This window comes from Hyperolius riggenbachi, chromosome 9 (assembly GCF_040937935.1).
Source record: "Hyperolius riggenbachi isolate aHypRig1 chromosome 9, aHypRig1.pri, whole genome shotgun sequence".
NCBI classification, from domain to species: domain Eukaryota; kingdom Metazoa; phylum Chordata; class Amphibia; order Anura; family Hyperoliidae; genus Hyperolius; species Hyperolius riggenbachi.
Genome location: NC_090654.1, coordinates 120038370 through 120326727, shown reverse-complemented (window position 1 = coordinate 120326727; position 288358 = coordinate 120038370). Strand labels below are relative to the sequence as shown.

The window sequence follows — 288358 nt, the reverse complement described above, 5'->3', positions numbered from 1 at the left end:
GGGTTGACTCTGACTGTTTGTCGCTTCTGTCTATCCGAGTTTTTTTCTAGTCAGCCACTTTGAGCCTTGACTTGAACTGAGCCTGTGTTCTTCCATTTCCTCAATATGTTCCTAACTGTGGAAACAGACAGCTGAATTCTCTGAGACAGCTTTCTGTATGCTTCCCCTAAACCATGATAGTGAACAATCTTTGTCTTCAGGTCACTTGAGAGTTGTTTCGAGACCTCCCATGTTGCTACTCTTCAGGGCCCTTTTCCACTAGCAGTCGCTAGTGTTCACGCTGAACGCTAGCGATTGCTGAATCGCAATTCCGCCGATTTCCCGATGTTTGCGGCCGCGATTTTGCTATGCTATGCACTGCATAGCAAAATCGTGGCAAATATCGCTCCGCCGCGCGTTCGCGTTCCCGTCAAAAACGAATCGCGGTAGTGGAAATGACCTACCGCGATTCCTATGTTAAAAAGCAAATCGTAGCTATTGTACAATCGCTAGCGGTTTGCCACTTTACGATTCGGCCAGCGCAAACGCGCTGGTGGAATAGGGCCCTCAGAGAAAATGAAAAGAGGAGAGAAACTTACAAATGACCCCCTTAAGTACTCTTTCTCATAATTGGATTCACCTGTGCATGTAGGTCAGGGGTCACTGCACTTACCAAGCCAATTTGAGTTCCAATAATTAGTTCTAAAGGTTTTGGAATCAATAAAATGACACCAGTGCCCACATTTATGCACCTGCCTAATTTTATTTAAACAATTATTGTGCACTTTCTGTAAATCCAATAAACTTCATTTCACTTCTCAAATATCACTTTGTGTATCTCCTATATTATATATTTAACTGACATTTTTTATTGTAACAACCAACTATTTATATAGGAAAAACATGACAATTAACAAGGTTGCCCAAACTTTTGCCTTCCACTTTAATATAAAAACTTTGGCAAGTAAAGCAACTGTCTGTCCATTGCTGGTGGGCTCTGGTTGGCAGGGATCTTGGTGGATGGGTGGTTTGCGATGTAGACATGTGACATTCAGATAGGCTCACAGCTGCCACATGGCACAGGACCACACATTCCAACTGCTGTCATGTGAAACTTGGATTCTTTTTTTTCTTTGCTATGAACAGTATGGGGGAGCTTGGTGCACAGTGGGAATAACCCAATACCCAATAACCCAACAGTATGACACAGGCTTATTTACCAGTTCCAGAAGTAAATGCTCTGTCTTATTTCTGCTCTTTGAACTGTAGAGCTGTGGCTGGTTTCATTTCTTCACAATGACAATTAGCACTAGGTAAAATCGCCATGAGCATAAAGGAACCAGTGCATCAATCCTGGAGTGGTGCTGATGCCACCATCCCCAGAGCATAGAGAGCAAGATGGGCAGGCTGGATGGACAGTAAAGACTGAATAGACTTGGGGAACTGTGACAGCTTGAAAGTAGGGTAATGCTGAATACACACCATGAGTTTCCGCGTCGCGCGCGTCCGTCGATACGCGTCGATTCGATTATTTCCGACCGCATTTCGATTATTTCTAGGTCGAATGCCATGTAAAGTATGGCAAATCGACCTAACGATCCATCGAACCGCGAATCGGACATGTCGGAAATAATCGAATCGACGCGTATCGACGGACGCATCGAACGCGGAAACGCATGGTGTGTATCCAGCATAAGAGAGGGCCCTACAAGTGGCCTTGGATGACAAACTCCAAGCTTAGGCCTTATAGCAATCACTATAGCTGCTCCTACACCATTGGGTATCAGTTATCTGGTGTCTGTACCTAGCTCTACTTGCTGACAATATCTCACAAAGAGTCTGTTCTGTTCTGTTCAGACAGATTGTGGTGAATTCACTACCTGTCAGCTGTTCCCTTCCTGTGTGAGGAATGCCTGAGGTGACAGTGGCACAATACTTACATAGCACTTTGCCCAGTTTGTAGACATCTAGCCAGACATTACATAAAATCTTTACAGTTGTTAGCACTTGCACGCCTCTCTGTGAAGGCTTCAGTTGTTAATTTTAGGAATCACTCCTTAGCTTAAGGACATAATCCTTATTTTAAGGATTGCATGAGGTAAATTGCTTAGTGAATACTAAATGATTCATCACCATGATGATAACAGTGAAAACTGTTTAGAATCCTTATTAAAGACTGGAGATAAGATTAGTGAATAGTGGCCAATGATTTTAAAGTGGATCCGAGATGAAAAGCTAACTATAACCAGTAACTTGTCTATATATCTTATCTAAAGTTTAGATAGCTTACACAGCAAATCTAGCTGCAAACAGCTTCGATAGTTTATGATTATTTATTCCTGTGATACAATGAGAGCGGCCATGTTCTGTTTGTCACATTACACAGGCAAGCTGATCTGTATCTCCAGCCCTGAGCCTGTGAAAACTTCACTCCCCTCTCCTCCTCCCTCCTCCCCTCTGCCTCTGAAATCTCTGGCTAGTAACCTCCTCCTCCTCCCCCCATACTGAGCTCCCATAAGCCCTTGCTACATTAGTCTGAGAGTGCCAAGGCACTCTGGAGAAGCTGTGGGTGAGGCATGTTTAGTTTATAGGGAATTAGAGTATTAAAAAAAAAAGTATTTGTCTTGAAGAATGCCCTATAAACTATACGAAAGGAACACAATTAGGCAATAAGTAAAAGTTTATCTTGGATCCACTTTAAACAACATTGCCCAGTAGTTGACAGCTCTAACCACTAGTGTGGAACAATGCATGCAAATGTATGTGCAGCAAGCAACTGTGCGGTGTTTGATCCCCAAATGCTGGGTGGCTGAACTACTCATTAGCTGTGTGGTTCAACCATAAATTTCAACTATACTTTATAACACTGCTGATCACACAAAGGTTTAATGAATTTTACAGTGCAGACAGCCTTTACATTGAAACAAATTGAAACATTTTGTACTGTGTAATTCTCTGGTATCATCCACTTCATCAGGTACTGAAAGCGTCTGTGTGCAGTCTGCCAAGGTGAGGTAAAGCAGGATTGTCACCAGAAAAATAAAATTTCAACAGCAATTGGTCTGAGTGTATTAAGTGATAAAGATGGTAATCCTGCATTCAAAACTTTCTCTGCTGTTATGATTTGGAATTATCACATACTTAAGGAGCACTGGCCCTTTAGTACAGTAGTCAGTGCCAAACAGTTGCATGCTAGGGGTTATTTTTATCTATAATATATTCCTCCTATTCCCTTTATTTCCCCGCCTAGCTGCTTATCTGAAACACGATACCCTGCTCACTTGTGTTTACAAGCAAGGCTGAGGTGACTCAGCGGTTGGAGGAGAAAAGGAAAAAAGTAAAGGGCAGAAATGACATCAGGATTTAGCCTAAACTGTGGGCAAAAGACATGCTTCCCACCAGGAACAGAATTCTCTTCATTTACTATATAACATTCACTGAAATCAAAACATGGACAGTACAAAACATGTGTTATGTAGAGATGTCGCGAACCTTTGATTTTCGGTTCACGAACCCGATTCGCGAACCTTCGCGGAAGGTTCGGTTCGCGGAAAAGTTCGCGAACCGCAATAGACTTCAATGGGGATGCGAACTTTGAAAAATAGAAAAAATTATGCTGGCCACAAAAGTGATGGAAAAGATGTTTCAAGGGGTCTAACGCCTGGAGGGGGGCATGGCAGAGTGGGATACATGCCCAAATTCCCGGGGAAAAATCTGGATTTGACGCAAAGCAGTGTTTTAAGGGCAGAAATCACATTGAATGCTAAATTGCAGGCCTAACGTGCTTTCAAACATCTTGCATGGGTATACATCAATCAGGGAGTGTAATTAGAGTTCTGCTTCACACTGACACACCAAACTCACTGTGTAACGCACCACAAACAGCTGTTTGCATAGTGACGGTCGTGCTGGACTGGTGCGCACCGTGGCCAGAGTGTAGGCCGTGGCGTTTTTCAAGCCTATATGGTCCCCGGGCTGTGGTAGCTCAATGATAGAACAACAGTGACTGCCCAGCTGATCAAATTTGGTCTGACCACAATGAAGCAACGACCTTATTAACTTTTGTGTGCCACCCCCACCCGAGACACTCAAATAGCCGGCGGTCATTGCTTCATTGTGATACGCAAGCCCCTTCATCGCGGCAAGGTAATGATCACGAAGGGGGATGGGCACATGTACATGCCTTTTGTTTTTTTGTTGCAGCCGCCCGCAGTGCAGCCAGAAAAATTAGGCAGGCATGTACACGCACCAGAAAAAATTAGTGTAGCGGCCGCTGCTAGCAGCGGCCTTAAAAATTCAGGAATCCGCCTAGAGTCCTGGACCCTGTTGGTGGTGGCGGAGAATTCAAGCGGCCTGCAGGCAGAGATGCTGTGTGTGGGGACTGACTTAGTCTTCGGTCGTGCAGTAGCCCTCCGGGATCCATTCCTCATTCATTTTGATAAAGGTCAGGTACTGAACACTGTCGTGACTTAGGCGACTTCTCTTCTCAGTAACTATGCCTCCAGCTGCACTGACAGTCCTTTCTGACAGGACGCTTGCGGCAGGGCAAGAGAGAAGTTGTATGGCAAATTGGGACAGCTCTGGCCACAGGTCAAGCCTGCGCAACCAGTAGTCCAAGGGTTCATCGTCGCTTTTCGCAGTGTCTACATCCACACTCAAGGCCAGGTAGTCGGCTACCTGCCAGTCCAGGAGTTGGTAGAGGGTGGATCCGGAAGGACTATGGTGAGGAGTTGGACTAAAGAACATCCGCATGTCCGACATCACCCTGAGATCGCTGGAGCGTCCTGTCCTTGCCTGTGTGGACTTGGGAGGAGGAGGGTTACTGCCAGTGGTACCTTGATTGCGTTGTGCAGCCACATCACCCTTAAACGCATTGTAAAGCATCATCGACAGCTTGTTCTGCAAGTGCTGCATCCTTTCCGCCTTCTGTTGAGTTGTTAACAGGTCCGCCACTTTGTGCCTGTACCGAGGGTCTAGTAGCGTGGCCACCCAGTGCAGGTCATTCGACTTGAGTTTTTTGATACGGGGGTCCCTCAACAGGCTGGACAACATGAAAGAGGACATCTGCACAAAGCTGGATGCAGACGTACTCTCCATCTCCTCTTGCTCTTCCTCAGTGACGGGACGCAACTCCTCTTCCTCCCCCCAGCCACGAACAATACCACAGGAACGTGGAGCAGCAGAAGCCCCCTGTGATGGCTGCCGCGGTTGTTCTTCTTCCGCCGCCTCTTCCTCCTCCACAGAAACACCTTCCTCATCATCACCATCATCAGAGTCTGACTCCTCTCCTTCCCCACACGACTCCTCTTCTTCCTCCTCCTCCTCCCCCCTCTGTGCTGCCACAGGTGTTGTGGGAACATCGGGTTCGGGTGTAAATGGCTCCCACGACTCCTGCTGCCGTAACTCTTCTCATTCACCCTCCTCCACAGCTGTATCCACTACTCTACGCACGGCACGCTCCAGGAAGTAGGCATAGGGGATCAAGTCGCTGATGGTGCCCTCATCGCGACTCACCAGTTTGGTCACCTCCTCAAAGGGCTCCATGACCCTGCATGCATTTCGCATCAGTGTCCAGTTGTTGGGCCACAACATCCCCATCCTCCCAGATTGTGTCCTTGTACTGTAATGATACAGGTACTGGGTGACGACTTTCTCCTGGTCTAGCAGGCGAGAGAACATCAGCAGGGTGGAATTCCAGCGAGTCGGGCTATCGCAAATCAGGCGTCTCACCGGCAAGTTGTTTCTACGCTGAATGTCCGCAAAGCGTGCCATGGCCTTGTAAGAGCGCCTGAAATGCCCACACAACTTTCTGGCCTGCTTCAGGACGTCCTCTAAGCCTGGGTACTTGGACACAAATCTTTGCACGACCAGATTCAGCACATGTGCCATGCAGGGTATGTGTGTCAGCTTTATTCCACAGGCGACTAACACAACATGTTTCGGGGTTTCCCCCTTTCTCAAGTGTACAATCACTCTCCACAGTACAACAACTTATGAAGCATAGTGCACCACACCCACAACGGAAACCCCACCCGTTTGGTCAGCTGACCAGTGAGGCAAAAACATTAACCCCTCAGGGACACATTTTATTGGGCACTACACACAAAGGTGTCTACCCAATAACAGTAACACACCTAAGAAAACATAAGCGTAAGCAACATTTAGCATTCAAAATATATGAAATGCAAAAGCAGATATACAGCCAGTTAATTACTCAATTTAGTGACTCACTGCCCCAGGGATACAAGGTTCCCTCTCTCCACACCACCCACCATTCGATGACATGGCATCAGTACCTAGGGGAGAAAACAGAGCAAAAAGCCATATGTTAATGACAATTCATAAAAAGCATTTTAAGCTAAACATGTCATTTAACCCTCTCGGGGCGATGGAATCCAATTTCCTCATCCATCTAGCTTCTCTCTGAAGTAAAACTCTGTCCCTATCTCCCCCTCTGCTGAGTGGTGGAACATGATCCAATACCACCCACCTCAACTGCGACACCCCATGTCCCAGGGCATAAAAATGTTTGCCCACTGGGGTGTGAGTGCTAGGTTTGGTGGCATTGAATCCTCGGATAGAGCCTCTATGCTCCTGAATCCTGGACCTGACATCTCTGGTCGTCTTGCCACAAGGGGTATGATCCCACCACCCTTTTTGCTCTGTTACTGATGCCATGTCATCGAATGGTGGGTGGTTTTGAATGCTAAATGTTGCTTACGCTTATGTTTTCTTAGGTGTGTTACTGTTATTGGGTAGACACCTTTGTGTGTAGTGCCCAATAAAATGTGTCCCTGAGGGGTTAATGTTTTTGCCTCACTGGTCAGCTGACCAAACGGGTGGGGTTTCCGTTGTGGGTGTGGTGCACTATGCTTCATAAGTTGTTGTACTGTGGAGGGTGATTGTACACTTGAGAAAGGGGGAAACCCCGAAACATGTTGTGTTAGTCGCCTGTGGAATAAACAACTGTTTATACGCCTTTTGAGTGCCTCCTTCTAATCGTGTTGGATTGACTGTATAGTGGAGGTGGTGACCCACTGAAGGATTGAGCACCGGCGGGCCAGGCTGTCAGTCCTGGATGAGTGACTGCTTTAGCATCTGCTTGTCTATGTGTGTCAGCTTTCCCAAATTCAACGCAGCAATGAGATTGCTGCCGTTGTCACACACCACGTTGCCGATCTCAAGCTTGTGCGGGGTCAGCCATTGCTCCACCTGTTTGTTAAGAGCAGCCAGGAGAGCTGCTCCAGTGTGACTCTCCGCTTTCAGGCAAGACATGTCTAACACTGCGTGACACCGTCCTACCTGGCATGCAGCATAGGCCCTGGGGTGCTGGGGCTGTGTAGCTGGAGAGGAGATGGCGGCACCAGCCAAGGAGGAGGAGGATGACGACAGCGAAGCGGTGATAGCAAGTGGAGAGGAGGTGGCTGGAGGCCTGCCTGCAAGCCATGGAGGTGTGACAAGTCGGTCCTCTGCGCAGCCACGTACTCCCTGCTTGCTGCCATCGGTCACCATGTGGACCCTTGACCCAACGCTGTGTGCCAGCGATGACACCACTTGCCTCTCAACTGCACGGTACAGTTTGGGTATGGCCTTTTGTGAAAAATAATTGCGGCCTGGTATCTTCCACTGCGGTGTACCAATGGCCACAAACTTACGGAAAGCCTCCGACTCCACCAGCTTGTATGGTAATAGCTGGCGAGCTAATAGTTCCGCCACGCCAGCTGTCAGACGCCGGGCAAGAGGGTGACTGGCAGACATTTGCTTCTTACGCTCAAATACTTCCTTCACGGACAGCTGGATACTGCTGTGGGCAGAGGAGAAGGAACCGCTGAAGGGAAGAGGCGGTGTGGAGGAGGGTGGCTGTGAAGGTGCAAGGGAGAAAGTGGATGAAGACGATGCACCTGAAGGAGGAAGAAGAGAAGGAGGGTGGCTTGTCTTTTGAGGGGTGCTGCTTTTCCTCAGGTGTTCTTGCCATAGCTGTTTGTGCCTTCTCTCCAGGTGCCTTCGTAAGGCACTTGTCTCTACGTGAGAGTTGGCCTTTCCACGGCTCAATTTTTGCTGGCAGAGACAACAGATTGCTTTGCTCCGATCTGAGACACACACGTGAAAAAATTTCCAAACCGCTAAGCCCCCCTGGGGTGATGGCGCTACAGTGGCATCAGCAGCTGACGTTGAAGGGCATGTTGGCTGGCTGGCCATAGCTGGCAATACATGGTGCCGGACACTGCCCCCAGCTGTTTCTGAGGACGAGCTCCCTCTGCTTCTATCATCCTACTCCTCTCTGACTCCTCCTCTGAACTGTCCCCCTGGTCATCTCCTCTACCGGGAACATATGTGGTATTCGTATAGTAATCGTCATCATTATCGTGGCCAGCTGCGCTTTCCTCAGACACCTCCTCAACTGCACCAACTTCAGGTGGTTCATCATCCCCCTCCTCCATACTATCGCCACCTAACTCAGACGTATGAGGTGGTGTACCTGCGCCTTCTTGTTGTTGTTGCAGTAGTGGCTGGGAATCAGTGATTTCACCACCACCACCAAATAACTCCTGCGAAGTGTCAAATGCAGCGGATGTAGTGCTTGTTGTAGCACTGGTGGATGCGGGAGATGAGGTGTTCTGTGATGACTTTGCTTCTTGGCTTGAAAAAGGTCTTGACGCCCGAAACAGCGGAGCTGTCGCTGATGGATGCTTGACAGCATGTCATTTTATCAATAAAAGAGCTATATATTTTCTACTGAAGACGGTGCTGACTCGTTTGGGATTTTTGCTACTGGTTTGGTCTGATGTGCACAGACCATAGGAGTTATAGCACGTCTGACATTTTCTCTCCGATTGGTGCTCGCTACATACTGTGGAGCTGTGTTAAATACTCAAGCACTTCCTCACGATTTTGGGAAGTGATGGCACGTGCCTTCTTCTGAGCACTGTATTTTGGGCCAGGTCCGCATGAAATCACAGCAACACCACCTCGCACAGCCACAGATCTGCCGGTGCCTGGTGGCCTTCCTCTGGGTCTGCCTCTACCTCTTCCTCTACCTGGTTTGTCCATTTTGTCCATCTCGGGGGGATGCTAGGTATATGCAGTGAGGTCGGTTCTCGCTCAACACAACAGGTAGTTAGATGCAGTGAGCTGGGTTCACTGAACAGTAAAGGTACTTAAGATGCAGTGAGGTGGGTTCTCACTCAACACAACAGGTAGTTAGATGCAGTGAGGTGGCCAGGTGGGTTCACTCAACACAACAGGTAGTTAGATGCAGTGAGCTGGGTTCACTCAACACTAAAGGTACTTAAGATGCAGTGAGGTGGGTTCTCACTCAACACAACAGGTAGTAAGATGCAGTGAGCTGGGTTCACTGAACAGTAAAGGTACTTAAGATGCAGTGAGGTGGGTTCTCACTCAACACAATAGGTAGTTAGATGCAGTGAGCTGGGTTCACTGAACAGTAAAGGTACTTAAGATGCAGTGAGGTGGGTTCTCACTCAACACAACAGTTAGTAAGATGCAGTGAGCTGGGTTCACTGAACAGTAAAGGTACTTAAGATGCAGTGAGGTGGGTTCTCACTCAACACAACAGGTAGTAAGATGCAGTGAGCTGGGTTCACTGAACAGTAAAGCTACTTAAGATGCAGTAAGGTGGGTTCTCACTCAACACAACAGGTAGTTAGATGCAGTGAGGTGGCCAGGTGGGTTCACTCAACACAACAGGTAGTTAGATGCAGTGAGCTGGTTTCACTCAACACAAAGCTAGGTGTATGCAGTGATGAGGTGGGTTAAGTAAACACAACAGATACTGGGGTATATACAGTACTGGGTAGTACAATGTGCAGCTCCCTGTCACACACACAGGTAGTCACTGAATGTGCTGGGCTCCTGGCAGTGGCACACACACTATCAATTACCAAGGCTGTGCATGCAACAAAAGTGTCCGTTTGACACACAGAAAAAAATATGTACAGGATGAGCTCTGAAAAGAGCTGTTGCTGTTGCTGGGTGCTTTAAAAGCAATAATAATCAGTCAGGAGCAAGCAAAGCAGCCTAGAACCTAACTAATCTGTCCCTAGGAGAACAAGTCTGCAGCAGCTGTCCCTTTCCTCTCTCTAGCAGGCACACAAGTGAGTGTAATGGCTGCCGGACCCTGCCTTATATAAGGGGGGTGGGGCTCCAGGGCTTAGTGTAGCCTGAATGGCTACAATATGCCTGCTGACTGTGATGCAGAGGGTCAAAGTTGACCCTCATAGTGCATTATGGGGCGAATCGAACTTCCGAAAAAGTTCGCCTGGTGCAGGCAAACGCGAACCCCCAACGTTCGCCTGGAACTGTTCGCCGGCGAACCGTTCGCTACATCTCTAGTGTTATGTAAGTAGATCAATTATTTATCTACTTATATATGTGTTTTTCCCCTAATCCTACTGCTTTAAATTATTTAGGAAAGTATTCCCCAACCCTGTCCTCAAGGCCCAGCAACAGTGCATGTTTTGTGGAAATCCTCAGAGGCAGTTCATCAGCTCTGCTGAGACACTGATTACCTCACCTGTGTATGTTTGTGGTTTTCTGAAAAAATGTACTGTTGGTGGGCCTTGAGGACAGGGTTGGGGAACTATGATTTAGGACTCTCAACATTATTCATCATCTTATCCTTTCTTACTGTGTACTGGGATTGTCAGCCATAAAATTCAATTTACCCACTGCTCTGTGTTTATTATGCAGTCTACAATCTAACCTTGCATTGCAAGCATTCCAATATAATGTAAAATATGTCTGCTGTAATGAATCTCATCTCAGTCAGCCTGGCTCTATTTGGTACAACACCAAGGAGAGGGAAGCTTGTTATCTCCCCTCCCACATTCCTGATCTTCACTGATTAGCTGAGGGCAGTTCAGTTTGACACAAGGCTGAGAGGGGAACTACACCTCACCCCTCTGCAGTAGCTGCTAATATACAATCTATGCTGTGCTCAAATGTTTACAAAGCAAGCTAGATATGACAGTGCAGAAAGAAAAGAGTAAGGGAGGAAATTACATCAGGATTTGCTTCAGTCGGAGGCAGTAAAGATGGTAAATGCCTGGAATAGTTTTCTCTTAGTATGTAAAATTTGCTGCAATCGAAACGTGGACAGTACAATACATATGTTATGTAAATAGTACAAGTATTTATCTACTAATAAATGTGTTTTTTTTTCCTGGGATAGTATGGCTGTCCCTGCTGCTTTTAAAGGTGCTTAGCTGGTTAGAACTAAGGCGGCAGTCATGGTCGTTTTGCTGCATAGTGAGAAATATGCGCTGCCGCATACGTGATGGAGGTGAATGGGTCGCTTGTGAAACAGGATTTTTCTTGCATCCATCTGAATTCTAATTCCACATTTTTTAAATTGGACAGCTTTCTGCTTTTTTTGTACAGTATATATCTCTTGCGTTACCACTTCTATTGTTTTTTCACAAAACAAAAATGGTGCATGAAAACCATGTATGAAAATGTGATCAGAAAAAACCTCCTGCCATATCGTGCTGATAAGTGTGCTGTCTCAATTCCCTGGATGGTTTTGGACTTGTTGAATAACGTTAATTCCAAAGGTTTCAGGCACATCCTCAGTAGTACATAATATATAAAAAGCCCATATTCTTGCTGTTGTTTCTCTGAAGTCTCCTCCCCCTATACATTAAATAGTGCTGCTTTCACTTAGCCTGACCTCCAGTATAATCTGCCTTCTATCCCAGTGCCCCTCTCTGCCATCCCCCACAGCCATGCTGATTTGAGATAAAGGCAGTGATTATTTTCTGCTGACTCTGCAGGCTCTCAGTGTAACCAGAGCAGGAAGGTTTCCAAGAAAAGGCTGCTCTGTGTCCTGATGACAGCTGGAGATGTGATTTACAGCCCAGGTCTCACCTTTAGGCAAGAGCAAGAGAAGACTGCTAGTTAACTCCTTACTGCCTCAGTTCAACCAAGAAACTGTATGGAAAAAAAGAGAATCACACACAGCGTTTTGTTTGTATTTTTAGTCTTAAAGCCAACTCTAGGCAGAAAGAAAAGTTAAAATAGGTAAAGTGTATCTGTTGTAAACATTGTTCATTTGTCCTTTTGTCTGATAAAGTTTAAAATAGTACATTACAGCTTGTTTTCATAGCGGGTTAAACAAACACAAAGTTGGCAAGGCAATGAATAGCTTATATTACTCCAAATCCCTCCATTACAGTAATGAACTTGTTTCTGTAACCCCCTGATTCAAATCTGCAAGACATCACCAGGGCCCTGCAAAAGATGGGATAACTGTGCAATGCAAATTGCCTGGAACAGAATCTCATTAACATACAGGATGCAGTATTGTTCCCTGCACACTACTGGGTGCCCCAGGCCTTTGCCTAGACAGCCTATGCCCCAAAAACGGCCCTGTGTCTGTTTAAGGAGGTTGTTTTTTGCAGTTCGCAGGATGTAGGTATGAGGAATTGTAAGGCATGCATTCTGCTAACAGGAAATAACATGCAGGAGTGGTCTGAAACCTGTATGGATAGGCACACAGTTACAGAAAGGAGTTTTCAATGTGAAGAGTTGGGTTCAAAAAGAAATGCTTATAATTTATATCAATCAATATCAATTTCAGAATTTGTCTTCTTCAATGTTAGGTTTAGTTGGGCTCCTTATATGTCTAAGCTCAGCAACTTCCCTCAGAGTGGCAGATTAATCACAACCAGCACAGGGGAAACTGAAAAAGATGGCACAAAAGTGGAGCAGACACCTAGATTAAAGATTCTGATTTATCGCCCCATTTTTGCACCACTTTTCCTTGCACTGGTGTTTGATAAATCTGCTTCACAGACCAGAGTTATGTCTGGCAGTATGCAGCACCCTGCAAGTAAAGCCCCATTTCCAGTTTGGAGCTGCCTCTGGCTGTCATCACTGGAATAATGGCATCACTTGAATTGTGAGAGCTGTAATCAGCAGTGGGCGGAGCAGTGAGAGATCCAAAGTTACATAGTTACAAAGTTACAAAGTTTACAACACAGAATGCTTCTTTTGGAATTATAATGGATACCTCAGTTCCGAATGGGCAATGATAACTGGTAAATATTTCTGGCAACACCATGTAAACATGATGCATGCCAGGAAATCATTCCATTCTCGGGAATTGTTTGCAACTATATGATCCCAACATTCATTTTAACAAAGGAATGAAAACCAGGACACTATCTGCATAGAGCTTGTAAGTTCTCAGCATGCTTGTGTGTGGGTTTCTTTTAGGCACTCAGTTTTTCTCCCACATCCCAAAAACATACAGGTAAGTAAATGCCCTCCCCCCCAATTACCTAATGCCTGCTGGTAGACACCATGCAATTTCTTGTCAAACCGACGGGTCGAAATGATAATTTCCAGCAGGAGCGATCTGATTTTCAATTGTTTTTCTGAATGATTTTGAACAGAGGTGATTGGAAAAATTGATCAGAAAAGCAATTGCAAATCAGATCGGACCTGGAGGAAATTATCAATTCTACCTATCGCTCTGATGGAAAATTGCATGCTGTGTACCAGGCATTAGACTATGGTAGGAACATTTTCCCATTAGTACGATGGGGGTTAAAGAGTGGACCTTTTGGAAGGTCATGCAATGGCATGAATTCTTCAATGTGCTCTGTAAAGCGCTATGGAAAATGGACATTGTCAGTGCTATATAAATACTTAAAGGAAACCTGAGATGATGATAGTGGGTATTAGTGTTGGGCGAACACCTGGATGTTCGGGTTCGGGAAAGTTCGCCGAACATGGCCGCGATGTTCGGCATGTTCGGGCCGAACCCCGAACTCCCCGAACATCCCGCTTTTGGGGGCCCTATGGGGTCGCAGGCATAAGGGGGGAGCATGGTAGTACTGTAGTACGGTACTACTGCTGAACCGCCCGCTGCCCGGCCTCCCTCAACGCGTCACTCTCCGGACTCCTCCTCCTCAGTCACTCACTAAACAGTGCCGCCCACTGCCAGCCACCCACTACCACCAGACCGGTACTGTTTTACTTCATTAAACTTTTGTATGGGGTAGCGGGCAGAGGGGGGAGCGCTAGCGGAGGGGGTGGGGGGAATTTCTGACCCCCCCCCCCGCGATTGGGGCATGCTCCCCCCTTATGCCTGCGACCCCATAGGGGGGCAGTATTCGGCCGAACAGGGCCCTGTTCGGCCCTGTTCGCGGCCATTTAGTAGTTCGGGGCGAACCCGAACTTAAAAGGCCGAACATCATCAGGTGTTCGGCCGAACTCGAACATCACCCGAACAGGGTGATGTTCTGCAGAACCCGAACAGTGGCGAACACTGTTCGCCCAACACTAGTGGGTATATTTATACTTACCAGGGGCTTTATCCAGCCCCACGAGGTGCGTGGGCTCCCTTGCCATCTCATCCTCTCCAGTTGTTCTGTTGTTTTGTAATCCCCCTGTTAATCTGTCCAGCTATGCTTGTCTGCCCATGCGCGGCTCGGACATGCATGCACCCCCCTTGTACTCCCACAGTGGAGAACGCTACCAGGTGAGGGTGCACGTGCGGCCAGGCTGCTCATGTGCACAAACGCATGACTGCCCACGACTGATGACTTTCCGAGGGGATTACTGGACAATGGAGCAAACGGAGAGGACGGCGAGGGAGCCCACGCACCTCATGGGGCTCGAGGAAGTCCCAGGTAAGTATAAATATATCCATTATTGTCATCTCAGGTACACTTTAACCACTTGAGGACCCTGGGCTTTAACCCCCTTAAGGACCAGGCACTTTTTTTCCATTCAGACCATTGCTCGCTCATACAACCTACCACCTAAATGAATTTTGGCTCCTTTTTTTGTCACTAATAAAGCTTTCTTTTGGTGCTATTTGATTGCTGATGCGATTTTTACTTTTTATTATATTCATCAAAAAAGACATGAATTTTGGCAAAAAAATGATTTTTTTTAACTTTCTGTGCTGACATTTTTCAAATAAAATAAAATTTCTGTATACATGCCGCGCGAAAAATGTGGACAAACATGTTTTTGATGAAAAAAACCCCATTCAGCCTATATTTATTGGTTTGGGTAAAAGTAATAGCATTTACAAACTATGGTGCAAAAAGTGAATTTTCCCATTTTCAAGCATCTATGACTTTTCTGACCCCCTGTCATGTTTCATGAGGGGCTAGAATTCCAGGATAGTATAAATACCCCCCAAATGACCCCATTTTGGAAAGAAGACATCCCAAAGTATTCACTGAGAGGCATAGTGAGTTCATAGAAGATATTATTTTTTGTCACAAGTAAGCGGAAAATGACACTTTGTGACAAAAAAAAAAAAATTCCATTTCTTCTAACTTGCGACAAAAAAAATTGAAATCTGCCACGGACTCACCATGCCCCTCTCTGAATACCTTGAAGTGTCTACTTTCCAAAATGGGGTCATTTGTGGGGTGTGTTTACTGTCCTGGCATTTTGGGGGGTGCCTAATTGTAAGCACCCCTGTAAAGCCTAAAGGTGCTCATTGGACTTTGGACCCCTTAGCGCAGTTAGGCTGCAAAAAAGTGCCACACATGTGGTATTGCCGTACTCAGGAGAAGTAGTACAATGTGTTTTGAGGTGTATTTTTACACATACCCATGTTGGGTGGGAGAAATATCTCTGTAAATGACAATTTTTTGATTTTTTTTTACACACAATTGTCCATTTACAGAGAGATTTCTCCCACCCAGCATGGGTATGTGTAAAAATACACCCCAAAACACATTGTACTACTTCTCCCGAGTACGGCGATACCACATGTGTGGCACTTTTTTGCACCCTAACTGTGCTAAGGGGCCCAAAGTCCAATGAGTACCTTTAGGATTTCACAGGTCATTTTGCGGAATTTGATTTCCAGACTACTCCTCACGGTTTAGGGGCCCTAAAATGCCAGGGCAGTATAGGAACCCTGCAAATGACCCCATTTTAGAAAGAAGACATCCCAAGGTATTCCGTTAGGAGTATGGTGAGTTCATAGAAGATTTTATTTTTTGTCACAAGTTAGCGGAAATTGATTTGTATTGTTTTTTTTCACAAAGTGTCACTTTCCGCTAACTTATTACAAAAAATAAAATCTTCTATGAACTCACCATAGTCCTAACAGAATACCTTGGGGTGTCTTCTTTCTAAAATGGGGTCATTTGTGGGGTTCCTATACTGCCCTGGCATTTTAGGGGCCCTAAACCATGAGGAGTAGTCTGGAAATCAAATGCCGCAAAATGACCTGTGAAATCCTAAAGGTACTCATTGGACTTTGGGCCCCTTAGCACAGTTAGGGTGCAAAAAAGTGCCACACATGTGGTATCGCCATACTCGGGAGAAGTAGTATAATGTGTTTTGGGGTGTATTTTTACACATACCCATGCTGGGTGGGAGAAATATCTCTGTAAATGACAATCTTTTGATTTTTTTTACACACAATTGTCCATTTACAGAGATATTTCTCCCACCTAGCATGGGTATGTGTACAAATACACCCCAAAACACATTATACTACTTCTTCCGAGTACGGTGATACCACATGTGTGGCACTTTTTTGTGCCCTAACTGCGCTAAGGGGCCCAAAGTCCAATGAGTACCTTTAGGATTTCACAGGTCATTTTTGTTTCAAGACTACTCCTCACGGTTTAGGGCCCCTAAAATGCCAGGGAGGGCAGTATAGGAACCCCACTAATGACCCCATTTTAGAAAGAAGACACCCCAAGGTATTCCGTTAGGAGTATGGTGAGTACATAGAAGATTTTAGTTTTGTCACAAGTTAGCGGAAATTGATTTTAATTGGGTTTTTTTCACAAAGTGTCATTTTCCGCTAACTTGTGACAAAAAATAAAATCTTCTATGAACTCACCATACTCCTAATGGAATACCTTTGGGTGTCTTCTTTCTAGAATGGGGTCATTTGTGGGGTTCCTATACTGCCCTGGCATTTTAGGGGCCCTAAACCATGAGGAGTAGTCTTGAAACCAACAATGTCGCAAAATGACCTGTGAAATCCTAAAGGTACTCATTGGACTTTGGGCCCCTTAGCGCACTTAGGGTGTAAAAAAGTGCCACACATGTGGTACCACCGTACTCAGGAGAAGTAGTATAATGTGTTTTGTGGTGTATTTTTACACATACCCATGCTGGGTGGGAGAAATATCTCTGTAAATGACAATCTTTTGATTTTTTTTACACACAATTGTCCATTTACAGAGAGATTTCTCCCACCCAGCATGGGTATGTGTAAAAATACACCCCAAAACACATTATACTACTTCTCCTGAGTACGACGATACCACATGTGTGACACTTTTTTGCAGCCTAGGTGCGCTAAGGGGCCCAACGTCCTATTCACAGGTCATTTTCAGGCATTTGTTTTGTAGACTACTCCTCACGGTTTAGGGCCCCTAAAATGCCAGGGCAGTATAGGAACCCCACAAGTGACCCCATTTTAGAAAGAAGACACTCCAAGGTATTCCGTTAGGAGTATGGTGAGTTCATAGAAGATTTTATTTTTTGTCACAAGTTAGTGAAAAATGACACTTTGTGAAAAAAAACAATAAAAATCAATGTCCGCAAACTTTTGACAAAAAATAAAATCTTCTATGAACTCGTCATACACCTAACACAATACCTTGGGGTGTCTTTTTTTCTAAAATGGGGTCACTTGTGGGGTTCCTATACCGCCCTGGCATTTTACAGGCCCAAAACCGTGAGTAGTCTGGAAACCAAATGTCTCAAAATGACTGTTCAGGGGTATAAGCATCTGCAAATTTTGATGACAGGTGGTCTATGAGGGGCCGAATTTTGTGGAACCGGTCATAAGCAGGGTGACCTTTTAGATGACAGGTTGTATTGGGCCTGATCTGATGGATAGGAGTGCTAGGGGGGTGACAGGAGGTGATTGATGGGTGTCTCAGGGGGTGGTTAGAGGGGAAAATAGATGCAATCAATGTACTGGGGAGGTGATCGGAAGGGGGTCTGAGGGGGATCTGAGGGTTTGGCCGAGTGATCAGGAGCCCACACGGGGCAAATTAGGGCCTGATCTGATGGGTAGGTGTGCTAGGGGGTGACAGGAGGTGATTGATGGGTGTCTCAAGGTGTGATTAGAGGGGGGAATAGATGCAAGCAATGCACTGGTGAGGTGATCAGGGCTGGGGTCTGAGGGCGTTCTGAGGGTATGGGCGGGTGATTGAGTGCCCTAGGGACAGATAGGGGTCTAATCTGATGGGTAGCAGTGACAGGGGGTGATTGATGGGTAATTAGTGGGTGTTTGGAGGAGAGAACAGATGTAAACACTGCACTTGGGAGGTGATCTGATGTCGGATCTGCGGGCGATCTATTGGTGTGGGTGGGTGATCAGATTGCCCGCAAGGGGCAGGTTAGGGGCTGATTGATGGGTGGCAGTGACAGGGGGTGATTGATGGGTGGCAGTGACAGGGGGTGATTGATGGGTGATTGACAGGTGATTGACAGGTGATCAGTGGGTTATTACAGGGAAGGACAGATGTAAATAATGCCCTGGCAAATTGATAAGGGGGGGTCTGAGGGCAATCTGAGCGTGTAGGCGGGTGATTGGGTGCCCGCAAGGGGCAGATTAGGGTCTGATCTGATGGGTAACAGTGACAGGTGGTGATAGGGGGTGATTGATAAGTGATTGATGGGTAATTAGTGGGTGTTTAGAGGAGACAATAGATGTAAACACTGCACTTGGGTGGTGATCTGATGTCGGATCTGCGGGCAATCTATTGGTGTGGGTGGGTGATCAGATTGCCTGCAAGGGGCAGGTTAGGGGCTGATTGATGGGTGGCAGTGACAGGGGGTGATTGATGGGTGGCAGTGACAGGGGGTGATTGATGGGTGATTGACAGGTGATTGAAAGGTGATCAGTGGGTTATTACAGGGAAGGACAGATGTAAATAATGCCCTGGCGAATTGATAAGGGGGGTCTGAGGGCAATCTGAGCGTGTAGGTGGGTGATTGGGTGCCCGCAAGGGGCAGATTAGGGTCTGATCTGATGGGTAACAGTGACAGGGGGTGATTGATGGGTGATTGATGGGTGATTGATGGGTAATTAGTGGGTGTTTAGAGGAGAGAATAGATGTAAACACTGCGCTTGGGTGGTGATCTGATGTCGGATCTGCGGGCGATCTATTGGTGTGGGTGGGTGATCAGATTGCCCGCAAGGGGCAGGTTAGGGGCTGATTGATGGGTGGCAGTGACAGGGGGTGATTGATGGGTGATTGACAGGTGATTGACAGGTGATTGACAGGTGATTGACAGGTGATCAGGGGGGATAGATGCATACAGTACATGGGGGGGGGGGGGGGTCTGGGGAGAATCTGAGGGGTGGGGGGTGATCAGGAGGGAGCAGGGGGCAGGGGGGCGGGATAAAAAAATAGCTTTAAAAAGATAGTGACAGGGAGTGATTGATGGGTGATTAGGGGGGTGATTGGGTGTAAACATGGGTCTGGGGGGTGGGCGGGGGGGGGGGGGTCTAAGGGGTGCTGTGGGCGATCAGGGGGCAGGGGGGGGGAAATCAGTGTGCTTGGTGCAGACTAGGGTGGCTGCAGCCTGCCCTGGTGGTCCCTCGGACACTGGGACCACCAAGGCAGGAGGCAGCCTGTAGAATACACTTTGTAAACATTACAAAGTGTATTATACACTTTGTATGCGGCGATCGTCGGGTTAACATCCCGCCGGCGCTTCCGTATGGCCGGCGGGATGTTGCGGCGGGTGAGCGGAGCCAGGCGGCGGCGGAGGATCGCGTCACGGATGACGCGATCGCTCCGCCCATGCCCTTACAAGGACCGCCGCCTCTGTGGGTGAGCTGGTCCTTGCGGGCTCCACTTCCCAGCTGCCGCTGTGCGTTAGGCGGTCGGGAAGTGGTTAAAGAGACTCTGTAACAAAATTTTCAGCCTTATTTCTTCTATCCTATAAGTTCCTATAACTGTTCTAATGTGGTCTGTCTTACTGCAGCCTTTCCTAGTTGCACAGTGGCTGTATTATCTCTGTTAACTAATCTAATCTTCTTTCCTTTGCGGCTTTGTCGGCTCAGGCAGGAATGTGACGCTCTGCTGTGATAGGATAGAAGTTATGCACACCCTCTCCAGGCCCCCTGCAGGCTCTGTATGAATCACAGACTGAGCTTCTCTGAGCCTGTCAGATTCTGGTTAGCAGCCATGCCTAAAACTGGCAATTACAAGCCAGGATCTCAGCAGGGAGTGGCAGAAACAGCAAAGAGGGGCCCAGAAGAACATAATGAATAGAATGGTATGCTTTTTATTGTAAGAATTTTAGAGTACAGATTCTCTCTCTCATAATTATTATGGGAAACCTGTTGTTTGTATGGTTTAAGGAGAAGCTGGGCATCTTACACATCCAGCTGGTGAGAACAGAAGAATGATAAGTCCAGAGCTGGTATATAATCCATACAGAAGTAGCCTCCATCAGTGCAGTAACTAGTGATGTCATACTATTCTTGAAAAGCAGTCTGTTGACATTGTGAAAGCAGCTGTTTTGCTGAAAGTAATAATTTGTCAGACAAGCAGGTGAATGCGTGCGCTGTGTTTCCATTTCATACTCTCCTGTGTAAATCCCCTGATAACAGTCAACAAACTGAAAACAAATGCTAGTGCTGATTTCTTGACAATACTTGGAACTGTTTTGGGTTTTTTTAGTCACTAGGCCTGTATCTGTATGCCTTCAGGGGCAGAGAGCACAAGTATCTCCCACTCAGGTTACAGACCTTGGGGTAATCTTCCAGAATTAGAGCTGAAAGAAGCAACATAATACTAGTAGATTAGATTCAGAAGAAGCAGAGGAAACTCCCCCTGTAAGTCCCAACTCCTATTCCAAAAGTGCACAATAACCAAAATCTGAACTTCCTTACCAAAGGGAGGAGTCAAGGCATATTTTGCATGGTCTGTTGGCTGCTCCCATGTACCATCCTTGTGAAGCAAGTAATCTCGGCTCCTGCTCGGCATCTCTGCTGTGCCGGATTTGGGTGGAGCCATAGGCGGTAATGTTAATTACAGCTATAGTATCACTGTGAAATAGTGAAAAAGAGTATAGTATAGCTCACTGTGAAATTTGGGCGATGGCAATAGCTGAAGCCCGAATTACAATAAAATCACTGTCATTCGGGTGCTGGCAATAGCTGTACCCCGAATTACATGCACAAAGGAAGAAATTAGGTAATCAGTAGGGAATATTTTTTTTATATTCCTCAAGATTACCAAGCACAGGGAGAGCCTTCTTCCGGCTTCTCCCTGTGCCAAAATGAAACGTGGTTGTTTCATATGTGTTCTTGCTAGCACTTGGTACAGGCGGCAAAGAGGTGGCCACCATATAGAGTCACAGGGGTAACCCCATCATGTGTAAAAAGCTGACATGCGTGGGGATATAAATTCTTCCATGCGGCTGAAGTAAATTGCAGCTGAAAGGTGCTCGTGGCTCGACAAGAATGCACTTCAGCTGTCCCTCTGAAAGAGGCCCTAGACAATCTCAGAAAAAAGAAATGAGAAGTTCTTTCACCTTTATGAGATGGTGGCAGGTCTCTAGATCCAAACACAGGAAGTGACTGCAGAAGGACCTTTATATATTGTCACTGTCTGCTGGAGTAAGTCAGTTCTTCTTTCAGTTTAATGCCCCTAGTAATGGATACTGGAGTAGAGGTAACTTTTTGCAAGGTAACTCCTCTTATCACAATGCAGAAGTTATTTTGGAACACAGACCACAGTTAAGACACAAGTTAAACTGACAATTGACAAGGGTCTTTGGACAGTCTCTGATTAACCTGAAAGCATTTTGAATGGCAGACTGACATTACATACGGTACATTTACAGTCTCATATCCTCTCAATAAAAGATGTTTCACGGTGTCCGCTGTCTAGATTTCTCCACCAGAGAAGTCAGTCTTTCTGAAACACTACAAGCTACCCAGGGGTCTTAAAGACACTGGGGAAACTTTTGGGTATGTATCCTAAAACGTGAAGTAGGTTGTTGTTCAAGAGCCACAGCGTTTTCAGGGAGGAAATGGGAATGTCAATCGAATACAGGGGCTTGACCAAAGTAACACCTCCATGAAAGGCAGCAGTAGCGGGTGTGATGTCCATGGACATGAGTCCAAGTCATATGGCATTTCCACTGCTGATGTGTGAGGGTGAGGTGATGGTGAGGTTCAAATAAAATGCACCTGTCTACCATTGGAGGATGTTGATGCGCTGATCCACCTTTGCGCAATTTTGAATTTTTATTTGGTAGCGCACCCAGGCTATGCATATGCATAATGTAGGATTAGTTAGTGTTAAGGCCCATCCCACGGGGGATGACTTCTTCGCAGTGGGAGGGACGAGTACCTAATAAGTTGCATGCAAGATATTACGGAAACCAACATACTCCAATGGTAGACAGGTGCATTTTATTTGAATACTGGGTGTGTATTTTATGCCACTAGTGGGGCTTGCACTCTCAAGCAGGTAGTCATAAGGATGCAATCTGTTTTTAAGTAGCGCTGTTCCTTTCCTCGCCATGTACAAATGTAAGTAACTTTGGTCAGCTGCTCCCATGTAATAGCATTGCTTATTGATGTTTATGCAGAGCTTCAGTTTGGTTTCAAGGTGCGTTTGTAGTTTCTTGGGGGCTCAGCGCACCTCTGATTGGTGTCCATTCGGAGGCGGCCTGGTGATGCGCTGATCCACCTTTGCGCAATTTTGAATTTTTATTTGGTAGCGCACCCAGGCTATGCATATGCATAATTTAGAATTAGTTAGTGTTAGAGCCCCTCCCATGGGGGATGACTTCTTCGCAGTGAGGGGGATGAGTACCTAATAAGTTGCAATGAAGCTATTATGGAAACCAACATCCTCCAATGGTAGACAGGAGCATTTTATTTGAATGCTGGGTGTGTATTTTATCCCACTAGTGGGGCTTGCACTCTCAAGCAGGTAGTCATAAGGATGCAATCTGTTTTTAAGTAGCGCTGTTCCTTTCCTCGCCATGTACAAATGTAAGTAACTTTGGTCAGCTGCTCCCATGTAATAGCATTGCTTATTGATGTTTATGCAGAGCTTCAGTTTGGTTTCAGGTGCATTTGTAGTTTCTTGGGGGGCTCAGCGCACCTCTGATTGGTGGCCATTCAGAGGCGGCCTGGTGATGCGCTGATCCACCTTTGCGCAAGTTCCCTGTCTGTTTGGAAGCTTGGTTTGTACACCGCTACCATGTGAGAGTTTGTGTGTGTGTGGCGTATTTTGGCCTAAGCGCAAAGCTGACTCAAATACGAAAACGCTGAACTGAGTGCAGGCCACTCGACAGCAGAGTAGGAATTGTTGAAGTGTCTAGCAGCAGCTAGTGGTGGCAGAGTGAAGTGTTGTTGAGGGGTGACAGCCTTGTTTTAGCTTGAATAAGGCTGCTTCTCCTTTCGATCTGGTCAAACCCCAGTCAGGAACCGTCTCTGCAGGCTTGCCATGGGGCCGGTTCTTGACAATACCCATGAACCAGAGTGGTGGCATGAACTTCACCACAGGCTTTATTGGTGGTTGCACTTCTCTTGCAACCATAAAAAGTATGAACAATCCTCCTTATTTGAATCATCTCTAAAATATTGTGATGTATTGCACTATTGGCTCTTGTGGTTTCTCTTTTTGTGTCTTCTTGGTCCTTGGATTCTCTGGGTCCGCCCAACTTCTAGTTTTTTTTCCTCCATAAATGCTTAGTTTAACTAATAAACATTTAATTTAACAAGCATTTAATTTAAATCAGGTAAAATTTTTGCTAAGTACAGATTACAGCCAATGTGTTTATAGCAGACCAAACAGTAACACTCTGATCAGCTATGTTTACACATGGGATAAATGTCACCCAAAATAATATTTTGTCATCAACATTTTAGACATGTGTACACTTGAGCTGTTTGGCTCCCTCCCAAGCAGCCTACTCTGTTCCATGCAGAAAGAAGAGGGGTGGGGAGGAAAGGAGAACAATAAGGAAGTTACCCACAATAGCTCACAGCAGGAACTTTAATAGCGGCAAGCTGAGTAGGATCTTATTTTGCAGATCACTGAAGGGGAATTCCTCAATGATGGGGACACCTGTACACACAAAATGAGGCAGAGCCGGGACAAGGTCCTCCAGCACCCAAGGCTGAGACACCAAAGTGCGCCCCTCCATCCCTCCTACCCCAGCCATCACACACTGATTGTTATTAGACTTAGAGGCGCCACAGGGCCCACAACCTCGCCAACACCTTAATATCTAGTTATCTGACTTGCAGTCACTGCCATGTATCCCCTTTTCTTATTTCTTTCTGCTTCATACACAATTAGGAATGACAGCTGAATGAATTGTGTGCCCCCTCCTACACTGCGCCCTAAGGCTGGAGCCTCTCCAGCCTATGCCTCGGCCCGGCCCTGAAGTGAGGGATGACAATTTGGCAAGTGAATATAGATGTACAGAGACAAGCACAAAAAACAAATCGGAAGTGGACAATGTATATGATTATACATTAATAAATTCTATTTATTAGTAAGCACAGATGTTTATTAAACAGACAGAATTTTTTTTCCATTGATGATGTCCACTTTACAAAATTCGCTACGTAGACCATTATAATCAGCTGTCTTAATATTCTTTCATTCACAACCATCCCATATGAAAATAGATACGCTGAAATTGAATGATCTGGTTTTAAGTTTTGAGAAGTCATTTATTCATTTTTTACATAGGATTTGCTTTTGTTTTAACAGTTTCATAGTTTCATACAAAAGCAGAGTTGAGGAATTAGGTAGCAAATCCCCGTACAATGTAAAATAGTTCCTTCCAGCTAGGATTCACAAAGGCTTTTCAATTAAGGGCCCCCTAATCCCCAACATGGTACACTGCTAATTTTAGAAGGCTTAGCTAGCTCAGGGCAACTTTTTATAAACTTTAGGGTTTTTTCTTCTTCTTTGTCTTATTTTTAATCTTCTGTGTTGGCATTATTTTTTTCCAGTGAGTCAGATAGGGACATTTGAGCAGAAAAAGATGCTTTAGTATTGCCCTCTCCAGAAACACAGTAAAAGCAAACCTGAATTGAAAATAAACATATGAGATAAGTAATTGTTTGTATGGTGCCAATGGTAAAAAGAACATTAGCAACACAGTACAGAGTTTCATATCTTATTTTCAGTTGAACAGCTGAAGTTTTGAGGTTGCTTTCTGGACAGTTAGTGACATGACTACATACTCTGTAAAGCATTGTGGAAAATGTCAGTGCTATATAAATACTAAATAATATTATTAATAATAATAATAATAATAATAATAATAATATACAACAGCAATGACAGTCTTATAAAAAATCTGCTTTATTCAGTTGCAAAACAAACAGAACAACATTTAGCACTAAAACCTTATCAGCATTGTTTCCTCAGCTATATAAGAGTGTTTTGCTTTTTGTTTACTTTTTGAGAACATTGGGCTTGCTATTTGAATGCCTCATTTGCATAAATAACAGCAATAGTTTTTATTTCATATTAAGACTAGTACCATATATACCTTTATGTACCTATGTTTATCACAAGTCATGTGTCAATTCAGGTACACTTAAATGCAAATACCTGAATGGAAATTAAGTGAGCGGTAGCACAACTTTGTACGTTTGTTCACCTACTGTGTATTATTGTTTAGCTTCACATACAAGACTCACCAAAGATTACTTTTATGTAACTAAACATGTATTGATCTTCTAAAAATGAGTAGATATTACAAACTTACATGAATCCATAGCGTGCAGGGGCATAGCTAGAATTTTTCACCCATATAACTCATAAACGCTAGTGTTTTTACAGCAATTTTACCTCTAAAATTTTAGTGCTTTCTGGAGTAAATTCTTGGAATGCGATTTTGGGCCCTGCATTCCTTGAATAAAATTGTTCTGAAAAAGTTGCAGGCACCGCAATTGCGATTTCAGCAAATAGCTATCACTCCCATGGAATCAACATCATAGGCCATTGGCAAAATACTCTTTGAATCACTGGTGAATGATTCCTAGAAAGCACAACTCTCTCCTATAAGCTCTCTAGTGGGCTCCAGGCCTAAGTGTTTCATAGCTATGATGATCAGTTATGATGATGATAACTGTTGTAAGTGTGTAGTAGGCTTGGAGGAAAATGAACAAAAAGGGAAACTTAGAAAGGAAAGAGTAAGTAGTATGCATAGTTTGCTACTTAGAAACATGGATGTGTCCAGATGGGCAGAGACTGGGGTATGTGTCTGTTTCTGAAGTGGTTTTCCCTTCATGCACCAACAGGATCTCTCACCCATGTCCAGATTTGTCAAAGGTATCTTCCAAAAGGTCCACGAGACCTAACGAATGCTCGAATCTTCCTTTGGATGCAGCGGATAGATAAGTGTACATTATACCATTGCATATTTGATATGTGCGTTGCAATGCAGGGCTAATGACTGCACTTTTGGAAGAGTTTGGTTGTCAGACCTCACTACCACTCATTCCACCCTTGTTCTTCCTGATTGAATGCATCCTGTTTATTACACCTATTTGAAACTCGGCACATATTTGGAGATATTTTTTGTTTGTAAAGACAACTGTTTGTAATACTTCTGACCCAAATATTAGCTTCCTTCTTTCTATCTGTTTTGCAGCCTGTGCTTGCCTAGGACCTACACTTTTTGGAGAAGCTCTGTAGAGCTTTCTCTACCCTGACCCAATGATTGTCTGAACTGTTATGTTGTATTTGTCTTTTTTTTCTGTTTTATTAGGTTTTGTTTTTATGTCTTTATGTGTTTACTTAAACTTCACACTGGCAATACTGTAGTACTATTTCTTGGCTCCCTATGTATATACAAAAAAATGTATGTATTGTGTATGCACTGTATAACAACTACTTGCTTTTTCCTTTTGCGTGAATGTGGTTGTTTTAGATTTATGGTCACTAAATCTAGCATGATGGACAGCTGGTTTGTGCCTTTCCTTTCAACATTTTTCTGTGTATTATATTTAGCTGTACTCTTTTCTTCCCACAAGCCTATCCTCTGACTGTCAACCCTTTAGAACACCATTAGCCAGGGGCATCAGTGTTGCCTCCTCTGGAAACTTCAATGGCCCCTTACTCCCCTTTATCTAAATACATATAACCACTCATATTGTGAAGGGCTTGAATTCTCCTGCTAGAAGGCCTATTTTTTGCCCAATGTATCAAACCCCTGGCCATTTTAGTTTTAGAGGTTAGAGGTTCTGACAAGGTACATAGGAGGACACGTTCAAAAAGCACCTTTAGAGAATGACACCCTCTCCAACCCTTTTACGTTCTACCAAAGTCTTTTTAAAATACTTGATGGTTTTTGTACAGTCCCAAGTAGAGATGTCGCGAACCTCCGATTTTTGGTTCGCGAACCGGGTTCGCGAACTTCCGCGGAAGGTTCGGTTCGCGGAAAAGTTCGCGAACCGCAATAGACTTCAATGGGGAGGCGAACTTTGAAAAATAGAAAAAATTATGCTGGCCACAAAAGTGATGGAAAAGATGTTTCAAGGGGTCTAACACCTGGAGGGGGGCATGGCGGAGTGGGATACATGCCAAAAGTCCCGTGGGAAAAATCTGGATGTGACGCAAAGCAGCGTTTTAAGGGCAGAAATCACATTGAATGCTCAATTGCAGGCCTAACGTGCTTTAAAACATCTTGCATGTGTATACATCAATCAGGGAGTGTAATTAGAGTACTGCTTCACACTGACACACCAAACTCACTGTGTAACGCACCGCAAACAGCTGTTTGTGTAGTGACGGCCATGCTGGACTACTGCGCAACATGGCGAGATTGCTCTTCCTCACTCAGTGATGTCAGGTAATGTGTGACTTCCTTCTCAACTTTCCATGGCATTGTTAAAAAGCTTACGTTTTGTTTTTAAATTACATTTTCTACTTGCTGTGTACTTGTTCAGTACCGCTACAATGAGAATCCTGTGGAGGTGGGCAAGTCTGCCATTGTGACCCCGGGTAATGGCCGGGGAATGAGGGGTTTGAATCCGGTGTGGAGCCTGAGCAACGGCTACCACTACACATCCAAGGATGGCAGCGGGCAGGCATGCACGCCCGCCCGCCCCGAGGTAGTGACCAAAAATAACAATACAGGAGGAGGACTTTCGAGGCCCTGCTGTGTATTTGAAATGAATGTACTTTAAATCCTTTAACGAGAACCAGTTATGGCGGGCAAAGATGACACCACATTCCTTTCACGAGAATCATATGGAGGCGGGCAAGTCTGCCATTTGTGACCCCGGGTAATGGCCGGGGAATGAGGGTTTGAATCCGGTGTGCAGCCTGAGAAACGGCTACCACTACACATCCAAGGAGGGCAGCAGGCAGGCATGCACGCCCGCCCCGAGGTAGTGACCAAAAATAACAATACAGGAGGCGGACTTTCAAGGCCCTGCTGTGTATTTGAAATGAATTAACTTTAAATCCTTTAACGGGAATCCGTTATGGAGGGCAAGTCTGCCATTGTCACCGCGGGGAATGAAGGTTGGATTGCGGCCCGAAGTGGGAGCCTGCTGAGACCCATGCTGTAGCTGCCCTGACCGTGCTTTGCAGACCAGGCATCTGTGGTCAGATGGACCCTTGAGCCAGCGGAAGACAAACCAAGTCGAAAGCATTTGCCAAGAATGTTTTACGGAGGGCAAGTTTTTTTGCCCTTTTTTTAAATTTTTTGAAAATGATAGATGGTTGTATTTTTAAATTGTTTGAAAGTTTAGATGGTTGTATTTTTAAATTGTTTGAAAGTTTAGATGGTTGTATTTTTAAATTGTTTGAAAGTTTAGATGGTTGTATTTTTAAATTGTTTAAAAGTGTATCCATTCTTCCTCCCCCCAGCCACGAACAATACCATGGGAGCGTGGAGCAGCAGAAGCCCCCTGTGACGGCTGCCGCGGTTGTTCTCCGCGGCTTGTCTTTTGAGGGGTGCTGCTTTTCCTCAGGTGTTCTTGCCATAGCTGTTTGTGCCTTCTCTCCAGGTGCCTTTGTAAAGCACTTGTCCCTACGTGACAGTTGGCCTTTCCACGGCTCAATTTTTGCTGGCAGAGACAACAGATGGCTTTGCTCCGATCTGAGACACACACGTTAAAAAATTTCCAAACCGATGAGCCCCCCTGGGCTGATGGCGCTACGGTGGCATCAGCAGCTGAGGTTGAAGGGCATGTTGGCTGTCTGGCCATAGCGGGCGATACATGGCGCCGGACACTGCCCCCAGCTGTTTCTGAGGACGAGCTCCCTCTTGTATTGCGTTCCGGAGTTAGAGCCTGATCAACGTCTACCACCACACATCCAGGCAAGGAGGGAGGCAGGCAGGCATGCACACCCGCCCCAAGGTAGTGACCAAAAATAACAATACAGGACTCAGGAGGACCTTTTGCGGGCCCTAATTAAAATGAATTAACTTTAAATCCTTTAACGGGAATCCGTTATGGAGGGCAAGTCTGCCATTGTCACCGCGGGGAATGAAGGTTGGATTCCGGCCCGAAGTGGGAGCCTGCTGAGACCCATGCTGTAGCTGCCCTGACTGTGCTTTGCAGACCAGGCATCTGTGGTCAGATGGACCCTTGAGCCAGCGGAAGACAAACCAAGTCGAAAGCATTTGCCAAGAATGTTTTACGGAGGGCAAGTTTTTTTGCCTTTTATTTTAAATTTTTTGAAAATGATAGATGGTTGTATTTTTAAATTGTTTGAAAGTTTAGATGGTTGTATTTTTAAATTGTTTGAAAGTTTAGATGGTTGTATTTTTAAATTGTTTAAAAGTGTATCCATTCAAGTGCAAGTTATGCACTGACTGCCAGGTATAATGTGCAGTCACAGATGCGGTGAAAGGTATGCAGTGAATGCAAACAGCCGTTTGTGTAGTGACGGCCGTGCTGGACTGGTGTACACAATGCCGAGAGTGCAGGTGATGGTGGCTTTTCTGCCCATATGCTCGCCCGGTTGATGTAGCTGAATGACCAGGGCCGGATTTAGGCCAAGGCCACCTAGGCCATGGCCTAGGGCACCACAGGAGCAAGGGCACCAAAGCAGCAGGCTAAATTTGTGCAGCATTTGCAAGCATGCAAATGGTGCAATGCAGGGAGAGCAGGTGAGCGCCTGACTGCGGTACTCTGCTGCTAGCTGCCTGTGCAGCGGCCACCTTGCTCTCTGTGCACGTTTGCATTGTGGCAGGCGGCTATGGACTTGGGCAGCATTGGAGATGGAAAGGAAGAGGAAGCTTCTGCACTGGAGATTAGCGGAAAAATGAGTGACACTGATGGCTGCTGCGGTGTGAAGGTGAGCTGGCTACCTATACTGAAAGGGGGGTGGGAAAAGGAAGGATTAAAAGAGTCATCTGGCTACCTATACTGGGGGGTCATCAGGCTACCTATACTGCAGAGGAGGGGTCATCAGGCTCCCTATACTGGGGGGAAGGGGGGAGAGGTCATCTCGCTGCCTATACTAAGGGGGCGACTGCTGACAGTGGCCTTGGGCAGTAAAGAGTACAAATCCGGCCCTGTGAATGACAGAACAGTGACTGTCCAGCTGATCAAATTTGGTCTGACCACAATGAAGCAACGACCTTATTATCTTTTGTGTGTCACCCCCACCCGAGACACTCAAATAGCCGGCGGTCATTGCTTCATTGTGATGCGCAAGCCCCTTCACCGCGGCAAGGTAATGATCACGAAGGGGGATGGGCACATGTACACGCACCAGAAAAATTAGTGTAGCGAAAATTCAGGAATCCGCCTAGAGTCCTGGACCCTGTTGGTAGTGGCAGAGAAGGCAGTCAAGCGGCCTGCAGGCAGAGATGCTGTGTGTGGGGACTGACTTAGTCTTCGGTCGTGCAGTAGCCCTCCGTGATCCATTCCTCATTCATTTTGATAAAGGTCAGGTACTGAACACTGTTGTGACTTAGGCGACTTCTCTTCTCAGTAACTATGCCTCCAGCTGCACTGAAGGTCCTTTCTGACAGGACGCTTGCGGCAGGGCAAGAGAGAAGTTGTATGGCAAATTGGGACAGCTCTGGCCACAGGTCAAGCCTGCGCAACCAGTAGTCCAAGGGTTCATCGTCGCTTTTCGCAGAGTCTACATCCACACTCAAGGCCAGGTAATCGGCTACCTGCCGGTCCAGGCGTTGGTGGAGGGTGGATCCGGAAGGACTATGGTGAGGAGTTGGACTAAAGAACGTCCGCATGTCCGACATCACCCTGAGATCGCTGGAGCGTCCTGTTCTTGCCTGCGTGGACTTGGGAGGAGGAGGGTTACTGCCAGTGGTACCTTGATTGCGTTGTGCAGCCACATCACCCTTAAATGCATTGTAAAGCATCATCGACAGCTTTTTCTGCAAGTGCTGCATCCTTTTCACCTTTTGTTGAGTTGCTAAGAGGTCCGCCACTTTGTGCCTGTACCGAGGGTCTAGTAGTGTGGCCACCCAGTACAGGTCATTCGTCTTGAGTTTTTTTATACTGGGGTCCCTCAACAGGCTGAACAACATGAAAGAGGACATCTGCACAAAGCTGGATGCAGACGTACTCTCCATCTCCTCTTGCTCTTCCTCAGTGACGGGACGCAACCCCTCTTCCTCCTCCCAGCCACGAACAATACCACGGGAACGTCTCACCGGCAAGTTGATTCTACGCTGAATCTCCGCAAAGCGTGCCATGGCCTTGTAAGAGCGCCTGAAATGCCCACACAACTTCCTGGCCTGCTTCAGGACGTCCTCTAAGCCTGGGTACTTGGACACAAATCTTTGCACAACCAGATTAAGCACATGTGCCATGCAGGGTATGTGTGTCAGCTTTCCCAAATTCAACGCAGCAATAAGATTGCTGCCGTTGTCACACACCACGTTGCTGATCTCAAGCTTGTGCGGGGTCAGCCATTGCTCCACCTGTTTGTTAAGAGCAGCCAGGAGAGCTGCTCCAGTGTGACTCTCCGCTTTCAGGCAAGACATGTCTAACACTGCATGACACCGTCGCACCTGGCATGCAGCATAGGCCCTGGGGTGCTGGGGCTGTGTAGCTGGAGAGGAGATGGCGGCACCAGCCAAGGAGGAGGAGGAGGAGGATGACGACAGCGAAGCGGTGATAGCAGGTGGAGAGGAGGTGGCTGGAGGCCTGCCTGCAAGCCGTGGAGGTGTGACAAGTCGGTCCTCTGCGCAGCCACGTACTACCTGCTTGCTGCCATCGGTCACCAGGTTGACCCAATGGGCTGTGTATGTAATGTAGTGGCCCTGCCCGTGCTTCGCAGACCAGGCATCCATGGTCAGGTGGACCCTTGACCCAACGCTGTGTGCCAGAGATGACACCACTTGCCTCTCAACTGCAAGGTACAGTTTGGGTATGGCCTTTTGTGAAAAATAATTGCGGCCTGGTATCTTCCACTGCGGTGTACCAATGGCCACAAACTTACGGAAAGCCTCCGACTCCACCAGCTTGTATGTTAATAGCTGGCGAGCTAATAGTTCCGCCACGCCAGCTGTCAGACGCCGGGCAAGAGGGTGACTGGCAGACATTTGCTTCTTCCGCTCAAATACTTCCTTCACGGACAGCTGGGTACTGCTGTGGGCAGAGGAGAAAGAACCGCTGAAGGGAAGAGGCGGTGTGGAGGAGGGTGGCTGTGAAGGTGCAAGGGAGAAAGTGGATGAAGACGACGCACCTGAAGGAGGAAGAGGAGAAGGAGGGTGTCTTGTCTTTTGAGGGGTGCTGCTTTTCCTCCTGTGTTCTTGCCATAGCTGTTTGTGCCTTCTCTCCAGGTGCCTTCGTAAGGCACTTGTCCCTACGTGAGAGTTGGCCTTTCCACGGCTCAATTTTTGCTGGCAGAGACAACAGATGGCTTTGCTCCGATCTGAGACACACACATTAAAAAATTTCCAAACCGCTGAGCCCCCCTGGGCTGGTGACGCTACGGTGGCATCAGCAGCTGACGTTGAAGGGCATGTTGGCTGTCTGTCCATAGCTGGCGATACATGGCGCCGGACACTGCCCCCAGCTGTTTCTGAGGACAAGCTCCCTCTGCTTCTATCATGGAGTCGTCTCCTCCTAGTCCTCTCTGAATCCTCCTCTGAACTGTCCCCCTGGTCATCTCCTCTACCGGGAACATATGTGGTATCCGTATAATCGTCATCATAATCCTCCTGGCCAGCTGTGCTTTCCTCAGAAACCTCCTCAACTGCACCAACTTCAGGTGGTCCAACATCCACATCCACACACGTTACGTCCATACTATCGCCACCTAACTCAGACGTAGGAGGTAGTGTACCTGCGCCTTCTTATTGTTGTTGCAGTAGTGGCTGTGAAACGGTGATTTCACCACCACCACCACCAAATAACTCCTGCGAAGTGTCAAATGCAGCGGATGTGGTGCTTGTTGTAGCGCTGGTGGCTGCAGGAGATGAGGTGTTCTGTGTTAAACACTCAATCACCTCTTCACGATTTTGGGAAGTGATGGCACGTGCCTTCTTCTGAGCACTGTATTTTGGGGCAGGTCCGCACGAAATCACAGTAACACCACCTCGCACAGACCTGCCGGTGCCTGGTGGCCTTCCTCTGGGTCTGCCTATACCTCTTCCTCTACCTGGTTTGTCCATTTTGTCCATCTCGGGTGGATGCTAGGTATATGCAGTGAGCTGGGTTTACTCAACACAACAGGTAGTTATGTGCACTGATGAGGTGGGTTAAGTAAACGCAACAGGTAGTAGGTATATGCAGTGAGCTGGGTTCACTCAACACAACAGGTAGTAGGTATATGCAGTGAGCTGGGTTCACTCAACACAACAGGTAGTAGGTATATGCAGTGAGCTGGGTTCACTCAACACAACAGGTAGTAGGTATATGCAGTGAGCTGGGTTCACTCAACACAAAGCTAGGTATATGCAGTGATGAGGTGGGTTAAGTAAACACAACAGGTAGTAGGTATATGCAGTGAGCTGGGTTCACTCAACACAACAGGTAGTAGGTATATGCAGTGAGCTGGGTTCACTCAACACTACAGGTAGTTATGTGCAGTGATGAGGTGGGTTAAGTAAACACAACAGGTGTAGGTATATGCAGTGAGCTGGGTTCACTCAACACAACAGGTAGTAGGTGTATGCAGTGAGCTGGGTTTACTCAACACAACAGGTAGTTATGTGCAGTGATGAGGTGGGTTAAGTAAACACAACAAGTAGTAGGTATATGCAGTGAGCTGGGTTCACTCAACACAACAGGTAGTAGGTATATGCAGTGAGCTGGGTTCACTCAACACTACAGGTAGTAGGTATATGCAGTGAGCTGGGTTCACTCAACACAACAGGTAGTAGGTATATGCAGTGAGCTGGGTTCACTCAACACAACAGGTAGTAGGTATATGCAGTGAGCTGGGTTCACTCAACACTACAGGTAGTTATGTGCAGTGATGAGGTGGGTTAAGTAAACACAACAGGTAGTAGTAGGATGCAGTGAGCTGGATTCACTCAACACAAAGCAAGGTATATGCAGTGATGAGGTGGGTTAAGTAAACACAACAGGTAGTAGGTATATGCAGTGAGCTGGGTTCACTCAACACAACAGGTAGTTATGTGCAGTGATGAGGTGGGTTAAGTAAACACAACAGGTAGTAGGTATATGCAGTGAGCTGGGTTCACTCAACACAACAGGTAGTAGGTATATGCAGTGAGCTGGGTTCACTCAACACTACAGGTAGTAGGTATATGCAGTGAGCTGGGTTCACTCAACACAACAGGTAGTAGGTATATGCAGTGAGCTGGGTTCACTCAACACAACAGGTAGTAGGTATATGCAGTGAGCTGGGTTCACTCAACACTACAGGTAGTTATGTGCAGTGATGAGGTGGGTTAAGTAAACACAACAGGTAGTAGTAGGATGCAGTGAGCTGGGTTCACTCAACACAAAGCTAGGTATATGCAGTGATGAGGTGGGTTAAGTAAACACAACAGGTAGTAGGTATATGCAGTGAGCTGGGTTCACTCAACACAACAGGTAGTAGATATATGCAGTGAGCTGAGTTCACTCAACACTACAGGTAGTTATGTGCAGTGATGAGGTGCGTTGAGTAAACACAACAGGTAGTAGGTATATGCAGTGAGCTGGGTTCACTCAACACAAAGCTAGGTATATGCAGTGATGAGGTGGGTTAAGTAAACACAACAGGTACTGGGTATATGCAGTACTGGGTAGTACAATGTGCAGCTCCCTGTCACACACACAGGCAGTCAGCCACTGAATGTGCTGGGCTGCTGGCAGTGGCACACACACACTATCAATTAGCAAGGCTGTGCATGCAACAAAAGTGTCAGTTTGACACACAGTAAAAAAAAAGTACAGGATGAGCTCTGACAAGAGCTAGGGTGCTATAAAAGCAATAACAATCAGCCAGGAGCAAACTAAGCAGCCAAGAACCTAACTAATCTGTCCCTAGAAGAACAAGTCTGCAGGACGGCTGCAGGAGGCTTGGGAAAGCCCCAGGTAAGTGAATTTTTTTGGGGGGCCCACAGTTAAGGCTCCCTTTAAGCGTCATAAATCACTGAATTGATTGGTCCTATTATCATCTTTCACTACACGGTTAAAATAAATTTCCCCCAAATTCTGTACTTATTCTACAAACGTACTTTGCCTCTATCACGATCGCTTCTGCAGCGTTTACTGCTGGCTGCAGTAGTATTGCAACCCAAGCAGTTCTGATGTCATTACATGCATTTGCTTGCATAGTTTGGTTTGCACTTAAACTAGTTGCTGATTCCATCTGCAGTCGCTCTGAAGTTAATGACAGTTTAATATGCTTTTGTGAAAACAAACATTGTCTGCTGCAATGGAGTGGCAATCCCTTTCCTGCAGGCTGCATATCATTGTCTGCCTTTTCCTGCTGTCAGCCTGTGATTAATTACCATTCACTTGTGTGGGAATCTGCATGTCTGCTCCCATTGGATGACCTCAGTATAAAGAACTGCTTCCTGCAATGCTCCATGGGCTACCATAGTCTCAGATTCTGTCTGTTACTCTGCTCGTGCCCCACCTCGTTCCTAGTCCGTGTGGACTGCGCTGACTCCTGCGAAGGGGTCAGCGAGTCCTCCTAGTTCTGCTCTTGTTCTAGAAGTTGTTACTCTGCTTGTCTTGTGTCATATATTGGTTCATCGCCAATATATACGCATACTTGCACGTTTTGTTATTTTCCTTGTATTCGTGTTACGTTGATACATCAGTGTCGCTGATATATACGTACACGAACTGTTTATATCCTGTGTTCAGTTAGTCAGCCTTCCAGCACGTTTTGGTAGTTTGCGCGTATCGTGATCACCCGTGCTGAGTTAGTATCCTGCTCCTGGTTCTGTTTGTGGATTGCGTTCATCTCTACGAAGAGATAGCGAATCCTTCTGAGTCCTGTTCCCTGTATTGCTCCAGTCCTAGTCAGTGTTCCTGCTTATGTCATATATCGGTTCATTGCCGATATATACATATGTTAGTCAGACGTTACAAATAGTTTCATTGATAGCTGTAATTGTAATACGCTAGGAAAACATACTTATTGTATATTTGTCTGTGTTATGTTCATCTATCTTGATCCTCCTATTTCCTGACTATCCTGTCCTGTCTTTGTGAGGCACGCCATCGCTGCAACGCATTGGCTGCCTCATTCCAGTCTGTCTTGTTGTGGACGCTTGCTGTCACTAAGTAGTGGCTAGTTAAGCAAGCGTTCATTCTGTCTACCTGTCCTGATCTCCTCAGTCCTGGTTTATGCGCTCAGCGCTACTTTGCGCTGAGACGTTATCACGAAAGTATTGTTTGTGGCTGTTTGGATCTGCACCGGCTCTGTGCACCACAATCTCCTATTGGAGTCAGTCCTCTCCTCCACTAAACTGGGGATATCCTGATTCCTGGGGCTGGTGTGTGTACCTCCTTCACGTCAGCTTATGTGTTGCATGCTGACTGTGGAGAATACACCTCCAAGCCTAACAGCCTCCAGATTAGCTCACATGCTACAATGGTCTATACAACCCTAATTGACCAGATGGATTAATCTTGACTCCTCCAGGCATCTCAACTCTAATGCTAGGTACACACAATACAATTTTCTGTTAGATTTACCTGCGATATCAATTTTTTTTAACATGTCCGATCAGGGGCGTAGCTACAATTCAATGGGCCCCACAGCAAATTTTGTGGTTGGGCCCCCCCCATAACCACCCCCCCCTTCTTCCCCAGTATTGTACATACTGGAGGAAGCAGAGATCAGCAAACACTGCAGCTAGTTTACTATCAGTACAGGCACAGAGTAACAGCTTATACTGTACATACTGGAAGTATGAGAGCTCAGCAAGCACTGCAGCTAGTTTACTAGCAGTACAGGCACAGAGTAACAGCTTATACTGTACATACTGGAGGTAGCAGAGATCAGCACACACTGCAGCTAGTTTACTATCAGTACAGGCACAGAGTAACAGCTTATACTGTACATACTGGAGGCAGCAGAGATCAGCACACACTGCAGCTAGTTTACTATCGGTACAGGCACAGAGTAACAGCTTATACTGTACATACTAGAGGTAGCAGAGATCAGCACACACTGCAGCTAGTTTACTATCAGTACAGGCACAGAGTAACAGCTTATACTGTACATACTGGAGGTATGAGAGCTCAGCAAGCACTGCAGCTAGTTTACTAGCAGTACAGGCACAGAGTAACAGCTTATCCTGTACATACAGGAGGCAGCAGAGATCAGCACACACTACAGCTATAGGCACAGAGCAACAGCTTATACTGTACATACTGGAGGTAGCAGAGATCAGCACACACTGCAGCTAGTTTACTAGCAGTACAGGCACAGAGTAACAGCTTATCCTGTGCATACAGGAGGCAGCAGAGATCAGCACACACTTCAGCTATAGGCACAGAGCAACAGCTTATACTGTACATACTGGAGGTAGCAGAGATCAGCACACACTGCAGCTAGTTTACTATCAGTACAGGTACAGAGTAACAGCTTATACTGGAGGCAGCAGATATCAGCACACACTGCAGCTGGTTTACTATTAGTATAGGCACAGAGTAACAGCGAATGCAATTAGATTGGTAGCAGTTTCCCACAAAAGGCAATCAGCTTGTTCCCTCATGTCACCTCTTGCCCCCTGTGTCTCCTCTGTTCCCCCATGCCACCTCTTGTCCCCCTGTGTCCCATATGCGCTCCTTGTGCCACCTCTTGTCTCTGTGTCCCCTGTTCCTCCTCATGTGCCACCTCTTGTCCTCTATGTTCCACCTGTGCCACTTCTTGTACTTCTGTGCCACCTGATGTGCTCCTCTGGTTCCCCTGTGCCACTCTTGTCCCCTGTGTCCCCTATGTTCCCCCTGTGCCACCTCTTGTGCTCCTGTGTTCCCCTTGTGCTGCCTCTTGTCACTCTGTGTCATCTATGTTCCCCCTGTGCCACCTCTTCACCCGTGTACACTCTGTCCCCCCTGTGCCACCTCTTGTCCCAGTGTGTCCCCCCTTTGCCACCTCTTGTCCCTCTGTGCCACCTCTTGTGCTCTTCTGTTCCCCCTGTGCCACCTCTTGTCACTGTGTCCTCTATGTTCCCCCGTGCCACCTAATCTCCCTGTGTGTCCCGTGCCACATCTTGTCCCCTGTGCCTCCTCCTGTGCCACATCTTGTCCCAGTGTGTAGCCTATGTCCCCATGTCACTTCTTGTCCCTCTGTGCCACCTCTTGTGCGCTTCTGTTCCTCCTGTGTCCTCTTTTCCCGTGTACCCTCTTTTCTCCTTGTGCCACCTCTTGCCCCCGTGTCACCTCTTGTCCCCCTGTTCCATCTCTTGTGTCCCCTCAGTTAACTGTTCCGCCACCTGTGCCACCTTGTCCCCTTCCCTGTGATCCGCCTCTGTTGCACCCTTTCTGGAATACTCACGGTGCATCGATCCAGTGTGGAATCTCACAGATCTCCTGTAGGCTGCTCAGCTCCAGGCACTAGTTACTTCCATCTGTGCTGATGACATGAAAGACGCAGACCGGAAGTTACCATGGTGACGGGACACTAAGCAGGAAAACTTAGCGTCCCATCACCATAGTTACTTCTGGCCTGCGTCTCATGTCATCAGCGCAGATGGAAGTAACTAGTGCCTGGAGCTGAGCAGCCTACAGGAGATCTGTGAGGTTCCACGCTGGATCGATCAGAAAAATGCCATGGAAAATTAGCAGCTGGGGGGGCTGCGGGCAGGAGGCAGCAAGTTACCTGGTGCAGGCCGCTCTTGCCTTAGGATCGCCACTGACCACGTGGCTCAAGCCAGGGGCTCCTCCAGGCTCCAGCACTTCAGCAGGCAGCCTCTTCCGATCCGGCCAGGACGCCACTCCTCCTTCCTCCCTGGCCGGAACTACAAAGTAATTGCCGGGTCTGGGAGCCGGCAAGGGAGGTATTCAGCCGCCAAAATAGTCCCCCCTCACCTGCTATTTGCGGGGACTGGGGGGCGGGAGAAGGGATGTAGGGAGGGGGGCCCGGCGCCCAGCTTCATTATAAATATATAAAAGTAAAAAAAAACATCCTCTCAGCTGCGGGCCCCCTGTGGCCTAGGGCTGGGGGCGGGCCCCGTAGCATTGCTATGGTGGCTATGGCCATTGCTACGCCACTGTGTCCGATCTTCATTTTCCGATCGATTTCCATTCACTTCTATGGAAATCAATTGGAAAATAATTTGGAAAATCGATCGAAATTAAGATCGGACATGTTGGAAAAAAAGCGATCTAGCAGGTAAGACTACATTCCCTTCTCAGCCCACATAGTTAATGAAATGTTGCAGGTCTGGTAAAGTGTTAGGAAATTATCCTTATCTAATACCCACTCATCCTTTGTTTTGCAACAGTGACTTTCCCCCAGGGTGTGAGCTAGTAGCTTGGGTAAATTGGCATTCCAAGATGATAGTCAAAATTGGTGATATTCTGCAGGATGGAGGTCTTCCTACATGGCAGCTGATTAAAGAAAAATATGGTCTCCCAGATTCAGAGATATTTAGATATCTGCAGGTGCATGGTTTTCTAAGCAAAATTTTACAGGCAGGCCTCATTACCTCTACTTCTGTGTTTGACACTTAGTTCAAGGAATGGGACACTGTATTCTGTGGCATGGGTAAAGCCTCCATTAACTGAGATGCTAGAGAAAGGTCCTTCAATATACTGTACGTCTGCTACGGAATATCGGTGAGACTTTATAAATGGGGACTAATGAGTTCATGCACCTGCTTTAGGAGGTGTGGCAAGAGAACGAATCAAGATCACTGCTGGTGGTCTTTTTACACTGTGAGAAAATGTAATATTTGTTTTCATCTGCAGTCCACTGTTTTGGGTTTTGAAGAGAGAGAAGACCCTTAAGTTGTCGTTTTGTAAACCTGTCTATCAGGGGAGTAACTAAGAGCCCCTGGGCCCCCTGCAGAAATTGTGAGCGGGCCCCCCTCCCCTCCGGGGTCCCCCTCCCCTCAGGGCCCGCTCGTAGGTGTTTTTGGGGGCTGGAGGGGTCGCACCATGAGGGGAAAGCTATGGCCACACTCGGTGGGGAGGGGGGAAGGTTCCCCCCCCCTCCCTCACCTTGGGCTTTCTCCTCTGTGCGCCCCTCCAGCTTCAATAGCTATACAAGACAAGTGCGGCGGGCAGCGGCAGGCAAACATACCTTCCGTGCGTCCGGACGCTTCTCGCTCTAGTGACTGACGCGACTTCCTGTTTTTATACACGGAAGGTATGTTTGCCTGCCTCTGCCCGCCACTCCGCTGCACTTGTCTTGTATAGTTTTTGAAGCTGGAGGGGTGCACAGAGGGGAAAGCCCGAGGTGAGGGAAGGGGGGGGACCGTCCCCCCTCCCCGCCGAGTGTGGCCATACCTTTCCCCTCATGGTGCGACCCCTCCAGCCCCCCAAATCGGCCACGAGCGGGCCCTAGTTTTTTCCTAATAAATTAAGGTGTAACATCCTTACCTTCCAGCGGCAGGTCCCGCAGCGTCTCCGGCCTGGTCCGGCCGAGCGGCGGCAGTTCTGTGCTGGCATCCTCCGGCGGTGTCCCTGGCTTCCCTGCGGCAGTGAGTTCCAGCGCGCGTGCGCAGTATGGCCAATCGCACACATGCATGTTCAGACAAGCCTTATAGGCTAAGGAGGCGGGTTTAGGTTATGTCACTAGGTGACATCACCAGGTGGGAAGTGCACTCAATTTTGGGAGTGGTTTCTGAAAGTTACTTATGTGTATTTAAGGCCAGAGCACTCAGTCCCTCACTGGCCTTGATACTAATCAGTATGCTGGTTCTTGGCCTAGCTAGCTATCATTTGAGCTACATTTATATATTGTGTAGACGCACAATATATATGTACTCTAGTTAGTCAGTCTTGCCATCTGATACACGTGTTCGACTCGGCCCGTCCCTGACTTCGTTATTGCCTGATCCTTACAGTACGACTGACATCTGACTTATGTGTATGACCCTGCCTGTTTATTGAGTATGATATTGCCTAGCTACTCTATACCTCGAAATCTCTGACTCTGTGTACGACTACGACCTGATTCTGACCACATTTTGCGCAATACTGTTTGTGTATACACTTCCACGTGACCTCATCACGTCTCAGCGTGATATAAGGTTTTGTGGGTATTTTTTCTTACTACTTACTTAATTTTCTACGCATTTTAAAGGGTAAAATGGGGGGGGGGGGGGGGGGTTACACTATTGCTCAATTTCCATCCACTATAACTTTAAAATAAACAATGCTATTGTAGATAAAACTTTAAAACTTATACATAAATTTGCCAATTTGTCCTGGTTATCACACCAATTAATTTGCATTCCTAGTACCATATATCGGAACTATATTTTATTTTAAAATAAAGATGTATTTCTTTTTTTTTTGTTTTGTTTTCTCCTTGTATTCTATCAATAACCAAAAGCCATTGTTTGAAAAAATCTCCGTAATAAACCCTAATGGCATACTTATTTAAAAAAAAAATTGCCTAAGGCAACGAATTATGTATTCTATTTAAGTTCCATCACTTTTTTCTTTTGTAAGAGTTATATTTTGGTACAGAGTATATTAAAATAACAAATTTATTGGTTTTGATTCAGTTAGTCACCAAAAAGAATTCACAACATAGGTCTCAACCTTAAATCATGCTAAACTCTAATCTTCAACTTTTCATGGTTAAAATGTTACCACGTATGTCACATTTGATAGCTAGCTGGGCATTTAGCAGCCCATTAGCCCCGAAGTGTTCATGTGACTTTCTACAGGCCAATATTTTGCACAAAGTATTTTAGTGCCGTACTTTATTTTGAAGAGTCCCAGAAAAGTCTGGATATCAGAGAAAGGCCACAAATATCACCAGTTTAGCCCTTCCTGACCACCTAACGCTGATAGCCGTCAGGAATGTGGCAGCCCCAGGATTGCCTCTCACCGAAAAGTGTCAAGAGTGGTGGGAGGAGATTAGCGGGATCGCGCAAGCCAATGCGTGTGCATCCCCGCCTCAGTTATGTAAACAACGTGCTAGCCATGATAGGCTGATGTCTATGAGAGGAATCACGCTGATTGGATCTCGGGGTGTGTGTGTGGGGGGGGGGGGGGGGATATAAAAATACAGTGAGATGCGAAAGATTGGGCAATCTTGTTAATCGTCATGATTTTCCTGTATAAATTGTTGGTTGTTACGATAAAAAATGTCAGTTAAATATATCATACATATTTGAGAAGTGAAATGAAGTTTACTGGATTTACAGAAAGTGTGCAATAATTGTTTAAACAAAATTAGGCAGGTGCATAAATTTGGGCACCACAAAAAAGAAATGAAAGCAATATTTAGTAAATCCTCCTTTTGCAGAAACTAAACGCTTACTGTAGGTTCCAATGAGAGTCTGGATTCTGGTTGAAAGTATTTTGGACCATTCCTCTTTACAAAACATCTCTACTTCATTGAGGTTTGATGACTTCTGAGCATGTACAGCTCTCTTTAACTCACACCACAGATTTTCAATTATATTCAGGTCTTGGGACTGAGATGGCCATTCCAGAACATTGTACTTGTTCCTCTGCATGAATGCCTTAGTGGATTTTAAACAGTGTTTAGAGTCATTGTCTTGTTGAAAGATCCAGCCCTGGCGCAGCTTCAGCTGGTCTCCAGAATCTGTTGATACTGAGTGGAATCCATGCATCCCTCAACTTTGACAAGAGTCCCAGTCCCTGCACTGGCCACACAGCATGATGGAACCACCACCATATTTTACTGTAGGGAGCAACTGCTTTTCTTGGAATGCTGTGTTCTTTATCCTCCATTAGAGATGTCTTGAATGGTTCGCCGGCGAACTTCGGTGGTTCGCGTTCGCCTGCCAAAGGCGAACTTTACCGGAAGTTCGATTCGCCCCATAATGCTCTATTGAGCAAAACTTTGACCCTCTACATCACAGTCAGCAGGCACATTGTTGCCAATCAGACTGCACTCACTGCTGGAGCCCCCCCCCCCCCTTATACAAGGCAAGGTCCTTGTGCCATTTGACTCACTCATCTGCCTACACTAATTAGTTACGATACAGCTGCTACACACACTCTGCTAGGGAGAGTTTAATTAGCCTCTTGTAGGCTTCTCCTCCCTTCTACCGGAGGGAGGAGGGTATCATCTGCCAGGGAATTACAGTATTTCAAAAGCCATCTTAGATACCGTGGCTGGGAATTGAACCCAGGTCTCCGTGTATGGTAGGTAACTAACATATCCATTATACCACCAACACTACTAGCTGAAGCTAGCCTAGCATGTGCCATTTATGCTCAATCCAAAAGAAAAATTAGACAAGACAAATAACATTTATATCACGCTTTTCTCCTGGCAGACTCAAAGCACCAGAGCTGCAGCCACTAGGGCACGCTCTATAGGCAGTAGCAGTGTTAGGAAGACTTGCCTAAGGTCTCCTACTGAATAGGTGCTGGCTTACTGAACAGACACAGCATGTAGTGTTGGTGCCAGTACAGTGGCACTGTACCACCAACACTACATGCTGAAGCCAGCCTAGCATGTACCATTTATGCTCAATCCATTTATGCTCAAAAATACAATTCCGCGGAAAGAGGTGACCATCCCTACTAGAGAGAGAGAGAGAGAGAGAGAGAGAGAGATGAATCTACCTGGCTATATGGGGTTCTCTTTGGACAACTGTTGAACACAAAAGGCAAGGCCATGCCTGGTTACAAATCCTTAAGCAGTGGCTGGATGGTGTAATGGTTAAGGGCTCTGCCTCTGACACAGGAGACCAGGGTTCGAATCTCGGCTCTGTCTGTTCAGTAAGCCAGCACCTATTCAGTAGGAGACCTTAGGCAAGTCTTCCTAACACTGCTACTGCCTATAGAGCGTGCCCTAGTGGCTGCGGCTCTGGCGCTTTGAGTCCGCCAGGAGAAAAGCGCGATATAAATGTTATTTGTCTTGTCTACTTTTTCTCTTGACAACTGTTGAACACAAAAGGCAAGGCCATGCCTGGCTACAAATCCTTAAGCAGTGGCTGGATTGTGTAATGGTTAAGGGCTCTGCCTCTGACACAGGAGACCAGAGTTCAAATCTTGACTATGTCTGTTCAGTAAGCCAGCACCTATTCAGTAGGAGACCTTAGGCAAGTCTTCTTGCTACTGCCTATAGAGCGTGCCCTAGTGGCTGCAGCTCTGGCGCTTTAAGTCCGCCAGGAGAAAAGCGCGATATAAATGTTATTTGTCTTGTCTAATTTTTCTCTTGGATTGAGCATAAATGGTACATGCTAGGCTAGTTTCAGCTAGTAGTGTTGGTGGTATAATGGATATGTTAGTTACCTACCATACACTGAGACCTGGGTTCAATTCCCAGCCACGGTATGTAAGCTGGCTTTTGAAATACTATAATTCCCTGGCAGATGAGACCCTCCTCCCTCCGGTAGGAGGGGGGGGAGGGAGAACACAAAAGGCAAGGCCATGCCTGGCTACAAATCCTTAAGCAGTGGCTGGATGGTGTAATGGTTAAGGGCTCTGCCTCTGACACAGGAGACCAGTGTTCGAATCTCGGCTCTGTCTGTTCAGTAAGCCAGCACCTATTCAGTAGGAGACCTTAGGCAAGTCTTCCTGCTACTGACTATACAGTGTGCCCTAGTGGCTGCAGCTCTGGCGCTTTGAGTCTGCCAGGAGAAAAGCGTGATATAAATGTTATTTGTCTTGTCTAATTTTTCTCTTGACAACTGTTGAACACAAAAGGCAAGGCCATGCCTGGCTAAAAATCCTTAAGCAGTGGCTGGATAGTGTAATGGTTAAGGGCTCTGCCTCTGACACAGGAGACCAGAGTTCAAATCTCGACTATGTCTGTTCAGTAAGCCACCACCTATTCAGTAGGAGACCTTAGGCAAGTCTTCTTGCTACTGCCTATAGAGCGTGCCCTAGTGGCTGCAGTTCTGGTGCTTTGAGTCCGCCAGGAGAAAAGCGCGATATAAATGTTATTTGTCTTGTCTAATTTTTCTCTTGACAACTGTTGAACACAAAAGGCAAGGCCATGCCTGGTTACAAATCCTTAAGCAGTGGCTGGATGGTGTAATGGTTAAGGGCTCTGCCTCTGACACAGGAGACCAGAGTTCAAATCTCGGCTCTGTCTGTTCAGTAAACCAGCACCTATTCAGTAGGAGACCTTAGGCAAGTCTTCCTGCTACTGCCTATAGAGCGTGCCCTAGTGGCTGCAGCTCTGGTGCTTTGAGTCCGCCAGGAGAAAAGCGCGATATAAATGTTATTTATCTTGTCTAATTTTTCTCTTGGATTGAGCATAAATGGTACATGCTAGGCTAGTTTCAGCTAGTAGTGTTGGTGGTATAATGGATATGTTAGTTACCTACCATACACTGAGACCTGGGTTCAATTCCCAGCCACGGTATGTAAGCTGGCTTTTGAAATACTATAATTCCCTGGCAGATGAGACCCTCCTCCCTCCGGTAGGAGGGGGGAGGGAGAACACAAAAGGCAAGGCCATGCCTGGCTACAAATCCTTAAGCAGTGGCTGGATAGTGTAATGGTTAAGGGCGCTGCCTCTGACACAGGAGACCAGGGTTCGAATCTCGGCTCTGTCTGTTCAGTAAGCCAGCACCTATTCAGTAGGAGACCTTAGGCAAGTCTTCCTGCTACTGACTATAGAGTGTGCCCTAGTGGCTGCAGCTCTGGTGCTTTGAGTCTGCCAGGAGAAAAGCACGATATAAATGTTATTTGTCTTGTCTAATTTTTCTCTTGACAACTGTTGAACACAAAAGGCAAGGCCATGCCTGGCTAAAAATCCTTAAGCAGTGGCTGGATAGTGTAATGGTTAAGGGCTCTGCCTCTGACACAGGAGACCAGAGTTCAAATCTCGGCTCTGTCTGTTCAGTAAACCAGCACCTATTCAGTAAGAGACCTTAGGCAAGTCTTCCTACTACTGCCTATAGAGCGTGCCCTAGTGGCTGCAGCTCTGGTGCTTTGAGTCCGCCAGGAGAAAAGCGCGATATAAATGTTATTTGTCTTGTCTAATTTTTCTCTTGGATTGAGCATAAATGGTACATGCTAGGCTAGTTTCAGCTAGTAGTGTTGGTGGTATAATGGATATGTTAGTTACCTACCATATACTGAGACCTGGGTTCAATTCCCAGCCACGCTATGTAAGCTGGCTTTTGAAATACTATAATTCCCTGGCAGATGAGACCCTCTTCCCTCCGGTAGGAGGGGGAGGAAGAACACGCAAGGCCATGCCTGACTACAAATCCTTAAGCAGTGGCTGGATGGTGTAATGGTTAAGGGCTCTGCCTCTGACACAGGAGACCAGAGTTCAAATCTTGGCTCTGTCTGTTCAGTAAACCAGCACCTATTCAGTAGGAGACCTTAGGCAAGTCTTCCTGCTACTGCCTAAACAGGGAAAACATGACGATTAACAAGGTTGCCCAAATTTTCGCATCCCACTGTATTTAACCACTTGAGGACCCACCCTTTACCCCCCCCTTAAGGACCAGCGCAGTATTCTGTGATCTGTGCTGGGTGGGCTCTGCAGCCCCCAGCACAGATCAGGCAGCACGCAGAGCGATCAGATCGCCCCCCTTTTTTTCCCCCTATGGGGATGGTGTGCAGGGGGGGTCTGATCGCTCCTCTTGGCTGGCATGTTGCGGGGGGGCACCTCAAAGCCCCCCTCCGCGGCGAAATTCCCCCCCTCCCTCTCCTACCTGTCATCCCCGGTGATCCGGGCTGCACAGGACGCTATCCGTCCTGTGCAGCCAGTGACAGGACGTCCCCTGTCACATGGCGGCGATCCCCGGCCGCTGATTGGCCGGGGATCGCCGATCTGCCTTACGGCGCTGCTGCGCAGCAGCGCCGTACAATGTAAACAAAGCGGATTATTTCCGCTTGTGTTTACATTTAGCCTGCGAGCCGCCATCGGCGGCCCGCAGGCTATTCACGGAGCCCCCCGCCGTGAATTGACAGGAAGCAGCCGCACGCGCGAGCGGCTGCTTCCTGATTAATTAGCCTGCAGCTGGCGACGCAATACTGCGTCACTGGTCCTGCAGCTACCACTTTGCCGACGCGCGTTATGAGTGCGCGGTCGGCAAGTGGTTAAAAAAAATAGCAAAATGTATTTAAAAAAAAAGAAAGAATAAATTAATAAAAAAAACAACAACATCCCAGCAGCAATCAGATGCCACCAACCAAAATCTCTGTTGGTGGCAAGAAAAGGGGGAGATTTATTTTAGTGAGATTAAAGTTGTATGGCCCTGCAGCACACAGTTAAAGCTGCAGTGGCTTAAATTGTAAAACATAGCCTGGTCACTAGGGGGATGTAAGCCTATGGTCCTCAAGTGGATAAAAAAGAATCAGCCAGGGCTATTCAAATACGGGGTGTTTGTAAAGTTCAGGATTTCTAGTTTTCCTGAAATTTTCCGAAGTTTGATCATGATTTAGAAAATTAAAAATTTTTGTCCCTACCTATTTTTTATGTGACATAGGTCCAAGCTGTAAGACACATCCACATTTATTCTACAAATACGTTGGATTAAAATAAGGTCACATACCGTATATGTCATTTGATAACACAATGGATGCACAGGATTCCATTATTCTCAAGGTGCATCTATGGCTTTTTTTGCATTACACAATCAGGGTTATTCAAAAGTGAGTTTTTTAGAAGCTACCAACTTGTGTAGCTTTGCTGAAACTTTCCCAAGTTTGATAATAATTTTTAAAATTAATTTTTTGGGAATGATATTGATGAATGATGATGTTTGAATGAGTTTGTTCCTATATATTTTTGATGTGACACAGGTCCAAGCTGAAAGACACCTCAAAATGTATTCTACTCAATTCTATTCAATATGAAATGCAAACAGTTGAATCAGCACTCAATTGTGCAAACACTATAATCGAATGCTTCAGGACACACATGGTGCCATTTTCAAGGTAAGGCATTAAGCCTAGATGCACTACATGCACGTTGTATTAGCTGCTGGAGTTGTGCATATCCCTTAGGGCTTGTTCACATTATGAGTGATTTCACTTATTTTTAAAGAGGAGCTGTCAGCCACACTACCTCAGAAAAAAAACACATATTTAAGTACAGGGTGGGCCATTTATATGGATACACATTAATGAAATGGGAATGGTTGGTGATATTAACTTCCTGTTTGTGGCACATTAGTATTTGTGAGGGGGGAAACTTTTCAAGATGGGTGGTGACCATGGCGGCTATTTTGAAGTCGGCCATTTTGAATCCAACTTTTGTTTTTTCAATAGGAAGAGGGTCACGTGACACATCAAACTTATTGGGAATTTCACAAGAAAAACAATGGTGTGCTTGGTTTTAACTTTATTCTTTCATGAGTTATTTACAAGTTTCTGACCATTTATAAAATGTGTTCAATGTGCTGCCAGTTGTGTTGAATTGTCAATGCAACCCTCTTCTCCCACTCTTCACACACTGATAGCAACACCACAGAAGAAATGCTAGCACAGGCTTCCAGTGTCCGTAGTTTCAGGTGCTGCACATCTCGTATCTTCACAGCACAGACAATTGCCTTCAGATGATCCCAAAGACAAAAGTCTAAGGGGGTCAGATGGGGAGACCTTGGTGGCCATTCAACTGGTCCACGACTTTCCAGGAAATTGTTCATCTAGGAATGCTCGGACATGACACCCATAATGTGGTAACACCCATTAATTGAGCACTAATATTTTTACTCCAGCTCTAGGGTAAGTACGGAAAGCTATACATTTTTAGAGAGAAATTACCCTCACTGAGCTGCAACCACAAATCACACTATAAGTGAAGTTGCAAAAAGTAAAAATTTTATTATTGTTCCAAAAACACGAACATACATTAAAAACAGTTTAAAAAGTTCCCCAAACGCTGATTATAATCAGACATCCTGCAAAAAGTACCCCTAGTATGATATATAAATTGCAGTACACTTAATCAAATACTTAAAGGTTTGCCATTTATATAAACAACTGTGTTTCATACAAGAGGTGTGTACCTGTAAAGTAAAAACGCCCTTAGTAACAGTGCCAGCAAAAGTATTCAGCCCCCTTGAAGTTTTCCACATTTTGTCATATTACTGCCACAAACATGATTCAATTTTATTGGAATTCCACATGAAAGACCAACATAAAGTGGTGTACACGTGAGAAGTATAGCGAAACTCATACATGATTCCGAACATTTTTTACAAATAAATAACTGCAAAGTGGAGTGTGCATAATTATTCGGCCCCCTTTGATCTGAGTGCAGTCAGTTGCCTATAGACATTGCCTGATGAGTGCTAATGACTAAATAGAGTGCACCTGTGTGTAATCTAATGTCAGTACAAATACAGCTGCTCTGTGAGGGCCTCAGAGGTTGTCTAAGAGAATATTGGGAGCAACAACACGATGAAGTCCAAAGAACACACAAGACAGGTCAGGGATCAAGTTATTGAGAAATTCAAAGCAGGCTTAGGCTACAAAAAGATTTCCAAAGCCTTGAACATCCCACGGAGCACTGTTCAAGTGATCATTCAGAAATGGAAGGAGTATGGCACAACTGTACACCTACCAAGACAAGGCCATCCACCTAAACTCACAGGCCGAACAAGGAGAGTGCTGATCAGAAATGCAGTCAAGATAATGATGGTGACTCTGGACAAGTTGCAGAGATCTTCAGCTCAGGTGGGAGACTCTGTCCATAGGACAACTAATAGTCATGCACTGTACAAAGTTGGCCTTTATGGAAGAGTGGCAAGAAGAAAGGCATTGTTAACAGAAAGCATAAGAAGTCCCATTTGCAGTTTGCCACAAGCCATGTGGGGGACACAGCAACCATGTGGAAGAAGGTGCTCTGGTCAGATGAGACCAAAATGGAACTTTTTGGCCAAAATGCAAAACGCTATGTGTGGCAGAAAACTAACACTGCACATCACTCTGAACACACCATCCCCACTGTCAAATATGGTGGTGGCAGCATCATGCTCGGGGGGTGCATCTCTTCAGCAGGGACAGGGAAGCTGGTCAGAGTTGATGGGAAGATGGATGGAGCCAGTGGCGTAGCTAAGGAGCTGTGGGCCCCGATGCAAGTTTTACAATGGGGCCCCCCATGCACTCTAAACATAACAATTGATACAGCGCACCAAAACCTGACAATGGCAACTACAGTGTCAAAGGTGCAAGAAGGGGATGGGGACCAGTTTGTTAATGATTACCACTATTCAAAGCATCTATAGAAGTGATTATTATGAGCACAGGACCAATAGAAAGCTAATACCGTAGTTGAGGGAGGGCCCTTCGGGGCCCCTCTGGCCCAAGGGCCCCGATGCGGTCGCTACCTCTGCACCCCCTATTGCTACGCCCCTGGATGGAGCTAAATACAGGGCAAAGTTGGAAGAAAACCTCTTGGAGACTGCAAAAGACTTGAGACTGGGGCGGAGGTTAACCTTCCAGCAGGACAATGACCCTAAACATAAAGCCAAGGCAACAATGGAATGGTTTAAAAAAAACATATCTATGTGTTAGAATGGCGCAGTCAAAGTCCAGATCTAAATCCAATGGAGAATCTGTGGCAAGATCTAAAAACTGCTGTTCACAAACGCTGTTCATCTAATCTGACTGAGCTGGAGCTGTTTTGCAAAGAAGAATGGGCAAGGATTTCAGTCTCTAGATGTGAAAAGCTGGTAGAGACATACTCTAAAAAGACTGGCAGCTGTAATTGCAGCAAAAGGTGGTTCTACAAAGTATTGACTCAGGGGGCCGAATAATTACGCACACCCCACTTTCCAGTTATTTATTTGTAAAAAAATGTTTGAAATGATGTATGATTTTCGATCCACTTCTCACATGTACACCACTTTGTATTGGTCTTTCACGTGGAATTCCAAAAAAATTGATGCATGTTTGTGGCAGTAATGTGACAAAATGTGGAAAACTTCAAGGGGGCCGAATACTTTTGCAACTCACTGTATATTTCTGCAAATGCCAAACTGAACAGGTGGGTTTTCAGTCTGGATTTAAACACGTCCAGAGATGGAGCTGTCCTGATCTGTTGAGGTAAGGAGTTCCAAAGCGTCGGAGCAGCATGACAGAAGGCTCTGGGACTAAAGGTTTCCAAGTGGACTCTGGGTATGACTAGATTATTAGAACCTGTGGATCTAAGATTGCGGGGACTGCTACGGAGCTGCAACATTTCTTTCATGTATCCAGGGTCCAGATTATTTAGTGTTTTAAATGTCAGTAGGCCAATCTTGAATAGGACCCTCCATTCTATAGGTAGCCAGTGAAGGGAGTGCAGGACTGGCGTTATGTGGCAGTGACGAGGTTGGTTGGTTAATAGTCTGGAATCAGTATTCTGTATCAGCTGTAGGCGGTACAAGTCCTTTTTTGGAAGGCCAGTGTACAGAGCATTACAGTAGTCCAGTCGGGAGGTAATGAAGGCATGAACTAAGGTTGGTAGATCTTCTGGGGGGATGAGGTGCTTGATTTTTGCGATGTTCTTCAGGTGAAAATAGGATGATTTCACCACAGCAGAGATATGAGTTGTGAAGTTTAAATCCCCATCAATTAGAACTCCCAGGCTACGCACATGATCAGAGCTGTGTAGATCCGTGCCTCCTATTCCCAGTGGTGAAGACTGCATGTTAAGTTGTTTTGTTATCATGCTCTGCCCTCCAAGCACCCCATACTAAAGTGGAACAGAAGTCGACAGGAAGGGCCCCATAGACACTTTTTGGGTTCTGCTACTCAAGAAGGATTGGAACCACTGAAGAACTATGCCATTAATGCCGCAGTATTCCTGTAGCCCGTTTATCATGATGTAATGGTCAACTCTATCAATGGTTGCAGAAAGGTCTAGCAGTATCAGGATGGAGCACTCTCCTCTGTCTTTTGCCATTAGCAGGTGGTTGCATATTTGGATGAGGGCAGTTTCAGTGCTGTGATGTTTCCTAAAGCCAGACTGGAATGGGTCATAACATAACTTCACCATTGGTGGAATGAAGTGAACACCGCTCAACTCCACAAGCTTGCTGAAGTGCTCGACCTGGGCAGCAAGTCCACAGTCAGCAAAGAAAGAAGAGGTGGTCCGCACTTGACAGCAAAAAAAACTTTTATTAATGGACGTATCCAATAACACCCACAGCAGACATCAAGGCTGACATGTTTCGGACGTCAGTCCTTAATCATAGCCAACACACAAATGACAACATAGACATGTAAATAAGGAGGTCAGTGTCAAGAACCCACCCAAAATCCACCCACGGGGGAGTGGTTACAAGGTGCACATGACCTCCCCACCCCTTGCACAATTGATAGTTTAAAATATGTACAGCAAGGTTAAAATATACAATGTACTTGCTAAAACAAAGGAGAAGAAACCAGGAGCAACTATATCAGAGAGCATAACCCTGAAACCAAACTAGATATGGGAATGATGCCTTAATCATGTCGATGTCTGCTGTGGGTGTTATTGGATACGTCCACTGTCAAGTGCGGACCACCTCTTCTTTCATAACTTCACCATTCACATAAAAGTTTGCCTCATCATTGAACAAAATCTTTTGCGTAAACTGAGGGTCCTGTTCCAATGTTTGTTTTGCCCATTCTGCAAATTCAGTGTGCCGATCTGGGTCATCCTCATTGAGATGCTGCAGTAGCTGGAGTTTGTAAGGGTGCCATTTGTGAGTAGCTAATATCCGCCGAAGGGATGTTCGACTAATGCCACTCTACAGTGACATGCATGAGTGTTATGCTGTGGGCTCTTGCTGAATGAAGCTAGGACAGCCACTGATGTTTCTTCATTCATGACAGATTTCATGCGTCCACATTTTGGCAAATCCAACACAGAACCAGTTTTATGAAACTTAGCAATCAGTTTGCTAACTGTAGCATGGGAGATGGGTGGTCTTGTAGAGTGTCTTGCATTGAAATCTGCTGCAATGACCCGGTTACTGCTTTCACCAGACATCAACACAATTTCTATCCGCTCCTCACATGTTAATCTTGGTGACATGTCAATGGCTGTAAAAAAAGAGAAACTTGTAAATAACTCATGAAACAATAAAGTTACATTAAAACCAAGCACACCATTGTTTTTCTTGTGAAATTCCCAATAAGTTTGATATGTCACATGACCCTCTTCCTATTGAAAAAATAAAAGTTGGATTCAAAATGGCCGACTTTAAAATGGCGGCCATGGTCACCACCCATCTTGAAAAGTTTCCCCCCTCACATATACTAATGTGCCACAAACAGAAAGTTAATATCACCAACCATTCCCATTTTATTAAAGGACTTCCGAGGCCCAAATCCGGCCCCCAAATGTAAAAAAAGTTATCTACCTGTATGACTTTCTAAGGCACGGAGGACGCCATCCGCGCCCTCCGTGCCGTTCCGCCGGGTCCCCGCCTCTCAATACGACCCCGAATGGCTCCCGACCCCACGGCCAGGGTCGGGCTCTGCTGCCTGTATAAAGATGGCCGCCGACCCTGGCCGCGGCTGCGCACTCCGCATGGCCGCTACTGCGGCTGCGCAGCACTAGGGCCAACCCCCCGATCCACGCAACAGGCTGTTTCCTGTAGCGTGGATCGGGGGGTTGGCCCTAGTGCTGCGCAGCCGCAGTAGCGGCCATGCGGAGTGCGCAGCCGCGGCCAGGGTCGGCGGCCATCTTTATACAGGCAGCAGAGCCCGACCCTGGCCGTGGGGTCGGGAGCCATTCGGGGTCGTATTGAGAGGCGGGGACCCGGCGGAACGGCACGGAGGGCGCGGACGGCGTCCTCCGTGCCTTAGAAAGTCATACAGGTAGATAACTTTTTTTTACATTTGGGGGCCGGATTTTGGCCTCGGAAGTCCTTTAAGGTGTATCCATTTAAATGGCCCACCCTTTACAACTAATGTTGATTAAAATGAATCACATATACCTAATTTGATAACAAACTGGATGCACAGCAAACCATTATTCTTAAGGTGCATCTATGGCTTTTTTGCTGTTGATTGTTTTGTACTAATTGTTAAAGCCCCCTTCTTGATTTGCATAGATGTTTCAGCACTGGGACCCTCTGAGCATATCTGACAAGAGCTTGTCGAATATTTTCTAATGGCCCTGCTCCCGTCCCTCTGACATTGGCTTGTAAAAATAATAAAGAAATCGAGAGGCCACTATAGTGAAGTATTTCTGTCCAATATGGTAAAAAGAGAACAATATAAGGTATACTCACAAAGGAAGTTTGCTGACAAGCAACCACTTTCAAGGTGTTAAGGGAACTTGACCCGTCCCCTCAGGGTAAATTAAGATGTTCCTCTCTGTAGGCAGGAAGGACAGGGGTAGACCCCTCCACCAAAGGTGGACTAGTGGGCCCACACTTGTTTTGATAATCGTTCAGCTGCTCCTGTTCCAGTGCCTGAGGAAGTGGGCTGTGTCCCACGAAATGCGTCACAATTATTGGAGTACATTATTAAGAATACTTTTGAAACATTTATCTTGTTGAATCTTCTATGGGGAGGTGAGTACCTCTTCCTCTAATTTTAATTTGAACATTGTTTTATCCCTTTGGCTCCTCTGTGTTTCTGAGATGTACTGCGCAGTAGCATGAAGTTGCTCACACATGGCTTAGTGCTACTGGGGACACTGGGATGCTATAGGTCACTGAAAGACTGAGGACACACTATATTAGAGGCCCTGGGACACACTTTGAGAGGGAACCTGGAAGCTTGGTATTCACTTTAAGGAGGACATTGATAAATTGGAGACACACCATAAAGGGGCACTGGGAAATTGGGGACACTACAAGAGGGACACTAAGATTGGGGACATAGTATAAAGGTGGCACTGGAAAGCTGAGGATACAAGGGGGGGTTGGTACTGAGTGCAGAGGAAACATTTGTGAGGGCACTGCGAGACTGAGAATACAGTGGGGGAGGACTGTGAGCGGGCAACTGGAAGACACACACACACACAACTACAAAACTTCATTCTGTAGATGGGGCATCCCCAATGTTCACACACCCTTCCCCATGGTGATATCAAATGGCCCATGCTTTGGGTCATATAATAAATGTGGCAACCAAGATTACATCCCATAATAGTGTAGCCACCGTGATTCCAGCCAAACACAATAAGTGTGGCTGCAACAACATCTGCTATAGAGGAAAGCCCTCTATCATAGAGAGGAAGAATAAATGGTTGGAGCACCACACACGCACACGTGCGCACGCACACGCACGCACGCACGCACACACACACACACACACACACACACACACACACACCAGATTACTCCCAATCCATACCACTGTGTCTTCTCTCTTCTACCTCCTCTCAGTATAGCTTTCACATACAGGTGGATGAGAAGCTGGGGATAGCTGCTCCACTGGGCTACAGAGTGAAGAGGCAGCTCATGAAACCAGCTAGAGGGAGAACTGCTGGAGAAGCAGTAAAATCAGGACAGTCCCTTACAGGGAAGTGCTGAACTAGTCAGCACTAGCTCTGCTGTTTCCTTAATTTGTTAGACTATGATAGGCCTTAACCTCACATTATGTTTAACACAGTGCAATATTTTACAAAATGCTGTAACAACATTACAGCATGCTTCTTTGAGTCCTTATAAACTAGTAGGGATTCAGTTATTGCTATGTTTTCATTCTCCATACATAAGTTCATAGTTTAAAGAAATCAGTGGTTTCAGATGCGTGCATAGGAATACACTTCTTGTTTTAAACATCTCATGGAGTTGACACAAGGTCGCAGCAGAGTTAAACAATGCAGTCAGGCTGTGCTTTGCCTGAGTCAATAGAGGGCCTGCTGAAGTAAATAAACACACAGGCCGAAGCCCAGACAATAGGACTCACGGTGAATTAATAAACTGTGCGTCTCGCGTTCAGTCAAGTGAGACAGAATCTGGCGGCAGTCCCTGGCTCAAAGCCACGAACAATTATTAGTAGACACAGCCAAGGCAGACTTGGCATGTGGAGCCCACAGCTGTAGGAGAGGTGACTGGGCCAGCAAGAAGCTCTCAATTCACTTGCTCTGTGTGCAAGTAAAATAAAGCTCACAGTTATAATGCATTAGTAGGGAAGACTGTTGTAAAACAAGTTCACCATTTTATTCTTTGTTTAATAGAACCCTTATTAGAAAACTAAACTTATTTACAAGGCAATTTACAAGGTGCAGCACAGAACAAGTGTCTACTTATGCATCTGTGCTCTCATTTGCTGTTTTTATTACAGTGTATATCAGTAGCTCCTACACATACTGCAGTAACAAAGGCAACAGCCTCTTGGGTCGCAGCCACCACCCTGTGCTACATTAGGCCAGCAACATGGTGAGTGGTCCCAGGGTCAGTATGGCATCAGTGCACCAAAAAGAAGGCAGAGTAGCATTATATGTAAAATATATATATATATAACAAATAAGTTCATGTTGTTCCTGTCACCTGTCAGCTGGTATTTTCCAAGAAACTTGAACCTCAGAACAGGGCCGGATTTACCATAAGGCACTGTAGGCACGTGCCTACAGGCGTCTGATGATGGGAAGGCCCTTCCCTATACAGAGCCCTGAGCAGAGTGTAAATAAGAGGTCACTCATCCAGGTTTCGGCATTCCACTGACCAGAACTCCCTTCAGTCGGGGCCACATCTAGCTACTTTATACTGAGGATAGCTCTGGCTACTGAATACTAAGGGGCACCTATAGCCACCTATGACGGCAAAGGAACTAAGGGAGAAATGACAGCGGGGCCAGCCAGCCAGCTTGCAGTGCAGTTCAGTTGGTGTTTGTAGGTTCATGGAGGATGAAGTCTAGGGTGCCAGGACACCTTGCCTATAGGCTCCTGTGATATAAATCTGGACCTGACCTCAGACTGTGGTCCAGAGAGCAAGTAGTATGGTGAATATATGGTGCACCTGCCTCAAAACACCCAGCCTATTCACAGCAGAACATCCTTCTAGCTTTTCTTGTAGGTCATACCAATGTCCCCCAGAATAAAGCAGGTGGTTTAGACCATTACATAGAGCTGGGAACTATCCAGATCGCACCTGTCATTCCTCGATTTGAACTACCTTTGTTCGCTGTCTGAACCCACCACTACCATCTCCAAGCCCCACTTCCCCACCCACACTTTCTTACAGAGTTGGCAGGGAAGCGTGTATACAGAGATTACCAGGAAAGCATGCTTTAATTACTTTCCTCTATGCCACCTTGATCCTTTGCACTTTTGGCAGGTGTCTGTGGCATAATATCCAAAGGATTCTGGGGCTGGATGGCAAAAACATCTTACATGATCAAAGTGCTATGCTGTCTCTAAAGAAAGGGGCAGAAATTCAGATATTTTTGGGCTACTGGAAAAAAGCTGAGTGGGGAAATTTCTAATAACATGTAGCTACTGGGCACTGCCAGAGACCTGGAACTCCACTGATATGCAAATGTGGATTTAGCAAAGAAAACTGTTACATAAAGTTAAACACTGCTAGTGTACAACTTAGAAAAGCTCCCCAAAAACCCCCAAAACCACACAGTTAACTGTTTTGCAGAACCATAGGTTGCAGCATGTCCTTGTGACCTATGTGCGGATTAGTACTTTCAAACCGAGAAGTAATCCCTTGCTTTCAGCTATGTAACATACTTCCCCACTAACATATGTGGCTGATAGGGACATTGGTAGAATATTAGTAGCAAAGGTATGTTCACCAACAATAAAATAGGCCAACACCCCCTGGCTATTCCTTTCGGTTTTCGCGAATGACTGAAAAACATGTGTCCACAGGGCTTTTGGGGGAGCTTTCCACTTGAGTCAACTTTTTCTACAGGTTATTAAGTTACTGTTTAATGCTAGGACAAAGGCAAGAGGAACACCAAAGTATCCTTGCTTCATGTTTTAGGTCCGGGGGATCTCTCAGGCTCCCCCGGACCTCCAATTTCACATGGCGTGGTGGGCAGCACTATTCACTTCCTCCACTCCGCACCTCTGCCTCCCAGTCCCTTGTTGCCCGATGTTGTTGAATTTGAGGAAGCAGAAGAGGACAGATCTTCTCCTCTGCTCTCCACCCATTCTCCACCCACTGAGGAGAGGAGGGCTGGAAAGAGGCCGAGAGTATGTAGGGAGTGATGGGAGCGCAGGAGAGAAGTTCTGCCCTTTCATGCGTCCTTCACAGGCACTGTAGCAAGGACCAGAAGGATTCATGGAAAGTGTGGTCTGGGCCTCTGGGGCATCCTTCAGCACCCCCCAGATGATGCGTTCAGGGACAGATGCCCCCCCTTGCCTTCCTCTAGCTACGCCCCTAGGCAGGTGCTTAGATGACTGTCACACCCCAATTCACAATCTGTAGATTGACTTTAAGTGGTTATTTTTCTTGTTCTTGATCCATAGAAAAGTATAACAACATAGTTGCTACATATATACTTTAAGGATATGAGACACAGCATAAATGTTTTACTAAACTATATGTACAGTGATGTACAAACGTGTTCTGAAAAATCCACTCATGCACAGACAATATCCTATTCCTTTTTAAAATTTCCTTTCATGAATTAGATGCTTGAAAAGAGCACAACTTAATTTGACTGCTCTCCCCAGCACACCTCCTTTAATAACCCACCCTCAATAGATGTCTATGCATCATATGCATTTCTTTGTCCTGCTTTGCTTTGTATGTTAAAATCAACAGATCCCAGAAAGTCTCAATGTTAAAGCGTTGGCTAGTTTTATAGACTTCACCCATACTAGAAATTCTCTGTTTTATGTTAATGTGCAACCATGGCATTTGATCTGCCACATGGTATGGCATAGAAATACCAAATTAAATGTTATACAAGCAGGAGGTAATGATTTAAGTATTTCTCTGTAAAAAAAAAAATAATGCTTCTTTGATCTTATTTTGGCCCCTGCAAAGTTGAAAAGATCAAAGAGAAAAATCGGAAGGGTATTGCTTTAATGCTTTACTCAATATAACATAATAATTAAAATTATTATTTTTCCCAGCAGTACTTTATACATTATTTAGTCACTGTTTTCCCTTTGTAAAATCATCCCTCACCCTGATTTTCATTTCTAAATTTATCCCAGATGGTGAAATCTTTACTGCTGGCAAGGTGCTCCCAGAATGCTCTGAGGCAGAGGGCAGTGTGACATCATAGCCTAGGCTAAGCATCACTGGGAGGGCAGGGCTACATACCAATATACAGCAATATATAGCTATAGGAAGTTTTTATGATGCTGTCTGGAACCTGGATGACTAGGCTGGATTCACACTTAGTTAAGTTGCGTTGCAGCATGCTTTTTATCAGTGGGATGCAGCGGAACACAACTCAATGTAACGCATCTACGTTCACCCTCTAAATCCACCCTTATGTAAAAATGTGTATCCTGAATAAAGTGTAAAATTTAAAGCTATAGGCTTGCTATACACCAGCGGTTCTGGATGCTAGCCTGGCTTACAGGAGCATAAAGAGATAATTTGCATATTCAGTAGTGGTGTATTGTGGGTAACCACAAATGTTCACTTAAAGCTGAATTATTGCAAATTTCCTTCTGTTTTAACCACTTGCCGACCGCACACTCATACCGTGCGGCGGCAAAGTGGTAGCTGGAGGACCAGCGACGCACATCTGCGTCGCCAGGTGCCTCCCTAATTAATCAGGAAAGGCCGCTCTGGCGAGCGGCCGTTTCCTGTTAGATCACGGAGCGGGTCTCCGTTAATAGCCTGTGAGCCGCTGATCGCAGCTCGCAGACTAAATGTAAACGCAGGAGACTTTTGTCTCCTTTGTTTACATTGAACGGCGCTGCTGCTACTGCTGCTACTGCGGCCAATCAGCGGCCGGGGATCGCCGCCATGTGACAGATGACAGCCTGTCACAGGCTGCACAGGACGGATAGCGTCCTGTGCAGCCCCGATCACCAGGGGTGAGAGGGAGGAGAGGGAGGGGGGAATTTCGCCGCGGATGGGCTTTGAGGTCCCCCCCCCCGCAACACCGAGGCAGGCAGGAGTGATCAGACCCCCCCTGCACATCATCCCCATAGGGGGGAAAAAAGGGGGGCGATCTGATCGCTCTGCCTGCAACCTGATCTGTGCTGGGGGCTGCAGAGCCCACCCAGCACAGATCATAAAAAAACATGCTGGTCCTTAAGGGGGGTAAAGGCTGGGTCCTCAACTGGTTAAGAAGGCAAATCACACCAAGCATTTTACCATATGTCATCACAGTTTCTTTTGAGGCTGGATTCATACTTAGATGCATCAAGAGGCTTATCTAGAGGGGTGCAGGCATGGCTCATGCCATGGGCGCCACAGCAACATGGGCACCACGTCTCCTCCTGTGCTGCGCCGCCATGCCAGCCCCTGTGTCTCCCCATTGCTCATATCAGATTCATTCAGAGCTCACTTGGCTTTGTGTTAGAAAAGATGACAGAGAGGGAATAAGAAGAAAAAAAGTTACTTCTGCAATATCCAGAGCCAAAACACAGCAACTATAACACACGTACGCAGGAAAGGAGGCTTTTTTTTACAGGGAAAGAGGGCTTTGACTGGGGGGGGGGGGGGGCGCAATTTCAGTTTTTGCCATAGGCTCTTTATTACCCAGATACGCCTCTGGATGCGTCGCATCGCGTTGAGTTGCGTCGCATTGCATGCCATTGAAAAAAAGCATACTGCAACGCATCTAAGTGTGAATCCTGCCTGAAGTCCAAAGAAAAATAAAATAGTTTTAACTGGATGCCTTTTATGGGCTTGATTCACAAAGCGGTGCTAACCTACTTAGCACGTCTAAAGTCTTTAGGCTAACCAGGGTGCTAAGTAGGTTAACACCGGTTTTCTTAGGCCTCTTGCACACTGCAAGTGATTCCGATTCAGATTCCGCTTTTTAATCAGTTTTTACATCCGATTCAGATTCAGATTTGCAGTTTGCTCCCTGCACACTGCAAATTGGAATCTGAATCGGATGTAAAAACTGATTAAAAAGCGGAATCTGAATCTGAATCGCTTGCAGTGTGTTTTCTCTATGCGCGCGCTAAGTCCCATAGGCTTTAGTGGGCACTACGCGTGAAAGCTCGTTTAGACGTGCTAAGGGGGTTTTCACAGGCGTGCTAACAGTTAGCACCGCTTTGTGAATCAAGCACTATGGGCTAATCAAACACTTTGCATGCCTGTGAAAAGCCCTTTATCACGCCTAAACTTAGTTTAGGCGTGATCTGAAGGAATTCGCGCGAACTCCCGCGCGCAAAGTTTTGCGCGGTGCGCTACGCGCGCAGCGCACCGTGCTTTGCGCGAAGTGCCCATTAAGCCCTATGGGACTTTGCGCGCGCGCGCGGAAACTTCGCGCGAGTTAGAGCACAAAGCGGTGATAACTTTGCTGATGCAAAGGTTATCACGCCTAAAGTCTTTTAGGCGTGATAACTGAGTTATCACCGCTTTGTGAATCGAGCCCTATGTGTTTTAAAAGATTTTTCACTACTACTACAAGCTACTTCTGTTGAAAAGAGGTGAAGACAAAATACTAAGACACTTATTATACAGGTAATCATCTACAACCAGCAGAAGACAAATTTCGGTGGCTATATAGATGTTAATTGTTTAAATGTCTGGCTGAAGGAGTGATTATTATGAGTACAAGACCAATAGAAAGATAATACTGCAGTTGAGGGAAGGCCCCTCGGGGCCCCTATGGCCCAAGGGCCCCCGATGCGGTCGCAACCTCTGCACCCCCTATTGCTACGCCCCTGACGACAGGTGTTAATTAACTTAAAAAGTTTGAGTGCATAAAACCCAGATAGCTCACAGTGAACCAGAACCACAAAGGCTTTGTTCACAATATAAATCACCAGTGCTATCGCAAGCGCTGAGTGAATTATTAAGCTTTTTAAACGTGTTTTTCACTGTGCTTTGCACTTTTTTAAGCGCTTTTGCTCAGCGATGATTTTTTTCAGTTCCTGACATCAGTCAGTAGGGTATTGTACCGTGTTAGCCATCAATAAAAGCGAGAAGTTTTAAATCAGGATGATACCATGTATTGGCTAACTAAAAAGAATAAGAATAAGCAAGCTTTTGGCTTTGCAGCCTTGGTCAGGCTTAAATCCTGTTTGCTTGCCGGCTGATGGTACAGACAGCTTTATACATGATGCAACATCAAAAGGGGATATATAGATTTTTTTTTCAAGTATAAATACATGTCATTAAGATGCCTTAAGTAAAACAGAAAATCTAAATGGGGTGGGAGGTTGTTAGCTGAGATAAAAATCCTTGTTTACACCATGCCCACAGACCTTGGAGTTGGACTGTCACAGAGGCATCGTAAATTCTGAGTTCACAAGTTTAGCTATATAGGCTGAGAAAGAGTTGGTTCAAGCCATGGACAAAGGCTTGAATAAGGACAAAAATGTTTTATATTGGTATGAGGATGATGATATTTAATGCCAAAACTCTCAGTCTATATAGCTAAACTTGTGAGAGTTTTGGCATTAAATATCATCAGCCTCATACCACTATAAAACATTTTTGTCCTTATACAAGCCTTTGTCCACGGCTTTGAACCAACTCTTTCTCAGCCTATATAGCTAAACTTGTGAACTCAGAATTTACGATGCCTCTGTGACAGTCCAACTCCCAGGTCTGTGAGTGTCACAGGAGCCCTAGTGGTCAGACCGCAAATTGCCTTCCAATCGGTTTCAGCACACAGACCATGCAAGCTTTTGTCGCGATCTTTGCGCAGAAACAGACAGAAATTTGGGCAGCAGCCCGACCAGAAGGGAGCCTGTGAGGTATGGTAATTACAACTTTACACACTATTTCAGGGTATCTGCCACCACCACTGGTATGGGCCAGTGGACCCGACTGACTGACTGGTCCTGCGAATAAAACGGTTAAACACACTCTATTCTGTCTAGATAACAACAATAGTAGCATCTCTTCAGAGACCTGAGTTCAGTTTCTGTGTGTGCTGAATAATAGGGTAACGGAACAGTGAATGACTTTGATAAAGTCTTTTATTCACGGGAAATATAAATAATTAACATATACAGACAATTATTAAAATCAACAATTATTAAAACAGTAATAGCCAGTATGAAAAATAAAAGCAAGGGAGAAAAATACTTAGTTTCATGGAAAGATGTCCTTTTTGTGGGAAGAATCATAAAGTCCTTGGCAAAATCCTTTGTTTCAGATCAAAGTTCAAAGTTCAGCAAGATGGCCGCCAACCATGTGTCCTCTGGCTGGCAGCAGATCGTTCTCATACAGATGGAATGTGGAGGACTAAGTTGCCCGGGCAGCTCATTTCTTTTAATTGAGCTGAGTTCAGAGGCGGACTTCCAGAGTCGGCCCCTGGGCCGGATTATAGTAATCACATCTGGGCAGGGGCTTTCACCAGCCCCATAACCCTGACATTTCTCTAGGCCGACCTACGCGGCCGGCACACAAATAATAATTACATATTATCGATCCCCAGAACCTACCGATTAATATGATACCTTGGATGCGGGTGCTAGGTCGTATGGTTACCGAGGGGCCCATAACTCCTTAACCGAAGGAGGTATGATTATGATTTGTATACCGAGACGTTGGTCCAATTTCAACGGATTTGAATACACTCCTCCCACCTCTGGGTGATACTCGGTTTTCCTTTAATAAGCAGAAATCATAATTCCCATGCTTCATCATTTTAATTCCTGGAGACAGTTTGTCTGGTGAGCAGGAGGAATCCCCATTTGCTAGTCAATTCACATTGAGGTGTGAGCTGTGGGCTCATCCTGTCTTCCCCAAAGGCAGGACACTGGCCTTGTGGTTCTTAATTAGCATCTGAATGAGATCAGCTTGGTCAAACTGAGTTTTACACCTCTGGCTAAATTAGCAAGTCACAGGGCCAGTTTTCATGAAAAGACTCTGCTAACTATCTCCTATGAAGACAGCAGAGACCCCCCAGGCTGGACTGCCTGGTATCCACAGACATGAGATTCTGATTTGGCAGCGCAACGACAATCGCGGCAGGAAACCGATTGCGGTTGCGTTTTCGTTTCTCACGGCTGTTAGATGTTCTGTTTCACTTAAGGCATCTTAATGACATGTATTTATGCTTGAAAAAAAAATCTATGTATCCCTTTTGATGTTGCATGTATAAAGCTGTCTGTACCATCAGCCTGCAAGCAAACAGGATTTAAGCCCGACGAAGGCTGCAAAGCCAAAAGCTTTCTTATTCTTATTCTTTTTAGTTAGCCAATAAATGGTATCATCCTGATTTAAAACTTCTTGACATCAGTCAGGAACAGTGGCGGCTTTAGGAATTTTTTTTGGGGGGTGCTATGCAGGTGCTGGATAATTTTGAAGGGGGGCTAGGTGTTGGCGTGGCCAAAAAGAGAGGTGTGGCCAAAAGAGGGGCGTGATCAACACAAGAGTGGTGTGGCCATCACAATAGGGGCGTGGTAAAGTGCTGGAGTATATTCCAGTGCTATATAAATACATAATGATATGGTAGGATATAAGAGTATGGTCGGATTAGATTGTGAACTCTTCTGAGAACCTGACTATGCACTCTGTAAAGTGCTTGGTAAGATGTTACTGCTATATAAATATAGTATGGACATTACACTAACAGGATTAGAGTGTGAGCTAGCCTAGCCAGGCCCAGTGGGCCTTGCTGGCCCTGGCCCAGGTAGCGCCGGCAGGCAATGATGATGACGCAGCAAAAGGGGCCCCAACTCCAACCCCCCCCCCCCCCGCCCGCCCGCCCGTTGCCCGCGCTGAACTGGGCCTCCCTCACTCACACAATGGGATTGTCTCTCCTCTCTCCGACTCCAGACCTCCCCACTCTCTGTCTCCAGTCCAGGTTCTGAATGACGATCTCTCTCTCGCTGCTCGTCTCCCCGCTCCGGGCTCCCTCTCTCCTCATGCCCACGGCTCCGCCCTCACCACATCACGTGGCGTGCACAGTTTTATGCTGCCTGGCCCAGTGACGTCACGTTAGCGTGCGCTGCACACGGAAAGTCTGACGTAAATCGCCGTGGCGCACACAGCAAGGGGGAGCCTGAGCAGAGCACAGAAGCGTGAGTGGCGTGCTAGATGGGGCTGGGGCTGGGCTAGTGGGCTGGGCTAGTGCCTAGGAAAAATTAAAGCAACAGAGCAGCGCTGTACGGAAATTATTTTTAAAAAAAAAAGGTTCAAATCAGCACCTGTTTTTTTAGGGGGTGCTAATAGGGTGCTTTGAGGATTTTAGGGGGTGCTTCAGCACCCAAAGCACCCACCTGGCGCCGCCCCTGGTCAGGAAGTGAACTCTTGTACCCAGAAATGAATAAATACAACGTATTTATTCATAAAAGTGCTCGTGAAATCGATATACAATGCGCTTTTTCAAGCGCTTTGCAATTTCCCTATACCTACTATTAAGCCAAAGTGCTCAGAAAATGGTACATGTAGCATGTTTGCGATTCACAAAAATCAAAATGCTTACATGTGAACACTGACATAGGAAATCATTACACAAGCGCTTTTAGGGTGATTTGCAAAATTGCCAGCGCTTAAAAAAAATCAGCAAATGCTCATAGTGTGAACGAGCCCTAAGAAAGTATAAGGGGCTAAAAGAGACCGAAAAAGCCCTCATCCTTAAAAGCTAAATAGAATTTTGCCTTCTTAAAACAGAATGTATTTGTGATAATTCAGTTTTAAGTGAGCAGCTATAGTTTCCTATGATGGATCACCCTTGAATATGCAAATCATCTCTTTATGGGCCTGAAAGTCAAGCACACATGTGAGAATGATAAAACAGCATTAAACATACTAGGATAAATTGTGTTCCTGAGGCTCAGAAGGCACAGTCATGTCATGACAACGTACACAAAGGAAAATTAAAAACAATCCATATTCCTCTAGAATGTTGACCTTCTAGAGTAGAAGTCCACTTGTTCAAATTAGCCTTTCAAAAAAGTATTATACATTGATGATAAATAGTTTTGTAGGGCTCTGCCCCTGTTTAGGGATGAATATTCCAATTTAAAATAGGCAACCTCTGCAAAACTTCTTTCATGTTCACAATGTGCATTTTAGTAGTGTTGGTCAAATTCAGGTTTCCTCATTTAGAAAACCTAATACCATTGCATGCCACACTTCAGTATCTCAGCTAGCGGTGAGGGTCTCGGGATTGCCGTCCACGCTGCACTTTACATTATCCTGTTGCTTTCTCCATCCAAGCCAGAAGGAGGAAGCATCAGAGTTTTGTGAAGCGCGGCATGAACCACACACGAGTGACCTTCGCATGACCCTCTCTACCAGCTTTGGCATTGAAGCGCGGTGTGCAGCGTAATCCAGGTTTCTGAATTAGGAAACCCAGATTCGTACACCAACACTACATTTTAGTATCATCAGAAGAATGCCCCTCATTCTTGAGTAGTAGGTAGACCTCCAAGTCTAAACCTGTAGAGTTAGCCCTCCTATGTTGGGCCATGTGCTTACTCATTGGTTGCTTGCTCTGTCCAGCGTACAAGATTTTGCCCTCCTCAGTACAGTGCATGGGACGCTGGGCACAATTAAGGGCACACAGTGTCTGGAGAACTTATACATCCTGTAGGCAAGCTTAACTCTTTTTGTTAAACAATTTTTCATTGAAGAAAGATGATCAGAGACAATAATAATCATCAGACAGTAATCATACATTAAACTTATGACAAAGGAGACTAAACAAATACAGGATCCTTACAGTCAATCTCCATCAAAATGGCTTTTTCAAATACACATCAAAACAAATCTGAAAAACGTTTGCAGAATTACGAATGTGTACCTCCTCCCAGTGCATACCTAAGGGGTTTCCAACGTATTTATTTTATATTAAGCTAAGCTATTGCTTTATTTCTTATTCTTATTCCTGTTTGTGCTGGAGATCAGTAACACTCTTTGATCCATTTTGGTTATCAACAATTGATACCAGGAGATTTGGTAGCTCAGTAACACATCTATATTTTTGCACAGTTCATATGTATAATATAGCCGAGTGCCCACTTTCGCTCCGCCGATAGCTTGAGTTTGCGTGCATTATAGACCCAAAATACTTACCGAGTGGCAGTATAGCCTCTAATTACATAGCAGCCTATAGCAGCGCCCAATATACCAGGAAACCCTAGCACCCATTTTACATGGTTCGTTAAAAAATGCCATGCACAGTTTGAAATATTCTCTAATACAGACTTGTCCAAGGTCTGGCCCAGGGGCCAAATGTGGCCCTACAAGTCTTTTTTGGTACCTCCTAAAGCTCTTTACAGTTTATTTCATGCGGTCCAAAGGCTGTAGCTGTGGCACCGCATGCAGGGGCCGCCTTATGTTGCCACTTTGTCTCCCTGTTTGCTCACCACCACTGTAGCAGTAGCAGCCACTGATTAGCAGCTGCCACTGTGCTAACTGCACATGGCATACGGGTTATTTCCAGAATAAATGTTTTATTAAACAAAATGTTGCAGGCATAGTGTATAAAAATGTGTTTAACTTTGCTAGTCCGGCCCCCTATGATATGGCCCTTGGTCTAAACATTTTGGACACCCCTGCTCTAGTATGTCTGTAAGCACTAGACAATGATGAGCTCTTTGCTTCTAACTTCCAAATCAGATCTTTTTTTGCATGATCACTGGCAGGAATCCTTATCAAAGAATCTCAGACCCCCATCTTACATTTGCAAACTATGGAAAGACCATGGCAGGGCTGCATGTAGGGTAATCGTTTTATGACCTATATAGGAATTGCTACAATTCACTATCTTATATCTATTAGAGTTGGGCCGAACCTCCGATTTTAGGTTCGCGAACCTGGTTCGCGAACTTCCGCGGAAGGTTCGGTTCGCGTTAAAGTTCGCGAACCGCAATAGACTTCAATGGGGATGCGAACTTTGAAAAAAAAAATAATTATGCTGGCCACAAAAGTGATGGAAAAGATGTTTCAAGGGGTCTAACACCTGGAGGGGGGCATGGCGGAGTGGGATACATGCCAAAAGTCCCGGGGAAAAATCTGGATTTGACGCAAAGCAGCGTTTTAAGGGCAGAAATCACATTGAATGCTAAATGACAGGCCTAAAGTGCTTTCAAACATCTTGCATGTGTATACATCAATCAGGTAGTGTAATTAAGGTACTGCTTCACACTGACACACCAAACTCACCGTGTAACGCACCGCAAACAGCTGTTTGTGTAGTGACGGCCGTGCTGGACTGGTGCGCACCATGGCGAGAGTGCAGGTTTTGGTGGCTTTACAGCCCATATGGTCGCCTGGCTGATGAACAGAACAGGTATGCAGTGGCAGGTTCACTGAACAGAACAGGTATGCAGTGGCGGGTTCACTGAACAGGTATGCAGTGGTGGGTTCACTGAACAGGTATGCAGTGGCGGGTTCACTGAACAGGTATACAGTGGCGGGTCCACTGAACAGAACAGGTATGCAGTGGCGGGTTCACTAAACAGAACAGGTATACAGTGGCGGGTTCACTAAACAGAACAGGTATACAGTGGCGGGTTCACAGAACAGGTATGCAGTGGCAGGTTCACTGAACACAACAGGTATGCAGTGGTGGGTTCACAGAACAGGTATGCAGTGGTGGGTTCAATGAACAGGTATACAGTGGCGGGTCCACTGAACAGAACAGGTATGCAGTGGCAGGTTCACTGAACAGGTATGCAGTGGTGGGTTCACAGCACAGGTATGCAGTGGTGGGTTCACAGAACAGGTATGCAGTGGTGGTGGGTTCACAGCACAGGTATGCAGTGGTGGGTTCAATGAACAGGTATACAGTGGCGGGTCCACTGAACAGAACAGGTATGCAGTGGCAGGTTCACTGAACAGGTATGCAGTGGTGGGTTCACAGCACAGGTATGCAGTGGTGGGTTCACTGAACAGGTATGCAGTGGTGGGTTCACAGCACAGGTATGCAGTGGTGGGTTCACAGCACAGGTATGCAGTGGTGGGTTCACAGCACAGGTATGCAGTGGTGGGTTCACAGCACAGGTATGCAGTGGTGGGTTCACAGAACAGGTAGGCAGCCAGACAGGAACAAGTTAAGCCTAACTAATCTTTCCCTGAGAGACAGTCTGCAGCAGCTCGCCCTACTCTCACTAACGCAGGCAGCACACGAGTGACCGTAATGGCCGCCGCTGCCTGCCTTATATAAGGGGGGGTGGGGCTCCAGGGGCTAGTGTAGCCTAATTGGCTACACTGGGCCTGCTGACTGTGATGTAGAGGGTCAAAGTTGACCCTCCATGTGCATTATGGGGCGAACCGAACTTCCGCAAAGGTTCACCTGCGGGACGCGAACGCGAACCACTGAAGTTCGCATGGAACCGTTCGCAGGCGAACCGTTCGGCCCAACTCTAATATCTATCAGTACTTATGTTCAAGTCTCTGGCCTAGCTATCCCATCTACTGTATATAGGCTCCCTGACCTGCATTCTGTACAACAAAATTACTGAGAGCTGCATATGCAAGCTCTGCTGAGTCCACTAACTAGATCCAGAAGCACATAGCAGGCAGGGAACACAGGACATATGCACATACTATTGTATATCCATGCTCCATCCTTGTCAATGCTTCTCTCACTGTCCTTTGACACAGCCTTTCTAAAGATGAGAAATGTAATCTGGCTTTGGTTCTATTTATTTTGACTGACCCACCCACCCACTAACTGAATTCTAGACAAGGTTGTATTCAACCTGTGGTTGAGTTTCAAACACACTTTTCTCATGAAATAGGCATTTATGATTTACAAAGCTTTTTCACCTGTTTCCTCTGTTTTCTCCTTTTCTATGTTACATTTTTAAGCTTCCAAAGAACAAAAATATAATATAATTTAGGTAAGAAAAGTAAAATTGAAATGAAGTTAATCAGGATTCAGGAACAACTTACTTTGAGTGATTATTTTGCTTGTAAATGTGCTGAAAGGTAATTTTTATCAATTAGGTGATAAATAAGTAATTCTTGAGAAGTTTTGTGAATAGAGCCCTGTCCACAATTATTTGGGATTTTCCTTACCATGGCATTTTGCTGCCAGCTCTAGGTAGTATTGTGACCGAGCCATCCATTTGAGAATTCTGGAGACCGCTACACTCCCCAGAACTGCATTATGGTATAACATTCACTATCGCTGAGTTTTGTTTGATGAAGCAAAATGTGAAGTGATCTTAATGGACTGGAGAAGGAGGAATGATTGATTCCTTTCTGAAAATTATTGATTCAGAAACAATACACTGCACATCAATTTCCAGTAGATTCCAGCAGAGAATCTATTGAAAATCATTTGAACTGCAGTTACACTATTAAATGCAGTGCAAATCTATAGGCCATCAATCTGCCAATGCTCTTGCCTCGCCCCAAATTGTTTAAAATTTTCCATCCCGTCTGATCTATACTCTCGATTTTTAGTGAGAATCGATCAGAAATTGAGTGATGTGACATTTTGGGGAATCGACTCCCAGCAGATAAATCAAATCTGCAAGGAATTGAATGAGAAAATCGACGAGTCTATGGCAACCTTTAGTCATGTCATTTACACCTTGCACAAGTCAGAGTAATTAGAGCTTTGCTGTGTGGGATACAGCTGGTCTACAAGTTCAGAGGTAATGCTGTAACAAAGGAGACAACACACCATTGTATTTGTGGTGTATCAATGTTATTCACGCTGAATGGCTTTAATTCAGCTTCCATATGAAAACAATCCAAGTATGCCCTCAATCCTTTTTTTAAAAGTGAGCATTGCAGTCAAAACATGTGGCATCTTGTTTCTGAAGCCTGTGAATGGTGTAGGGTGTTCCACCACAATAAGAAGCGTTTTTATCGTGGATTTAATGTGCTACTATATACATAATCTAAAAGCTGGTGGAGAATTGTGAGTGTGGTGGGATATGCAGTCAGAATTCAACCATCTGTGGGGACCTGCAGTAGTGAACTGCCAGACATATGAAAGTTCAAGCTCAAGTGAGCCGAGCCCATGTTCATTGCTGAGTAGAAGTTAGGCCACCTCAGGAAAGCACCATCTAGTGAGTCCATGTACATGATTTCAAGTTACCATCTAGTAAGTCCATGTGCATGATTCAAGTTACCATAGTGAGTCCATGTACATGATTCAAGTTACCATCTAGTAAGTCCATGTACATGATTCAAGTTACCATCTAGTGAGTCCATGTACATGATTCAAGTTACCATAGTGAGTCCATGTACATGATTCAAGTTACCATCTAGTAAGTCCATGTACATGATTCATGTTAAAGTCTGATGCTGTGCGACAGGACACAGCATGCACTTTAAAGTAAATGCTAAGGCTTCAGGTGGCCATATGCCAGCAGATAGATCCCTCTCTGATCAAAAACTGATCAGAAACTGGTCTATTACTGCCAGTGTCATATACTGCAAATACATTTTTATTAGATTCCACCAAGAAATGTATTACAAATCTTTGGAATCTAAGGAGCATGGAGAGTAAGCACTCAGAGCAGGGCCTGCACTGCCATATGGGCAACCTGGGCCATGGCTACCATCAGAAATGTTTGGGCTCTGAACTGGGCAAACCTACTGGGTCCCCCTCATGGCAAATCACAATCTTTGAAGGCCTGAACACACTAACGCCTGTGCGTCCGCTTCTCCTGCTCTCCCATGGTTGGGAGGGTTCTGCACACGCTCAGTTCATTAAGACTGTAACTGTGCTTGCGCAGAACGATCCCAGCTATGGGAGCACGATGGAGGAGACACATGACCCAGAACAATGCATGAGCAGTGCCCCACAATCCAGCTGGATTGTGCAGACTTCACAGGAGCACAACGGATCGGACTGGAACGCTATCAAGGAAGCTGATGGACTACAGAAGTCTGAAAGCAGCCCCAGGTAAGTAAAAATAATTTTCTCCCATTCATCTCAGGTTTACTTTAATCACTAACTGACTAAAGTAACTCTTGGATGAGCCGTCCGACGCCTCTTATCACGTTAATGGGCAGCCAGAAGGACAGACACAGACAGACACAGACTGCAGCTGGGGCCCATGTGTAGTACTGTTCACCGGGCCCCAGATTCACTTGTGCCCAATACAGCAGTCCCCTCTGTGATGCTCTGAAGGCAGCCCTGACCTGGGCAATTGCCCCAGGGCCCTGAGTCATTTGCTAGCCCTCCCAGGTCACCTGTCCAACTTAACTGTGATCCATGGAGCCCTTGTGGAGTCTTCTGCAGAGTAGCGATTCACCTGTCCCAGTGGGTGCACTCCTCTGTCAGTATGTGAAACTGTGCTCCCCGTCTTCATCCACCGCTGGCTGCATTTTCTCTGTGACCCGCGACATATTATTACGTTTAACATACTCTGGTTCAAGGAGGAGAGGCTCTCCTGCGAGGATGAAGATGGGAGCGCACAGAGCCACGGACTACTGGAAGAGTGTGCCCGCTGTGACAGGTGTGCTGCTACTCTGCCAAATACTGTCCAGGGGTCCTGGGGAGAAAGTTAATTGGGGGGGGGGGGGGTGACCTGGGGGAAATTGTGGCAATAATGCCACTTTAGGGAAGGGGTGTGTCTGTCAGGCAGAGCTGGATTAAGGCCAAATGGGGCACTAAGCAAAGTAGCAGGTTTGGGCCCCCCTCCCTCAACCACCCTCAACCATAACCCCTGTCATGCTATATATCTTAAATAATGGCCACAGGCACCAAACCAGCCTCCTGAGTCCTGAGAGTCCAGGAAGTCTAGACACTGAGAGCAAAGGCTGGGGGTGAAAGGTTTGTATGACATTTCGGGAACCAGCAGGGCTCAGGGGCTCAAAATGTGGGGTATGTAGGCCTACAATTAAAAGAAATTAGGGTGAACTGTCATTGAGAATACACTGTGCATGCGTTTTATGGCACGCAGTGACGCAGCGCAGTGACGTAGGGCAGCAGTGAGGCAGCAGTCATTGCAGTGGCTGAGCTGGAGAGAGCAAGGCTGACATGGTGCCATGGCAACGAGCGCTGGTGCCATAGAAATGGACGTCTCAGCAGGTTAATGATGTCAGTGTTAGCCACAGTTTCCGGCCAAGCTGGAGAGAGCAGCGATGATATGGCGCCATGGCAACAGGTACCGCTGCGGCCCTGTGTCATCGATGCTCTCTCCAGCCTGGCCAGAAACTGTGGCTGATGCTGACATCATTAACCTGCTGCAGTGCTGCCATGAAAATGGATGCTGCAGGCAGCAGGTAAGAAAGTTCACTTTGGAGCAGGCCTGGCGTTCATGTGCCTATTTAAGGGGGAGCCAGCCAGGGCTGGATTCCCATGCGGGTGGAGCCCCTTAGACTCTGGGGCCCCAATCAATTGCTTGTGTTGTCTGGTCAGTAATACGGCCCTGCTGTCAAGACCAGAACTGGCTCTGAGTCAGAGAATGTGAATAAGGATTGTTTTCCACTAGAATTACAAACATGCTGCAATGCGTTCATGCTCACTGCACATATTGCTACATGATTATAGCATGTTTGGACATGCTATGGCATGTTTAGACAGGTTCATGGCATGATTGCATTTGTGATTTCTGATGGAGGAGGGAAAAAAAGTGTGGTAAAAATGTATACATTGCTGGAACGATTTTCCTGCACTTCTACACTTTCTACATTGATGGAAACAATAAACAAAGGACCGACATTTGCAATCAGGCGAAATCAGATCACAATGATTGCACTAATGAAAACGTACCCACGAGATTTACGTTGCAGAGCCGATGTACTTACGATTTGTGGATTGCCAGATTCCCAGACAATAGAAACCAGCCCTAACACTGAACTTGAATCATACTTCTTTAAAAATCCACCCAATATTCATGAAGCATACTGTACATCTGTGTATATTCAGAACATCTGGTTTATTAATCTATCAGAGCCATAAATTTCACTTACTGTCTTGTAGTGATGTATTATGGGAGTAACGTCTTGCTCATGTGAGCCTAAATAATTGTCGTTTTGGAACCACGCATTAAATGGTCTCTCTTTTTTTGCATGGATCACAGCAGTAACAAGGTGAACCCATTTATGGTCTAGGGGTTGGATAGTGTACTGGTTAGGGGTTCTGACATAGGAGACCAGGGTTTGAATCTTGACTGTTTCTATTCAGTAAGCCAGCACCTTTTCAGTAAGGAGTTCATGTAAGGAGGGCATGACTTCCTAACACTGCCTGGTGGCCTATTGAGTGCACCCCTAGTGGCTGCAGCGATCAAATGCTTTGAGTGCAACAGGAGATAAATGAGCAAATGTTGGCCCAATTTACAGTGATAGCAACCCAGATGTGGTACCAACACAATGTAATGGCAATACATCTGTTACAGCTCACAACATACGGCTGCATGCATTTTCAGCACACCAGCAGATCTATTGCCATTAAATCTTATGTATTTGTACAGTGTCTCTTCATACAATAACACAAGACCATTCACACTACTAGTGATGCCCACAGCACTGTGTACAAACTGCATCTGCAAGGATTTTGGAACAGTGGAGACAGGTGGCCATATTCAACAGGTGGCCCCATTCACTTGTACTGAGTAATGCTGCGCCACTCTCTACTCCACCACGGACTGCAGAAGAGCTGAACTGAGTACACCCCTCTTCACTGCTGCCAGTGTGAACAGGCCGTCTACTATCCAAAAACAAATTAAAAAGCAGTTGAAAAACACTTTAGTGCATTTTTTTTAGAAATTGCAACTGACAGATTGCTCATATTGCAGCTTTTAAACAGTTCTGTTGTACTGCCTTCAGCTTATTTGTGCCAGGGATATATAATCACAGTCCGTCACGGCTTAAATTTCAAGTACCAGAAGCCACCAGCTTAGTCTACAACTGTGAGCTCTGGTTACACAATAACACAGGCGATGTGTCTCTTTGTCTTAGTTAGTCTTCACTACAGTTGCTATTATGATTTTTCCATCAGACATAAACAAGGTCAGCTCCAACCACAAGGGGTGAATGTTAGGACTGCCACGTCACCAGGAGGAGGGCACACATGACTCGGCTGAACAGAGAATGCAAACAGAGCAAGCATTGTGGTGCAATCATAGCAAAATAAACTGTAGACTCATGAGCGAGAACGTTCTTTATAACCTGTTTGCAGCCTTAAAGAGAAAGAACTAAGTGGTTGAACTGGCAAATGTTCAGACTTGAACAATCTGTGACTGCTGCACATCATTGCAACTATAGTCTACATTCAATGCAACCATTTAATAGAGAATACAGTATAATCTTGATATAGTAAACCCTGATATAATAAACATTCGGGTATAGTAAATTCAGTGTCCAGGTCCCCGCCAGGCCCCATTATAAGTATATGGAAGTAATGCCTGCTATAGAAAACTCTGATATAATAGAAGTTCTGTTATAGTAAGCCTGTGTTTTGGCCCCTTTGGTATTCTGTATCCGGTTATAGTGGAAAGTTGCGGGCGCATGCATCATACATCAGTCGTAGATCCATGAGCCGTGGTCGGGCTGGCAGCCGCTATCTGCACACTACTCTTGGCCTGCGTGGAGTACCTCAAAAGTATCAGCTGGTGAGACCTATGCTTCCTCTGTAAGCTGCTGCCTGATTACTGGGGGAATTGCCTGTTATCTGTGAATTGCTTGTGCATGGCTGCAAAGCTACAGTATCATCTGGGCTCCACAGAAATGTGGATAGAGGAGCACACTGTAAATACTGTACCTGCATTAACTAGTGAGAGCTATGCTTCCTGTGCAAGCTGTTGCATGATTATTGCATGCAAATCCCTGCATACTGAGCACTGTGCATTGTGATCTAGCATAGACACTATCTGTGCTCGCTTGCTGAAGCATTGAAAAGAAAAATGACTCCCAATTATTAACTGAATTAAGATCCAGTACTATGGTATACTTTATGTGCTTGAGTATGACCATTTCTGATATAGTGAACGTCTGATATAGTGAACATCTTTTCTCAATCCCTTGGAGTTTACTATAAAGGGGTTCTACCTCAATACTTTTGGGCCTTGACAAAAAAATTGCTTCAAATTCTGACTCCGCCATGAGGGCTGGAACCAACAGGAGTGTTTTCAGCCGTGTTTTGGAATCTCCGCCCATTCCAAAAAGTGCTAGGCTAATGAAAGCGGTCAGAGGGGAACCCACAGTAGTGATTGCGGTTACCCCCTAAGGGCAATCGTGGATCCTGCAGCATTTCCGGAGCAATTGCACTCCAATACAAAATATAGCATGAATGCAAAATTGCTTTGCAATTGCTGTACAAAAGCAAATTTGCAGCAATCTTGCTACTCACAATGATAAAAACCCAGTTAATCACAATTGCTGTACAAAGCACTGTTAATTACATCAACAAGCGTTTTTAAGTCACCTAAAATGCTGCAAAGAGCGATACACAAAGAGCAATTGCAATCACTCCTTTCAGTGGGTCCCAGCGCTATTTTTTCCTAGATCGGTGTAGAAACTCCTTGATGAGCTGGTGTTACATTAATCACTTGTAAAATGTCTGATCAAGAGCTCAGAGACCGATCACTTCCTGCAATCATGTTCATTCGGTACAGGGGCCTCACCCCCGGAGCCTGAAACTGGCTTCCTGTACTGTAAAAATTAGCAGGGGCATGGAAGGACTGAAGAAAGGAAGCACTAGAAGAGATCAGAGCAATCGCAACGCATTTCAAAATTTGTGGCAACGCAGGGCACTCAGCAGCATTTGTAACACGTGCATAACAGATGCACTTTCCAGTGGTGTGCAGTTTGGCTCCCATACTTACGATGGAATCTGACATGCTATGGAGCCAAGGCAAATGGGCCTATTGTGGACCATTGTGGTGTGTTGCTATGTGATTATAACTCACGTTATAAAACACTGCAACACTTTCTATAAAGCGCACAGGAAGAACATAATCATTTTTCCTGTGTGCTTGCTCTTTGATTTTGTGGGATTGCCTTGGCGGAGAACTAGGGTGAGTATGAAGCCTTACCTAGTGAGGGGGTGTAGTCCATGCTCTGGAATATAGCAAACGCTGTGACTTTTAGCAGGCAGTACAGCGGAAGCATCAGCTAGAAATGGGATCCTTTGGAACACTTTACAAAAAGGCTTAGTGTGGAGAACCCAGATGTTTTATCAGTTGATTAGGGATCCATATTTTTGTATGGTTGACATGTTATAGGTTACATTGGTAACATTTGTTTACATGACTATGAATAAACTATCTTGCACATCTTGCAGGTCTTCCCATCCTTTAATGCATCTCATTACTGGAGATGGCCCGAATGGTTTGCCGGAGAATGGTTCCCGGCGAACTTCCGTGGTTCGCGATCGCAGAGAACCTCAAACTTTTCCGGAAGTTCGGTTCGCCCCCATAGTGCACCATTAGGGTCAACTTTGACCTTCTACATCACAGTCAGCTGGCACATTGTAGCCAATCAGGCTCAGTGGCGTAGCTAAGGAGCTGTGGGCCCCGATGCAAGTTTTACAGTGGGGCCCCCCAAGCACTCTATACATAACAATTGATACGGCACAGCAAAACCTTCCAATGGCAGGTGCAGAGTCAGAGGTGCAAGAAGGGCATGGGGAACAATTTGTTAATGATTATCACTATTCAAAGTGTCTATATAAGTTATTATTATGAGCACAGGACCAATAGAGAGCTAAAACTGTTGTTGAGGGAGGGCCCCTCGGGGCCCCTCTGGCCCAAGGGCCCCTATGCGGTCGCAACCTCTGCAACCCCTATTGCTACGCCCCTGATCAGGCTACACTCCCTCCTGGAGCCACTCCCCCCTTATAAAAGGCAGGCATCGCCGGCCATTTTACTCACTTGTGTTCCTGCAGTAAATAGAAAAGGGACAGCTGCTGCAGACTCTCTCATAGGGAAAGATTAGTTAGGCTCTTGTAGGCTTCTTAGCTTGCTCCTTGGTGATTCTTATTGCTAAAATAGCACCCCACAACAGCTCTTTTGAGAGCTAATCTTGTTCTTGTGATCTATTTTTTTTTCTGTGTGTCCCACTGACACTTGTGTTGCATAGACAGCCTTGATAATTCATACTGTGTGTGCCACTGCCAGGCCCAGCACATTCAGTGACTACCTGTGTGTGTGACAGGTGCACATTACCCATCACTGCATATTCCTACCTGTTGTTCACTGTGCACCCACCTATGTGAGCGCACGCAGTGTCACTGTGCCTGTCCGCTACCTGTCTGTGTGTGACAGGTGCACATTGTAAAACCCATTACTGCATATACCTACCTACCTACCTACCTGTTGTTCATAGTGCACCCACCTACCTACGTGAATTAAGCGCACGCAGTGTCACTGTGCCTGTCTGCTACCTGTCTGTGTGTGACAGGTGCACATTGTAATACCCATTACTGCATATACCTACCTGTTGTCTTCAGTGCACCCACCTACCTACGTGAGTGCACGCAGTGTGATATACCACTCCGTGCATACCTGTTAACTGCACCTGTGTGCGTGCACATTGTATTAGTCAAGTCAGTGCATACCTTTCACTTCATCCCCCCCAATATGGACAAAACAAAAGGCAGAGGCAGGCCACCTGGCAGGTCTGTTCAAGGTCACGCTGTCGTGATTTCGTGCGGCCCTCGACCAAAGTACAGTGTTCAGAAGAAGGCACATGCCATCAACCCCCAATATTGTCAGGACGTAGTTGACTATTCAACACAGAAAACCTCATCTTTCTCAGCTTTCGCATGGAAGCGTGACATAACTTCCTCCTCCTGCTCTGATTCTGGCACCCCACGTAACACTCAGTCGGCCGCTACCACCAAAGTGGCATCACCCCAGGGCTCAGCGGTGTGTCTGCCTCAGATGAGAGCAATGCCATCTGTACTCTCTGCCACCGAAAATTGAGCCATGGAAAGACCAAGACCCGCATAGGGACAACTACCTCACGAAGGCACATGATTACAAAGCACAAACTGCAATGGGATGACCACCTGAGGAAAAGCAGCACACAAAAGCAAAGCCACACACCGCAGTGGAAGATAACAGGCAGCAATTTTTTCTCAAAAAAGGCGATACCTAAACTGTACTGTGATGTTGAAAGGCAAGTGGTGACATCTCTGGCACACAGCGTTGGGTCAAGGGTCCATCTGACCACGGATGCCTGGTCTGCAAAGCACGCTCAGGCCTGCCCGAAGACTAAGTCAGTCCCCACACACAGCATCTCTGCCTGCATGCTGTATGACTGCCTGCCCCAAGACTAAGTCAGTCCCCACACAGCATCTCTGCCCGCAGGCTGGTTGACTGCCTTCTCCACCACCACCAACAAGGTCCAGTACTCCAGGCGGATTCCTGAACTTTTAAGGCCGCTGCTATATGAGTGTGTCGGGGGGGGGGGGGGGTTGGGGGGTGGGGGGGGGTTGGGAACACCCGGGGGGGGGCACACCCACGATAATAGGGTCATTGCTTCATTGTGGGCAGACCAAATTTGATCAGCTGGACAGTCACTGTTCTGTCATTCAGCTACCTCAGCCAGGCGACCATATGGGCTTGAAAACCACCATGGCCTGCACTCTCGCCATGGTGCGCACCAGTCCAGCACGGCCGTCACAACACAAACAGTTGTTTGCGGCACGTTACACAGTGAGTTTGGTGTGTCAGTGTGAAACAGTACTCTAATTACACTCCCTGGTTGATGTATACACATGCAAGTTGTTTTAAAGCACTTTAGGCCTGCAATTTAGCATTCAATGTGATTTCTGCCCTTAAAACGCTGCTTTGTGTCAAATCCAGATTTTACCCCGGGAATTTTGGTGTCTATCCCACTCCGCCATGCCCCCCTCCAGGTGTTAGACCCCTTGAAACATCTTTTCCATCACTTTTGTGGCCAGCAAAAGTGTTTCTAATTTTCAAAGTTCGCCTCTCCATTGAAGTCTATTGCTGTTCGCGGAAGTTCGCGCGAACTGAACTTTTGGCGGAAGTTCACGAACCCGGTTCGCGAACCAAAAATCAGAGGTTCAGGCCATATCTACTCATTACTATAATGACCCTGCGCTCTTGGAGATGGAAGGTCGAGTCATTAGATCCTGCATGGAAAATAAGCTATACATGGATGAATGATAACTGGTTGAAACTGAATGCTGACAAAACTGAGGTCCTCTTTGTCCAAAGCCAGTGCTCGCCATCAAAACAGTTCTATCCTAAAGCAACACCAATCAGGATTGGGAATTCGGACATAAACAGCTCCAACCTTGTGCGCAGCCTTGGCGTACTAATCGATGGGGATTTAAGTTTCAGAAACCAAATTTCATCTATAGTTAAATCTTCCTACTTTCATCTGAAGAACATTGCAAAGACTAAACATCTGATTCCCCCAGAGGATCTTCCAACCCTAGTTCACGCCTTCATCACATCACGGCTGGATTACTGCAATGCCCTTTATGCTGGCCTCCCCAAAAAGGACCTGCGTCGCCTGCAATTAGTGCAGAATGCTGCTGCCAGATTGCTAACAAACCAGCCTCGCCACTGTCACATTACACCGATCCTTCGCTCACTGCACTGGCTACCAGTAGAATGGAGAATACTCTTCAAGATTGGACTGCTGACATTCAAATCACTGCACAATCTGGGCCCTGGATACATGAAGGACTTGCTGAAGCTGCACCACACCTCTCACAACCTCAGATCAGCTAGTTCTATAAACTTGGTCACTCCCAGAGTGCACCTCAAAAAATCTGGAGATAGAGCCTTCTGTCATGCTGCCCCTACTCTTTGGATCTCCCTGCCACACCCAGTAAAGACAGCACCATCCCTGGAGCTATTCAAATCCAGACTGAAAAGCCACCTGTTTAGCCTGGCATTTCCGGACTTATAAAATTATTCCTCTGTACCACAATGGTCTGAGCCATGCTTATGCGCTTTGAGTCCTATGGGAGAAAAGCGCTCTACAAATGTTATTTGTTGTTGTTGTTGTTGTTATACTCAAGTTGATGTCCAAAATCTCAAAGTTTGATATTTGTCTCCTGGGCTCCACCTTAAAATTTTGTTGTGTAATACGATTCTAATACAAAAATGCATTAGGGAAACAAATGGACTTTTAATGGGCAGAGATCTGTGCCGTCTTAGATTTTATACACATAGAAACCTCTAATCATGTTCTTTGCATCTCAAATGCAAAATTCTATTTAAACAAGCAAAGCTGATCATGGGGCTGAAGCTCTATCAAGCTCAGTCCAGGCACAAGTGGTTTATATCCTTTGAAAAATAACTTTTTGATGTCCCAGCCAAGCCAAGGAATCAAAGTCCCTGAAACTCAGCTGAAGGAAAACACCCCATCAGTGGCAGGATTTAGAGATTTTCATGGTCACCTGGTCTACACAAAACTTCTACCAGATGAGTGAAGGACAAAAAATAGCTGCTGTGAATATTCAGGGCTTGGATGATGAATATGCTTCACAATTCCACCTCTTCTTCTCTAGGAACGAAGGGTGGGTGTCCAGTGCTCAGCTATGAAGGGAAAAGTACTGTATGAAGAAAAAGAGACTACTAAAGATTAGCTCAACAATATTATTCTAGGAATATCTTAAACAATAGGTATATTATCTTACACTAAAATTAGATCTCACAATGTACCACCCTCTGTACCACCACCACCACAATTTCTGGCAGCATGCAGCTTGCCCCCCCCCCCCCCCCATCTCTGCCAGGAGTCCAGGACCTACAGTGGGCCTCATCTCAGCATTCAGCCTGGACTTTAATTTCTGTCAGGATGCACCAAGGGACCTCATCCCTGCCAGCATGCCGCTGTCTCCCATTTCTGTGAGGACCATCCGTGGGCCCTCATCCCTGCCAGCATGCATTTTGGGCCCCCATCTGTGGAAATAGCCATTGTGGCTCTCCCCATCTCTGCCAGGACCTACTGTGGGCCTCATCCTTTTTAGCATTCAGCCTGGACTTGCATTTCTGTCCGGATGCACCATGGGCCCTCATCCCTGCCAGAATGCAGCTTGGACTTCCATTTCTGTGAGGACCATCCATGGGCCCTCATCCCTTCCAGCATACAGTATCTCTGTCAGTATCCACTATTTCATCTTTTTCACCAGCCATTATGGGCCCACAGTCTCTCGCCCATTTTATTTGCTTCGTACTTCAAGATACGTGTCACAGGGCCCCTAGTGGTCGAAACGCAAATTGCCTTCCAATCAGTTTCAGCACACAGATCATGCAAGCTGTGGTCGCGATCAGTGGGCAGAAACCGACGGAATTTGGGCAGCAGCTGGACTAGAAGGGAGCCTGTGGGTTACGGTAATTACAACTTACACACTATTTCAGGGTATAACTGCCACCACTTCTGCTTTCCTGGGCCAGAAGCACCCACTGACTAGCTATTTCTAGACCTGCAAATAAATGGTTAAATACACTCTATTCTGTCTAGCTAACAACAAAAATAGCGTCTCTTCAGAAACCTGGGTTCAGGTCGTGTGGCTGAATAGCAGGGTAGCTGAATAAACAAGGACGTTTGAACGTCATTTATTAATGCAATATAATTAATATATACAGACAATCATTAAAATCAACAATTATTGAGACATTAAAGGGACTCCGTAACAAAAATTGCATCCTGTTTTTTATCATCCTACAAGTTCCAAAAGCTATTCTAATGTGTTCTGCCTTACTGCAGCACTTTCTGCTATCACAGTCTCTGTAATAAATCAATGTATCTTTCCCTTGTCAGACTTGTCAGCCTGTGTCTGGAAGGCTGCCAAGTTCTTCAGTGTTGTGGTTCTGCTATGAATTCCCCCTTCCAGGCCCCTCTATGCACACTGCCTGTGTATTATTTAGATTAGAGCAGATTCTCTCTTCTTTCTTATCTTTTACAAGCTGGATAAATCGTCCTCTGAGCTGGCTGGGCTTTCACATACTGAAGAATTACAGACAAGGGCAAAGCTGTTTGCAGGAAGAAAAGAGCAGCCTGAAACTTCAGTGCATGAGAGATGCAGGGGGAAAGAAACACACAAATGATCTCTTGAGATTCAAAAGGAAGGCTGTATACAGCCTGCTTGTGTATGGATGTATTTTCTATGTGTGGACATGCTGTACATCAACCTACTTCCTGTTTTGGTGGCCATTTTGTTTGTTTATAAACAAACTTTTTAAAACTGTTTTTAACCACTTTTAATGCGGCGAGGAGCGGCGAAATTGTGACAGAGGGTAATAGGAGATGTCCCCTAACGCACTGGTATGTTTACTTTTGTGCGATTTTAACAATACAGATTCTCTTTAATAGCGCGGTATGAAAAGAAAAGGGAAAAAAAAACTTAGGTTCATGGAAAGATGTCCTGTTGTGGGAAAACTTGTAAAGTTCAGTTTCAATTTCAGCAAAGTTCTTGTGTTTCAGCTCAGTTCAAAGTCCAAACAAAATGGCTACCACTTGTTCCTCAAAGTGGCAGCAGCTTTCATGAAGGTGGAAAATGGAGGAATGAGGGAGGAGTCCCTCGCAGACACTTTTGAACAATGTATATCTTCGGGTGGAGTCTCAAGTACAGCCCAGGGGTTGGACAGGGGTGGTTAGCTCCCTGGATGGGTTCCCCATGCCCACAAAATATGACATTTGTCATATCTCGGCTTACGCTTTCCGCACACACATGACCATCACATATTCATATACCTCAGAATATGCCAGTTCAGATGATACCAAACTTGATTAGGGTAGAGGATTCAGTTCCTGAGAAGTTTAATAATTGGGTTGTAGGGGCCCCGGGCTCCTCTCGACTGGTATCAAGAGATTCAGCAGGACCTTACGGATCCAATGATACCGCTCTCATAACTACCCTATCTACGGTATTCTGTAAATAGGCAAAAAATCATATAACACCTGCATCTGCCCTTAGCTGTGCCAGTCAGTCTGTGGGAAGCAGGTTTTGAATGGGCCTCCTGCTGTGAGTAGCTTCCTGGCTCTCCCTGTGTGAAAAGGGCTCACCAAATGGTGGGCAATTGACATCTGCCTGAGGTAATTAAAAAGTAAACATTCCCTTGGACACAAGCCTGGCCCAAGCTAATTAACAAATCGAAAGACATCCTGCACCTAAGTCCTGCTAGCTCTCTGCTGTGAAAAGAGAGAACCCAGATTGACTGCAGATGCTCCTACACAACCAATCTAGATTCTATCGATCTTAACCGCATCGATGCAGAGAATCGATTGCGATCGCATGTTCTGCACGGGCGGTTCAAGGACGCGGCTGCGGCTACGCAACCGTCCGTCACAGTACGTGATTGCATTTGCTTGTGGTCTTTAGCAGGGCTGTGGAGTCAGAGTCAAGGAGTTGGAGCAATTTTGGGTACCTGGAGTCGGTGGTTTCATAAACTGAGGAGTCAGATGATTTTTGTACCAAATCCACAGCCCTAGTAAGAGACTAAGGAGTAGGAGTCGAGGAGTCGAAGCCATTTTGGGTACCTGACGTTGGAGTTGGTGGTTTCGTAAACTGAGGAGTCAGAGTTGAATGATTTTTATACCGACTCCACAGCCTTGGTCTTTAGTGGTCGATTCTCATGCATTGACCATTGGCTGACATACAGTGGGTTGCAAAAGTATTCGGCCCCCTTGAAGTTTTCCACATTTTGTCATATTACTGCCACAAACATGAATCAATTTTATTGGAATTCCACATGAAAGACCAACACAAAGTGGTGTGCACATGAGAAGTGGAACGAAAATCATACATGATTCCGAACATTTTTTACAAATAAATAACTGCAAAGTGGTGTGTGCATAATTATTCGGCCCTCTTTGATCTGAGTGCAGTCAGTTGCCTACAGACATTGCCTGATGAGTGCTAATGACTAAATGGAGTGCACCTGTGTGTAATCTAATGTCAGTACAAATACAGCTGCTCTGTGAGGGCCTCAGAGGTTGTCTAGGAGAATATTGGGAGCAACAACACCGTGAAGTCCAAAGAACACACAAGACAGGTCAAGGATCAAGTTATTGAGAAATTTAAAGCAGGCTTAGGCTACAAAAAGATTTCCAAAGCCTTGAACATCCCACGGAGGACTGTTCAAGCGATCATTCAGAAATGGAAGGAGTATGGCACAACTGTAAACCTACCAAGACAAGGCCATCCACCTAAACTCTCAGGCCGAACAAGGAGAGTGCTGATCAGAAATGCAGTCAAGAGGCCCATGGTGACTCTGGACGAGCTGCAGAGATCTACAGCTCAGGTGGGAGACTCTGTCCATAGGACAACTATTAGTCATGCACTGTACAAAGTTGGCCTTTATGGAAGAGTGGCAAGAAGAAAGGCATTGTTAACAGAAAGCATAAGAAGTCCAGTTTGCAGTTTGCCACAAGCCATGTGGGGGACACAGCAACCATGTGGAAGAAGGTGCTCTGGTCAGATGAGACCAAAATTGAACTTTTTGGCCAAAATACAAAACGCTATGTGTGGCGGAAAACTAACACTGCACATCACTCTGAACACACCATCCCCACTGTCAAATATGGTGGTGGCAGCATCATGCTCGGGGGGTGCATCTCTTCAGCAGGGACAGGAAAGCTGGTCAGAGTTGATGGGAAGATGGATGGAGCCAAATACAGGGCAAACCTGGAAGAAAACCTCTTGGAGACTGCAAAAGACTTGAGACTGGGGCGGAGGTTCACCTTCCAGCAGGACAATGACCCTAAACATAAAGCCAGGGCAACAATGGAATGGTTTAAAACAAAACATATCCATGTGTTAGAATGGCCCAGTCAAAGTCCAGATCTAAATCCAATCGAGAATCTGTGGCAAGATCTGAAAACTGCTGTTCACACACGCTGTCCATCTAATCTGACTGAGCTGGAGCTGTTTTGCAAAGAAGAATGGGCAAGGATTTCAGTCTCTAGATGTGCAAAGCTGGTGAAGACATACCCTAAAAGACTGGCAGCTGTAATTGCAGCAAAAGGTGGTTCTACAAAGTATTGACTCAGGGGGCCGAATAATTACGCACACTCCACTTTGCAGTTATTTATTTGTAAAAAATGTTTGGAATGATGTATGATTTTCGTTCCACTTCTCACGTGTACACCACTTTGTATTGGTCTTTCACGTGGAATTCCAATAAAATTGATGCACGTTTGTGGCAGTAATGTGACAAAATGTGGAAAACTTCAAGGGGGCCGAATACTTTTGCAACCCACTGTAACAGGATTTTACTCATGACATTTGTGAGGGAAAAAATTTTGGCCTGAATTCGTAATTTTTTGTTACGCATGTTTTGATCACATAAATAAATGTTTAATAATCAAATTGCGAGTGGATATCCAGTTTAAGAGAATGCCAGATAAATATATTCAATAATAGATATACTGCAGTGAAAAAGAGGTAAATGCCAGATCCACCTTTCATATTCTGCATATTAACGTTTGCCATTTGTAAAGTCCTCTCAGCGTTATTTGACAGCGTATCACCTTCCAGGAGATATGGTTTTATTAGCTTTTCCAGTTTATATACAGAACACAACATAACCTTGTTAAACTTTTACGTACTTGCAGATCAACACTCCTAGGTCAAATCCAAAAAGTAAAGCATTATTGTATTATTTTAGGACTGTGGGAATCTTTTCTTTATGTCCTTGTTGGTCTAGTCCCAGAGATGTAGGTTTCTCATACACATATGGCCTTAAAGACATACTACAAGTACAAATCTTTTACTGTATCACTGCAGAGAATCAGTAAGGGCTGGTTTACACTAGAGATGGCCCAAACCTCCGATTTTCGGTTCGCAAACCAGGTTCGCGAGCTTCCGCGGAAAGTTCGGTTTAGACTTGGGGAGGCGAACTTTGAAAACTAGAAACAGTTATGCTGGCCACAAAACCTGGAGGGGGCATGGCGGAGTGGGATAGATGCCAAAAGTTCTGGGGAAAAATCTGGATTTGACGCAAAGCAGAGTTTTAAGGGCAGAAATCACATTAAATGCTAAATTGCAGGCCTAAAGTGCTTTAAAACATCTTGCATGTGTATACATCAATCAGGGAGTGTAATTAGAATACTGCTTCACACTGACACACCAAACACAACAGGTAGGTATATGCAGTGATGAGGTGGGTGCACTGAACACAACAGGTAGGTATATGCAGTGATGAGGTGGGTGCACTGAACACAACAAGTAGGTATATGCAGTACTGGGTAATACAATGTGCACCTGGCTGTCACACACACAGGTAGTCACTGAATGTGCTGGGCCTGGCTGGCAGTGGCACACACACAGTATGAATTAGCAAGGCTGTCTATGCAACAGAAGTGTCAGTGGGACACACAGAAAAAAAATTGATCACAAAAACAAGATTAGCTCTCAAAAGAGCTGTTGTGGGGTGCTATTTTAGCAACAAGAATCAGCCAGGAGCAAGCTAACAAGCCTATAACAGCCTAACTAATCTTTCCCTATGAGAGTCTGCCAGCAGCTGTCCCTTCTCTCACTACTGCAGGCACACGAGTGAGTGTAATGGCCAGCGGAGCCCGCCTTATATAATGGGGGAGTGGCTCCAGGAGAGAGTGTAGCCTGATTGGCTACAATGTGCCTGCTGACTGTCATGTAAAGGGTAAAAGTTGACCCTAATGGTGCACTATGGGGGCGAACCGAACTTCCGGGAAAGTTCGCCTTACATGGCGAACGCGAACCACCGGAAGTTCGCCTGGAACCGTTCGCCGGCGAACCGTTCGGACCATCTCTAGTTTACACTGCAATAGTTTTTTTAAGCACTTGTGATTTTAAAAGCTCTTGCTAATGTAATGCTATGTAAGTGTTCTAACTTGAGCGATGTGATTTTATAAAAATCACACATAGCATTGTATTAACAAGAGCTTTTAAAATCACACTAGTGCTCAAAAAGCTATTGCAGCGTGAACCAGCCCTTACAGGACTTGTTTTTGACTATGTAGAAGGCTCCTGATTATATTTATAGGATCACTATTGTGAAAAAGTGAAAAATTAAAAAATACATACATATAAAATGTACATGTCCACCAGAGTATAATGCACTATGAATGACTTTTCTCCTATGTTGCTGTCACTTATATTACATAGTAAAAAGCGGACAGATCTGAAAGGTTTTGGACTAGTCCACCTCCTCATGGGAGATTCTCAGGATTATTTTTTTAAATACTTACATACTTAATTACTTTTGTAAATAAAGAAATTCCTAAGAATCTAATGCTAGGTACACATGAAGCAATTTTCTGACAGATTTACTGTGATTATTTCAAACATGTCCGATCTGATTTCCGATTTGTTTTTCCAGGGATCTTTTATAAAAGTGAATGGAAAATCAATTAAAAAATCATTCGGAAATCAGATTGGACATGTTGGAAATAATCAATCTGACAGAAAATTTCATTATGTGTACCTAGCATTAAAGCTGTTAGATGTGTTAGATTTTCACTTCCTGATGTAAGTGACCGCAACATAGGAAAATGTCAATGCAAGGCAATGGGGCCTTACACACTTACGGCGTTCCGTTGGAAGCGCCCGATCAGCCACAAAGGGAACAGCGCATTACTATCGGACTTCTGCGGAGCAGTGGTGGCAGAAGTAATGTCAAGTCAATGGGCAACACAGGAATTTTAAACATTGTGGCGGCGGCAGTGTGGCACGCACGCATGGATCAATGGGAATACGACGGGGAAATCCCAGTGATGTACTTCCTGTCCAGCAGGGAGTATGTAAACAAAACCGTGAACAAAAATTTGAATGCAATTGAAATGAGCTCATCGGCTTCCATTAGCATAAATTCACATGCAAATTTGTATTTCGAAGGGGCACTGAAAAAGTGCATAAATGGAAACAAGGCCTAAGCATTGTGGGACAGAATAATTTAGGTTTCATTTGCAGTGGTGTGTTTTGGCGCTCTGTAATGGCCACATCCTAAGCACGGCTGGTCGCACTGCAATGTACCACCTACGCAACGTTTACAGCCGGGTGCTATTTCAGGGAACGCAGTGCAACTCCCCAACCTAACCTTATTCTTTCGAAGTTCACTTTTTAATGAACCTAACCTTATTCTTTATTCAAAGTAACGATTAAAGAACAATTCTAATACCTATTCATAGTTGCTGGTTTAATGTATCAGCTGCAAGCTTTGATTTGCTAATTCCAACATCTGCCACCAGGATGGGGCTAAGGTGCTCATTTTTAAGTGCAAAAGAAATCCATCCCCATCTTTTATAAAGGATACCCGAGGTGTCATGTGACATGATGAGATAGAAATGGGTATGTACAGTGGGCAAGCACACAAATAACTATGATGTTCCTTTTTTCTTTCTCTGCCTGAAAGAGTTAAATATCAGGTATGTAAGTGGCTGACTTAGTCCTGACTCAGACAGGAAGTGACTACAGTGTGACCCTCACTGATAAGAAATTCCAACTATAAAAACACTTTCCTAGCAGAAAATGGCTTCTGAGAGCAGGAAAGAGATAAAAAGGGTGAATAGTTCATAGATTTTAGCTCTGGCATACTTCAATGAATGTGTCACTGAGCAAAAACAATAAAACAGTTAAAACTTAAAAAGTAGATTTAAACATAATCTAAAACTGTGGAATATATTAAAAAGTCATTTTTAGGAGAAGGAAGATAGATACAGTCGTTTATATCATTAGTTTATTTTCGCCTCGGATGTCCTTTAAGGAGAGCTGAAGAAAAACCCATTACAACTCAAACAGTATTTATATCATTTTATTAAAAACAGTACCAGTAACAAATATAAAAAAGAGGAGAGTGTCAATGATACATAATATACAACAGTATTATATACAAGAGATATACAGAAATAATGGAAGTCCTGAATTTGCACAAAATGATTAACCAATCAACCCATTCACAATCGGAAACTACACATAAAGCTTGCTGCAGATTCTTTAAAGCGGACCTAAACTCAGAACGTCTTCTCTGCTGCTCTAAAAGATAAACAACAGCATAATAACCTTTAAAGAAAAAATGTTTTTGTTAGTTTACAGAACTCCTGCAGTAAATCTGCAGTGCGTCTACGTCCTGCTTTCACGGAAGCAAACAAAGGGTTAACACCCTGTGTTTACAAATTAGCTGCGTCTGCCAAGACTCCTGAGCTGACACAGCTGAAAGCTCAAATTACAATTGTGATTACTTGCAGCTGAGGGGGGGGAATTAGGCTCTTCACTCTAAACACAACCAGGATGGATTAATCTGTGTTTTCCTTGTGTCCTGTGCATGAGTTCAGGCCCACTTTAAATAGAGCAATTCTCAAAATTTATATTATTTTACCAAACTAACAGAATGAACATAGTGTAGAAATAATGTGGGGGTTAAATGGTTAATCCATTTGCTACATTTTCACTGGGTCTCCACTCACGGTAGAAGTAAAACGTGCTTTTCAGGACTAGCCCATTTACACAAAGTTACCATTAACAATGTATAAGTGCTAACAGTCTATATCAAGATAAGCCAGTGATCCCCAACCAGTGGTGTGTGAGCCATTTGTGGCCATCAGCCTTTATTATTATTGCATGGGGAAACCTCTTGGCAAGTCATCAGTCTTGAATTATCTTTCTGTCAACAGGACTGGTTGGTTATTCACCAACAGGATTGGTTAGTCATGTGACCTAATACTAGTGGTTCAAAATATAACATCAGCTAAAACTGAACGGAACAGTAGTTCTAACTCCCTTTTTCGGCATAAGTCATGTGATCATCTATGTGGTCATAACGGGTTTTCATTTAAAGGAATTTAAAAATACCAAAGATTTAAAGTTTATATTTTGTACTGTAATACAATTTGAATATTTTGTATGCAACACAAAATAATAAAGCTGAGTAACAATTTCTACAGGTTTTTGAGTTTTGACAGAATAAGCCGTTAATATAGACAGAGGGCTGATATCGTAGATGATTTATTAAAGAACTGGAGGCCTTCCAGAATTGGTCAGATCTAGATTTTAACTCCAACCTTTCTCCACTTGGCATTTACTTTTTGGCTGATTAGTCTACAGTAGTTTACAGTTACATTGATCTTTACACAGATGCAGCAATACGGCATTGTTACAGTTCCTTCATGGGAGCAATTAGATCAGAACATTCATGACAGGACACCAAAGTAACCATGCCCATGTCCCTTGCTCCTTCCAATCACAGAGGCCTCTAGTGGCTGGAAAGAGCAAAGGCAGTCTCATATTTTGCTGCAGGCTTGTGAAGTTCTCAGTGACTTGGAAAGAGCTACCATTGCCAAATTAGAATCTGATAAATACACTTGTAAGTATAATTACCCTTTAATGAACTGGTTCCCATTGTAGGACATAGTGCTCTCTTTTTGTGAAACTCTACATCATGCATATATAGTGTATACACCATGCTCTGCTTTGAGTGCTTTTTTTGTTGCAATATTTATTAGAATAATTACAACATAAAACAAAACTGCTTATGATTAAAACTGTAAATGAGTCATAGGAAGGTGCCTGGGCATGTCACAATGCTCGGGGTATAATAGAGTATGGCAAGAGAGGGGTATCGTGTTACACTATTTAGGATGCAGGCAAAAAGCAAGGAACATGTGGAGTTTTATATTCTCAACAAAAAATAACTCACTGAATTATATTAGGAGCTTAAAGAGACTCTGAAGTCTCCTGAAAACAATCTTTTTATTTAAAAAATGTGCTTAACATCTTTGCCCTAACTAAACCGCTGCATTCCCGCTGCTAAAATCTATCTAAATCCCACCAAACTCGCCCTCCCTCTCCCCTGCAAAATCCATGACTTTCTTGGTCGTGTATTTTGCTGCTGTTGGAGGCAGAGCTATGAGCCGCAGCTCTGCCTCCATGCCCTATCTATCAGCGGCGGATCTCCACCTCTCCCCCGCCCCTCTCATAAAGGAAGACTGAGAGGGGCGAAGGAGAGGCGGCAATCCGGGCTGACAGACGCGCTGAGAGGCAGAGCTGCTGCTCATAGCTCTGCCTCTCAAGAAAGTGCTGCCCGGATTGCCCCTGGCGAGTTAGGGGGGATTTAGTTAGTGTACAGCAGCGGGAATGCGGCGGTTTAGTTAGGGCAAAGATGTTAAGCACATTTTTTAAATGAAAAAATCGTTTCAGGAGACTTCAGAGTCTCATAAAGTAAGAAGCAGAGTGTAAGGCTTGGTGGTGTATTCTCCACAGTCAGCATGCAACGCATGAGCTGGCGTGGAGGAGGTACACACACTAGCACCAGGAAACAGGCTATCCCTAGTATAGTGGAGGGGAGGACTGACTGCAATAGGAGATTGTGGCGCACAGAGCCGGTGCAGATCTGACAGCCACAAACAATGCTTTCGTTATAACGTCTCAGCGCAAAGTAGCGCTGAGCGCACAAACCAGAACTGAGGAGATCAGGACAGGTAGACAGAATGAACGCTTGCTAGCTAGCGGCTACTTAGCGACAGCAAGCGTCCAAAACCAGACAGACTGGAATGAGGCAGCCAATGCGATGCGGCGATGGCGTGCCTCACAAAGACAGGACAGGACAGTCAGAAAATAGCAGGATTAAGATAGATGAACGTAACACAGATAAACATACAATAAGTATGTTTTCCTAGCGTATTACAATTACAGCTATCAATGAAACTATTTGTAACGTCTGACTAACATATGTATATATCGGCAATGAACCGATATATGACATAAGCAGGAACGCTGACTAACACTGGAGCAAAACAGGGAACAGGGCTCAGAAGGATTCGCTATCTCTTCGCAGAGATGAACGCAATCCACAAACGGTAACAGGACAGGATTCAGAAGGATTCGTTATCTCTTCGCAGAGATGAACGCAATCCACAAACGGTACCAGGAACAGGATAACTAGCTCAGCACGGGTGCTCACGGTATGCGCAAACTACCAAAACGTGCTGGAAGGCTGACTAACTGCACACAGGATATAAACAGTTCGTGTACGTATACATCAGCGACACTGATGTATTAAAGTAACACAAATACAAGGAAAATAATAAACGTGCTGGTATGCATATATATTGGCAATGAACCAATATATGATGCAAAGACCAGCAAAGTATCTTTATAACAATAAACACGATCGGGGGCTAAAGCGACAGCAAGGCAGGCTTAAGCTGAAGCTATGAAAACCCAAGGAAACCCTGCAGGAAGCAGATCTTTATACTGAGGTCATCCAATGGGAGCAGACATGCAGATTCCCACACAGGTGAATGATAATCAGTCACAAGCTGACAGCAGGGAAAGACAGACAAAGCTATGGAGCTTGCATGGAAATAGATCAGAACTGCCTGAGCTGCAGCACTACTACTTCCAGTAATAGCTGCTGCAGCAGCGATCATTACAGTACCCCCGCCTTTAAAAGCGGATTCCAGACGCTTTTCAAAACTGAAATTCCCAACAAAACAGTCTGACTGATAATTCATGATGACCGGGACAGCCCGGCAAGACCGAATTCCAGAATCAGTCCCCACAAGACTGGACCCATCAGAACCAGAACCTACAGAATCATGCCCATCAGTACTACAAGCCCCAGTGTGACACCCATCAGAACCATGATTTCCAGAAGAAAGCCCTCGGAAATTCCCTGAGCGATACCCACCGCCTTCCAGGAACCGTTCAGAAACGCCAAAGCCTTTGCAATGCCCACCGGTACTGTCTTTACCAACACAAAACCCACTGTTGAACCAGTCCAAGGCACCAGGACAAGTTTTCTCAGAGACCTCCCAGAACACCTTGAAGCTCCAAAGAGATCCCCATAGGTCAGAATGCCCCTTAGGCTCACATGGAGAACTATCAAGAACCCCTATGGAACCTAGGGCAATTCCCGAGTCAGGGCCACAAGGACAAACAACAATATCAGGGCTTTCAGGGACCAGAACCATCTCTGGGCATGCAGGCAGACTGGCAACATCAGAACGTGTTCCCACTAAGGAAGCATCAGAGCACGCTAACACCTTAGACACACTTGGGCATTCTGGCACACAAAGAACATCTGGGCACACCGGCACAAGAGAAACCTCTGGGCATGTCAAGGAACTGTGAGCCTCAGGGTCAGCCAAGACAGGACCAAAACCAGGACTGGCCAAAAAAAAATCATCATGACTAAACTTCGCAACTACTGGACTTTTACACGAGAATGCTGGATCAGACTTAGATGTCGCTGATTCCAGCAAAGTCAGTAACAAATCAGATTCAGGGGCACTAACAAGACAGGACAAATCTTCTGATGTATGCACTGAACCAGATAGGGACTCCACAACTACCTCTGGACTGGACAGAGACTCATTTAATACACTGGATTGGAGCTCATGAGGCGCTGCAGAACAAGTCAGTATTGCAGCAGCCCCCACTGGACTAGGCAAAACTGAGGAATTCCCTGGACAGGAAGAGGACTCTGGAACCTCTGCCACAGCGGCCAGAGAACTAGAATCTTTCAGGATACAGGGCTGGGTTTCAGGAACACTCATCAGACCGGACTGAAATTCTGAGATTTCTATTATTTTGACCAGAGAATCAGAATTATCCATGTTACAGGGCAAGACTTCTGAAACATTCAGAGGACAGGGCTGGAGTTCCTCGGCTGTTACAACACTGGAGAGGGACTCAACATTGGTTAAATCAGACTGTGTACAGGGCAAGGTATCTGACACACTTGCTGACGAGGACAATATTTCAATGGCTTCTGCTTTGCTGGGCAGAAATTCATCAAGTTTTATTAGAGCAGACTGTAATTCCAAAACAGCTGCTAGACAAGTGAATATTACTGCAACACCAACTGAGGTAAGCAGTGCTTCAGCCTCCTCTGCTAGAGGGTTTAAAGTATCCAAAGTACTGGGTGAAGCATAAGACTCTGTGACCACAGCTTCACTGGACAGGATCACTGAACAGTCCATATTGCAGGGCAAAACCATGGAAGCACCTGCTGGACAGCATAATGATTCTGTGACCTGAGTTTCATTGGAGAGATCTACTGCACAATTCATGGTACAGGGCAAATTTACTGGAAGATTTTCTGAACAAGGTAATAATTCTGCGATTTCAGGTTCACATAGCAGATGCTCTGAGCTATTCATGAAACTAGAGCGAGGTGTAGAAACAGGAAGATCAAGACACAATGTTTGCGCATCTGAATCACCATTCATTTGTAAAATTGGAAAATTCAGATGCTGGGGTTCTGAGTTTACTAGACAGGATTGCTGGGACTCGGAAACTGATGTAGTGCATCTATTGGCATCTGCTGGATCAGACAGGAGTTGAACTTTATTAACACAGGTAATTTCTGCAGAAGTGTTTGCAGAGACAGGCAAGATTTTTCTGGTGTCTATTTCACTAAACAAAGAGTCATGAGTACTGGCTAGGCTGGACTCGGAAGTCAGCAGGACCTCTGGATTCTCTGCTGAGAAATTTGCGCAGGGCAAGGTTAAGAATGTATCAGTGGCTTCTGTTTTACTGGGAAGTAACACTGAGTTATCCATGGTACAGGGTGGAATTGCAGGAACTTCAATTTCACACAAAAAGAGCTCCGAATCACCTGCTGAATCAGCCAAAGGTGCTGAAGCAGGCGGGTCAGAACGCCAAATTTGCGAATTCGGAGTCACATAAAAATCATCCAAAATCAGTTCCCACACATCAATCAAGGGAGCCACACAGTCATACCTACACACACCAGCCTCTATTAGGTTATAGGCTGACTTAATGCATGCATTCAATACCATTTCACTTTTTGCACTGTAAAATTGACAAAATGAACTTGAATCATTCTTCCATTCACAGACCAGAGCTTCCATCTCTCCCCTCTCGAATGGAGGATCCCATGCATACTTAACAGCGAAACATTTAGGCTGATCACAGTTTGCAGATATGATTGTGGCAGGCCCATGTATAGGGTTAATTAGCAGGTGATTGGCAGATTCCTTATTCTTAAGAATATCCAATACCTGTAGCAAGTGTTGAACTGTAGTGTATGCAAACTTCCCTTGGTTCACAAATAAGTTGATTTGTTCAATACTCTGTAATATCTCATCATAATCATACTCAGATAATTCTTTTAAACAAAAATCTTTATTTTCCCTAGCCAGGGAGGAAAGTTCATTAGTAGTTTCATAAGTCCATTTAACTCCCCTGAAAGACAATTGCATTTCATTATCTGTTAATGGCAGAATCTCATTATAGGTCTCAGTCGCTAAGGATAACAATTCTGCAGATTGGACACGTTTCTTAGAACGTTTGCGTTTTGCCTTTGACCTTGCGGTTTTTGGTGATTTATTCAAAGCTGCAGGAAAATTATCAGTAACACTTTCTGCTTGCTGCTCATTCTTGCAAGCAATTGAAGGAGCAGCTGATTGGCCTGCTGCCAGGAGTTCATTAAGAGGAAAAGGCAATGGATCTATGCGCAACCAGTTATGGATCACAAACGCTAGAAATTCCAGCGGTTTCTCTTTCAAATCGGAATGATTGAGAACATCAAATGCCCACTGGAATAATTCCCCTTTAAACAAAATATAACTTAGTTGGAGTGCCCAGGTTGAAACAGGAGTCGCTTGGAGATCAGGATTGGACAGGAACCTGGCACATTCAGAGAAAAACTCATTTTCTGTTTCAGAGCTAAGTTCTTCAAATTTCTTAAAGGAACAGGAACCATAATTAACAGTGTCATACTTTCTGGGAATCCCCCCCACAATGGGGATTGGTAATGGGGTTTTCATAATGTAAGGCTTGGTGGTGTATTCTCCACAGTCAGCATGCAACGCATGAGCTGGCGTGGAGGAGGTACACACACTAGCACCAGGAAACAGGCTATCCCTAGTATAGTGGAGGGGAGGACTGACTGCAATAGGAGATTGTGGCGCACAGAGCCGGTGCAGATCTGACAGCCACAAACAATGCTTTCGTTATAACGTCTCAGCGCAAAGTAGCGCTGAGCGCACAAACCAGAACTGAGGAGATCAGGACAGGTAGACAGAATGAACGCTTGCTAGCTAGCGGCTACTTAGCGACAGCAAGCGTCCAAAACCAGACAGACTGGAATGAGGCAGCCAATGCGATGCGGCGATGGCGTGCCTCACAAAGACAGGACAGGACAGTCAGAAAATAGCAGGATTAAGATAGATGAACGTAACACAGATAAACATACAATAAGTATGTTTTCCTAGCGTATTACAATTACAGCTATCAATGAAACTATTTGTAACATCTGACTAACATATGTATATATCGGCAATGAACCGATATATGACATAAGCAGGAACGCTGACTAACACTGGAGCAAAACAGGGAACAGGGCTCAGAAGGATTCGCTATCTCTTCGCAGAGATGAACGCAATCCACAAACGGTAACAGGACAGGATTCAGAAGGATTCGTTATCTCTTCGCAGAGATGAACGCAATCCACAAACGGTACCAGGAACAGGATAACTAGCTCAGCACGGGTGCTCACGGTATGCGCAAACTACCAAAACGTGCTGGAAGGCTGACTAACTGCACACAGGATATAAACAGTTCGTGTACGTATACATCAGCGACACTGATGTATTAACGTAACACAAATACAAGGAAAATAATAAACGTGCTGGTATGCATATATATTGGCAATGAACCAATATATGATGCAAAGACCAGCAAAGTATCTTTATAACAATAAACACGATCGGGGGCTAAAGCGACAGTAAGGCAGGCTTAAGCTGAAGCTATGAAAACCCAAGGAAACCCTGCAGGAAGCAGATCTTTATACTGAGGTCATCCAATGGGAGCAGACATGCAGATTCCCACACAGGTGAATGATAATCAGTCACAAGCTGACAGCAGGGAAAGACAGACAAAGCTATGGAGCTTGCATGGAAATAGATCAGAACTGCCTGAGCTGCAGCACTACTACTTCCAGTAATAGCTGCTGCAGCAGCGATCATTACACAGAGACTTTCAGACGTTTTCTCCCCTGATTACAAGATAGACCATGATTGCTTGAGCAGGCAATGCCATGACTAAAGATTTAACCTTTGGAGAGGTGGTGGAGGTTGACGACAATGCCAGCGCCGAATATTTTGGCAAGCGGGTGTTGGATTGGGTATCAGTGGCAAAGCCGAGATAAGTACCGTGTAGCTGAATCCATCGCCATTGCCAAATATAGACCAAATATAAACCTAATTCTTAACCTCATTTCTCATTTTCATTGCTTTACAAATAGAGCCTTAGTAGCAATAGAGCCTTAGTAGTAAATTCTTGATTACCTAATTTCCAATGTGCTCACAAATTATTAATCATTTGTTTTCCATAAATGTATTTCTCAGCAATCACACAATGGTTTCCAACCAACTGCTGACTTGCAGTTTAATGTACACACTTGTCACTTGTCAGACCTCAAGAGAGTACCTACAGTTAACAGTAACGACTTTAGGATTTTTTTTATAGAGTTGGAAATTAATTTCTAAATAAATTCCATTTGATTGTCTGTTATCAGAAACTGCTTTGTTTTTCAGAAAGCAGTCCTATAGTGACTTATCTAAAGTTTTAAGGCACAAAAACATTCACAATGCCATACAAACAGAACAAATACTCATATATACATCACATAGCTAATGGGAATATACAGCTATCAGGGACTTCACAATCACACAGTACTAACAACATTCAGAAGTGCATATAACAATCTTCTTCTATATAGAAATCCCTATATGTGCCCTATACAGTAGGAAGGCTACAGAACAAGGACTTCTATTGAAACTGAGGGTATGTTATTGGCTCAGCATTAAACACCTGCAGGAATCAATAAAAGCAGTACTTATGTGCCTACATTCTTAGGCCCCACTCACACTTGCGTTTCAGTGGCAAACGGATCCATGAAAACGGATTCAATCACCGGTCGATCGGATCTGTTTTCACTCCGTTTCTGTTTTGCTGCTTCCATTCTGTTTCCCCACATCTCCTAAGATCCCCACCCCCAAGGTGGATTTTACCCCTTAGAATGGTCCATTTCTTCACTAGTGTGAAGAAACGTTCAGTTTTCTCATTGCCCCCAATGCAAGGCTTCAGCTTCCATTTCCGTTCTGCTGGGCTCAACGGTCTGGAAAAATTGGTGCTCCAGGAAACTTGCGTTCCATTCAGTGGATTGTGTGGTACGGATCCATTGGAATGGACGGAAGTGAATGGATCCATAGGTTAACATTGGATCCATTCGCATTCGCTAGGATCAGTTCCGTTCTGATCCACAAACGGAACGTTTTTTAATGCCAGTGTGAACCAGGCCTTAGTGACCAATGGAACAGAACAGTATTAGAAATGTACAACTTATATATGTACAGTATCAAGTTATGTCTACAAATATTTACAACTAGGGTTTAAAGCATAACAGGCATTAAAAGGATTTAGGTAATTTTATTTTATATTATGTGCTCTAATTTCTTTCTTTTAAAACCAGTGTTATTCTACACTTCTAACATCTGCTCTCTGTCAGTCAAGCTCCCATTTATTTTCTATATCAGTCTAAAATGAATACACCTAATAATATTATTAATTGGCACAACACTATGCTGGGAATCGAGAGGCCTGATTTCCATCTCAGTGTACTATTCCATCTACCTCCTTCATTTCTCTCTGACTATTGAAATGAGCAAATATTTCCTCATATCTGGAACATCTTTGAAGTCCAAAACTGAACAAGATAAATTGTGAAAGCAATCATGGTGACTAGTATAAATTCTATTACCTTTTGTGTAGCCATGCTTCCTGCAGCTCTGCAGCTAAGCAGATAGGCTTAAATCCCCTAGAACTTCTAGAACTATAGAGATGAGGACTCAAACCTACATCCTGTGAACTACAAAGTCCTCATGTAGTTACAATTTCTTCTGTAAGATTGGGGTTCTGGAGAACGTAGTCAGGCATCTATTGTTCTTCTTGCTTTGCTTTGCCAAAAATAATTACGGGTACAACCCCTGTTGTACTTGGCGAAATAAACCATTCTGATTCTGATATCACATGGTCCCACCTGACTGACCCGCCCAGCAACTGAATTCAAAGAAGGGAGGAAACAAGCTGTACTGTAGCTCCAAGCACACCTGTCCCATGGAAAAGATATTTTGTCCACCACTTTGCTTCTATATGCCATTTATATTCATTTATTATTCTTACTGTTGTTAGAATCTGCTTTACTCAATTGTGAAAACGGGAGTGACAGCATGCTGCAGATAAATGGGGAGGATAATGCTCTCTGGCATTGTTCAGCTGAAGCAGTATGCCAGGTAGGGTCGCTGGCCAAGCAGTTGAGAGGAGTCGGGGGCTGCCGTGCACACGCTGGATTCTCAGCAGAGGCAGTCATTATTATCAGTCACCTTGGCTGAGTTTTATCTAGCATGTGTATGGAGCTTTACATTTGTATGTTAATCCAATCAAGACATATCAAATGTACACATTGTCATTCTCTTACACTGCTCAATGCAGTTAAAAAAAATAAATTTAGAACAAATTAGATTGCAATCTCTTGATCTCTCCAATCGTATTTTGGATTGATCAAAATAGCCTCAAATCTATCACAATATATTCATATTTTTTAGTGCAAAAGATTTCAGGCAGACGTAAACATCTCAGTTTCCTCTATGGCTTCTATTCATCAAGCATTCCCGCATTCGGTAATGCTGAAAACAGCTGACTTTACGGAGCACTTAAGAAAATGTCAATTCATCAAAGCTGAAAAGCTGAAATTACAGAGCAGTGAGATAAATTATCGACTTGTGCTCAACACATGTCAGCAAATGTCAGTAAATGTCAATTCATTAAAGCTGTTACCGCATGAAAAGCTGAAATTACAGAGCAGTGAGATAAATTATCGACTTGTGCTCAACACATGTCAGCAAATGTCAATTCATCAAGGTTACAGTATTCGATAACACATTCGGTGATTATCTCCAGCTCTCCTCTTTCGGTAACTAGCTTTGAAAGCCTTCCTGTGGATGTCCCCATGGTTGACAGGAGTAGGCAGCCAATAGAAACAGCCCCTGTTCTCCTGCAAGTGCCACTGATAGGTCACACAGGCTTCTCCAGTGGAACAAGCTTTCAGACCCCCCAGGCAGTGAGCAGAGAGAACTGGACAAAATATATTTTCCACCCTTCCATGGTGTAACACTTTGAGTCCCTGTTTTAAAATGCAAAGTTGCTAGTGGTGAAATCACCAAGCATGGCATTTGTAATGTCTCCAGGAAGTTCATCTAAGTTGTGGCAATTAAATAAAATGTTAAGAAAGACAGATGAACAGATTCAGAGTAGCAGAGGCAGTATAAAAAAAATAAATATAACAAATGTTTACATCTAAAGGGATGTCGGGATGCCTTCTATTGTACATGCCTCACGGCAGCTTGTAACAACACAGGGACACTCCAAGCTGCTCTGCATTGCTCTGCTGTTATCGAACAGCCTTTGATGAATTGAAGCCGTAGTAGTTCGGTAACTTAACAAACATCTACTGCACATGTGAAAATATTGATGAATTAGCACACACAAGTGTAAAATACTGAATGCGGTATTTTAACGACTTGGATTTTGTTATCAAACAGTCTTTGATGAATTGAAGCCTATGTCTGGTCTATGGGCTGTATCCGATTTAATTTTCTCCCGAGTTTTTCCATGGAGATATGGTAATTTTTCAACTTCTCTTAAAAATTATTTTTCAATACTTAGTAATTGAAAGAAAGCTAAAACATAGATAAAAAGATAATAGCAATCTCATTTCGAGTCATTTCTTTCTTGGTGAGGATGTAAAAAGTATATTATTCTTAAGGTTTGAAAATATCTACTCTCACGGATATGGCTTTCTGTGTAGCCACTTTTACACTTGGACATAAAATGTGATTGCCTATCGCCTTCTCTCAAATACTTGATTAATATTTGAATAGAGGCGCCAGATAAGAGTAAAATAATTAAGATCAGTGTAAAAAGAGAGATAATGGTGGACTTCCCTCCCAAGCAGACTCAAAACAGCCAATTATCAGAAGAAAAATTATTTATTCGTAACGCCAAAATGTTTTTCTGTACCCACTTCAACCCCCCCACACACACACACCCTCTGTTTTTCCTTTCTACAGAGAACGCCTTTTTAACCCAAGTGGGATTGGGTCTAATCTCCCCATCTGTCTATACAGTGGTTGCCTTAGTGGTAACCCACCTTTGTGATTACCTCTTTCGTTATTTATAGGTTAAATTATCTGGTGCTAACTTACTATACTATCAAGGACTCTCAATTGTTTCCTTCTCCTTCCCCCAAATCCTTATATGCCTATCCAAGTGTCCACATTCTTGCTTACATGTACCTATGACATGAATATGAATGGACAGAAATCCCAAAGCAGGAGGCCTGACTAACTCTGCAGGGCAGTGGAAGAAATATCCCTCCGAGTACTCCTTGCCATGGCATTCTGGAAAGATAAATGAAGCCCATATATGAAAACACAAAATACTAACTGGATTAGCATTTGTGAACAGAATCAGCCTCTAGCTAATACTGTAAATATTGAGAGAGAGAGGTCTGTGTTTTATTACAAGATTAGTTTAGCAGAGGACAAGGTTAGCATTGACATATGGGAATATACATATACAGTATAATAATATACCTTGAGCTAAAATGAACTGTTTTCCATTTAGAACAAAGACTTTTTGGCCATACCTGTTAATATAATAGGTATCTACAGATAGGCTTATCACCTTTTGATAGAAATAATATACAACAGACACAGCCAGTAGACTTTTCACTGTGTAACTACCTTTTAGCCCATGATATAAAGAACAGCTGAACGTTAGTGAACAGGTGGCCACATTAACGCATTAAATCATTGTACAACAGATGGTGATATAAATGGCTAGCAGTAATGCTCAACCTGTCTTCACTGTAAATTAATAAAGCAGGTTTGGCAGCTTGGTCTGATTGCTGGCTTCTCAAATACTGTCAGATTCATTCATACCTGCATACTGTGTAATACAAAAGAGCTCACCATTAAGAATGGAAAGGTCAGAGTAAAATGTGATGTTTTATTGTTATCTCACCTCACCTATTATCCATGTAATGTAAAGTGTTAGATATGGATCAGCACAGTACTTCGTATTGGCGGGTCATTCGTAAGACGGGCGTCTGTAAACCGGGGACTACCTGTACATATAGTAATGTCTATTCAATTAGATCTGCAATAACCACTAAGGACCTCAAAACCATCCTATGTCTGATTTGTAGCACATAATGGAATGACCATTTGCTGATGTAGCAGTCAGATACAGTATGTAAGTAGGATCTGTGCCTGAAAAGCCCTTTCCTTGACAACGTACGCTTGGATTGCCTAGCAGATTGTGTCTACAGAGAAAAGAGAGCAGAATGATACACATGTATCTGTGCCTGGAAATGCCTTTACTTGACAACATACACGTGGATTGCCTAGATGATTGTGTCTACAGAGGAAGGAGAGCAGAATGACACAAATGTATCTGTGCCTGGAAAGTATCTGTGCAGTAGGCACGAGGTATCTGTGCCTGGAGCAGTAGGCACGAGGTATCTGTGCCTGGAGCAGTAGGCACGAGGTATCTGTGCCTGGAGCAGTAGGCACCAGGTATCTGTGCCTGGAGCAGTAGGCACGAGGTATCTGTGCCTGGAGCAGTATGCACGAGGTATCTGTGCCTGGAGCAGTAGGCACGAGGTATCTGTGCCTGGAGCAGTAGGCACGAGGTATCTGTGCCTGGAGCAGTAGGCATGAGGTATCTGTGCCTGGAGCAGTAGGCACGAGGTATCTGTGCCTGGAGCAGTAGGCATGAGGTATCTGTGCCTGGAGCAGTAGGCACGAGGTATCTCTGCCTGGAGCATTAGGCACGAGGTATCTGTGCCTGGCGCAGTAGGCACAAGGTACCTGTGCCTGGCGCAGTAGGCACAAGGTACCTGTGCCTGGAGCAGTAGGCACAAGGTACCTGTGCCTGGAGCAGTAGGCACGAGGTATCTGTGCCTGAAGCAGTAGGCACGAGGTATCTGTGCCTGGAGCAGTAGGCATGAGGTATCTGTGCCTGGAGCAGTAGGCACGAGGTATCTGTGCCAGGAGCAGTAGGCACGAGGTATCTGTGCCTGGAGCAGTAGGCACGAGGTATCTGTGCCTGGAGCAGTAGGCACGTGGTATCTGTGCCTGGAGCAGTAGGCACGAGGTATCTGTGCCTGGATCAGTAGGCACGAGGTATCTGTGCCTGGAGCAGTAGGCACGAGGTATCTGTGCCTGGAGCAGTAGGCACAAGGTATCTGTGCCTGGAGCAGTAGGCACAAGGTATCTGTGCCTGGAGCAGTAGGCACAAGGAGTACGCTTAAGTTGCCTGGAAGATTGAGTCTAAAGAGAAAAGGGTAGGGAAAGCTGGGAAATACAACAGTGCTAGGTAAGGTGCACACTAATGATACAATCCTGATTGGAGAATCTTACCACTAATATGAGTGACTACCTAAAGTATTTATGCAAAGTATTTTTGCCCTTCTACTACATACATTTGGTGTGATTGCACAATCAAAATTGTATCATTAGTGGGCACCTCAATTATATTTGCAAAATATGCTACCCAATCAGACTACCATCCATCCAACATAATTGCTACAAACAAGAAAAAGCATGGAGAGTCCCACCAAAAATCATTAATTGAATAAATGTAATTTTAAAAACTGCATACCAGACTCAAAGTCAGGATTTCAGTTTGGCCTGGTTCCTGCCAAATGGAGTCATATGTTGGATTCTTATTTTTTCTAGGTTTCCAGATGTATTATCTCCCATCAAGATCTCATCAACAGCTGCCACCATAGCAACCTAAATTATGGTGTTGTCTTCCCGGGTGGTTCTCCACCATGCAGCAGCAATCAATTATTAGGAAATGCAGCTGTCATTAGGAAATGCACATCCATTAAAGGGAACCCAGCACTATTTCCCCCCCTCCCTGGTTTCTAATAGGTATAGGAGCTGCCATTTGCCCCCCCCCCCCCCCCCCCATCCCAGTTCTAGCTGCCCATTAGTTATCCAAAGGAAAGTGTGACAATCTAGCATCTGTGACTTCTCTTAAGTCTTTGAAGCACAGTGTCCTATGTACCCATCCCCCCCTGATGAAAACTTCTGCTAGTAAAAGCAGCAATCTCCATTGATATATTGTGCTGAGGAAGCCACTCAGGAAAACGCAGCAAGTTTCTCCTGAAAACTGTGATTTCATAATTATATAGACTATTATAGCAACCACAATAAGATAATATTTCATGTATATTGTTGGGTATATTAAATAATTAATCGTCATTCACCTGTATACATATCTTTCATAATTTAAGATAATAGAAACTCTGATTCATGATTATGGCTCCCTTTTCTGGAGTGAGAATCCTCGTCTCTGAAGCCATGATTAGTAAAGGAGTCAAAGGTTTGCTGATGGTCACATTTCTGGTAAACATTCTGGGGATCAGGGGTTTATCAACCTTGAGCTTTATAAACGTAGAATCACCTAAACTTACTTTAAGCCTCAAAAATATATTCAAAAAACAGTGTACATGTTCTAAACAAATTTTCTCTGATTCTTCTATTTAATTTTCTAGTACAATCTAAGAACTAAACCATACACGTTACTCTTTTATTTAAAGGAAACCTGCACTGAGAGGAATATGGAGGTTGTCCTCTTTATTTCTTATTTTTAAAAAATGCTTTAAGTCTGGCTGTCATATGGATGTTTTGGCTTTAGTACTATTTTAGTCACGCCCTGCAACAGGCATGCAGGAGGTGAAGTCAGGGGGAAGCCACACCCCCGATCTGCACATTTATTAAAGGGCTGTGATTCAGAGGGGTTGATTCACATATTTGTGCACATTTTTAGAAACATACGAGTTTGACAAATCACTTATACTGTATATGCAACTAAACACATATACAGTACATACCATTTGCAAGAGAACGTCATTGTAGCATTTGTGTTAAAATTGCACTGCCAGGTGCATTTTCTTTCTGAAAAATACATGCATTGAAATGTTATTAATATGAGGGAGAAATGCAAATGTGGCTGAAAATTCAAACAAAAATGTACCGATGTAGGGAGAAAAACAAATGTCTGTGTTCCTAGCGTGAGACACCTTACTGAGTATGGAGAACAGTTTGGAATAATAGTGATCAAAAGTGAACCTGGCTGTATCTAAAAAAAAAAATGTCTGCACTTAGAAGGCACAAGTCTAAAATTCTTGCCTGGGTCATATCACAATGTATAACAAGAATTGCTGCAAGATCACAGGATTAATGTTTATGATATTGCAGCAACATGTAACAACTGACCCTTAACAACTCCAAGATTGCCTGGATTTATTAACAGATGGACTTACCATGAGTGGACAGAGCTGCAGTGGCAAAGTCACTAATATGTCAACCTTTCAGCAGCCCTATCTACGGTAAAATATGACACGGCATGGCAGAGACATTTTGGAAGAAGCAGACAAGGCTTGCTGTATCACTTACTAGTATGTTCACTCCAAATCATGGAACCCCGTTGAGACATTCTGATTGTTGGTACACTTGAGGAATAGCAACCAACCGCATGGATACCAGTGGGTATGGCAGTATACGCTTACAACACATAGGGGCCTACAGCACATAGGGCCTGAAGCATAACACTGCAGTGAAGTTGCTATGCGCACGAAGTGCACAGTAATTTAACTGGAACGCCTGGGGGCACCGCACGTTAAACTTTTAGCGCCGTGGCGGTAACCGAGCACGTTGCTATAGTAATGCAGTTGGTTCACCTCACATTACAGTAGCAATGCATCAGTTACTGCAGTAAAAGCCACACTGCTAAAGGGTTAACAGGTGGCGTCCCCCAGCATTAGTAATGCTACAAATGCCATAGGTTCCCTGCGCACGGCAACTGTACCACAGTGTTGATGGTCAGGTCCACAAAGGCATAGACAGTTCCCCCTCCCAGATGCAGAGCCTGTGTGAATCTTGTGTTGAGCAGCACATCTCCTAAATATGTTATTAGAAATACCAATACCTGTCCATCAGGCCCTTTGTTACATCCCTTCTGGCAGGGAAATAACTCCACATTATTCAGTTATGTTATGCAACACTCAGCACAGCTTCCTTGTGGACTGTGTTTCTGTAGCCATAATGCAGGAATGTTGCATTTCTCTGATTTGGGTTCAGGTCCCTTGTGTCACAGGGTAAGAGAGCTACAAAAGAGTATGTTTGGGAAAAACAGATCTGCTTCAGGACATCACAGCAGCCATTATGGCTATTGCTGCACTCCTATCTTCACTATCTCCAGTTTTAATAAATCGCCCCCGGATGGTGTTATGAGCTGAGGATCAGCACAACAGCCAGGTAAGTAACATTTTTATAAAAGGGGGAAAAATGGCAGCATGCCACATTGCTCACATGAGGACTTGTTACATTATCTATATAACTATATCAGTTTTGACAATATGCAACTGTTTTTAGGTGTTTTCCTTTGCTGATAAATGTTTATTGCTCTTCTGCTGTCATCAGCCATGTACGATTTGCAGAAGTGGAAATTCCCTTATATTGTTATGTATTGGGTTGATAAGGCACATTTAGAGGAGTGTACTTGTGTCCTCTTAGTTACACGTAATGCAGTATTACACAGGTATGTCTGCAAACAAAAACAAGTGATAAACAAGTTGGTGTTGCAACAGTGTTTGACCAGAATTCCCTGAATGATGCTGGAACATCTGCTTCCGGAAAGTCCTGAATATGACAGCCCTTGTATCCTCTCCTGCCAGATACGGTGCAGAATCTTCCAGTGATTCAGTAGCGACACAGATCACGAGGACTGGATGAGTCTCACCTCAGGATGTTACCCCTATTCCTGTCACCATGTACCACCAAATTGCGGAAGAAGATAAAGATCTGGAACCACGCTTGGTTTCTGTTTTGCTGAACCTGCAGAGAAAGTAAAAGGTTTAGGGATAAATAGATTCTAAAATTTTAGGAGTTTAAATCAGCCAGTTATGAATTAGAGTTGAATGATAACATTTACAGGCTAACTTTGAAAGGCTCAGAAAGTAAAGGTGGCCATACACTGGCCGATTCAATCATTTGATGGGATCTGCTAGAAATCAATGCAGCAAACAACCAAATTATTTTTGGATGAAAATGCTTGGTTCAGTCAATCGCGGCAGATGGAAGATTTCGCTCGATCGGTGGCAGGTCAGGAGTGCATCGCTGGTGGCGTTCGATTCGACTGAAGCAGCTACACAGCACCAACTTACACTCACCTGTCCACTGCATATCTTCTTTCCACCTTCGGGCACTCACTCCTGTCTTTGCTGTCCCATGGGCCTGTGTCACATCACAAGTGCTAGATATCAAACGCTAGAGGTCTATAGTGGTCCTTGGTGCCTTTAGTGTTTTGTCTCCAGTTTTATCACATGACACAGCTCCCAGGAAAGAAAAGACAGGAAGGAGAACCCGGTGGTGGATAGAAGACTCCCAGTGGACAGGTGTGAGCTAACACTTGGAGACCTGTGGGCCCAACAGAGAGTTCACACAGATTTTCAATAGATTTAATGCTGAAATCTATTCAAAATGTGTGTGGATTGCGTGGAGGGATTTGATCAGATAGATCCCTCCCTGATCAGATAATGATCTGAGAGGGATATATCTGTTGGGCAACGTAAACTAGTGGATGGCCTGCTTTAGCTTTCCCTATTATTAATATTATTGTTTTTTTATTAATATAGTGCTAACACATTCTGTAGCACTGTACGTAGTACAAATCAGACAATAGTGGGAAGCAGAGATACACAAGTAGTTCAACACATTGTACAATCACGACAAACAGCAATACAAGTACAAATATTGTAAATACAATTAATGTGTACTTAAAAACATTACCAATACTGGTAGTAGAGTCCAGGTTATCAGGAACTCAACTAACTAGAAGTCTCAACCAACCAGCCTAAATCGCCAGCAGTACTCACAGTGGTGAAGGCCAACTTCTTAGGCTGTTTGTGGGCTCTACTGTGCTTAAAGACAGGCTTACACAGTTCCCCCAAAGTTAATATACTTTCAATTACAGTATTTTAACATTTAATACAGAGTGAATGATATGTATATAGAGTAGGGGATAGTACTGTACTAGCTAGGCTTATTTTTAACAGTATTTTTGAGACTCAAGTAACCAAAAAGCACACTTATTCGGCATCAGCTGTTCCCCGAGACTGTACTGTACATTTAATAAAATAAAACAGAAACAGGAAAAACTAGGGGAGGTCTCTGCCCTATAATAATATCTATTTCATACTCCCACCTTGTCTACTGGACTAAGGAATTACTGGGAAGTGCAAAGTTTGGAGACAGAGCATGAAAATATGCTGAATTAAAGGTTGGAAAAAATGCCGCCTGAGCTTACAGGGCCATTAAGCCATTGCACATGGGGTAAGAAGTTGAAATGAAAAGATTCATTTTAATAACATTAAATTACAAAGTGACTCATTTAGTACTTTTTTTTTAAAACCTATTTTATGTGAGTGAATGCTGAATTTGGGATCCTTTCAGGGCAGATAAGACTTTTCAAGGCATAGGAGAAGTTCTAAAAAGGCTTTACTTTGAAGATCCATAATCCTGCAGAAGTACAGTAATTAGGTGCAATAAAGCAGGGGGCACCGCAAGTCTGGAATAACCACCTGCAGTTATGAGTGAACAAGCACCCACTAGGCATTTTGCTGTCAGGATGGTTGTAGGGTGGCTGTTTTTATCGCAATACTGAAACAGAGCTATAAAAAAAAAGTACTGGCCTATGCAGAGAAGGGGCTCAGGGTCGCATACAGTCTCCCTGCGCCTTTCTCCATGCCCTTGGTCAACCACTGTCCCCCCACTGCAGTGATTTGACAAAATGGTTGTATTCGCCTTCGAGGAGTACTCTTGAAGGCTTTAGAAGTACTTGTGTCGCTGAATACCTCTGAAGACAAGTGGTTCCGTACTGCACAAGGTTAGTACTGATGCGCCTGTCTGTGGAAGCACTAGGATACACAAGTGCTTCTGCAGCCTTCTGAGGAGTCCAGAAGGTGCAGAATTTTAACAGGGACAGCGGTGGACTGAGGACATGGACCGAGGAAAAGCATTATGGGATCCAGAGCCTTCCATCTACATAGGTAAGTATCCAACCAGTTGTCCCTTTTTGATAAATACGTGCAAAAGTATTCCCCAGAGGAAATAAACTAGAGCTTCAAACTAAGAAAAGTAAGAGAGAAGAGGAGGAAAATAGAGAGGAAAAAGGCAACACTCAAAATTATGGATTAAAAGCCAAGTGAGAGAGGGCCAAGTAGAGTCCGGTGTAGAAGCAAGCTTCAGGGAAAGGGATAAGGCAACCAAAGATCCCCAACCTCCTGCATAGGCATATGGGTTAAGTAATTTGTAAGCCTCCTGCAAGTCTTGCAGATAGTAAGCATTCAGAAAGCATGACAATGCCTTATTAAATTGGTTCACTTTTAGTGAGTTATATGTTGTGGATCTTGTCCAAGTATAAGGCCCAGCCTATTTTTTGCTTTACTAGAAGCAGGAGGGATCTTATTTTGCTGCTGTGAATATGTGGATTATTAACCTGTTCTGATAACTTGAACAATCTGGAGGCTGTCTCTATAAGGCTTCAGATAAGTATTTTTGCAATATTGTTCTGAGAAGTTGTGCTCAACAACTGGTGCACTCCAATCCAGACCTTTTTAACTTCAGGGTATTTCCAGCAAATATGGCAGAGATTGACTGTGCATGTACATCCACAAAAGCATCTTAATGTCCAGTCTGTAGAGAATTTATGAAACCTTGAAACCTGTTTGGGGGTTGGAACCACCTTATTTGTACTGTATAACTAGCTTTGTTCATCCTGGAAGTAATAGAGACATGTTCTTCCTCATCCAGGGTGATTCCTGCATCAGATTCTCATTTGTGTATGTAACTAGGTTTTTCTATTTTTGGAGATGAGGGTGGCTGTTTTTATCTATGCTCAGAAATCAGGTAGGGAAAGCTGAAGTAATACTTGTCCAAGAAATTCTCATACATAAAGCCCCAATGAGGGAATATTTATCACCCAAGTAAAATTTTAATTGAAGACTTATGAAAATATAACCCCCATGGTTGAAGTGTATTAGAAAGCTTTAAAAAAAAAACACTACAGGACTTGAAACAGTGGACAATGAGACCAGCACATGGTGATTTCCACAGCCCTATAATCAAATCTCAGTACATACCCTAAACAGCAACTATGCTCTGAAACATTCAATTTCACACTGGACTATGTGTAACTGAGGACTTTATGGAGACTTTATAGCAAAAACACAACACGTCCCTTGTCTAAAGCATGTTATGGACATAAAATGGTAGTTGTTATGTAACGTAAATTAGATCACCATCTTTCTATATAAACAGAGATTGATTTACAGACCTGCAAGTTTGGAAAGCCCAACTAAGCAGTTGTTTTCCAGCGGGCAATTTAATTGTGATCACCCCATAAAAATTAACATGGTATTCTCCTGCACAGAGTCGCTTCTGGAAGATGGGCAACACCTGTACAGTGAGCGAAAATCAAAAAGTCCAAATAGTGCAGCTTGCGCTCTGGCATGCAATCTCAACTGTAGTTCCACGATCCACTTATACATAGTAATCTACAATAGTGATCATCTTGTCTAGGAGAACTCATGGAGAAGCATGTGATTTGTTTGATCAGCTGATAGATTTGCAAAGCTCTGATTTGCTGTGATCAAATCCTGCTTTAGCACATGATCATGACTAGCAAATCAGAGACTTACATAGCTATCACCTGACCAAACTGTTTACATGCTTCTCCATGAGTTCTCCTAGACGTGACCATCATTAATTTCCAAATACCTAAAACGTAAAGTATCATATACGCATATTGTGAAACTATTTGAAAAACGATCCCCCTGCTAACATCCTGAAACATGCATGCTCTCATGCTTCTACTTATGATGAACCCAAATCCACTAGACCACAATCTTCAGCTTCCCTGATATTACAGCTGCTCACCCATTTGCAATGCTGCCACAAAAAAGACAGCTACAATCGCGTGCTCCTTAGACGCACAGAATCGCTTTTTGATCCAGCCACAACCAACTGGATCGGGTGATGTCTTTACAAAGAATGAATGACTTGGTGTATGGACTGATGCCAAGCCAGCAAGAAAGAAATGGGTGGGGCAGGATACTAAGTGGTTGAGGGTAACAATTAGTGAGAGGAAAAGCTCATGGACAACAGGTTAGTGAAGGGGCTGATGTAGCCTTTCCACGGGTAAGTCAAAATATAGGTCAGGCCAGAGGTGGTAGAGGTAGCCCCTGTGACTCCCGCAAAGGGGGCCCGGAGGCTATGTAGGCCCAGGCCCGGCTTTACGTCACTGGAGCCTAGAGGCACAGATGTCCTGGCACCCTAGACTTCGCCCTCAATGAATCTACAAACCCCCACGAAACTGCACTGCAAGAGTGCTGGCTGTCCCAGTTGTCACCTCTCCCTTACTTACTTTGCCCATCATAGGTAGCTACAGGTGCCCCTTAGTGTTAGGCAGCCAGAGGTACCCTCAGTATTATTACTGAGTTATTGCACATGCTTTTTGCATCTGTGTCGCACTGCTGATGGACTGTTTATTGCACAGGCCCATTACATCTGAGTCACACTGCTGATGGACTGTTATTGCACACGCCTCTTACATCTGTGTCACCCTGCAAATAGACTGTTATTGCACATGCCTCTTACATCTGTGTCACATGGCGGATGGACTGTTATTGCACATGTTGTTTTTACATCTATGTCAACACTGCAGATGGCCTGTTAGCACACTTCTGTGCGCACTAATACTACTACTGGTGATCATTCCATGTCGCACTGTGCTGGGCTACCATCCATGCCTCCAACGCTACTCCACCCCCCTCGTACCACCTACTCCAGAGCACAGCTACTCAAATGGGAACATATCCCAGCCCTACATCCGGAGGACAGGCTCCTGACCAACTCTGTTTTATAACCACGTCCAAGAAATCACAGCTTCTATGTCCTGGCCTTGCACTAACCATCGCCGCAGGGGCTGTCGATCAGGTGTTCGGACGAGGCTGAAGAGAAGAGGCCTGTGGTCATCCATCCCCGCGGTCCTCCTAGCAAACGTCCGCTCCCTCCCTAACAAGATAGATAAACTAAGACTCCTCAGCGACAAGAGGGAACTCGGAAACAACACCCCAGTCTTTTGCTTTACCGAAATGTGGCTTCACGATGACATCCCTGAGAGTGCCCTCCAGCTCCCAGGCTTCAGCCTCATCCGAGCAGACCATGACAGCACCCTCTCTGTGAAAAAGAAAGGGGGCAGCATCTGCTTCTACATCAGCTCCATCTGGTGCCCAAACACCTCTGTACTGGCCAAAAAATGCACACCAGAACTTGAACTCCTCCTCATCAATTGCAGGCCAATCTACTCGCCTAGGGAGTTCTCGTCCTACATCCTCGTGGGTGTGTATATCCCTCCTGATGCAGAGGTAAATGCTGCCCTGCATGATCTCAGTGATACCATCATGCAGTGGGAGATGGCCCTCCCGGACTCGATGTTCATTATCTTGGGGGATTTCAACAAGGCCAACCTCCGTAATGAGCTGCCCTGCTTCCATCAGCACATCACCTGCCCCACCAGGAATGCCAACACCCTCGACCATTGCTACACGGTCCTGAAAGATGCATACAAAGCGACACCGTGGGCAGCACTAGGCTGATCTGACCACTGCATCATCCACCTGATACCTACTTACAAAAGGCGCCTGAAAACCTGTCACCAAATCCTTCAAAGTGTGGTCAAGTGAGGCTAAACTACAACTTCAGGCCTGTTTTGACTGCACAGACTGAAAGGCTCTGGAATCGCCTAACCTGGACGAGTGGGCAGACAACGTATCCTCGTACATTGGCTTCTGCGAGAACTCCTGAATCCCTACAAAATCCTTCAAACTACTGTATATCCAAACGATAAACCGTGGTTCTCAAAAAGACTACGACAACTGCGACGCAGCAAAGAAGCTGCACACAAGTCCGGCAACCAGGAGGACTACAAGAGGGCAAGAAACAACCTGAACAGGGAACTGAGGTCCGCGAAGAAGTACTACGCGGAAAAGCTGGAACAGAACCTCTCCTCAAACGACTCACGAGCTGTATAGAAAGGGCTTAAGGCTGCCACCAACTACAAGCCCCCCCTCAGCATGCTACACCCAGCAATGAGCTTGCAGAGAGTCTCAGCGACTTCTACTGCAGATTTGAGAACCAGCCAACACCTGCAGGACTCCCACAGCCGCCTGCTCAATCCTCTGACATTGACGCCCTGGGCCCAAACTCGCCCCCACCGTCAGTAAGAGGGGCGGATGTGCTGAAACTCTTGCTAAGACTAAATGCTAGGAAAGCCTCTGGTCCGGACGGAGTGTCACCAGCCTGCCTGAAAACTTGCGCTCGTCAGCTTGCTCCCACCCTCTCTTCCATCTTCACGACGTCCCTCCAGGGAGGCAAAGTACCCGCGTGCTTCAAGAGGTCCACCATTATCCCTGTCCCCAAAAAGCAGGGAATCCTCGACCTCAACAACTTCAGGCCCGTGGCACTTACATCCGTGATCATGAAAACTTTTAAAGGCATGGTGCTCCCCCTCCTTAAGCACTCCACAGAGCGAACAGGTCCACTGACGATGCCATTAACATCTGCTTGGAGCTCGTCTATGATCACCTGGACAGACCAGACTCCTACGCTAGGATTCTCCTACTGGACTTCAGCTCAGCATTCAATACCATCAGTCCCAAAATACTGCAAGACAATCTTGCCTCGATAGGAGTCCACTCCACCCTATGCCTGTGGATCACGGACTTCCTCTCCAACAGGTCCCAGGTCGTTAGGCTGGGCACTATCTCCTCACAACCTAGGATCACCAACACAGGAGCCCCACAAGGCTGCGTCCGAATTGGTCCTAAACACAGCGAAAACTGTGGAGATGATTGCTGATTTTAGGAGATGCGCCTCCACCCCGCCCCCAATCTGCATCAATGGCAAGGAGGTGGAAAGAGTCCTCAGCGTCCGCCTTCTGGGCACAACCATCTTCAATGACCTGAGGTGAAAGGCCAACACTGCCTCCACACAGAGGAAAGCCCAACAGAGACTTTTCTTTCTCCGCCAACTAAAAAAGTTTGGTATGGCCCAAAAACTTCTGACAAACTTCTACTCCGCTACAATCGAATCTGTCCTATGCTCTTCCATCCTGGTTTGATACGCCAGCTCCTCTGCCAGCGACAGACTCAAACTGCAGAGGGTCATCAGATCAGCGGAGAGGATCATCGGGAGATCCCTTCCCTCACTGGACCTCCTTTACCACTCCAGAGCATTAAAGATCACCAACGATCCCTCACACCCAGGCCATCGCTTCTTTAGTCAGCTCCCCTCAAGCCGGAGGCTCCGGTTCTGGTCCATCTTCACCAAAACCTCAAGGCATAAAAACAGTTTCTTTCCCTCGGCTGACAACCATCTGAACTCTCTCCACATAACTGCCCATCCCCACACCACAACACCATGTCTGCACTGAGGCACTCTGCACGTGGATAGATGGCACCTTAGCTCAAGCTGACTTTTTTGGGAGTTTCTTGGGTGTCTTTTGTGTTGTAACTATGCTACATTGTCTTTCTCTGCATCTGGTAAATGCTCTGTTCCTTTCTAACTGTTTGACTTGTCCTGTATCTGTATCTATATCCTGTATCAGTACCCTGTACGTGCCAAGACCAATTTCCGGCACGACCCAGTCCTGCTTGGCGATAATAAAGATTCTGATTCTGATTAAGCTTCCTCTGATTGAAGGGAGATTTCATCAGTGGAATGCTGATAGTTGGGTGAGTATTGTCTCATTTACACTCCGCTCAGGACTCTGTATAGGGAAGGAGGATTGGGAGGTGCTTGAGGAGCAGAGTGAGCCACCTTTCTATCAACAGGCGCCTGTAGACACGTGCCTACAGTGCCTTATGGTAAATACGGCCCTGTGTAGGCTTGCTCCTCCTCCCTCTCACCATGCAAAATAGCACAGGGAGCAGTTTAATAAGTCTGTTTCAGCATTGTGTTGGCTCTCCTCTTTCTTCCGGCAACCACACACTCTATGCTGTGATCCTCTGACTCCCGATGCATGTCATGCGTGGAATCCAGATATGCAGCACAGTGTGAGTCATTGGTAGGCGGAAGAGGAGACCTCAACCAGCCATGGAACAAATATCACACTTCACCGCTGCGTTTATTCTGCACGATGGAGGGGGTGATGGCTGCGGGGTGTGTGTGCATGTGAGGGGGGGTGGATTGCAGGTGACTCCATGATCATCTTGTTTGGGGGCCCAGGGATCTGTTGTTACACTGCTGCTTTCAATGTATTCTACCAAGCCCTGTTCACTTGGACTCTCAGAAGATAGGCATGCATGTTATTGACCTGTCCTGGGAAAATTATATTCTATAAAAATCTATTCTATTTGTTCAATTAACAGGCCACAGTAAAAAACAACAAAATACATTTCCAGACTGTTTACAAAATTCCAAAATCTTGAGCCTTGTTTATGACTAATCTGACAACAATGTTGTCAACTAAATCTGGTTCCACTGTGTCACGTGACACTTATGTATCCTCTGCTATTTTCTGTATAAACATCAAACATCATCATATACTATCATCATCTGTCACTGTGCTGGGCAACTTGGATATGGAACATCTTCAAAAGACTCCTCAGCTGCTCTAGTTAGTGATCTATTGTGCACAATGATCTTTTGAACACCAATTTTGCTGTACAGACCTGTGGCTGTGCTTCCAGTTGAGATTTGTACTACTCTAGGGAAAGGGGGATGCACAAGTGGCTTTGAGCTGCTGAATATACCTTTGAAGTACCTGCAGGAAACAATAGGCATTGCGGAAAGTGATCTGACTGGAGGAATCATTTCAGGATTCAGCATAAGGAGCAGTTGAGTCCCAGTGCTGTGTGTCAGGAACTGGCCCACGGCACGCCTGCATATACGGTTCCCGACTGTGGGTTTGACCAGATCAAGCGGGGAGCAGCCTTATTCAAGCTACAAACAAGGCTGGGACCCCTCAAACGCTCCTTACTGCCACCACTAGCTGCTGCTAGACAGGTCCACTCGGCTGTCGAGTGCTCAGCGCGCAATCTGTGTTTTCGTATTCGGGTCAGCTTTGCGCTCTAGGCTGAATACGGGAACGCCACGCACACACAGTACAGTTGTACAGTAACACGGCACAATCAGGCACTGATTTGTAATGCAAGTTACACTGTTGTGCAGCAAAACCACTAACAGTCGTTCCAAACGATACTGTTAGCCACTCTGCCGTCGAGCGCAAAAGTGCCTCATACACACAATGCAATTACAATCTCATACGGTAGGGTTGCTCAAACGTACAATCAGACATGGGCTTATACACAGTTACACTTCAGTCTCTTCTAGGCTATGAGTGTTAGCTTAGTACAGCAGAAGTCAAACTTATTAAATAACGATTTAATATTCCAGGGAAAAAAGTGGAACAATGCAGAAAAAATTATATATAAAAGATTTACAAAAATAAAGGGAAAATACAATGATACACACAAGATAACTTTGCAAAAAATAAAAGGAAAATAAAGGTAAAGTGAACTTTTTTACCAACGCAAATGTCCAACCGTAGAGGCACACGGATTTACCGATTTCGATCGGGATCAGCTCTGGCGATGTGCTACCCTCAAGAGAAGACAATTTTTAGGTATCTGGCCCTGCTTTTTATACTGGGATATACGCCTGGAGGCTGCAACTTCCTTGGGAAGGGGAGGAACTGGTTTTAATTAACTTTAACTTTCAGACATAATTTAATTCCCAGAGATCTAACGTTTACATGTAAAAGTGTATTTCTGCACACACATCAAAGACCTTTTGATTGAGGCTGTCATATGTAAACTCCTGGGCTGGCTCAGGCTGGTGTGGTCTGCCAGTCTAGGTGACAAATCTGAGACAGTATTAAGACGAAAGGGTCCGACCACCTGTACAAGCTTCAAAGCAACTGTCTGATTAAGTGTTTCCTAATTAGAAGCAGACAAAGGTAGCTTCCCCCTGCTGGACCATGAATGCAGAGTAAATCTACATGCAGACTCACATTAGCCATCAGTTTACTCTGGCCAGGTGACCAATTACTCCCAAGCACAATACACATCTCGGGTAGTACCCAGTAGACAGAAAAAGGACAGAAATATGTTCCTGTATTATCCTTAACATCATCAGCATCATAACTAGCTGCTATATTCCTGACACTGTGCGTATAAAAATCTTAAAAAAAACAATTCATAGTAAGGTCAAAAAAACTGAAAAACATGATCTGCCCTGTTCCGTTTACTTGTTTTACTCTGATTAAACTGAACTGGTGAGCATTTTCCTGAGTTAAACTCTGCTGTCTACACTGAGAACACTCCTATATTAGATAAATCACTGAACATGTCACAGCTGCAGCTGCACACGCAAGAAAACCATTTTCAGCACCACCAATTCTTGTATACCGCACTGCAGAGTTCCAAGCCTTCCCAACAAGCCAAGGGAGAGGGCTGTCAGAGGGAGCAGAGATCCATCTGTAAGTGATTTCACACTGCGCGGGTCGCAAGGTTAATCTCCAATTTAAACCACACTGCTGAGGCAGCGAAACTGCATTTTCATACAACACAAAACACAACCATCCTCCCCTCGCACTACTATCACCCTGATAATACAAGCCTTTTACATTTCACTTTTGACTCACAACCATAAATTATGATCCACGGGGGATTTTTTTGTGGCCCAAATGTACTTTTTAAAAGGATGAAAACAGTAAGCCTCTGTGCATTATATCATCTTTAAAGAAAAGCATTTAATTGCTATTTTTTTCTGCTTTTGAGTCCCAAAGATTAGTACACATCAGACTATTCATTGCAACTGGCTGACCAAGCCCTTAGGACGTTTAATAAACTCTATGGAGCCACAACAAGGCATTTTCATATCTGAGGCAGACACCCATTGCCCCAGTCTCACAGTGATGTTCATGTTTATGCAGAAATGAACTAAAGATGAAGTGGGGCCCTAGGCAAGATAGCAGTTTCCGCCCATTGCTGATGGTCACCTGCAGACCCGAGACAAGGTCCTCCGGCACCCAAGGCTGAGACACCAAAGTGCGCCCCCCATCCCTCCCACTACAGCCGTCACACACTGATTGCTATTAGACTAAGAGGCGCCCCAGGGCCCCCAAACCCCCTCCCCTCTAGCTCCTTAATCTCCAGTTATATGGTTTGCAGTCACTGCCATGTATCCCCTTTTATTTTTTCTCTCTGCTTCTAATATAATAGGGGAATGATAGCTAAGAGAGTTGCACCCTGAGGCTGGAGCCTCTCTTGCCTCTGCATTGGCCCAGCCCTGGTCACCTGGATCTTTTAGTAACATTTGTTGGGGGCAAAAATTCACCGGGCCCCTAGACTCTCTCCAGGCCCTAGGCAACCTACTAGGTTTGCCTTGTGAATGATCCGGCTCTGTGTTTATGGGTACCAGGGGCAATGCTAAGTTCCCAAAAACATATGGAGGACTCTTGGGTATCAATGAAGAAGCAATTTTGCAGAGTGCACTGAGCTTTGGCTAAAAGTGGGCAAGGTCATGACAAACTGCAGAGAAGGACACAGAGTGTACATGAACCTAGCAAAGCTGTAAAGATGTCATAAGAGAAATATGTCGTTCTCTAATTCAAAACTCACTGGTCCTTTCTATCCTGCTTCATTTTTCTTCATATTAACATTTGAAAATAAAAAATATATTCATTTAAAGGATGGGAATAATGTTTAGCGTCAATGAAACACATTTTTTCAGTAGAAAATACATTTATTTACTGTACATCAGTCCTAAAAGAGGGACAAATGAGGAAAAAGACTGACAGAAAGACTGGGTTCCCAAAGAGGGACAGATGGGAGCTATGGGAATGTGTGGATGCAAAAGAGGACCGGGGAGGCTCTAGGGATCCAGAGTCTTCCCTCTTCTTAAGTGAGCATGTTTTTTTTTTCCCTCGGCGGTTACAGGTATCCTTTAGGCTGGTTTCACACTGATGATTGGCGGCGGCGGTGGACAGGACCATACCATCAAAGACAGGCCTTCAGGAATTACAGTGTTAGTATGCGGTAATCCCCATCTGTCAGCAGGCCAAGCAGGTAGCGATGCTCACTTTCTGTGGCAGAAGCGATCACATGCATAGAAGCATATTGCTAACACTTCTGCGCATACGCGACGAGTAAAACTTGCGGCAGTTTTACACACACACGTGTCGCCATAGACTTACATGACTTCTGGTCTGCCGCATGTCGTCGCAAAACCGCGCGGTAAGGTAGATTTGTCCTAGTGTTGGGGATGTGGTGAAAATGTCACTTCCATCGTCTTCTGTTGCATCGAGATGCGTCGGTTTAAAAGCTTTCATATACTTTCATTGCCCTGCTGCGGTGGGGTGCGGTAAAAATACCGCACCGCACTGCCCCAGTGTAAAAGACCACTTAGACTATTGTATTTATTTGTGTCTGCAGCATGGAATAGGTAATCAGTAGGACTCTGCGTTTTTACCCTCAGGTCCACTTGAAGTCCACTTCTTAGTATACGTCAAGATTACATCCACCCAAAATTTGATACCCAAGTATTGCTTAGACATCAACATCACTGTGAACATTAGCTTTCTGGCTACTGCAAGAGTGCAAAAAGACAAAAACAGCTGCAAGATGGGAGTTTGTAAGCTTTAGTGGAAAGAACTTTCGGGAACCTAAGCAGGTGGCAAGCATTGAGGCCTGGTGCACACCAGAGGAGTTTTCTGAGCGTTTTGAGTTTTTGAAACCTCCTGCTAATGTTATCCTATGTGTCTATGCACACTGGAGCGATGAGGTTTTGTAAAAAAAAAACAATAGTATTACATTGGGAAGAGCTTTTGAAACCTCTAGTGTTTGGGGAGCTTTTCTGGTGTGTCTCAGCCCGGAGTTTCAAAATACAGAAGATGAATTCTGCTGAAACTTCTCATGTTTGAGTTTGCCTACTTTAACACTGCTGTGACAGCCTGATGAACTTCCTATGGCCCAGTGCACACCAAAACCGCTAGCAGATCGTCAAAACGCTAGCGGTTTTGGGAGCAGAGAGCAGATATTTGGCCGGGTGCACACCAAGCGGATTTTGTATGCGATCCACCAGCCGCATCAGCCAGTGAAAACGCTTGGCTATTGTATTTCAATGTGTGGTGCACACCGGCGGTTTGAGGTTTTTTAGCAAACCGCAAACGCGCAGCAGGAGGCGCGTTTGCGGCTTGACAAAAACCTCAAACCGCCGGTGTGCACCATCCCATTGCAATACATTAGACAAGCATTTTTCCAGGCGGATGCGGCCGGCGGAGAGTTGACAAAGAAGCCTTTTTGGATGTGGCTAATGGGTGCCCCTCCTGTCATCATAATCAGCTGATCAGCCAGCAAGTTTATAGCCTGCATCAAGCCACATAACCATGACATGATATGACAGATTGGGAATTACTTACCTGTTAGGTTTAATAAATTGCCACCTCTCAGTATCACCAGAAAGAGCTGAGAAGTGAAAAGTGTTTTCACCTTGTGTAATTTCAGGCTGCTTATTATAGAAGTACAGAAGTTATTTTTTTTCAAATTAGTAGTTCTGATGCCTAACCTTGACTTCCTTTAACACTAATGGTGCCCATACATGGTACAATTTTTTTTAATTTTTTTTTTACTCGATAATTTTTCCATTAGATCGAATATAAAGATTTTTCCAACATATCCGATCGGATTTTTATTGAAAAAAACGTGATAAACGTTTGTTTTTCCTGATCGAAAAAAAAAGATTTTTTTCGACTTTCATTCGACTTAATTGTTTTGGTTGAATAAACCGGAAAATCAAATGTTTTTATTGTACCGTGTAAGGGCACCATAAGGCTCCTTTTCCACTAAGGAGAGCGATCACATGCAAAATTGTGCTGTGGTGCGATCACACAAACTTCAATTTCCACTTGCCGCGATTGTACCACGATCCTTTTTAGAACAGAGCGCAGTCGCAGCAAAAAACATACAGGCAGGCAATTGCAATTCGGGAAAAATCGAAACATGCTAATGAAAAAGGAGCACAGCAATTTTCATGTTAATCACAGTGCTGTGGCGATTGACAAAACGCCAGCGATCCGCTTTTTGGAGCAAATCACAGCAAGTGAAAAAGTGTCTGACTTGTGGCCTACTATAGCACTTACAGTAGCAATTTATGTTTTCTAGGCAATATTTCTAGGCCTTCTAGATATCGCCAGCGATTCAAGGAGGATTTGCCGAAAACTCAGTTGCAGTGCCTGCAGAATTTTCGGAGCAATTCCATTCAGATAATGTAGGGCTCGAAATTGCATTCCCTAAAGTCACTCCCGAAAACATTTGCCAGAATCGCTTTCAAAAACACTTTGTGTGTGGGTCCCAGACCTACCTTCATTTTTAGACATCCCCCCCCCCCATTTTAACTCCTTCCTGAGGGCCTGTTTCCACTATACCTAAGCTAATCTGCATAGAAAAAAACGCTTACGAATTTTCACATATGTATGCGAATTTGTTTATTTCATGCAAATTCGCATGCAGACGCTTTTTCTTTCGCCTGTGGGGGAAGCATATTTCGCCTGTAATGGAAACAGGCATGTTGCATATGCAAATTCCCATGTGGTTAATGCACGCAAATTCTCCATAGTGGAAACGGGCCCTAAACCTAACCTAACCCTAATTGATAAACTAACCTTGCCCTACCTTATGACCTAATACTAATCCTTCTAAATGACACCTAAATCTGACCACAGTCCTAAGCAATACTCTCCTTCCATGGTCTTCCCTATCCATGATCCACAAATTACCAACATAATAGCCATTCGACAAAATATACCATGGTGTTGTTCTGCGGCCAGTAGTTTCCATGGAACCCAAATTACTCTCCTCGGCAATAACTATCTTTTACATTAGCCGATCTTTAGAGGATCTTTGTGGAGGGTATTAGGAACCCCCTAGAGGAAAAGAGAGAGACCGGGAGCCCAACGGGGCAGTTCCATTAGGTGTAAGAGGCAGTGTAAAAAAATTATGAATAATATTCACAAAGGTGGGTTGCAGATCCCTGCTACCACCGTATAAGTCTGCGGGAAATTGACCATCCCCGCTCGGTTCTCCATACACAACTGGATATGGTCACTCTATTTGAAGACTTTATAGTTAAAAAGTGTTAAGCTGTAAAAACCTCCTGTGGAGGTCAAGAACTAGACCAAATACTGTGGGAGAGGCGCCCGATGTACTTATGATTTATCTATATATTCACAATAATATAAAAAAGGGAGTAGAGAGGCAAAAAAAGATTTTTAGGTCTATATTTTGCATTAAATAAAAATATTTTTTTAGTTATACTGGCATCGGATTTTCTAAAGAGGTAAGCAAGTGTCTCTCTACTCCCTTGTTGATATCATTGAGGATATATAGATACACCATAAGTATATCAGGCACCTCCACCACAGTATTTACTCTGATCCTTAGGGTGGTGCTGCCATGGGCGTAGCAATAACCCCTGCAACCCCTGCCATCGCAGGGGACCCAGAGGTTTTCCTCCTTCTCCCCAACTGTGAGTACTGCCAATTATGAAAAAAACATCATTTTCTCACAAAAAAACGTGTGCAGGAGCGTGTGTAATTTTTCCTGCTTCCAGATGCTGCTTCACAGCAAAACACTCTCTGCTACCATTCGCTGGCTCCCAATCACCTGACCCGCATGGGGTTTCGGGACCAAGGAGGCCCCATGCTATCATTTTTGTAGTGGGGCCCTATTAAGTCTAGTTATGCCCCTGGGTGCTGCACTTTATTTTATAGTAAAGTGTACTTACCGTAATAACAACTTCTATGAAGACCTTGATATTATTTTACTGTGGGGATTACAGTCCTCCATAGCAGCATACTACTTTCTGTGGATACCATGTGTGTCATGGCTTACCACTTCCTTCAGTTTAAAGAGAAAGCTGTCTGCAACTCAGGCAATCTGCTCCAGACTCCATAAGAGATATAAAACAAAACTGACAGAATGCTGACTAAGGCTCTTAAAAAGAAACAGCAGCGTACTGAGTGTGTTTTGTTCTTAAAGCTTTCTGTACAGAAAAGTCTCAAAATATGGCAACATCAAAAGCATCATTTGTGTGTACCATTCAGGTTAAATTATGCTGATACAATGACGGTTGTCTTAAAAGTCCATACCCACGGCAAGATTTTTCAGACATTTTTTTCACCACAAACGATCATTTTAGCCATAACACATAGCATTGTTTAACAAAAAAGTATTAAACGATGTGTAATGAGTATCCACGACAATCGTTTGTTATGAGCGACCGCGACCCATCATTACATGATATACGAGGTGACCGGGGTTAAAAAAAAGTACGGTAAATACCTGAGAAGTTGTTTAGTACTTCTGGGACACTGTCGACGACCTTTGTTTTCCCCAGATTGCATCCAATCGCTTTGCAAAGTGTCCAGACTGGGCCCCGACCCTCCTCTGGACCCGGAAAGAGAATTCCGCCATAGGCAACTGTGCCTGCGCAGTTCGCATTGCTGATGGAGGGCATGTGCAGGTCAATAGCCTGTGAATGTAGGATGTCCTGGAGGCTAATGGGAGCAAGGATATGGCGGCAGAAAGCTCCCGACCTGCGCAGGCGCGCAAGCAGCAATACAAACTGAGCAGGCGGCTATGGCGGAATTCTCTTTCCGGGTCAAGGATGCCGACCCAGGGGAGGGTCGGGGCCCAGTCTGGGTACTTTGCAAAGCAATTGGTTGCAGTCTGAGGAATACAAAAGGATGTAGACTGAATCCTAGAAGGATTAAGCAGTCTCAGGTATTTCATTTTTTAACCCCGGTCACCTTGTATATCCTTTAAGATGTCATTGATTTTAGCAAAGATTTGCACAATTGCAAAAAATGATTGTTCGCATCCCCTCATTCGTTTTCCCAAGTTTGAAAGATGGATTGGGTGACAATCGTTGGTCGGTGCAGATTCCCTCATCCAGCTTTCTGTGGATACATAGCTTTAGACGTCTTTGTACAACAGTTCAGCGCAGTCTAGAGATGCACTGGCAGAAACACTGCGTTCCTTTTTAATCTTATCTGGTAATAAAACTTGTGATACAGTTATGGCAAGAAAACAGGCCCACAATAAGCCCCTCTTATCTAGGTCTTGGCTTGTTTTGATATTATGGACACCAGATTGCACAGTACTGCTCTGTTTGCCTGTCAATACTATCAGGAGAGATGTCACAAGGCAAGGCAAGACCTTTTCCCATGCCCTCCCATAGTGGACACCACCAGAGGCAAAAATCATCACTTTTTCAATAATAGGACTGATTATTAGAGTCAAAATATAACTGATTTCATCTGAGGGCTTTCCCAAGAAAGGCTGACAATAGTACACTTAACTGCTTGTCAGCTGCTCTTGGTTATTTGCTGGGCGCTTGTTAACCGCCTGCAAGCATCCAGCACTGGCGGTCATCTCATGCAGAATGCGATGGCCGCCCCCTGGACATGACCTAAGGTGTTTTTTTACTGGACAGTAACACGTCAACATGTGCCATGTGTGGTTACTAACACTTCCATGCAGCTGCATTATATTGGAACCAGAAGGCGCTTACTACCGCCAAATGAGCAGCTATGTTGGAAAGTGAAAATGAGATATTTACCATTTAGCGTATCCTATGTATCCAGCGAATCATGAAAGGGCAGAGAGGGGGAGGGACTCTTCATGCAGTGGCGTTCCTACCATAGGGCGGCATGGGGCGCCCCGCACCGGGTGTCGGGTGCCCCAGGGGGTGTCACCAAGGCCTCCCACAGAGGCCTGGGCACTATGCAGGCAGGACAGGAGGGGGAAGCAACCCGGAAAGGAGGGGTGGCGGGGAAAGCGGCGGGGAGGGGGGCCGGACCCCCCACCTCCCTCACCTGGGTCCCCTCCTTCTGGCGCTTCCCCCTCCTAATTAGCAGCAGCTTGATGAGCGGGCAGGAGCGGGCCTTACTCACCTACTTCCTGCGTTCCAGGCGATGGCGCATAGCGTCATCGTCACCTGACGCTGGTCTCCACCTTCTCCACCGCCCACTGTGCTTCCTGATTTGCGGAAGCACAGTGAGCGACAGAGAGACCAGCGTCACGTGAGGATAACGTTATGCGCCATCGCCTGGAGCAGGTGAGTAAGTCCTCCCCGCCCGCTTCGCTAAGCTGCTGGCTGCTGCTAATTAGGAGGGGGAAGCGCCGGAAGGAGGGGACCCCGCCACCCCACCTTCCAAGCTTCCCTCATACCGGGGGCACCTTGGCTACACCGGGGGCCACTATGCTACACCGGGGGCCACTATGCTACACCGGGGGCCACTATGCTACACCGGGGGGCACCTATGCTACACCGGGGGCACCTATGCTACACCGGGGGCCACTATGCTACACCGGGGGCCACTATGTGTACACCGGGGGCCACTATGCTACACCGGGGGCCACTATGCTACACTGGGGGCCACTATGCTACACTGGGGGCCACTATGCTCCACTGGGGGCCACTATGCTCCACTGGGGGCCACTATGCTCCACTGGGGGCCACTATGCTCCACTGGGGGCCACTATGCTCCACTGGGGGCCACTATGCTCCACTGGGGGCCACTATGCTACACTGGGGGCCACTATGCTACACTGGGGGCCACTATGCTACACTGGGGGCCACTATGCTACACTGGGGGCACCTATGCTACACTGGGGGCACCTATGCTACACTGGGGGCCACTATGCTACACTGGGGGCCACTATGCTACACTGGGGGCCACTATGCTACACTGGGGGCACCTATGCTACACTGGGGGCACCTATGCTACACTGGGGGCACCTATGCTACACTGGGGGCACCTATGCTACACTGGGGGCACCTATGCTACACTGGGGCCACTATGCTACACTGGGGCCACTATGCTACACTAAACTATACTGGGGCCACTATGCTATACTGGGGCAACTATACTAGCTATACTGGGGCAGTGGCGGTGCCAGGGGGGTGGTTTGGGTGCTGAAGCACCCCCAGCGTGAACTGCTATTCGGCGTCTAATAGACGCTGTGTCAGTTCACTGACAGCAGCAGCCCGCAGCTCCAACAGCGGCAGAGCAGGGCTACAGTAAAATGGCGTCCGAAGCCCTGCTCTGGAGACGGAGTCTGCAATGCAGGGCTTCGAGCGCCATTTTCCCGTAGCCCTGCTCTCAGCGCGGGAGTTTCAGTTGCTGGCTGGCTGCAGAGGATCGTGAGAGCTGCGCGCCGGACGGAGGCCGGGACAGGAGGTCTGCTGCTGCTTCAGGTGAGTAAACTTTTATTTAATTTATATTAGCAGGTGTATCGACTGTTCTGGCCAGGTCTGCTACATGATTGAAGTGTTTTCTGGCCAGGTTGGCCACATGATTGCATATATTTTCTGGGCAAATCTGCCAACATGATTGCATGTATTTTCTGGGCAAATCTGCCGACATGATTGCATGTATTTTCTGGGCAAATCTGCCGACATGATTGCATGTATTTTCTGGGCAAATCTGCCGACATGATTGCATGTATTTTCTGGGCAAATCTGCCGACATGATTGCATGTATTTTCTGGGCAAATCTGCCGACATGATTGCATGTATTTTCTGGGCAAATCTGCCGACATGATGGAACGTGTTTTTTGGGCAAATCTGCCGACATGATTGAACGTGTTTTTTGGGCAAATCTGCCGACATGATTGAACGTGTTTTTTGGGCAAATCTGCCGACATGATTGAACGTGTTTTTTGGGCAAATCTGCCGACATGATTGAACTATTTTCTGGTCAAATCTGTTCACATTACGTGTATTTTCTTGAGAAAACCTGAACAATTATGTGAATTTTCTGGGGAAAGGCCCACTGTCTTTGTGTTGCACTTTTAAGGGGAACCCGAGGTGAGAATAATATTGGGCTGCAATATTTATCTCCTTTTAAGCAATACCAGCTGCCTGGCTGCTGTGCTGGTCCTCTGCATCTAATTCTTTCAACCATAGACCCTGAATAAGCATGCAGCAGGTCAGGGGTTTCTGACAATATTGTCAGAACTGACAAGATTAGCTGCATGGCTTGTTTCTGGTGTAATTCAGTTCACTACTGCAGCCAAATAGATCAGCAGGGCTGCCTATTGTTTAAAAGGAAATGAATATGGCAGCCTCCATATCACTCTTATCCCGGGTTCACTTTAAATTAGTTAGCTCTGCCCTCATCCGGTCATGGCCACGCCCATTTTTCGCCGCGGCGCGCAATGCGCGCCGCATGTTATAGCCGCACCCATTTTTTGTTAGCTATACTGGTGCCACTATACTATACTAAGGACAACTTTAGGGGGGGGAGCGAGCCTACACCTGGCATTACCCGCCGTGTCACGTTTAGCATGCCACATTTGCTGTTTTTTGGTTTTTTTATGGGGGGGGGGGGGGGGTGTCTTTTTAATACCCAGCACCGGGTGTCAAATGCCCTAGGTACGCCACTGTCTTCATGCAATATATGTATTAATGATTTAAGCCCTGTTTTAAGACACTCGCATATACTACTAATATTTGCACTACAGACTGATTATTGACTAGTCAAAAACACCAAATGAGTACTAGCAGAGGTACTAATAAAAGTTTGCACTGTGCAATGATAGGCACAGGCCCTTGCATCTGAACAAGGGAACATAGACAGGAGGAGAGGGGCCAGAGCGTCAGTAAAGAAACCAACTGGAAGATGCTATAAGGCTTCTCAGATGCGGCATCTGCTGTTTTTGCAAACGGATAGGTACATTTTAGTATTAGTTATCTAACTTTTTAAAAGCATGCTTTTGATAATTGTCATTGAACTGTAAAGTACCTTCTACTGGTTAAAGTGGACCAGAACTCAGAACTTCACCTATGCTCTAAAGCAGGGGTCTCAAACTCGCGGCCCGCGGGCCATTTGCGGCCCTCGATACAATATTTTGTGGCCCTCGCCGGCAAAAGCTTCTTTATAGTTCGCTTCAGTGCTCCCAAATAATCCGCCGCCGCTAAACGAGGGCTGCAGAGCCCCCAAATCGCCCGGGGGGCAATCCGCCGGCATTTCCTGGAAGGGGCAGAGCTTTCAGCTTCAGCTCTGCCCCTCCTGACGTCAATCGCCGCACGGATCGCCGCCTCTCCCCGCCCCTCTCTGTGAAGGAAGAGTGAGAGGGGCGGGCAGAGGCGGCGATATGCCGCGATTGTGAAATTCCTTATGTGGCCCAGCCTCATCCTGACTTTGCCTCCTGCGGGCCCCAGGTAAATTGAGTTTGAGACCCCTGCTCTAAAGGATAAGCAACAACATTTAAAGAAAAAATATGTCTTTGTTACAGCTGATACAAATCCAGCAATACATCTGAAGTGTGTCTACTTCCTGCATTCATGCAAGCAGACATAGGGTTAACATCCTGTGTTTACAAATTAGCTGCTCTGCTGAGGAAGCTAACTGACACAGCTGAGAGATCAAATTATATTTGTGATTAGCCACAGATGAGGGGGAATTATACTGCCTAAACTTTCTAAATACATACAGGGTGCATTTCTCTATTTTCCTTCTGTCCTGTGCAAGAGTTCAGGTCTACTTTAAACATACAGTATACCTTTTTGTCAGTTCAAGGTGCTTAAACACTGGCATACAAAAGAACACTGAATGGGGTTTTCCATAGACATAGACAACTTCCTTATTCCCAGTTGCATACAGCGATAATCAAGCTGGTAAACTAAATTAAACATTGAGTCATTGATTATAATTTATATTATGTTACTGTATATGTATGGTTATTTACATTAGCATTAAGAAATAATAGTATTGAAGTTCTAAAAAAAAATGCTGCATCATGATGAATATAGACGGGAAGTTCATCAAGTTTCCAGACAACCAGATTGAGCAACACTGAGGAACAGACACAAACTTCCAGAACCTTTATTATGCAATTCTGACTCTTCACCAGCTATTATATATGTTGTCTCAAGCGACGTACAGAGCCTAAAGGTTGCCAATGTAACTTCACACACTGGGGACATATCTCCAGAATAAGAGGAAGCGTTTCCTACTGGGACTCTATGGAAGGTACTCGGGAAAGGAGCTCTTGAGAAGTTACTGGCAACTTTTAGTAAAGTGTGTAAGTCTAAAACCTGGCTGTTGTCAGAGCTAGTGTTGGTGTTCGAATTCGCCATAACAGATTCAGAAAACCCAAATACTGCTGAACACCACAATACCATTTCAGTACTGAATAAGCAGACAGGGTCAGTGGGAGTTCACTACTTACCTCCTACATGAGTAAGCTTGCACCTTATAAAGCCCGAAAGAGGAAGTATTGGAGTCACATGAAAAGAGTAGTAAAGAAGAGGTAGTGAAAACTCCACTCCCCTCAGACCCTGTTCACTTGTTCAGTAGTGAAATGGCACTAAAGTGTGGTATTGGGCAGAATTCAGGTGTTCTTAATTTGCTATGCTGAATTCAAACACCAACACAAGTGCCAGGGCTGACACCAGAATTTTCTGGACCCCATACTGGGCAGACATACAGGGCCACCCTAATGCTGGGAATACACGGTTCGTTTCTGCCGTGCGTTTCTGCTCTCGATCCTTTTTTGCTGCTCGATTCAGCTCTCGATTCAGCTCTCTTACCTAAATTTCTTTATTTCTTTTGCCAGACGCCAATACTTATTCTCAAAACCTTTAACAAATCACACTCCTTAATCTCCAGTTTCATATGGGCGGGTTGCGTGCCGAAGGTATGCCTCTCTACTCTACAGCTTCCAGCAGATCAAGGTGGCTTAGCTCTTCCTAACATGTACCTCTATTATTGTGCTGCTGTTTTAGTTACTATAAGATGGTGGTTTTCTCAAGACAAATGCAATGCCGCGGTTGCGGTAGCGAGGTTGGGTTCCTACGAGAGACTAACCTTGCTGGCATTCAGAGGCACCAGGGGCGATCCTAGATGTACAAGTCCCATGTCCACTACAACTAAAGTATGGAAAGATATGCTTGCCTATACCGGGAATGCTGCTAAACTTTCTCCTCAAACACTGCTCTGGGATAATCCCTATCTGCTTCACTTCTCACACATACCAGATCCCGGTCTGTGGGCCCGTCAGGGCATAAAAGCCATACAGCATATTATGAGGGCCGAGGGACTACTATCTTTCAACACTATCAAAAATATTTTTGATTTGCCCAACAAGATGTTTTTCAGATATCTACAAATCCGACATGCCTACAATGCCCAATTTAAAGAAAACCTGAACTTAAAATTAAAAGTCAAAATAAGCATACACAAGTCATACGTACCTTCCATGTAGTCTACTCCTCAGTGTCTTTCTCTTGTCCCGCGTCCTGTTTGTTCACTGTGATCAAGGGAATTTGCCGTCCTCCATTTTGAAAATAGCCATTACCCATAACAGCTTTCTGGTCAGCACACAGTTAAACTGTAACATCGCCCACTTGAGCCATAGGGAAACATGGACATTTACCTAGTACATCAGTTTTCCTCTCAGCTATAGCTGACAGCAACTGATATTTTATTGACAGCAACTGATATATTTCAGATCTGACAAAATGTTGTCAGAATTGGAAGGGATTATTGTCAGAAGAAAATGGTGAGCTTCTGAGAGGAACTGATGGCAAGGTAACTATGGAATGTTCATTTAAAGTTACCTCATGTGTTTATATTAAATATTTTTACTCAGTACAGGTTCTCTTTAAAGATGGCAGACCGCCACTGATCTCTTGTGATCTAGAACAAACATTAATGGTAGATAGCCCTGATAAACCTCTTTCGGTGATATACTTTGCCCTTATGAACAGTACTACTCATAGCCTTACTAGATGCCAATCTAGGTGGAATGAAGAAGTTCCTGGATTGGATGATAAGGACAGGGAGGAAATTTTAGAGAACTTTGTTAAAGTTCCTATATCGGACGATTAATACAATTTAAATTTCTCCACCGAACCTATCTTACACCCGTACGTATGCACAAAATTTCTACCTCCAATACTCCCAATTGTCCTAGATGCAATGCTGATCCTGGAACTTCCTTTCATATGTTTTGGGATTGCCCTCATGTGTACTCCTTTTGGTCTAAAATTAATGACTTAATTAGTGAAATCCGTCAAACACAATTAATATTCTCTCCCAGGGTATTTCTACTAGGGTTGCTGGATGATACCCCACCGGGCAAACACCTCCAATACTTAATCAGAACACTATGCTTCTATGGCCGTAAAGAAATACTCCGCACCTGGAAATCAGATAACTCCCCCTCCTTCAACTACTGGAAATGCACTATTATGAAAGCTCTACCTTTATACCGTCTGACGTACAAAAGCCGAAATTGTCTTCGCAGATTTGATAAAATATGGGCCCTGTGGTATAACAACGTGGAAGCTCTTCCCACAGGCCCAGAGGACTAACTACCTTATCAACTTAACTCTCTTCCTGTTCATAATCTGAATGTACTGCTCCATAGTCCTGGTCTATGAAGGTAAGCACTGGAACTCCACCTAATCTATTCTTCCCTATTCCTTCCACCCTCCCCCCCCTTCCTTCCTCTCTCTTTTCTTCTCTAACCTTCTCTTAACAGTTGGTATAGTCACAGTAATGCTGACCAACCCGTGGGATGTACGCCTGCTTGATGTATTTTTGCTATGTGCCAATGATTCTACCATTTCACTGTCCTGTACATATTATATAAATTGTATGCACATATGGTATAAGATACTCACTGTTATTATTCCTATGAGACTTACTTCCCTTGTATGCTCATAACATATACAACTGTGGCTTTTCTTCATCTAATGTTCCCTTGAGTACCTGCGTGTACTTATTTGTACGTGTTTTCTTGAAACTCAATAAAATTGAATTGTTAAAAAAAATAAACAAAAACGAAATCTTTGCAAAAAAAACAAACAAACATTTATTTACCCACCCCAAACTGGCTTTACACTACAATACATACACCACACTTTACATACATAGACATATGGCCAAGGCAGGGATTAGATTGTGAGCTCCTCTGAGGGACAGTTAAGTGACAAGGCTATGCTCTGTACAGCTCTGCTTAAAGGGAACCTGAAGTGAGTAAAAATATTTAAAATAAACACACGACATAGCTGCAAATGAATATTACATACTTACCTCACCGTCAGTTCCTCTCAGAGGCTCACCATTTTCTTCTTACAGTGATCCCTTCCAGTCCTGACAATATTTTGTTACCGTATATATCAGCAGCTGTCAGTTACAACTGAATGTGTAAGGTAATGTCCTGGTTTCCCTATGGCTCAAGTGGGTGATATTACAGTTAAACAGTGTGCTGACTAGAAAACTGTTATGGAGTAATAGCAATTTTTAAAATGGAGGACAGAGAATTCCACTGATCACAGTGGACAAATGGGATGCAGGAGAGGAGAAAGAGTTTGAGTAGTAGACTATATGGGAGATAAGTATGACCTGTGTATGGTTATTTTGACTTTTTATTTTCAGTTCAGGTTCTCTTTAAGATGTCATTAGCTCTGTAAATTAAAAAAAAAAAACAGCCTGCCAGCGCTGATCAGCCACTGGCAGGCTGATTGCTGTGCTCCACTGTTTACAGTGATGGGAGCTTGCGCTCGTGCGAGCTCTCATCAAATTACACTCCTCGTGAGATGACGCCATATGGCGTATGGAGAAAAAAATAAAGCAGAAACACAGCCTAGATCTTACAGGATTAGGACTGTACATACACGTATTTATCTCATCATGTTGCATGCAACCTCAGGTACCTTTTTATTTTGGATTCATATGAGATTTAAATAGATGGAAGGCTTTGTTGACTAACAAAGACAATCAGGAGCTCATCTCATTTATAGTAACCTCTGATTGCGCACATTACCATCATATACTCCGCTTGTACTGCTCCTTTTTACTTGACGGCCCCTTTAAGTATGAATAGTAACACTGCAGCCACATAGCTGCTGTCTTCATGTACTTTGTACTACTAGGAGTGAAAACACTTCCTGTTTACTAAGCTGTGAAGATGTTGTAAGTGGCTGAGACGTTTCCTGAATTATATAAATGCACTCATATGACTTCTTGAGTCCTTAAACTGTAACAGAATAGGGAAAGTCAAGATAAGGAAGTACACTGTGTTGCTGATGGGATTATGTAATGATCTTAGTAAAACTGGAAATGACAAGGAAGCGAATGAGGGTAAACAAGAAACAGGCTTTTTTTAAAAAAATTAAAAAATCCAAACTTATTGCAGACTGTGCGGTTCGTTCCCCTTAAGGAGGCCACAGTGATCACAGGGTCAGGAATCAATGTAATTGTCTCGTGACCATGGTACGGAGCTCAGCTGAGTTTAGTGGCGGCAGGGATAGTGACCCATGTGACAGAGCCGGTGTAGTAAAAACTACTGCATCAGAGCTTAAAGCAAACCTGAAGGGAAAATAAACTTATGAGATGAATTGCATGTGCGATACAGCTAAGAAATAGAACATTAGTAGCAAAGAAAAGAGTCTCCTATTGTTTTCCAGTACAGGAAGAGTTAAAAAACTTAAGTTGTTATCTATGCAAAAGGAGTTCTTAATCCTGTCTTCTGAAGCACTTAAACAGCAAAGAAACAATGGGAGACGGCTTGAGATGATATTTTACAGAAATAAAGTTCAAAGGGTAATCATTTCTGTTTTGTTTTATACCTTAAAAGACAGAGTATGGTTTTAAACCTGCAATTGTGACAGTATGATTTCAAAGGGTACCTGAAGTAACATGTGGTCTAATAAGATAACCATATAAATATATAGTACCAATCATACTTAGAAAGTGTCTGTGCAGTTTTTTTTTTCATTGCAAGGATTAATGAAAGTGATTTATCTGTGCAGTAAGAGTAGCCAAGCCTCAGCAGCAGTTCTCTTGAAAACTAATTAGAGGCCATAAAACATCTGTGTGGCTGTGCAAATATTCCTGACAGCAGGATAGCGGTTATAATTCAATAGGCTATCATTTGTCTGTGTGGGAGCTGGATAAACAGCAGTAATAGTAAAGCCTAACTTTCAATTATGATTGGTCAATCACTCACCAATTTTACCACCTTCATGTAATATGAGGGTCAGCATATGTTGAATACTATGAGCAGATTGTGTAGGTAAACTCTCATACTACATGGAAGTGGTAATATTAGTCCGTGATTGGCCAATCATAATTGAATGTGTGTACCAGGCTTTAGTGTAAAGTAAACAAGGTTCTGACTTCAAACTGAGATTTAAGGAAACTACTATACAGAATTACGTGTACAGATACAATTATTTATTTCGCTTCAGGGCTGATTGGGTAACAGCAGTGATTGTGAAACTGTTACCTCAGGGAATGGTTTCAGATAAACAGTTCCTGATTATTTGTTGCCAGTTACACTGTCAATGTACAGGGGACCTGAGGGCAGAAAAACTGCAATAAAGGTAAGTTTATATGCCTGCCTGGAGAGGTGAGTTTTCCAGTTGGGGCTAAAGATAGTAAGTGTAGGTGAATGACGTAGATATTCTGGAATGGAGTTTCATAGACAGAAGGAAGTTGGAGAGAAATCTTTCATGCTAGAATGGAGAGGAGAACAGAAAAATATTGTTTATACACTGGTGATTTCATGCAGGGATATCGGGAAATAAATGAAGTTCATTAGGGAGGAGCTAGGGTGTAGGGTGTTTTGTGAGTGAGAGTTTCAATCTTGAATTGTACCGTTTGTGTGATAGGCAGCCAATGGAGGGACAGACATAGAGAGTTGGAATTAGGCTTGTTCGCGACTAGAGCTAGATCTCCAACCACCAGCGGGAACAGACAGTGTAGTGTCCGCTCTGGTGGTCCATTGTGGTCAGGTTGGAGTCCGTAGCAGATGTTTTTTCACCATACGCTTCTATTGGAAACGCATCTGCTGTCCAGTAATTACTTTGCAGACAGGAGAGGTGGATGAGTTGTGCTGCAGAGTTCATGATGGGCTGGAGTGAACCCAGGAGGCTAGCAGACAGGCCACACAGAAGGGAGATGAAACAATCAGGACATGCACAAGTAACTTGGTTGTGTTCTGGGTGAGTAACGGGCAACTGCAGGAAATGCTTTTATGTGGGAGACAGCAGGAGGTAGATAGTGAGTCAAAGAGCAGTTTAAACAAGAGAGACGAGTCATGCATGTAAGTAATGAACTAAACTTTCCTCCACTTTAACGCAACTCAATCAATCTTCTAGCGTGTTCCTTGCGTACACTCTGCACCTGAACTGTGGGTGAAACAAACGTTGCCAGGTATGGTATTGCTGGTGCCCTCTCTGTAAGTTTTGTAAGTGTCTGCAATTTGTTTACTCAAATTAAAGGTGGGTGGTGGTGGCGGTGGGGGGGATTGTGAGCTATAGAAAGGGAACCCTAAAATAAAGACCAGAAAGCCAAAAGGGTGTTGTGGGTGGGTATGACATATGTGGATCTGGTTTTCTGACATCACTCTTATGGTATTTTGCAGGTTACATGTTTGTTTTCGGTCAGAGTAGTGGTGCCCATACATGGTACAATAAAAACATTCAATTTTCCCATTTATTCGACCAAAACGATCGAATTGAAGGAAAGTTGAAAAGAATCCTTTTTTTCCGATCAAGAAAAACGATTATGCAATTTTTTCATAAAAAATCAGATTGGACATGTTGGAAAAATCTTTATATTCGATCTAACGGAATAATCGAACTAAATAATCTAGTCGAAAAATAATGAAATAATTGTACCATGCATGGGCCCAATTAGTCAGTGCTTCAGTCAATGGGCTTGATTCACAAAAGCGTGCTAACAGGTGTGATAAGTTTAGGCGTGATAAGTTTAGGCGTGATAACTATAGTACCAACTGGGTTAGCACCGCAGTGCACAGCTGATCAAAAGTTTTGCGCTAGCAAAGTCTGGTGCGCGCGAAACATCACATAAGGTTTAATGGCGCTGCTTTGCGCGCAGGACTTTGCGCGCAATCTAAACTTATCTAAACTTATCACGCCTAAACTGAGTTTAGGTGTGATAAGGGTCTTTTTACCAGCGTGGTGCAATGGTTATCACGCCTAAAGTCTTTTAGGCGTGATAACTGGGTGATCACCGCTTTGTGAATCGAGCCCAATGCCTGCAAACTAAGGGCTGGTTCACACGGACACTTGGCAGGAGTTTACCGCAAGCGTAAACTCACAGCCCATTCAAGTGAATGGCAGCATTTATATCAGGCAGCATGTATCATTTACCTTTGTTTGAGCGAATGCGGCATTCCGATCTAGGCGACCCTGAACACACAGGGTCGATTACCGCCATGTTTTCGCGTAAAGACGATCGCGATGGGTAGCCGCTGAGAGCCCCTGTACGATTAGCCGCAGAACGGGACACTGCTAGAAGCCCGTCCTTACGAAACCGCCCCTTAAGACATCTGAGCAACGTAGTCATTTGTCTGCGTTAAGCAATGGCTGTTTCCATATTTCTCAGCACCAGTTTACAGTGTATGTAGCACATTCAAGAGGAAAAAAAAACAACAACTCTGAAACAGTGTTCACAGAACGCCATTACAGTTTGTCAGCACCACAGCTGACCGTTATGAGAATCTTTTTATACTATTCTGCATTTATTTTCTGTCTGTAACTTTCAAAAGATTTAGCTCTTAAACTAAATGAAACAATATGCTGTGAAACCAATTCAGTGTCCTCAGGGCAATGTTTAAATTCACTTTGCTGAGAAGATATATAAAAAAAGGCAGTAGTCAGGTGCTGGCAGTGCATTGTGGGTAGTGAACTATCTTATGACTCAGAAGCTAAATTTAGAAAACGATATAAACAGGGAGGAGATGGCAGCCACAAAACACACACACGGCCATGCTGTCCCTTGTTTTACTCACGCGATACCTCCTCCCCCCACCCGATAGTTTCCACAGCACGCTCATGTTCTCTCACCCTGTTCAACCCTTATCCACACAGCTCTGCTAAAAGGGAAAGCTGCACAACTTTTCACACATATAAACACTGCTCAGGCATTGCTCATTGCTCGCTGAAAGTTTTAGCAAGTGAAGAAATGGGCATACACATGACATGATGAGCACAATTTTACTTGTCTGACAAATTTTCTTTTCTATTAGCAGCCATTGCACTAACATGCATCCCTAGGCCTGGCTAGTAATGCCTCACAGCTGTCAGGTGACATCCCTAGTCACACCAAAAGTGCCTGAGCACACAAAAGAAGTTGTAGGGCATCACTTTTGGAGCTAGTCAAGTAAACACAGCATGGGCCATCTAGGAAGGAATACATTAAAGGAAGCCTTGTGACACTGAAAATCAAAGTCAAATACTTACCTCGGCAGAGGGTCCTCCTCAACCTACCAGTTCAAGCGCTAGGACCCCAAAGCTCGTTCCTGTAAGAGGATGAGCACAGATCTGTTGACGAGTATCAGGGGGTAACAGTGCTGCTACGGCAAGGTGGAAGGGAACGGGGAAGTCTTCTCTACCGAGGTAATGCTGGGAATACATGGCTCGATTCTGAGCCATTTATAATAAACTGAAAATTGGCATGTGCATATGTCAGTGTTTCTCAAACCTTTCCTCGAGACTCCCCAAAGGTGTATGTTTTGCAGGCAACCTCAGATATACACAGGTGGGGTAATTAGTGTCTCAGCTAGGTAGATTCCATGTAGCTTAAACACTAATTACCCCACCTGTGCATAGGTGAGGTTGCCTGCAAAACGTGCACCATTGGGGAGTCACAGGGACAGGTTTGAGAAACACTGGCATATGTATTTACCCCCTTTACCATGAAGCCCCTAAAAGGCCTGGTGCAACCATTTACCGTACCTTCAAAAGTCACATTAGTGAAATGAAGTCCACCTGAGTGGAATCTACAGTAAAGTGATCTGTCAGTATAAACACACCTTTTCAGAGGCTTCAAAAACACTAAGCAAGAGGCATCACACCATGAAGACCAAGAAGCTCTCTAAAAAAGTCAGGGACAAAGTTGTTGAGAAGTACAGGTCCGGGCTGGGTTATAAAAAAACATCCAAAGCTTTGAATATCCCACGAAGCACCATCAAATTCATCATCTGCAAATGGAAATAACGTGGTGCCACAACAAACCTACCAAGACTCACAGAGGGGGCAAGGAGGGCATTAAACAGAGAGGCAGCACAGAGAACAAAGGTAACCCTGAAGGAATTGCAGAGTCCCACACCAGAGACTGGAGTATCTGTCCATAGGACCACAATAAGCCATACACTCCGTAGAGCTGGGCTTTATGGAAGAGTAGCAAGAAAAAAAGCCATTACTTAGTGTTAAAAATAGGAAGGCATGTTTTGAGTTTGCCAAAAGGCATGTGGGCAATTCCCCAAATATATGGAGAAAAGTGCTCTGTTGAGACTTAGCTAAAATAGAAATTTTCAACTACCAAGGAAAATACTATGCTTGTTGCAAAGCGATCACATCCCATCACCCCACGAACACCATCGCCACAGTGAAACAGGGGATGTTTTTAAGCAGCATGGACTAGGAAAATGATCATGGTCAAGGGAAAGATGGATGGTACATAAAGGGATATCCTCGTGCAAAACCTGTTAGTCTGCCAGTGATTTGAGACGGTGACAGAGGTTCACCTTCCAGCAGGACAATGACCCGAAGCGTACTGCTAAAGCAACACTCAGTGTTTAAGGGGAAACATTTAAATGTATTGGAATGGCCTTGTCAAAGTCCAGACCTCAATCCAATAGAGAATCTGTTGTCAGGCTTTAAGAATGCTGTTCACAAGTGAAAACCACCCATTATGAAGGAGGTGGTGCAGTTTTGCCTTGAGGAATGGGCACAAGTTCCAGTGACAAGATGTCAGATTACCCAAAGTGACTTGCAGCTGTAATTGCTGCTTAAAGGATACCACAACTGACATGTGGCATACTGAGATAGACATGGGTATGTACAGTGCCTAGCACACAAATAACTATGCTGTGTTCCTTTTTTTCTTTCTCTGCCTGAAAGAGGTAAATATCAGGTATGTAAGTGGCTGACTCAGTCCTGACTCAGACAGGAAGTGACTACAGTGTGACCTTCACTGATAAGAAATTCCAACTATAAAACACTTTCCTAGAAGAAAATGGCTTCTGAGAGCAAGAAAGAGATAAAAAAGGGGGAAATTCTTATCAGTGAGGGTCACACTGTAGTCACTTCCTGCCTGAGTCAGGACTGAGTCAGCCACTTACATACCTGATATTTACCTCTTTCAGGCAGAGAAAGAAAAAAAGGAACACAGCATAGTTATTTGTGTGCTAGGCACTGTACATACCCATGTCTATCTCATTATGCCACATGTCAGTTGTGGTATCCTTTAAGGTGGCTCCACAAATTATTGACTTTAGAGAGGTGAATAGTTATGTGTTTTGCTTCACAATAAACTAAGTAATACAAACTCTCAAAAGTATTTCAATTCCAAGTTGTGAGGCAATAAAACATGAAAAACGGAGGGGTGGGGTGTGTGTGTGTGTGTGTGTGGGGGGGGGGGGGGTCGGGCTGACAAGACCCTTACTATCCCAATGTTTTTTTAGTAAAAATGATTACACCTCAGGCCCAGGCAGAGGCAAGAAAGACTTAATGAAGTGAGATTAAAGGGACACTTAAGTCAAACAATACAATGATTTTAACGTTCCTGGGGCTCCTTGCATCTCCCTGGAGTCCTCCTGTGCCCATGATGCCAGTCCAAGTCCCTCTGACCAGCAGCAGTGACCCCCGCAAAGCTTGCTTGTTGCCGCCAGTCGGTACATGTGCGGCCTTGAACTACCCTGATCACGCTCCCAAGGCCGGGAGCGCTCTGCGCATGCACAGTAGCGAGGTTCACGTATTGAGCATGTGCAAAATGCTCCCGGCCCATGGGAGAGTGATGAGGAGGGGCGTGGCCATCTACCTTGGCGGGGGTCACGCTGCTGGCCGGAGGGACTTGAACCTGTGTCGTGGGCACAGGAAGACTCCAGGGGGCTGCAAGAAGCCCCAGGTAAGTTAGAATCATTTTTTTAAATTTAAGATTTCCTTTAAGGGGATGCATTTAAGTCAGTTTAGATAGTTGTAAAGATGTCACAGCCAATTCATGCTACTTTGATTATACTACTATTGTGAAGTGGTCTAGTGGGCTATCTGGCCTTTTTCTCATCCACAATACTGCCAGAATCCTTACACTGTCATTGGCATCACTCTACATTGTGAGTACAAAAGTAAAGCAGGCCATACACTGGCTCGATTCACGGCCGTTTCGACAGCAGATCCGATCCTGGGATCGGATCTGCTGCCAATCGCTTGCGCTAAACGCACCCGCCGATCCGATTCCCTCCCGAAATCGGATCGGACCGTCGATCGCGCCGTGCGGGAAATTACCCTCGATCGCCCGGCGGTAGGAGCGCGTCGCTTGCGGCGTACGATTCGGGCCCGATCCGAGCATGTATACATTACCTGAAGCTGGCTCCGGGGTCCTCTTCTCCTCGCTGCACCGCATTTCCGCATCTCCCAGTGTACGCTTATACTTCCTGTGTCACTCCGGTGACCAGGAAGTTGAAATAGAGGGCGCTCTATTTGAACTTCCTGGTCACGGAGTAACACAGGAAGCGCCGGGATGGAGCAAGAACAGCAGTGCGGTGCAGTGCGGAGAAGACGCCCGGGAGCCAGCCTCAGGTAATGTATACGGGGGGGGGGGACAGGCGGCAGGAGCAGCTGAACAGATTGTGATCGGTTTCAGGCTGAAATCGATTCACAATCTGTTTGCAGTAAAGGCAGCCATACGATCCCTATCTGATCAGATTCGATCAGATAGGGATCTGTCAGCTGGTCGATCTAATGGCACATCGACCAGTGTATGGCCACCTTATGACAATGCTTACAAGAGCATTTTCTGTTCCCACAGGCAGAATTTTGTAAAGGGTTCTGTGGGCTGGAGCAGAGGAACATTGAAGACAACTGGTACATTCATGGTACGTATTCATGAAAAAAGGGTGCAAGGAAATTTGGGCGATCAATTTCGCTAGTAGTCTTGGTAAAACTTATAACCGATATTCTATGTTGTAAAAGTATAATTAATATAATAAAATATCCATAAATAATACCAATATTTTACAACAACTTAACCTAACACTTTTCTCACACAGAACCCGCCCTTTACCAAGGCCTAACCTTAACTGTCCCTCCCCCACACCTACCCCCCCCCCAATCCTAAGATAAACTGCCCCCCCAACAACCGCCATACCTAACCTTACCCGTCCCCCCTACACCTAGCCCTTAAAAAAAACCCTCCACACCTATCCTGAACCGTCCCCCAACACCTAAACCTTAAAATCACCCCCCCCCCCCTATGCCTAATCTTAATCACCCCCCCACACACACACACACACACCTAACCTTTACTAACCCCCATCAGCAATCTGCCACAATTAGTCAGGACTGAGTCAGGACTGAGTCAGCCACTTACATACCAGATATTTAACTCTTTCAGGCAGAGAAAGAAAAAAGGAATACAGCATAGTTATTTGTATGCTAGGCACTGTACAGACACATGTCTATCTCATCATGTCACATGTCACTTCGGGTAGCCTTGAACAAGAAATCTCTTGAAAACAAGTGCACACTGGTTTACACTCACAAAATATTGGCAATTTTGTTGTTATTTTTTTTGTTATGATTTGCGTTTCCCAGGGCCGGGACAAGGTCTACCACCAACAGAGGCTGAGCTGCCCAAGTGCGCAACCCCCCCCCACACATCGGCCACATCTCAGTTATTGTTCCTCTTTACAGGGTGGTGTATATAGTGAGCGGCTCCACAGGACTGCAGTTGGCACGCATACAGTAATCATCAGTAGTGGAGATCACTTGAAGTATTTTTTTTGCTAAGAGTTTTAGGTAGCCAGGTACAGGTATAGGTGCCCCCTGGTTAGGTAGCCAGGAACAGGTATAGGGGCCCCCTAGTTAGGTAGCCAGGTACAGGTATAGGTGCCCCCAGTATCACTCCAGGTATAGGTTCCCCCAATATAGAAAGCCAGGTATAAGTGCCCCCAGATTTCATTCAGATACTTCATATTCTCCTATATCTTCAAAACATACTAATAAGTCAACTGGTTTCCCCCCAAAACAATCCTATAGTGCAGGGGTCCCCAACCTTTTTGAGCCCGGGGCCCCCTATACCGACCAAACTTTTCTCTGGGGCCCGGGGGAGGGGGGCGGGGATTTGGGGGTCGTGGTTAGTGGCGGCGGCAGTCCCCCTCCTGCCTTTTTTCCCCCGATTGTGAGTGTAGTATATACACTCGGCCCCTCAGAAAAACTGCCCAGGGACCACCAAGGGGGCCGCGGCCCCCAGGTTGGGGACCCCTGCTATAGTGAAAATATTAGTCTATGACTATGGCAGCGATTAGATTGTGAGCTCCTCTGAGGACAGTCAGTGACATGACTATGTACTCTCTACAGTGCTGCAGAAGATGTCATTGCTATATAAATACATAATAGTAATATAGGGTATTAGACTATGACTATTGTAGGATTAGATTGTGAGCACCTTTGAGGACAGTCAGTGACATGACTATGTACCCTGTAAAGTGCTGCAGAAGATGTCAGTGCTATATAAATACATAATAATAATATGGTAGGACATTAGACTATGGTAGGATTAGATTGTGAGCTCCTCTGAGGACAGTCAGTGACATGGCTATGTACCCTGTAAAGTTCTGCAGAAGATGTCAGTGATTTATAAATACATAATAATAATAATAATAATATGGTAGGAGATTAGATTAGGACTATGGCAGAGATTAGAAAGTGAGCTCATCAGAGGACAGTCAGTGACACGACTATGTACTTTGTAAAGTGGTGCGAGTAATGGATGCGACAAAACCCCTGGTTCTGTTGCCCCAAGTGTATAAATGTGCCCCCACGTGTGCATTTATATATTACCTGTCCTGTGCCGTTTACCACACGGTGCCCATACATCTTCAGCTTCTTCCTGTTCCATTTGTGGCTCACATGCCACCAGCATATAGTGTGTGACGCATGTGTGATGTCACGTGTGCTAAATGCCAGCGGTGTGTGAAGCGCAAATGGAGGAGCGGAAGACGTATGGGCACAGCACGGTGGGCAACACAGGACAGGTTATGTATAAATACACACTGGGGGCACATTTATACACTAGGGGGTTGTGGCGGATGCAGCAGAAGCAGGGGAGTCCTCTGATTCCCAAGAGATGTCATGCTAAAATCGATGGGGAATCGGTCTGAGGTGTATGGGCACCTGATAGATCTCTCTCTAATCAGATTGGATTAGAGAGAGATTTGTCTCTTGGTGAAATCTGCCCATCATCGCTAGATGTATGGCTGCCTTTACTCTAGCATGGCAGCATTAGGACACTGCAGTGTCATTTCTGTAAGTCTAGGTCCTTATCAGTACTAGGAGTGAAGGGGCGTAGGGGGAAGTACAGAAGCCTTTACAGCCTGTTTCCCTGACTTCCAGAGCACAGGTTCAGGATGGAGGAAAGGGCGCAGGGCTGCTCTCTGTCACATACACACACCACACATACCTTTCTCCTTCCCGTTAGAATTCCATTCTCCATCAGCCAGCCATGCGTGACTGGGCGGCTTCCTGGGGGAGCAGTTGGATGATGGGAGTTAAAAAAACAAACCAGACCAGCTGAGCACCTTTTACTGCTGTGCTAGGAACTGTCTACCAATCTTACTAATCTAAACTATGTATGACTCCTTATCAGTTGCAGTCTTTCAGAACAACTGTGCAAAGAGCTTTTTATCTCCCCTCCCTTAGCTGTGTCTCTCTGGACAGTGGGAAAATAAACTTTTTTTTCCTGGACTGCCTGAGGATTAAAAAGGCCTTTGAAAAGGCCTTTGAGAGCCTGACCTGATGACCTGCCGCTCAGAGGCCGGAGCCTCTCGGGCCTCTGTGTCGTCCCGGCCCTGGCGTTTCCTGTTCATGAAAATGAGAATCACATCCTGATCGCAGCCAAAGTGCTTCATACAATGATTCTGTGATTAATGCAAATCGCAAGAACTGCAGTGAGAATGTTCCCATAGGTATACATTTGTCACAGCGCTTTGCTGATTGCAAGGGGACAGCTACGCGCTGAAACGCTCACCAAAACGCTCCAATATGAACTAGCCCTTAAAGCGTTTTAACATTTATGTCTAACAAGCATCCATATCTATGCACCTGTTTAGGTCTTCTGACTTTGGTTATACTTTAAAATTCTCCATTCACATTTAGTGGAAATCAGTGTCAGCTTCGTCACTGTATAAAACTTTTGTAGATCAGTAATTGGAACCGGTGTCCCAAGAGCTGTATGACTCTCAGAAGTCTGCAGCCCATGATTTACAGAAACTAGAAAAGGAAACTGAAACTTGCCTTGTGGTGCCAACCAGACACCAGCTGTCAGCTTTCTATAGCAGGTAAGAACATAGACATGAGCAACCGATAGGTTACCATAAGCAAAGGCCATGTGTCCTCTGCATTTCTCATGGGCAAGTGGTGGTTTACTGCTAGTTAGGGTTTTTCAGTTTTTTCTTTTAAAGGACAACTGAAGTGAGTGGTATATGGAGGCTGACGTATTTATTTCCTTTTAACCAATACCAGTTGCCTGTCTGCCCTGCTGATCTATTTGGCGGTAGTAGTGTCTGAATAACACCAGAAAAAAGCATGCAGCTAATCTTGTCAAATCTGACAATGTCAGAAACATCTGATCGGCTGCATGCTTGTTCAGGGTATATGGCTAAAAGTATTAGTGGCAGAGGATCAGCAGACAGCCAGGCAACTGGTATTGCCTAAAAGGAAATAAATATGGCAGGTTCCATTTACCTTTCACTTCAGTTGCCCTTTAAGGTATGTGGGATAATGTGTGTGTGTGTGCTGTGTGTGTGTGTGTGTGTGTGTGTGTGTGTGTGTGTGTGTGTGTGTGTGTGTGTGTGTGTGTGTGTGTGTGTGTGTGTGTGTGTGTGTGCGTGTGGTGTGTGCGTGTGGTGTGTGTGTGTGTGTGTGTGTGTGTGTGCGTGTGGTGTGTGTGTGCGTGTGCGTGTGTGTGCGTGTGGTGTGTGTGTTTGTGTGTGTGTGTGGTGTGTGTGTGTGCGTGTGTGCGTGTGGTGTGTGTGTGCGCGTGTGGTGTGTGTGTGTGTGTGTGTGTGTGCGTGTGGTGTGTGTGTGTGTGTGTGTGTGTGTGCGTGTGGTGTGTGTGTGGTGTGTGCGTGTGGTGTGTGCGTGTGTGTGTGCGTGTGGTGTGTGCGTGTGTGTGTGTGTGTGTGCGTGTGTGTGTGCGCGTGTGGTGTGTGTGTGTGTGTGCGTGTGCGTGTGTGTGCGTGTGGTGTGTGTGTGTGTGTGTGTGTGTGTGTGTGTGCGCGCGCGCGTGTGGTGTGTGTGTGTGTGTGTGTGTGTGTGTGCGTGCGTGTGCGTGCGTGTGTGTGTGTGTGCGCGCGTGTGGTGTGTGTGTGTGTGTGTGCGCGTGTGGTCTGTGTGTGTGTGTGTGTGTGTGCGTGTGGTGTGTGTGTGTGTGTGTGTGTGGTGTGTGTGTGTGTGTGTGTGTGTGTGTGTGTGTCCAAAGGTGGCATGGGAGAAAATGGAATACTTTTTAGCATTTAGCACAGAAAAAATTGTTGACAAGAGCATTTCAGTTACAGGCAGTGGTATGTAGTATGTACAGACTTTTGTTTGAGTTCACTGACCTTAGCAAAAATCACAAAATGACCTTAGCAATAATCACAAAAATGACCTTAGCAAAAATCACAAAGCTTTTGGATTGACGTTTTATCAGTCTTATCAGTTGTGTGAACAATAGCAAGCAACCTTTTTTTGGTTGTTTCAACTTGTTCCACAACAAAAGTTGTTTGATAATTGTGCTGCATAAAAGACTGCTGTTGAGCGTGTGTATGAGGCTTTGTTGTTGTAACACAGATAACATCCACATTTAAAAAAGCAAGTGTTTTATCCTGGAACCCTGCTGTAATCCCAAAGCGCATTATGTGCCAGCAATGTCCCACAAAGGTGCTTAAATTAACTACCACTAGCCTCTGCCTGTGAGAAGAAACTGAAGCATCTGGGGACATTTGCACAAACTCCATGCTGACAGTGACCTCTGTGGGACCTGAACTTCACATCCTAGCACTGTAATACTAGAGGGCTAATCGAGGAGGACACTCTGCATGTCTGTGGCCAATTTCAGGCAAGCTCACAGAGGGTTGGCAGTATAAACTGCCTGCATCTAATTGTGAACATTCGTACACTCCAGGGAATCACAGGCAGATGCAGAGATTTAAATTACAGGTTAGCGCAAAGTAAGAGTTTAATGTTCAGCGAGAACTAAACAGATAAAGATCTGGAAAATCATGGTTCTCTGTCATTTATTATTATTAGAGTAAAACAAGAGTGTACGCCAGCCTGCCCTCCAATGTCAGTTACTCATAGAAAGTCATGTTTAACCTTCACCAGAACAGGGAGTGGTTTAATCTTTTTGACCTTTCCTGTATTTTTATTTTTTATTCTCTTAAAATTAGATATCCTCCCCTCCCCTCCCCCCCCCCCCCTCCCCCCATACTCCAGCTCTGACAACATCTCTTGCCTTACAAAAGTGATGCAGCTGCAACATTGCGTAATAACAGAAAAGGGTCAGATTTCTGTAAAACCTGTTCTGCAAGTGCAACTCTTCAGCAGGCTAAGGTTAGCAGTAAAGGACAGAAAGCGGATTAAGAAATGGGCTGCACACATGTGATTGATACATAACACTACAGATAAACACTGGGCTGGGGACCAGCAGGTTGCCCAAAATTAAAGTACACATGAAGTGAGAAGAAAATGAAAGCCAAAATATTTAACATATGTCCTCAGGGCTGGGCCGAGGCGAGAGAGGCTCCAGCATCAGGGCGCAGTGTAGAAGGGGACGCACAACTCACTCAGCTATCATTCCCCTATTGTGTTTAAAGCAGAAAAAAACATAAGGAAAGGGGATACATGGCAGCGACTGCAAGCCAGATAACTATAGATTAAGATGTTGGGGGCCCAGGGGCGCCTCTTACTCTAATAGCAATCAGTGTGTGTTGGCTGGGTTGGGAGGGATGGAGGGGGGCACTTTGATGTCTCAGCCTTGGGTGCTGGAGGACCTTGTTCCAGCTCTGTATGTCCTGCTAATCCTCTGTCCCGAAAGGTGGCCATACATCTAGCAATTGTGTGGCCTGATCAACCATCTGATTCGATTATTTTATCAAATCAAATGAACATGGGTGATGAACAAGCATGTTCGATCAATGATTCAACCTATTTTGGTCCTAAATTGGTCGAATGTATCGATCCAGCAAGCTTGAAGACCTTGGACCCACATGGACAATTGTGTGTGCGAGAAGGTAATGACTGTGCAGTGTAAAAACTCAAGTGTCCAGCTGACGTGACTCCCAGTCTACCCCACCATCTCCCCGTGTGGCACCAGACCCGTGTGTACACGTGGTACATGTGCCACCACCTGGTGGCTCTGAGTGATAGCGGTGCTCAAGGAGACAGTGTGAGAGACACTTTACAATGCATCGGCATCAGGAAAGGGGGGAGGGGGAATTTTCATTTGGGTGCTGGCCAGGTGGGCAAAATAAGCACTGTCAAAGAAATCTATTGGGAATCGGTCTTCGGTGTATGGGCAGCCAACAGATCTCTCACCAATCAGATTCTATCACAGAAAGATATGCCTATTGGTCGATCTACCCATATATCGCTTCAGGTGTACTGTAAGGTCAAGTTTGGTGGACAGTTGGAGTGGCAGATACGGGTAGACCCGCTGAAATTTGTGCATGTGCTCTCTCTTCCCTGCAGTGTTCTGACTGTGACCTCGCAGTGGAAGCGTGCCAGCCCTCCACCTCCAACAACATTCAAAGTTTGTTGAGCAAAGCAAACTGTTAATTCAGTATGGCTACCTGATCCACTTAAGCGGCATCTGTCCTCCGGTGATTCTCCTCAGCCATTTAGCTCTGCCTCTATTCCATACTAGATGCATAAAGTGACATATCGCCAATCCTCAAGGTCAAATGACACACGGTAGTGGAGGATGAAGCAGCAGCAAAACAACTTAAGAGGACCAATGACAAAGACCTGACAGGATTGGGTAGGTTCAGTATACTGAGTCCACTGCATGCTGAGCAAACAGGGCAGGCATGCTTCCAATGTGCACTCTGCACTGAGGTGAGGGTAGCTACGGCATGAGCTGGGTAGGAGTTCCAACCCTTTGTAGGACATGTGCAGGCAAGGGGCCTACAAACAAATCAGGTAGAGGATCAGGTGTGAGTCAGGTGCAGGTCAAGTGTGGTTCTTACGTAGCACAACACAACAGATGTGTACAGTACACCACTCATATCACCATCACACTGTACGTACAGTGAAAGAACAAATCTTGCAGAATGTATTATGTGTCGTCTGCAAATACTTTGAGCTGTTTTCAAATCATTCCACTTCACAAGTTTGCAGGTTTATTTCCCACCTTTATGTGACTAACATCTGCAACCATGAGTAATCCTACATAAGTGGCACACTTGAACTGGCAATTTTCAGCATTGGTGTAAAGCCTTATATTCCACACACACCTCATCTCTCTTTGTCAAGTCCACTCCAGTTACTACTCCCCCCCCCCCCCCCCCAAGAAAAAAAAATCTTACTGCCTACTAGATGCAGAAAACATATTACACAGATAAGGCCATAACAAGACAAAGAGTGAGATTCCCCTTGAGAAAAGCTTAGACATCGGGAAGCAGTTAAGGATTAATGCTGGTGTGAGGTTAGGTGGCAGGGACGTTATAACGTTGGGGAGTTTGTGTTGAAAGTCAAAAAGGGGTTAAGGTCAGGGGTCTGTGAAGCATCAGAAAGTGGATAACATTGGGGGAAAGGCTAGTGTTAGGCCTCAGGAAAACTATATCCGATAAATGTGTAAGAAATGGACTGCATTTGAGTCAGCTTTTGTTGATGGCCAATCCCCGAGACTCCAAAAAGGGAAGTGTGGTGTGCAGAGGGGATGGAGTCGAGGGGAATAGTCTCTTTGCATCAGGTGACAAAATAATTTTTGTGCTCTTGTGGTTTGGTCTAGGGACATAGCTATAAATCATGCCTCCCCCCAGCAAAACTTTGATGCGGCCCCTCAATGTTTACACCCTTTATCTTTCTACCCTTTCGTGACCCTCACAGCCTGGGAGGGGCATCTTGCATGGGTCATTCAAGAAGTGTGGACGTGTGTAATCTTCATAAGTGTGGCCAGAAAAAACACCTTATCTGAAAGTCGCACCCCTTTATCAGAGGGAGTGAAGTAGTAGTTGGGACCCCCTTACAGCTCTGCATCCCCCCCGTGGTCGCAGGGACTGCTTCCCTGTAGTTACGCCCGTGGCTTGGTCTGTTGGAGCTGATGCCGGCTGGGTGAGGAGCTATAGGGTTTGTGTAATATGGTATGTACTTTAGAAGTTCTTGGCAAGCTGCACAAAGCTAGGAAGTTATGTATTCATTGTGTGGATAGTTTGTGGTTTATGTTTTTATACTGTTAAATGTTGTGCAAATATCTTTTTTTTTATTAAAAATGTCTGTACATGCATTGCAAATCTCACATACAATATAAACTTTATTTATACTGTAGTTGATGCGGACTTCTTTTGCCAAACGACTACACAGAAGCTACAGGAAATAGACATTGTTGTATTTATTAATATCCAATTGTTGATGCAAAATTTTCAACGATATTGATTTCTTACATAAAGACAGGTTGGGGTCAGGTGAATTGCAGAGGAAGGAAGCAACAATAACACTGCAGAATACAGCACTACATGTCCAAGTATGGGCAAGCATCAGATCTACTGATTCCAAAGCCACATGTTACCCATATTAAAGGACTTCCGAGGTGCAAATAAACTGATGAAAAAAAACAAAAACATTTGCATCTATCCTCCTTCTCCTAAAAAATGACTTTTTTACATATCCCACAGTTTTATTTTATATTTAAATCTAGTTTGTAAGTTTTTACTGTTTCATCGTCTCTGCTTAATGACACCTTCATTGAAGCTACAGTTGCTCTGGGCAGCCTGTGTAGCCTCTTCCATTAATCAGCTACCAGTCATGCTGCTCTGGGTGGTCAAAGTTTAACCCCCAAGCATTACACCTATGATTTGTAAACAGACAGTATTGCTTATGCACACAAGTATTACACCCAGTAGTGCAATATGTTTAGGTACAGTATTTGTAATAAAAAGGAAATGGATGCTCTACTCACAAAGACGAAAAGACAAAATAAATACCGAGAGCCCAATATAGTGTAGTAGGCAAAACAAGGGGTTGGAAATGAAAAGTAAATAATGTATATGCTCACAAACGTGGGTTACTGCCTAGGCAACCACTGTATAGGCACCTGTCCTCACTCAAGATTAAAAGTCACTCTCTGTAGATAAGGAAAAATGGGGATCAACCCCTCCACCAGGGGTGGATATTGATAATGTAAGAGTGAACAGAGGCGCCAGCAGGATAAAAAGTTCTAAAAGGCTTAAAATCCCTCAGGAGGTGGTGGTGGACTCGCCTCCCACGAAGCAGACAAGATACCGTCAGTTTTATGACAGCAGGTTTATTAATATACTCCAAAACAAACAGTGCAATGCGTTTTAAGGGTATGTTCCCGCTTCCTCAGGCAATAAACAGATAGGAGTACACAGTATAGTCTCAAGGTCACGAATAGCGCCTCTGCTGGCACCTCTGTTCACTCTTACATACTCACAAAGATGGGTTGCAAACAGGGCAACCACCCACAGGAAGCAGGTGGAGACAATGAACTCGACTCCACTTGGGGTGGTCCGGATGGACCTGGATGCGGTCACTCTCCTAGATAGAAGTGACAGGTTTCCAATGTGGTGGGGACCACTTGTGGTCTGTCTCAACCCCACCAACAGACTCTGTTGGGGGGTGTTCAGAAGCACAATATGTGGAAAAGTGGCGCCCGGGTGTGTGTATAAAACCATTTAAAAACAGAATAAAATGGAAAAGATTGAGGTGGCTTACCTCAGTGATGAAAACTTTTGTGTAAACAAAAAGTTTTTATTTTGCACAGGCAGCGCGTTTCGCGGGTCTGAGCCTGCTTCCTCAATCTTTTCCATTTTATTCTGTTTTTAACTGGTTTTATACACACACCAGCGCACCTCTTTTCCCCATATTGTCCTTCATTGAAGTATGCCAGAGTACAAATATATGAATGTATTTTTATTTGTGTGCTTGGCACTTTACATACACATGTCTATCTCATGTCTATCATGTCACACCTTTCAACTTCTCGGACAGCACACCTATCTTGCTTCAATGGCTGTGCAAGGTCTAGTCCGTGTGGCTAGCACAGACTTGATATAGACCAAAAGCAAAAAAATTACCAGCACTTGCCTAATTCTTAAAAAGCAGATTATTTATTCACAAAAAAATTGTGAACAAAATGTAGCCATGACATCCGGTCTTCCAGAATGAAATTACAGCTCAGTAGTAGTAGTAGCTCTTAGCTGCATACAGATGCATGAAGATCTCCTCAGGTATAGGTTACGCCTTCATTGCAGCCTAATTCTGCTCACAACGGACTGTCGCCGTTTCGAACGGATCAACCGTTTTTTGTCAAGTGATAGCATGCTATTACTTGACTAAGAGCTACTACTACTACTGAGCTATAATTACATTCTGGAAGACCGGATGTCATGGCTACATTTTGTTCTTAATTTTTTGTGAATAAATAATCTGCTTTTTAAGCATTTGGCAAGTGCTGGTCATTTTTTTGCTTTTGGTTTTATCATGTCACACCTCACCTCGGTTGTCCTTTAAGCAGTGCGTGAAAAACTGAGGCAAGGAGCATTTCCTGATGCCGCACCACAATGGTCAGGCAAGCAGTGGTGCTCATCCAATATTTGGGTAACCGAACTACCCAGATAATCCGAATTTTTTTGGCCTATCCGAACTTTGGATTGGATTCCGGATAGCTGTGCAAATCTGAATAGCACTATCCAAGTTAATTCGGATTTCTATTTGAAATCCGAAATCTTGGTCGGATTTTTCATTCTGGTATCCGAGTAGAAGGTTTTCAATGCAAAATTCAGTTCAGTTCGGAGAGAGAGAGAGAGAGAGAGAGAGAGAGAGAGACAGACAGAGAGAGACAGAGAGAGAATTTTTTTACCTTCTAAAACGTTCTGGAGGCATTTTATCCGGATATCTGAATCCGACCAGATATTGGGTTCGGATATCCTATTCTACGCGGATACCCAAAAGTTCGGATTCAGATATCCGATTCGGATCCGGATATCTGTGTATCTGGATCTGAATCAATTCAGATTTTAGGGGTATCAGAGCACCCCTGCAGGCAAGGGATATGTGACATACACTGTTTTGAGGAGCTGCAAAGTGCATTCGTAAGTCTACAATATGGGCTGCACTGTTCCCAACTAGAGGGAATTTGCCTAAGTCACAAGAGGCAAGGGTGGAGCCTGTGATCCTGAACGCTAGATATTTCGCACATAAGTGGGGCAGATATCCAAAAACACATCATTAATTCCCAGCAAAGGACCTTCTAGGCCAAAGGCAACAAGTCAGATTTCCTTTGAGTCAAGTATGGTGGTGACTGACTATTACTGTTCGCTCTGATTGTTACATCATGCATTCAGTTTCATTAGTGTTGGCTGCCGCGTTATATTGCTGCAATAAATTGTCTTATCATGTTGTAAATCCATAATTGCATTAATACGTTTTCTATTTTTATATCGTCATAATTAACTCCTTAGTGTTTCTCTCTGAAATTGATGTAGTTACATTTATAGGTGAGAAATCCGGGCTTACCTTCTGTAAGTGAAGTCTGTGGAACTGATCTCCAATGCATTGTAATTTCCAGGCAATCCGCCTCTCGGCACTCTGCTCTGTTCTCCTGTGCTCTGTCTCCTCTCCTAGTCGCGTGTCTATGTCTATTGGCTGGTGTAACCGGTATCCAGCATTCCCTGGAACACACAGATATGACCCGTCACTGTAATTTATCATTTATGGAAGTACAATTTGGAATCAAATGGTTATTACTGACATTGCTTGAAAACAATTGTGTAACCTGGTTGCCCCAATCACCAAAGTCATGGTCATTATATTTTATGGTTGTTGCTTCTTTATTGTCTACAGATGCATTCTCAGGAGTGAGAAGATGGAGATGATTAGAGCAGATACAAATGTTCAGCTATGTACCCACGTTGAAATTTTCCTGATGATTTTCCCGACGACCGGTTATTTTTTTGAGCGTTGAGCGATCGTTTCCATGATATCACGACGTGGGTACATGTGTGCAAACACGCAAACGTCACAGCCGATGACTCCCATGCAAAGTACCGCAATCGCTTGAAGTCTCCTTTGCTACGTGACGTCGTGCCTACCTGCCGGCATGAGGAGGCATCAAGGGGACATCGCAGGACCCGTCGGGTGGTGAGTACGGAGCTTTAGGCTAGATACTAAGGAGACACAGATAAGTGCAAGTAGTCACAGAAAAAAAAATCTTCCCACTTGTGTTAAGACTGTGCTACAAGAGTCCTGCAATGGTCCACTAGTATTATTATTATTTATTGGATTTATATAATATAGTGCCAACAAATACACAGCGCTGTACAATAAATAAGATTACAGACAATGATAACAGGGGTGACTGACAGCGCATTACAGGTAATAAGCAATAAGATACACAATGCCAGATCATACACTGGAGTAGTAGTCCCTATAATACAAGTTCACATTATTTTGTGGGTAGAGTGCACAATCAAGTATGATACACAAGGAGGGAGGGCCCTGCCAAAGCTTTGCAATCTAGAGGGAGGGGGTGGTGACACAAAAGGAGGTAGGACTCAGCAGAGAGAGTTAGAGCAGCGGTGAGGTGGGGTAGGCATCTTTGAAGAGGTTAGTATTATTGTGAAACATGACTGACTCACAAATACTGGCCAGATTTCCCCAAAAACTATCTATCAGTATCCATAAACAAGTAGCCGGCAATTGTTAGGCGTGTGGTTCACGTCTTGATAAAAGGGGGACCCTACGAGGCCCCTGAAACAATTGTCAGCTACTTGTTTGTGGATACTGAGGGCTCAATAAAAGAGAGTGATCCCAACTAATCTGGTGTGCTGATATATTGGAAAAAGACTTTGCTAAGTGACACGTGCCTAGGTCACAATATCAAGCACCCAACTTTTCACTGAGGTATGCCCATCCACAGCTTCATTGCAACAAAAACTATCTATGGCTGTCATTGGTGCATTACAGGAAGTGTTGATGTTCTGGATGGCCCTCAGTGAGAGATAGTGGAACTGAAGATGACCAGCAGGTTGGTGACCACCTGGCTGCCAAGTTTGAGGATCACTCTTATACAGAGGAATACCAGCAACTGTGCATGAATACATTTCTATTATCATTAAACACATCGTATTGGTATTATTAATGGGGCATGATATAGCATCATCATGGTCATCAAGACAAGACAAGACAAATAACATTTATATTGCGCTTTTCATCTGTGATGCTTAAGTAAGATAAAAACATGAGTGTGGGGTAGAGAAGTGGTATACACCATAATTGTGACAATACTTGATGCAGACAATGTCTAACAAAATATGCAGTAGTTTTCAAGAAATCTGTCCTTGTGATCTTAGGGCTCGTTTCTACTATCGCGAATCTGCATGCGTCCAACGCATGCAGATTCGCACATGTAATGCAAGTGGATGGGCCTGTTTCCACTGTAGCGTTGTTGAGGTGCGTTTTTTTCAGCGGTAAAAAAACGCACAAAAGAGCCAACGAATTCGCCTGCGAGTGGAATGCATGCGAATCGCCGCTAATGTATTTAATAGTAAAAACGCATGCGTTTGTTACATGCGTTTTTACCCGCGATTTCGCGTGTGATTTCGCACCTTTTTCAATTTTATTTTGCCCTGGCAGTGTCATGGTTAATTTCACATAGCAACCTGCCATGCGAAATCGCGGGTAAAAACGCATGCGGAAACGCATCTGCATGCGTTTTTACAAGCGTCGGAATGCCGGCGAAATCGCGTCGCAACAGTGGAAACGAGCCCTTACAATCTAACAGAAACTCGTGGTAGAGCAATGAGTAAGCTGTATACCTGAAGGCTGAGTTCCTGTGTGATTCTGTAAGCAGAAGAGCTTGGTCAGTGGGTGGACCTAAATTAAATCATGTGCTCAACACAAATGTAAATAAGTATCAGAAGACTTACCAAAAATAAGGAACTGCTTCCAAACATGGGGAAGTGAGATCCTGCCCTCAATAAAGCCTAATATGCACTAAAAAATATTAAGGAGTACGCAACTCACAGAAAACATACCGTATATACTCGCATACAAGCCGAATGTTGACCCCCAAAAAGTGGGTCAAAAGTTGTGGGGTCAGCTTGTATGCGAGTCGTGGTCCGCGCCCCCCCCCTGCTCCCCCCACCCCACCTACGGCTGCCGCTGCTTTTACCTTAGCTGGCACCGCTTCTTCTATTCCCCTCCTCTCCGGCTCCGTAATTCACAGCAGCGCTCTTCACGGCAGCTGCAGTAGAGAGAGAGAGCGGTTCCCATAGTAATGGCAATACACATCGCCGCTACAGGAAGCCGCGCTCTCTACTGCTTCCTGCCTCATCACAGCAGCTGCCGTGAAGAGCGCTGCTGTGAATTACGGAGCCGGAGAGGAGGGGGATAGAAGAAGCGGCGCCGGCTAAGGTAAAAGCAGCGGCGGCCGCGGGGGGAGGTGGGGGGCACTACCTACCTATACTGGGCACTATACTAGCTATACTGGGGGGGGGGGGGGTCGGCTTATATGCGGGTCGGCTTATATGCGAGTATATACGGTAGCTTCCCTACAATAAGGGAGATCATCTATACTACCAGGGCTACAGGTAAATTGCATATTGGATGTGGCAAATGTAGACATTTTAATCAAGCAGACAGTCCTTCACTTAAAGAAGAACTCCAATGAAAATAATGTAATGAAAAAAAGTGCTTAGTTTTTACAATAATTATTTATAAATGATTAAGTCAGTGTTTGCCCATTGTAAAATCTTTCCTCTCTCTGATTTACATTCTGAAACGTATCACATGGTGACATCTTTAATGCTGGCAGGTGATGTCTGTGGAAGGAGATGCTGCTTTTTTGGCAGTTGGAAACAGCTGTTATTTCCCATAATGCAACAAGGCTCCCACAGTGTGATGTTAGCACCGTTGTGCTGATATCACACTGTGGGAGGGGTTTCACTACAATATCAGCCATACAGAGCCCCCTGGTGATTTGATGATTGATGGTTTGAGAAAAGGAAAAGATTTACCATGGGAAAAGGGGTATTAGCTACTGATTGGGATGAAGTTCAATCCTTGGTTACAGTTTCTCTTTTCAGACAAAATCATCTTTCTCTGCAATACAGGCAAGACATCAAACAATGATCCTTCACCCAAAAGTATAATATAAAGGCTTAACTGCCTACTAAACCCAAGTTATAAGGTCCAAGACGATTCATAACAGTTTTTTGGTCCTCCACAGCCACTCCATCCAAGGATCCCTGGAGCCATCAACTAGACAAGTGTTACATATGAAAAAATAAAAGCACAGACTATATGACTGTGGTAAATGGTTTCTTTCGTCAATGTGTTACAATATCACAAGATCTATTTACTTTACTAAAGAGTTATTACAGAAAACATTTTCAGGAGGGGTTCAATGATATTGTTAGTATAATTTTGGAACGTGGGATTCCAGTTCTGGATTCTAAGAATTCCAGTTCTGTACAGTGAGAAAGCTAGCCTCTTTGCCCCCCTTTTCTTATTTTCCTTTAATTTTGGATAACTTATAAGGGCACTGTAATATTCCGTTTGTTACTAGGTAGACTGCAGTGGTGCATTAAGTAGTATACTAGGACCCAACTTCAAGCATTGCGACAAGACAGAAATCTACAAGACAGGAGTCAGGCTACAATCAACACAAAATGAGCCATACTGCAGTCAAAGATGCAGTAGGGTTTACTTTAAATAACAAAAGCACAGTTCACCAGGGTGTTCTCAATGAAAGCTTACTGCGTAATGTTTTGATTAACCACCAACAGTTCAAAGAATGTTCATGAAGCTAAATGCTAGCTCAGTAGGGATGGTCAGTGAGATGCGAATCATTCCGTGTCGATTCAGGATTATACAAATTAATGCAAATTTATGCAGCGTGAAAATGAATCAAATTCCACCCTGGCAGGATTTTATTTTCTAGCTGCATTAATTAAATGTGCATCCAGAATTTGCATACTCCTGCCACTTGGAATAGTTTGCATCTCATTGACCATTCCCAATGCTCAGTAGGGCACAGTGGAGTCTTACTGAAAACCCTGCTACGGATTTGTTACTGGCTCAAACCAGAGTTTGAACCCTGGTCTCCTATATCAAAGATGCTGACTTAGCCAGTATACTATCCAGCCAGCATATGCACTGATTATGCTAAAGTAAAAGCAGCAAAATTCAAAAAACTGAGTTAAAACAACAGAGAATTGTGTTGAATCTACCCTATTTTTGTATATAGGTGTAAATAGGGTTAGAACCCTTTTCCATTGGCTGCATTTTTGGATTGCCGCAATTTTTTGGGCCAATCGCACCGCATGCTGCATTTTTTGTAGGCTTTGCTGGATAGTGTAATGGTTAAGGGCTCTGCCTCTGACACAGGAGACCAGGGTTCGAATCTCGGCTCTGCCTGATCAGTAAGCCAGCACCTATTCAGTAGGAGACCTTTGGCAAGTCTCCCTAACACTGCTACTGCCTATAGAGTGCGTCCTAGTGGCTGCAGCTCTGGCGCTTTGAGTCCGCCAGAAGAAAAGCGCAATATAAATGTTATTTGTCTTGTCTTGTCTTGTCTTTGCAATTGGCCTCTATTAGCTTTTTCAATAGTTGATGAAAATCACGGCAAAAAACGCGCTTGTTTTAAATGAAGAAAATCGCAGTCGCAGGGCATTTGAGATGGCAATAATAATTTTTGGTAGAAAAAAACCCTTAATATGATTCAAAGGTTTAAAAATGTAGTTTGCTCTGTACATACTGTATGTGCATGCTTATGTGTAGTGACAAGCAGCAGGCAAAAGTAGAAATCTAATTTTTATTTCACATTGATTATGTCAATTTATCTACAAATAAAATCTGAAGAATTATTGGCATTAACTAGTTATACTGACCCTTCATAAGAAAGACATGAAGTTAGCTTAGCTATAGGTTGGTGGTGAATCTTACTGAACCTTCTGAATACAGGACTGCAGTCCCCTCTCCCCTCTCCTAGTGATATTACATCTGGATAGGACGGGCATAGGCCCTGCGTTCCCGCTTGCAGCGCCACACTATTTGTACATGTTCTGGCAGCAACAATCCCCACACAGTCAGTACGGATTATGGCATTCCGCCATTGGTCATAATTAGAACCATATTATTTTCCATCTTCAGGTTGTATCAGCTGCACTTTGCCAAAAACAATTTTAGAAATGTGTATTTGTTGTTAAATAATCCATGCCCTTACTGTAAGCATTGTAGGAACTCATATGCACGTTCTTCTATACTGTTATACTGTGTAAGATTATAGGCATCTAAATTTCTGTTATACAGTTTTGATGTTTTGTCTATGGTGTAAATGTAGGTGTTATTGCTGCTGTCACTAAAGATGGTCCTACATTACCCAACCACCACATCGGCCATCAGATAGATATCATATCTCTCGCATCTGATCAGAGAGAGAGATCTATTACCTGCCCACAGATTTCCAATAGATTTCAGCATTAAATCAATTATTATTATTATATTGTTTTAGTATCTGTATAGCGCTGTCATCTTCTGCAGTGCTGTGAGAGTATAGTGTCTTAACACTTAACTGTCCCCTCAGATGAGCTCACAATCTAATCCCTATCATAGTCATCTGTATGTATCGTGTAGTGTATGTATCGTAGTCTAGTGTCAATTTAGGGGGGGAAACGGGCTGCCCGGAGGACACAGGGATATCATACAAACTCTATGCAGATAGTGTCCTGGCTTCGATTCGAACCGGGTACCAAGTGCTGCAATGCAAAAATCAGGGGTGCCTCTAGTCATTTTGTCACTCCAGGCGAGAAAACCTGTGACGCCCCCCCCCCCAAGCCCCTCCCCCCCAGGAAAATAATCATAATGCAGCATCATTTCACCAGAAAATAATCATAACGCGGCAGTGTTTCATCAGAAAATAATAGTAATTATCGTAATTCAGAATCGTAATTCACCAGAAAATAATCGTAATGTGGCAGTGTTTCACCAGAAAATACACTTATTGCAGCAGCATTTCACCAGAAATTAATCATAGGGCAGCAGCGTTTCACCAGAAAATAATCGTAATGGGGCAGCGTTGTCAGAAAATAATCGTAATGTGGAAGCGTTTCACCAGAAAATACACGTAATCCGAGCAGAGGGAAAGAGTAGAGAGGGAGAGGCAGCATAAGATGTAAGAGGGGGGTAGAGGAACAGAGAGGGGGAGGGATAGACAGCATAAGATGGAAGAGGGTGCAGAGAAACAGAGGGGAGAGACAGCATAAGATGGAAGAGAGTGCAGAGGAACAGAGAGGGGTAGAGACAGCATAAGATGGAAGAGGGGGCAGAGGAACAGAGAGGGGAGAGGGAGAGACAGCACAGCACTAAAGCACAGGTTTACAGCTTTACCAGCCTACAGCCTAACCAGCTTTCAAAGAAAACTCTAGTATCAAAAGAGCAGGGCACATTCTAGCAGTTATAACAGTACTGGGAGTCTGCACACAGGACAGGAAGTGTTCTTAGCAGCCTGCCTGCATACATTCTCTTCTGCCTGTGCATGTAGCTTATCATCTCTGGAGTAGTGATGGGTCGTTTGCTGCGAACGACAAGAGCCGGTTCTCAGTTTTGAAAGAGCCGATGCCTCAGCCGCCCCACAGAGCTCTGCTTTGCTCTGCAATAAAGTGCACTGAGGCATGTTGGGAGATGTAGTCCTCCTCTTGCAGCTTGTAGGAGTGTATGGGGCGGAGCAGAGTAGTAGCAGGAGGGATTGCCCCAGTCAGAGAAGCAGTCTGGAATTGTCATGGAGACGGGGGCGGGGCTTTTACTCCGATTCTGAGTGGTGTTTAGTGATATTTAATGAAGAGCCGATTCAGAGCCGTAAGAGCCGGCTCTTTAATGGGAGCCGATTCAGAAGAGCCGATTCTCTGAAAAGAGCTGGAATTCCCATCACTACTCTGGAGCAGAAACTTCCCTTCTCCCGGGCTGTGTTGCTGTCTTGTGCGGGGGCGGGGCTCCAACACAGACACATCACATTCTTCTCTCTGTGACTGCATCTCTCCCCTGGCTGTCTCGCTCCAGTGTCTGTGTGCAGCCAGTGACACAGGTGGGGGGTCAGACTGTCAGGGGCATAAGCTGGCTGGCCGCTGGCTCCTGGTTTGACTGGCGTGGGGCGGAGTTAAAGGCTGGGCCACACGAGGTAAACACTTTACCTGTGTGGCCAGGGCCGGCCCGCTCATGAGGCGGGGTGAAACTTTTGCCTCAGGTGGCAAATTTCTAGGGGCGGCATCCGCCCATCGGTGGGTGCGGGGAGCCAGCCGCCCAGCTGGAGGGGTAGCGGGCAGGACGGGGGTATTGGGCCTAGCGGCGGGGAGGGGGGTCGGACCCCCCCCTCCCTCGCCTGGGTCCCCCATCCTCCGCTCCCCTCCAGCCTTAAATAGATAAGAAGCGCAACTCGTAAGAGGCAGTGGGCGGGGAGGACTCACCTCTTCCTCGCTCGATCCAGCGTGCGCTCCACTGACGTCACTTCCTGCAACGCCGCCCACTGTATTGTAAGTGGACGGCGCTGCAGGAAGGGACGTCAGTGGAGCGCACGCTGGATCGAGCGAGGAAGAGGTGAGTCCTCCCCGCCCACTGCCTCTTACAAGTTGCGCTTCTTATCTATTTAAGGCTGGAGGGGAGCGGAGGATGGGGGACCCAGGCGAGGGAGGGGGGGGGGGTCCGACCCCCCCTCCCCGCTGCTAGGCCCAATACCCCCGCCCTGCCCGCTACCCCTCCAGCTCGGCGGCGGCGGTCCCCCGCATGGGGGGGGGGGGGGCGGCGGCAGCAATCATTTTTTCCTCAGGCGGCAAAAAGTCTAGGGCCTGCCCTGTGTGTGGCTACTGAGAAAAAGGGGCACGGCTTTAAAGAAGGAGCCTGGCAGAGAAGAGCAGTATTGATTGCTCTATTGGCTGGGGAGAAGTGGAGGTGGAGGCACTGCTGAGCACATGGTAGCATGCCGAGCACCGGGGACTGAGTCGGGAGGTAATATAATATAAAAAAAAAAAACATGGTCACGGTAGCAGCGGCGGGGGAATGCGCCTCACCACCTCATGGCGCCTCACCACCTCATGGCGCCCCAGGCAACCGCCTATACTTGCCTGGTGGGTGAGACGCCCCTGGCAAAAATGCTAACCACTATGCCACCGTTCTGCCCACAATCAATTGGAAATTGTCCATACTAGCGGCACTTCTTCTGCCTGCTGGTCCCCCAGAGTTCCCCTATGTATTGTGCACCCCCCGGTAATGTAATGTGTACCCCCCGGGCTCCACTATCCACTGGCGCGCCTCCCCTAGTATTCAGAACCTTATCTCTATTGCCAGAGAGGGTGCCTGTACCTTGTGACCCAATGGCAGCTTGACCACGAGCGCGCCATCAGGCCACGTGGTACAGGCCTCTGGCGGTGTTGTAGAGAAAACTCAGGACACTGGAGGAGACTCTCTGCGGATAGTTGAGCCTGGGGGGTACACATTACACATGGGGGAGACCAGCCAGTAATACTTAGGGAGTACTTAAACTTGCCAAAATCATTACAATATAGTACGTCTTGAGATTAAAATATAGGTGATAATTGCTCTGTAAACAAACCTGAATAATGATTTATTTAATTCAAAAAGTAAAGAGATCCCAGAAAAACATTTTTAAACAGAATTATGGAGTACTTCTACCAAACATGTATGAGTCTAGGGATACTTGGGATGATGTTACCTACTGTTTGGGTTACTTGGCAACCATCAGGTTTCTTAAAGGATACTCGAAGTGACGTGTGACATGATGAGATAGACATGTGTACTGTATGTACAGTGCCTAGCACACAAATAACTATGCGGTATTCCTTTTTTTTTCTTTCTCTGTCTAAAAGAGTTAAATATCAGGTATGTAAGTGGCTGACTCAGTCCTGACTCACACATGAAGTGACTACAGTGTGACCCTCACTGATTAGAAATTCCAACTATAAAACACTTTCCTAGCAGAAAATGGCTTCTGAGAGCAAGAAAGAGATAAAAAGGGGAATTTCTTATCAGTGAGGGTTACACTGTAGTCACTTACTGTCTGAGTCAGGACTGAGTCAGACACTTACATACCTGAAATGTAACTCATTCAGACAGAGAAAGAAAAAAAGGAACACAGCATAGTTATTTGTGTGCTAGGCACTGCACATACACATGTCTATCTCATCATGTCCCATGTCACTTCAGGTATCCTTTAAAGGCATAGAGCAGGGCTGCCCAATGCGTCGATCGCGATCTACCAGTAGATCGCGAAGGATTGCTGGGTAGATCGCGTCGGCATTTTAAAATAGTACGCCAGACGCTGACTATGCAGTGCCGGCGTACCGTCTGATTGTGCTGCTCTGCTGCCCTATGCAGAGCAGCACAGAGCACACAGCCAATAGGGAGAGGCAAAGAGAGCGCCGCGTCATGCCCCCCTCCTTCCTCCCCAGCCCTCCCACTTCCTCTTTGTCCGCCGCTCTCCTCCTCATGTAGTCCGGAACCCCGTCGCTGACCCTGCATGCCTTGCAGCACTGACATCTGATTAGCGACAATCCGCAGTGGAGAGGAGAGCGGTGGGTAAGGACGTGTATACAGGAAGTGCTTTGCCTGTATACACGCCGTTACCCTCCGCTCTCCTCTCCACCGCTGGTCACCGCTATCAGATGTTTCAGTGCTGCATGCTTCTCCGGGCATGCAGGGTGAGTGAAGGGGAGTGGAGGAGAGCGGCGGCTGGTGGAGGGAGGGGGCACCTATCTATATGACTGGGGCACCTATACCTAGCTATCTATATATGGGGGGCACCTACACGTGGCTATCTATATGTGAGGGGGAACCTATGCCTAGCTATCTATGTGGGGACCACCTATGCCTAGCAACCTATGTGGGGGACACCTATGCCTAGCTATCTATGTGGGGGACACCTATACCTAGCTATCTATATGTGGGGGACCACCTATGCCTAGCTATTTATGTGGGGGACCACCTATGCCTAGCTATCTATATGGGGGACCACCTATGCCTAGCTATCTATATGGGGGACCACCTATGCCTAGCTATCTATGTGGGGGACACCTATACCTAGCTATCTATATGTGGGGGACCACCAATGCCTAGCTATCTATGTGGGGGACCACCTATGCCTAGCTATCTATATGGGGGACCACCTATGCCTAGCTATCTATATGGGTGACCACCTATGCCTAGCTATCTATGTGGGGGACACCTATGCCTAGCCATCTATGTGGGGGACACCTATGCCTAGCTATCTATATGGGAGACCACCTATGCCTAGCTATCTATATTTGGGGGGCACCTATGCCTAGCTATCTATGTGGGGGGCACCTATGCTTAGCTATCTATATGGGGGGCACCTATGCCTAGTTATATAGGGGGCACCTATGCCTAGCTATCTATATAGGGGGCACCTATGCCTAGCTATTTATATGGGGGGCACCTATGCCTAGATATATAAGGGGACCTATGCCTAGCTTTCTATACGGGGGCACCTATGCGTAGCTACTTATATTAAGGGCAGCTATACCTGGCTATTTTAAATGTTGGTAGATCTCTTGAGCTCTGGAATTTTTAAAAGTAGCTCGCGAGTCAAAAAAGTGTGGGCACCCCTGGCATAGAGGCTATATAAATGTTGAGAAGCAATGCATTCGATATAAGCACACTGGTTAGCACACTAGTACTTTGCTTGCTGCACAAGACTTTTGGCTAACAGTTATCTGCAATCTAAGCCTTGATTTTGTAGACTGAAACAAATGGTCATTATTATTTTCAGTGACAATTCAGCATGATTACAGGTGTCCTCTGATGTCACAGTCCTTCTCTACATCAATCTGCAGCGTTAGATAATACTCAGCTTACTGCTTTCATGCAGCCTGCTTTGGGCTGCAGTGGAACTTTTCCTACTCATCATCCCTTTCTCCTCTCAGTAGGATAGATTGGGCTGCTCAGTCCAAGCCACCTATACACTTCTCACAGGTAAACTGTCACTTGAAGCAATCATAAAAGATAATTTTTGGGGACATTTCTCACATGCGTACCATAGATAAATAAGCCCAACTAAAAACATGTCCATGTCAAATGAAAGGACCTTACCTTTAAAGAGACTCTGTAACAAAATTTTCAGCCTTATTTCTTCTATCCTATAAGTTCCTATACCTGTTCTAATGTTCTCTGGATTACTGCAGCCTTTTCTAGTTGCACTGTCTCTGTAATATATCTAATCTTCTTTTCTTTGTCAAGCTTTGTCGACCCAGAGAGGAATGCTCTGCCTCTGCTGTGATAGGGAGAAGTTATGCACGCCCCCACCAGGCTCTGTGTGTGTGCTTTGTTTATTAGTCACAGACAGGTCTCTGCTCTCAAGTTCAGCTTGTCTATGGTGGAAGGGAGCTGCCCATGCGGAAAAACTGAGAATGCCTGACTGGAGTGCAGATAATTCACTATGTAATACAAACTTGTAGTATACTGTAACATGATATATATATATACACAAACATCACTTCCTGGTTAGGGGCCATGTTTTTTTTTTCTTTTAAACACTGCCTAAGGGCCCTTTTCCACCTGCAATCGCTAGCGTTCATGCTGAACGCTAGCGATTGCTGAATCGCAAAACCGGCTATTCCCCCGACGTTTGCGGCCGCGATTTTGCTATGCTATGCACTGCATAGCAAAATCGCGGCAATTATCGCTCCGCCGCGCGTTCGCGTTCCCGACAAAAGCGAATCGCGGTAGTGGAAATGACCTACCGCGATTCCTATGTTAAAAAGCAAACCGTAGCGATTGTAAAATCGCTAGCGGTTTGCGGTTTTGCGATTCAGCCAGCGCAAACGCGCTGGTGGAAAAGGGCCCTAAAACTGGCGATTAAAAGCCAGGATCGCGGCGGGGAGCGGCGGAAATGGCAAAGAGGAATCCAGAAGATCACAGTGACTCGATTGGTATGTTTTTTATTGTATAAATTAGACAGTACAGATTCTCTTTAAAGTCTCTAATGGTGCCCATACATGGTACCATTTTTTTTCATCCAATCTTACCATTTCTATATAATATAAGGGAACTGCATAAATTATCCTTTCAGTATATTCACTTAATTTACCCTTATACTACATGGAAATGGTAAGATTGGATGAAAAAAATTGTACCATGTATGGGCACCATAACACTAATGCTGGGTACACACGATGCAATTTCCTGCCCAATCAAGGGGTGATCAGACGGGAAGTTGCATCGTGTGTACATGTCCAAAGTGCACCCAATCGATAAAGTGATCGATTTTCTGATTATAAGTCCGCAAAATCGGGTGGGAATTGGGTGGGAAATGCATAGTGTGTATTAGGCATAACAAAATCTAACATTAACCGAAAGCTAGCAGAAAAGGTGGTCACTGTGGCGATACCACAGTCACCTGTATGACAAGGAGAGACCAGGAGCCAAATGGTGCAGTATTGTAGGGTAGTAGATATTAGATTGTAGTATAAGAGAGTATTTACAATCACAAAGGTAGGTTGCAGTTCCTGCAACCACCGTATGCCGCCTACGGGGAAATAACCGTCCCCGCTTGGTATTCCAGGTCCTACTGGTACCGGATGGTCGCACTCCTGGTTGGTCCTTCTTGGTTGTAGATAAAGTATGAAACCTTGTCGATGGTATAAGAAATATTATCTCTACACTATATTCTAGTACATTTTACTATAGGTTACATACTCTTGAGATCAGGGCTGGAGTTACCATAAGGCACTATAGGCACGTGCCTACAGGCACTTGATGATGGAAAGGCGGCTCACTCCCCTCCCTGAGTGCCTCCCTCCTTCCCTATACTACAGAGTCCTGTTGAGAGTGTAAATGTTACTTACTCTGCTCTCAGCATTCCACTGACGAGATTTCCCTTCAGCCAGGGGCACCTCTAGCTACTTAACCACTTGCCGACCGCACGCTTATACCGTGCGTCGGCAAAGTGGCAGCTGCAGGACCAGCGACGCAGTATTGCGTCGTCAGCTGCAGGCTGATTAATCAGGAAGCAGCCGCTCGTGCGAGCGGCTGCTTCCTGTCAATTCACGGCGGGGGGCTCCGTGAATAGCCTGCGGGCCGCCGATGGCGGCTCGCAGGCTAAATGTAAACACAAGCGGAAATAATCCGCTTTGTTTACATTGTACGGCGCTGCTGCGCAGCAGCGCCGTAAGGCAGATCGGCATTCCCCGGCCAATCAGCGGCCGGGGATCGCCGCCATGTGACAGGAGACAGCCTGTCACTGGCTGCACAGGACGGATAGCGTCCTGTGCAGCCCGGATCTCCAGGGGGGGCCAGGTAGGAGAGGGAGGGGGAGGATTTCGCCGCGGAGGGGGGCTTTGAGGTGCTCCCCCCCCCCCCGCAACACCCGGCAGGCAGGAGCGATCAGACCCCCCCAGCACATCATCCCCCTAGTGGGGAAAAAAGGGGGGCGATCTGGTCGCTCTGCCTGCACGCTGATCTGTGCTGGGGGCTGCAGAGCCCACCCAGCACAGATCAGCTAAAACAGCGCTGGTCCTTAAGGGGGGGTAAAGGGTGGGTCCTCAAGTGGTTAATACTGAGGTTCCTCTAGCTACCTAATACTTGAGGGCCTGTGAGGTAAATCCAGACCCTATTTGAGATATACCATCAATAATGTCTAAAACTGATGTAATGGTTTTTGAGATATATTTGAAATGTATTATGTCAGTTAGTGCTAGTATACACATATATATAAATATATGTATTTTGGTTTGTAGGCACTTGTATTGCCCTGAAGAAGCAGGCTGAGACACGTGAAATGCATTGTCCGTTTAATTATGCTGAGTAAATAATTTCATCTTTTTACATTTACCCTGTGGTTTGTGTTATTACATCTGGAGTTGTGAAGACCCCCCCCCCCTCCCCCCATTATTTTTTGTTTCATTGCATTACCTTTTTTTGGGCGCCTCCACCACCCAGTATTAACCTGAAGCTGAATAATCACCAGAAGATAGATCGGGGAATCTCACAGCGACGCCTCCCAAGGAGCAGGTGCTTCCCGATCCATCTTCCTACATGCAGCGGCATACGACGGGCGTAAATGGTAGGTCAAACGATCATGGCACTTAGCGTGGGAGTTGTTGGGGATCTGAAACATCCAATCTGCTGTGAAGGTTGTAATCGTCGCGCCTTGTAAAACATTGTTCGTTTAATTGCGCACAGGTACCCTTGATACGAGATTGTGAAAATGATCGCTCATTACACAAAGAATGTCTAGTGGTCCGAAAAATCACGCAAAAAGTTGTGATGTGGGTATGAGCTTTTACTCTCCAACTAACCTTCTGAACCATTTCACTGAATACTTAAGGTGGGTACACACATCAGATAAAAGTTTTTGGAAAATGAAAGATCACAGACCAATTTTACCCCCTTCCATGTAGTATGAGAGCCATACCTACACAGTGTATTCTATTGAGCTGAACTCCCCATCAGATAAAAATCTTTGCAAGATGCTGCACACAAAGATGCTGTACACATGCAACAGATCAGTATCTGCAAAAGATCACTTCCTGCAAAATGCATTCTAAGGGCTTGATTCACTATTCGGTGCCTTAAGGCTTTGGGCATGCTAACTAGGGTGCTAAGTAGTTAGCACGCACCAAACTGAATAAGCTCGCACGCAAAGTCCCGCGCACAAAACTTTGCGTGCGCAAAGGCCGGTTGTGCACGTTAAAATCTCCTCATGGGGAATTCTCAGGGTTTTCTTAGTTTTCAAAAGCATTCCAAGAACTGCAATTGCTTCGTTCAACTGCCAAAATAGTGTGCAAGGGAGTAGGGACATGCTCGTTCAGGGTCTTTGGCTAAAAGTATTAAAGGCACAGGATCAGCAGAACAGCCAAACAACTAGTATTGCTTAAAAGGAAATAAATATGGCAGCCTCCATATCCCTCTCGCTTTAGCTGTCCTTTAAACACGTCATACATACAACAGTCTATTATAGCAAAATACAGAACACTTAGGGGTGTACTCACTTTTGTTGCCAGTGGTTTAGACAGTAATGGCTGTGTGTTGAGTTATTTTGATTAATGGCTGTGTATTTGAGTTATTTTAGGTTTATTGAATGGAGAAAAAAAAGGATTTAGTTGAACAGAGGCAAGAATGTGATACATGTTAGTTTAAAAATATAACCATAATGATATTGCTGCATTTCAGGTGTGTGGTCTCTTACCATAAAAGAGTCTCTGGGGGGTTTCTGAGACCCCACAAGGCAACATGATATCCCGATTTCCATATGAAGCCTCTAGAGTCTGGGTGGCCTTGTCCTTGCAGTCGGCAGTCCTGCACCCGGGGCCACAGCAATGCGAGAGAGGGAACAGCTGGAAGCGACCCAACACACAGGTGTATGACGGGGTGAACATAGCTGAAGGGGTCAGCAGTTGCTGAACAGGAAAACCAAAGTCGTCAGGATAAAACACATCATCATCCAATTCATCTGAGCTCAGGCAAATATCCTGCTCCATGATCCTGCTGGAGAAACGCATACATGTCAGGGGATCATCTAACAAAGAACATGTTACATTTACAGCACAGATGGGAAAATGTTACATTTACCTAACAAAATAAGATATCTGTGATAGTAATCTGAATCTGAATACTGAAAATAAACTCGGTTCCCACTTGTAAAGCACTATTTTGGATCTCGCGTGGTCTCTACATGTTTATGTGATTTCCTCTGGATGCTCCCACACCACAAACACATGATAAAAGAATAATTGTCCTCCCCTAATCATCTATAGACTCTTGTAGGGACATTTAATTATTAGCCACTTTCAGGAACAGTTAGCCAAGCAAAAGAACAAATTATAAAGGACTACTAACATTAGGGCTGGTTCAGACGGACGTCTGCGTGGCGTCACCTTTGGGGGCGTTGCGGCGGCTGCACGGTCAGGCTTTCAGTAGCCTTTGCATCGCGTTCCGATGCGGTCGCATTTTTTCTTCCCTTAGGGCAAGGGTGTCAAACTCAAATACAAAGTGGGCCAAAATTGTACACTGGGACCTAGTCGTGGGCCAACCTCAATGTCTACTGGCCACCTTCCTTCCTTATAAAGTTCCCAAGAGGCCCTCCTCTATACAGTTTCCTGATGTTTAGTGCTTTCTACTACCTCCCCCATATGGCTTCCCTGGTGTTCTAGGGCTTTACCTTCAATACAACTTCACTGGTAGTCTAGAGTGGGCCAAGCATAATTCAAAGTGGGTAAAGCACTTGAGGGCCAAATTTAATAGCTCTGAGGGCCATATTTGGCCCACGGGCCGGAGTTTGACATGTATGCCCTAGGGGGACATTAGCCGTCCCGGTTGGCCGCCCCCTGGAAGCTACATGTCGCTTCCAAGGGCAGCTCGAACGCTAACGAAAATCGAGACCCGAACGCCGCGTTTGTGTAAACGCACGCAAAAGCTCGGTGTAAACACTCCCATTCACTTGAATGGGAGCGTTTACCGCGACGTTCCGAACGCTTGCGGTAAACGCTACGCAAGCGTCCGTCTGAACCAGCCCTTAAGAAGATAATAGAAAGCTGATCTAACGATTTTTACTTACTGTATATGAAGCTGGGAGATTTTTGTTTTTGTTTATATCAAACTTTCCATTTGTGATGTATTTTTACATTTGATGTCTTTATTTGCTGCCCCCCTCCCAAGGTTTTTGAGGGCACAGTTGTGTTCTGGTTAAACTCTAAGGATGTCTATTTTAATCCTGACAAACCATGTTACTATTTCTGAAAGCTTGCTGGAGCTCTACTTTCCTGCACTTTGCACTCTCTTATTAAAAGCCAAGTCCACCGAGAGCTGATATCGCAACTTGAGATGCGTGCCAGCAGATTAACACACTTACTGTCTTTTTAAAACTCTTGGGCACTCAGGCAGAAAAATCCATGCTCAAGAGTTATCAGCTTATTTGTAATCAGGGGGTTCCCAAGGCTGCATTGCACTTAACACAGCTGTCCAGTCCAAGTGTCCCTGAATGTCCTACAGAGGATCTCTAAAGAACAAGTGGGAGTTCCAGGATGATCCTCACTGGATGTGCTCTCCTAGTGCCAGGCCAAAGTGTAATGTGCTCTCCTCGTGCCAGGTGAAAGTATATCAGCGTATTCACAATAACAGTGGTTGTTCCACAAAAATAAGTTATGTCACATATGTGTTGCCAGCATTCTAATTTATGGAAACAGTAAGAAAAAAATAAATTATATATATATATATATATATATATATATATATATATATATATATATATATATATATATATATATATATATACACAGTGGGATGCGAATGTTTGGGCAACGTCGTTAATCGTCATGATTTTCTTCTATAAATCGTTGGTTGTTACAATAAAAAATTGCAGTTAAATATATCATATTGGAGTCACACACAGTGATATAAGTGAAATTAAGTTAATTGTATTTACAGAAAGTGTGCAATAATTGTTTAAATAAAATTAGGCAGGTGCATACATTTGGGCACTGTTGTCATTTTATTGATTCCAAAACCTTTAGTACTAATTATTGGAACTCAAATTGGCTTGGTAAGCTCAGTGACCCCTGACCTACATACACAGGTGAATCTAATTATAAGAAAGAATATTTAAAGAGGAGCTGTTAGGTGTAAGGTCTGAGGAAAAAAAACACATATATCAGTAGCTAAAGATTGGCTGTACTTACATTACATATGCATTTCACTGTCCACGTTTGGATTTCACAGAATTTTTATATAGTATTTGCAGAGAATGATGCTCCTGACAGCTCATGGCAGGCTCCATGCTTGTCTGTCTCCTATGAAGCCAAATGTGTCGTCATGTCCTCCGTGCTTCCTGATGATTCGACTCAGAAAAAAGACAACACTACTGTGCAGTGAATATTAATTAGCCATGTGGCTAGGAACAATAGCGGACTCATGCAGTATACTCTGCCCGGAGATTTTTCAGTGCTGTGAGCTGGACTGCATTACAAGCTGTTGTAACATGAGCCTGTAACTTCTCACTAGCAACAGAGGGGAGGACCCAAGGTGGGAAGAAGCAGCCCCAGAATGCTTTGCAGTATGGTATGTGGCCTCTCGGCCTCTTAAAGGGAACCAGAGAGGAATAGAGCCGGGAAAATGAAAAAAGCTTTTATACATACCTGGGGCTTCTTCCAGCCCCATAAGCCTGGATCGCTCCCATGCCGCCATCCTCCGCTTCCTGGAACCGCCGTTACCGGGCCCGTCACTTCTGGCGGACGCGGACAATTGTCCGCATCACAGGGGCTCCCTCCATACCCGTATGCGTGAGGCTGCGCGGTAGGCAGCCTCATGCGTACCTGTATAGAGGGAGCTCCGTGTGATGTGGAGAATCGGCCTGCATCCGCCGGCCGACTGGCCAACTCGCGGCAATGACGGGACCCGGTGGCGGCGGATCCAGGCAGCAGAGGATGGCGGCGTGGGAGCAATCCGTGCGTATGGGGCTGGAGGAAGCCCCAGGTATGTATAAAACCTTTTTTTAATCCTCTCTGGTTCCCTTTAAGAGCTTGGGTCTAACAGCCTTGCTGTTCAGCACACATCAAAAGTAAGAGAGATTTTTAACTTCAGTATTGCCTTTTTGGCTTCCTTCTAAACTGTTTAACACAGGAGAATATAGGTTTAAATTAGCTTTTGCAGCCTGAAAGTTACTCTTTAAGGGGGTTAATTGTAAGTTTCCCTCCTCTTTTAAATTTCTCTGAAGAGTAGCAACATAGGGATCTCAAAACAACTCTCAAATGACCTGAAGACAAAGATTGTTCACCATCATGGTTTAGGAGAAAGATACAGAAAGCTGTCTCAGAGATGTCAGCTACCTGTTTCCACAGTTAGGAACATATTGAGGAAATGGAAGACCACAGGCTCAGTTCAAGTTAAGGCTCGAGGTGGCAGACCAAGAAGAATCTCAGATAAACAGAAGGGACCAATGGTGAGAACAGTCAAAGTCAACCCACAGACCAGCACCAAAGACCTACAACATCAACTTGCTGCAGATGCAGTCGCTGTGCATCGTTCAACCATTTGGCACTCTTTACACAAGGAGATGCTGTATGCAGAGGAAGCCTTTTCTCTGCCCACAGCACAAACAGAGCCACTTGAGGTATGCTAAAGCACATTTGGACAAGCCAGCTTCATTTTGGAATAAGGTGCTGTGGACTGCTGAAACTAAAATTGAGTTATTTGGGCATAACAAGGGGTGTTATGCATGGAGGAAAAACAACACAGCATTTCAAGAAAATACCTTCTACCTACAGTAAAATATGGTCCTCTTTCCATCATGCTGTGGGGCTGTGTGGCCAGTACAGGGATTGGGAATCTTGACACAGTTGACGGACACATGCATTCTACTCAGTATCAGCAGATTCTGGAGACCAATGTTTAGGAATCAGTGACAAACCTGAAGCTGCGCCAGGGCTAGATCTTTCAACAAGACAACGACCCTAAACACTGCTCACAATCCACTAAGGCATTCATGCAGCGGAACAAGTACAATGTTCTAGAACGCCCGTCTCAGTCCCCAGACCTGAATATAATTGAAAATCTGTGGTTTGAGTTAAAAAGAGCTGTCCATGCTCGGAAGCCATCAAACCTGAATGAACTAGAGATGTTTTGTAAAGAAGAATGGTCCAAAATACCTTCAACCAGAATCCAGACTCTCATTGGAACCTACAGGAAGCATTTAGAGGCTGAAATTTCTGCAAAAGGAGGATTTACTAAATATTGATTTCATTTCTTTTTTGTGGTGCCCAAATTTATGCACCTGCCTATTTTTGTTTAAACAATTATTGCGCACTTTCTGTAAATCCAATAAACTTCATTTCACTTCTCAAATATCACTGTGTGTGTCTCCTATATGATATATTTAACTGACATTTTTTATCGTAACAACAAATGATTTATACAGGAAAATCATGACAATTAACAACATTGCCCAAACTTTCGCATCCCACTGTGTGTGTGTGTATATATATATATATATATATATATATATATATATATATGTAATCTCTGTTATTATTGATTTATAAAGCACCAACATATTCCGTATACAGTATAGCTATTTTTGTTCCCCAGCTGTTAAGCGATGTATCATGTTTTCCATCTGCATCAGTGTGGTAAATACCAAATTTTGTATAGTATAGAACTGGGTTAGGCCATTGTTGTGCTTCTTTTACTGCTGTTTTGCTTTCATGTGAACCCTATAGGTCCGAAGTACAGGAAATGAAAGAGAGCAATACAAACCTGATGGGGGTTCTAACTCTTACGCACTATGAAAAAAAAAATCATAACTGTCTCTGTTCCTGTTACAGAAATTAATCAATTTCCTTTCTGGTCAGGAAGTGATGCAAATTCTCCCAGAGGAGACACACACACGCAGCAGGAAAAACTCCAATCCAAACCCTTTCCACACTATGCAAACAAAAAATAAACTTTCACAGAATTGTTCAAAGAAACATAATCTTCTATTTGGGACTCAGTGACTACTTATTATAATGCTGTAGTTCTGAGAGCTGCATCCACCAATATACAATAGTAAATAATATCACCTTCCGCTAAGAGCTACAGTTTGATCTTCATCAGAACTGTAAATAAATGGTAAAGTTAAAGCCTTGTACAACTTCTAGTTGTCTCTTGGCCAAAGCGGCCAGTCGGATATGAGTATGTCGGCCCCAATGCACTGATGTAAGATCTGGACTGCAGGATCACCTTGTCTCAGTGCAGGCCAAGGTCATTGTTGACCTCTTTAGGTTCGTGCCCCTGCTCAGCCCCCTTCCATATCAAACGAATGCATCTTCCTCATATGGTAAATTCTTTACAGGTATAACGTATGTTACTATTACACATGCAGGTAGGCCATACACAGGTCAACAGTGGCTCAATCCAGTAAATGACCACTCCTTCATCAAAAATCGATCGAATAGAAGTGATCGGTTACCACCATGCAGAAATCTGATCAAGAGACAATTAAACCAATGTTTCAGTTAGTGTTGCACTGTTCAATACGATGCATAGTTACATGCCAGTCGATTGCAGAACTGCTCCTCTCCTGCCCACTATCAGAGTAATCACCACCACACCTCAGATTCCAGTAGTACTCCTCTCCTGCCCACTATCAGAGTAATCACCACCACTGATCCAGATTCCAGTACTGCTCCTCCCCTGCCCACTATCAGAGAAATCACCACCACACCCCAGATTCCAGCACTGCTCCTCCCCTGCCCACTATCAGAGAAATCACTACCACACCTCATATTCCAGTACTGCTCCTCCCCTGCCCACTATCAGAGAAATCTCCACCACACCCCAGATTCCAGTACTGCTCCTCCCCTGCCCACTATCAGAGAAATCACCACCACACCTCATATTCCAGTACTGCTCCTCCCCTGCCCACTATAAAAGAAATCACCACACCCCATATTCCAATACTGCTCCTCCCCTGCCCACTATCAGAGAAATCTCCACCACACCCCAGATTCCAGTACTGCTCCTCCCCTGCCTGCTATTAGAGTAATCACCACCACACACCAGATTCCAGTACTGCTCCTCCCCTGCCCACTACCAGAGAAATCACCACCACACCTCATATTCCAGTACTGCTACTCCCCTGCCTGCTCTCAGAGTAATCACCACCACACCTCAGATTCCAGTACTGCTCCTCCCCTGCCCACTATCAGAGTAATCACCACCACACCTTATATTCCAGTACTGCTACTCCCCTGCCTGCTCTCAGAGTAATCACCACCACACCCCAGATTCCAGTACTGCTCCTTCCCTGCCCACTATCAAATAATTCACCACCACACCCCAGATTCCAGCACTGCTCCTTCCCTGCCCACTATCAGAGAAATCTCCACCACACCTCATATTCCAGTACTGCTCCTCCCCTGCCCACTACCAGAGAAATCTCCACCACACCTCAGATTCCAGTACTGCTCCTCCCCTGCCCACTATCAGAGAAATCACCACCGCACCTCATATTCCAGTACTGCTCCTACCCTGCCCACTATCAGAGAAATCACCACCACACCCCAGATTCCAATACTGCTCCTCCCCTGCTTGCTATCAGAGTAATTACCACCACACCTCAGATTCCAGTACTGCTCCTCCCCTGCCCACTATTAGAGAAATCACCACCACACCCCAGATTCCAGCACTGCTCCTCCCCCTGACCACTACCAGAGAAGTCACCACCACATCTGAGATTCCAGTACTGCTCCTCCCCTGCCCACTATCAGATAATGCACCACCACACCCCAGATTCCAGTACTGCTCCTCCCCCTGACCACTACCAGAGTAATCACCACTGCACCACACTACACACACCATCAATAAACTGTCCAGAATGAACTGTAATTTTATCATTCAGGCTTGTGAGAACCAAAAGATCACTGACATATTCAATCAAACTAATCAAATCTGCTAGGAAACATATCACACAGATGACCACCTTTTTAGTAAGCTAAGAAAAAAACAATTTGTAAATAAACCTTTCTCTTCTTAAAATGATAACGCTTTCAGATCTCCACTTTATAACAGGCTAGAGTGCACACAGATCTTTAGCTACTGGTCACTGCAATAATGAGATTAGTTCATGTTCACTATGCACGTTGGCATAGTGGTTAGCGCTCTTGCCTTGCAGCGCTGGGTCACCGGTTCAAATCCCAGCCAGGTCAACATCTGCAAGGAGTTTGTATGTTCTCCCCGTGTCTGCGTGGGTTTCCTCAGGGCATTCCGGTTTCCTCTCACATCCCAAAAACATACAGATAAGTTAATTGGCTTCCACCCGAAATTGGCCCTAGACTACAATACATGCACTACACAATATAGACATATGACTATGGTAGGGACTGGATTGTGAGCTCCTTCGAGGGACAGTTAGTGACAAGACAATATATACTCTGTACAGCGCTGCGGAAGATGTTGGCGCTATATAAATACTAAATAATAATAATAATGTTCCAGCTATATAAGTCAATGAGAAACTGGGGTTGATCAGAGCTGAGGTCAACCTACATGAGACCTGAAGACATACAGACTGAACTGCAGCCGATTAGCTTAAACCATTTCCACTCCTATGTCTGACATTGGCCTTTTCCAGCATAGGTACAGTGTCAGATATAGTTCCACATCGAAAAATGGCTGCCACTAAGCGGTGCTGTTGCTGGATCAAATCAGGTACAGCGCCTTTAGATCACAGTGTTGGACTAAGTCAGAAAAAAAGAAAATATCTATATGAGTACACTTTTGTTTTATCACTTCTTCAACCTGACAATGACTAGTGACTCTCACACACCTGTTTCATCATCCTCACACTCTGTCTTTTTTAATGTTATCTATACTAGATCCCATCTGTCCTTTATGTCAATCATGGTCTATCTATACCCATCTGTCTCACTGCTCACGTGCTTAAGATGTTTGCACAGTGCTAATTTACTCCTGTCTATCTCTAAACAGTCTCACTGTGTTATTATCAGTCAGTCTTAAGCGACATACACACGCTCAACAAAAGTCTTTTAAATGCAAGATTCTCAAACAACTTGAATAAGTTGGACAACTTTTGTCACGTAAGTGACATGCAAACGACAAGACACTGATAAGAGGCGACCATCGACTGATAAGACGTAGCTCAAGTCAATCCAACAGCCTCTTATCAGTGATAATGCCTTGTCATTAGCACATCTTTTACTTGACTAAAGTTGTCCAACTTCCTCAAGTTGTTTGATAATTGTGCATTTAAAAGACTTTTGTTGAGTGTCTGTATGTGGCTTTAGAATCACTTTCAAAAATTGTCTTTCTAGGTGGTATAGAATCCTGAAGTTATACACCCCATACACTTGGTTCTTTCTTGTTGTAACCTTCTAGAATGAACACCCCAGCTTGATTACCAGTACATTTTGGGTGTCTTGGTTCCAACACAGAAACTTGAAGTATAATTGTTAGTATTATTTTTGGAAACAGTTATTGTTCGCTTAACACACAAAAAAATGCACAATAAACATGGTCTAACCCCTACAATCTGTAATAAACCTGGAGTTGTACTATAATCTATTCTGAGGAGCATTTCACAAATCAAAACATAGCATTATGTGTTTGTACAAGGCATTTCTACATACCTAGAGATAAGAGCGACAGCAGAGTTCTAACACTGTGACAAGTCTTGCTGCAGGCATGAGTGACACGCTCTCAGTTTTGCTGTCTCCTCACATGACTGGCCTTGTATATTTACATCAGGAAGACGACAGGAAGTAAACTCCAGATTGCTATTTGGCCTCAGCCTGTAGTCTGAACTGTGCTTATTTTTTGTGTGTGTATTATAGATGAGCTTTTGGTAGGAAGCGCTGAGTCTGTGCCCTTATTAAAGCATACTTATAAATATATGAGGCCAACTGTAAATTGTTCCGTAATAGCTCTGTAATGCAATGACAATGCATTATTTTGTTTCCAACTCAGAGGTGCCTGTTGCTTTCAAACAGATCTTTCCCACAGCACCCTGGATGTACACATTGCACACCAGAGGGATGCATGGGACATCAGAGCAACAAAGAGCAGAGACAGTAGACAAGTCATATCTCTTCAGGGAAGAAAATCATTATATTACAATTACAATCTGTGATTTAGGAAGTGGTCAATGTCTGGGCTATAGTGTACTTGTAGCCAAATAAGTTCATCAAATCGGTACTTACTTAGGTAGAGGTCCCCTGTCTCCCTCCTCCTCGCCGTCTTAGCTCCGAGTCCCTCAAAGAGGTGCGGCTACGCCAGTTCTTACACGGCAGCGTGGACGCAAGTTTCAGAGGTCTCAGAGATGGAACAATGAGGTAGTTATGTGTTTCTTTATTTTTAAAATGCACAGGTTTGCTGTAATGTTTCTTCTGTTCTCTGGCCTTCAGTATATCCTTTTTTTCAGATATTACTGGAATCCTACTAAAACTTCATACACATGTAAGAGTACTGCTGCCACTGGGATTGGGACAGTTTAGGTCCGAGAGCTGTACAGATGCATCACTAGCCATGAAGCTAGTGGCACATCTGTTTTTAAAAAGGGGGAGAAGAAACAATGCGCAGTGCATGACAGCTGGTGAGGAGAGTAAGAGAACAATGCACTCTGGGACTGGTCGGGTGTCGGTACTTTAGACGTCATTGGAAGGACTTCTGTACACATGATTTTTCACAGAAGCTGTTCTTAAAAGAAACCTAAAGTGAAAGTAATGTGCCCACTTTAACTTACCTGGAGCTTCTTCCAAATACCTGTAGTCCTTGTCCCTTGCCGTCGTCATTACGCTTTGTTCAACTCAGCAGCTGTTCCTCCTAAAGCTGCCTTGATTGCTCTGCTCTTGCACAGTTTAGAAAACTTGCAAGTGCATATTTGCCAAAAGCTCTCGGGCCACAGGTGTGCGGCCAGGACCACATATGCGCAGTAGCCCAGAACTAGCTCAGTTGGCCAGCTTTCGGTGGGGCACAGCTGCTGAATGAAACAGAGGCGAATGACAGCAAGGGAGAAAAAGGATTACAGGCGGCTCCAGGTAAGATAAACTAAACACAGTACTTTCACTTTAGGTACCAATTAAAGACCTCTTCAACTGAGTTAAAATCAGTGTATGTACTTAGTTTTAGTCAACTCTATCTAGCCTAGCTCTGCCTCGAGTCCTGAGTTCTAATTATTCTGGGATCTGCAATCCTACTGCCTGGTATCTCTGATCTTTGTCTTGCCCTGTCCGGCCTGTTCCTGTCTAGGTGATTGTCTTGATCCTTGGGTCTCAAGCTCACTCCAACCTGAATTATCGCAACTTCTTTCTGTTTTAAGAAAGCAAACTTTTGTTTTCCTTAGTATTTTAGTAAGGGGGCTTTTGGGACCATTGTAGCCCCTCACACACTCCAATGAGTTCTGGTTCACCATGAGCTTGCTGGTTAGTCTCAGAATCAGAATTATTTCGCCAAATACAGCATGAGCTATAGTCGGAATTATTTGTGGTACACATGGCATAGACATACAATAGAAAGACAAGACACACAGCACGGACAAATTAGAACTGCAGCAATGGTATATATGACAGATTAGTGTTCCTTCCTGCCGGGCGGTAGCAGTCCCATGCACTAATAATAATGATGATAATACTAATAGTACTGCTGCTGATGATGATGGTGGTGGTGGTGGCCCCCGTACGGACCTTAGGCAGTGTGAACGAGGGCGGGCAGCGGCGAGAACTAAGAGGTAGTCTGTACCTCTTGTATACCATAGTAGTCATATATTATTGCTGTAGTCTCCCTTAACAGTTTGTTTTGTTTTTTTTGTTTTTTTTCTGAGGTTTTATTTTCCTTCCCTAGCAAAGTGTTGCTTTTACCTTTCATTTTTCTCCTTGCTGTTTTTATTGTACTATTTAGACTACGTCATTGTTGCATATCTGGTACTGGATCTCTGTTGTTTGCCATGCTCACCTTTTACAACGGTTTGCTTTATTTGTTTTGTAACGATTGATTCAACTTTATCTACAGTTCCAAAGTCTGCGAGTCCCGAGTGCAGCTATAAAACGTCTCCTGAAGGGGTCACCACATGGGGAAGCCTTAAACTGGATCATTGTCTACGTTTTTTTTTTTTAATATGACAGATGATAAATTTCGTGTCATAGTAAGTTGACTGATAAATCTTATTGCTTTTTTTTCAAAGGCCCTCAATGTATCCATACCATTTATCACAACATAGACTTGTAAAAAAAACTCCTTTTTTTCTTGTTTGGCTGCTCTGCTCACTGCTGTTTGATGCTGGTAAAGGTTGCTGAACTTTTTCATAATTTTCAGCTCTTTTGGTGTCTCCAGCAGTACATGAGACTATCATACAGCAAAAAGCTCTAGTTGTGACACTGGCTCTCAATTACTCCAGAAATTTGATATCAAGTCAAATTCAAGCAAATATCAAGATTAGCAACCAATCAGGAAATGCCAGTTGCCACAACAAACTTTAAAGGAAACCTGAAGCAAGGAAACCTGAAGTGGAGGCTGCCATATGTATTTCCTTATCACCAAAACCAATTGCCTGGCCGCCCTACTGATCTATTTGGCTGCAGCAATGTCTGAATAACACCAGAAAGAGGCATGCAACTAATCTTTTCAGATTTGACAAAAATGTCACCTTTTCTGTTGCATGCTTGTTCAGGGTCTATGGTTAAAAGTATGAGAGGCAGAGGATCAGCAGCACAGCCAGGCAACTGGTATTGCTTAAAAGGAAATAAATATGGCAGCCCCCATATCCTTCTCACTTCAGGTGTCCTTTAAGCCTGCTAACCCTAGTTTTCCTAATTGTAACAAAAGTATCTCATGAGGTACCCAAATATATTTAAATGTGCCGATATGATATGGAGAAGGGAATGACTTACTTGATAACCAAAAAATAAAGGTCGTGGGCCAATGAAAGCTGAATGTAAGCCCTTTATTTACGAAGTGTTTAGCCAGAACATTCTGGCTTCATCAGGTAAAAAGTGGCAAAACACATTGGAAATTAAGTCTTTACTTTCAGCTTTCTTTGACTCACAACCTCTATTCCTTGGTTACCACCAGGTAAGTAATCCTCCTTCTTCATACCGTATTAGCACATATTAATACATCAGAGTGCCTCTTACATCAGTTCACATTTCCTCGTACTCGGTAGAGTTCACAACCTCTTCCTTCAGAAGGGAGCCAGAGGGTGATTTCAACACTGCAACCACCCATCTTGACTGCAAACAGAAAGGGCAACATTAAGAAAACAGAAAAAGACTGGCCATATCCCACCAACCACAAATATTTGAAATAGTCACTTTATTGAGTCAAATTCACATAAAAACAATTAAAAATAAGAACTATGCGTTGGAATTGTAGATGCATAATTATTAAGGCAAATAGTTAGCCAATATAATTTGACAAAACAACACCATAATTGTAAACATAGACTGGGTAAAAATATAGACACATATATATGTGTACCACCATGCTCAACAGCATCGCCGCAAATGACAAGGTTAGTAAAGTGACACAGTGACTGAGATAAAGTGTCCCGTGCAAATATAAGAGGACAGTCCCAGAACAGATACCCAGTTTCTTTTCTGAGGTGACCCTGGCAAAGGCTAAACATAATTTGTATATGAAACGTACTCACTGGTTACCATTAGTAACAAAAGGGTGATGGAATGAGATAGGATAAGCCTTCTCCTGGTATTTGAAACATGCGATGTCGTTTGAACTGTACATGTTAATCTTCAACATTATTATTATAATATAGTATTAAAGTTTAATAATTGTGAATTCAAATGTGTGGTCTATTTACCAATAATTAGGCAATGGAATAAACGTGGTTCTAATACAACACACTAAAGCCCTGTACACATGTTCAATCAGTGTAGCCCAACAGAGATCGGTTCCCAATCCCTTGGCCCTTGGGCGGCATTTTAAGGATGTGTAGATGCTTGTTGGCTTACAAGCGAGCAACATGTCCTGTTCTATGCGGGAGGGCTGGGCAGCATGGGAGTGACATCTCAGGGGGTAAGTGGGGAGAACAATGCTCTCAGTCATCGCGTGGATGAAGTAATCCTCCAGGACAGATCGGTGACTGAGCGGTGAAGAAGGGTCAGTGGCTGCCATACGCATGCTAAATTCTCAGCAGAGACAGTTATTATCGGTCGCTTTGGCCGAGTTCCATGCAGCGTGTGTACAGAGCTTAACCTGAGAGAGAAAGATAAACACTGACACTTGATCATCGGAGATCTTTTGGTTAGGAATGTATGCAGCTACTTGGAGACATTAGATTGTTACCAAGCCTGGCCAAAAATGGCAAGTTGTGTGATGCTCAACAAATGTCGACTGCTACAGTAATGCAACTGACATAATATATAACCTAACCAATAAAATGCCTTTAAAGAGCAAGTCAATGGTATCATTTCATGCTCTGCTTTAGCCGGCACTGTGGTTAGGCAACTCTCTGCTGAGGAGACTCTAATCATCAGCATTCACGTGACCAGTTGAGCAACTCTGTGTGAGTCACAATGTCTAGGAGAGCCTTGAGTGTTACTCAGAAGTCTATGTATGAGGAATATGTATGTTTTCCTGTTATTATACTATTCCAGACATGCAGACACTGAAAACAATTTTCATGGTTTTATCTAATTACCGAGCCACATTGCATATACAGAGGAGTCTGCATACACTGAACTTTACAACACTCTTTTGTAATTCTGAAGGATCTCATTTACTCAGGTCATTGCATGTCTAAACAAAAACAAAGTACTTTCAGATGGACAACTTTTTTACATTCTACAACAAGATGTTTTGTTGCTATTTTAAGAAACGTCTTCAGTTCAAATGAGGTGAATAGAGTAGAAGAGTCTGGGTATTACCTTCACCCCATTTGAACTAAATAAGTTGTAATAACAACAAAGCGCATTCTAGAAGATAACAAGGTGTACATTTTAATACCTTATTTTTTCTTCCTTTTAAACCTATATTACAAGCAATTAAAAACAAACTGTTGATTACATTTGGACAACTATTATGATGCATACATTTCTCAACTGACCTTTGTTGGAACACCAGGGAAGTTCCTGTTTCTATATACACTTTAAATGATCAATATGCTAATGTGTTCAAACTGTCTGTACTTTAAGCAAAAATATATATTTTAGATGCAGAAAAAGCTATAGAATATATTTCATACTACCAGCTAACCGTTCAGTATTTTCGACAACAACAACTGTTATTAAAGAGCCAATCCAATACCTTATTCATCATATAATCCTAATTTTATTATGTAGGCATACTGTTGTAATGCATGCAATGCAATGTCTTGCTAAAGTACAGCTAGCATGATATACCCTGATAAGGTTATTGCCTGTATGGAATCACATGTTGATTTAAAACCTTTAAATATCAAACATTATTAATGGTGCCTTCCAAGAAATGGGGGGGGGGGGGGGGGGTCGTGGGGTGAAAAATGTACCTCCACAACTCCAGACTATGCTCCAGAGCACTGAGGATTGCAAGCGACCCCTCACAACCAGGTTTCTTGTCATCTCCACCAGAATTCCGAGACATGGAAACTCCTCCCCCCCCCACCTGTTGTAAACCTCCTAAACTTCCTTTAGGCCATCCCACTTTAAGTGCCCACCCCCATCACTCTGTATCCCCCTAAAGTTGCAGACTAGAGAATCACTGTGTTCAGAACTGATCCCTGAGTTATCCTTTTTGCACTCCTGTTTATGTAATTTATCAATTTTTACTCCTTTTTATGTTTGTTCTGTCATCTACTTTTTTCTATGCTCTGAGCAATTGTTTGTGCTACACCCAATTCCGAGCACAACCCAGTCGTGCTTGGTGATAAAAATATATCCGATTTTGATTTCTTCGGGGCACAGGTGATGCTCCACTGCCCTCCTTGGCAATAGGATGGCGGCCATGAGTACCGAAGCTCTCTGGAAACCTCCGCCTTTGTGGCTAAGGCCCACCGTCAGCTTGACAGCCACCAGTCAGGCCATGGTCACTGAGCTGGGGGTGGGCCACGGGCCACGCAGGTGGGCATGACTAGAGCATCAGCAGAGAATTTGAAAAATATTGCCAGGGCCCATTCTTTGAGGAAAGGAGGGCAATCACCTGGCTGGAAGGAGGACGTCAGGATACGTGAGTATTTCATCCTCCTAGCCCCCCAATCATTTAGATAGAGGCTGTCATGGCAGGGTCTGTCAGTTTTGCTTTAGGCCCATTTTAATTCATTACCCTAGATTTATGGATTCTGGCTTTTGAACTGTATCGTGATAACTGGATGCTGGAAGGCTTCTCTCAAGTCTGAAGAATGTATCATCCACAAGTACAAAAGTGACAGTTTTTCTCTTTGGTTCATCATAAATGATCTTAGGCCCAGAAAAGGTGATTTAATTTTTGCCTCAAGTTTATATATTTCTTCTTTAAATGTTTAAGTTTCTACAGGCATTTGTGAAAGTAGAGACAATGTATTCACAGACAGTGTTTTTAGAAGTGTTCCTTTCTACTACCGAATCATGTCTGTTTTTAACATAAGAGCCACCAAAGATCCTTGGCATCCAACACTGGCTTCCAGTCCTGACCCTTCCATACAGAGATATCTCCGGATTCATTGACTTTTTTTAAATTGTATTTTGTTGCAGTATTTGCCACTGCAGTATTGCAGTGTTTTACATAGTGGTGTACTCTTCCCCATCTTTACTTTTAAGAGCCTCACAGGAATGTTCCTTTTATAACCATCCATGTTGTTGTATTAGACTTCCCAGCAATCACTAGATTACTTTCAGATACTATATCACAGTCTTCCCCACACTTCACTATCACCTAAAGTCAAGCCCCAATTTGAACAGGAGACTGAACAAGTTTACCACACTTTGGTTGCCCCCAGGACTTATGCAAGCAAGATATAGAATCTGAGACCGAGGAAACCAATGAAATAGCAGAACGTGAAACAGAAATAAAGTACAGGGAATAGGCCAAAGGTCAATACCAGAGGTCAGATAACTGAATGTCCAGGGGTCAGGCAAACTCAAGGTCAGGAACAAGCCAAGGGTCATACACTATAGATCTGATAGCCAAACAGATAACCAAGGATTAGACAGGGACATGGTTGAAACAACAGAGATCGAGTCAGGCGGCAATCTAAAAAGAGGGTCAAGCAAAGGGTCTTAACAAAGAAGCAATCTGCTGCACAACCAGCAGCATAGCACAAGTAAACTATCTGCTATCACGGGCAGTGATGTACTGAATGTGGCAGACTTTTACTGGGGCAGGGACCAATCAAATGTGAACACAAGTCCCCGCAGCCATTGGCCACTTCAACAACTCAGTGTCCAATCGGCCACTTCTGACTCTAAATATAAACATACTCCTCCTATTGTCACCAGGCGCCTCTCTCTAAGGGGATGTGGGTCTGTCTGTGCATGTGTATACGTCATGGGGATGCCACGCTGGGCAGCAAAAGAAGCTGGCTGTTCGAACCATCTCCCAGAAGACCCAGAGATGCCACAGGAACGCTACAAGGTTAGTGCATGACATGTTGTCAATTAAACATATTAGTTGTGAGATGTTCTACCAGGTGTTTGTTTTTATTTTACATGGTATAATACAGTTTTTCACAATCAGTTGTTGCCACTGTCTCTAAATTAGTAAAGCAAAATGATTTGTGCATTGCACATCTGTTCTTTTTGCAATTAATATAGTAACCTGACTGTCTGGCCTCTGTAGCTACATTTTCTGTTTTACTAGAAAGCTTTACTAGAAAGACAACTGTCCGGACTCCTCCCTGATCATGACCAATGTGAGGAAGTCAGAACTGGAATTGGGCCCTCACACTTGGCTGTTATGTAGTTGAATAACAGGTCCATGTGTGGTGCTAGTGGATACATTTTTAAATACACAATGTAATCTTTGCTTGCTAAAGCTTTACTAGATCACCCCCAATGTCTGTTGAACCACATCCTTTCCTAAGAGTGTACATCAGGCAGTTTTTTCTCTCCATTTTGTTTGCAATCTCTGCTGTACGTTGTGTTACAGAAGCTTGCTACCAAGTGGGATCAAAGCAATTTAGCAATAATTTCTGTAGTCTGTTGGATCATTGGATCACCTTTTTTGAAGTGGTCAAGAAGGACGATAGGTACTAAGCCACAGATTGAGTAAATATTTAAGTGCGATAGTATATCACACCCAGAAATCAACCAAAAAAGTAATTGTGTCAATTTTGTAGGACAAAGACACTTTTCTACCTCCAGGCTCTAGTATCACCGGACAGTATTAGGCAAACCTCCTGGACAAGCTGACGGAGGCAGTTATTATGAAACGCTGTGGAAACTTGGACAAAGGGATCCTTTCTTTCAGGACAATGCACCTGCACACTCATCCAATGCTGTGGCTGCCAGATGAAACACCCGGGTTTCCAAATGGTCCACCACCAACCCTACTCACCTGAATTGACCCCTTTGGACTACTTCCTGTTTCCAAACTTGAAAAAACTAATGAAGGGGCAATATTTTGAGGTCATTTCTGATATCAAACATGCTGCTGAGAACTGGTTTAAGGCCCACCCAAATAAATTTTATTTAAACAGTCTAGAAAAGCTGAAACTCCACTGTACCAAGTGCATACGTTTCAGTGGGAAATATGTTGGATACATGTGTTATTTCATAACTCTGTGGCTAAGTTCACAGTGAGACGTTAAAGTCGCACGTTAAAACAGCATTTAACGCAGAATAACTCACTGCAATGAAAAATCAATGCCCTGTTCACAGTGCACATGTTGCGTTGGTGTCTAACGCTGTACGTTAAGTAAAAGTATTGCATGCAGTGCGTTATACACGTTATTAGCTGCGTTGGACTGTTTGCACATGCTCAGTAATGACTTGGAAGCATACTTTTCATTGCCTGTATTTTTTACTGTATCTGCTGTATGCGACGGTAACACTGCGTTGCCACTTTTTGGGCGCATTGCGTTGTAAGCTTGCGGTGCGACTTTAACGTGGCATCAAAATGCAACGTCCCACTGTGAATCTAGCCTAACTCTCTTCTTTCTAGGAAAAGCCAGAAATGTATCAGCACCCCCTCATATAAGGTTGTAGTATTATGCTGGGCATACACAACTTGTTTTTGCACCGGTATCGAGCCGCTGGCTCGATGGCGGTGCGTCACCACTCGTCCGCGCAGATCGAACCCCGCTCCTCCCCGCAGGCACTTCCTTCTCAGTGCTTCGTTTTTGCCTATTGTCCGCCCACGGGGATCGAGCTGGGAATCGATCCCCCGCATGATCGGACATGTCGGAAATTATCAATCGAGCCATCAGCGGCTCGATTGATAAGAAGAATCTGGGCCGTGTATGCCCAGCATTATGTAGTCTTTCAGACTAGATCTTCTCCTATCTTCTTCATGAATTCCTCTCTATATGGGTGTCTCCTTCTTTGATGAAGACAATATTATACATACACATTTTCTAACATAATGTCCTGTGGGGTCAGAACCCTGAATATAAATTTGCCATTTCGGTTATTGATGTCTATAGTTGACATATTTGATACTATAGTTGACGCTATGTATACTGGTGAAGACATAACTTGGGCGCATTCGTTTATTTGAGGTTCTTTTATTTTAGAGCTCTGTTTTTTAAGTAATTGTAGATTTTGCAGCCTGTGTTTAACACAGTTGTTTTAAAGGGTTTGTGCAATGAAGGGTTAACCTCCTTGGCGGTATGGACGAGCTCAGCTTGTCCATGTACGCCAAGGAGGATTGCTCAGCTCCTGGGGGGTCTTTTTACTTACTTTTTTTTTCAGAACATGTAGCTAGCACTTTGCTAGCTACATGTTCTGTCCGATCACCGCCGCTACCCGACGATCCACCGTGATGCGCCGCTAAAGGGGCTGTCCCCCCCGAAACGCCTAGCGCAGCCTGGCGTATCACCGCCAGGCTGCGCAATGGTCATCACCCGATCATCACCATGGCAACGGGAGATGCGACGATATGAAGTCACGCTTCTCGCGGGATCGCGGACGCGTAAGTATGGCCAGCGGGGATTGGGTGGGTGGATGCGGACGCGTAGGGCATGGCGTACTGCTGTAGCTAGCAATCCGCTAGCTACAGCATGCGGAAAAAAAAATATTTAACAAAATGGGTAATGCGTACTTGTGTACGCATTACCCAGAATGCCAGGGAGGTTAAACAGCCTGTACTTAAAAGGGCACTATGGCAAAAAATTGTAAAATTTAAAATATGTGCAAACATATACAAATAAAAAGTACGTTTTTTCCAAAGTAAAATGAGCTATAAATTACTTTTCTCCTATGTTGCTGTAACTTACAGTAGGTAGTGGAAATCTGACAGAAGCAACAGGTTTTCGACTAGTCTATCTCTTCATGGAGGGATTCTCAGGGATTTATTTATTTTCACAAGCACTTAGTGAATAGCAGTTGCTCTGTCCAACTGCCAAAAAACTGTGTAGTGAGCAGGGAAGCTGGCCAGCATCATTGTTTAAATCCTTTTTAGGGAATATATTTATAAAGAATAAAAGCCTTGCTGAGAATCCCCTTTGAAGAGATGGACTAATCCAAAACCTGTCGCTTCTGTCAGATTTCTACTACCTACTGAAAGTGACAGCAACATAGGAGAAAAGTCATTTATGGTTCATTTTACTCTGGAAAAAATCGTACTTCTTATTTGTCTATGTTTGCACATATTTTGAATTTTACAATTTTTTGCCATAGTGCCTCTTTAAAGAGGAACTTTATTGAATAGCTTAACTACTTGTTGCACGCCGTGCAGTATATTCACGGCCCTGTAAAGTTCACAGGACTCACCAGGGCTGTGAATAGAAGTCTGCAGTGGCGTGCAGCCAACGCTCGCTCCTGTGTGCACGTGTGCTCTGCCATTACTGCCGGTTAGCGGGGGGGGGGAGGGGGTGAATGAATGGGACCGTAGTTCCCAATCATAAATCTAAGTCCCCGATTCAATTAACAAACAAACAAACAAACACAGAACATTTATATCGCGCTTTTCTCCTGGCGGACTCAAAGCGCCAGAGCTGCAGCCACTAGGACGCGCTCTATAGGCAGTAGCAGTGTTAGGGAGACTTGCCCAAGGTCTCCTACTGAATAGGTGCTGGCTTACTGAACAGGCAGAGCCAAGATTCGAACCCAGGTCTCCTGTGTTAGAGGCAGAGCCCTTAACCATTACACTATCCAGCCAATTTATACTGGTGTCTATTAGATGCCTGCATTCATTGTGTCTTCCTGTTGTTAAATGCCACGCATTACTTCCGATTCACGTGCTTACGGCCACATAGTATATTACACCAAAATTAATTTTTATTTAATAAAAATCCCCACACGGACTTTTATAATTAACTACTTCCCTCCCACACCCTCCCATAGTACCCAAACTTTTTTTTTTTTTTATATATGGGGGGGGGGGGGGAATGACAAACAAAAATAATATATATAAGTAGTTACCTTAGGGACTGAACTTTTTTTTAATATTTATGTCAAGGAAGTATATTACTATTAATTTTTAATCTACGGGCTTGTAATTATTGATGAATGCAAAACTGAAAAAATGCACCTTTATTTCCAAATAAAATATTGGCGCCATACATTGTACTAGGGAAATATTTTAAACGTTGCAATAACCGGGACAAATGGGCAAATAAAAAGTGTGGCTTTTATCCACAGTAGAACATTTTATTTTAACACTATAATGGGCAAAAACTGAGAAATAATGCATTTTTTCAATTTTGTCTTATTATTCATGTTAAAATGCATTTAGGAGAAAATCATTCTTAGCATACTGTACCTCGAAAATAAAGCATAATTGGTGGTGAGACAAACAAGATGGATTGGTGGGATTAGTAGTAATTAAGTTATTGGCGAAAGAAAGGGAGGAGTGCTGACAGGGGAAAATTGCTCTGGTCCACAAGGGGAAAAAACCCTCAGTGGTCAAGTGGTTAATGAATAACATTGCTTTTGAACAAAATTATTTTATAATTGATTTAGTCATTTTTTGCTCATTGTAAAATCTTTCCTCTCCATGACTTACATCCTTACATATACTGTATCACAGGTGGTGACATCTTTACTGCTGGCAGGTACATCACAGTCTGTTTACTGTTCCTGAGCAGTGAGCACATATGCAATTAACCTTTTCTCCTGAGTTTTTTCCTAGGTGATATTTTCATACCTTATAAAACAATTGCCAATGTTGACAAAATGCTTTTAAAACCAGCAGCAAGCAAGAAAATACAGAAAATTATTTTGATAGTACTTTTTCGCTTAATTGTTGATACTTCTTCAATTACCAGATACTAAAAAAATATTTTAAAGATAAGATAAAAAAAATCTCCTAGGTCTCTCAAAGCGCACTGAGAGGATAATTCTGCATAACTAAACAGCTTAGGTTAAACATCACTTGGAGTTTGAGGTTACATACAAATATACAGCTATGTATACATGAATTGTTTCTGATGTTGATAATTAATGTTAAATGGGCATCCTGAATAATTTACTACATTCTCCCATTAGACACTAGCCATTGTTTTTGCTTTATATAATTTTTATGTATATAGAATTTGGTACTAGTACCTATATGGAAAGGAATTGGAGAAGAAAACCTTATAATTTGGGTTGTGCGGGCCTGGTAAGCCTTCTTTTCTACCTGGGAAGTGGGTATGTACATATTTGTAGTGGCTAGATAGTGTACTGGTTAAGGGCACTGCCTTTGACATGGGAGACCAGGGTTTGAATCCTGGCTAGGGCCAGTACCTATTTAGGAAGGTTTTGCCCAAGACAAAACTGCTTAACACTGCAGGGTGGCTTCTTGAGCGTGTCCTTAGTGGATGCAGCAGGAGAAAAGCTCTATACAAATGTTCGGATATTGTATGAAGACACTGTGGTGATATACTATTGCACTGAATGGTTTACATGATATTTGAGTTTGGAGGTTACAATTGGGGACGGTGGCGATTTGTAAAAGACTGCATTGCACTGACAATCTAACATCTTGAGAGGTAAGTCACAGAAGTTTAAAAACTTTGCAAACACAAGAATCACACAGTACTTGAGTTCCTTGCAGTGCAGTGCACTGACATGAACAGATCCTTTATTTACTTTCACTGAAGGTTATGTTGACATCAGTGCATTGCTGCAAAGTCATCATAACTGAAGCAGGAAATGGAGCATCCAGCGTTCTGCAAGGATTGCTTTTATGCAAGTTCAACACTTATCTTTCGTCTTTACTAAAGGCTAACACAAAGGGGAAAATGTGTTTTTAATGTTTTTCATTTCAGCACTTGGACTAATCCACTAACTACCAGCATTTGTTAACACTTCTGTCTAATTCACAGGGTTTATTTTCTCATTTTAAACTATGAACCTTATTCCATCTGTGAAACATGGTGGTGAAAGTGTTCTGGTTTGGGACTGTTTTGCTGCAACTGGGTCTGGACAGCTTGTCATCATTGATGATCGAGCAATGAATTCTCAACTATACCAGAGAAGTCTAAAAACCATAGTCAGTCATGCCTTATGTTCCTGTTGTAGTTTAATGGCAATTTTATGGGAGACTTATTAACCTATCATAATGTTTTGGGATTGTGGGAGGAAACTAGAGTACCTGGAGAAAACTCAGGCAAACACAGAGAGAATATAGAAGCTCCATGCATATGCGTACTCCTTGATTTTAGAATGGTCATGATAGTCGGAGCAGCTAGGTACTCTGGAGGGGGCTGTGCGAGGACATACTTGCTGACATCCCTGAAAACTATAGCATGGTATTGGATGATTCCACTCCTAGCTGGAATATTACGTTTGGGTAGAAATGTAAAATAATGGTTCTGTTTGTGCAAATGTAATACTCCCGCCAGTAGATAATATAAGAGAATAGACCACTCTGCCTATGATTTAACTGAAAGCCAGAAGCATTCTGAGCGCTGTGAAGGAAATAGAAGACATGTTCTGGGAAACATTTTATAAGGTACTAATGAGCTCTTAATGTCAACATCCCACAGGTGATAATTGTTATGTGATAACTTGGGCTCCATCACATCTCATTTCTCAACCCAGATTACCAGAAATAGCAGCTCTCACATATTTTATAGAGTAGTTTTGTGAGTTAAGCAGATGTTTCAGCATACACACAACACAAAGCAAATAACTATAACATTCTGCTAATGCAGAATAATGAAAATAAAAGTATAACAAATACTCAAGAATAAAAAGGTAAAAAAAAAATAAAATAGAAAAATAATAGACAAATATAATAAAAAAACAAATTTGCTACATCACTGATAGAGATTTCCAAGCTGGCGGGAGTGTTGTGTCTGATAAGTCCAGACCCAAACTCTTGCAGAGCACACAGTCTTTATTCCAGATATGTTTTTGTGTTTGTTTAGCCAGATCAAAGTTCTTATCAGTAGCTGCTGGAGGTCTGCCACAGCTCTCTACTCATCAGTAAACACTGGGGTTTAACCCTCTTCTGTGTTGCCTGGAAAGTGAATCCAAGTTAAAACTTCAGTTTTTTTTAAGTATTTCCATATACTGTAAAGAAGACATTTTGTTTCCTTGCATAAATGTACTCATGCTGTGGCATGTATTTTAGAGCACAGAGATAGTTCTGAATGTAACAGTCTTTATACATCAAAACAGAAGTGTAACGCACAAAAAGTATTTTCCACACAAAAAAATAGGGAGGGAATTGTGGCAAACTAATAAGAAAATTGTATTTACTTCATTTTTTTTAAATCCTGTGGGTGGCTAAAACAGAGAGAGAAAAACTGTGAAACTGTCCAACCAGTAGATAATGTGACTGGGCAGGTTGTTCACTTCATTTATCAGGTGCCAAACTGCCAGCAGCATGGGCCGTGCCAGTATATATAATATTCCCAGGCAGTGGCAGCGAGATGCCCTCACACATCAGACAGACTTTGTGTAATCTGGCCTTGCTTACACATCCAAATATCTTCCTTTGTCTGTACAAGGCCTTAAGCCAAGCATACACTATGAGATGTTTTTAATACATTACATTCAATAGAATCATCATATCTAATTAAAATCTAGGAGACTCCTTATTGGTATTTTATTACAATATCAATCAAGTATTGATCGGGAGTACTTTATTTGAGCAATGCTGACCAATCCCCTGCCCAGAGGGGCCACAACAAGGAACAATACATGAGCAATGGCTTCATAACTTTGCACTCCATTGGGCAGAGCTGGAGGCTCTGGGAGTGCAAGATATATTACACAAGACTTCTGTTGAAATCATACCTAATATGTAATGGGGCAAGGTGGCAGACCAGGTAACTGGTATCAGGCCAAACGTTAGACCATGTACTCATTCTTGATGGTTCTCAGCTGAGGCAGCCAATGAGGGATGATGTATCAAGCCAGATGCGCTACAGATATATCTTCCAATGTGGCTGGATAAAAGTTCCACAGAGGACACCACAGCTATGGTTGGATCAATCCTGAATCCACATATAAATAGAACTAGAATGCCACAGCGCTGGTACTCCAGACATCCACACAAATGCAAGTATCTCTCCACTCCAGAGGTCCCTCTTGGTCACACTGCGACCTATATGCACACTCCCAGTGCAGGAAAGATTAAAAAGGGTACTCTCAGTGGTTTTATCAGATAAAATCTTCTTTATTCAATAATCACATATAGCCAACATCAAAGGGTACACTCATATTGTGAGGGTCCCAGCAAAATTAGGACCCTCTCTGGTGCAGATCGCTTCCCACCCTTGTGGTACTAAAGCCTTCTAGTTGGAATTAATGCCCCCAGACCCCTGAAGACGGCAAAATACCAAAACTAGTCAGGAGGAGAGCAGGCAAACATGGCATTGATTCCAACCAGAGGGCTTTAGTACCACAGGGGTGGGAAGCGATCTGCACCAGAGAGGGTCCTAATTTGGTTAGGACCCTTTGATGTTGGCTATATGTGATTATTAAATAAAGAAGATTTTATCTGATAAAACCACTGAGAGTACCCTTTCTAATCTTTCCTGCACTGGGACTGTGCACATAGGTCGCAGTGTGACCAAGAGGGACCTCTGGAGTGGAGAGATACTTGCATTTGTGTGAATGTTTGGAGTTCCAGCACTGTGGCATTCTAGCCAATCAGGGATGCTTCTGCTGGGGATCTAGCCTACGTACGGAGGCTCCAATACATCAGTGAGACATCCTCCTGCCAGATCATCTAATCCAAGTTCAATCCAAGGCTACTGTTCTCCTCCTTACCCTCCTGCTCTGTCATGCACTGCACTATTGTCCATCCGCCCCTCTCCACAGAATGTGTTGCTAGCCTGCAGGCATCTATATAGAACTCATCCTCAAACCGAGGGATCAAGTCCCAATCCCTAAGGATGACAGTCCCTGTACTTGTTTATGAGGCTTTAATCTTCTTACAGAACAATGCATATTTCATGTGGTTCAGAAAGCCATGATAGCATGTGCCAATATCCGAGTACTGTAAAAATGGACATCCACTTCAGTGGTTCTACACTGTTGAGCTCTGTATTACAATATTTCCTGTTATTTTGTTATTATTTGGTTCGTACTCTTCTTGGAACTGAAGACAATTTTGCTAAAAGAAGTGTGAGAGGCCTTTGTAAATGAACACCTGAGACAGCCGTAGGGCTTATTTCCACAGGTATCCATGGCCGTTTCTGATTCGGCCGCAGCTCCCGTTCTGTAGCGTAGCCGCAGCCCGAATTGCTATGCCATTCCATGCATGCCAAGGGATTCGGCTGCATGCTGCATAAATCTGAAGCATGCCGTCCAGATTTGCACTGAAGTGCGATCTGGACGGCAGGACATGAAATAGATAGGCAGCATTTCCCTGTGCAGCTCACATGCAGGGATAACACTGCAGATTCGTCCGGATTCGGGCACAGTGGAAATAAGCCCTGAGTAGGTAGGAGCTGAGTCACGTTTGGAAGCTGAGAGCAGAGCACATACACGCTTGTGCGAGCAGCTGATCACTTATAAAACCAGATGAAATACACTAACAACTCCAGCTTTCTCTACAGTCACAACTAACCCAAGTAGCTCCACCTGGAGGCTGCTGCAGACACCAAGTACAGTGCTCCTCTTCAGTGTGATACAAGGCAAGGGTTTATTGACAACTGAAGCTTTCTTTGTAACTTTCTTTACCTGTAAAACACAACCAGTGCCAACAGGTAATTAAAAATGACCACTGCTGTGAGAGAATAGTGTCCAAAGTTCAAATACGTAATGTCAATGGTAAAACAGCGCCGGTCTCCACAATCATTATTCTCCAAAACAGTGATATGACAATCAGTAAACTAAGATAGGATAAAATAGACTAAAAACCAACACTTACATGCGCAACTTGATACTGGGATTTCCTATGCATGGGCCCCTTATATGTTTGTTTTTAGTCTATTTTATCCTATTTTAATTTAGTGATTGCCAGATCACTGTTTTGGAGAATAAAGCAGTCTGCACTTAGCACTGCCTTTGTTCTTTCAATGTTCTATACCTTCCTTGAAGGGAACCAAAAGTTAGAGGGATACATAGGCTGCAAATTTTTAGTATTTCCTTTTAAACAATGCTGGTTGCCTGGGATCCTGCCGATCTTTCTGTCATAAGCCACCAGAAACAAGCATGCAGCTAATGCAGTCAGACTTCAATCAGAAACATCTGATCTGCATGCTTGTTCAGGGTCTATGGCTAAAAGTATAAGAGGCAGAGGAACAGTAAGGGCCCTTTCACACTTAGGCAATTAGCGGGCGATTCCTGCTAATTGCTAAAGCACTAGCGCTTTTTAAAGCACTAGTGCTTAATTACTCTATGGCAGTGTTCTCACTGCCACAATTGGCGCCAATCGCGGGTGTTCCGCGATTAACGCCAAACGCGTAGCATGCAGCATTTTTTCACGATTCGGGAGCGATTGCGCTGCAGTGCTATATTAGCGCTGACCGCGATCGCGGAAGTGTGAACGTGGGTTTTACCGCACTAATCACGGTAAAATCACTGTGCAAAACGGTAGTGCTAAGCACTGCCGTTTTGCAATTTTAAGTGAGAACGGGCCCTTCAGCTCAACACCCATGGCCAGATGGCTTGTGGACCTCCACCAATGAACGATCATTCCCCGATCCATCTGGCTAAACCTGCAAGCGTCATTGGCGGCGTCAGAAACAAACAAACAATCATTTACTTGATAAAGGCAAAACCCACAAAAGTTGATGGGGATTGGAACGATCCTCCATAATTTGCCGTGGGTGGAATGCATCGCGAAACATAGATTAGCGAATTTTTGTTAAACCATGTTGCACGATATCACAAAATAAACTGTTCATTCCAAAAAATTGTTTGGAAAAATTGCTAAGTGGGTATGGGCTTTTAGACAGCCAGGCACATTACATTGTTTACAACGAAAAAATCCCTCACACTTCAGGTTTCATTTAACCAGGATTTAATAAGGCTTTGCCGGGCTGAAGATAATACGTGATCCTGCAAACCTAGCTGGGGTGATTATACAGTGGTGTGAAAAACTATTTGCCCCCTTCCTGATTTCTTATTCTTTTGCATGTTTGTCACACTTAAATGTTTCTGCTAACTATTAGTCAAAGATAACATAATTGAACACAAAATGCAGTTTTAAATGATGGTTTTTATTATTTAGTGAGAAAAAAACACTCCAAATCTACATGGCCCTGTGTGAAAAAGTGATTGCCCCCCCTTGTTAAAAAATAACTTAACTGTGGTTTATCACACCTGAGTTCAATTTCTGTAGTCACCCCCAGGCCTGATTACTGCCACACCTGTTTCAATCAAGAAATCACTTAAATAGGATCTATCTGACACCGAGAAGTAGACCAAAAGCACCTCAAAAGCTAGACATCATGCCAAGATCCAAAGAAATTCAGGAACAAATGAGAACAAAAGTACTGTAATTGAGATCTATCAGTCTGGTAAAGGTTATAAAGCCATTTCTAAAGCTTTGGGACTCCAGCGAACCACAGTGAGAGCCATTATCCACAAATGGCAAAAACATGGAACAGTGATGAACCTTCCCAGGAGTGGCTGGCCGACCAAAATTACCCCAAGAGCGCAGAGAAAACTCATCCGAGAGGCCACAAGAGACCCCAGGACAACATCTAAAGAACTGCAGGCCTCACTTGCCTCAATTAAGGTCATTGTTCACGACTCCAACATAAGAAAGAGACTGGGCAAAAACTGTCTGCATGGCAGATATCCAAGGCGCAAACCACTTTTAAGCAAAAAGAACATTAAGGCTTGCCTCAATTTTTCTAAAAAAACATCTCAATGATTGGCAAGACTTTTGGGAAAATACCTTGTGGAATGACGAGACAAAAGTTGAACTTTTTGGAAGGTGCGTGTCCCGTTACATCTGGCGTAGAAGTAACACAGCATTTCAGCAAAAGAACATCATACCAACAGTAAAATATGGTGGTGGTAGTGTGATGGTCTGGGGTTGTTTTGCTGCTTCAGGACCTGGAAGGCTTGCTGTGATAGATGGAACCATGAATTGTACTGTCTACCAAAAAATCCTGAAGGAGAATGTCCGGCCATCTGTTTGTCAACTCAAGCTGAAGCGATCTTGGGTGCTGCAGCAGGACAATGACCCAAAACACACCAGCAAATCCACCTCTGAATGGCTGAAGAAAAACAAAATGAAGACTTTGGAGTGGCCTACTCAAAGTCCTGACCTGAATCCTATTGAGATATTGTGGCATGACCTTAAAAAGGCGGTTCATGCTAGAAAACCCTCAAATAAAGCTGAATTACAACAATTCTGCAAAGATTAGTGGGCCAAAATTCCTCCAGAGTGCTGTAAAAGACTCGTTGCAAGTTATCGCAAACGCTTGATTGCAGTTATTGCTGCTAAGGGTGGCCCAACCAGTTATTAGGTTCAGGGGGCAATTTCTTTTTCACACAGGGCCATGTAGGTTTTGAGTTATTTTTCTCACTAAATAAAAAAAACCATCATTTAAAACTGCATTTTGTGTTCCATTATGTTATCTTTGACTAATAGTTAATGGTTTTTGATGAGCAGAAACATTTAAGTGTGACAAACATGCAAAAGAATAAGAAATCAGGAAGGGGGCAAATAGTTTTTCACACCACTGTACATTGCTGGCTGCTGGGAAGCATAGACTAAAATCATTACCTGGGTCATAACAGACTATAGAGCAGGATTATATTTATAATTAACATTTAACATTTGTATTCTTGTGTCAGACTCAAGGTGCCTATGAGCTGCAGTCACTAAAGGCACCAAATATGCCACCCTGGAGTGGCATGGAGTCTTGCCCAGGGACTCCTTGCTAAACCGGTAACTGCATGCTGTCAGGATTTTAAACCTGGTACACTGTGTCAAAGCCAGTGTGTTTAAAGCATATCTTTAGTGGAAAAACTAAAAGTGGAAAAAAAGATACTTACCTTTGCAGAGGGAAGGCTCTGGATCCTGTAGCCTTCCTTTTCCTATCACTGTCCCTGTGTTTCAACACTGGGCAATTTTCCACCACCGGGAGCCCTCAGAAAGATGAATGCGCATACACGAGTGTGCTCTCTCGAGCTTGCGGCCTCTCTTCGTACATCCAAAAGATCCCCAAAGGCGTATTCAACCAGTTGGTCGAACACATGTGTCATGAATGATACGGAAGTGGAGACGATTAGCGATTCTGTATCGTTCTGCGCAGCAGAGCAGAATGTCACTTTCTGTTTAAATGTACAAGAAGTTCATTTTTCCCCCCTCTCTCTTCTTTGGCTCCCCCATCATCCACACTGAATGAAAGCAGACCCTCACCCACATCACAAGTAGCTCTTTCACACCTAAGTGAGAGCAAATGACCATTCCTTACTGACCAGAGATTGTCTTCAAAGGCAGTTAAAACTTCCCTCCGAAATGCTACATCAGAACAATAGGGAGATCCCATTTATTAATAATTCAAGATGTGGTTATTGCAGACAAAAGACAAATATATTGTCTGGTTCCTAAAAATCAGCCAATAGATCATCCAAATTGTTGCAGTTTAGTGGCTACGGGAACAGAGTTGTGCAGCATTCGCTGAGCACACATGTTACCTTACTGCTATTGGGTGTCATTTGATTCCGGCGGCAGGTTACGAATCTGCCCTCGGATTCGCTGTGCGCCAAACCAGACAGAAATAGCGCAGGTTATTGGTAAATTGTGTCATTTTAGGCTTGTACAAAAATCCTGCCTCTCATGTTCCAGAGAAGGTAAACACACCTACTTTTCAGGTAAGCCAGCCCACTAAGTCAGATTCTATAAATGTTTGGTTCATCGGCGACCATTTTTTTTTATCACAATCGTTTTTATTGTTTTCAATATTAAAGTGAACAAATCCATATAAACATATATGAAATATATAACTGCATTAATATGTGCAAAACAAAAGGTACAATAGAGCCTGCAACAGCAGAATGTTAACATAAAATTAACATAGGTGCCGGAAGCACAAGGCATAATTTACCGACACCACAGTAAGTCAACAAATAGCTTAAGGTAAGACATTATAACGATGGCCACCACACAGTCTCGGAGGCCCATTAGCTCTCGACTAAAGGTACCCTATTTCCAGTTACTTAGTCTGGGTATTGTTTAATTGATAACGTAACATAAAGGAGAAAATATCCAGACTCAATTGGTCACATAGCTAAAAAGCTACGGGATTTGCTAGGTAAATGGGACAGAACCATTTAGAAGGAAAAGAAAGTGGAAAGAGGGAAAGATAAGGGAATAGAGAAGTAGAGAAAGTAGAACCGTTCACCACTCCGTTGCCCCTCCTAGATGTAGGTATCATAGGTCAGACAGCGGTAAGAGAGGTCAGTAGCCAATGTGAATAGAGGCGCTCATACCTGAACATAACCTGCTAATGTTTTTCTCCGTTTTGATTGCCTGATGAAGCGGGAGCTTTGCCCGTGAAACGCGTTGCATTACCTGGAGAATCCCCAATAAATTATACTGTTGTCTGTTAACGGCTCATTGGCTGGTCTTTGCTTAAGGGAGGTGAATCCACCCACATCCCCCCGTTTTTAATGTTTTTAAAAATAATTATTTTATACTTTCTGGCGCCTCTGCTGTGTGACGATTTCATTGAGTAGGTAAAGTATGGCTTCCACCCTTTTTTAAATTTTTGGAGCGAATCATCTAAAATAGCCTTCATCTTCTCAAAACAGAGCGCATAGCTTAGTTTGGTTTTAAATGAGCTAAAGGGAAGTGAGGGAGTCTTCCAGGACCCTGCAATCACTCTTTTAGCAGCGAGGCAAATGTGCATTAGTAGTTTATGCTGAGATTTTGTGGGATCAGGGGGCTTTATACCCAGATGGGCAACCTCTGGGAGCTTGGGTACTTGTGTACAAGTGGTGGAATAAATTACTTGGTAAACTCTGATCCAGAATCTGGGTACTCTTGGACAAGACCACCACACGTGTAAAAAGGTACCTCGTTGGCCACATGCCCTAAAGCATAATCCTTTATTTAAAGGGCAGAATTTTTCAATACGATCTGCAAGTCCTCTATGTCAAAAGTATTATTGAGGTCTCTTTCCCATCTCAAGATATATTGTGGCTTAGGCAGGTTTGAAGGTGAGATTGTATTTTTGTACAGTAGTGGAATAAGGCCTGGAGATCGCAAATTCGTAGTGCAGATATGCGCAAAACATGTTCTGGTGAGAAGTGATTTGCAGGACTTGATATGCTTGTTAATGAAATGGGAGATCTGGAGAAAGCGAAATAGCTCCGTATTTGGTAGCTGCTTATGCTCTTTAAGGGAAGAGAATGATTTCAGGGTTACATTGTTCACTAAACTGTAAATTGTTATTAGACCATTTATCCGCCACCCTTTGAAAGTAGATGAGCTATGCAACCCTGGGAGAAAGTCTGGGTGACCCAAAAATGATAGGAGTGGTAGGTGGGGGGAAACGAGTTTGTCCTTAATTTTAGACTGGCTCCACACACGTAAGGAGTGTGTCATTATTGAATTCTTGGTAACTTTGCACTGTGTGGGTGTGAGCCAGAGTAGGTTGCGGATTGACACGTGCGGACATAGAGAACTCTCTATTTCACACCACAATGGGATATGCTTTTCTTCATGCCATAATGTTAATTGTGCGATTTGGGCAGACTTATAGTATGCCCTTATGTTGGGTACCCCCAAACCACCATCTGAACGCATTCTATATAGGGTCTCTCGAAAAACTTGGGGGCCACAGCTTTTCCAAGTGAAGGAGAGCAAAGATGCTTGCACTTTTTTGAGAAAAGGGGGGGGGGGGGGGGTATAGGGATTTTCTCTAAAACTCTAAATGCATACAAGAATTTTGGCCATCGGCCACCATTTTAGTTCTCCAAATTCCACCAACCAGAAACTGTCTAGATGCATGCGTTCAAGGAGGACCGAACGCATGCTTTGTTTCAAGGACCTTTTGATATCAATGCCTGCATTTGAACTGGACTTTATTTCATTCAATATCCCTACAAGGACTGCTAAGCTAAATAAGCTTTCACAATTTTTCCCTTTTATTTTAAGCCTTGTGTTTATATGTTAATTGGTGTATGTAAATGTGTGTCATGCATTTTTGTTATTAAAATGTTTAAAAATCATTTTACGGTTATGACCTGTTCCTGAATATACACAATAAAACATACTCCTCCGAAAACGTTACCTTGTGTTCTATAGTATCTTGTATTTACAACCCGTATGCTTGAATCGGGCACAGATAGACAGATCTGGCGCCGATCCCTGCATACTGCTAAGGGTTAAGTTGCAATGTTCTCAATTTGTTAAAATATATTTACAGTCGTGCGCTGACTCGCACGTGGTGGCAAGCATTTGAATTGTATGTGTGTGGTGAATCCTTTTGAGTCAGGACACTGCTCTCGGCTAGTCGGTTCATAGATTGTGAATCCACATATGGGCATCTATGCGCAAAGCCACAGCGAGACCGAGTTTCTCACTCTGAGCGATTGACCCAATCAAGGATCGGCCCGTGCGGTTCTTGACAACATGCAATGGGGGGGGGGGGGGGGTGACAGCGCTGGACTCAGGGCACCGTGAGAGGAACAGCTATAGGATCAAGAGCCTTTCCTCTCTGTAGGTGAGCATGTGATTTTTTTCTTCACTTCAGTTTTACTTTAACCAGTACACTATGCAGCCACCATCAGATTCAAAAGCTGGAAGAACAGCTACTACACATACAATTAGAGGATCTTCTAAAAGACCTTCAAACTAATTTTCATACTCTTCTCTGACTCTTCCTAAAACTCAACAATCTCATGTCCAGAATGCAGTAGTGAGACACACCATATAGAATTCCCAAGTGCTGGACTAGTAATCAGAATAGATCCAAACTGAAATATCAACACAACAAAGCAGACATTATTGTGAGCACCAAAACTTCCTATAAAACAGAAAAAATAGTAATGGTCTCACAATAACAGGAAGGGGTACAGCTTTTAGCGGCCTTCAGGGACATCACAGCTGTTGGGTGTCCCTCTTGGTATCTGCAGCCTATTATGTGAAGAAACAGAATTATTTCTGCTTCCCAAAAGCCACCCAATGGGCCTTCAAAACCTCTGTGAGCCACCTACCCTCTACATCAGGGGTCAGGAACCTTTTTGGCTGAGAGAGCCATAAATGCCACATATTTTAAAATGTAATTCTGTGAGAGCCATACAATATGTTTCAAACTGGGACAGTGCACATGCGCAGCAGAGGGCTCACGTCCCTGTTGCCATGGTGATGTGTATACAGCTGATCCGCCAGGCAGCGGAAGTGTCAGACAGGTCTTCAGCTTCTCTGGGGCTTCAGCAACAATAGCAATTTCCCGGACAGGAGAAATACTGACTAACAGCTTGTACAATTAGCTAGCTGACTTGGGGGTTGATTCACTTTGTAGGATGAGATCCCCACACTTTGGCCCAATAGGCAGCCTGTCAAGTGACAGGCAGCCTAGTGGGCCAATCAAAGTGCGGGAATCTCGTCCTAAAGTCACTGGACCTGACAGGACCCAGAGTGGGGCAATGGGAGCTGTTCGTTTTGGGGTAGCGCGAGTAAGTTAGTAGTGCATGCTACAGCAGTAGCGTGCCCAGGGGTGTAGCATAAGGGGTTGCAGAGGTAGCGACCGCATCGGGGCCCTTGAGCCAGAGGGGTCCCGAAGGGCATTCCCTCAACTACAGTATTAGCTCTCTATTGGTCCTGTGCTCATAATAATCACTTCTATAGATACTTTGAATAGTGGTAATCATACACAAACTGTGTCCCATCCCCTTCTTGCACCTCTGACACTGTAGTTGCAATTGGCAGGATTTGGTGCGCCATATCAATTGTTATGTATGGAGTGCTTGGGGGGCCCCATGTAAAACTTGCATCAGGGCCCACAGCTCCTTAGCTACGCCACTGAGCGTGCCTACTTTGAAAATGTTATTTGCACTGCCACACTAGGCTACGCTGCTTGAGCAGTATAGCTTAGTGACTCAACCTCTACTGATTTGTCTGTGAACCAGATGTAGTCATCAAAAGAGCCACATCTGGCTCCCGAGCCATAGGTTCCCTACCCCTGCTCTACACGTTACAAGGTGTTATGTTCCAGGATAGCTATCCTGAATAAAGACCATAATGTCCTAAACACATAAAGCATAGATGGCCCACAAGAGTTGTCCAGAACTTTTTAGGAACTAGGTGTAAAGCAATATGGGCCTCTAGTGGACGTAAACTAGGCATGTACAATGCCAGCATCTAGCTCTGCACTGCGGGTCCTAAGAATTATGAAATGCAGCCCTGCCTGTGGCTGTAATGAAACAACATTCATTATGTTTAAAGTGTCTACAGGTATGACATCACAGTTATGTGACCGGCTTTCATCTGCTCTCATTTGCTAATCTAGACATGCTATGATGATTTGGCCAATCTCTAATGGAGGTCAGTCTCTGGCTGCATGTATAAAGGCAACCATACACTATGTGATACAGTATATCTAAAATACATTGAGGAATACCAATAGTTTTACTGCTGTGATACGCTTGATATAAATCAGATTTCAGCAGAATCTGAATACAGCTGCTGCTGCTAAGTTTTTACTTCATGATGCAATAATACAAAACTATATGGATGTCAATTGTGCAATGCCTCCCACCACAGTTTCGGCCTTCCCTCTCCTTCATTAGATAGGAGAATGACCTTACGTGATCAAATTCAATTAACTTTTTGGTCAAATTAAATTAAGAAAAACCCTGGTTTTAAATAAATATTTAGCTCGTTCAAATTTTAATAAGTTTATGCCTACATGAAATTATTATTATTATTATTTATTTATTATTATTTATTTATTTATAAAGCGCCAACATATTCCGTGGCGCTGTACAATGTAAGAAAACAAACAAGGGATACATAATGATACAGACAATGATATACATGAAAATATGAACACTGATACAAGATACAGCACTGCTGATTACAATTTGATTTAACAGGATGACTAAAATGTATAAATTTCTAACAGTGTGCAAGCAATTGAATTAATAACATTCCATGACACAAAAGGGTGAGAGCCCTGCCCTTGCGAGCTTACAATCTAAAGGAATGGGGTGGAAACAAGAGGTGGGGGAAGTATACAGTATATGTACAGGCAGTGCGTAATTAGGTTATTTAGTGGGTGCATGGCCTAAGCTAGAGAATATGCTTGTCGGAAAAGGTGGGTTTTGAAGGAGCGTTTAAAGATTTCAAAGGTGGGAGAGTGGCGGATGTGTTGTGGAAGGGCATTCCAGAGGAGGGGTGAGGCACGTGAGAAATCTTGTACACGTGAATGTGAGGAGGTAATTGTAGAAGAGGATAGAAGAAGCTCGTGTGCAGATCTGAGATTGCGGTTGGGTTGGTATCTGGAGACTAGTGAGGAGATGTACAGGGGAGAGAGATTGTGGAGAGCTTTGTAGGTTATGGTTAAGAGTTTGAACTGAATCCTCTCATTAATTGGTAGCCAGTGAAGAGCTTGACAGAGAGGGTCAGCAGAGGAAGAGCGAGAGGAGAGATGAATGAGTCGAGCAGCAGAATTCAGTACAGAATTGAGCGGTGTTAGTCGGTTAGTTGGAAGTCCACCAAGCAATATATTGCAATAGTCCAATCGAGATATAATAAGAGCATGTACTAACATTTTGGTTGTGTCATGGGAGAGAAAAGGTCGGATACGTGCTATGTTTTTCAGTTGGAAATGGCAGGAGCTGGTTAGGGAGTTAATGTGAGGAGTAAATGAGAGAGAAGAATCAAATATTACCCCCAGGCACCGTGCTTTGGGAACTGATGTTATAGACGTGTTGTTAACATTTATTGTAATATCAGGCAAAGGGGTGGACAGGGATGGTGGAAAGACTATTAGTTCAGTTTTATTCATATTGAGTTTTAAGAAGCGAGAGGACATGAAAGAGGAGATAGCGGACAGGCAGTCGGGAACCCGTGTGAGGAGGGAGTTAAGGTCTGGTGCCGAGAGGTACAGTTGTGTATCGTCTGCATATAGGTGGTATTGGAAACTGAATGAGCTGATTAAGTTACCAAGACCGTGCATGTAGATGGAGAAGAGGAGGGGACCGAGGACAGAGCCTTGAGGTACCCCTACAGACAGAGGATGTGAAGAGGAGGCCTGATCTGAATAAGAAACAGTGAAAGACCTTCCAGACAGGTAGGATGATATCCAGGAGAGAGAGAGGTCCTTTATTCCTATAGATGAAAGGATCTGTAGGAGTAGAGTGTGGTCGACAGTGTCGAATGCTGATGACAGATCTAGAAGGATGAGTATGGAATAATAGCCTTTGGATTTAGCTGTGAGGAGATCATTAGCTACTTTGGTGAGTGCTGTTTCTGTGGAGTGGTTTGGCCGGAAGCCAGATTGGAACTGATCGAGCAAGGAATTTGCAGATAAATACTGACTTAGTTCAGCATGGATGTGGCGTTCAAGTAATTTAGATGCAAATGGAAGAAGTGACACTGGGCGGTAGTTAGCAAGTTCGGTGGGGTCTAGAGATGGTTTTTTAAGTAGTGGTGTTACAACAGCCCTCTTGAGTGAGGAAGGAAAAATTCCGGAGGAGAGGGATAGGTTAAACAGCGATGTTAAGGCAGGGATGAGGGATGTGGATAGCTGTGGAATGAGATGTGATGGGATAGGATCCAAAGAACAGGTGGTTAGATGGGATTTGGAAATAAGGGAAGAGAGCGAATGTTCAGAGAGTGGAGAGAAACTGGAAAGAGAGCAGTCAACAAGAGGAGTGGAGATGGAGTTTGATGTCTGCGTGGAAAACACACTACGGATTTTTGCAATTTTATCTGTAAAGTATGTTGCAAATTCTTCAGCTGATATGCATGAAGAAGGAGGAGGAGGGGGTGGACGGAGAAGGGAGTTGAAAGTACTGAACAGGCGCTTTGGATTGTGCAAGTGGGAGGATATGAGGGAGGAGAAGTATGATTGTTTTGCAGAAGAGAGAGCGGTTTTAAACTTGTTCAACTCTTTTTTGTAAGTAATGAAATCCTCATTAGTATTAGTTTTTCTCCAACGGCGTTCAGCTACCCTAGAGCACCCCTTTAGCTGTTTAGTAGCTTTGGTCAGCCAGGGTTGGCGACTGACACGGTGCGGGCGGACATTGGTGAGGGGTGCGATTTCATCCATGACTTGCGTGATTGAGCAATGATAGTGTGCAGCTGCTGAGTCAGGGTCAGTGAATGGTTGTGTGAGGAGAGGTGCCAAGGCATCAGAGACAGATTGCATGTCTATGTTGCGGTAGTTCCTGCGTGTATATGAGCGTGCTTGAGGCAGGGTGGTAGGAAGAGAGGAGGAGAGAGAGAAGTTTAGTAGGTTATGATCAGAGAGCGGGAGAGGAGAATTAGTGAAATCAGTGATAGAACAGAGACGAGTGAATATGAGGTCAAGTGTATGACCATTAGAGTGAGTTGGAGCAGTGGACCACTGAGACAGGCCGTAGGAGGAAGTAAGTGACAGAAGTTTAGTGGCGGCAGAATTGTTGGTGTCAACATGAATGTTAAAGTCGCCCATAATGATGGTAGGGATATCGGAGGACAGGAACTGGAGGAGCCATGCAGAGAAGTGATCTAGGAAGAAGGAAGGAGGGCCAGGAGGGCGGTAGATTATTGCGATCTGGAGGTTAGAGGGAGAGTATAGACGGACTGCATGGACTTCAAAGGAAGGTAGAGAAAGACAAGGAATGGGGGTGAGTGGCTTGAAGGAGCATCTATCAGAGAAAAGAATGCCCACACCACCGCCATGTTTATTCCCACTTCTAGGCGTGTGACTAAAGTGGAATCCCCCATAAGAGAGGGCGGCAGGTGAGACCGTGTCAGAAGGCGTCAGCCATGTTTCTGTGACCCCAAAGAAGGTGAAGGCGTTGGAATTGAAAAGGTCATGGATGAAAGGAAGTTTGTTGCAGACTGAGCGGGCATTCCAGAGAGCAGCAGAGATAGGTGGGGGAGGAGGGGGGAGAAGAGGAATATTAATAAGGTTGTGGCAGTTTCGGTGTGCATGTGGTTGGCTGTTTGCAGTGCGATTAGTGTGCAAGAGTGAGGAGCGAGCCGGCAGAGAGGATCCGGGGTTTGGTGAAATGTCACCTGCAGCAAGGAGTAATAGGAGGCAGAGAGAGCGGAAGATAGGGTGGGATTTAGATTTATGGGTAGTTGGAGTATGAAATGTATAGCGCGGTTGTATAAATAAGAAAGTTTCATGAGAAGCAACCTGTGGAGATGATAAAAGAGAGGGAGAAATGTAGAGCGTGTTGCTGACAGCAGGAGGATGCAGTGAGTGTACAGATTTGAGAATAGCAGGGGAAAGCAGGCTAATCATGAAGAGCAGAGACAACATTATTGCACTAATCGTGAATCAGATTGCTAAAGTCTTGTGTCTGTTCCTTCTGGTCTCTTCTGGCTTAATTCTGGTGTAATTCGGTCGTTCTCTTTGTACTTAGAAACCGGTGTACTTTGAAATACCGGTGCATAAATCGACCAAGGTCTAATCGACTGAGAGTTGCATTTAAATAGTAAGCCTGATAAGCCTATGCTTAGCAGGCCTGATTGTAGCCTGACTGATGCAGGTGAGGGAATGAGAGCTCAGCCTGTAGCAGATCACAGTAACTCAGGTAATTAAGCAGGAAGCTGCTTGATTGTCTATAGGTGTTGGGGCCAAATTAGCATGGAGCCAGAGGAGAGCAGACTAATTCATGGAATATACAAAGCCAGTCACTTAGCTATAGTAAAATGCAAAGTATTACAGAACTTCAGAATATTCACAGATTGCAGTAAAATCGATAGTTCAAATAAGCGCAGATCATACCATAAGAGTTAGATTGCGTTCACAGAAGGATTGCAGTAAAATCGATGGTTCAAATAAGCGCAGATCATACCATAAGAGTTAGATTGCGTTCACAGAAGGATTGCAGTAAAATCGATAGTTCAAATAAGCGCAGATCATACCATAAGAGTTAGATTGCGTTCACAGAAGGATTGCAGTAAAATCGATAGTTCAAATAAGTGCAGATCATACCATAATGTCAACAAGTGTCTGCAGATACTTTAGCATGTTTACCACAAGAATCTGGAGCCTTTCTCCATTCAGGAGAGTCTCTTATGGAGAGATATTTTTTCTTTCATAGGAAGACCCAGTCTATCTCCTCCCCAATGTGACACTGTGCTAACTCTCTGCATTGGTGCAGAGGGCAGAGCGGAAGGGTCTGCACGTCTGCCTATCCTCCACTGTCACCTTTAATGATAATATTTAACACCATTTACACATCCCTGACACACATCTATATGCAATAATGGCCAACCTGCTTTGCTTTGTTCCTACTTTCATACGAAGACTCCATTATTAACTGTTGTAGTTATCCACCGAACAGCTGTTATATTCATTTCGTACTTATTTTTGCTTGTACTTTGCCTTGGAAACACACAGGATTGCCTCCAGCATTTACTTTTTATTATGTAATAACAGAAATATACAGCAGCTATCAGCTGAGCTAGAGGTCAGGTTGGGACAACTGTTATCATCTTCAGCCAGTTAATGTGTTTTGGCAATTTGCCAGGTTTTGTGCCTCTGTTTCCCCCTCACACATAAATTTAACATCACATTTAAAATCAGGTGATGAGGCTGGGCCCACTAGCAGCCGCGTTTGTGATTTGGAAGGAAATCACTCGTGCTTTTCAAATGGCGAAGTACCATGATTTTCAGCACAATTCTCGAAGCGGACACGATTTACCCATAACTGTCTTGAATGTGATCACTGTGAGATCCAGAGCCTCTGATGGTAATGATGTTGTGCTTTAATGACATACTGTGGCCCTCAATATTAGAATTGTGAGCAAGGTGAGAGTGGTGGAAGCTTTCAACAGGTTATCATAAAAGTACGAAGGAATAGGTAGGAGCACGGTAATTATTTAAGAGGAGGTCAGGAACAGATGGTCAGCTATCCAAACAAGGCAGGAAGGGATAGGCAGGAGCATTGTCAAGATGTAGCAGAAGGTATACAATAGATGGACATTGATCCAACGAGGGTACCAGGGAGATGACAGGAACATAGTCAGAATGATGGACAGGTTAGAAACCAACCGGAAATATGCAGCTTCCAGCTCACAATACCGACAAACTGAGACTGGCAACAATGCACATTCAGCAGGGCAGAATGCAGGCCACAGCACATGTAAATAGCCTGCAGGCATGCACACACTTGTGGGCATTTAAGTGTGTGTCCAGGAGCTTGTCCAAGTCAGCAGCAGGCATACATCAGTGGGACCAGAAAAAGCAGCTTTCCAAACTTCCAGGTGCATTTACACGCACATTACACATAGCAGCCAGGGTATCATGACAGTAATGATCAAATATGACAAATCACAGTTCTTAGCACAAGTCAAACGTGCCCTAATTTTGCCGCTGCCTAAAAGTGTCTGCCCTGCCCTCTCTGGGCTGTGTATAAACTGCTTCGAATTCAGTGAACATGAGATCTTCTCAGACTAGACAAACCTCACATCAAGTCAGCAAAAGGTGATGACACTTTTCTCTGATTAAAACAGTGGCTTCACTGACCATGTGTATGCAAGCCTCCAGTAGGCTGAATTATGGTCTGAGAGCACAGCTCTATTTGATTGGCAACCCATTTACACTGTTACATAAAGAATCCATAAAGAGGAAATTACTACAGTACTTGTCATTATTATGTGCACCTACCGTATTTCTCTAAAATACAAACCAGCAATATAAAAGAATCTCACTAGCTGGATTACCTGTCTAATCATTAATTGCTTCAAAGCAATCAAATCAAAATTTTGCAAGTGATGGGAGGTCCATAGGACCCAAGGTCTACTCTTCCTTTGTAAGCATCACATAACCAGAGATGACCTGCAGTTATCTCAAATCATGGCCATGATATGTATATATTAATTTCTCTCTAGCACATTATTGGTTGTTCATGGTCATGTGACATCTACAATCTTTGACCAACCAATAATGAGCCAGAGGACATATTCACACAATTGTCACCTCACTGTTGGTGACAATTTTACAGTCAGTCAGTACAACCAGAAATTAAGCATCTTTCAAAAAAAGGAGGATCTGGTTCCAAAACTGAAAGTCAAGAGAAGAATCCAAGTGTCTATGCCAAATCTCAACCTCCAAAGATACAGCAATTTGTTAACAAAAAAGGCAGCAAAGTTTTCAAATGGCTGATGTCAAAGAAAGAAAAAACAGATGTTGACTCATAAGCCATAAACTGAACTGAACTAAAACATGTAATGAAATAATGATAGAGCAGGCGTTTTATTAGAGATGAATCTAATCAGGACTGATGCTCAAGAAGTGCTGGAGTGATCAACTCATTATGCAGAAATCCTCCTCAAGGATAATTAAAGGACAACTGTAATGAGAAGAATATGAAGGCTGCCATATGTATTTCCTTTTAAACAATACCAGTTACCTGGCATCCCTGCTGATCTATTTGGCTGACGTATTGTCTGAATGACACCAGAAACAAGCATGCAGCTAAACTTGTCAGGAACACCTGATATGCTGCATGCTTGTTTAGGGCCTATGGCTAAAAGTATTAGAGGCAAATGATCAGCAGGACAGCCAGTGGAAGACGTTGGCGGCTATATACATAATAATCATAGCTTGCTGAATTTGTTTTTAGTAGGATTTAAAACACAGCCATGCCACAATGTTTGTGAGAAAAAAAAGGCAGACGGGAGTGTAACATCTTCTAACTGCCAAGCCTTGGATTAGAGCAGGTGTTCAAAAATATTAACATTGAATCATGCTTAGTGCAGCTAATTATTGATGCAGCAAGATGGGAGATGATGGGCAGTCTGTAATCTAAACGAAGCATTGTTTATATAGTTAAAATTAAGTGTAATTGGAGAATAATGGACATCTGAAGTGACTTTTATAAAAAAAAATAAAAAAAAAGGCTACATACCTCAGTAGTGAGAAGCATTTAGATGGACCAGAGGTTTCCCAGATCCACCTTTAGCCCCTTGTTCCTGTGCAGGTTCCCTCTATACTTATTCAACTCAGTGAGTTGAATAGATTTCTTCTGAGCCAAAGCGTGTCTATGTATGTATCTAGACTTGGCCTGCACAAGCCTGCGTGGAGGAAATACCATGTCCATGCGTTTTTATACTACTGTATGTATGCACAAACCTTACTGGTGCATGCCCAGTTTGGATGCACTTACCCCGGCTGGGAGCATGTGCCAGAAGTTGAAGACAGACACTACGCTGAAACGGTGGGCTACATGAGGATCCGGGAAGCCTATGGTCCATCCAGAGGACATCATTTCTTTGCATGTGCAGAACGTCTTCTTGTGCACAAAGTGGCCGGCAACAGGCAGAGAGAGGTCAGAGATGGGCGTCAACAGGGAAGGACAGAGTGAGGAGTACTGCCTCTTCCGCTCTCACTGTCTCCGACTATAATGTCGGAGACTTTCACAGTGGAATACTGAGACCGATGGAGGCTGCAGGAGAACACTGACTCAGTAGAAAGGTATGTCAGCCTTCAAGGCACATACCGTTGTGGTCAGTTTACTTGCAGAATTGGGTTACAGGTATTCTTTAAAGCTAATGGGAACCCATTTTTAAATTAAAAAAAGATACTTCACTGTAATGATCCGCTCAGCTGGCTGCACAGGCAGACAGCTGTTTGACCATTCCTTATGTTTGAGAGATGCAGGTCTCTGGAAAAGAGACCTGACTTCATCTTGCAACTTTCAGAGTTGCTTTGCTGAGGGATTTGCATACATGCAAATTGCCCAGCTGTCTCGTTTGAGGACTGGCAGTATAAAAGCCTCCTGCTGACCAGAAGGCTTTGCTGGTCATAACGGTTTGTTAAATCACTTCTGGAGTGTCAGCCTTTCCTGTTGGATTGTTATAGTTAGTTAGAGTAATTCTGGGGACTGCACTAGGCAGCTTCTCTAGTGCAGTTAGCCTGCTTATCTGTTTTGTCTGTATTGCATCTCTGTTGCGATTGTCCTGTTGCCAGCGGTGGTCGTCAGGAAATCATTCTGTCTGTCTCGGAGTATAGCTGGAGCAGCGGTTGCTACCAGCTATCTCCTCTGTTTGTCTTGCTTGGATCGCACTAGCCTCTAGCGGTAGCGGCTGTGGATCCTTCTGATCTGCCTCTTGGAGTATAGCTGGAGCAGCGGTTGCTACCAGCTATCTCCTCTGTTTGTCTTGCTTGGATCGCACTAGCCTCTAGTGGTAGCGGCTGTGGATCCTTCTGATGTGCTTCTTGGAGTATAGCTGGAGCAGCGGTTGCCACCGGCTATCTCATCTGTCTGTCTTGCTTGGATCGCACTCGCTCTGGCGGAAAGAGCAGTGGATCCGGCTAACTCTGTTTCTATACTTGGATCGCACTCGATCTGGCGGTAAGAGCAGTGGATCCTGCTAGCTCTGTTACTTTACCTGGATCGCACTCGCTCTGGCGGAAAGAGCAGTGGATTTTTCCTATCCTACTTCCCGTCCGTCTGTCTGTCTTGTCTGATACGAACGCTTGCTGTAGGCTCGGTGAGGTAACCGTTAAGCAAGCGCTCGCTTGTCTCTGTTGTGCTTAACATGCGGAGACTGCGCTGTAAACGCGTTCGCTGTTGCGAATGAGTGCGGTGTTCGCGTTTAGTTAGCGTTTGTTATTTTCCTTATCTTCTCATTGTATGATTTGCTGTGCCTTTGCTACTCTCGTGCCCTGTCTTGCTTAAGCCTTGTGTCACCTCTGGCAATCGCCTCTCTCGCGATTGCGTTCCTACTTTGTTTCTGCTGTTGTGTGTGCACCGTCGCGGGTTGGCGACTAGATTGGTGCACATACATACATTCTGTCTCTGTGCTCATTCTCATTCGCTTCCCTTGCGATTGCGTTCTCACTTGGTTTCCTCTGTTATGTGTCCACCGTCGCAGGTTGGCGGCTAGATTGGTGGACATACATACATTCCTCATCTGTGCTTATTCGGTCTTGTGTCGCTGTTAGCAATCGCCATCTCTTGCGATTGCCTTCTCACCTGATCTTCATGGTTGTGTGTTCATCGTCGCAGGGTGGCGACTAGATTGGTGGACACACATACCCTTTGTCGCTTTGATCTCTCTCTCTCAGGGCTATCTTGCCCTGCGTTTCTTCCCTTCGTACAATTCCGGTCTGGCGTCTGTGGCAGGGCAGAGGAGCTGTTCCTCTGCACTCCACAGCTCCACCTGCCGACAGGAATTTCCCTCTACAGGTGCGTTGCACCTTTTGCTGGGTTCCCTCAAATTATACGCTTGTGGAGGATTTCCGCAGTGTCAGCGCACGTCCTGTGTGCTGATCACGGAGAGAATTCCACAATCGTTACACTCACGAAGGAGAGGGAAGGCTTGGTCCTAATGAGCCTTCCCTCTCCTCTCCCGGGGGCACCGGGGAACCGATGCTGCGCTGGTTCCCCCGTTCACATCCCCCGCCGAGGGGACTTCGGAAGTCTTTGGTAGCCGAGTCCTCCTGAAGACAGGCGGCTCCATACTATTACTCCATACTATGTGCGCAGTGTAGAGCGGCCCGTCTCGGGAGCACTCAGGCTACCGAAGCATTTCCGAAGCCTCCCTTCGGCCGGGAAACAGCGGTATTTGACCAAAACGGTTAAATACCGCTACGGGGGAGCCAGCGCAACAGCGGGGACCGGGAGAGGAGAGGGGATGTTCTATGGGACCCAGAGCCTCCCTCTCCTTAGGTGAGTATCTGACTTTTTATTTAAAAATGGATTCCCATTCACTTTAAGGTGTTTTAAAATGAAATACCTTTTGATTTCAGTAAAAATGACCTCCTAATGCTGCAAATTCAACAAATGGACATTTTCAGCTCTTTACAATCTAAAAAATGTTTTGAAACTCTGTTGTGTGTCATAATTTGCAACCGTGCATATTATGTTTTTGTTGAAAAAAATACCGTTACCATTAGAGGTTTGTTCTGTAACATTTGAATTACACTTATGGTTGATGACTCAAAAATGATGCTAACTGCCACTTGCCACTCAACTCGTTAGGAAAATCAGAGAAAAATATAATTTGCATAATAGTTTGGAACACTGTGTAGATAAGTTTGAAACAAAATCTGAAGCAACATAAATAAAAGACTTAGATATTTACCTAAGAAGAGGGGAGGCTCTGGTTCCAATGGAGTCTTCCTGGCCCTCTCTCTGTGCTCTTGTTCCACCACTGTCCCTCTTTCAAAATTTGTGCCCCAAACTTCAGGACTCCTCGGCAAACTTTGGAAGCACTCAAATCTCTAAATGCTTTTGAAGACAGGCACATCCGTACTGAGCATGCACAAGCCCAGACCCACGTGTGCGCAGTATGGATCCACTCGTCTTCGCAAGTACTTCTGAAGTGTGCTGAGTTGTCCCGGAGAGGCCTACTGACATTTAAATTGCTACATAATCTGGGCCCTGGATACATAAAAGAAATGTTGCAGCTGCGTAGCAATCCTTGCAATCTCAGATCCACAGGTTCTAATAATCTAGTCATACCCAGAGTCCACCTGAAAACTTTTGGTTACAGAGGCTTCTGCCATGCCCTTCCTACATTATGGAACGCCTTACCTCATCCAATCAGGACAGCTCCTTCTCTGGATGTCTTTAAATACAAACTGAAAACCCACCTGCTCAGTTTGGCATTTGCAGAAATATAATATTATCCTCTGTGTTAATACTTCATCCTACTACCAATTACTGAATCTGTGAGAACCTTAGGGCCTGTTTCCACTACACGCAGATTGGATGCAGAAAAACTGACTCCAATGAAGGCCTATGGGAAAATCTGCATCAGATAAATGGCTTTTAGTGGGAACAGGCCCATAGGCTTTCATTGGAGTCAGGTTTTCTGCATCCAATCAGCGTGTAGTGGAAACAGGAAGCACTTTGAGTCCTATGAGAGAAAAGCGTTATAGAAATGTTATTGTATTGTATTGTAATGTAAGAGTTATTTGACAGAGATGGTTGAATAACTTCACAAAGGAACAGCGGTGAAACTAGATCTAGGTTTGTTTTTGTTTTGTTTTGTTTTTTTAACATCGCTTCAGGTTTGCTTCACTGGGGACCTCGGCTTGATTTGCTCTAAACTCTGCTCAGTAGCGAGCATCTAAGCTGAGCACTGGATGAATAGCAACAGTGTGAAGAGGGATTATGCTGATTCATTCAAAACAATTCCTGGAGTCACCACCTGTTCCATCTGACATGTGACAAATTCCTCCCGAACAATGACAGCAGGCTTGTCAGAATTTGTCAGCATTACTTAAGAAGCAATTTGCAGACTGAAACGTCTAATCAGAGTTCAAAGTTGCAACTTCAGTCCTCAGATTAGTCCATATCTGTATTATTTATTAAGCTAAGTAGTGAAAAACAGTTAAAAAAAACACATCTAATCATTTTTATTAGGACAACATTAAATATAACAAATGAACATTTGGTATATTTCTTTAGAGCTGCACCTGTGCTCTGACTTTTAAAGCCTTAAAGAGGAACTGTCAGCCCTACTAAAACACATATATAAGTAGCTAAATACTTGCTGTACTTAACATACAGTATGTATTGCACTGTCTACTTTTTGATTTTAGTGATTTTTCTACAGTAAAAAAAGAGAAAATCCTTCTTAGCATTTCCCATTTTAACTGTGGCTATTTTGAAGCCTGAAGCCAATCCTGATGTCATTTCCTCCATTACTCTCCACTGCCTGAATGTGTATGCATTGCCCCCCCCCCCCCTCCACTATAGAAACTGCATTGTCTCAGCATGAGAAATATTGGCCAATCAGAGAGGAACAGAAGTGTGGGAGGGGAAAACAGGAGGGAAAGAGGCTTCAGCCAGTCAGGTTTCATTAGTTAAGGCTGAGGGGAAAGCAGAGAAGCAAAAAAAAGGACAACCCAGCATGCCCTGCAACTTCCTTTGTGTGTACCAAATTTTCTGTGTACCAAATAAGAGTCAGGTAAACTGGGGAATTATCATTGATCAACAAGAAAAGTAATAGCGATTTTAACTTTTGAATTACCTGGTTAGCATCCCTATTACTTGTTTACCAGATAAAAATAAAGAATTGATTTTTGATTTTATGCCCGACAGTTACACTTAAATTCACCCTCACAGTATTTTCATATTGATAATAAAGCTGAATAGGGGACGATGCCTTTACTACTACTGAGGAGACTGGCAGCTGCCAGGAGAGTGTCATTTCCAGCTCATGAGGACACTCAGTACAGAGTTGATCATCTGACCCCGCCCACTTCTCTCCCCTCTGATGCAACATTACACTGTTCAATACAGTACAGCGCTGTAGGTTGTCAATCTACCATGCTGTATCTGATCAACCAAAAATTTCCATCTAGTCTAATAGTAATTTTGATTGAATGATTCTGCAAATCGATTGAAATTACAGTACAATCGATGTGGCTTGTAACGCAATAGATTTTGAATTTGCTTGGGGAAAATTGACCCTTGTATGTCCTGCTTAAAGGTAGCCAATAGGAATACAATTCTTTGGCCGATCAAACAGAAACCATAGTTCAGGCCCACTAATGAAAGGATAGCTGCTATCCAATTCAATCAGCTTAATGGAATCCATCCGAAAAATGGCTCAATGCGATTGATATTATGATCGAATTGGAGAATCGATCATATGAAGAATCATACCATTAATGCCCACCTTAACTCTATGGTCTGTATTGCATAGACAGCTATTGATTAAACTTTGCAGACATGTTGCTGCAGTGCTGTCACCAGAAATGGATCCACACATTATACATTAACAAAACTTGAGGCTGTGCTAGGGCAGTAAGCATAAAAGGCTATTGTGTCATTGTTTGATCTCCTATAGTACCTTTTGGGAGGGTACATGATGCTAATCTCCTTTCTTCCCACTGTTTTTAAGGGGGGTGAGATGTGGCTAAGCAGTGGTTCCTGGACTATATATAGAGCAGGGAATTGTGGGAGGTGGCACTGCCATTTTGTCAATCACCCCTCTTCCTCTTTCAGGCTTGGTACACTCTTGAGCTGAAAAACAGATCTGTCCATTTTACAGACATATTGACGGATCCTATGTCATTATTATCCATTGCAATCAGCAGAACGCAATGTCCGACTGGCACAATTTTTCCGGACAAGCAGATGCATTTCCCATAGAAGCCTCCGAGTTCCAATGGACCACAATAGACCATCAGAGCACATACCGCACTGATCGCTTCTGCTGACCGTTGGCGCTCCGGCTCAAATGTGAACCGAGCCTTAGACTTTCAGAAAATGCAGCAAGAAGATAAAGAGTTCCATGTCAGATTTGGCCCCATATAAGGTTGTGGGACAGGGGGGGTCTGGAATTGGTCTTTAATTATCAGTTACCAATCGTTATGAGCAAGTATCCTACCATGTGAATCATTGACTCGTGGAAAATAATGTAATTTAGTTTATGAAAGCCTCTAGCTGCTGGTTCTTTACTGTTGTAGTAAGCAAGTCATAAATCATAAAAAGCAAGACTTCTGTTTTATTGTACCTCAGTGATGGCCAGCGGAGTAAATGTACAGGGCACCACTTGTTGCTAGTAGGCTTCCCATGAGACCACTGGCTGTAATGAGTGACTTGTGCCTGGCAGGACTCCCTGCCTTCTCAATGTACCTGTAGACACACTCACAGCAGGCTTAATGCTGGGAATACACGGCTCGATTCTGAGCCATTTAGATGGCTCAATAGATAATTTACGATATGTCCGATCCCACGCCCGATCGTTTCCACGCTCGATTCTGCATGGAGGACAATGGGAAAAGATAAGAAAAATGAATGGAAGATAAGAGAATCGCCCGCAGAATCGAGCGTGGAAAACGATTCGGTCGCGGAATCGAGCGGCAAAATCGACCAGTATTCCCAGCACAAGACTGCATGAGACTCTTGTAAGCATTAGGGGAAAATGATTACAAGTAATAAGTAAAGCCATCCAAACTTTGGAAAATGATAGATTTACTTGACTGCCTTAAACATCTGCAAATGGGAACTTCATGTTACATTTAACCTATGAAACTTGCTGCAGACATTATGCGTATGCTGTAGACGTTATACATTAAAGTCTGCAGATGGTAGATTGCAAATCATGTTTGGCTGGCCTATCATCTCCAGACGAGCCCATAGGTATTCTAGAGCAATTTCGGCAGACAACTGTGCCATATTTGCTGAAACGGAAGGATTTGCTGAAACAGGGAATTGGCTGAAACAGGAGGAAGATTGTTAATGCAGCTGTAAAATACGGTTTCTCCATTAACCATTGTGCAACTATACCAGAGATACAAGATGCTTAACCACTTCAGGACCACAGTCTTTTCGCCCCTTAAGGACCAGAGCCTTTTTCTCCATTCAGACCACTGCAGCTTTCACGGTTTATTGCTCGGTCATACAACCTACCACCTAAATGAATTTTACCTCCTTTTCTTGTCACTAATACAGCTTTCTTTTGATGCTATTTGATTGCTGCTGCGAGTTTTACTTTTTATTATATTCATCAAAAAAGACATGAATTTTGTCAAAAAAATGACTTTTTTAACTTTCTGTGCTGACATTTTTCAAATAAAGTAAAATTTCCTATACATTTGAGCGCGAAAGTTATTCTGCTACATGTCTTTGATAAAAAAAAAAACATTCAGTGTATATTTATTGGATTGGGTAAAAGTTATAGCGTTTACAAACTATGGTGCCAAAAGTGAATTTTCCCATTTTCAAGCATCTCTGACTTTTCTGCGCACCTGTCATGTTTCATGAGGGGCTAAAATTCCAGGATAGTACAAATACCCCCCAAATGACCCCATTTTGGAAAGAAGACATCCCAAAGTATTCAGTGAGAGGCATGGTGAGTTCATAGAAGATTTTATTTTTTGTCACAAGTTAGCGGAAAATGACAGTTTGTGACAAAAAAAAAAAAAAAAAAAAAGTTTCCATTTCTTCTAACTTGCGACAAAAAAAAATGAAATCTGCCACAGACTCACTATGCTCCTCTCTGAATACCTTGAAGTGTCTACTTTCCAGAATGGGGTCATTTGTGGGGTGTGTTTACTGTCCTGGCATTTGGGGGGTGCCTAATTGTAAGCACCCCTGTAAAGCCTAAAGATGCTCATTGGACTTTGGGCCCCTTAGCGCAGTTAGGCCGCAAAAAAGTGCCACACATGTGGTATTGCCGTACTCAGGAAAAGTAGTATAATGTGTTTTGGGGTGTATTTTTACACATACACATGCTGGGTGGGAGAAATATCTCCGTAAATGACAATTTTTTTATTTTTTTTACACACAATTGTCTATTTATAGAGATATTTCTCCCACTCAGCATGGGTATGTGGAAAAATACACCCCAAAACACATTATACTACTTCTCCTGAGTACGGCGATACCACATGTGTGGCACTTTTTTGCACCCTAACTGCGCTAAGGGGCCCAAAGTCCAATGAGTACCTTTAGGATTTCACAGGTCATTTTGAGAAATTTCGTTTCAAGACTACTCCTCACGGTTTAGGGCCCCTAAAATGCCAGGACAGTATAGGAACCCCACAAATTACCCCATTTTAGAAAGAAGACACCCCAAGGTATTCCGTTAGATGTATGGTGAGTTCATAGAAGATTTTTTTTTTTTGTCACAAGTTAGCGGAAATTGATTTTAATTGTTTTTTTTCACAAAGTGTCATTTTCCGCTAACTTGTGACAAAAAATAAAATCTTCTATGAACTCGCCATTCTCCTAACGGAATACCTTGGGGTGTCTTCTTTCTAAAATGGAGTCATTTGTGGGGTTCCTATACTGCCCTGGTATTTTAGGGGCCCTAAACCGTGAGGAGTAGTCTTGAAACCAAATGTGGCAAAATGACCTGTGAAATCCTAAAGGTACTCATTGGACTTTGGGCCCCTTAGCGCACTTAGGGTGCAAAAAAGTGCCACACATGTGGTACCGCCGTACTCAGGAGAAGTAGTATAATGTGTTTTGGGGTGTATTTTTACACATACCCATGCTGGGTGGGAGAAATATCTCTGTAAATGACAATTATTTGATTTTTTTTACACACAATTGTCCATTTACAGAGAGATTTCTCCCACCCAGCATGGGTATGTATAAAAATACACCCCAAAACACATTATACTACTTCTTCTGAGTACGGCGATACCACATGTGTGACACTTTTTTGCAACCTAGGTGCGCTAAGGGGCCTAACGTCCTATTCACAGGTCATTTTGAGGCATTTGGATTCTAGACTACTCCTCACGGTTTAGGGCCCCTAAAATGCCAGGGCAGTATAGGAACCCCACAAGTGACCCCATTTTAGAAAGAAGACACCCCAAGGTATTCTGTTAGGAGTATGGTGAGTTCATAGAAGATTTTTTTTTTGTCACAAGTTAGCGGAAAATGACACTTTGTGAAAAAAAAAACAATACATATCAATTTCCGCTAACTTGTGACAAAAAATAAAATCTTCTATGAACTCATCATACACCTAAAAGAATACCTTGGGGTGTCTTCTTTCTAAAATGGGGTCACTTGTGGGGTTCCTATACTGCCCTGGCATTTTAGGGGCCCTAAACCGTGAGGAGTAGTCTTGAACCCAAATGTCTCAAAATGACCTGTGAAATCCTAAAGGTACTCATTGGACTTTGGGCCCCTTAGCACAGTTAGGCTGCAAAAAAGTGTCACACATGTGGTATCGCCGTACTCAGAAGAAGTAGTATAATGTGTTTTGTGGTGTATTTTTACATATAACCATGCTGGGTGGGAGAAATATCTCTGTAAATGACACATTTTTTTATTTGTTTTACACACAATTGTCCATTTACAGAGAGATTTCTCCCACCCAGCATGGGTATGTGTAAAAATACACCACAAAACACATTATACTACTTCTCCTGAGTATGGCGATACCACATGTGTGACACTTTTTTGCAGCCTAGGTGCGCTAAGGGGCCCAACGTCCTATTCACAGGTCATTTTGAGGCATTTGTTTTCTAGACTACTCCTCACGGTTTAGGGCCCCTAAAATGCCAGGGCAGTATAGGAACCCCACAAGTGACCCCATTTTAGAAAGAAGACACCCCAAGGTATTCCGTTAGGGGTATGGTGAGTTCATAGAAGATTTTATTTTTTCTCACAAGTTAGTGAAAAATGACACTTTGTGAAAAAAACAATAACAATCCAATTTCCGCTAACTTTTGACAAAAAATAAAATATTCTATGAACCCATCATACACCTAACAGAATACCTTGGGGTGTCTTCTTTCTAAAATGGGGTCACTTGTGGGGTTCCTATACTGCCCTGGCATTTTACGGGCCCAAAACTGTGAGTAGTCTGGAAACCAAATTTCTCAAAATGACTGTTCAGGGGTATAAGCATCTGCAAATTTTGATGACAGGTGGTCTATGAGGGGGCAAATTTTGTGGAATCGGTCATAAGCAGGGTGGCCTCTTAGATGACAGGATGTATTGGGCCTGATCTGATGGATAGGAGTGCTAGGGGGGTGACAGGAGGTGATTGATGGGTGTCTCAGGGGGCGGTTAGAGGGGAAAATAGATGCAATCAATGCACTGGGGAGGTGATCGGAAGGGGGTCTGAGGGGGATCTGAGGGTTTGGCCGAGTGATCAGGAGCCCACACGGGGCAAATTAGGGCCTGATCTGATGGGTAGGTGTGCTAGGGGGTGACAGGAGGTGATTGATGGGTGTCTCAAGGTGTGATTAGAGGGGGGAAATAGATGCAAGCAATGCACTGGCGAGGTGATCAGGGCTGGGGTCTGAGGGCGTTCTGAGGTGTGGGCGGGTGATTGGGTGCCCGCAAGGGGCAGATTAGGGTCTAATCTGATGGGTAACAGTGACAGGTGGTGATAGGGGGTGATTGATGGGTAATTAGTGGGTGTTTAGAGGAGAGAATAGATGTAAACAATGGATTTGGGAGGTGATCTGATGTCGGATCTGCGGGCGATCTATTGGTGTGGGTGGGTGATCAGATTGCCCGCAAGGGGCAGGTTAGGGGCTGATTGATGGGTGGCAGTGACAGGGGGTGATTGATGGGTGGCAGTGACAGGGGGTGATTGATGGGTGATTGACAGGTGATCAGTGGGTTATTACCCGGAATAACAGATGTAAATATTGCACGGGCAAATTGATAAGGGGGGGGGTCTGAGGGCAATCTGAGCGTGTGGGCGGGTGATTGGGTGCCCGCAAGGGGCAGATTAGGGTCTAATCTGATGGGTAACAGTGACAGGTGGTGATAGGGGGCGATTGATGGGTAATTAGTGGGTGTTTAGAGGAGAGAATAGATGTAAACAATGGATTTGGGAGGTGATCTGATGTCGGATCTGCGGGCGATCTATTGGTGTGGGTGGGTGATCAGATTGCCCGCAAGGGGCAGGTTAGGGGCTGATTGATGGGTGGCAGTGACTGGGGGTGATTGATGGGTGGCAGTGACAGGGGGTGATTGATGGGTGATTGACAGGTGATCAGTGGGTTATTACCCGGAATAACAGATGTAAATATTGCACGGGCGAATTGATAAGGGGGGGGTCTGAGGGCAATCTGAGCGTGTGGGCAGGTGATTGGGTGCCCGCAAGGGGCAGATTAGGGTCTAATCTGATGGGTAACAGTGACAGGTGGTGATAGGGGGTGATTGATGGGTAATTAGTGGGTGTTTAGAGGAGAGAATAGATGTAAACAATGGATTTGGGAGGTGATCTGATGTCGGATCTGCGGGCGATCTATTGGTGTGGGGGGGTGATCAGATTGCCCGCAAGGGGCAGATCAGGGGCTGATTGATGGGTGGCAGTGACAGGGGGTGATTGACGGGTGATTGACAGGTGATTGACAGGTGATTGACAGGTGATCAGGGGGGATAGATGCATACAGTACACGGGGGGGGGGGGGTCTGGGGGGGGGTCTGGGGAGAATCTGAGGGGTTGGGGGGTGATCAGGAGGGAGTAGGGGGCAGATTAGGGACTTAAAAAAAAAATAGCGTTGACAGATAGTGACAGGGAGTGATTGATGGGTGATTAGGAGGGTGACTGGGTGCAAACAGTGGTCTGGGGGGTGGGCAGGGGGGGGTCTGAGGGGTGCTGTGGGCGATCAGGGGGCAGGGGGGGGGGAAATCAGTGTGTTTGGTGCAGACTAGGGTTGCTGCAGCCTGCCCTGGTGGTCCCTCGGACACTGGGACCACCAGGGCAGGAGGCAGCCAGTATAATAGGCTTTGTATACATTACAAAGCCTATTATACACTGTTGCAGCGGCGATCCGGATGCCAGTAACCCGCCGGCGCTTCCGAACGGCCGGCGGGTTACGGCGAACGGGGGGCGGAGCCAGTCCCCGGCGGCTGATCGCGTCACGAATGACGCGATCGCCGCATAGCCACTCCCGCAGCCGCCCCCGCCGATGGGCGTATTGCGGTCGTTTGGGCCCGGACTTTGCCGCCGCCCATCGGCTGGGGGCGGTCGTTAAGTGGTTAAACAATTGATTTCAGCAGATGATGCCAAAAAAGATCAAAAGATCTTTGCCCACTGTAGTTTTACCAACATTGCGTACTGCGAGAATAGACAAGGGTACCGCTACACCGTACTGGGTGGGACAGTGCAGGAACACAAGCGGCCAAGCCCAATAAACAGCGATAGGAAAGGAAGATCCAAAGTGCCTCCCTCTTACGATTCGTAAGAGGGAGGCACTTTGGATCTTTCGCCTTGGCACCAGGTCACCTGAGGGCTTAAATGCCAGGTGGGATGTGGCCTTGGTGACAGGCTGAGAATATGGGTGGTCTTAGGCCTCTGCCTACACTCCTCTGATTATTTTGCTCCTTGTCTGTATGTGTTTTTATTATGCTAATGATTGATTTTACATTTATTAGCGAGGGGTTGGCTATAGGTGGGCTGTGACGAGCGAATTGTTCCCTCCCTAGGTTGGGTGGGGTCGCGCCCCGCCTCTCGCCACCCTCTCCTTTTTAAACTCACACTTAGAGAGCTAAGGAATGACTATGATTAAGGACTTGGAGTCCGAAACATGTCAGTCAAAGTGTTTTACCTTTAATTGGATATGTCCTGAATAAAAGTACATTGGATGTGGAGACATCAGTGCGGACCTTCCTTTCCTATTGCGTACTGCGCGGTACCGTGGTAACATATGTGTCACCTAGGTAACATGAGTAGCTCTAATTGTGCAATGCATGCTACCTATCTGTTAGCAGTATTACTATTATTATTTTTGACTTATAAAGCGCTAACATATTCCGTGGTGCAACACAATGTAAGAAGCAAACATGGGTTACAAAATAATACAGACAATGGTATACACCAATATACAAAATATACTGAGTTGGAATAAAATACAGAATCAGTACATTGTACAGAATTGGTAATAACAGTGACAGAATTAATATGAATAAATGTGTAACAAAATCCAAGACACATTAGGGTGAGAGAGCCCTGCCCTTGTGAGCTTACAATCTAATGGAATGGGAGGGAACAAGAGTAGTACTGGTAGCACTGGCAGTACTGGTATGGCAATTTTACTGACATTTGCAGAATACACTGCATCGTCCAATGACAGAAATGCATCCTGTAACTCATAGTTATCTAACAGGATGTAAACCTGACGAAGGCTGCAAGGCCGAAAGCTTGTTTATTTTTATTCATTTGTAGTTAGCCAATAAATGGTATCATCCTGATTTAAAACTTCTTGCTTATAGTTATATAAGGATCTGTAGAAAAGCTTGCAGAAATTGAATATATTAAAGGGATACTGTAGGGGGGTCAGGGGAAAATGAGTTGAACTTACCCGGGGCTTCTAACGGTCCCCCGCAGACATCCTGTGTTGGCGCAGCCACTCACCAATGCTCCGGCCCCGCCTCCGGTTCACTTCTGGAATTTCAGACTTTAAAGTCAGAAAACCACTGCGCCTGCGTTGCCGTGTCTATCGATCCCGCTGATGTCATCAAGAGCGCACAGCGCAGGCCCAGTATGGTCTGTGTCTGCGCAGTACACTCCTGGTGACATCAGCAGGAGCGAGGACACGGGCGTGCAGGCGCAGTGGTTTTCTGACTTTAAAGTCAGAAATTCCAGAAGTGAACTGGAGGCGGGGCCGGAGCATCAATGAATGGCTGCGCCAACACAGGATGTCTGCGGGGGACCATTAGAAGCCCCGGGTAAGTTCAGCTCATTTTCCCCCGACCCCCCCTACAGTATCCCTTTAAGCCTTAAAAGATCGTTTGTGGTGTAAGGATTGTTCATAGACATTATTGAATACAGAGCTGTATTTCTGCGTTGGGCCACTAGAGGGCACTTTTTCCTCACATCAATTCTCCATAGACAATGCATGCAGTTTAGGAGCTAGATAGAAGATGACCAGTTATGTCTGGAGAATCTAAACTAATTCGACATACGGTATACAGTCGGTTGCAAAAGTATTCGGCTCCCTTGAAGTTTATCACATTTTGTCATATTACTGCCACAAACATGAATCAATTTTATTGGAATTCCACATGAAAGACCAACATAAAGTGGTGTACACATGAGAAGTGGAATGAAAATCATACATGCTTCCAAACATTTTTTTTACAAATAAATAACTGCAAAGTGGTGTGTGCATAATTATTTGGCCCCCTTTGATCTGAGTGCAGTCAGTTGCCTATAGACATTGCCTGATGAGTGCTAATGACTAAATAGAGTGCACCTGTGTGTAATCTAATGTCAATACAAATACAGCTGCTTTGTGAGGGCCTCAGAGGTTGTCTAAGAGAATATTGGGAGCAACAACACCGTGAAGTCCAAAGAACACACAAGACAGGTCAGGGATCAAGTTATTGAGAAATTTAAAGCAGGCTTAGGCTACAAAAAGATTTCCAAAGCCTTGAACATCCCACGGAGCGCTGTTCAAGCAATCATTCAGAAATGGAAGGAGTATGGCACAACTGTCAACCTACCAAGACAAGGCCATCCACCTAAATTCACAGGCCAAATAAGGAAAGCGCTGATCAGAAATGCAGTCAAGAGGCCCATGGTGACTCTGGACGAGCTGCAGAGATCTACAGCTCAGGTGGGAGAGTCTGTCCATAGGACAACTATTCGTCATGCACAGCATAAAGTTGGCCTTTATGGAAGAGTGGCAAGAAGAAAGGCATTGTTAACAGAAAGCATAAGAAGTCCCGTTTGCAGTTTGCCACAAGCCATGTGGGGGACACAGCAACCATGTAGAAGAAGGTGCTCTGGTCAGATGAGACCAAAATGGAACTTTTTGGCCAAAATGCAAAACGCTATGGGTGGCGGAAAACTAACACTGCACATCACTCTGAACACACCATGCCCACTGTCAAATATGGTGGTGGCAGCATCATGCTCGGGGGTGCAGCTCTTCAGCAGAGACAGGGAAGCTGGTCAGAGTTGATGGGAAGATGGATGGAGCCAAATACAGGGCAAACTTGGAAGAAAACCTCTTGGAGACTGCAAAAGACTTGAGACTGGGGCGGAGGTTCACCTTCCAGCAGGACAATGACCCTAAACATAAAGCCAGGGCAACAATGGAATGGTTTAAAACAAAACATATCTATGTGTTAGAATGGCCCAGGCACAGTCCAGATCTAAATCCAATCGAGAATCTGTGGCAAGATCTGAAAACTGCTGTTCACAAACGCTGTCCATCTAATCTGACTGAGCTGGAGCTGTTTTGCAAAGAAGAATGGGCAAGGATTTCAGTCTCTAGATGTGCAAAGCTGGTAGAGACATACCCTAAAAGACTGGCAACTGTAATTGCAGCAAAAGATGGTTCTACAAAGTATTGACTCAGGGGGCCGAATAATTACGCACACTCCACTTTGCAGTTATTTATTTGTAAAAAATGTTTGGAATGATGTATGATTTTCGATCCACTTCTCACGTGTACACCACTTTGTATTGGTCTTTCACGTGGAATTCCAATAAAATTGATGCATGTTTGTGGCAGTAATATGACAAAATGTGGAAAACTTCAAGAGGGCCGAATGCTTTTGCAACCCACTGTATAAATAGCAGTGTAATTGGTCTCCACTGCCATGAACAAACAGCTATTTTGAATTTGTTTGAAATACATTTTATCCATTTAAAATCCAATCTTAATTTTTCAATCTATTTATAAATAGCAAGTAGTTACCCTTGTTGCATTTATGACACAGAATATGCTTTTCACCTGGTTAATAATTTATTGTAAACAAATAAACCGGTTAATTTTAAATAGAATTGGGAACAGTTAGAGCCACTGCCAAATTGTTACTGCTGTTTGTGTCCAAGCTACCCTTTTACTTCCTGTCTCTTTTGCCGGTCGCTGAAAGGCAGTAAGTGAGTGAAACTACCAGCAACAGAAATACCCACAGCAATAAAAACCTGACAGACATTCTAAAGCTCACCATACGCTAAGGAATTGTCAGTAGATCAGGTAAATGATCAACATCTTCCAAATATAGAATGTTTACTTGGACCACCAATATGAACCTGTAGATAGCCTTCATCAGATATCGTCTAATATTGTTGGCATCATGCTAGCCACTAACTTTGTATCATACAGTCCAGTCGCTGCTCACATACAACTTGTGTCCCCAGGTACGAGTTTTATGGTCATTGGAGTGGAGGCACCTCTGTTTGATTTGATACTTTATTAAATCTAATGTCTAGTTTAATCCCTACTTGATGTAAATTTCTTCACATCAGTATGTTTTCATGTTGTGATTTGCCCTTTTCTCTTCTTGAGAGCAACATGAACTGAAAAAAGTACAATTTCTGTTGCATTCAGGGTTTGGGGCAAATCATAAGACCTCCCAGCAAATCATGGGGTCCGCCAGCAAAACATTGATTTTCACACCTTTTCCCTTACCAACCCCTTGTGACCCTCACAGTCTCAGGACTAACCTTGCAGGGTTCATAAAACAAGTGTGGACATTGTAATCTTCATATGCATAACAAGAGTAGCCACAAAAACATCTGGTGTAAAGGATGGGCCCCTTTATTAGAGAGAGTAAAGTAGTATTTGAGGCCCCCTTACAGCTCTGGGCTCCCCTGTGGTCACAGTTGCTGGTTCCTTGTAGTTACAACCCTGTTTGAGACTCAATGTTTCAGACAAAGTTTGGGGACAAGATCTGTACAGATGCATCACAAGCCCAGAGGCAGGTGACATGTTCTTTACTATTGAGGGGGAAGGAGGGATAATGGTGAGGAGCACAATGGAGCTGCATGAGGCAGGAGGGGTAAGGAAGAGACTAATGGCCTTGATTAGCATGAGCCAGCCGTCTCAGACCGACACAACTAGGAGGATCGGGAGTGCCGTGCACATCCTAGATTCTCAGCAGAGGCAGCCCCAACTGTTCACCTAGAAGAAGAACCATCCAGCATGAGTACTACACCCAAACACCAGATAAGAGTATTTGAAGGAGTTAGGCTTAAGTCTTTCTTCCAACAGTTCCTTGTAGACCCCATACAGTTGACATTCATTGAGCCCCTCAGGCTCCACTTATAAAGAGTTGTCGGAGTGAGTCCACAAATGATGAGGACTTTGCGGGGGCCATGCTACATCCTAAGTACCACTAACCCGTCTGAGTCAGAAAGGCCAAATCTGCTGACATTGAGAACTGTATGAGTCATACTCAATTTCCTACTGAGACAAGATGTCTCAACATGTCCCAGTCTTCAAGACAACATCATCTACTCTGCACCAGTGTGTACCTGTTACACTGGACAATCTGCAAAGGTTGCTGTTTTTTATCTTCTCTGCAGTGCAAGCTCATAGAGGGCTGTGTTGATATGATATGTACCTCTCCATTGTCTGTTTCTCAGCCCTCAAGGCTTACCAGTTAAAACACAGGTGTAAAACTCAATTATGGCCTCCTTGCCCTTTTATGTGGCCCTCAAGGATTTTAAATGTGCATCATTTTAAGCAGGAAAATGATGACAGCACACTGCATTCTCATCCAAAAGGAGCACAAAAGTGACAGTGTTTCCATTTGAAACACTCAGTTTGAGCCGAGATGCAGCAACAACCCCTTGGACCCCCCCCCCCCCCCCAGTGAAATTAGCATGAAGACCCCTCCTGAGATCCAACTCCCCCATGTGGCTGGTAAAAAACACCTACCCCCCTATGCCATCTCCCCGCATAACAGATTGGGTGGCTGGATAGTGTACTGGTTAAGGGCATGGCCTTTAACATGGGAGACCAGGGTTCGAATCCTGGCTAGGGTCAGTTCCTATTCAGTAAGGAGTTTAAGGCAAGACTCCCTAACACTGCAGGGTGGCCTCTTGAGTGCGACCCAGTGGCTGCAGCTCTTGAGCGCTTTGAGTCCAACAGGAGAAAAGTGCTATACAAATGCTCAGATAATTATTTGAATCGAATTAGATTAGCACCACATAGCACTGTAATATTTCCCTGCTCCAGCACTGCATCGTGTCTTTTCTGTTATTTCTGGTAGTCACAAGTTCTATACTTCCTTACCTCCAGCTCCCCATCATGTGACATGCATTCAGAGCCAGGGATATGCAGCCTAGGGCATGTGGCTCTCAGAAACATCAGAGGAGACCTGGAGCAGGTAAGTATTGCACTGCTCCACTGCGCTGCAGCAGGGTGAGGTTGCACTGCTCCACTGCGCTGCAGCAGGGTGAGGAGTGTTTCCCCTACTGTCGGTATAGTTATGTCACTTTTGAGACTGTTCAATAAATGTTAAATCCTAATAGACAATTTGACCCACAACTTAGACTATGTTTTAGATTTTGGCTCCTTATGTGATTGAGTTTGACCCTCCCTGAGTTAAAATCATATCTATGCACAGAATAAAATTCTTTCATTTCCTGAGAAACAAAGAGTTTTGTTCTAGGGCACCCTTTAATTCAGTTTGTCTCCTTTGCCCCAGTCCCAGGAGAGAGAACCCTTCTAACAGTAACAGTCCCATCCTCTATGGTTGCCCACATCCCAGTCCTCAATGTCTATTTCAACACACAGGACACAGCGCTGTCACTGACTGACAAGCTGAGCAGTCCTGGCTGGAGAGCTCCTGGCTTGCTTTCAGATTCTATATCAACAAAATCAGCCTGCAGAAGCTTGGAACAGATGTGCAGCTAACAGCTGGCCGGCTCTGGTGCAGATACAGCTACTTAAAGCCTCACATCTGTTGCCTGTTTATCCTGACTCAACCCTGGCCAATGGGTCACTCCCTGCTGGCACCAATTAGGCACCATGATAGGCATGAAAGACTCTTTTTGTACCAAGTCCTGGAGTAAATCCTCCAGCACAGCTTTTTAAATGACAATGCTAGAATAGGAGCCCCTGTAATTCTAGATCACCTTTCTATGGAATATATTGAGGGTATACACTTTGTTGTGCCAGTCCTTTTTTAGATACTAAGTTTAGGATCAGCTGATGATAATTGTAGCAGAAATGTATCATCTGCCAGTGCCAGGATTCCTTCAAAGAAAACAGACACGACTGATAAGCGTTAGACCATCTTCACTTATCATCATCTGCAGAGATGTGACTGTGCAGAACTTCTACTACTACTCTAATAAACCGCGTCTCATGAATCATGCCTATAGTACATGAACTCCTGCTAAGGACAGATTACCCACATGTAGATCAGCATTCTTGGCAAAAGTCAATTATGAGAGTGAAAGCTTCATCGGTTTATATTAAACTTTGCATGAAAACAAGCAATAAGTGTCAGAAAAAAAAGATTTTATCTCCCAACCTAATGTGCTTTTGCTTTCAAAATCCCTCCAGAATAAGCCCTTGTGCTATTGCATGCAGGTGGAAAGGAGAAAGTTGAGTACTCACTTTGTTGAACGGATCCAGGGAGAGCTGGTCTCACCTGCGGTGCTGCAGAGCTCCTCCCGGTAGCTGGGAATCGCGTTCATTTAATAACAGTATTGAAAGTGAGGAGCGAGTCTGCTGCTGCCGGGAGGGAGGAGGGATCGGCTGTGATTGGCAGGAGGTGCAGTCACTGCTTCGTGCAAACACATCTCCCCCGCTGTGTCCAGGAGACACTCTGCCTTCCCTCCAGTCACCGTGTGCTGTGCTCTGTCTCCTCCAATAACAAGGCTCTGTACCTTCATTGCCTCTCATTTGGCTACATTTGTGTCCTACCCACTTTCTTTTCTGCATAGCCAGCAGTCAGGCACAGCTGAGAAGTGGTGTCTGCTAAATGTCTTCACAAGTGTGAAGGATCTACTATATAGCCATTTTCCATGTCATGAGGACAGTTTATTAGGCTATAACCTGTGTGCTGGCTGAGGGAAAAGACTGTAGGAATTTTTTTAGGTGATTATCCATGGCTTGGCACAGGACTGTCTGGTCACATTTTTTCAATACATCAAAACAGAACAATAGATGTTAGGCAGCTAACTTTTATTTTAGAATTGTAGTATTATCATAAACACCAACATACACCAATCGGCCACATCAGAAAGACTGATCAGGGCTGCTTGGGACCCACAGGAATGGCCAGCGATTGCTAGGCTATTAGGCTAAAAATAGGTAGTTGGGGTGATTCCTCAGGAGAGATTGTGATTCCTGCAAACCGCGGTGCCTGCAGAATTTTTTGCGCATTTGTGCTTCAATGCAAAGTATAGGATCGCTGCAAAAACAATTTTCAGTCACTATACAAAGCGATTTTTCAGCGATTTTGCTACCCAGAGCCACCAAAAAAACCCGCAAATCACGATCGCTTAAATTCAATAGTGTATCTGAGACTAATGGACAAAAGGATTTGTACTTACCTGGGGCTTATTCCAGGCCCTTGTAGTCCGTCTGATCCCTCAATGTTCTCTCTGTTCGTTGTGCCGCTGTCAAGCCTGTAAAGTCTGCAACTCAGCTCAGTCGCAGACTACTGTGCATGCGCAGTTCTAGCTGTGCACATCACTTGATCGCAGGCTAGTGCCTTTTGGTGGAAGGAGGGAAAGAGAAAAAAAAGAAAAAAACAGGAATGTCAGTTCTGTTCGCTGCAATGACCAGCAGATCTGACCAAGAAATCGGAGAAACCGACGGCGAATATTCCAGATACGCCTTGCGCATGCAAAGTTCATTAAAGCGGACCTGAACTCAGAACTGCTTCTCTGCTCTAAAATATACAGCATCATAACCTTTAAAGAAAATACATTTCTTTGTTTCAGCTGATACAAATCCTGCAATAAATCTGCAGTTTACTTACTTCCTGCTTTCATGGAAGTCAGCTGACACATTACAACTTGTGATTTGACCCAGATAAGGGGGAATCGGCAGGCTAAAGTCTCTAAATACATACAGGATGCATTTCTCAATGTTTTCCTTCTGTCCTGTGCAAGAGTTCAGGTCCACTTTAAGACTAACGGCGCTTGCACAGAATCCTCCCAAGGGAGCAATGGAGAAGGTGCATAGCCTTCAGCGCATGGACAATGGTCCATAACCCAGCTGTATCGTGGACTTCACAGTGGCACAATGGAGGAGGTGGAAAAGACATTGAGGAAGCAGACATACTACAGGGGGCTAGAGGAAGCACCAAGTAAGTACGAATCCTTTTCTCCCATTTGTCTCAAATTCACCATATGTTTCAGATCATAAGATGCACTTTTTCCCCCCAAAAAGAGGGGGAAAATGTTGGTGCATCTTATATTTCGAAAGTACTGCCAAAGACCATGCTTTTCTGCCCTCCCCCTCGAATAATGCAGGGCCGGGCCGAGGCATAGGTTGGAGAGGCTCCAGCCTCAGGGCGCAGTGTAGGAGGGGGAGCACAATTAATTCAGCTGTCATTCCCCTATTGTGTTTGAAGCAGAAAGAAATAAGAAAAGGGGATACATAGCAGTGACTGCAAGCCAGATAACTAGATATTAAGGTGTTGGGGAGGTTGTGGGCCCTGTGGCGCCTCTAAGTCTAATAACAATCAGTGTGTGACAGCTGGGGTGGCAGGGATGGAGGGGCGCACTTTGGTGTCATAGCCTTGGGTGCTGGAGGACCTTGTCCCGCCTCTGGAATAATGATCCCAGTGTTTGATTGCAGGCAACAGTGTCCACAGGCTATATTTGGCTAAATTCTCCTCCAGTTCTCCTCCCTCCCTCCAATGCACAGGTTGCAGGAAGAAATACTTTCACGCACCCCGACACCGGTGGGCATTCTACTGTACTGTGTCTTAGGGTCCTTGTCACGGACGGTTGCGGGGCCGCAGACGCGTCCTGGAACCGCCCGTGAAGAAAAAGCGATCGCGCTCAATTCTCTGCATCGATTGCGATTCAGATCAATAGAATCTGGATTGGTTGTGTAGGGGCTACCTGTAGGAACCTGGAGTTTCCCTTTCTCCCAGCTGTCACGGAACAGCCGGGAGGAACGTAGGCGAATCTGGAATATTCGCCGTCGGTTTCTCCGATTTCTTGGTCAGATCTGCTGGTCATTGCAGCGAACAGAACTGACATTCCTGTTTTTTTCTTTTTTTTCTCTTTCCCTCCTTCCACCAAAAGGCACTAGCCTGCTGCAGAGTGTCCCTGGCTTCAAGCTGTGCTGATGGCCCATCCATCAGATATAGTTGATAAGCACGATGACAGAAACCATATAGTTGGGGAAAAGTCAGACATTCTGGCTCTCCTCCCAGCAGGGGAGCTGACACATAGCTTGCTGCCCCCAAACTTCAAAGAGCCTTTGCCTGGGGATGACCTGCTATAAATCCCAGATGTATCTCATATTCCATAAACTGCTATATGTGTCATATTTTCTGTGTTGCCAGGCTGGCCGACCCTCCAAACTAACAGAGCAGGATTGGCCCTGTCTGGCGCTGGTTCTGAGAACGTTTCAGAACATTCTGAGGTAAAGACTGCCAGTTAGACAGTTCGAAAGTGCCCTGATGATACCACAGGGGTCCCACCCCTCATGTTTGGTATCAGGCTGCTGGGTAAATCGAGACAGACCTGAAAATGTTAGTAAATCTGCCCATATATGGTTAGATATGATTTCTGGTCCCCAGGACAAGGGGAGGACTCATCTCATATTCTAAGGGGGTGTGTGGCTCCCGCCCTCACTCCCTCCTACTGGATCAGGGGCATAAGAATGGCAGAGGAGACAAACTCAGTGTCCTCCACCCTGAAACTCCATCTTGATCACATCTGTGCCAGCTTGAGGATATGCTGGCATCCACCTGGTCTGAACTCTGAACTTTGATTGAAACCAAGAACTTTACAAGTTTTCCCACAAAAGGACACCTCTCCATGAACTCTAAGTATCCATTTTTTCTCCCCTTTATTTTCATACTGTGTTATCTCATGTCTCAATAATTGTTGATTTTAATAATTTTCTGTATATATTAATTATTTATATTGCCGCGAATAAAGACTTTATCAAAGTCATTCACTGTTCTGCTACCCTATTATTCAGCATACACAGAAACTGGACTCAGGTTTTTGAAGAGACGCTACTATTGTTGATATCTAGACAGAATAAAGTGTGTTTAACCGTTTTTATTTGCAGGACTAGTCAGTCAGTGGGTCCACTGGCCCATACCAGTGGTGGTGGCAGATACCCTGAAATAGTGTGTAAGTTGTAATTACCGTACCTCACAGACTCCCTTCTGGTTGGGCTGCTGCCCAAATTTCTGTCTGTTTCTGCACAAAGATCGCGACCAAAGCTTGCATGGTCTGTGTGCTGAAACCGGTTGGAAGGCAATTTGCGGTCTGACCACTAGGGCTCCTGTGACTTGATGTCACTGACCCTTCTTGCAGGGCCAAGTGACATTGACATTGCCACTAAGGGAATGAGCACAGGATCGGAGTGAATGAGACTATTTCTTCCGGCAGACTGTGCATTGGAGGGAAGGAAGGAGGAGAACTGAGGCAAATATAATCTGGGGACACTGCTGCCTACGATTGAGCACGCGGACATTCTCAATCATGGGGGGAGGGAAGAAAAGTATGGTCTGTGGCAGTATACAACCTGTGTAGCCTGTAGCTCTGTAGACTGGGGACATTGTTGCCAGTGAAATGAGCATGGTTTCATTAGCATTCAAGGTGGAGAGGAGCTCGGGGACCATTAGACTGCCAGGAATATGGGGTATTTTTTTGCCTTAGCCATCAACTGCATTCAGGATCTTAGACAATAAACCTTGCTTCATGTCACTGCACAAAGGATTTCGGGGTGAGAAGATCCACAAGATGCCCCTGCACCATGGACACACCAGGTTTAGTGTATTGTTTTTGTCCCCTGGATTTACCCACTAAACCTAGGTGCATCTTATGGTCAGAAGCGTCTTAAAGTCCAAAAAATACAGAACTTTAAAATTACCAGAAATCTTTCAGGAAAATGCTGCTTAAGTCACTACAAAAAGGGCCTAGCTATTGTGTTTTGCAATTTAGGTAACTTGCGTGGGTGAAGGGATCCCAGGTAGGCATAATTTTATGCAACATTGGGTTTTATTCACTATGCGGTGCTAACCTACTTAGCACGTCTAAATTCTTTAGACGTGCTAACCGGGGTGCTAAGTAGGTTAGCACCGGATTTCTCAATCAGATCGTTTTGCGCGCGCAAAGTCGCATAGGCTGCAATGGGCACTTCGCGCGGAGCGCTTTTCGCGTGCGATGCGTTTCGCGCGCAAATTAGTGAGCGAAAAGCACGGGGCTTTTCACAGGCGTGCTAACAGTTAGCACCGCTTTGTGAATCAAGCCCATTGACTACTAGATGCTGAGGTTGCAGCTGTTCCGATACATCAAGGATTTCAAGCTGGCTCCTGCCATGCTAATGATGAAGAAAACATCTATGTAAAATAGGTACTTTCTAGAGGAATGAAGGCTGAACTGATTTTGGTGTCAGTACTGAAAAATGTACCTATATACATATAGCCATTAGACCTGATATAAGTAAACATTTAAGTTCTGTACTTACAAGAGATAACTATCAGTGCAATACCATAAATGCAATAGGCTCAGTTCTAGCATTTCATCCATTCTATAGAACCACAACCTTCTGATGCACAGAAAATGTCTGCCATCTTTACACTTTATCACCATGTGGCGATTATACAGTACAAGCCAGTGCTCTGCCCTCCTTACAGGTGACAACTCCCAGCCTCAGTTGGTCACTAGGGCCTTGGGTATTGGAGTAACAGAGTAACGTGATACAGGAGAGAGTGGCCACCTGGGGTCCAGTGTACCCTACCAACCACTGATGTTCGCATAGCACCCTGTAAGCGCAGCTGATTTTAACTTTGACATTCAATAAATTAAGGTTTTACGCTATTGGAATTGGTTTTTGAGGTATGGTCCTATAACTTCCCAAGAACCAGGAACAATGGCGATGATCTTTGCCAGAGAGGTGATGAGGGGCCTGAACCCTGACTACACATAGGCCCGGTTCACATTAGCGGCTGCTATCCGGAATCGCCGTGCCGGAGCCGTGCCGGAGCCGGACCGCATGCGGACCGGACGAAACGGACGCACGGCATAGCAATGAAAGTCTATGCGACCGTTCACATGCGTCCGTTTCGTCCGGACCGGAGCCGGACCGGATCCGGACTCCGGCGTCCGTTCCAACATGCGCTATTTTTTGGTCCGGCTGGTCCGGCTGACGTATCCGGACCGGAGCCGGAATGTTGCATCCGGCCAATGGAAACCAATGAGAACCGGAGAGCGCACAACACACTGGCTATAAAAACCGGATGTTGTACCACACTTCCTATGCTGACTCTATGGTATGGTGGCCATTTTGGATGGGGACCACATGGCACCAGCGTTCACAGAGTGGAGCAGCAGTGACTTCATGCTGGAGCTCTTTGGCAGCAATATGGAGCAGGATCTGTCTGATAGCGAGGGGGTGAGGCCCTACACATCAGAAGACCTCATCCTACAGGTGCAGCAGGTACCAGCCCTGTGGGACAAGAGGGATGCGGACCACAGCAACATCAAAAAATGCAGAGGCCTGTGGAAAAAAATTGCCAAGCTGTATGTGGAGGACTTTGAGAACTTGAGCAAGAGACAGCAAGGCACAGAGGGTATGTTGACTAGAAGTTTTTTGGGGGGGGCTTGTGGTTTAAGCTTGTGATGTATTCAACTTTTGCTATGGATTTGTGTCACCCACGTGTTGCCCACCCACCCGTGGCCCACCCACCTGTTCCCCACCCACCTGTACCCCACCTGTGATGTATCCCACCCACCTGTACCCCACCTGTGATGTATCCCACCTGTGATGTATCCCACCCACCTGTACCCCACCTGTGCTGTATCCCACCCACCTGTACCCCACCTGTGCTGTATCCCACCCACCTGTGATGTATCACACCCACCTGTACCCCACCTGTGATGTATCCCACCTGTGATGTATCCCACCTGTGGTGTATCCCACCTGTGATGTATCCCACCCACCTGTGATGTATCCCACCCACCTGTACCCCACCTGTGATGTATCCCACCCACCTGTACCCCACCTGTGATGTATCCCACCCACCTCTACCCCACCTGTGATGTATCCCACCTGTGATGTATCCCACCCACCTGTACCCCACCTGTGCTGTATCCCACCCACCTGTGATGTATCACACCCACCTGTACCCCACCTGTGATGTATCCCACCTGTGATGTATCCCACCTGTGATGTATCCCACCTGTGGTGTATCCCACCTGTGATGTATCCCACCCACCTGTGATGTATCCCACCCACCTGTACCCCACCTGTGATGTATCCCACCCACCTGTACCCCACCTGTGATGTATCCCACCCACCTGTACCCCACCTGTGATGTATCCCACCCACCTGTACCCCACCTGTGATGTATCCCACCCACCTGTACCCCACCTGTGATGTATCCCACCCACCTGTACCCCACCTGTGATGTATCCCACCCACCTCTACCCCACCTGTGATGTATCCCACCCACCTCTACCCCACCTGTGATGTATCCCACCCACCTCTACCCCACCTGTGATGTATCCCACCCACCTCTACCCCACCTGTGATGTATCCCACCTGTGATGTATCCCACCCACCTGTACCCCACCTGTGATGTATCCCACCCACCTGTACCCCACCTGTGATGTATCCCACCCACCTCTACCCCACCTGTGATGTATCCCACCCACCTCTACCCTACCTGTGATGTATCCCACCTGTGATGTATCCCACCCACCTGTACCCCACCTGTGATGTATCCCACCCACCTGTACCCCACCTGTGATGTATCCCACCCACCTATACCCCACCTGTGATGTATCCCACCCACCTCTACCCCACCTGTGATGTATCCCACCCACCTCTACCCCACCTGTGATGTATCCCACCTGTGATGTATCCCACCCACCTGTACCCCACCTGTGATGTATCCCACCCACCTGTACCCCACCTGTGATGTATTCCACCCACCTCTACCCCACCTGTGATGTATCCCACCCACCTCTACCCCACCTGTGATGTATCCCACCCACCTCTACCCCACCTGTGATGTATCCCACCTGTGATGTATCCCACCCACCTGTACCCCACCTGTGATGTATCCCACCCACCTGTACCCCACCTGTGATGTATCCCACCCACCTCTACCCCACCTGTGATGTATCCCACCCACCTCTACCCCACCTGTGATGTATCCCACCCACCTCTACCCCACCTGTGATGTATCCCACCTGTGATGTATCCCACCCACCTGTACCCCACCTGTGCTGTATCCCACCCACCTGTGCTGTATCCCACCCACCTGTGATGTATCCCACCCACCTGCGATGTACCCCACCTGTGCACATAAAACATACACAATGACCAATTATTATACATCAATTTATTGTAAAAAATTAATACATTTAAAATCACTCAAACTTGAAACTCCAAAATAAACACATTTCAACAAAACATATTAAAAACCAAACATTCACCCTCGTCCAGGTGGTGTGGTAAAATAAAGTCTCAGTTGGTCCCTGTTCCGCAGTGACACTACCCTTGGCCTGGTTGCATACCTCCGCAGGGGCATTAGTGGAAGCACATTCGGGGGTTCCGGAGTCTCTCTTTCCTCCTGCCGCACAAAGTTGTGGAGGATGCATGCTGCCTTCACCACGACAACTGCGTTGCCCGGTTTCAGCAGCATGGGCGTGTGGAACACCCTCCACTTTGACACCAGGATCCCAAATGTGCACTCCACCATTCTCCTTGCACGGCTCAACCGAGCATTGAAGTGTAGCTGGCTGGCATCAAGTCCCCTGTCTGGGTACGGACGCATTACATGGTCGGACAGGGCGAAGGCCTCGTCCCCCACAAACACATAGGGGTAGGCCGGTGCCCTTGTCCCAGGCCAGGGTCTGTCACGGGGGAGACGCAGTCTGCCTTCCTCCATCAGCCGGCAAAGGGTCGTACGCTGGAAAATTCCAGAGTCATTGGAACTACCGTACGACCCCACATCCACGTACACAAACTTGTAGTCCGCATCTGCCACTGCCATTAGAACAATGCTGAAGTATTTTTTGTAGTTGAAATAATGGCTGCCACTCCCCACGGGTTTCTGAATCCGGATGTGTTTCCCATCCAGTGCGCCAACACAATTAGGAAACTTGCACTCGGTCCAGAAGCCCTGGGCGATCTCCTCCCATTTCGTGGTGTCCGGCACAGGCATGTATCTGGCCCTCAGTCGCGTCCAAAGGATCCTCGAAGTCCTCACGACGATGCCTGCCACCGTGCTCTTCCCAATACGAAATGTGACATGTAGCGATGTATATGTTTGTCCAGTTGCGATGTACCTACAAGAGAAATAATCGAAATCAATTTTTCATGTCGTTACAGGAGAAAGGTACAAGACAAGGTGGCGCAATATACGGGATGCATATGTGAAATGGCTACGGAAGAAAAAACTTGCCGAACGAAGTGGCAGTGGCGGGGGAAGGCGACAAAAAGACTACCAATTTGCCAAGCAATTGTCTTTCATCAATGCAAGCCTGGAACCTAGACTGTAAGTACCACTACTGTGGGCAGGAACTGAGAGCTCATTTACCATGACTTCGGCCATGTATTGCTATGGCCTCAATTCCCATGGCTAGCGAACTTTTCTCACAAGCTTTATCAAATGTTGGGTAGAAACGGGTGATAAAGTGATTGCTAGTGTTTGCTAGCTCTGTGAATTGACGCCACATGCTGTTTGGCACACCAATAAATATTTTTTTTATCTACAGGACTGAAGACAATTTGGAGCAAGAGGAACCGACCCAGGAGGCACGGTTCAGCAGTGAGGAGAGCTTGGTGGATGATGACGTCGCCGATGTAACCTATTGCCCCGAGGCGAGGAGTAGGAGGAGGGAGTCCTTAATCACAACTCCGTCCTTTGATGATGACTTGGCAGAAGAGAGCTTGGATGTTGAGGTTGCAGGACCGAGTGTGGAAGAAGCTGAACCTCCACAATCGACCGCTATGGAAGCTCCAGGGGAACAAGAACAAAGTGAGGAGCACCGAGAGACTGCAGCACAACCAGCGCGCAGGGCAACCCCGACACAGGCCAGAGGACGGGAAGATGCTGCCACACCACCAGTGAGGACCACCACACCAGTGAGGCGTCGAGGTACCCTCCCCCCAACAAGGAGAGAGACAGAGTCCGAGATGTCCGGGGCTGTCTCCGGACTTCTCGGGATTCTTCAGAGCCACCAAACTCTCATAACCCGGCAGTTGCAAGATGAGGACAGGGGCCATATCATGGAGCAGTACAAGTCCCACATCACTACACTGCAATGTGAGCTCGACGCTGTACATGGGCACTACAGGGACGAGCTTAAAATGATGCATGAGATGCACAGAGGAGAAATCGACCAACTGCGTGCACAGCATCATCAGTCGGTGGGCCAGCTGCAGAACATGATGCAGCAAATGCATCAACAAAGCAAGGAACTACTGAAATTGCAGGCACACCCGTGTTTTCACACTGTGATGTCTCTAATACCATATCTTGAAAAGGTGCCTTCACAAAACCTGATGGCGTGCCATTCCAATTTGCTGGAGGTGATTAAACAGCACATGGACACGCCATTATTGCAACCACCAATTTTTAGACCCCCACAACCAACAGCGGTGCCCACCTGGCAATCATCACAGATGTACACCGGCTACAGAGGCAGTCAATATGGGCCACCGCTGTCAGGGTCCAGCTCATCCACGACCAGCACCCAAGAGAGTCCAGATTTCCAGGCAGCAACTCCCACCTTTTCTAGTAGTGGTGCCGATACAATTTGAAAAAAAAAGTCAAATTGTTCCTGGACATGCTCCTCTGAATACCTCCGATCCTCGGAGGAAGGATACCATCACAGGGCTTTTTAACTTTTGGTTTTGCTGGACTTGAACTTTAGGGCCTGGTGTCCCCGAAAGACACTACCTGGGTCACAACCTTGTGCCTGTTGCACTGCACCTGTAGTCCTGCACCTGTGCCTTTGATTTCTCTTGTTCCTTACTTTGTTGATCCTAATCACTTGCACAAGACCCTTGGAGCCATGGGTGAAGGACACCTTCACTGGTCGGTGAGAGGCCTAGCCTTTTCACTGACCTGTGTCCTTCATCCATGGCTCAGAGGGTCCTGTGCCAGTCGTTAGGTTTTAGAAGCACTAATAATTTAGGGCCTGGTGTCCCCGAAAGACACTACCTGGGTCACAACCTTGTGCCTGTTGCACAGCACCTGTAGTCCTGCACCTGTGCCTTTGATTCCTCTTGTTCCTTACTTTGTTGATCCTAATCACTTGCACAAGACCCTTGGAGCCATGGATGAAGGACACCTTGACTGGTCGGTGAGAGGCCTAGCCTTTTCACTGCCCTGTGTCCTTCATCCATGGCTCAGAGGGTCATGTGCCAGTGGTTAGGTTTTTGAAGCACTTCAACTTTAGGGCCTGGTGTCCCCGAAAGACACTACCTGGGTCACAACCTTGTGCCTGTTGCACTGCACCTGTAGTCATGCACCTCTGCCATCGGTTCCTCTTGCTCCTCACTTTGTTCTTGTTCCTAACCACTTGCACAAGACCCTTGGAGCCATGGATGAAGGACACCTTGACTGGTCGGTGAGAGGCCTAGCCTTTTCACTGCCCTGTGTCCTTCATCCATGGCTCAGAGGGTCATGTGCCAGTGGTTAGGTTTTTGAAGCACTTCAATTTTAGGGCCTGGTGTCCCCGAAAGACACTACCTGGGTCACAACCTTGTGCCTGTTGCACTGCACCTGTAGTCATGCACCTCTGCCATCGGTTCCTCTTGCTCCTCACTTTGTTCTTGTTCCTAACCACTTGCACAAGACCCTTGGAGCCATGGATGAAGGACACCTTGACTGGTCGGTGAGAGGCCTAGCCTTTTCACTGCCCTGTGTCCTTCATCCATGGCTCAGAGGGTCATGTGCCAGTGGTTAGGTTTTTGAAGCACTTCAATTTTAGGGCCTGGTGTCCCCGAAAGACACTACCTGGGTCACAACCTTGTGCCTGTTGCACTGCACCTGTAGTCATGCACCTCTGCCATCGGTTCCTCTTGCTCCTCACTTTGTTCTTGTTCCTAACCACTTGCACAAGACCCTTGGAGCCATGGATGAAGGACACCTTGACTGGTCGGTGAGAGGCCTAGCCTTTTCACTGCCCTGTGTCCTTCATCCATGGCTCAGAGGGTCATGTGCCAGTGGTTAGGTTTTTGAAGCACTTCAATTTTAGGGCCTGGTGTCCCCGAAAGACACTACCTGGGTCACAACCTTGTGCCTGTTGCACTGCACCTGTAGTCATGCACCTCTGCCATCGGTTCCTCTTGCTCCTCACTTTGTTCTTGTTCCTAACCACTTGCACAAGACCCTTGGAGCCATGGATGAAGGACACCTTGACTGGTCGGTGAGAGGCCTAGCCTTTTCACTGCCCTGTGTCCTTCATCCATGGCTCAGAGGGTCATGTGCCAGTGGTTAGGTTTTTGAAGCACTTCAATTTTAGGGCCTGGTGTCCCCGAAAGACACTACCTGGGTCACAACCTTGTGCCTGTTGCACTGCACCTGTAGTCATGCACCTCTGCCATCGGTTCCTCTTGCTCCTCACTTTGTTCTTGTTCCTAACCACTTGCACAAGACCCTTGGAGCCATGGATGAAGGACACCTTGACTGGTCGGTGAGAGGCCTAGCCTTTTCACTGCCCTGTGTCCTTCATCCATGGCTCAGAGGGTCATGTGCCAGTGGTTAGGTTTTTGAAGCACTTCAATTTTAGGGCCTGGTGTCCCCGAAAGACACTACCTGGGTCACAACCTTGTGCCTGTTGCACTGCACCTGTAGTCATGCACCTCTGCCATCGGTTCCTCTTGCTCCTCACTTTGTTCTTGTTCCTAACCACTTGCACAAGACCCTTGGAGCCATGGATGAAGGACACCTTGACTGGTCGGTGAGAGGCCTAGCCTTTTCACTGCCCTGTGTCCTTCATCCATGGCTCAGAGGGTCATGTGCCAGTGGTTAGGTTTTTGAAGCACTTCAATTTTAGGGCCTGGTGTCCCCGAAAGACACTACCTGGGTCACAACCTTGTGCCTGTTGCACTGCACCTGTAGTCATGCACCTCTGCCATCGGTTCCTCTTGCTCCTCACTTTGTTCTTGTTCCTAACCACTTGCACAAGACCCTTGGAGCCATGGATGAAGGACACCTTGACTGGTCGGTGAGAGGCCTAGCCTTTTCACTGCCCTGTGTCCTTCATCCATGGCTCAGAGGGTCATGTGCCAGTGGTTAGGTTTTTGAAGCACTTCAATTTTAGGGCCTGGTGTCCCCGAAAGACACTTGGGCAGCTATGCCCTACAACTCTTCCAGCACAAAGTTGGTGGTTGGTGTTCCTTAAAACTGACCGGGCTATACCATAGATATGTTAATTTTTTGTCTTCCATGTTGGAAGAATGTTTCCATGTTGGAAAGTGGTTGTTTTTGCAATAAAAAAATTTGTTTTTACATACCTCAGTGTGATGAGTAGTTGTTCTTGTGGTGTGACTGCTCTCCTGAACGTGGTATCCTTCTTCCTAAGGTCATCCTTCACCATCTCCAAAAGGGTATCAAACCTGTCAGGAGATGTAAAGGAAGAAGCTGTAAAGTATGTTGTGGGACAAGGTGTTGGGTGGAGGATGGGGGAGGTGTGTTTACAGAGGTTTGGGAGTGTTGTGGAGGGTGGGGGTGTAGTGTATAGCTAGGTATACAGGGGTGTGGGGGTCAGGGTGGTGTGTTTAGCTAGGTATACAGGGATGAGGTGTTGTGGGGGTGAGGGTGGGGTGTTTAGGAATGGTGGGGGTTGGTGTATTTAGGCCTATATACTTACAGGGGAATAGACATCCGAGTGTAGCTGTAGAACTACTGTGGGTGTCGTCTGAGGTCCCGGTAGAGGGCCTGGAACTCTCCCTTCCTCTGCCTCCTGGCTAGTAGAGGGTGCACCCACCATCTCCTGCGAGGAGCACGCCTTCTCCCCACATAGTAGTAGGTAAACAACAGGAAGGAGAGAATTCCCAGGTAATAAGCGTAAAAAATGACTGGATCCATGGTCCCAACTGCTGTCTCTGTATCCAAGGATGGTCTCCACACGCCCAGCTGTCTCCAACAATGACCCCAGAGCTTCTGCTGACCTCCCAGAACCCCAGGTATTTATACAGGTTGTTATCTCTTTAAGAATCCGGATCCGGACCGCAACCGTGTTCATACCGCACGGAAACCGTATGCAACCGGACCGGATCCGGACCGGATCCGGACAGGAACCGTACGGTTCAGGTCCGATCCGGCTCCGGTGCGGTCCGGACATCCGGTGCGGTTTTTGCAAAACCGCAAGTGTGAACGGGGCCAGGTCCTAGTGACTAACTGAGTTGCCATTCACCACCTGTAAAGGGGGCTGAGAACTGGATTTTGTACTATAATCTCCACGTGGTGTTAAAGAGGGACTGTAACCCAGGATTAAATTTAATTCCAACCAGTAGCTGATACCCCCTTTCCCATGAAAACTCTTTAGCTTTTTTTGAATAGTTCATCAGGGTAGTCTGTATGGCTGATATGGTGAAACCCCTCCCACAGTGTGATGTCATGACCATGATCCTGACCGTTTGCTGTCTGAGAACCTCGTTGCATTGTTGGAGATAACTTCTTTTTTTTTTAACTGCCAAGCAAACAATATCTGCCTCTGAGCAGAGGATTCTCAGTTAGGGCCTGAGCCCACTGATGCAGTTGTGTCCGCTTTTCAGTTACACATCAACGTTACAGATGCTGAAAAGCGGACAGAAGCGGACACAACTGCGTTAGTGGGCTCAGGCCTTAAATTAACATTCTGCCGAGATCACCTACCAGTGCTAAAACTGTCACCACCAGTGATAAATTTCAAAAAGTAAACCAGGGAGAGTAAATATTTTACAATGGGCAAACACTGACTAAATAGACTATAAACAACTGTTATTTTCACTACAGTTCCTCTTTAAAGTGCAAGGGTTTGTTCACATTAGGGACGATTTCTTTCTTTTTTTTTTAGTGCTGGCGATTTTAAAAATCAACTTCAAAGTGCTTGTGTAATGTTCAATTATGTGAGTGGTCTCACATAAGCGATGAGCTTTCTATCCAATCACAAACGCGGTTTCTGCACCATTTTCAGAGTGTTTGCGATTCACTAGAAATGATAGGGAAATTGCTAACACTTGAAAAAGCGCTTTCAAAAGTGATTTCCAGAGAGCTTTTATAAATACATTGTATTTATTCATTTCTGGGGCAAAGAGTTCACTTCCTGACTGACGTCAGGAAGTGAAAAAAAAAACACTACCCAAAAGCGCTTAGAAAAGAGCTTAGAAAAGCGCATTTCTAAGCGGAAATCACTCTGAAAGTGCTTAGAAAAGTACTTTTCAAAAATCGCTCAATAAATCGCTCAGCACTTGAGATTTATAATATGAACAAGGCCTAAAGGTAGCAGACATTTTCATTGCATTAGATAAGAAGCTTGTTGTGGTTCTATAAGGTGAATGAAATGCTAGGATTGAGCAAAGCCTGACTATTGCATTGATGGATATGGACTAGTAACCTAGTATTGCCTAGTGATTCCCTCTACTGATTTTTAACTGAGAGGGTTCATGAGCTGGACCGCTGGACTGAATACCGTCTACCATATACTGCATTTTTCACAAGATTTATTTAACAGGGGTTTTGCTAGGATCCTTAAGCTGGCCACTAACGGTCCAATTTCTAGCGAAAAATCGTTAGAGCGATCAGAAATTCTGATCAGATTGGTTGTAAATAATCTCCATTGGTGGACACAATCAATTATGAACGAGTGAAAAAAATGTCGCCCGAATGAATTTTCGTCTAACGAAAATTTGGATTTTCTTGGTGGTCGTAATAGATAGGAAGCAATGATTGGTTAGTTGATGGTGTAGTGAACGATTTTTCGTCCGATCAGAATTTCTGATCGATCGAACGATTTTTCGCTAGAAATTGGACCGTTAGTGGCCACCTTAACCACTTAAGCCCAACTGGACGAGATTTCTCGTCCAGTTGGGCTGCGCGCACTCCCGCGGGTCGCGCGCGCTCCCGCGGGCCCCCCCGTGCGCGCCCCCGCTGCTGGCCGCTAGCCCACCGATCAGTGAAAGGGATTATAAATCCCTTTCGCTGATCGGACCCCCCCGGAGAAAAGCCGACAGCATCTCTTCAGATGCTGCGGCTTTTCTGAGCTCTGGGCTCCTTTCTTCTGCCTGGGAGCGAGATCGATCGCTCCCAGGACTTTTTGATTCTGGCCATCTTGTGGCCAAATAGCAAATTACACCTGAAAAAAAAAAATTTCAAATTAAACATATAAATATATTAAAAAAACCCTGTTTACCTCCCACACCAAAAAATACCCACATACAAGTTTAAATTAAAAAAAAAAAAAAAATTACAATAATAAAAAAAAACAAAAAACATAAATAGTTACCTAAGGGTCTGAACTTTTTAAATATGCATGTCAAAGGAGTATATCAATATGATTTAATAAATTATGGGCTTCTAAACAGTGATGGACTCAAAACGGAAAAAATGCACCTTTATTTCCAAATAAAATATTGTCGCCATACATTGTGATAGGGACATAATTTTAACGGTGAAATACCCGGGGCATATGGGCAAATACAATACGTGAGTTTTAATTATGGAGGCATGTATTATTTTAAAACTATAATGGCTGAAAATTGAGAAATAATGAATTTTTTCCATTTTTTTCTTATTCTTCCTGTTAAAATGCATTTACAGTAAAGTGGCTCTTAGCAAAATATACCACCCACAGAAAGCCTAATTGGTGGTGGAAAAAACAAGATATAGATCAATTAATTGTGATGAGTAGTGATAAAGTTATTGGCAAATGAATGGGGGGTGAAAGTTGTTCGGATGTAAAAAAATTTCAACCCTTCGGGCTTAAGTGGTTAAAGGATACCACAACTGAAATGTGACATAATGAGATAGACATGTGTATGTACAGTGCCTAGCACACAAATAACTATGCTGTGTTCCTTTTTTTCTTTCTCTGCCTGAAAGAGTTAAATATCAGGTATGTAAGTGGCTGACTCAGTCCTGACTCAGACAGGAAGTGACTACAATGTGACCCTCACTAATAAGAAATGCCCATTTTTTACCTCTTTTTTGGTCTCAGAAGCCATTTTCTGCTAGGAAAGTGTTTTATAGTTAGAATTTCTTATCAGTGAGGGTCACACTGTAGTCACTTCCTGTCTGAGTCAGGACTGAGTCAGCCACTTACATAACTGATATTTAACTCTTTCCGGCAGAGAAGGAAAAAAAGGAACACAGCATAGTTATTTGTGTGCTAGGCACTGTACATACACATGTCTATCTCATTATGTCACATTTCAGTTGTGGTATCCTTTAAGAGATCTGGAGCACTCTTGGGCACTCCCAAGGCCGGCGCTACCATTCAGGCAGACTAGGCATTTTCCCTAGGGCCCCCACCACTTCAAAGGCCCCCTGCTGACAGAGTTATTTTCCCCACTGCTGTTTGTTTGTTTTTACTAAAGAGGCTTGAAAGTTCAAGCCATGTGTATGCAGGATGCCCCGCCTACCAGCACACTTCAGGAAGTTCCGCTGCCCACCCCCAGGCATTCAGAGGCTGCTGATCTGTGAGGTATAGTGATAGTGTCTGTGTGTACAAGCAGGGGGGCAGACTGTGAAGCAGAAGCAGCCCAGAGCATGGACACATCTCAGTGAGTCTGTGTTACTCACTGCACTGGAAGAGGGAGGTTGAGGGAGGGAGAGATGCTGTCTGTGTGTGCTGAGAAGGCTGGAAGCAGCCAGGAACAGGACACATCACAGTGAGTCTAACTTGCATCTTATCTTTCAGCCTGCAGATGTCCCCTGATCTCCTGGGAGAGGGGGCTGAAGGATAGAGACATGCTGTGACTGTGTGCAAGAAAGGTGAATGGCTAGCTGGATGTCTGGAATACCTCCTGTACCTTTTAAAAAAATTCCCTGAAATTGCTGAAGCAGCTGGCAAGCTGGTAACTGTACAGAGGCTTGCCTCCTCCTGCAGGGTCTCTGGGAAAAACGTAGCTCTCTCACTATTGTAAAGACTGATGTGGACAGCTACATAAGGTATTTCACAGGTTGAAAAGTTTTTGACAGTCCCTAGACTCCAGGAGGGCTGCTTTCTGACTTGAGTGAGAGACTGGCAGGGACAGGAGACACATTACAGGCAACTAGCCTCTGTGTGATGTGGGATTGCCATACAGATATGCTCTCTGCTCTATGGCACAGACAATGCACACCAAAAACCTGTAGCAGATCTGCAAAATGCTAGAGGTTTTTGAAGCAGATTTCAGAGCGATTCTAGGCATGTTTAGAGAGGTTTTCTAAACATGCCTAGCGTTTTTTGGAGCGTTTTTGTGTAGCAGATTTCATATATTGTTCCAGTAAAGCTGTTACTGAACAGCTTCTGTAACAAAAACGCCTGGAAAACCACTCTGATCTAGCGTTTTTTAGAGCGGTTTTCCACTTTCCTATACTTTATATTGTATGCAGAAATGCCTCAGAAATCTCAAAAATGCTGCAGCCCCCGAGTTTGCATTTGTGGAAAAAACGAGCCGCTCTGGTGTGCACCATCCCATTCACTTTCATTAGCCAAGCGGTTTCCCCCCTGCAAGCGTTTTAAAAAACGCTCCAGAACCGCTCTGGTGTGCACCAGCCCTATCTCAAGCTCTCCACTCCTCATCTCTCCCTCATTCACCCTTGTTTTCCCCCTTTCTCTAGTGCTGGGGGAAGGGGGGCTGTCACGGAACAGCCGTGAGAAACTAGAACGCAATCGGTTTATTGCGCCGATCGCCCTGGATGGTAGTCAGGCCAGCGATTTAGAGATTGACATTCCGTTTTTTTTTTTAAATAGGCAGTTTTTTTTTCCCCTGTTAGCAGCTGGCAGGAAGACTGGCCCTGTGACTGCTGATTAAGCCAGAGGTGTAAACTCAAAGTTTGTCTAAGCTGATCTCACATTCAGATGTTAATTGAAGGAGCCAACAGGGCCTTTCATAGACGGAGATCCCAAGAAGCAGACACAGCTGGACTCCAGTCAGGCTGACTCCAGCCTTAGCAGGAAGAAATGAATGTACTATATAATCTTTTGCCCATTTACAGAGTACAATAAATAGGGTGGTTATGAGAGCGGTATCATTGGATCCGTAGGGTCATGCTGGATCTCTTGATACCAGTCGAGAGGGGCCCGGGGCCCCTACAACCCAGGTATGAATCTACCCAGGACCCTGATCTGCTGCACTAGCCATGTCGGATATCATATTAATCTGTATTTTCCTCCAAGTATGAAGCTGTTACCCCCCTAAATGTAACGTGTATGGTTCAGGAGTTACAGCAATTCATAAGTTTAGCTCTAAAATCTCTCAGAGGGAATGAACTGTCATTTGCTGGTAGCTCAGAGGGGGCCGGCATTGCCACACCCCCAAACCAGCTTCATCAAAAGCACAGAGCCAGCAGGCGGGCTTGAGTCCTCCACCCTGAAAACAACTTGAACTCATCGGTGCCAGCTTGAGGATATGCTGGCATCCACCTGGTCTGAACTCTGAACTTTGATTGAAACCCAGAACTCTGATTTTTCCCACAAAAAGGACATCTTTCCAGGAACTAAGTATTTTTCTCCCTTCTTTTATTTTTTATACTGGCTATTACTGTTTTAATAATTGTTGATTTTAATAATTGTCTGTATATATTAATTATTTATATTGCTGTGAATAAAAGACTTCCTCCAAGTCATTCACTGTTCCGCTACCCTGCTTATCAGCACACACAGAACTGATCCCGGGTCTCTGAAGATACGCTACTGTTTGTTTGTTGTTGGCTAGACAGAATACCGTGTGTTTAACTGTTTTATTCGCAGGACTAGTCAGTCAGTAAATCGGGTCCACTGGCCCATACCAGTGGTGGTGGCAGATACCGTGGAATCGTGTGTACGTTGCAATTACCCGTGTCTCACAGGCTCCCTTCTGAGTTGTCTGCGGCTAATTCTTAATGGTTCCTGCGCATTGACTGCGACCAGAGTTCGCACGATCTGTGCGCTGGCACCGTTTAGAAGGCTAAGTGCGGTCAGCCACTAGGGCTCCTGTGACAGTGGTAGGCAGCGGTTGGGACCTGTGTTGTGCTGAAAGTATCTAAGATAGCGCTAGCGCTATCAAGAAACAAACTAATTCGTTGGTGTAGCTGGAAGGCAATATATTTTTTATATATACAGAGAGACTGTGTAGCCAGTACCCCTCCCCAAAAGTTTTATTTTATTTGGCATGGAAATGTCCGGGAACTACCAGAACATGTGCCTGTCGGACCTGCAAAATCTTTGCCAAGTGAGAGGCATTGACGTCGGCCGCAGGAAACAACAGGACCTGATAGCAGACTTGTCCAGATGGGATACCCAGCAACTGCGGGAGCCGGGAGTGTCCGCTGAGGTGGATACCAGCCCATCTGACAATCGAGGGGAACCAGAGGCTGAAGATCCTAGGCGTACAGAGGTTGAGCATCCTGCGGGCCCTGTTGCAACAGTTATGCCAGAGAATGTCAGTGTGGTCCCCAATCCCAGAGTTTCTGACAGTACTCGCCCGGAACTGGCCAGTACTGGACTGTCCATGGGTGCTGACCCGGTAATGCAGCAGGCATAATGATTATGCTGCTATAAAAGACGCTATCATTACTAAGTACCAGCTGACGCCAGAAGCCTATCGGAAAAAGTTCAGGGCCTGGCAGAAAAAGTCTTCTGATTCGTACCGAGATGTGGTCAGCAGCTTGCTCACCACACTCCGCCAGTGGACTCTAGGCCTCACCAAAGGGTCTTATGGCGTCCTGGAGGACTTGATAGTCCTCGAACAATTTCTGAACATTTGCCCTGCTGATGTACGACAGTTTGTGTTAGAACGCAGGCCGGCTTCAGCCACTGTCGCTGCAGACCTTGCTGAGACCTTTGCAACTACCCGGGTGTCTGATGCACGCAGAACCGCACCATCCAGCTGGAGGGGAGGTCAGCCCAATACCTCGGCAGACTCTCCTGCCCCTGTGAGCCGTCAGCCACAGAGGCCACCCAGCACAGCTTCTGCACCCAGGGCTGCAGCCCCTGGAGAGGTCACCTGTCACTACTGCCGCCAGCCCGGACACATGAAATTCGACTGTCCGGAGCGGAGACAGACACCACCAGCACCTGGATCATCTGCATCACCTGTACCTCACCCACAGCAGAGGCAACCCGCCAGCGAACCACAGCCTGGATCATCAGATTTTGTCCTGTTTGCCCGCGGACAGGAAATCCGCGACCGAACCGACCAGCAGCAACTTGTTAGAGTGAACGGCAAAGTTGTCACCGGATTTCGAGACACCGGAGCTGACATCACGTTAGTTCACTCACACCTTGTGCCAAAGGAGAGCATCAGCTCCAGCCGATCCCTTGCCCTTACTGGGGTAGAGGGCACCCTTTTTCACATAGCCCACGCAAGAGTGAAGCTGGATTGGGGAGTAGGAGGAATCCAAGAAAGGGTTGTTGGGGTTATGAAGGATCTCCCAGTCCCTGTGTTGCTGGGGACTGATTTGGGCAAGCTTGTGTCCTACTATGAACCTGCCACGCCTGCCTTGTCGCTCACGGAAGGAGACGGACTCTCCACCCACCACCAGGTACTTTATACACTTGGGGGAGGTGGGTTGAATGTGCCCAGTTCAAGGGTACCAGGTTCAATAGTGCCTGCTTCAAAGGCACCTGAGTTTGAGGTACAGACTGTCTGTTGTGATGATGCCGTAACTGTACCTGAGTTTCCTGTACAACCTGTCTGTAATGAAAAAATGTCTATACCTGTCAATGTCATTACTGCATGCAATGATGATTTGAGTAATGTCCGTCTGTGCCATTCTGACAGTGTACCTGTGCTAGCAGTACCGCGCAGCTGCACTGCTCAGAACCCGAGCTCAGAACAGGTGGAGGGGGTTCCGGCCTCCTCCCCCTCCTCTGACCGCAGGGATGAGACCTTTCAGCCGCTGCCCTCGTGTGGCATGAGCCAGTTGGCTGAAACTGACAGCGCCGTATTCTCAGCCGCACTACAAAGTGACCCAAGCCTGGAGGTGCTCAGGCAGCAAGCCGCTGAGCCCCTCGCAGACGGGGCTGCTTTCAAGGTGTACTGGGAAGGTGGGAGACTGTACAGTGAGTCTGTACAGCCCCCTACAGGTAGATCCCACGCGAATACCAAATGGCTTGTGGTCCCGAGTGCGTTCAGGGGACATGTGCTGAAATCCGCACATAGTAATCCTCTGACAGGGCACTCAGGGGTCCGCAAGACACTTGCCGGTATTCGGAAACAGTTTTATTGGCCCCGGATGAACAGGGATGTAGCAAACTACTGCAGAGCATGTGCCGTCTGTCAGGAGCTGGGAAGGTCCAGGGATTCCTGCGGGGTTCCCTTAGGTCCACAGCCACTTAGCAGGGGAACCCTGCGTGGGCTGGCTGTTGACCTAACCAACCCACTGCCCGTTGTCAGCAGTCCCGGCAGACACCACGTCCGACTGCAGTGGCGCAAACGCCCTGTCCAGAACGGTCCATGTCGGGTCAACCCTGAGGGTAGCAGACCGCGACCGGTCCAGGGGAACCGAGCCACAGGCTCCAATAGGTTTCCCCGCCCCACCGGCAACCCAAGACCCGTCAGCCAGGTTGGCCGACACCGGAACGCTGATGGGCTGTCCCGGTGTCAGGGGGAACTAGGCCCAACAGCGCCAATGGCTGCTACGACGGATGTCTTGCTGACAACCCTCTACACAGTGTCAGGAAGGGGAGGTGTCACGGAACAGCCGTGAGAAACTAGAACGCAATCGGTTTATTGCGCCGATCGCCCTGGATGGTAGTCAGGCCAGCGATTTAGAGATTGACATTCCGGGTTTTTTTTAAATAGGCAGTTTTTTTTTCCCCTGTTAGCAGCTGGCAGGAAGACTGGCCCTTTGACTGCTGATTAAGCCAGAGGTGTAAACTCAAAGTTTGTCTAAGCTGATCTCACATTCAGATGTTAATTGAAGGAGCCAACAGGGCCTTTCATAGACGGAGATCCCAAGAAGCAGACACAGCTGGACTCCAGTCAGGCTGACTCCAGCCTTAGCAGGAAGAAATGAATGTACTATATAATCTTTTGCCCATTTACAGAATACAATAAATAAGGTGGTTATGAGAGCGGTATCATTGGATCCATAGGGTCATGCTGGATCTCTTGATACCAGTCGAGAGGGGCCCGGGGCCCCTACAACCCAGGTATGAATCTACCCAGGACCCTGATCTGCTGCACTAGCCATGTCGGATATCATAGTAATCTGTATTTTCCTCCAAGTATGAAGCTGTTACCCCCCTAAATGTAACGTGTATGGTTCAGGAGTTACAGCAATTCATAAGTTTAGCTCTAAAATCTCTCAGAGGGAATGAACTGTCATTTGCTGGTAGCTCAGAGGGGGCCGGCATTGCCACACCCCCAAACCAGCTTCATCAAAAGCACAGAGCCAGCAGGCGGGCTTGAGTCCTCCACCCTGAAAACATCTTGAACTCATCGGTGCCAGCTTGAGGATATGCTGGCATCCACCTGGTCTGAACTCTGAACTTTGATTGAAACCCAGAACTCTGATTTTTCCCACAAAAAGGACATCTTTCCAGGAACTAAGTATTTTTCTCCCTTCTTTTATTTTTTATACTGGCTATTACTGTTTTAATAATTGTTGATTTTAATAATTGTCTGTATATATTAATTATTTATATTGCTGTGAATAAAAGACTTCCTCCAAGTCATTCACTGTTCCGCTACCCTGCTTATCAGCACACACAGAACTGATCCCGGGTCTCTGAAGATACGCTACTGTTTGTTTGTTGTTGGCTAGACAGAATACCGTGTGTTTAACCGTTTTATTCGCAGGACTAGTCAGTCAGTAAATCGGGTCCACTGGCCCATACCAGTGGTGGTGGCAGATACCGTGGAATCGTGTGTACGTTGTAATTACCCGTGTCTCACAGGCTCCCTTCTGAGTTGTCTGCGGCTAATTCTTAACGGTTCCTGCGCATTGACTGCGACCAGAGTTCGCACGATCCGTGCGCTGGCACCGTTTAGAAGGCTAAGTGCGGTCAGCCACTAGGGCTCCTGTGACAGGGGCAATCTCCCCCCAGGCCACCTTTTATTCAGTGATTTAGGGCCGGTCCAGTGCCTGGTGTATTTAGGTTTGTTGTTGTAAGGCAATGTGAATTGTGAAACACTAGCCTAGCAGATAAAAGTGCAATTCCAGGGCAGGCAAGCTGGTAAATATACACAGCATGATGCAGAGCTTGCCTGGAGGGTCTGTGGGAAAATATCTGTCTGGTCTCTCCCCATTGTTATAATGCCTGCATTTGTGGATAAGGTGTTAAACAAGTTGAAGACTCCAGGAGGGCTGCTTTCTGACTTGTGTGAGAGACTGGCAGGGAGAGGAGTCATTTTACAGGCAAATAGCCTCTGTGTGATGTGGGACTGCAATACAGATAAGCTCTCTGCTTCATCTCAGGCTATTCTCAATTTCTCTCCACTCCTTCTTCTCTCTCTAGGCTAGTGCATGCCAAAATCACAATAGCAATCGCTAGCAATTTGTGAGTGCGATTTTGTAAAGCGATTTTTTTTTTCAGAGCGATTTTTGAATGAATCGCTCAAAAACATGCTATATGCTGTGTGTTTGTAATTTTGAAAAAATCACAATGCTGCTGCCTGCTGTGAGAACACCGTCATAGGATAACATTGCCCAAGCGCTTTTAAAATCACTGTCGATTTGAAAAATGCTCAGAAGCCCTCTTGGTGTGCAGCCGCCCTCCCTCATTCACTTTTGTTTCCCTCTTCCCCTAGTGCTGGCTGGCTGTGTCTTCTTGTCATACAGGAAAGCTAAATAAAAGTGCAATGCTGGTGAGGCAAATTACTATTATTAGTGGTCAGGAGAAAAATGTGGGGGGAAGGAGGGCCCCACAGATTAAGTTTGCCCTGGGGCCCCAGGGCCCCTTAAACCGGCCCTGGGCACTCCACACAAAAATGGGTGTGGACACGAACCAGAATGTGGGGGTGATCATGGGTGGAGCCAAATTTACCTGAACTTAATAGTTGAATGAAGCCTCCTCCCATCCTGGTTCTCATTGGAGCTGATAGTCTCAGAGGCAGGACCAATCACTGTGTTCACTGGTAGAACTGAGCGCAGTGATTTGCCCAATAACGGAGCCTTGGTCCCACCTCCAAGACCATGAGCTCAAATGAGAAAGCCTCAGCAGTCTCACGCTGGATGGGCGAAGGAAGTGGGTGGACCTTGGATTCACATGAGATGCAGCCTGGCATGTGAGGAGCGTCTGCCTATGCAATGAATCAGGAGCGCCTGCGGTATGATGCTGAATACAGATGCACACACGGTACTGGTGTCACTTTGACTACCGGATAATGCGGCAAGCAGTGGGGAGACAGTGCGCACTGCTGTAGTTGTGCCGGAGCATCTCCTGCAGGATCACTGTATATGACAGTGTGACTTGGGGTGGAATGTGGGCTGCCGCTAGGTCTTATTTTCAGGGTAGGGCTTATATTTTTTGGGAGTGCTTGAAACTTCAGATAGGGCATATTTTCAGGGGATGTCTTATTTTAGGGGATAGACGGTATATTGTATGTCTGCCAACGGTTTACCTACCACTTTCTGTCTGGCACTTATGTGCCTGTCACTTACCCACGTACCACTTATGTACCTGCAACTTATGTATCTGTTAAGGCCAGCACCTTTGACCGATGTCCCTCATAGGGGAGCGAGACCCGATCCCTCGGGCAACATTGCTGGGCCTACACAATGTCAGCTGTGTAGCTAACGGCACACTCTGTTGCTATGTGAGTAGCGGAGGGCCAATGGATCGGCTCGTGCTTGATTCACCTGACAGGTGTGGGAACAGGAGGCAGAAAGGAATTGTCTGTCACTCGGCCAAGTTGATCCACCTGACAAATAACTTTCAAGGTGGCCACGGCGTCGGGCGGGAGCTACTGTGCACACGCCTGATTATGGACTGAGGTGGTCGTTATCACCCTCCTCAGCTCACTTTAATCAAGCATGCATGCGTATGGAGCTTAACCGGAGTCTGCCTTTCACTAGAACCCAGTGATAATTAGAATCTATCTGTCACTGGGATATGTGGCAGTCACTGAGGTTTTCACTAGGCTACCTGGGGAATTTGCATGTTTCTAGAGAATATTTGTCTTGTTAATATCTGAATGCTATAAGGCCCGATTCACACTGGAGAGATCAAAGACTGATCTGTGTAAAAACTGATCCGTAACTGATGTCAGCTCTAGAATTAATTCCTTATGAATTTAAAGCACAGCTGTGTGCGTTGTCCATTCTTCTTCTCCTTCCCAAAGGTCCCGGTAATCTCTCCTTGAAAAAATTACTTTTGGCTAAAGTCAAATTTTTAGAGAGGGAGAGGCAGGCTTGCTGTGATGTTCTTTCATCACCCTACTATTCCTTCCTCTTCCCAGCCCCATTCACAGTCCTTAAGAGGAGGAAATGGCAGAGTGATAGGAGGGAACATCACAGCAACCCTATCTCTAAATTTGACTTTCACCAAAAGGCCCCAAACTGTTGAGTGACTGAGTTCCTATCGAGCAAGAGTAAGACAGTATTTCACTTTCAGAACTGGCACAAGCCGGCTGTGCTGCAATTGCACAAACACGGTCTGGAATGCGCAGTAGCATGCAGCCACTCGTCTACTGCACAGGTGTGGCCGTACTTGCACAGGTGCAGTACAGCCGCGCTCGTGCCTGATGAGGAATGTGGCCACGATCTTCTTTCCTACAAGCCCTTGTCAAAAGAGTCAACACAGTAGGGACTAATCTGGTTTCATCCCTGGCAAGGGGTGTGACTTCATTCTGCGGAGACTTATGACCAACCTGTCCACTTGACATGTGAATGCTGGGTCTAGAGTTATTGCTAATTTATATGCTGAAAAGGTGTTAGACATTGTCGAGTGGACATACCTTTGGGAGTTTCTCCGGAAGTTTCATATCAGCGATAAACTCATTACATTTATTCAGGGCTTATACTGTAATCCAAGGACTAGGGTGAGGACGTAGGACAGGGTCTCCCCCTTTTTCTCCTTAGGACAGGGTACTAGACAGGGCTGTCCACTCTCTCCTGGGCTTCTTGCGCTTGCAATGGAGCCCCTAGCGACACTCTTTTCCGATCTAGTCCAGACATCACTGGCTCATATATCTTCGGGCTGGAGGAAAAGGTGTCCTTGGACGCTGAGGATTTGTTACTGTATTTGGACGATCCAGCAGATTCACACCCGGCTTCAACTTTATTTCCACTTTTTGGGAGTTCAGGGCAAAATATCAAGTGGTCCAAGTCATTTCTACTTTGTTTATACCCCCAGACTTTCCCGCCCAACCCGACCACCCCATTACAGGTTGTTAACAAAATCAGGTAACTGGGAGTGGAGATCCTTTAATGATGATAAACATGATACCACTACAGGAAAAGACCAAGGCTAAGTTTCGATCATGGAGTACTCTATCCCTCTACGCCTCTCCCTTATTGGTTGAGTTAACTTGGTTAAGATGTTCACCCTGACAAAGCTCTTTTATCTCTTTTAGGAACCCTGGTATTGCTTCCTGCTTGCTTCTTTTCTCACCTTTATAAGGTGGTAGGCTAATTTATATGGGGTCCATCAACTCCATGTATTGCCTTGACAAGGCTGCTATTTCCAGTGGATAGAGGGGGAATTGCCCTTTCAAATTTTAGGCTCTACTACTGGGCTGCTGTCCTCACTACAGTGTACTGGTGGTTCGCACAAACTGATTATAACCCAGCTACTGCTCTTAAACTGCTATATTGGGCTCCTATATGGCACTGTCCAGCCTTCCATTTAGGGGCCCTAGAACATTGCCATTCCTAACAGTGTCTATAAGCAGGGGGCGTAGCTACAGACCTTGGAGGGCCCCAATGCGGAATTTATACCGCCCCCCCCCCTTCCTTTCCTACATTAAAGAATGTGCTCACTCCCACCTAGATGTGTCTCTCCTCCTTCCCACTCCAATATACAGGATCTTCTCAAAAAATTAGCATATTGTGATAAAGTTCATTATCTTCTGTAATGTACTGATAAACTTAGACTTAGACTTTCATATATTTTAGATTCATTACACACAACTGAAGTAGTTCAAGCCTTTTATTGTTTTTTTTAATTGATGATTTTGGCATACAGCTCATGAAAACCCAAATTTCCTATCTCAAAAAATTAGCATATTTCATCCGACCAATAAAAGAAAAGTTTTTTTAAAACAAAAAAAGTCAACCTTCAAATAATTATATTCAGTTATGCGCTCAATACTTGGTCGGGAATCCTTTTGCAGAAATGACTGCTTCAGTACGGCGTGGCATGGAGGCAATCCGCCTGTGGCACTGCTCAGGTGTTATGGAGGCCCAGGATGCTTCGATAGCGGCCTTAAGCTCATCCAGAGTGTTGGGTCTTGTGTCTCTCAACTTTCTCTTCACAATATCCCACAGATTCTCTATGGAGTTCAGGTCAGAAGAGTTGGCAGGCCAATTGAGCACAGTAATACCATGGTCAGTAAACCATTTACCAGTGGTTTTGGCACTGTGAGCAGGTGCCAGGTCGTGCTGAATAATGAAATCTTTATCTCCATGAAGCTTTTCAGCAGATGAAAGCATGAACCCACTTTTGAACCAGAAACAACGGCAGAAGCGCCTGACCTGGGCTACAGAGAAGCAGCACTGGACTGTTGCTCAGTGGTCCAAAGTACTTTTTTCGGATGAAAGCAACTTTTACATGTCATTCGGAAATCAAGGTGCCAGAGTCTGGAGGAAGACTGGGGAGAGGGAAATGCCAAAATGCCTGAAGTCTAGTGTCAAGAACCTAGAGTCAGTGATGGTCTGGGGTGCCATGTCAGCTGCTGGTGTTGGTCCACTGTTTTATCAAGGGCAGGGTCAATGCAGCTAGCTATCAGGAGATTTTGGAGCACTTCATGCTTCCATCTGCTGAAAAGCTTTATGGAGATGAAGATTTCATTTTTCAGCACGACCTGGCACCTGCTCACAGTGCCAAAACCACTGGTAAATGGTTTACTGACCATGGTATTACTGTGCTCAATTGGCCTGCCAACTCTCCTGACCTGAATCCTATAGAGAATCTGTGGGATATTGTGAAGAGAAAGTTGAGAGACGCAAGACCCAACACTCTGGATGAGCTTAAGGCCACTATCAAAGCATCCTGGGCCTCCATAACACCTGAGCAGTGCCACAGGCTGATTGCCTCCATGCCACACCGCATTGAGGGCCCTTGCACACTATGTCCGATTTTCGATTTCGATTTAGATTGTGAAAAACGCAAATCGCATTAGTACAGTATACCTAATGGTATACTGCACACCATGCCGTTTTTGATTACGATTGCGTTTTCGTTTTTAAAATCGTTACTGCTGCTGCGTTTTTCATCCGATTCCGATTCAATGCAAAGTATAGGGATCGGATCGGAAATCGGTTCAACCAGTGTAGTAAACGCATGTAAAAACGTTTACGATTACGATTCTCGCCGGCTGTATTGTTCCCGCGCACACAGACCTCAGAGCAGAGAGATGATTGGCCAGCATTTGAAGTAAGGAAGTGATGTCACGCGTTGTACGTGTCACTTCCTCATCCGAGGCAAGAGGGAAAGTGTGCGGAGTTCGTGGTGGAGAGGGTAAGGAGCGCTTGTGGACATGCGGCTATTTATTTTATACACTAATTCCCCTCCAGAGGACCCAACTCTCTCTGACCCCTTCCTCTCTCCCTCACCTCGGGGCACCTCTACTGCCAAGTGCGTGGGCGGCGGCTGAAGATTCAGTTACAGGCTCCGGCAGATGATAGAGCTCCAGCTGCCTGGCCCAAGCTGTCTCCTCTTTTGCAGTCTGCAATGTTGTTCGCCAGCGGCTGGAGGTCTGTCATCTGCTGGAGCCCGGAGCCTGTAGAATAATCTTCCGCCGCCGCTGACGCTGGACGAGGAGTGCCGGAGGTGAGGAAGAGGGGAAAGTAGTCACCACCCCCGGCATGCATTTGCATATAGCCCACCAGGCAATGGCATATAGCCCACCCTCCCCACCCACCAGGCAATGGCATATAGCACACCCTCCCCACCCACCAGGCAATGGCATATAGCCCACCTTCCCCACCCACCAGGCAATGGCATATAGCCCACCCTCCCCACCCACCAGGCAATGGCATATAGCCCACCCTGGCCACCCACCCACCAGGCAATGGCATATAGCCCACCCTGGCCACCCACCCACCAGGCAATGGCATATAGCCCACCCTGGCCACCCACCCACCAGGCAATGGCATATAGCCCGCCCTGCCCACCAGACAATGGCATATAGCCCGCCCTGCTCACCAGGCAATGGCATATAGCCCGCCCTGGCACCCACCAGGCAATAAAATTCAATGTTTTGCCTGGGGGAAAAAACTATGCCCTAGTCAACAACTAATCTGCACTGTAGCTAAGCACAGTAAAAACGGAATCGGAATCGGATATACAAATCCCACTGCAAAACAAAAAACAGATTCAGATTAAAAATCTGAATCTGAATCGGATGTGCAGTGTGCAAGCTAAACTGTTTCAGATTAAAAATCGGAATCGGATTTTGAAAAGCGGAATCTGAATCTGAATCGGATGTGCAGTGTGCAAGAGGCCTGAAGCAGTCATTTCTACAAAAGGATTCCCGACCAAGTATTGAGTGCATAACTGAACATAATTATTTGAAGGTTGACTTTTTTTGTTTTAAAAACAATTTTATTTTATTGGTCGGGTGAAATATGCTAATTTTTTGAGATAGGAAATTTGGATTTTCATGAGCTGTATGCCACAATCATCAATAAAAAAAACAATAAAAGGCTTGAACTACTTCAGTTGTGTGTAATGAATCGAAAATATATGAAAGTCTAATGTTTATCAGTACATTACAGAAAATAATGAACTTTATCACAATATGCTAATTTTTTGAGAAGATCCTGTATTATCCAGATGAGCTCCCCCTTCCCTTCCACCCCAGTATGGTAAACACAACAAATATGGTATCAGAAATGTAGTCACGGCCATAACTGTCTTTTCCTGCCTTTTCCCCCCTGGATACCCAGTAAAACTACCTATGGGATCACCTCCTGGCTTCCCCAACTGAATGGTCCTGGAGGATAGCGATCCTCAGGCTACAGCTCCAAGACGACATGACTTCGCCCAGCACATAATGTGAGGCCACGCAACTCCGGCTCCTGCAGTGGCTCTCTGACCCCTTTCAGACTGGGATGTTTTCATTGCAGTGCATTACCTTTTTTTTTTTATTGCAGGGTGATGCTAGGGCAATGAAAGTCTATGGGGCGTTTCACACTGGATGCGATGCACCAGAAGCATCGTATCTGACACAAGAGCATCTGCGCGTTGTTGGGCAACATGTGTGGCGACGTGCAGTGGACCAGAAGTCATGTAAGTCTATGGCGACTTATGCACGGAAGTGTATTTTGTCAATACACTTCCGCACATTTCTTCTTTCGGGCCAAAGGAAGTGAGCCCTAGAGAGCCTCACTTTCTGTTTGGCTTTCAGCCAGAAGGGGGATAACCGTGTATCAACGCGGCAATACCCGAAGACTATATTTTGCGGTGTGATGCAATCATCCGTTCGCATTGCACCGCCACCGCCAGTTTCCAGTGTGAAACTTGAGGGAGGGCGAGCCGTCACCACCACTACTCCTCATGCCTCCTCCGCTCTGCTACGAGCGTCCAGGACAGGGACCACTCCATCCGGCCGACTTCTACCCGCTCGGATATCTAAACCCGCTGGTACTGACGCATCCAGCCTCTGCCATGCTATAGCTATTGCTACATGTGACACTGGCAACCACTGCAAAGCTCGTGCTACTGAATCATGTGATGCATGCCGCCACTGCCAGAATCTTTACTCCAAAACCGATGTCAGATCCAGTGTACCACCACCTGGCCATCATCATTATGGCAACACATATGGCTCACCCACCATCAACGTCGACCTGCCAGCAGATTGAACCACAGGCCTGGCCCACTCATGGAGGCCACAGCAGTGTTTCCACCAGGCCGAGTCCCCCAGCTTTTACCTGCACCCGCCACATGTCTGGATTTTCATGAAACCGGATCTACTCCTTGCTGCTCCGAACTAGGCAGTGGCCAAGAACATCCGCTCGGATACAGACCATCTGCACAGGCTTAGGCCATTAGACAGGGGCTACATTTTTTTTGTAAGTGTGGCCACAGGGGTATGCATGGCCAGGACAGTTAATTTCAACCCCAGGGCACTCTTGGACACTCGTTCTCTCTTTCTTCTATTTTCTCTCTCTCTACCTACTTTTTCCAATACTGCGGGGCTTCTGAATTCGCTGCAGAGCAGTTGAGCGCTGTACAGATTGTGGCAGCTCTGCTCAACATAGCATTCAGACAGTACCCCATCTGACTTCTCTGTGTATTTTCTACTGTATGTTGCTTACTGTACCATCACCGACCCTGTATGTGCCAAAAATAACTTCGGGTACAACCCCCATTGTACTTGGTAAAATAAATAATTCCAAGATGAGCTCAACCCTTCCTCCCACCCCAGTATGGTAGCCAGATGGGCTCACCCAACCTCCTCCCACCCCATTATGGTAGCTAAATAGGCTCCCCTAACCTCCCATCCCATTATGGTAGCTAGATGTGCTCTCTCCCACTCCAGTATGGTAGTCAGATGAGCTCCCTCCTTCCTCTCACCCCAGGATGATAGCCAGATGGGCTCCTCCTCCCTCCCTACTATGGTAGGCAGATGCCCCCCCCACCTCCCCAGTTTGGTAGCTAGATGTTCCCCACTCCCTCTACCACCCTTCCCTCCCACCCCAGTATGGTAGCTAGATGTGCCCCACTCCCTCACCCCCTCCCACCCCAGTATGGTAGCTAGATGTGCCCCACTCCCTCCCTCAACCCCCCTCCCAATCTAATATGGTAATTATGGTAGCTAGATGTGCTCCACTCCCTCACCCCCCTGCCGGAGCATTACGGAGTGCAGTTGGGAAGTTTAGAGGCAGCACACACACACACTCACCTCTTGAATGTTCCAGGCGCTGGAGGTCCCGCCCATCTGTCTTCTCTTCTCCACCCGTCTATACCTCGTGCTTCTCCCATCAGGCACTATGACCCAAACTGAGAAGGAAGAATGGAGCAGCGGTGGTGCAGAGCGAATGGACAGCACCTGGAATCAGTAAGAGGTAAGTATTTGTGTGCTGCCTCTAATCTTCCCCACTGCGCTCTATGCAGGAGGGCAATGTCGGGGCGGACAAATGGGCCTCCCAGGATCACTGGGCTTGTCGTGGCAGCGACCAAGCCCCTACGCCACTCCCTATAAGGACTACTGCCCTGGTCTGGGAAGTAGTTAAAGGATACCCGAAGTGACATGTGACATGATGAGACAGACATTTGTATGTACAGTGCCTAGCACACAAATAACTATGCTGTGTTCCCTTTTTTCTTTCTCTGCCTGAAAGAGTTAAATATCAGGTATGTAAGTGGCTGACTCAGTCCTGACTCAGACAGGAAGTGACTACAGTGTGACCCTCACTGATAAGAAATTCCAACTATAAAACACTTTCCTAGCAGAAAATGGCTTCTGAGAGCAAGAAAGAGATAAAAAGGGGAATTTCTTATCAGTGAGGGTCACACTGCAGTCACTTCCTGTCTGAGTCAGGACTGAGTCAGCCACTTACATACCTGATATTTAACTCTTTCAGACAGAGAAAGAAAAAAAGGAACAAAGCATAGTTATTTGTGTGCTAGGCACTGTACATACCCATGCCTATCTCATCATGTCACATGTCACTTCGGGTATCCTTTAACCAACAGCTCTCCAAAATAAATCAGTGGTCCCTACACAGGCCACTCTGGCATAATGTTAGTCTCAAAGAATTCACCACAATTCCTGACCCTTGTCTATGGACAGATAGGGGGATTGTCAAACTCAAGGATATTTTTGGGGATGATGACCCTTTAATGCTCTTAATGCCCAGTATTCTGTCCCTAACTCTATATATTTCTGATATATCCTTATCTGTCATGCGTTTACCACTCAGTTTAAATCCCATCCTAATAAGGGTAACATTACAGTTGTATGGGACACTGATAACTGTTGACTATCTTCAGAAAACTTTTCAGCGCATGGCAAAGAGATTTTCCAGACATGACTGAGGAGGATTAGATGGGAATTGTCTCTGACTTTCTTAAAGTCCCTACAGCTCGCAATAAACACAGTGCTATAAAGTAGAGATTTCCAACCCTGTCCTAAAGTACCACCAACAGTTGGTGTTTTGTGGAAATCCGCAGAGGTAGTTAACCTATTGGGGACCGCCGCAGCTGGAATCAACGTCCGGCAGGTGGTGGTACCGTTCTGACAGGACGTTGATTCAACGTCCGCGCTAAAGAACCGCTCCCGACGCGATCGTGCGCACCCGGAGGGGGAGATTAAGCTGTCATATGACAGCTGGCATCTCCCCTCAGTGATCAGCAGCCATCGCCGTCGGATCGTAGTGATCACTTTGACAGCGGCGGCGGCAGGGGGGAAAAGAAGAGGGTCCACTCACCACCCTGCTGTTCCAGCGACGATCGGTGCTCCCCTCTGCTCTGGCCGGCATCTCTGCTCTGTCTGACGTCAGCGCCTGGTCCCGGCTTGATGACGTCATCAAGCCGCGACCCGACCTGAGCGTCATTTGGAGAGGAGATGCCGGCCGGAGAAGAAGGGGGCTACTGTGGCTCATTGCTGGAGCCTGGAAGGTAAGTGATGGCTGCTGCGCACAGGGGGGACACCTGGCCACACAGGGGGGAGACAGCCCAGCCAGGCACAGACGGGATACGGCCCCCCCAAACGCGAAATGCCCTGGTCCTTAAGGTGGTTAGGCGGCCGGCCCCAAAGTGGTTAATCAACCCTGCTGAGACAGATTACTTCACCTGTGAATGTTTGTGTTGTGTTTTCAACAAAACATGCACTCTTGGTGGTACTTGAGGACTGGGTTGGGAAGACCTGCTTCTAAAGTACCTCTATAGGACTCATAACACCCCTTATAGGTTATTTAAAATGAATGTAGGCACTTCTGACACTTGCTGTTGCTGGTGATATGGATCTTCTGGAGCTGGTTTCTTCCACGTTTTGGGAATGCTCTAGGCTCTGCCTCTTCTGGACCCAGGTTCATGACCTCCTGGCAGACATTGTTAATGTTCAGATACCATTCACAGCTGAAGATATGCTTCTGGGCTCATTTGAAGACACCTTATTTAATGAGAGAAAGCTCTTAATTGCCAAATTGCTTCTGTTTTATGCCAGAAGGGGCATAGCTATGGCCTGGAAGAATCCTAAAGCTCTGACCATTATATAATTCAAATTTTATGTGAATAAGGATATATCTACATATAAAAATATTGATGAAGGTAGAGGGTCAATGAAAAAGTTCTATAAAACTTGGAAAAATGGCTGACTTCATTATTGATATGTGAATTTTTTGTGTCTCGCTGAATTTCTATGCTGATACTCTTTTACCTTGTAAACGTCTGCTGGGGGTGGGGGCTGACTCAGGGGGGACCATTGGGATTGATGCATATATATCTGTGGTTGTAAAATCAATAAAAAAAAATTCTGAACAACAAATGACTGGATCAGGGTAAAAAAAGTTAACTGAAGCCTATGGTGGACTAGATTACCTTATTCATAGTCTCCTGTCGCTACTCATTGTCTTTGGGGTGTCTCTTTTTCTCCATTACCGATCCTCTAAATATTTGACTAGATTCCTCCATCAAAACCTTTTCCAGAAGTTCCCCCGAGCGGCGCTGCACAATTCAAAACCACGCATGCACAGCAAAATAGCGCGCTCATGCACGAGCACTTTCTTTCACTGCACAGTGCAGTTGGAAACACATGATGGTGCTCGGAGCAACTTCTGGGAGGCAGGGGAGAAATAAGGAACGGGGAACGGGAGGGACCACCAGAAGACAACAAGCAGCGTCAGGAGACTAAAAAGAAAGTGAACTAGATCACCATGGGCTTCATTCAGTATTTTTTACCCAGATTCAGGGGTACTTTAAGTAATAATAGTCAATGGCATGCATCAGTTAAAACAATAGGGACCGCTATTATGGTGCCCATTAATGGTACAAATTTTTCATCAGATGCGATTTTTTGATGCGATTTTTACGATCGAATTGTACAGAAAACTGCTCAGTGTGTGGTGAAAAGAGGTGTAAAACTATTCTATTGTCAATTGGAACAGAAAATGTAATCAATCCGAATGTTGGACTTTACAATCGAATTGGAAGAGAGAAAATATTGCATCTGATGAAACAATTGTACCATTAATGGGCATCTTTAGCCCAGGCTGCAGATCACATGGCTTGGGTGGTAGGTGACCCAAATGTTGCTATGGGGCTTGGTGATTTATAGCTATGCCCTGTCATTTAAGCTGCTAAAATATATGGATTCTGAGTGGGAGCACCCCAGCTGTCTGTCATAAGCTCATAATGTCGAGGAGTATACATTTTATTGCTGAAGCTGGAAAACACATTTATATCAGACAAAATAATCATTTACAAAAGCCCATGCTTTGCTGTAAAACCTTCTCGTAGTTTCTGTGCAGGTTCTTTCAGTGCCCCCATGTGGAGAACGTTATTTTTCCATGTAGCCATTGCCCAAATTACAACTAAGGGTCGGTTCACACTTGTTTTAAAACCGTATCCGTGGCTCCATTTTTTTGCCCTGGACAAAAACGGATACCAATGTTAAAAATAGCGGCTGTCTTCACACACTTAAAAAAACGGATTCTGGGCTCCGTTTTAGAAAACTGAATGGAGAGTCCGGATTTTGCAGGTTTCCACGGAGCTCAGATACCCACGGAGGCAAAGAAAGGCAACACAAAAACAGATCTCCCTCTACATAGAAAACTTTGCACACAAAACGGATGCCAAAGCAGATTGCATACTGCCTGCTCCTCCCCTCAGCCAGGGCCGGCGCTACCATAGAGGCAAAGGAGGCAACTGCCCCAGGGCCCCAGAGCCTGTAGGGCCCCCCTGTGGCTACAAGAGGAAAAAAAACATTTTTCAAATTGACCTTATAGTTTTTGAGAAAATCGATTTTAAAGTTTCAAAGGAAAAAAAATACACACTTAAAAACCTGCCAAATTTAATGGTTAATAGCAAATCCACCTTAAATGCTAGAAACCCTAAATTTGCAGGATATGTTAAGGAGATCATTGGGAATAAGAGGAAAAAACTATTTTTCAAAAAGACCTTATAGTTTTTGAGGAAATCGATTTTAAAGTTTCGAAGGAAAAAAGTATACTTTTAAATGCGGTAAATGTCACCTTCAGTAGCAAACCTAACAGTAGTGTAATTTTACATGCATCAAAAGAAAGAGCAATACATTTCCTAACGGGGTTTCCAGGGGGCCCATGCGCAGCCACAGCGCTTTGGCCAGGGATCACTATACAGCCGCAATATGGCTGTATGAAGATCCCTTGCAATTTTTCCTATTTTCCCAATTTTTTTTTTATGTTTAGAGTGTGGGAATTTTTTTGAAAAAAAATTATTTGGGGTCCCCCCTCCTGAAACTTTTTAACCCCCTGTCCCCCATGCAGGCTGGGGTAGCCAGAATGTGGAGCTCCGACCGATTGGGGCTTCACACCCTGACTATACCAGCTGCAAAAAAGGTCCCTTAATGACGATTTTTGTTCCGGGGTATCTGTTGGGGGGGGGGGGGGCCAGGCAGGGCCGGGCCGAGGCAGAGGCTGGAGAGGCTCCAGCCTCAGGGCGCAGTGTAGGAGGGGGCGCACAATTCATTCAGCTGTCATTCCCAATTGTGTTTGAAGCAGAAAGAAATACGAAAAAGGGATACATGACAGTGACTGCAAGCCAGATAACTAGAGATTAAGGTGTTGGGGAGGTTGGGGGCCCTGGGGCACCAATTAGTCTAATAGCAATCAGTGTGTGAAGGCTGGGGTGGGAGGGATGGAGGGGCGTTCTTTGCTGTCTCAGCCTTGGGTGCTGGAGGCCCTTGTACCGCCTCTGCCCCCAGGTTTATTTTGCCCTGGGGCCCCATTGTTGCTTAAACCGGCCCTGCCCTCAGCGTCATCTTTGCGGACCTCTTTATCCAATAGAAACACACAGGAAGGAAGGACAAGTTTTTGACATGTTTAAACGGACTGGAAACGTATGCTGCAAAAGAACAACATTTTGAAAAACGGATCAGTTTTTAGAAAAACAGATCCGTTTAAAAGGCATTCCGATCTGCAACCTGTCAAGTGTGGACTGAGCTTTATGTAACTTACGCCTGAGCTCAGTACAATGTCTAAAAAAACGCTTCCCAGACCCTGAATTATGAGAGTGTTTTATTTGTTTAATTTTAGTCAATTTTGTAGTTTTGTATCATGTTAGTTGTAATATTGTCATTTAAAATGTGTTTTTTTGTATGATTTTAATACTGTGACTTTGCACAAGGTTAGGGGCAGTGTGTGTTTAAAGGGAAGGTTCAAGCAAAAAAAAAAAATGAGTTTTACTTACCTGGGGCTTCTACCAGCCCCATGTAGCCATCCTGTGCCCTTGTAGTCACTCACTGCTGCTCCAGTCCCCCGCTGGCAGCTTTCTGACCTCGGAGGTCAGGGCCACATTGCATACATTTTTACGCATTCCAGCTAGTGCAGGAACAAAAATTTACGCGTTGCACCAGTAACGCGTAAAAATGTATGCGTTAATGTTCCTGCACTAGCGGGAATGTGTAAAAATGTACGCAATTCGGCCCTGACCTCCGAGGTCAGAAAGCTCCCAGCGGGGGACTGGAGCAGCAGTGAGTGACTACGAGGGCACAGGATGGCTGCATGGGGCTGGTAGAAGCCCCAGGTAAGTGAAACTCATTTTTTTTTTTTGCTTGGACCTTCCCTTTAAATTCTGATGTAATTCTCTGAGACGCACCCCTTTGTGGGTGTGTCCGAGTATATATGCCTTGTAAAGATGTCAGTTGTTTGAGGCTATGAGTAAGGAGGCTTGAGAAACATATCAGCCGTTCCTATGTTGTGCCTGCAGTCTGCCAATAAAGTTTTCTTCGACTTTTATACCCTGGAGTTTGCGAATTTCATTCAATGCCACCACCACCACCAGCAGGCAAGAAATGGCAGAACATAGTTTTGTGACAGGCCCACCAATGGATAAGATCACTCCTATCTACCCCCCCCCCCCCCCACAAATAAAAATAAATAAAAATAAAATAAAAAAAATAAAATGCATCACCCTCAAACCTGCCACCAGCCCACAATGTCTCCCCCTAGCCCCTCAGACAGAATATGCATTGGAAACTTGTGTGTGCTGCAGAGTACATGCTGGATACATACCTGTAACCATGCAGGCACTAAAATCATAGTTACCTTCCCTGGCTCCAGTACCAGTCCTCGTATCTCCCCTGCAGCTTCAAACTCCCCAGAAAAGCTATAGGGCTTACTGTCATGTCACCACAGGAAGACTGCTGCCACAAGCCAGAAGTGGTAACTATGGTTACAGGCATGTTTCCAATGCTTGAACATGCTTCCAATGCACACAATGCATGGGCATCCCTGCACATATGCAAAACTCGTGTCTTCACTCACGGATATGCTGACCCCCATCTTTTAGCCAATAATTTAGGTATAAAAAATGTTGGCTATATATTAGTATATACAGTACTTTTAGAAATTATATGATCACAGACAATACACAGTTGTTGCTAAATTAAATTTTAGGATATGCTGAATTAACAGGAAAAGGGAAAACAGTACTGCAGAAAAAAAAAACATAAAACTATCAACACTAAGTTTAACCAGTTGACCACAAAAGTTTTTCCCCCTTATGGACCTCCCATTCATTCACCAATAACTTTATCACTATTTATCACACTGAAATGATCTATCTTATTATCACGCTGATACGTGAAGAGATCTAGCGTAACTAGTGTAAATCTCAGTTCTAGTGAGAAAGGCATAGCCAGGGTCAGGCCGAAGTCATTCACAAGAGCAGATGAGTGAAGTACAATAGAGTTAGGCAAAATCGTAGTCAATTAACAGGCAGGGTCATACACATAAGTCAGATGTCAGTCGTATTGGAAGGATCAAACAGTAGCAAAGTCAGGGACAGGCCGAGTCACACACATTTATCAGATGGCAGTGGTACAGAAGGGATAGGCAAGAGCGAGGTCAAGAGGCCGGCAAAAGGTCGGTACACAGATAATATACAATATTACGATATGAACATATTACAAATATATAATACTACAAAATAATAAGACTGACTCACTAGAGTACATATATATATCGCGCTAACGCACAATATATGAAATGTAGCTCTTAATTTCTCAACTAGTGCCAAGAACCAGCGAACTGATTAGTATCAAGGCAAGTGAATACTCTGGCCTTACATACCCAGGAGGCAGAGCAAAGGCCCAGCCCCCAGAATTGACAGCACCTCCTGCAAAAAGGTGTCAGCTGATGACATCACAGCTGACACCCCATCAGACACGCCTCCTCAGCCTATAAAGGCAGCTCTGAGCTGCGCGCGTCCTGCCAGAAACAACACGCCAACCCACATCTACAGGGGAGCCGGGGATGCCATCATGCTGATTCACGTCTACAGGGGAGCCGGGGATGTGTTTGACCAAAGAGGAAGAGGAAGCTTCCTCCAGCTGCTCCACACTATCAGAACAGCCTCCAGAGACCATACCAGATAAGTTTGTTACACTTATCTTATTTTCCGTTTTTTACACCAATAAGGCTTTCTTTGGGTGGTACTTTTTCCTAAGAATTATTTTATTCTTAATTCATTTTAACTAGAAAAATAAGGGAAAAAAAACATTATTTCTGTTTTATGCCATTATAGTTTTAAAGTAAAAAGTGCTACTGTGGATAAAACCCATGCATTTTATTTGCCCATTCCTGGTTATTACAACATTTAAATTATGTCCATAGTACAATGTATGGTAACAATATTTTATTTGGATATAAAGGAAATGGAAATAAAGTTGTATTTTTTCAGTTTTGTGGCAGTCACTAACTACAAGCTCTTATTTGCAAAAATAACAGTAATATTCCCTCATGACATACATATTAAAAAAAGTTGAGTCCCTAATGTAACTATTTATGTATTTTTTTAAATGCCGCTTTTTTATACAAGTGTTTTATTTTGGTAACTATGGGAGAGGGGGGAGGTAATTAATAGATTATTTTATTTTATTTGGTGTACATAGGTGTGTAACATCTGCAACTATGGCGGCTGTGGACACGCAGGGTATACCCGCAGCCGCCTTTGTTCCCTGTTTTCAGGCCTCATCCGTTCCGTCGGCGTCTAGCACGCCGGGAACAGTACTGTCTCGTGCTCATAGGGTCGCTGTATCGCGCGGGCACGCGCGGAGACAGGACCTTTATGCTGGAAGAAGGCGCGTCAGCTGACCTTCCGGTCGGCTGACATCAGAGGTGACTCACGCCGCTCGGATTGGCTGATTGGTAAGGGGCGTGGCTGTGAGCTCTCCTAGGCTTCATAAGCCTTCACTGGTCATTAGCAACTTGTCTGCTGTTGCGAATACACTCGTGTTAGCGCTCAGACCTTAGACTAGTATCCGGTGTGCTTTGATCTGGGAGGAAACTGTGAGAGATCGCGGAAAATCTGCCACAGGTGCTTCTGAGCAGGCGGCTGATTCCGCGTCCAGTGCGGCGGTTTGCACGCGGAAGCGTGTGTTTGGTAGTAGGGCAGAACGCGGAAAGGCCGCCGCATGCAACAACAGTAAGGCGGCTGGTTCCGCGTCCAGCGCGGCGGTTTGCACGCGTCAGCGTGTGTCTGGTGTGGCTGGGTCTGTTTGTGCACATAGGCTTAGGAATACACGCGCGCGCGCTGAGAGGCAGAATTCTTATACTAAGCAGGAAGAGTCAGCTGACCACGCCGATCAGCTGACTCCTGAGCGGGATACTATTGGTTGAGCAATTAGGGGTGGTGCTGGAGAGCACTACTCCATATATAGTTCCTGCTGGTCACTTGCAAATTGTCTGCCATTGCGATCACTACGTGGATGCACTCAGACCTAGTCAGATCCTTCAGTGTGTTTGAACCAGGTGGACCTGGGAATACACACTTAGCCAGATTATTTGAATTGTATTCTGTTTATGCTTAAGCTAGTTCCAGGGTGTAGAGACCAAGGACCTCACACCCAGCTTAGGGAACTGTGTTATCATCTGTGTTATGCTTCAAGCTAGTTCCAGGGTGTAGAGACCAAGGACCTCACACCCAGCTTAGGGAACTGTGTTATCATCTGTGTTATACTTCAAGCTAGTTCCGGGGTGTAGAGACCAAGGACCTCACACCCAGCTTAGGGAACCGTACTACCATCTGTGTTATTTTTCAGACTAGTTCCAGGGTGCTGAGGCTACGGACCTCGCACCCAGTCTAGGGAACTGTATTATCATCTGTGTATTCTTCAGACTAGTTCCGGGGTGCTGAGACCAAGGACCTCGCACCCAGAATAGGCATTGTTTGATATATGTTATGACTTATAGCTTTTCTGACTACTCCTCTGTCTTCTGATTCGGTACCTCATATATCTGATATTCCGTTGCCAGACCCTGCTTGACTTGGATACCGAATCAGCCTTCTGTCTTTGTACTTTATCTGTCAGTGTGTTGCCGACCCGGCGTGCCCGACCTCGAGAGCTATCTCTCCCCTTAAGAGATAGTCTCCAGATCAGATAGTGACATCCACCTTTAGGTGTCACTCTTAGGCCCTTCCTGTCTCCAGCCTGACTCCTCCCCTTGGAGAGCCTCAGGCTGCTGGAGGGTTCCTGTGAGCAGTGTCTCTTTACTGTATATCACCTGCTCAGCAGGTGCATCACTCAAAGTGTTACTGTTACACCAAACACTCACATATCTATAGGTGTCCAGAGGTTAGCAATATATCTGATTATCGGTGATACTGCAGATCATCAATAATCGGGTATATATCTGCATTCTTGGTGATACTGCAGATCACCAATAATCAGATTCTCTCTGCGTGCTGACACCAATCGTTACAGAATGGCAGACCAAACCCAAATGGATGCACTCCGCAGCCGTCTCGATGCACTTACCACCTCGGTGGAAAATTTCATCTCGGTGCTGAACGATCATCAGACCCAGATCAACACCTTAAATGGGTCTGCGCAAGCCCTACAGACGGCTGTGGGTACAGTGCGATCTCCTCCTAGCACAGACATACGTATGTCCGTACCTGAAAGGTTTTCTGGCCACGGATCTGACTTCCGAAACTTTAAAAATCGAGTGTTGTCATACTTTGCGTTGAGACCTAGTTCCTCAGGTACTGTAGCACAGAAAATTACGTTGATCAAGAAACTATTATCAGGAGATTCCCAGACTTGGGCATATAGTCTCCAGCCAGGTGATAGTGCGTTAGTGTCAGTGGAGGCATTTTTTTGACGCTATGGCCATAATTTACGATGATCCAGATATTGCCTCTACCGCGGAGCGGAAGCTCAAGACGTTGCGGCAGGGCAGAGATCCGGTCGAAAATTACGCAGCTGAGTTCAGGAAGTGGGCAGTTTCAGCCAGATGGGGCTCATTCGCTTTATTAGACTAATGGATTTGGATGGTTGGAGGCACCCAATGAAAATAGTATGTACTTCTTCGCAATGGATGAAGAATAGGGAGTTAAAGTTAGTTTTCTCTGATTAATAAATTTAGCTTGGTCAGATTGGGTAAAAAATATAATTTCATTTAATAATTGCGAACAGCACTGTGACAACGCGTTTCTCGGCGTAAGCCGCTTCCTGAGGTCAAATAAGTGCCATCTAGCAAAACAAACAACACTCAGCACTGTTTTCTATCAGGGCTGTCAGATGCAGTCTCAGACTTGATGTTGAGTCATCCTGAGCCCAAGTCTCTCGATGAGGCCATTTCATTGGCCATCAGAATTGACCGTCATGTACGATACCAAAGACAGACCCGGGGTAGGAACAATGTGAGATACATGTCCTACGCACTGTCTCCTTCTGCTCCATCTCCACCTGATTCACCTCCACCGAAACCAATGCAGATTGGTCGGTCGAAATTATCTCAGGTGGAACGGGGACGCAGGGAAACAGAGCAGCTCTGTCTTTACTGTGCAGAGGGGGGTCATAAGGTACAGAATTGTCACAAGAAGTCGGAAATGCTGCCGCCTAGGTGTAGTCGGAAGTAATACCCTAGGCGAGCAGTCGTTACCTCTCGATGATAAACGTTTTCTTCTCCCTTGCACTATATCTTAGCAAGATAAGACAGAGACTACTGAGGCCTTCATTGATTCAGGCTCAGCGGCTAATTTTATGGATTACGAATTTGCTAAGAAATTGGGTATCCCGATCTCCCCGTTAAAACAACAGATTCGGGTCACTGCGGTGGATGATTCCCCTCTGCAGAGTAATCACCCTCTTTCCCAGACCCCAGATTTGGGGGTCACAATAGGGGTTTTGCATAAAGAAAGTTTATCATTTTTTGTGTTACGAATGGAAACCTCCACGATCATTCTTGGCATGCCATGGTTACAGATTCACTCAGATCAATTGGGCCACGGGTCAGCTAACCAGCTGGTCTGCCCACTGCTATCATCATTGTCTTGCGAAAGTAACCTTTGGTAAAACCAAGATTCACATGGAGGGATTGCCAGATCAATATTCAGAATTTGCAGACGTATTCTGCCCCAAGTCAGCAGATAAACTTCCTCCACATCGTCCCTTTGATTGCCCCATCGATCTTAGGTCTGCTTGTATGCCCCCTAGAGGTCATCTCTATAACTTATCTGGGCCAGAGAAATTGGCCATGCAGGAATACATCAGAGAAAACTTAGCTAAAGGTTTTATTCGCCCTTCTCGATCCCCAGCCGGGGCAGGGTTCTTTTTTGTGAAAAAGAAGGATGGTGGCCTACGCCCTTGCATTGACTATCGGGGCTTAAATAAAATCACAGTAAAAAATCGCTATCCTTTGCCGTTAATAGACGATTTGTTTACTCAAGTCACCAATGCTAAGATTTTTTCGAAATTGGATCTGAGGGGTGCTTACAACCTTGTGCGAATCAGGGACGGTGATGAATGGAAGACGACCTTTAACACACCCGACGGGCATTACGAGTACCTAGTGATGCCTTTCGGGTTGTGTAATGCTCCGGCCGTCTTTCAAGAACTGATCAATGAGGTCTTTAGAGAGGAATTGGGCAAATTCGTCTTTGTATACTTAGACGACATTCTAATTTTCTCGTCCAACCTCTCAGAGCACAGAGATCATGTTAAGTTTGTGTTACGGAAGTTGAGACAAAACATGCTGTACGCTAAGCATGCATATTTGAAGTGACCTCTGTCGCCTTTCTAGGGTACATAATTTCAACCTCTGGCCTCTCTATGGACCCTGGGAAAATTTCAGCTGTGTTAGATTGGCCTCAACCTGTGGGATTGAAGGCTCTCCAGAGGTTCCTGGGGTTCGCTAACTACTACAGGAGGTTCATAAAGGGGTACTCTACGGTCATCTCACCTCTTACCAGTCTTACAAAGAAAGGGGCAGATACTCACCACTGATCCCCTGAGGCCCATGCTGCTTTCTCCACTCTAAAGAAATTGTTCAGTACTGCACCCATTTTGAGACATGTTGACACCACCTTCCCCTTTATCGTGGAGGTAGATGCCTCAGAGGTAGGGGTAGGGGCTGTGCTGTCTCAGCGTTCTGGGTTGCAGGGAAAGTTACACCCCTGTGCCTATTTTTCACGTAGGTTTTCACCCGCTGAGAAAAACTACGATATAGGCAATAGGGAACTTCTAGCCATTAAGTTGGCCTTTGAGGGATGGCGACATTGGCTAGAGGGTGCAGAACATACCATTACTGTCTATACTGACCACAAGAATTTGGAGTACATTGAGGGCGCTAAGAGACTTAGCCCCCAACAGGCTCGGTGGTCATTGTTCTTCTCAAGATTTAGATTTGTAATCACGTATACCCCTGGTAAATAAAACATCAAAGCTGATGCTTTGTCCAGATGTTTTGAGCCCGAGACAGCACAGCCCTCAGACCCAGAAACCATTGTGCCGCAGAAAGTGGTTCTGGCCGCCACTGAGACCTGGAGGGACTGGACTAAAACGTTGAGTCCGTTCCAACAGGATGTACCTGAGGGAAAGCCTGAAGGGGTCATGTTTGTACCACTGCGTTTTCGTCTACAAATACTGCAGTTGTTTCATTCTTACAAGAATGCGGGGCATCCTGGAGCCACCAGAACTCAGGACCTCGTAGCAAGATGTGCTTGGTGGCCTTCATTGGCAACTGACTGCAAAGAGTATGTAAGAGAATGTGCAGTGTGTGCAAGAAGCAAACCCTCCCGTCAGGCACCTGTTGGGACATTACAACCACTGCCAGTCCCGAGGGAACCATGGACCCATCTGTCCATGGATTTTGTGGGTGAACTCCCCAGGTCTGAAGGCATGACGGTCACTTGTGTGGTAGTCGATCGTTTCAGCAAGATGGCCCATTTTGTCCCTCTGAAAGGACTCCCCTCGGCCCAGGAGTTGGCCGATCTGTTCGTCCAACATATTTTCCGGCTGCATGGTATTCCGGAAAATATAGTGTCAGATCGGGGAGTCCAATTTGTTTCTAAGTTCTGGAGGGCATTCTGCCATCAGTTAGACATGGAGTTATCTTTCTCATCAGGCTACCACCCACAGACCAATGGTCAGACCGAGAGAACCAATCAGTCTCTGGAACAGTTTTTGAGATGTTATGTGGCAGATGTTCAAACTGACTGGGTTAAATTCCTGCCATTTGCAGAATTTGCACACAACAACTTGAGGAGCTCCTCCTCAGGTTTTTCTCCATTTCAGGTGGTGACTGGAAGATCACCTAAGTTCACCCCATTGCCAGTGGCTGCCACCCCGTTTCCAGCCCTGGAGGATTGGCAAAGGTCCTTGAAGCAGACGTGGGGAATGGTAGAAAGAAACTTGAGGAGGGCTTTTCAGAGTCAGAAGAAACAGGCTGATAAAAGACGTTCCATAGAGTGGGAGTTTCCTTCCAGGTGACTTGGTCTGGGTGTCCACACGACATTTGGCTCTGAAGCAACTGTCTCCCAAGTTAGGTCCCAGATTTGTGGGTCCATTTCCTGTGATAAGGAAAATTAATGATGTCACTTACGCCATTGATCTCCCCGCCAGCATGCGGGGTGTGAGATCTTTCCATGTTTCCTTGCTCAAGCCGGCAGTGCACGTGGATTCCGCCCCCCCCTGTGTTGATTGATGACCAACCTGAATATGAGATTGAGAAGATTCTTGACTCCCGACTTGTGCAGAGCTCCGTGCAGTATTTGGTGCATTGGAAAGGGTATGGCATTGAGGAGAGAACTTGGGTGCCAGAATGTCGCATTCATGCAGAGGAGTTAAAAAAGGAGTTTCATAACTTGCATCCTGAGAAGCCGGGCAGGAGATGTCCGGAGTCCACTCCTCGTGGGGGGGGGGGGGGGGGTACTGTGAGAGAAAGCCGCCACAGGTGCTTCTGAGCAGGCGGCTGATTCCGCGTCCAGTGCGGCGGTTTGCACGCGGAAGCGTGTGTTTGGTAGCAGGGCAGAATGCGGAAAGGCCGCCGCATGCAACAACAGTAAGGCGGTTGGTTCCGCGTCCAGCGCGGCGGTTTGCACGCGGCAGCGTGTGTCTGGTGTGGCTGGGTCTGTTTGTGCACATAGGCTTAGGAATACACGCGTGTGCGCTGAGAGGCAGAATTCTTATACTAAGCAGGAAGAGTCAGCTGACCATGCCGATCAGCTGACTCCTGAGCGGGATACTATTGGTTGAGCAATTAGGGGTGGTGCTGCTGGTCACTTGCAAATTGTCTGCCATTGCGATCACTACGTGGATGCACTCAGACCTAGTCAGATCCTTCAGTGTGTTTGAACCAGGTGGACCTGGGAATACACACTTAGCCAGATTATTTGAATTGTATTCTGTTTATGCTTAAACTAGTTCCAGGGTGTAGAGACCAAGGACCTCACACCCAGCTTAGGGAACTGTGTTATCATCTGTGTTATGCTTCAAGCTAGTTCCAGGGTGTAGAGACCAAGGACCTCACACCCAGCTTAGGGAACTGTGTTATCATCTGTGTTATACTTCAAGCTAGTTCCGGGGTGTAGAGACCAAGGACCTCACACCCAGCTTAGGGAACCGTACTACCATCTGTGTTATCTTTCAGACTAGTTCCAGGGTGCTGAGGCTACGGACCTCGCACCCAGTCTAGGGAACTTATTATCATCTGTGTATTCTTAAAAAATACTGCGCTCCACTGGATTACCACACTCACAAAGTCAGGGGATCGCAATTACAAAAAGGTTCACTCCACCTCGATCAACAATACTCGGATTATTCACTGCGCATACTTCAATCCCGAAAGAGCGTCTTGCTCTATTGCATATCACACCATCCTGCCTCGCCAGCAAAGGAGATTGAAGCAGATGATGAACACATACCCATTTATTAAAATACAGGCATCCAGCAGGCTTACAGTTCAATGGACATGAGTTCCGGCTCCACCGCGGATGATACAGAGCCACTCGCTCCTACTGCTTGTCCTGCTTCCGGGTGACGTCAATGCGCTCCTCCGACTCCGCCCTACGCGTTTCGTCACACTCCGTGACTCATTCAGGGGCTGGAGGACAGCATTGGCGTGAAGTTCTTATGGCTGCGCAGCGCTCCCCCCGCCCTGGCTCCACCCGCAACTATGCCCTCTCCTGTTGCTAAGTTACCACCAAAGCGTGCTGGCTCTATATCACCACTGCGCAGCGTACATCAAAATAAAACAATAAAACCTTCATAAGACCATTATTCATGAACAGTTCATAAGACATATTCCCATACGGGGTAATACATATATAAAAAGATCTCGACCTAGTTATTTATCAATAAGGGTCACCCAGCGCTTTACATTTCTCCCATGATTCAAATTGCAAATACATCATAATCAACCCATTAATACATAGAATCCCTATATTGATTACCTTGATACGTTACACATATACTAATTGTGGACAATTCAACTCCCCCCATCACATTATGTATACCAACATTCCTCCGCCATTCACCTCCATTTTATCAGGATAAAAAAAAAGGAGTAGGAACGGGAGCTAGACCAAAGGGGGGTGCAGCTGGCGGGCATGAACCATTAAAACCGAGCCCAGCTCAGCCTAGGTCTCAGCAACAGCCCAGACCACAGCCTCAACCAGTGGGGGCCTTTAATCGGGGGAGGGTCGGGGAGGGGGAGGGGATATGGCCAGTATCCTCCACGTGCCTATATACCCAATCCATCAGGTTACCCGCCCAGGCCTGCTAGGGGGGGTGGGGTCGTATCTCAATGGGGGAAGACCACCAATGAAGGGACCACCAGACCTTCCAGTTTACAACAGATATGAACCTCTGCAATCCTATGTGAATGAGGAGCCTCCTCCTTTTTTTCACAAACCCCGATATCGCCAGGACGAATGGTATTTAGACCCTCACCTCACTTCAAAAAACACCAGGAAAAGAGAGCCAGAAGAGGAATCAGAGGAGGAAGGAGGGTACAAGAAAAGAAGGGAATAAGTAAGGGGGAGGGTATTTTTAATTTAAGTGGGGTACAATTAGAGCAATCTGAAGTTAGACTGCTAGATAAGGGCTTGAAATATGCTCCCAAAAACAACTTAGATAAATTTACAACATTTATTGATGTCCACAAGTTTGTACGTAGATTGAATCTTAAAAGGTATTTTTTGGACAAAGAGGGTCCAAATAACAAAGTGAATCAAGGTGGGGGGTATGTGCATTCTAATATGTGTAACAACTCTGTGTTTAACCCTGCTAATAATGCTAGTTAGCAAGTGATTGATGTTTTTAAAAATCTGGTGATAGGAGATTTGGAGCGGGTGCAGACTTCTCGGATCAGGACTAACGATCGGGCTGTCTGCAAGCTGCTCAAAGAAAAAGAGTTGATCATCCGACCAGCAGATAAGGGGGGAGGGGTTGTTATTTTAAATCATGATCAGTATTTTAATGAATTAGATAGATTGGTGGGGGATGAATCAGCTTATAGGAAGTTGGATGGTAACCCGGTCTCTGCCTATAAGAAAGAGCTGGTTGGTCTTTTGAAAGGGGGGCTGGATGAGGGCCTAATTAATGAGAAAGAATTCGAGCATCTGGTACCGAGAAATCCTAGAACCCCTATTATTTATCAGTTACCTAAAGTACATAAGTCCATGTCCCATCCTCCAGGTCGTCCCATCATAAATGGGATAGACTCAGTAACGTACAGGGTAGGTAGATATTTGGACTTCTTTTTGCAACCCATGGTGGCTAAATTGCCACGGGTGCTTAAGGACACACTGCATACCTTGCAGGTTCTGGAGGGGATGGCAGTTAGGGATGCGGCGCTGCTGGTGACAGCGGACGTCGCATCTCTTTATACCAATATAGACCATCAAGGAGGGATAAGTGCAGTTACCAATGCTCTTAAAAGAGAGGGGAATCTCCCGTTGAAGCAAATTGAGTTCCTAATGAAACTTCTTGAATTCGCCCTATCCAGGAATTATTTCTGGCATAGGGGCGAATTTTATGCACAGACAAAAGGCTGTGCAATGGGGGCGCCTTTCGCTCCGGCCCTGGCCAATATATATATATGGCGGAATGGGAGGAAAGGGCCATTCAGATATGCCCCAAGGGGGTGGTCGAATGGCGTCGATTTATCGACGACCTCTTTATTATCTGGGGGGCCTCTGTTCAGGAATGGAGTGAGTTTTTGGAGAAGGCAAATGAACTATGTCCTAATATCAAGTTGGAGGCGGTGATTGATATGACAAGTGTTGACTTTTTGGATCTTACTATATTTAAAGATAGGGGTCAGTTATCCACCCGGTGCTTCTTTAAGAAGACCGACAGGAATGGATTTATCCTGATGGGGAGCTGTCACCACCCCTTTTGGTTGAGGGCGGTTCCCAAGGGCCAACTCCAGAGAATTAGGAGGAACTGTACAAAGAAAACAGACTATGCTACACAAGCGATGGTACTTACACAGAGGTTTGTGGAGAAGGGGTACAGTCCGAGAAAAATTAATCAATTGGAAGAAGAAGTGGCTAATATGGATAGGGACGGGATGATTTGTGGGAGAAAAAATAGGGATCTTAAACCTCCTGAGCTCCCCTTCATCTCCACGTTCAACACCCAGTTCAAACAGGTGGAGAGGATATTTTATAAACATTGGCTGGTACTTAAACAGGATGCTCGACTGAATCTCATTATTCCTGATAAACCTAAATTTATTTATAAACGGGCACCGAATCTGAGGGACGTTCTGGTACCAAGTTGTGTTGATCCTCCGGGACGAGTGGTCATCCCATGGCAGAGGCCGGGCTTCCATGTATGTAGGGGGTGCTGTATATGTAGTGATACCAGAAGTCAGGGGTCGAGTCCTGCGTGAACGCGGGGGGACGGCGTCCACTTACTTTTTTTGGACAGTGAACGCCGTTCCCCCTAGAACCCTGGAGGGGAGCAGCGCAGCAGAGAGGAGCATTGTGCGCAGCGTGGGGAAGGGCGGACGTTTCCCCCCCCCCTCACCTTGGGGCTCCTCTCCCTGGCTCTCCCCTCCATAAGATGCAGCGGCGGTGGCTGGCGGCGGTGACTGGCAGCGGCATCGGTGGGCGGGACTTACCTCCTCCAGTGTTCCGGGTGGACGCTGTGCGTGCCGCTGCTCTGGCCTTCACTAGACCAGAGTAGCTGCACGCACAGAGGCCACCCGGAACACTGGAGGAGATAAGTCCCGCCCACCGATGCCGCTGCCAGTCACCGCCGCCGCCGCATCTTATTGAGGGGAGAGCCAGGGAGAGGAGCCCCAAGGTGAGGGAGGGGGGGGGGGGGGAAACGTCCGCCCTTTCCCACGCTGCGCACAATGCTCCTCTCTGCTGCGCTGCTCCCCTCCAGGGGGGGGGGGGGAGGGACAACTGGCTACATATACTGGGGGCCACTATATACCTGGCTACATATACTGGGGGCCACTATATACCTGGCTACATATACTGGGGGCCATTATACACCTGGCTACATATACTGGGGGCCACTATACACCTGGCTACATATACTGGGGGCCACTATACACCTGGCTACATATACTGGGGGCCACTATACACCTGGCTACATATACTGGGGGCCACTAAACACCTGGCTACATATACTGGGGGCCACTATACACCTGGCTACATATACTGGGGGCCACTATACACCTGGCTACATATACTGGGGGCCACTATACACCTGGCTACATATACTGAGGGCCACTATACACCTGGCTACATATACTGGGGGCCACTATACACCTGGCTACATATACTGGGGGCCACTATACACCTGGCTACATATACTGGGGGCCACTATACACCTGGCTACATATACTGGGGGGCCACTATACACCTGGCTACATATACTGGGGGCCACTATACACCTGGCTACATATACTGGGGGCCACTATACACCTGGCTACATATACTGGGGGCCACTATACACCTGGCTACATATACTGGGGGCCACTAAACACCTGGCTACATATACTGGGGGCCACTATACACCTGGCTACATATACTGGGGGCCACTATACACCTGGCTACATATACTGGGGGCCACTATACACCTGGCTACATATACTGGGGGCCACCATACACCTGGCTACATATACTGGGGGCCACTATACACCTGGCTACATATACTGGGGGCCACTATACACCTGGCTACATATACTGGGGGCCACTAAACACCTGGCTACATATTCTGGGGGCCACTAAACACCTGGCTACATATACTGGGGGCCACTATACACCTGGCTACCTATTCTGGGGACATCTATACACTTGGTCACCTATTCTGGGAATATCTTTACACCTGACCACCTATTCTAAGGACATCTATACACCTGGCTACCTATTCTGGTGACATCTCTACATCTGGCCACCTATTCTGGGGACAACTATACACATGGCTACTTATACTGGGGACACATATAGACCTGGCTAGCTATACTGGGGGTACCTATTTTGGGAGAACTGCTGTCAGATCTGTATTTTTGGGGAACCGCTGATGCCAGATTACGTGTATTTTGGGGAACCGCTGCCAGATTGTGTATGTTGGGGACCACTACTGCCAGATTACATGTATTTTGGGTGTTACATGTATTTTGGGTGATCCACTACCAGGTTTCACGTATTTGGGGGAACTGCTTCCAGATTATGTGCATGTTGGGGGAACTGCTGCTGCCAGATTGTCTATTTTGGGGGAACCACTGCCATATTATCTGTATTTTGGAGGAACCTCTGCCAGATTGTGTATTTTTGGTGAAATGCTGTCAGATTACATCTACTTTTTGGGGATACTCTACGACAGAGCTCAAACTTCCCCTGGCAGACCTTTTATACCCCTGCTAAGGCCATGTATATTTGGCCCCACCCATGACCACGCCCACGCTATGCTTAACCACGCCCATTTTTGGGCGCGCCGCGCGTTTAGGGTGAGTCCGCTCACTTCTTTTTCCAGGACTAGACCCCTGCCAGAAGTGTGAGCACAGATGTGGTGAGGTCTAATGTTTATCAACGTGAATTTGGACTTAGACAATTTATGACCTGTGCCACAACATTTGTAGTATATGTCCTCACTTGTGAATGTGGCTTACATTATGTTGGGAGAACTACCCAGCCACTTATCAACATATGTACAATATTAGGAAAGGGTTTAAATGGCATAGTGTGTCGGCCCATTTTTTAGAAGTGCATAATAAGGATCCAGGGGGTCTGAAAGTTGTCGCAGTGGAGCATGTGCGGCCACACTGGCGTGGATCGAACCGGCTGCAGCAGCTTTGCAGAAAGGAGACCGAATGGATCCATAGATTGGGCTCCTTTACCCCGAGGGGTCTGAACATAGAATTAGACATTAATTGTTTTATTGCAAATAATTAAGGTGGATCTATGCAGAGCGGGTATAATAATGGGTATAATATGTAGTTTACACTGTGAAGTTTTGCACGAAATTGAAGTTTTTATGAGGTTTATATAGATGGATCTAGAATATAGGTGGTTTTGCACATACATGAAGATTTGAAGCACTGTCACTTTAATGTTAATAGACACGGAGGGTGTAGTATAGGGCTCTGTATTAGTTCGGTTGATATTGATGGGGTATGCACCCATAAAGGCATGAATTGTATCACGATAGGAATCAGAATATAGTGAATAGAGAAGTAATTATGGTCAATTTTAGGTATGTTTAGCCAATTTAATGGGGCACAAGATAGATGTGGGGGGATTATCTTATCCTTTAAGGTATGCACTGTCACTTTGAGGGTAATATTTGGTCACTCTTAAGGGTGGAATATAGTGTATAAGGGTACTTTTGGATATATGGAAGGGGATGTAGAATTAGAAGGTGCACTGTCACTTTCAATCACAGCTCATGAGGGGAGTGTAGATACAAATAGGGTTATTATAATATAGGGAGCACTGTCACTTTAAATGGTGTACATAATCATGAGACGGAGAGGTTAATTAAACATTGATTATTATATATGATTATTAGCTATATATGTATTATGAATTATTGTTGCAATATGGAGGTATTGTCACTTTTATTTGAATATGAATTACTGATGTTGGTATACGTGTTGTGATGGGGGGAGTTAAATTGTCCACAATTAGTATATGTGTAACGTATCAAGGTAATCAATATAGGGATTCTATGTATTAATAGGTTGATTATGATGTATTTGCAATTTGAATCATGGGAGAAATGTAAAGCGCTGGGTGACCCTTATTGATAAATAACTAGGTTGAGATCTTTTTATATATGTATTACCCCGTATGGGAATATGTCTTATGAACTGTTCATGAATAATGGTCTTATGAAGGTTTTATTGTTTTATTTTGATGTACGCTGCGCAGTGGTGATATAGAGCCAGCACGCTTTGGTGGTAACTTAGCAACAGGAGAGGGCATAGTTGCGGGTGGAGCCAGGGCGGGGGGAGCGCTGCGCAGCCATAAGAATTTCATGTCAATGCTGTCCTCCAGCCCCTGAATGAGTCACGGAGTGTGAGGAAACGCGTAGGGCGGAGTCGGAGGAGCGCATTGACGTCACCCGGAAGTAGAACAAGCAGTAGGAGCGAGTGGCTCTGTATCATCCGCGGTGGAGCCGGAACTCGTGTCCATTGAACTGTAAGCCTGCTGGATGCCTGTATTTTAATAAATGGATATGTGTTCATCATCTGCTTCAATCTCCTTGGCTGGCGAGGCAGGATGGTGTGATATGCAATAGAGCAAGACGCTCTTTCGGGATTGAAGTATGCGCAGTGAATAATCCGAGTATTATCATCTGCGTATTCTTCAAACTAGTTCCGGGGTGCTGAGACCAAGGACCTCGCACCCAGAATAGGCATTGTTTGATATTTGTTATGACTTATAGCTTTTCTGACTACTCCTCTGTCTTCTGATTCGGTACCTCATATATCTGATATTCCGTTGCCAGACCCTGCTTGACTTGGATACCGAATCAGCCTTCTGTCTTTGTACTTTATCTGTCAGTGTGTTGCCGACCCGGCGTGCCCGACCTTGAGAGCTATCTCTCCCCTTAAGAGATAGTCTCCAGATCAGATAGTGACATCCACCTTTAGGTGTCACTCTTAGGCCCTTCCTGTCTCCAGCCTGACTCCTCCCCTTGGAGAGCCTCAGGCTGCTGGAGGGTTCCTGTGCTCTAAGAGCAGTGTCTCTTTACTGTATATCACCTGCTCAGCAGGTGCATCACTCAAAGTGTTACTGTTACACCAAACACACACATATCTATAGGTGTCCAGAGGTTAGCAATATATCTGATTATCGGTGATACTGCAGATCATCAATAATCGGGTATATATCTGCATTCTTGGTGATACTGCAGATCACCAATAATCATATTCTCTCTGCGTGCTGACACCAATCGTTACAGAAACCAGGGATTTCACACAAGACTAGGACTATTTTATATTGTATTACTGATTACCTGTGTATGATTCTGGCTATACTCTGACCTTGCTATTGCTCATCGATTCTGTACTTCTGCCTATCTGACCTTAGT

General features: G+C 45.1%; 1 protein-coding gene and 1 long non-coding RNA gene across 3 annotated transcripts; one reads left to right on the top strand and one right to left on the bottom strand.

Moving 5' to 3' along the window:
- Positions 1 to 105283: 105283 nt before the first annotated feature.
- Positions 105284 to 232620, bottom strand: BMF (Bcl2 modifying factor). Of its 2 annotated transcripts, none has more exons than XM_068251677.1 (4): positions 232541 to 232620; positions 169904 to 170202; positions 154207 to 154361; positions 105284 to 108195 (listed from the first exon to the last, which is right to left on the bottom strand). In XM_068251677.1, exons 1-4 carry the CDS (start codon positions 232618 to 232620, stop codon positions 108097 to 108099), a joined length of 633 nt encoding a protein of 210 aa, XP_068107778.1. In that variant the 3' UTR covers positions 105284 to 108096. The 2 variants fall into 2 exon arrangements, with proteins under 2 accessions (XP_068107778.1, XP_068107779.1); XM_068251678.1 differs by having other exon boundaries at positions 169904 to 170199; positions 232541 to 232606.
- LOC137531721 (uncharacterized) lies at positions 135740 to 170363 on the top strand. Its single transcript, XR_011023719.1, has 3 exons — positions 135740 to 135825; positions 142280 to 142346; positions 169888 to 170363. It is a non-coding gene; the product is annotated as an uncharacterized lncRNA (long non-coding RNA).
- Positions 232621 to 288358: the final 55738 nt, after the last annotated feature.

Excerpts from the sequence above, each read along its gene's own strand:
- BMF (XM_068251677.1), bottom strand. The coding sequence starts at position 232,620 with ATGAACGCGATTCCCAGCTACCGGGAGGAGCTCTGCAGCACCGCAGGT. Across the intron at positions 170,203-232,540 it reads CCCTGGATCCGTTCAACAAA|CAGGATCATGGAGCAGGATA; the intron begins GTGAGTACTCAA and ends GCGTTTCTCCAG. Across the intron at positions 108,196-154,206 it reads ACAGACTTCACTTACAGAAG|GTTCAGCAAAACAGAAACCA; the intron begins GTAAGCCCGGAT and ends CTTTCTCTGCAG.